The sequence below is a fragment of the Pseudonaja textilis genome, chromosome 8 (genome assembly GCF_049901715.1).
Source record: "Pseudonaja textilis isolate UNSWEBS1 chromosome 8, rPseTex1.2, whole genome shotgun sequence".
Taxonomy (NCBI): Eukaryota; Metazoa; Chordata; class Lepidosauria; order Squamata; family Elapidae; genus Pseudonaja; species Pseudonaja textilis.
Window position 1 is genome coordinate 20070814 of NC_141997.1, and position 288358 is coordinate 20359171.

A 288358-nucleotide genomic window follows, 5' to 3' on the forward strand; every position below is an offset into this window, starting at 1 on the left:
GAATAGTTTGTTACACACAAACACACACACACACACACAGGTGTGTGTGTATATATATATGTGTGTGTGTGTGTGTGTGTGTTTGTTTGTATATATATATATATGAATGAATGAATGAATGAATGAATGAATGGAATATATGAACTGTAGTGATGCAGTGATCAGAATGCAATATTGTAGGCTAACTCTGCCCACAGAAGTTGGATCCTGACTGGCTCAAGATTGACTCATCCTTCCAAGGTCGGTAAAATGAGGGCACGGATTGTTGTTGAGGGAAATGTGCTGGCATTTGTAAACCCACTCAAAGAATGCTGTAAAGCCCTATGGAAGGGTATACAAGTCTTAAGACTGTTGCTCTGTTCGATTTCTGTGATTTCAGTTGATTGGTTTGTGTAAAAAAACAATAAAACGAAGTTTCAATTCCCACCAGGCATACAGCTTTGTTTCTCATCTAGTTAATTGTTGCGTTTATTCCCCTCCCCCCCTTTTTTTACAAAGTTAAATTGCTTGCAAGAAATAGTGAAACAAATTTATGACGTAGTTTTACTGTAATATCTGTTTTGATGTAAAATTCATATTCTTTTACAATGGTTTCCCTGCTCCCCTTCTCATGCTAACATTCACTGTCTCTTATCCTATGGCATTGTCATGAAGAAGTTAAGGAAATTACCAATCCGTGAATGGAGGGCATTGAATTTCAAAATGATTTACCAATCCACAAGAGATTTGCAGAGATATTCTCATTCATGCTTATTTTAAATATCCATGGGCATTTTCTACAACCCAATTTAATGGTCTTCATTGGGCAAATATTGTCACCATACAGTCTATTGTAAATCTAGGCAGGTTGAACCAGTTCAGTGTTTTATTATGATTCTCAGTAATGGTTAATTCAGCCATTAATTTAAAAAAAATCCGCCAGCCCATCTGTAATATATATACAGTATATACAGTAAAATATATATATACATATATACAGTAAAAAAGAAATTATTTTTAGCAAAATACTATGTGCTTTTAGTGAGATTGGAGTCAATGTAAATTTGTGTTTAAGCTATTTTATTTCATTTACTTTTATGGCTTGTATTCCTTCCTGTACTCTGGTCTAAGACTATAATGAACTATTAACTGTTTAATTACCTTTTTCAGTGTTTTTTCTGAGTTGTTTCTTGTAATTTTTTTTCAACAAATTCACATTTTAATGTTCATGTCAAATGCTAGTGAGAACTTATATTATTTATTTGAATGCAATATTAAATGATGTAAGAAAATGCATGAGAAGTAATGTAGGAGAGTTTCCGCATTCTTGGATGCATATATGTCTTCCTTACAGATCTTGTAAAGAAATCCTTCATCTCCCAATGATATCTGTTGGACACATCTTTGCAGATTTCTTAGCAGCAGTACAGAAGAGCTTTGTTTAGACTGTCAAGTGGATGGTTTGTAGACCTGTAGGGCTATTTCCTACAGATTTGAATAAAACCCCCTGCTTCTATTTCACAGGTACACAGATTTGACTATCAATGTATTCTCAGATCATATATTGTACTGTATCTAAATCTTGTACTGTAACTGATGTTCTTGTATTGTATATTCCCAGGAATATAATGCAGCCTGTTTCATCCGAAGCTCTTGGACTTTTTCCTCAGGGATGTCATGCTTGAATCTGGTGCTGATCCTACTTCCCCTCTCACCTTCCTTATTACTTGGAGCAGGATGCTTATGATGATATGATAGTGTGCAGTGCAACTTGGACTATGCTTCATTAGATTGGAAAAGAGTTTTCAGCCCTCTTCCAATTTTGTGTGGGAAGATGGATGGCAAGACTGGAACAATTTCAGGAGAAGAATGGAATATTCTATGATTAGAATGCAGAATGTAACACACTATTACTCATCAATCATTAGAATCATGGAATGGAGATGTTGGAAAGAACCTGGGAGATTGTCTCCAAGGTCCTTGAAGATCATGAGGGGTGCTTGGTGCTCTCTGAGCTTGCTTGTTTTCTTGCAGATGTTTCATGACCCAAACTAGGTAATAGTGATGAAACATCTGCATGAAAACAAGCAGCCTCAAAGAGCACCAAGGACCCCTCATATCAACCCTGAGCTACAAATGTTCTTCTTTATTAATACCTTGAAAATCATTCCTACCACCCAGTGCAGGAATCCACTGCTACAGCATCCCCAGGAGATGGACATGTAATCTTTATGTAAACCCCCAAAAATTCATTTCACTGTTAAACACTCTTACTACTAGGATACATTTCCTGAGTCCAGTCAAAATCTGTCTGAAATCTCTATGTCCTGGTGTCCAACCAAAATACAAAATTATGTACAGCTATATATCATGTATGCCTCTATTGCATCTTGTTTTTCAGTTGATGTTGTAATTTGTTTAAAATACAACAACAAAGCAAGCCACCTAAATTAGATTACCTGATGTTATGTAAACCCTGTTATGTCCACTCTGAGAAGCTGTGGGTCTTCTGAGTTTCAGGCTTTCCCATCCTTTGTTACTTGATATTTTTTTGCCCATTGGTATGTAAAACAAGTGTACTCCAGTGCGCTATGCTGAAATGAATAAGATTAGATTGTCAAGATACAAAAAGGATCTTACATGATGTTTTGATCTCTACAAGACAATTTAATGGATGAATTAAGGCAGGATGTTTTGTGAGTCAAGGATCACACTTGCACTTTGAATGGCTATTTAAGTGGGGCTGGACAGAATTTAATGTAATAGAATAGATGTGGTTACTTCTTATGTATTTTAAAAATATATACAGGGCTGCATGAAGAAAACATTTGTGTCTTTAAATATTATCCTCTGGCAACAACTCTGGAGGCCTCATCTGATCTGCGTCAAGGTGAAGGCGCATATGGTCACAGAGTGGACTGATTCCAAGTAATGGGTTTCCTCGAAAATAAGACCTACCCTGAAAATAAGTCCTAGTTTGATTTGTACGCGTGTGCCCAATATAAGCCATACCCCAAAATAAGCCCAGGTTAAGACCCCGCCCACTGTGTGGTGCATGGGGTGGGGTGAGGCACATGGGTAAAAATTAAGCTAGGGTGGGGATGGGAGGTGCTGCTGCCTACTATGTACTTACTACCTACTACTTACCTTTGGACAGTTGCAGCCAGGCCTTGCACATCTCAATCTGGAGCTCTGTTATTGGCTGCAGAGGCCTTTCCTGAAGGCCTCTGATGGCAAAATGGAGGCTGTGGGTGATGCGTGCATCAATTCAAACCTTGTTTCTGGGCTACAGAGGCACTTCCTGAAGGCCTCTGATGATAAAATGAGGCCAGGGGTGACGTGCCCAAGCGGCAGCAAGTGTGTAGAAGTGGGCCGGCAGCAGGATCCTGCTGGGTGGGGCTGTAGGAGCCACTGCAGTGAGGTGAAGTCAGTGGAAGATATCTTCCGAAAATAAGACCTGGTGCCTTTTTTGATGGAAAAAAAATATATAAGACCGGTTCTATTTTCGGGGAAACATGGTAAGAGTTTTGAAACTTTTTTGACTTGAGATGCTCCTTATAGAGATATGACAGTTATAGGACCTATTGTATAACATCCAGGTATTCCTCCAGATTTGAACAGGTTTGGCTATTTTAAGAGAACTACTGTAGCATTCTAAGCTCTTGTGTTGCAAAGCTTCAATTTTATTAATAAGTAGAGTGCTCCCTGTCACCAGTATCTCATTTGACACATTTTTAAAAATAATATTTAATTAAAATGGGAAGAGGCAAGGTAAAATCCTGTCCTTCGTATTGGTATAAACATTCTCTGCAAATCTAAATCCTAGATGAGAAACAAAGTCTTATCTAAATCTCTGTTAATCTCTTTGAAGATGCTGAAAATGCTGCAGCAGAAATGTGATTTAGGCTGCTGTTAGTTAGGGCTTTTATTGTGTTACCGCAACACTTCATTTGTACAATACATAAAGCCTGGGTGTGGTCCAGATAGCATTGCTTTCACCTATTGTTCTGTAATTTTTCTTTCTCTGCTGCTATTCTACTTCTAATTTCCATGCCTCCCATAATTTAAAAAAAATCTGTTGGCAAAAGGAAAGCAGAAATTGTGCAGCATGCTTTTTGATTGATAGTACTGGTGCCACTAAGAGCCATCCACGGTGAAAATACTTTCTTTCTGTGATTTATGAACTCATAAATTTTTGGGATCTCTGAAAATGAGCTTAACAACAGCAATAGCAGCCACAGCTTTCAGAAGTTTGAACTAAGGAACAGCATCTGGGAGACAATGTAAGGCAACATAAGCTTACTGAAACCAGATAATTCCACTAGGACAACTGAATATAATGGGGAAAATATCACATTACTCCAGCTTTATAATGCTAAAGTCAATCAGCTCTTCTTTCATATAAGACAGTGCTGCATTGCAGGAACATAGCCTAGCCTGTTGCATCTTAGATTGCTTCCATTTACTGCTATATAGTATTCCTTTATAAATAACATTTCTTGCAGGTCTTTTCTAGTCACTGTCTACTCCATAGATGTGGGTACATTTGGAGATTAAAATATAAGTATAAACTATATTTATATTTAATATATTTGTATTTAAATATTCTATTTATTTGTCCAATTTATGTGATCAACCATCTCACCAAACAAGTGACTGGGCGGCATACAACAAAGCTGAACAGCGAATAAATACCTAAAAGCCATTAACATTATTAATTAATTGAAAACATTAAGACCATCTATAAAAACAGCAACAACAAAGAAGAAGGTGAAGTGATGTTAATAATAAGGGAGCAACCTCACATGTTCACCCATTCCCTAGGGGCCTCAGGCCTGCAGGCGTAACCAGGTCTAAAGGGGCCAGCGGAAGCTCAGAAGATATGAGGCTGTCTTTATTCTACCCCTGGGGGGTGTGGTGGGGGTGGAGGACACAATTCCACAGTGCATGTGCCACAGCAGAAAAGGCCTGTTGTTTATGGCCTGACATAGCTCTCCAGCCAATGGTACCCATAACATGCCTCTCTGCTAAACCTAATGGGATGGGAAGATGAAATCAAAGAGAGGCAGATAATCCAGTTCTATGTCATGAAAGGCTTCAAAGGTGAACACCAACACCGTGAATTGGATCAGAAACAAACTGGTAACCAATGGTCCTTGCAAACAGCTCACACAGTTTCATTTTGCTCCAGCTAAAATTTCCAGATACTTTTTCAAGCGTAGCCTCACCTACAATTGTTCAGAGTTTTGCAGCATTAATTCAGCGCCAGAAAAATAAACACAGATGGGTGATGCTTCATTTAACGTCTTTATAAACATAAGTAGATTTTACAAACCAGTTATAGATTTCTCCAACATTGAGCAAACTCAAACAGCAGCAAACATGTTACAAGTTCAGAGCTTCAGCAGCAACTTCAGCAGCTCAGAAACAGACATCAGTTTCACTTTAGTTCAACAGGCAAGCATTATACACAGCAGAGGAGAGAAGCAGTTCCATTTTCAATAGACAGATTCAAAGCTTAACAGCTTCAGAGCTACAGATCTTAACATAGCCGCCATGCCTAAGCTACTTCTAGTTTCAGTTTCCAAAACAGTCCTCATTGGCTGACTTAGTTGCTATACCTATTCATTGGCTGACCTTGTTACCATGCTCTATTCCAGTTCATGAATATATTCTGACAAAAATGCATTACAGTAGTCCAATCTGAAGGTAGTCAGGCAGGAGTGCAATTCAAAAAATTTAACCAGTTCTGTGGGCATGGCTAAGGTGGTGGGTGTGGCTTGGTGGTCATGTGACTGGGTGGACATGGCTCGGTCATCATGTGACTGGCTGGGCGTGGCCAACTCAACTTCACTCACATTGAGGCACGCATCTCCTCGCCTGGCCTCTCATGACTGTGGGGATGCTGCAACAGTCATAAGTGTGAAAAATGGTCATAAGTCACTTTTTTCAGTGCCATTGTAATTTTGATTGGTCACTCCACACAAGCAAAGTACCAGCAAAGAAGGAAAAAAAACCTCCAGAGAAGTTCCAGAGACAGGAAGTCTAGTCCTGCCAAGAATGTAATAAGGGTTAACAGAGAGGCAGTTTCTGTAAGCAACACCAGAATGTTTCCTTCCTGCCTTCCTTACAGGATTAGGCCATTAATTTCTTCTAACAACCGGTTCTCTGAACTGCTTAGAATGTTAACAACCGGTTCTAGCGAATAGGTGCGAACTGGTAGAATCCCACCTCTGTAGCCAGGGTATGAGGGACAGTGAGTAACAAGAGCCCCCTCATTCTAGAAATGGGCACAACTGGCACAAAATACAAACTTGTGCAAAGGCCTCCTAGCCAGGACTGCCACCTGTTCTTCAAGCAGGAGTCTTGCATCCAGGAAGACCACCAGATTGCACGCAATCCCATCTAGCACCAAAACAGATATAATCCTAGAACTGGACAGTCTCAACATCCAGAATTACTTGATCGTGTCAGGATTCAGTTGAAGCCTGTTGGTTTCAGGCCCTTAAAGCACCAGATACTGAATAAGACTTAACTCTTGCTTAATTCACCAAGACTAGAGATATACAATTGGGTATCATCGACATATTGATGATACTACACTTCATGGTGATGGATGAATTTATTAGTGATCTCATGTAGATGTTAAATAGGGGAGGAGAGAGTACCAACCCCTGCGACATTCCACATAGTAGGGTCTTATAAAATTCTTGTCTCTCGCTGCTTGCAACCTCCTGCCCCTTCCAGACACTATTCTCTGTGGACTAAGCTAACAATTACACAGTTTACACCTCACACTCTAACCTTAACCATTAACATAATTTGTAAATAAATAACGGCCAGGGTAGGCAACATGCTAAGCTAAAGGAACACACATCATGCCTAAATACAAATGTAGAACACAGCCATTTGCATGTCCACCCAGTTCTCAGAAAAAGAAAGGAAGTCAATGCATATTAGCTGTGTAATGGGTATGGCATTAAATAAGTCTTTCACTCACATATTCCATGAACTCTGTTGATCATGTAGCTGATGTGAAGATAATTCTGCTGTGTCAAATACTGCACAAAAGCACATTAATGTAAAGCCTGTTAAATATTTCAAGACAGTTATGTAAACCCTACTACTATTGCTATTACAAAAATGAAAGCTTAAGACAGAATAACACGAAACTTGGAAATATTTAATATTGTATCAAGTCAAAGATTCATGGGGTCTAAAATTGCTATATAAAATTGCTAAAATGATGCCTTCTACTCATAATGGAGAGAAGGAAGTAAAAAAGACTAGCCAATTAAAATTTGATACACGGCTATTAAAAACAGTAACATTGTCTATTTTTCTTCTATGTGATTTTTCCTTTTGCATAAATTTAAGCAAAGAGTCCCACATTATAGAACAGGATGATAAGACATTGCCATGGTAGCCTACAGCCCATCTACCTCAACATCACCTAAAATCCTTGGCAGATGCCCTTGAAAGTTTCAGAATAGAGTTTTGCTCTGTTCTACCTGAGATGGGGAAGATAGGAAATTAAGCTGGGATCTTCAGGAGGCCCAGCCAAGGTTCTTTCATTGAACTCTGTCCCTTTATTTGATATTGGATTAGAAAGCATTTTCTGGAGAGCATCCATGAAATATTTGGGGAGTAATATCTGCAAAGGAATGGGAAAAACATTGACACTAGGTCTGTATTTGGAACTCTCTTGACTTTAACCATTGTTGACCAGTCACTTTTAACATCGTACAGAATGAGCATTAAATGAAAGTTACACTGCATGCTTGTTCTGGAGCTCGTTGCCAGAAAACAACATAGCATTCCTGATAATTCTGGAACATGAATAGCCTTGCAGTGGCTCTCCTTCGTTAGATAGGATACATATGCATCCAAGGCAGGGAGCAGGGAGTAATAAAGTTCTAATTAGCAGGAAAAAAAACCCTGCATGGTTGCATCAACTCTTTTTAATGTGTGCGTGAGAGAGATGCTTTGAATGTAGGATTTTTTTTTACCTTAGTTTGACTTTTTTGACTTCTGCAGATGTGTTGGCTTGACAAACTAGTACCTTAAAGTTATAGCTTCTTTTTCAAAGCAAATCTGGGATTCATACAGTAACTTTCAATCTGTGACTAAAATCTCCAAGAGTCCCGCTCCCAGGTAACTGATAAAGTTCAAAACCATTTTTGATAGAGTTTTTCTGAACTAATCTGCAAGATGTTGTGTGAAGTGACTGAAGCACCCCTCCGAATTTGTTGGCTGAAGCATTGAGGCGCCATTTTGTCTCAAAGACTTGGTTCCTTTGTAGATTCATTCACTCAGATGCGAGCCAGGAAAAAAAAACAGCTCAGGTGTGTCATGAAAGTGAAACAAGCCTATGTGCTGAATGTCAAAGGATGCTTTCAAAAAACAAAACAAAACAAAAAACCCAGAGGAAACAATATTGTCACATGTATTGAATTAATGGTTTATTTTCACATTAAAAAAGTAATCTTATTGATGAATTAATATTAACTTTTAAATATAAAAGTGCTTTTTCTTAAAAAAAAAAACATACACACACACAAATCCTTAAGGCCCATACTGTTACATTACAGTAGGATATTTTTCACCATTCCAGCAACTGTGCTACATGAATTTTGAATGAATGGTGGAAAGACCAAAAGTTACAAGCATCAAAACAATTTGTCAATAATTTCATCACTACAATGTACATAAAAATTTAGCCATGGAACAGAATTTAAACATATTTCTCACATTATTCTTATAAAATAAGATCCAATGCATTGCTTATAACAGTTCAGCAATGAAGCCAGTTTGATACAGAAAGCAGAAAAATACTGAAATGATGTGAACATTATATAATTGTCATCCAGTTTGCTGGGAACACTGAGTTCCAATATCTGTGTATAAACTATTTGCTCTGACTCAGGCAGAACTTCAAGAAACTAGAACCTTTCCATACCAATGTAGTTCAAAGGAAATACCAGTACAAGTAATATGTCAGATGACCCATTAAGATAAAACATCTGGTTTGATTCAGATCAGTAAAGAAGCATTCGCTGATAGTGGTGCAGATATTATTGCAGTCTTTGTTATATTGCTTGGGAAAATTGCTGTAGACTTATCAGCTATGATCACACAATACACTTAAGCTGGTCATTAAACAAACCCACTTCCTGGTTTATACAGCACACGGAGCCATAAACTAATCAACAGAACTGAATTCACAAAACTTTCTAAACAATAAAAAATATACTGTGATTAACACAAACCTATTGGCTTGTTTGAATACATTTTTGACTTTGTGACTTTTGACTTTTTGACATCAGCGAATTAGCATGATCATCTTTCATAATTGACAATGTAGTCTTTGGATGAATATTGACATTGCTACTCTAATTTAGGTATAAGTAATTAATTATTTAAAAATTAATTATTTATAAAATAATTAAAATGCTGTATATACATATATACATATATGCGTGTGTACATGTGTATATATATATATATATTGTTTGTAGATTTTCACGGGTACAGGTATGTGGGTCTAGGTGTGTTCAGGTCTTTTCCCGTGTAAGATTAAGAGTATCTTGGCGACATTTCAGCGAGGTCCCACTCGCCATCCTCAGGCTGGTACTTTCAGCTTCATGCTTGCACTGCTTGCACTGGCACGAGCCGAAAGCACCAGCCTGAGGATGGCGAGTGGGCTCGCCAAACTATCGTCAAGATAGTCTTAATCTTACAAGGGAAAAGACCAACACACTAACCTTATATATATATATATATATATATATATATATATATATATATATATATATATATATATATATATATGTATATATATGTATATGTATATGTATACATATACATACACACACACACACACACACATTACATATACACATATACGCATATATAGATATAGGTATATTTCAACTAACTAAAATTATCTCCCCAACTTTAAGGAAACTTGGAAAATAAAGCAAAAGAGTGGTCCACGTCATACAAGAAATATTGCTGTTACTTTCTGGAGCACCTTTGCGGATTAGGAGGAAAATGATTTCAATGTACATACACACACATATAGTTTACAGCATAAATTACTGTACACCATTTTTTAGTTTTTTACGTTGTTCAATGTAAACAATAAAACATGCCACTGTAATGCCATACGGAAGGATTGTACTTAAGTTGCTTGGATGTGAACAGAGTTGGGCAAAGCCTTAGAAGAAAACTGACACTCTGTTGCTTCTTCTGTTTTCCATAACCATGCTGGCACCAAAAGAACCATAACTGGTTTCTAATTAAAAGAAAGAGTGTGCTAAAAATGGACTAAGAACCATAGGGTAACAATATAAAGTTATAACAGGAATCTTATCAAAGTTGTTGAGATAATGGATGCTTTGCAGCAGACTACAAATATAATTTACTCGTCTTGGCTCACATGAGGGTGTTCACACTGATAAGTCTGGATGTTTTGCCTCAGTGCTGGCTTCAGCAGAATCCATTCAATAATAGCATTTGTGTATCTACTCAGACTCTGCAATTGAAACAGTAGTGCACATATTTCTGAACTGCTCTGTCTATAACTCTGGAGGTAGTGCTTACCTCCTTTCTCATTACAAACTATCTATTTTCATATGGCAATTGTGCATTACTTACTAAACAACCCAACTGGGAGTCTCCGGAAATGTAGCTACGTTTTGTACTATCATAATGACAATTAGACAGTTCTGGACTTAATTGTTCCTTCAGTTGTACTTAGTTGAGGCACAAATAGGCTTTCAATATCTGTGTTTTTTTCTTTTAAAATTTTTTGTGTGTTTGGTCTATGACCATACTATTAAATAAACTAAGCCAGTTCAATTTGATTTGTCTGAGAAGGCTGTCCTAGGATTCTTTACTTATAATACCTTAATTCCTTGAGGTGATGGAGACTGAGGCCAGAAAGTATTGCTCCTCTATCATGGCACAAGGAACAGTCTCCCTCAAAAATTAGCTTAATCTCTTCTGTGATAATCTTCTGGAATCTTTTTAAAGATCAAACTCTTTAGAAAGGCCTTCTGAACATTATTGCTCACCAGCTTTACTTAGGCATTACTTATATGAGTTATTATATTGTTGGTTTCTTGTACATGCTAAATTACCACAAAAATGATTGCATAGTCGGCACATGCTTAGACTGAATTTGGCATTTTTATCCACCTATCAAGTTCTTCCCAAGGACCTGGGATAGGCAGGTGTTATCTGATTACTATATGAATAGTAATGTGATATCATAACTGCTAATTCTTTAGCTAGTGTTAGCCTTTATACACATTGAGTTCATCCCAAGAATATAGAACGCTATAATTTATCAGCATACTATCAGTGTAGGTCCAAGCAGAGTAGCCTTGTGCAATTGATAGAGGGAAATTCTGTCAATGTGCAAGTTTTCTATGTGCTGTCCAAGATATTTTGGTATCGCAGTGTGCCAATTACTTTGGACCAAGTCCTTTTCAATCCTTGATATTGATGGTTATATTGAGGAAGTAGCTCTATAAATTATTTTTTTCTGTTTGCAGATCTACATCTTCCCTTCTGTTTCTTCTTAAATCAAGAAGGGGCCAATAATGGGCAGTAATTTTCTATAATTTTAAAACCTTATTTTATTTGCCTAATTATAGTCTTGAGTTTAGCCTTTTTTGATATAACTTTTCTAGAATCTAAGATATATAATATTTAATTAGTTATATAAATGAATGCAATTTTTTCTATAGTTTTCAATAATCAGCACTTAATTTACTCAATTATTCCAGAATTTAGTATTTTAGGAACTCAGCATAGGAATCTACTATGAGCCTCTTTTAACAGAGGATCCTGAAATATGTACTTTTGATCCCCTCAAGATGTTTTTATAATACTAAGGTTGAAATACCCATAAAACAGCAGTAGAAGAAACAAAACAGATCATAATGCTGCTTGATCATATGTCAGAGAAAATAACCAATTCTACAGGATTAATCAATCAGGAAAGACTACCAGTGAATTCTGAAAAGCTGAATTCTCAGAGATTACAGAAGCCCAATAGGGTTCTAAGCCATTCAAACCATAGTAGGAATGCCATTCTACTGGACTAGCACAGCCATACAGAAGTTGTACCTATGACAAGGTGATAAAACGGTACAGCTACGACATACGAGTGAGCTAACTTTGTAAAATTTTACTGATTACTTACTACAAAACAAAAGGAGAAGGATAGTCCCAGAAATATGCAGGATGCCTTAATAGAAAATTCTATAATCATTCTACAAGGGAGTGCTAAAGTACATTCTGCAAATGCAGTAAGTGAAGAAAAATAATTACACTTTGCCATCCTTATTGCATGACCTAAGATCTAATATAGGCTTGTAAAAGTGTTTGATTGGACATATTCTTTGTCTTTCTCCAGTGGGGCTCTAGGTGTCTCTTTTAATGCTTCATTTTTCAGAGCAACTCAGAAAACCACGGAGCTCACCAAAATCAGTGTGTACCAAGTGGCTTTCAAGTGCAATCCTTATCTAAGGCCAATGAAATACCCTCATTCCAAGAAAGAACCAAAGCCTTGAATGACCTATCCACCAAAGATTCAGAGAATTCTCCCAGCACTTTCTGGAAACCAAGTGGATCCATCAGCTGCCTCAGTTAAACCAGTCTAATGGAGCCCTTCTTGATGCGGAAAAAATATTACAAGTAAGTTATTATTTTAAACTTTATATTAAAATGCTCCTTTGCTTTGGGACTGGGTGGAATCAGCTACAGTTGGCTTTGAAATGCTGTTCTACATAAAAATTAACACTTTAATAAAGTTCTGATGTATGTAATCAATTCATCCTTCTCTACTCTTTAAAAATATGTTTTTGCTTAATAAACTATTTGCAAAAGTGTAAACCTGGCTTTATTAAAAAAAAAACAAGATTTGAAGGACAGATAGTGAACATTGCTGCTGTTTAAGAGCACAAAAGGTCATAGACCTTTCTCTGTGCATTTGGGTCCATCGTGAGGAACTCACAAGGATGGAGAGGGGGCAACTTGTAGTTTGACCAGGCTCCCAATGGTGCCACAGAATTTTAATCTGAGGGATCGATGCTCTACATACTGTTTCACTCACAAGGATGATTGTTTCAGAGTTGCAAGTAACAGACATATTTATAATTTCTATGTTGCATTTTTCTGATATCATATGTCCAACAAATCTGTAAAAAAAATGCATATTGAATACCAGAACTCCAAAACTGCTAATGCTCCCAATTTCAAGGCTACTACTTAATAAGATGATAGAAAGAAGGCGATCAGTTTGCAAGCAAACTGGCATCCAAATATTGCCTGGCAAAGTTAATGGCCACAAGTTCCTTTTGAAATGTAGAATACACAATCCTTTATTTTACTCTTAATTTGTCACTGAAGCTGTCCTTAATCATTCAGTAGGCCTCTCTTTATAAATAAGATCTATAGAGATCATAGAGATATAGAGATCCATAAATACTGAGAAAAATTGTTCTAAGAGATTACTAGCAACAGATACTACATTTAATTTGAATAAATCAATCCATAAAATTAAGCTTTGGCTTTCTAAATATTGGAGGAATGTGTATCTTGTGTGTGGGAGAGTTTTTCTAATGTAGCTATGCTTAAGTTTCTTGCTAAGGAAGTGATAATTGGAGAGAATTAAAAAAACAATGGTCCGGAAAAGACAAAGTTGCATAATATACCCAGACCTATTTTTGCTTTCTGAAACAATATTGTCCAATGTTAACAAAATATTCACATTGTGTTTGAAGCAATGCTGCAGTTGAGTATTTCTGTAGCACAGTGTCTAGAATAACTGAATTATCCATATTGAGAGTTTAGTGTCCAGGCGAGGAGAACTATCATGGGGATAACTGAGCACTACACCTTATCCAGTCAAGGCCTTGCTGTGTATACTGAACCAGATGCTCCATAGAGCTGTGCAATGTGATAGCTCCCATCAGTGCATCCAAATCATTAAAGAAATCTAGGAAAGAAAATAATAAAATAAATTAGACTCATTAATCCTTGCTGTGCAACAGGTATTTAATTGATTTGGAAATCCCGAGCAGATAATATTTTATGAAAGTACTCTAAACAAAGATTAACTGATATTCAAAGGTTTAATCAAGCACACACTGAACACTTTTACTAAGAAATAGAAAAGCTATTGTCATAATTTTGCTTAATTATAAACCAACAATGGGGAACATTTTTCTGCCCTCTCATTTTGGTTCCTCCTTCATGTCCATCAATGTCCCTTCTAGGTTTTGCTTCTATACACCAGCATTCCCAGCTCCAGCAAGTATTAAAAGTGCAGAAAGGATGTGACCTAAGAGGCTGGCCAGTGCAAATGCTAGACTTTCTTTCTCAAGGTCGGACAATGCAGCACCTTAGGACTTGTTTAGGCTTCTGGAAGCATATGGGAGAAGGACCACAAATATTCTCTCACTTTAAAAAAAACACAGCCAAAAAAGCCAATGCAATCCTAAATTTCATTAACAGAGGGATGCAATCAAGATCAAGTGAGGTAATAATATCACTCTATAAAGCTTTAGTAAGACCACACCTAGAATACTGCATCCAGTTTTGGTCACCACACTGTAAAAAAGATGTTGAGACTCTAGAAAAAGTGCAGAGAAGAGCAACCAAAATGATTAGGGGACTGGAGACTAAAACATACAGTGAACGGTTGCAGGTACTCGGTATGGCTAGTCTAGTGAAGAGAAAGACCAAGGGACACATGATAGCAGTGTTCCAACATCTGAGGGGCTGTCACAGAGACGAAGGGGTCAAGCTATTTTCCAAAGCACCTGAAGGCCAGACAAGGAATAATGGATGAAAACTGATCAAGGAGAGATTCAACTTAAAATAAGGAGAAAATTTCTGACAGTGACAGCAATCAACCAATGGAACAGATTGGTTGTGGGAGCTTCATCACTGGATGCTTTCAAGAAGAGGCTGGACTGCCATTTGTCGGAAATAGTGTAGGGACTCCTGCTTAGAGGTGGGGGTTGGGCTAGAAGGCCTACACGGTCTCTTTCAACCCTGTTAATTAGTTCTGTTAGTTCTGTCTGAGATATATGCCAGGCAATGTTTGTGCTTGGAAACCAAAATGTAACTCAGGGACTGCCCACTTCTGCTGTAGTCCTGGGAATATTTAAGACTTGTGCTTTAAAGGGATTCCTTTCTTGCTTATATTGCAATATTAGTGTTTAGCTCTGAAGCTTTGGGAGAAACATCCAAGGTAAGAAGCCATATCAGAATTAGGTGGGGACTCAAACCCGCTTTATCAGCAAATATGGGATTCAGAGCTCTAGACTTAAATTCTGGTCAATATGACATTTTAGCGTTTCAACCCACTGTTTCTTATCACACACCTTGGTTTTCCTTGGCAAGATTGTCAGCCATCTCCCAGTAGTCATAACTGTGTAAGATGCTGTTAGTGATACTAACATGGTTAGCTGCCATCTGGTGTATTCGCTGAGGAATGCTGATGATGGAGGAAGGGGAAGGAGCTCCGGTGCTCCCAACTGAGCTTAGCGGAGATAAACTGGGTGATATGGGAGAAGGAGTTCCTGTACACCTGGAACAGTCGATTCAACAATATTACTACTATGCACAATATAAGTAAAAATAAATTATTTGAAGAACTCATCCAGTTTAGGATTTTACACATATTTAGCCTATGTCCTGCTTTGAAATAAATTTGGCTCTTCCCCTGTACTTTTCAACATGTAGTTAATGTTGTTTCAGGATATAAAGCATGACAAACGAATCGAGACTACCAGAAAAGCAGCTTTTAGGTTGCAAATATTAGTCTTTTAACATTTTATTTTGCTTGCGTGCATTTTTAGACAAATGGTAAATTAAAATTGCACATTTAATTTATTACATATATAAAATATGAGTATGGTAGATATTTTCAAAATTGGATCATGCCCTTTATACTTTTTGGCCTGTCTAATTAAGAATTGCCTGGGGATGATGGGAGCCCTACCACAATTGGAGGGCTTCAATTGAGGAAGCCTTCGGTGGCAGACTCAGGTTTCTTGCTTAGAAATGTATGAAGTAATCTTCATATTTCATTCAAGTTACCTTTAACTTTTTTTTAGCAAAATAAGCTGCAAAGTGCCTTTTTTTATTGTCAAGGAGTTACCATAAACAAAGATTAACAGCAACAATGAAACATTATCCCAAAGTGCCCACAGATGGAATACTGTGAGCATTAATGGCTGAATGATTGCTTAGTATTAGCTTCCCCAGCAAAGTGCATCCATCTGAAATGTTTTGATCTGGAACACAAGGAGCATATGAGGAAAATAGTAAACTTACTTTGCACTACTATTCCAGGTAGATGGTGCCTGGGCAACTTTAGATGAATTCTGGAGACAGGAAAAAAAATACAAAAAAATTGAAATAAGCACCTATAAATATTTATACATAAATATTTAGTACTCAGTGCAATTTTTAGTTACAATACCATATAAATGATAAAACAGAAAAATGAAAGAAAATGTAACAGTAAAATAATACATAGCAATTTGTTTATCTTATATTTACATCCTGCCTTTCTCCAAGACTCAAGATGGCAGCATAGCATTCCTGTTTTTAATCTTCTCCAAACACAACTAATGACATGTAGCCTGAATTGAAAGAGAGGGACTAGTGCATGACCTGGGCTTGGTGAGAGCAGGAACGTACCTTGAAATATTCAATTAGAGCTTTTGAATATTTTACAGCATGGTCTCTTTTGAGCCGAAACATTCTCCAGTACAAAAGTGCCAAACAGCGGTAACTATAAGGAAAGGGCAGAAAACACTTCTAAAAAAAGTCTTCCATTTTAATAATCAAAATAAAATACAAACACCCTTCTGAGACTCTATTTAAATTTTACACGTTAAAACTAGAAGAGAGATGAAAATAGAGCAAACGTTGCTTTTAATGTATGCAGTTATTTTGTTTGTGATAGTAATGTCTTTGTCCAGAACAGCTTTCTACTACTAAGAACCAAAAATGTGTGCGATTGCAATTTTATAAAATTTAGGGAGATTATGTACATAAAAATTGACCATTACAGATACAGATTATATATTAATAACACTAGCCCTCTTATGCCTTTACTAAGGCTTAACTGAAATGTATTTATTTACAGAAGGATCCTGGAATAACAAAGGCAAGTATTTTTTTCAGCATCATTGTTTGCAAATAAAAAGATTATTGCTCTGAAAAATAAGTTAACAAAAATAGGAACATTTCTTAACTTAGAAGGAAGGCAGGGGTAAATCAGAGGTGGCATTTATTGCTATATGGCTGAAATAAATGAAAACAACAAAGTAAGGTTATAATTGTAAAATGTTTAATATCTATAGTAGCTGTCACATTTTTAAGCTTAGATCAATTGAATAATATGGTAGACTTTATTTTCCTTTTCATTCCAACAGAGGGTAGTCTCTGCTAGGAGATGAAAAAGTAACAGAACAATTTTCTAGTGATATACCTCCAAATGAGAATTATTCCCAATTTGTTTTGCATATGTAAATGAGAGCAACTTATCTGTTCTGCAGCAAGAAAGGTATTATGATAGCTAATCAGCACTGGCTAGAGGGAATCTAATGACTTTGGATTAAATTCCACAAACTGCATGCTATCGCTAATTGTTATGATTATTGTCAGTCCTCCCTTCCCACAAAACAGATGCTACAAAGCAAACAAAAGTTGTAGGACCATTTTTTTTTAGTTTTACTGTGACAGGCTAACTGAATATATAATGCTCATATTACATTACTCAAAATATTGCTTTGAAAGCTTATTTTTAAAGTATATATATAATTTGTGTTAACAGTAGTGAGATTCATCTCCCGGGGGGGATTGAGTCTGCCTATCGAGATGAGGTGAACCAGTTGCTTTCGTGGTGTGGAGACAATAATTTGGTCCTCAACACCAATAAGACCAAGGAGCTTATAGTGGACTATAGAAGGAACAGATCAGACATCCAGCCCTTGCTTATCAATAGAGACCGAGTGGAGCAAGTGGCCAGTTTTAAGTTTCTGGGTGTTACCCTAAAAGAGGACCTGACCTGGGGTGCCCCACATTGCAGCCCTGGTCAAAAGGGCCCAGCAGAGATTATACTACCTGAGGCTTCTCAGAAATAACAACTGAATGAAAAACTGCTGGTGACCTTCTACCGCTGCACCATAGAGTATTTTAACTTACTGCACCTCTGTATGGTTTGCCAATTTCACAGGGGCAGATAGGAAAGCACTCCAGAGGGTTAATATCATTGCCCAGAAGATCATTGGTTGCCCTCTCCCCTCTTTGGAAGAGTTTTATAGCTCCCACTGCCTTCTCAAAGAACTATCTCATCCTGGGAACCCTTTTTTTGAACTATTACCATCTGGCAGATGGTACAGAATAATAAAAACAAGGACAAATAGGCTGAAAAACAGCTTCTATGCCAGGGCAGTAGCTCTTTTGAATTCTGCTGTATAGTGTAGTATTGGTGCGGTGTTGGGGGTTTCCGGTTCAATGTTTGATTGTATTTATTTTCATGGCCACGGTCATGATGTGCACTGAAGATGAAGTTTGATTTTGTTGTACAAGGTGCAATGAAACTAAACTAAACTAAACATAATAAACTGCAAAATTAAAGGCTGAAAATTCATCAGACTCTTCAGAGTCCTGTATCCTGTCTAGTTTTAGTGCAACTATTTCTGCATATAGCATGGGGAGAGATACTATCACTAGTGTGTTAAGCTCAGAAAGACTTAGGTAAGCATCAAAACAACAGAGGGAAGGAGGGCGGGAGGGAGAGAGAGAGAAATTTCTAGATCATTAAATTCTATGCTTCAAGGACAGTTTATCAAATCTATGTGATGAATAAAGGTGATTTATTCATTGATTTTCTGTAATATGTTCCTCCTAAAGAAAGACTCTGGATACTTATCTAATTGTCTACAGTTGTTCATGCAGAAGAACTAGAAACATAAGTCAGGATGTATTATTAACAGTAACACTATCCAATGCAGTAAGGCAATATGAGCATTGCCAGACAGACATTAATACATAAGCAGATGGCTTTCTTTCTTTTTTAAAAAACAAATTTTATTAATTTTAAAAAAAGATACACAGACAAACAAAACGTAGAATATAATAACATAGAACATCTTTTCTAAAAAAAAAAAACACCAAATAAAACATCTTATTGAAAGACAAGATAATTCCAAATTATCACATTTCCATACCAGCACAGTTTAATATGTATATTCATCTTATCAGTTCAACTTCATATCTTTTCCCAACTTCTCTTTATTTCTCCCTTTCCTTCTATTCAATTATATTTCTTTTGCCCTAAATTATATATATTCATTATATCCATCTGTCTTATTTAAAATTTCATTATTCTCTTCCAACATTCTTCTAACATTTTGATAAACAAACAAAACACAAAACATAAATACATAAAACTTCTTTTTGGAAAGCGGCTTACCCCGGGTCTTTTTGTACAGACATAAATCAAATTCATGCTGACTTAATATACTATTTCATATCTTATTTAACATTCTATATTTTCTATATATTTTCTCTCTTCATTCACTCTCTTAATTCTATTTTATTTATTTCATCTCAGTTTAAATAATTATACTTGCATCTTTTGTCCGTTCCCTTTCAATTATCTATTTTTCTTTTCTTTCTGGTACAATATTTCTCCTGTAATCACTGGTTGAAGTATGACAACTTTTTATCTTTCCCCTAAATTTAACACTTAAAATAATACATACTTTCCTTGCTGATTCTGCTTAGTACATTCTAAGTATCACATTTTAGAATGATAAAACAAATAAAAAAAGAGAATTAAGTTTATAAAATAGTAAAGACAATATTCCATAAAAAGTTAAACTTTATACGTTCACTTTAATGCATTAACTCATATAGTATTTCAGTTTTCTAACTCAATTTCAACTACTAATATCTACAATACAATCTTATGCACTTTTGCAGAATCATTTTTTAAATTATAGTTTACCCTTTGTCTCTGAAAAAAACCTGTTTTTTAACATCTTGTTTTAAACCTTTATGACTTCTCTTTCCTTTTTCCCTTCCTTTCTTATCAATTCTAGCCTGCTTACCCCCCCCCACCATCTCTCAAACGCCACTCTCTTAATCTTCCCTCTCTGTTGTATTTTTCTTTTCTGTTGCTTTCTGACATTGTATCAATTTTTTCATCTTATTTTTCCCTTTCTTGGTTGCTTTTTTAAATTCTGAATTCTCCATTTTCTTTCCCCCCTTTCTCTTTTCTTCTTCAAGTAAGATTGTCTGTCCATTAAAGATGGCTTCTTCTCCTTCATCGCAGCCTTCTTGTTGTATTTCTTGGTAGATAGAAATCGCCATTTCTAAAAAGTGAAAAATAGATCCAGAAGAGCCATTGCCTTCTTGTTCCTCTTCTTTTAACTTTTGAAATTCCATTTGCAATTCTTCAACCGATAGTGCCATTTTTTCCCCTTTAGGCACAACCCAAATGTTTTAATCCTTCAAAAAGTAGTTCCCAAAAATCCAAAAGTCATAAAGCAATCCAAATCAGAACAAATTGTTTCATTTAACACTTCTTTTTATATTTTCTCTTCCTGGGGTAGAGTTCAATTACACAGTCCCAAAGTAATTTTTTAGAAGTCTTATTGTCATTTATTTCTAATCTTGTAAACTGCAGTCTCCTTCAATACAATCTTAAAATAAGTTCTTTACCTCTTCCCTCCCACTTATAGCAAAAAAGGTATTAGTTTTTGATTCCAATGTTCAGAAATCTTTTATCCTCTTGGCTTTAAGTTTGAAATTTAATTACCTTCTATGCCCAAGCAGGTTTTTCCAATTTCCATCAGCTATTTCCATGGGGAGAGAGAGTGAGAAAAAATAACTTTCACTTTCACTTTTCTTCCGCCGCTTTCCAATCTTCTTAGGAAACAATGTATCATTCAAGCAATTAAGATTCCAGGGTATTTAAAAGTTCCTTGTTGTCCCGGTTCAGCCAAAATCTTTCACTTTCTCTAACTTCCTCCTGCACAATCTTACCCGGCTGCAGGCTTCTTTCTGGCAGCCATTGCTGACCACCGCTCCACCGCCTTGGGAAAAAGGAGTTTAGCCGGCTGAGGAGGGGGTTTGTGATACCCCCAAGCCCCTACTTGGATCTCCTCTCTCTTCGGTTGCCTCTATGGGGCAACCATATCCTCCAGATCCAGCTGGATCGGAGGCACTTCGGCAGCGAGCACAGCAGGAACCGCACACAATTGCGGATTCCTGCCGCTGCCTTGCAAACCGGAAGCTCTCAAGCAGATGGCTTTCTGTACTGCTTGCTATGTTTGTTTTTCTTGTTCACAGATCAGGAATATATGGGCGTCCATATTTGGGGAAGAGTGGAATGATGAAATGTGCACCACATTGTGGTGCAAACTATGTGTCTTACGTGTGTCTAACATCACAGTAACAATACAAAAGCTATATTATCATTTTTGCCTTATAGAGTTTACTCAGAACACCTCTGATTAATTTGTTCTTCAGATATTTTAGCTTCAACTGCTCTGCAATGCTTTTAATAACTATCAGTCACAAGGTAGAAAGCTAACTCTTTCCATTTTCTAAAGATTTGGAAAGGCATAGCTACTTGGCAGAATGTAGCTGAAATTGGCTGAGCTCAAATGTTTAAGCTGGATTAGCATTTGGATGACTGCAGTCTAGACAAGAAAAATTCCAGAACAAGACATTGGCAAACCACTATCAAGAAAACTGTTTGGATGTATTCATGAAGTCATGTTGAAGCTTGGTAAAGTTTAATTTTGAAAATAACATAGGAAAAAAATGGTTCTTGAATAATTATATGGCACTACAAGCAGTCCTTGATTTAAAACCACCTGTTTAATGACTAAAGTTATGATGGTGTTGAAAAAAGAAGCTTATGACCAGTCAGATCACTTATGACCACTGTAGCATCCCTAGAATCATGTGATCAAAATTTGGGTGCTTGGCCACTGGAACATATTTATGATGGCTGCAGCATCCTGAGGTCACATGATCACCATTTCTGACCTTCCCAGGAAAAGCTGGATTTGCTTAATTACTGTGTAATTTCCTTAACGATCACAGCAAAAAAGATCATAAAGTTGGATATGACTCACTTAACAATCACATTGCTTAATGACAGAAGTTCTGGTTCCAATTGTGGTCGTAAGTGGAGGACTATGAATGTAACTATTAGAAGGACAATGCATTCTTTACTGTGAAATGTAATGCATGCTTAGATTTTTTTTAAAATACTCACACACAAATGCTTAAACCTTGTTTTAAAACAGATGTTGTATTTTAATCAAGTTTTTAATTATTGTTGTTTTTTTCTGAATTTTTTATAAAGTGAAAAATCAATATAAAATTCCACAATTTTCAGTGGGACTTATTCCCAAGTAAGCATTTTTAGAATGACAATTTTATATGGCTTATTCATTAATTTGATTTATTTGGAGGTTCTAGCAGGGGAGCGTAGCTATCATATACCGTTGACCAAAGATCGGTACACTCCTATCTGCGGTGGTTGTCCTCTTCTACTGAACACACAGCTTCAAGAGGGATGCGCATGGAGCAATGAGGGAGGAAGGGGACACCTGTCTAGCTGGCCAGAGCAATTGAATCAACTCTGGTGATCAACGGGATGCTAGATATTGCAGCCAGCTCCTGCTGGGGACATGAAAGGATCCCTCCAACTGGAGGTCCCCAAGGCAATGGTATTTTCACTGACCATGGGAAGTGATTTGATGCTTCTGATACGAGTGTGATGAAATTAATTTGATTTTAGATGCTACTTATTATCTGGTAGAGTGACTACTTGAAATGAACGAAATAGAATCAGGCTGACAAGCTTGTTATTTGCTTGATTTATAATTTTTCTTTCTTTTAAGCATTCATGATAGCAGATATGGTATCCCCTCCCTGAATGTTTTCTCTCTGTAATAAGCCTGTGGAATAGATTACACTGAGTAAGGGAGATTGGCCCAAAGGTATGCAAGGAATTTCCATGTCTTGGACTGGATTTAAGCCTGAGTCTCCCTCACTCTAGACCAGTGTTTGCCAACTGGTGGTCCGCAGCCTACTGCTGGTCCGTGAACATTTTTTGGTGGGCCACAGAGAAGTGTCACCCCCAGAGCACCCACCAAAGCAATTAATCCAGGCTGCACGGAAACACAAGGCTGCACCGCCCACATGGCCCACGGGAACCCTTCCCGCCCACTCACTCCTTACCTGGCAAACTTGCCTGCTAAGTTGCTGTTTTTCTTTTTTCTTCCCCCCAACCATCAGCTGTTTTGCTGTACAGGGAGATTTAGATTAGCTAGAAAGCAGGAAACCATTGGAGTTCTTGCTTTCTAGTTAATCTTTAGATCTTCAGCTCTGCTTTTAAGCAGAGCTGAACCTTCCTTAGGACTGAAGCTTCTATTATTCAGTGCAGGTAGCCAATGGCAAAATCATAGATATCTAAGTGAATCTGTGATTCCATGAGCAACTCAATCTACCTTCCTGCTTTGCCTGATATTGGGTAAAAGTTGCTCTTTTTTTATAAAAAAATCAATATTTACATACATGGCATGTTGTGAGTTAATTTTGTGAGTTTGCTTGCTAGCAAATTTGATGAGTTTGCTTGCAAGCAAATTTTATGTGACAGATTCAGGTAGCTGATGGCAGAAACACAGATCTCTGAATGAATCTGTGATTCTGTGAGCAACTCAATCTGCCTGCCTGCTTTGCCTGATTTTGGGTAAAAGTTGCTCTTTTTTAATAAAAAAATCAATATTTACATCAATATTTATAATATTTACATACAAGCCATACCCAGCAAATCACATGACCACCAAGCCACACCCACAAATTAGGCTATGCCCACAGAACAGGTTAAGAAATTTGAATTCCACCCCTGCCTCTGTGTGTGTGTGTGAGAGAGAGAGGTGGGGAGGGAGAGGAAGAGAGAGAGGTTAGATCAGATCTCTCTCTCTCTCTTTCTCTCTCTCCCACCAAAAGCCACTGTCAGTCAAAATTCATATTAGCGGTCCCCAGGATTTAAAATTATGAGTTTGGTGGTCCCTAAGGTCCAAAAGGTTGGTGACTCCTGCTCTAGATGAACACATTAAGCACTGTATAGCCCTGACTCTCATAGCAGCTTTTTGAGGTGCCTTCTTAAAATCAGTACCAAACTGAAATGGATCACTAACAAATTTCTAGTTCCACTTGAACACAACCATTGAAGGGAAGCCCACCATAAACTTAGACAATAAGTTCCATGATCTGCTCTTAGGTTTAAAACCAAAGAATAGTTTTGGGGGTAATCTTTCAACTGAACATAATTTTTGGGCAATGTAGGCCTATTGTCATTCCCTCTTAGATTTTTTTGCCAATCTCAGGTCATCCTAGGTTTTAATTCTCCTGACACCAATAATATGGTCCAAGCTCCCAGTAATATTCTTTTGTTATGACTTAGTAATTTGTGTGTTTGTTATGTATACTTTTTCTGACATTCCTTAAACACTTTGTGTACCTTTGCTGACTTCTTCTGCTGTCCTTCCTTTTTGGAATTGTTCTCATAGTACCCTAAACATCCATTTATGGAACTATTCTAGAAGAACTTTTTGCAGTTAGCATTTTTTTAAATTAAGGAATCCTACTTACCTTTGCTCTGAATTTATTAAAATTACTTTTTTGAAGATCAAGATTATTCTTTGACTATCTTCAACTTTAGTATTCCTTAAAATACAGTCTTTCAACCTTGTAAGGTTGGGGTACTTTCCCTGCTATTCCTTCTATTTCTACTTCTTTAACTAACTTCCCTTAATATCAAGTCAAGTACTTTACAGTCAAGTCTCTGGCATGCCTACTACTCTCAGAAAGAGAAAGGTGTCAGTAAGATAGCTTTGGAATTTCCTGGAATGTCTACACTGATCCAATTCCCCCCCCCCCAAGATATGTTGGAGGAATTACTCAATGCTGCTCTGGAATATCTGCAATTCCCTTTTTCAAAGCTTTATCTACATCTTGTACTAATTGGTAGTAGATATGAACAAAAATACTGCTTCGTTTTTCCTCTGTTTATTTTAATCCTGGAGCTTCCTACAGTATTGCCATGTTTATTCACTTAAGATTTTCTAAGTGCATGTGGCTATAGTTACTTGCTTATAGTTACTTGCTACACTACTTAACTAATGGTATATTCTAAGTGGTATAGAGATGATGATAAAATACAGACTATGTTAAAATAAAACAACACAATTCAATGGATAAAAATAATACATGAGATGATGCCACAAATTACTCAGATATCAATCTTCTATCCTATTTCTCTGGTTCCAGAACAACCAGTTTTTAAAAAACTTCTGAAAAACTGTAATGGAAGATAACTGCTTTGTTTCTGGAGGCAAGTTCTTTCAAAGGAGGGGTTTTTCCACAGATAATTCCTGCTTCCATGTCCTTCTACTGGACATCTTAGTGGGAAGGACTTTCAACACACCCTTTCTGCTTGCACACTATGGATGCACAAATTCTATTTGGAATCCCCTAAAATCTGCTCCAAGTTCTCCCTGACTGCTAGGGTGGTGTATCAGATGCAGCTATTTCTGGAAGAGAATGCTCCAGAGACAATTATTAATGTCCTCACCACCTTAATTACACATTACAGTTGGGTTACTATAATGTTGTCTATTGGGACTGTCTCTGAAACTCAAAGCTGCAGTTGGTCTATACTTCAGCATCTCATCTGTTAATGGGTTGGTCCCAGTTTAACAAAGTCACATGATTCTGTAAGAGCTGCCTAGGCCACCAGTAGTTTTCCAGGACAATTCAAAGAGCTTGTTATCACATATAAATCTCTTTATTGGCTGAATCTTTGATTTTTTAAGGGACCATCTTCTCTAAATAGACTTTTCCCATTCTGACTGGGAAAAACACAGAAGTGCAGAGCCAGGCTTTTCCATTGGTGTTCTGGTTTTGTAGAATTCTCTTTCCCCTAAAGTCAGAATGGAGTCCTTCTTGATCCAAACCAAATAAATAAATAAAATCCTATTCAGGTGAAGATAATCTTTTGTTTGGCATTTGGAAGACACACTGATAGGGACGACAAACATGGCCTTTTTAGTTGTGTGTTTTTTTTGTGGTTATATGTGTCTTGCTAAAATATTTTCTATTATTTTAAGTCTATGATGATTTTATGATGTGTTTTATTGTTATAAGCTACCCAGCAATGTGGGACAGCACGCACATGTAGTAAAATAAATAAAACATAATTTTATGAGCCAATCTTCTTTATGATTTTTCACAGAGTGATTTCATTAAAATATTTCCATTTCTGCAGTACACACATTTTTGTCTGAGACTTTTACGTACAGATTTTCAGCTCCATTAGATTAAAATTAAAGCTTCCTTGACTGAATAATTATTTAGCCAGATAATTTAGATTCCAAAATAAAATATCTGATATCATTTTCATGGTCAGCCATTTATTTGCAGAATGTGGGTTTCTTTTTCTTTTTTTTAGTCTGTTTCAATGGATAGGAAGGTTTTAATTCCACTTAGTGAACTATCAAATATCTTCTCTTATCTTTATTTACTTTTTTTTTTTATATCCCACCTTTATTATTTTTATAAACAATGCAAGCGAGGAACACACACAATACTCGTTTCTTCTTCTATTTCCCCTATGACTGGTCCACAATAGAAAGCGTCCTCACATATTGCATTACGGTGTGGTATGCTGGCTTGACAGCCATGGATAGAAAGACATTACAGAGGGTGGTGAGCACAGCACAAAACATTGTGGGCTGTTCCCTGATACCACTAGATGACATCGCTAGGGCTCACTGCCTTAGAAGAGTGAGGAAAATTTCTCAGGGAGGATTCACACCCCAGCCAGCACTTCTTCACTCTCCTGCCATCTGGTAGGAAATACAGAAGCATAGCCAGCTGCACCAACAGGCTGAAGAACAGTTTCTACCTGTGGGCTGTCAGACTTCTGAACTGAAAATAGTTTCATGTCAATGTAGTATGATAGCCTTGTGGGGCTGGCGCACTGTGCAACAAGGTCACATAGTGAAACAAGATTGGGATTGGCTTAGGGACTTCTGTCCTCACTGTAAGTTGTGTTGGGGGGGTGAAGCATGAAGGAAGGTTCAACCAATCTCATTGTACACATGTTGTACTCTGTCAATAAAGGAAATAATATTTTTTTTAAAAAATGATAACAATCCTGTGAGGTGAGTTGGGCTAAGAGGAAGTGACTGGCCCAAAGTTATCCACCCAACTTTTATGCCTAAGACTCAGAGTTTCCTGGCTTCTAGCCTGGTGCCTTAACCACTAGACCAAACTGGCTCTCATTCTTCTTGTAGGGCCCAGCTGCATTCCTTCTGTCCCCAGGATCTATTTCTCTATGCTCCTTTGATTCCTTTTCTCTCTCTCCTAAAGTTTTATGGCTTGTTTCTTCATTGAGGTACAGGTAGTCCCTAACATACCACAGTTCGTTTACAGACCATTCAAAATTACAAGAGCATTGAAAAAAGTGACAGGATCATTTTTCACAGTTGTGACCATAAGTGGTCACACAATCAAAATTTAGATGCTTGGTAACTGGCTCATATTTATGATGGTTGCCTAGTCATGTGATCACCTTTTACAACCTACTGACAAGCAAAGTCAATGGGGAAGCCGGGTTCACTTAACAAACATCTCACTAACTTAACAGCTGCAATGATTCACTTTACAACCGTGGCATGAAAGGTCATAAAATTGGACAAAACTCACTTAATAATTGTCTTCGTCAGAAATTTTGGGCTCAATTGTGGTCATAAGTTGAGGGCTACCTGCATTTAAAGGTGGTTTTTTTCTGTTGATCACTCTTGTCCTTACACTTTTTTTTTCTTATTGAAAGTTGTGTCCTCTGACAATACCTGATGTGGCCCCTCCTTTTTTTGATTTGTATGTCATATTGTTCCCTTGTCAGACTTTCAGAATGGCTGCATACTGATAACTGAGAGGCAAAATTTATTAAGGACTCTAGAACTTCCCTGCTAGCCTGGAACCATCTGCTTGTTCTTCATGCTCACTGTCTCAGTGTGCTTACTCCTGGGAATCTACTGACTTACAGTCCTCCTATCATGCCTGCTTACTCATCAGGAAGCAAGCCACTGAGAATCCACAATGGGCAATCAGCAGTTATTTACAGATTTACTTAACACTGATTTTTTTTTTAATTATTGCAAAATAGGACTTTAGAGTTGAATGACATTATTTTACTTACATTGCCCCTTAGATACATGGAGGATATTATAGCAAAGAAAATATTTATTTATTAAAATTTAAAATTTTCAAATGAGAGATTCTTCTGTACCAATAAAAGAGGCTATTGTAGCCTGTATTTTTTTTAAGGAAAACTACTGACTAGTTAAGGATATCAACTTTACTCCTATTTACAAAAAGTAACCTCAATTTTGCACTGAGACAAAACTTCTGTAATGTAGACATGGGACTGTCTATAAAAACACTCAGCTAGTCTAAAATGTAACAACCAATGTATTAATAATAACCACCGGTTGTTAAAAACGACAGGTATTTTAAATATTCTATAAAAATGCTAGATGGAAGTTAATATTACAATTATTTTAATTAAATAACAATCTGTTTCTGAGCTAAATTTAAAGGTGATGGTTGTGATCTTACATAATAATACCGGACAAAAGGCAGTGTGAAATCTGGTATTGTTTGCTTAATTATTATAACATTCCATTTTGAGGATTGAATAATTGAAATTTTTGAATGCATTTTAATTTACTTACCATAATGCTGTTAGTTGTTTTTCTTCTGATGTCATACTGGGACCAGAGTGGGTTTTTAGTCTCACAGCATATCTACAAAAGATGGAGAACCAAGTCAGGAAAGCAAGCAAAAAAAGAAAGAAAAAGAAAATGAAAATTTTTATGGCTCAGTGGGACTTAAGTTTACCAAAGGGTACTTAAAATTGCAACCTTTACTTGTCACAGCTAATCAATTTCATTATCATTTCCTCCTCTTGTTCCTTTCACTGGGAACTCTTCAAAAATACCGCTGTGTCTGTCTGCCTGCCAGCTTTAACAAAGCATAGTAAAATCTTTTCTCTCATGAAGCTTAGATGAATAACCCCTGACACTGTTTATTTTTCCTTTCCTTGACTATAAAATTCTTATCTTTCTGCTTCCCCTCCCCCATTAATGTCATCACATTTGATCATTTCTTTCAGGTAGCTCCAATTCTCAAAGTGACTTATCACTGATTAATTAAAATGCTTTATAATTACCATCATTTATAGTATTTTGTATGACACTTTACTAGATGTTCTCATTCTTTCACTCACTTCAAAGATTTTCAAAACTCATATGAGGTTCAAGGCTCCCTTCCGTATTTAACATTTTTTACTACAGAATTCCATCTCACTTATATCCCTCCTTGCTCTGCAAACATACTATAAATATGTTACTTGTGACTGTAGCTACAAGGTTTCTCATTATTTGCAATGAAGACGAATTTCCTCATCAGGTTGCAGAAAAATTGTTAAGAAGAAATAAATAGAGGAATATCTCTAATTGGTTGTATTTTGGGGGATAAATGAATTCACAATGAATGTAAAGGTGATCTGGCTGACAAATGCCTAAAATACAATGATTGTGGGAGGGGCTGCGGCCATTTAAACTTCAAAAATGGGTTCTAAGTAGCTTTGGGGTGTCTGTCATAACTTTGGACGGTTGTTTAAAAAAATGGCCATAAGTCAAGGATTACCTATATACTGCATGAGCACGAGAGGTAGTCAATTGTTGGAGTATTGTCAGAGACGCACCTGATAAGCTCCACAGTTTCTGCATACATTGTGTATGGGGACTTTGATTCCAGGGGTCCTAGTTCCATGGCATTTCCACACTCAATAAATGATAATGCAGCTTCAGCATAATTAAGTGCCTTGCCAAATTTGTCCACCTTCAAGACAAAACCAGCAGGAAAACATGACAAAATAAATGTATTTGTATCTATTTTAGAGTAGTAATGAGTTCTTACTAATGTCTTCTATACAAGAGGCAGAATATTTATATTAGCCAAAAAAAGGATGCTTGGTTTAGTTTGGATTATTTTAAGTTTTGCATAAGATTTTTGCCCTTAAGGTACTTGCTAAATCAGAAAGTATCTACTTAATCTAATTTAATTTGAACCATGAAATCACTATTTCAGCTTCAGAACAGGATAATATTTCATGCTAACTTTCAATTATAATTTAAGATTCTGGATCTAAGATTCTGGATCTGTAGGTGGTAGATTTCTCAGCAGAGAATATCTGGTCAATTGTGAGTTTTGTAACATATCAAGATCCAGGTGGCAGCTCTTAACTAACTTTGGTGGCTAAGCAGTCAGCTGTGATAAGTATTTGGCTGTGAGACCATTTGCAAATTCCAGAGCTCTTGGATAGACTGGGATGTCAAATGCCCTGGATGAAAGCATCAATTCTGTAGTGCTGCCAAGAAAACTGCATGGATGATGTTTGCAGGAGATGTACTTCAATTGAGGGCATCTTTAACTTTAGCTCAGTAAGGTACATCATGAAAAAAGGAAAGCAAATTCAGGCCTTGATGTGTTGTAATATGAAGTGTATACCAGTGTAGCCAAGGTGATCTGTAGTATTTATAAATGAAACAGGGAAATGTAGATGAGAGTGATCACAAGAAATAAATGCAAAGAAAAATACGACTATAAAAATATGACCTTGTGTTATATATGGTTTGGGTGCAAAGTTCAGAGTAAATATTTGAAGCCTAAACACCTCTAATTTAATCAGTAATAATTTTATTCTTTGTGTGTGAGAGTCAGTGTTTTGACTCCTGGTAACTGTGTGGACAAATTCCTGCAGTTTTCTTGGCATGTTTTTTTTTTCCAAAAGTGGTTTGCTATTATCTCCCTGGAAGAAATTCTCCCATGTGCATTGTACTGAAGACATGTACAGCATTATTAAACCAAGGCCCACTGATATCAGGAGAAGCTTGCAGATATACCCAGTGGTGGTATCTAATGCTGTGATTGCATTCACAAACGGCTAGAGAGTTTAGCAGAGATTTTCATGAATGACAGGTGATTAATGCAAATTCCCCTTAGTCCTGCAAGCTTTCTGAAAAGCAAGACAAATTTTGCAACAAAATTTGCAAGACAAATTCCTTATGTTTCCAATCATACTTGGCCAATAAAGAATTCTATTCTATATTCTATTCAACCATCCAAGGGGAGGAGGAGGTGGAATACACAATTGCTTATGGCAGGGGTCCCCCACCCCCAGCCCACTATTGGGCCTTCAGCCATTCAGAAACGGGCCACGGAAGTAGTGTGAGCAGCGGGCAAGTGCCTGCATGTGGATCCAATTTGCGTGAGCATGGGCACCTGTGCCCATCATTATCACAAATGGACCTGTGCAGGTGCGCTTGCTCACTGCTCCCATGGAACCATCCCCTCTCCCCACTCCCCCACCAAAGCTGGAAAGGTTGATGCAAAACTGGAAAGGTTGAGGAACTCTGGATTATAGAACAAATTGAGGGTTTGCAAATAGGGTTCTATCTTCCTCTTCCAATCAGTGTTGGATCAAACAGCTTTCTAAAAATCTTATCCCAGGCCTGGCCTGTAGCATTTTAATTTACAAATGACTCTTTATGTATTTGATAATGGGGTCTGCTAAACCAATTCAGTGTTATACCCATACAATACGTTTTCAAAAAGAATTGGACTATCTCAAATTTTAATTTACCCCAAATGTATCTGATAATTGATCTTGGAAAATTGTTTACATATCTGATTATATTTAAATCTGTGCTAATAACAGAAATGCTTATCTCAGAAGGATTTAAAAAATTGTATTAGTAAAGTTTTATTGTATAGATAAATTGGAATAATGTATCAGAAATTCAAGCATTCTTACCATTGCATCTGCTCTATGCTTTTTTCTTTTAGCTTCCTGCATAAAATAATCTAAATTGTGCAATCTAGAATGAAAGAAAATATAAGAAAAAAATGAGTTTGATATACTGTATCATATGATATGCTGTATACTTGTATGGTATATTAAAACATTTTATTTAATGGTATCTCCAAAGCAAATATGTGCTCAATATTTCATGCATTCCAAATAACAATAGAAAAATTAGGCAAAAATAAGGTATTGAACTGTGCAGAAACATCATAGACAACATATAATTAAGATGCAAAATATCATCTCTTTTTGGTAAAAGTTTTTTGAATTTAAATGAGAAATGTATTCTAAACTTTTTAAAAGTAAAGAACATAATTGATAGCATTGCTACAATGCAATTTAACATTTGAAGTTAAATATCTTAAAATATTTGCCTGGATTATTAAAACATACTTTACACAGGGCTACACATACCAAGTGGTACACAATGCTGCAGCATGATAGTTATGGTTGCACCTTGGGGTACCTTTTGTAACTTTATTGGGTGAATTGCACCGGGCTCCCAGTAAACATTCTGCATTTAACATATTGATTGCCATCTACACAATACATGTCTTCATCGAATAGAGCTGGGTTATCTGAGGGCTACCTTGTCTACAATTATGCCTCAAGTTCCTTCATGTTATCTAATGGGATCCAGAAAGCATACACCTGCCTTATGGAATAGTAAATCCACCGATGACCCCAATCCTGCTAGCTGCTCTGGAAACCTCTTTATTTCTCTTGAGCTCTGGACCAGGATATTGGGACAGTGAGCAAAGCAATTGCATTATGTTTTGATAAAGAATGCTGGCTATCATTACAATCCACAGTTATTCAGAATAAAGGTAGCTAACAAATTTTATGAATGAAATATAAAATAAATGTTCAACAAGGGATAAATATAATCAACATATAATTCTGTTCCACTCCAGCCACTCTGTTACATGGAAAATTCTTACATTACTTACTAAAGCAGAGCAGTGATTATAACATCAACTTAAGTAAAAAGAGGAAATAGACATCTTTAATAAGCTCCACATAATATCCTAAAGGATAACCAATAATTCAGTTGGAGATAAACTCTGCTGGTGGGTTAGAATACCAATCAACTAAATTTAAGGAAATAGTCAAGTTTAACTAAAATATATATTAAAAATATAATCTGTACAATGCCACAGATTGCCTTGATGTCCAAGGCAACCTCTGCTGAATCTAAAGTATTTGTGTATCAAGGATTTGCTAATAATTTAGTATTTGATGCATGATGTGCTTTAATGAAACCAGCTTGAATGAACAAAAAAGCTAAATTTGTTGTCCTTGAGCCAAAGCAGTTCACAAAATCTTAGCATTCATATTTAAAAAAGATACATTGTTCAAGATATTTACCTGGTTTTAAAATTATAGCTATAAAAGAATTACTAAGGGAAGAGGCAAAGATTTTCTCTATAGATCATCTTTATAGACTTTCAACAACATGGGAGCAAAAATGAGAATAAAATAAAATACCGTATTTCCCCATGTATAAGCACCCCCTTTGTATAAGCCACCCCCCCAATTTTTGGACTGTGAAGTTTTGAAAAAAATATTTTATTAGAGAAACAAGTTATGAAGAAAGAAAATTTACAAAGAAACAAAATTCGACGTCTAGATCTACAACTTCGGTCATGACGCCGAAAGCGGTGAGGGCGACGCTACCAATCTACGCATCAGAACGAGAGTAGGAACGAAGCATTCAGGCCGATGCCTAGCGTATGCATTTCTATCGCGTACTCGCACTCATAATTGTATCATCACGTACAATTTTTACAAAAAAGTATAGCATACTGCTGGAAAACCAGTTTATTCCTACTTTATTATTTTATGCATTTTTCACGTATAAAAAGTGTACCTGCTTTGTATATGCCACCCCCCTACTTTTTGGGCTTGAAAATTTTGGAAAAAAGGGGTGGCTTATACATGGGGAAATACGGTACTTTAAGAAAACCAAAAGGGCTAAGAGCCTAATCTCAATAATTTAATTGCAGCAAAAATTTCTTATACATACAAAGATGCAGTTTGTAAATTGTTTGACCTGATTAATCTTTAGAAGTTTTATCAGCAAAATCACTGATACCATAATATATGACATTGCTTAATAATAGAAACCTTATTATAAAATATTAAAACATGTATATCACCTGAATTATAGGGATATAATTTCACTACTATCATTTTAATCTGAAAAACCAGATTTTTTTCCCTAACTCCCAATAGTCTTACATAATCTAAAAGCTATTTAGTATTAACTGCAACAAATGTTTAAGTGCCATTTAAATTTTTTTTTCCAGTACTGTTTTCATAATTCTTTGCAATGGTTGTAGTGGTTCTAGAACAGAGGTCTCATTCTCGCAGCCCGCGGGCCAATTGCGGCCCGCAGGACGATATCCTGTGGCCCCCACCGTGATATGAAAGTATAATATTAGTGTATAATATAAATATAAAGTATAATATAAAGTATAATATTATGCGGCCCAGCCTCACCCAGACTCTGCCTCCAGCGGCCCCCAGGTAAATTGTGTTTGAGACCCCTGTTCTAGAACCTATGCCATTAAAAACAATGTTAAATCTGTAAATAAATGTATACACACATACACATACACACACAGAGAGAGATACAGAAACAGGCACACAGGCACAGATTCATACACACAAAACATTTCTGACAAGCATGGAGAATTCTATAGGTACACTTAAAGTCCACATATATCCATTTCTATGGTACACTGTCTTGAGTGCATAATTTTATTTTAGGCTGGAAGCAGAGGAAGGGGAGAGGAGGGGAGAAGAGAGGAGAGACAGGGAGTGAGGGAGGGAAGAAGGAAGGAAGAAAAGAAGGAAGAAAAGAAGGAAAGATTTCTACATAAAAAACAATTGACTTACCCATCATTAACGATGAGTTTTGATTTCCTACAGCTTTTGGGCACAGTCAGTATAGATGACCATGGTTCTTTTTGGCACTGTATTCTATTGCAGAACAGAGTATTTTCTGAACTGATATACATGGCTTTCTGAGTAAACAGTAAAATTAACAGTCAGGAACTAATCATGAATTCAGTCATCAACAATAATTGTAAACAAGTTTAGAAGTATTATATTTTAGGAACTATTGCCCTATGCAATATTCTTTATGGATGCAAACAATTACAGTTCAGAACAACAACAACAATAACCCATACCATTTCAGCATGGATAATTTTATTTATTTATAAACCTTCCAACGGTATGTTGAGAAAATAAATAACCAAGCCCATTTGTAGATATCTCTCCTGTATATATCTGTTTCTTGCTCAGAGAATTCTTTCAGTGGAATCCTATGCTACATACATCTATCAAAAAAGTGTACCTGAATTCAGTAAAACTTTCTTCTAGATAATACATGCATTAGATGACAACCTGACCGAAATCTTGTGAATTTTAGCATACAATTCTATGCAAGATTACAAAGAAGTTTAAGTTTTATTGAACTCAGAGAAGAATAGGATTAATCATAGTGAAATATGTACAGCTTTACAAAATGAGATTTCAATGTAAACATATCCCTGTTTGTATATTTTCCACATAGATTGGACTACCATTCTTCTATTTGCTAAGTTCCACTGAAGATGAAGGGAACTGAGTTCTAGCAGTTAGAGGGTACTAGTTTAGGAAGGGCTCATGGACATGCATCCATAAACAATCCTTGTAACCAAATGACAAGGTCAGCCCTACCATTATTCAAAACAGGGCAGGTTTAATATACTGTGTATTTTTCCATATTTAATCAACTCTCTAAGTTCTAAATTGAGGGGGGGGGGGAACCCGTAAAGTAATAAACTAAACATCTCTAAAGGCACTTTAGAAATAAAGGTTTTTTTTAATGTAGAAATATAAACCTAACATCAGAAGAGAGTGTTTACCAAAAGAAACAGACAGAAGGTGATAATGAGGAAATACATATTACATTGTCTCAGGCAAATTTTCACAAAATTAATTTTCAATGCACTCTTCTCCATTCCCCAAATAGTATACAATAACGCCAGCCTACAAAGTTGGGATGCCAGTAGACTCAAAGGTTTTCTCACCCAATACTCAAATTCTAAAGGGGGTGGAACCTTAAGAAAGACTTTTCCAAACCATCTAAATCAAGGGTGAGGAATGACTTGTGGACCAACTCCCACTGTTCCTGTGCTAGCCATAATTAACAATCCCTGATCTAAATGGAGAGGGTTATAAACAAACAAAATGGATATTTAAGTACTTTAAATATGTTGCGATCAGAACTTACACTGAAATCTCCAGAATGTAGATATGATCTAATTTCATTCTTGTGCTTTCTACTTGAGGATGTGGAAGACGAAGGGTTGGTACCATTTGTTTTGCTAGAAGTTAAATTATTGTTACAGAATTTATACTTAGATGCATCAGAGAAGGGAGAACTAGGTGATTGAAGCATTTTCTCCATTTTATTTATTGGTGTTGCCAAACTACAAATGGAAATTACAATAATGGACAGTCAAAAGAGAATAAGGAACGCATATACTGTGATCATTATCAGCTTTACCATAACTTCATGATGAACTTGGTTAATTATTCTTTTTTTTCTGGAAACAGGTTTTAACATGAGTACCAAAAGTTGTTGGACAAATTTGATCACATTTCTCCTCTTTTATTTTAGGGCAAGCTCCAAATTTATGGTTAATGTATACTAAAAATATTTATATAGAAATGAAGACTTGCTTTAAAGTTGATTGGAAAATAAGATGTGGCTTTTAAAAACAAATATACGCTGTGGAGCACTGTGGCAACTCTAAAACAAGCATTAATTAAATCAGGGCAACTGCTGGAATCCTGACACACTGTTTTACAGTTACAAGAAACTGTTTATAAAATCACATGGATTAAACAGAGAATATGTGTTTATAGGGAGCTGGACTTTCTCTGTATTTGGTAAACTTAGCACTTAGATAACTTAACAACTTGAGGAGTCGTGGTGGCATAGTAGTTTAGAATGTAGTATTGCAGGCTAATTCTGCTGACTGTCAGCAGTTCGATTCTCACCAGCTCAAGGTTGACGTAGGGTTCTATCCTTCTGAAATTGAGAACCCAGATTGTTGGAGACAATATGCTGACTCTGTAAACCATTTAGAGAGGGCTGAAAAGCCCTGCGAAGCAGTATATAAGTTTAAGTGCTATTGTTATTAATACAGAACCCAAGGAGACAGAAATATATAGCCTAGTTAATGAAAACAACAAAGAAAAATAAACCAAATGTTCTAATACAGGTCCAAACTGCAAAAAACTGGATGGCCATGAGATAAAACCAAAGAGATCTTTGTGTATTTATTTTCTAAATGTGGACTTTTATAGAATAGAATAGAATAGAACAGAACAGAACAGAACAGAACAGAACAGAACAGAATTCTTTATTTGCCAAGTGTGATTGGACACACAAGGAATTTGTCTTGGTACAAATGCTCTCAGTGTACATAAAAGAAAAGATACAATCATCATAAGCCCAGATCTGATAGTCCTAGTTCTAAGTATTACAAGCATCTTGGGGCAATCTGCAGCCCCTGAGCCCAAATAATCTTCTCAATACTCTCCTTTTACAAATTATCTGCTTGTATCTTTTTTCTCCCCCTTAGAGGGCCTATTTCTTCAGACTCCTTACATAGTCCAGAGCAGTGGTCGCTAACCAGTGGGCCAGGGACCACTGCTGGTCCGTGAGAAAATTTTGGTGGTCCACAGAGAAATGTCACCCCCCAAAGCACCCCCCCAAAGCAATTAATCCAGGCTGTGAGAGGACACAAGGCTTGCGTCACTTGCATTGCGAACAACATGAGGCAATGAGGGGAGGGGGGAAAGGCAGAGAAAGGAACTTGCCCCACGTGCCCCATGTGACGGGCTGCTTCTTTCCACTTCTTTCTTCTTCTGCTTTTGGCTGAACTCAAGGAAAGCAGCAAAAACCTTTTTTTCTCTTCCCCAAACTCTGCCAGAAACGAGTCTTTGGGACCCTGCAAGGCATCCTGTAGGATGACGGCGACGTCTCACAAGACTCTTTCTGTGGAGTTTGGGGGGAAAGAAAGAACTCCCGCCCTCCCCTCCTTTCATGAAGCCAAAGGTCTCCCCACCCCCACCCCGAGCGGGTGGATCCCAAAATGATTATTGGGGATGGGGAATTTTCCTGCAGACTTTTTTGGGGTTTTCCCAGGGTCTCTGATCCGCAGGATTTAAAATTATGAGTTTGGTGGTCCCTGAGGTCCAAAAGGTTGGCAATCCCAGGTCCAGAGGAACTGATGCTCTGGCTCTTGTACAAATGATATCTTAAAGACAATATTATTATTACATTTAAAGAGCAAAATTCAATGTATAAAGTAGTATTTGGATGCAATGGAAAGAAGGATGGGGCTTGCAAGGACACAAAAGTATAGAGAAATCTGGGGAATAAGATTGGTGTAATCTAAATTTAATTACATTGTCTTTTCTTTAATTTGTGTCATTTATTTCTTTGCTACTTCTTAAACTTATTCTCTGTGCTTTGCTTAATGTTATTTAGACTGAAAGGGAATAGCAAATGGGTTATGTACAAACACCTACCAAACATTATGAATTTTTGTAAAAAGCAAATGATAGTCCAAGATAGTGGCTAGTTTGCTTTTACTGATTTTTAATATTGGATACGTTTTTTAAAATGATTTTTTTTCAAATTGTTTTAGACAATTTTTCAGAGAGCAAACTTCAAACTACATCACCTTCATCATCATAATATCCACTAAACATACTTTATCTTTCCCAAGAAAATATTTCTACCACTACCAAAATTTATTTCTAAGAACTCAAATTAAATTTTTAACTGTGATCTCTTGCTAGTCCATCAATTGTGTTAGCTAGTGCAATTAGGACTGAGGCTATGCAGAAACACAGCTGAGCTAGTTATTCCCTGATGGCTATGATTTCACATGTAATACTAAACAATTCCTTTATCTCATGCTCATGTTATTTTGTGACCTCCCTTAATTTATACACACTTTTTAAGCTGTAATACACAGAGGTTCCTAGATGCTGTTACACAGTGTCATTACAACAGGAGTGGGTCTTTGTTGGTCTCTGCTTTGGACTGTAGTCCATGGGGAAAGATACATAAGGAAAGAGAATGAAATCAGACACTCTGCAATGGATTCTGGTAAATCAACACCATCATTAAAATCTTAGCCTAAATTAACAGTAGGATAGGAAACTGCATTTAAATAAAAATCAGTTCATCACTCCAATCTGGACCATCTGGCAGACACCAGCTCCTCATGGACTTACATATCATCTGTTAATTAATAGTTTTAACTCATGAAGACAAGACATTCTTCTTGCACTGAGTTTATTCTGATACTTCTAAGGTTTTAGAATGAATTGTTGCATAGAACTCCAATCATAGAACTAAAATTAGGAACTAATCTAATACTTGGTGAACTGAAAGAGTCCACTAATCTACCTAGTCATATAAGGTGGGTGTACTTTAAGCCCTTCCCTTAAATGTTATCAGCAGTGGTGGGATTCAAATTGTTTTACTCTCGATTCAAGTTGTTTTACTCTCGGTTCTGTGGGCGTGGCTTGGTGGGGGTGGCAGGGGAAGGATACTGTAAAATCTCAAGTCAGAGGTAGTATTTGCTGGTTCTCCAAACTACTCAAAATTACCACTACCGATTCTCCAGAACTGGTGAGAACCTGCTGAATACCATCTCTGATTATCATTTAATAGCACCCAGTTGCTATAGCAGTTGTTGCTCCCTCATGGAATGATGTTCCTCTTGTGATCTGGCAGGCTTCCATGTTCTAGCCTTTGAGAAGGTCTTGATGAGCCGAGTTAAGTATTGGAGTAGGGTGAGGTTGGGGCACAGTGGAATCAAATGTGAATGTATGGCAGAGTATTTACCTTTGGGGAGTTTTTGTTATAGTTTTATGGTTTTCATGTTTTTATTGTTGTTTTCAGAGCGGCCCAGAATTATGGCATATAAGATAGGAGGCCCATATAAGTCTTTTAAACAAACAAATAAATTGATGTGATGGACTGTTAGCAGGACCATAGCTACTGAGGAAATCAAAAGGAAACTATCAACCTACTTCAGGAAGTGTCATTTTGAAATACAGGAATTCCTTAACAATACTTCAAAAGGGTGATTTCTTTTTGCCACCTTCATTGGTGAAAATTTAAGAGGAAAGAGCCACTATTCTCGTTCAAAAATACCAATACATTGGGAATGGGCCAATTCACCACAGCTAACTTGCCATTGGATAACTCACTGCAGGACAATTTAAAAATTCTATTTAATTGTTTAAAATAAATATTTTTTAAAAAAAGTTCGTTCACATTTCATTATGTTCCTCATTTTGCATCCTTTCTATATTTGTTCCACCATTTCTTTGATATTAGTTAACTATTGTCCTGCAATGAGTTGTCCAGTGGAGAGCTGTCCTGCGGCAAGTTGGCTGTGGTGAGTTGGCCACAATGATTTGGCTGTGGCGAATTGTCATAGACCCCAATATATTACAGTTTCATTTTATCAAATCAAAGATGATGAGAAATGAAATTATCTTGGAAATATAAGTCATTTCATAAGATTAGAACATTTTTAATATTTTTATTTATTAAATTTATATTGTTTTTCCCCCAATCAAGTTCTGACAATATCCTGTTCCATCCTAAAATTCATGTCAAAATGGCAATTTTAATTAACCAATTTAACACAATTATTACTCAATTACATCAATATCATTATGCACATTCTAGTTATTCACAGTTTGAAAATGTTGACCAGATTGTGGTATTTCTAGCACAATGTTTCATGTAACCAATGATTCCAGGCATGTTTTGTGGTTTTTTACACATATACAAACTGGCAGATGAATTTCTGTGAATACATAAAAAGGTTTTCTCAGGCCTTGATACCCATTATCTCATTGTAGACATTATTTAGTTGGAACAAAACCATGGGTAACAAAAGTGATGAAAAATAACTGTAATGAAAAATAAGTATAATGATCAAACTGAGTTATTATAACCAGATTAGCAGCAGTTGACCATAAAATTATTCTGACAACTTTTTATTCTTTTGATAGTAAATAACATTTTTGCATAAAATATTAAATAGCTAGATAATACATACCTTTTTTTAATGATTTTGAAATGATTTGGTGAAGAAATAACTTGGGCTGAAGGAGGTACATTGAAGGAACATTCTTGCTCAGTGTGAATCTTCTTAGTCTCTCTGTTTTCCTCCTCATTCTCATGCTAACAGAAAAAAACACCTCATATACATGGTATTTTGGTGCAAAATTATAGACGCTGTAGAGCTTGTATTTTACAAGTTTTATAATTAATATTGAAATTAACTATTATGTTATGTTAATTGTGTTAATTTATGTTAAGTTATTGCTAATTTTCTACCAAATCTTTTAGCTCAATAGTTAAAGCTAACAGAGGCATCTGTAGAGGATGATTAAAGAGAGTCAAGTTGGCAGCCCTACCTCTTATTTACATACATTACACATAAAAAAGCAGTAGAATTTCAATTGCATAGTTATGGCTTCTCTCTTGACTTTTTGATAACCCCTTTGTCCTAGAGCAGGGCTGTCAAACTCGTGGCTGTCAAACTCGTGGCCAGTGTAGCAAAGGGGGGGGAGTCCCGATATGTCACATGATACTGTCATGATGACGTGAGTTTGACACTCCTGCCCTAGACGAAAACAATACATGATTATGGATCTTTCAAGATACAGGTCCCAATCCAGATAATGAAGAAAACTACAAAGAAAATTCGCTTGTAGCTTCTCTTTTGGTTTAGCAAGTCACTTGTGGTCTGTGCATCATGCCAAAAATAACATTGTATTACAAATGAAGCATGTATTGTAAGATCTAAGATGCCTTAGTGGAAGTGGATTGTGGAATTTTTTTTTTTTACTCCATTAAGATTCTATATAAGGTCCATTCAAACTTTGTGGTCTTAGTGAGCTATCACGTACACAAGCTTATAAACATATTATTGCAATTCTATCCTTGGCCCACACTTCCAGCAAGGAGAGACTTGCCTACATATCCCAGTGTATCACCTCTCTTTCTCCTCCTGGGAACAAAGAAATAAATCGTGTCATTATTCATATTAATATGCCCTACCATTAGCTGCTGTTGTCTGCAGCTGGGTGCAGAAAGCACAGGAACAACAGCTGCTATCAAATGACACAGCCAAATGGCCATGCACTGGTCCTTAAGCCAGCAGAAAAACCGTTGCCAAGCCCTCTTCTGCTTTAGTATCAAAGCTGAGAAATGATGCTGTCCTTACAGTTTTAATATAGGACAAGTTAAGAATAGTGATGGATGGATTTCCTTGGCTTCATTTCTCCCACTAGCAAGTGTCACCTGCTGGCAGGAAAAATTATCACCAATTGCTCTCCTGAACATGGGGAGCAGAAGGGACTTGGAGAAGAAGTGACTTGTGGCAGATGGCTAGATTTAGGGGCTTAACCATCTGTCAAAACCTGCTACTTTTCATGGAGAGCACAGGAGAGCATTTTACTGTGTTTGTCTGGCTATCCCTACAGTCATCAACATTTTTATTTTCAAGCTACTAATCATGCAGATGAAATTTGCATTTGCCTCAATGAAATTTACTCAGCAGAGCAAAACTGGGACCCCCCACTTCACTAAGATATTTTCTCTTGAAGTACTGGATCAATTTCACAAACTTTAGATGAGTCACTGTTTCTCACAAGCCTTAGCTCCTAGTATATCTTCAAATTTACAATGCTCTATGACTTTTATACTCTAGCAGTTCTCCTATGTTGGTGTTTTATAATGCTGTAGCCTTGACTTATGCCAATCTGAAATGTAACATTCATTTACTATCTGTTCTGTATGGACATTTGCATTCTTGGAATCCTGCACCCCTGATTGGACAAGCGCACAGTAACCGGATTGGTCGAGCACGCGGCGCTGATTGGCCGTTCCAAAGCGACCGCAATTGGCTGAGCCGATCGCGGGCGATTCGAACGGCTGTCATTGGCCGCAGCGCCCGGCACCAGTTCAATATAAGCCGCCGCACACCCAGCCGGCGGCAGATTAAAACCTGAAATAAAAAGAGCTTAAAACCAGTCACTGCCTCGCGTCTTTTTATGATCGTATCAGCCAATACGACACTATCAATGTTTCTTGTTCACTATAATCATAGTTGAAATAAATACTTTCATTTTAAACAATATCATGCTCCCCTTTCATGATGCCTGTAGAGTTTCTTTTTTCTCTTACCAGCGATCTGCTGATTTCATTACTAAAGCTGGGTCTTTGGCAGTGCTGCTCTCCGATTTTGAATGGGATCACTTAAGAATGACCCAAAACAACTTTTGGACTGATTGTGGACCCAGTGGGCAAGGTGGGGGATCTTGAAGATTCCAATTCCCCTTGGAAGCGATCAAAGAGTCATTTGGCATATCCATTTTCCTGTCAAGCAGTTTCATTTTCTAAGCATGCTGGAATTTTAACTTTCATTTTTTTTGACTTCATTGTTTTATTTTACTTATTGTTTTAAAAAGTTGATTAACGGCTGGGTGCTGATTTATTTCAACTCAGTGCTGGACTCTAATTGCATGCAGAAAGTATGGTAACATTCAGGGTTGGTGGTGAGGAATTCTCAGACTCTCACCACTGGATTCTGTATTTTTTGAACTTGCAAAACACTTGGGAGTTTATTTCCACTAAACTTTTCTTATAATCTTGGATTGAAATACAGAGGCTTTTTGTGTTCTTTGTTCCCTGGCTAAGTTTCACATATTAAGATGGCTGAACAGTCTCTGAAAAAACTAAGAAAAGAGAGTGGGAGATGTGCAGCTCCTAACTGAAGTCCTCTCTTGAAAGCTTGATTGTTCTTTAATGATTCTTTTAAAAATGTTAAACTCTAAAGCTTTATCTTTGGATGTGGATGAAGACACAGAAAAGGTCTTGGATCTTTGACCCAGGACAATTTGTTTATAACTTTTGGGATGCTGTGGTAAATTTTGTACTAGTGGATTACAGTAACAATCTGTTAATGGAGGGTTTTGAAACTTTAATTTTGTTTTGTTTCATTAAAATTGTTTTTCCTGTTAACTACTTGGTCATATAGAAATATAACATATATATGTTATATATATATAACATAGGTCAACAAATTGCAAATAGACTTAGTAGTTTAAAAGTTTTTGGGAGGGCTTGTCTCGTAAGGGGTGGGAACTATGTTGTAGTAATATATTAATCAGTATTCAACTAGAGGGGATACTATCTGTAAATGTCTTTTTGGATGCACTTTTTAAATGCTTTGATTGTCATGTGTTTTTTTTTCTTTTTGAGTTTTGTATTTTGTATTTTAAAATAAAAAATAAATAAATAAAAGCATGTAAAACAAAACCCAGTATTTTTAGGTTCTTTCTTAAGGAAAGAGGCTTTGGCCCAGTTCATTGATATATTATGTAGATGAAGATGACCCAGGATTTCCATATAACAGCAGCTGTTCTGTCCTACTGTTTTAATATTCACACATAAATACAAATATTTTTTTTTTGCATATATAACTGTATGTAAGCAATTTAGTTTCAGGTTGTGTGAGGTTGGGACTCAGAGGTGTTCACAAAATGGGCTCCAGCACAAGTCCGAAGTTCGGAAGACAAAATCTCTGGACAAGGCAACTGATCCAGATTGGATCTTCCAATGATTCTGTTTAACAATGGATGTTGTGACAGTGTGATATAGGCTTCTCCCTGTTTGTACATGCTCGTTTATATTGTGTAAATAAAAAAGGACACTTATTTTGTCATTTTCCCTTCCTATATGACTTGCCGGGGCTCCACGTAAATAGAAATCTCTTCAGTTCTCCATGTGGAGAGAAGACGAGTAAAGCTGGAATAATTATACAACAATGGGCAACAATATGTAAAGAGAGTTCAGAATTGGATCAAGTTAATTCCTATTACTGGTTTAAATTAGTCTGGATCAATGCAACAGTTGGAATTACCCTCTTCTACTTTTGATACACAAATACCATTATTCCCAAAAGAATGAAAACAGGTGGTAAAGGAACAGTGGTAAAATAATGTTATCTACCTGAAAAGATACTAGCATCTCTTTCTAAAAGCAGATGATACAGAAATATATCCTGCCCTCCAAAATCTATTTATCATTATCATTTACAGCAAGTTCATTCCGTCCCTACAAAAATCTTTCCTCATTTAATCTTTGAATGTTATAGATGAATAATATTATTTTATTCACTTTACTTTTCTCACTTTTAATAAATGTGTTTTTATCTTATTTTAATTCATTGGCATATCCTTGTAGTTTAATATTTTTGTGGTAAGCCATGCTGAAATGTGATATCATAGAACATAGTAAAGAAATTTATTACATAAATAAAAATACATGTTGAAAAACCAATAATGCTAGATAGAGTAAATAAAAATATAATCATATTCCCAGTGATTACAATCAAGAAATCACTTTTGTTTCTCAAACTGGTTGCATGTTATGTTGTCAGCTCTTAAAAACCATTTGTGAGACAAGAACTCTATCTTAAAGGACTAGGACAACAGCCTTATTCTAAGCAGAAAAATACAGATTTTATCTTAAGCATCACATCTTTTTGTAAGATGTTCAAGCTTCTGTAGTTGATCTTTTGGCTTTTAGGAAATGTAAACTTTAACCAATACAGAAAGTTACCAGGACTGATAGATGGAACATTTAAGATTACGTAGACTTAACCCAAATTTTAAACCATGCCTGGTCTGGCTTCATTCTCTTTAACTCTGGATTCAGTTGAAGTATCTGCAGGGATGCCAAAAACTCAAGAAGGCAAGCATGGTGTCACAAAGCCTTGTATATGCACTATGTCATTTGCACATACATACAAAAGAGGCAGGGCTTCAGTTGAGATGCTGCACTTCCATGTTGCAAATTTTGAACTTCCCCCCAACTCCCATGAATTGAGGTAATGCAAGAAAAAGTTTGTATCTCTGCCCCAAAATATCTCAAGATACCCATGTATATCCAGTAGGTGCTATTATGAATTTCCTTTTCAAGACAACATATAAAACCTACCTTTCGTTTTCTTCTGGATTTAGGAACCACTTTTTCTGCTGGCAGATCAGCAGCAATGTTATATTGCATTTGAATGGCTTCTTTAACTGCTGTATTTATCATCAGTGGCTCCTCAGGTAATTGCTGTGGGATTCTGGAGAGCAGAGTCAAATCAATTTTGACCCAAAGTGCTTTGACATCATCAGTATCTTTTAGAGGAGACAAAAGCTCATTCCTGCCAAAAGGAACCAGTGTGTAGAACTGTTCTTCCAGCTCTTTTGCTATATCGTTGCTAGTTCTGGTGTTGATGGAACCAAAGGCACCACAATTATTGTTTTTTTTGTAACCATTATTATTGCTAGGATTCTTTTGTTTCTGGTCACTTTCAGTGGATGCTGAAGTTGCAGTTTGTGGTTTATGTGAAGGACACTCCTCTTGTTCAGACTGGGAATCTGTGTCAGATGAAGTTGAAGATGAAGATTCTGTCTCGATAAATTCCTTGGACTTGGGTGCTGTTTTCCCTGAGCCTCTTGTGCGTCTCTTTTCAGAGGCTGTAACAGACTGTGGTTCTTTCTGTTGTTCAATGTTGCTGCTGCAAGGCCTAGTCTTGGGCTGATTACAAATGTTACTATTTGCCAAATGAATTTGGTTCAAATCAAGATTGTCAGCTGCATGGTTGTTTACGTTATCATCAGCCGGGCTACTCTCTGTCCTCCTTGGCTGTTTTTTAGATACTGATTTTGAGGCAGCAGAAGGAGGTGGTTTTTGCTTTGCTCCCCTATGTCCGGGGGCTAAGTTAGCTGTCCTAGATCTCAGTTCCTCTTTAGTAAGATTCTTAATATCTTTTTCCTGGAGATTGGCTTGGCCAACAGGAGGTGCATTTTCATTGTCTTGCCTTTTTTCTTTTAGTTTGCTGTAATACTGAAAGACCTCCAATCCATTTTGGTTCAAAGCAGAAGCTTTATGAGGATTAACCTTATTTAACCATTTATCCAACTGCCACTTGTTAGGAGACGGCTGTTCAGGCTAGAAAATAAAGTTTAAAACATACAACATGTTACACTTTTCTTTGGTGCCTTCAAATCAGAGTTTACTCCTGATGATTCTGTCCAAGTCCCTGCAGTTTTCTTGGCAATATTTCAGAAGTGCTTTGTCATTGCCTTCTTTCTAGGGCCCATTGTCAAACCAGCTGACTTTGTGCCTAAGGCAGGACTAGAACTCACAATCTCCCAAGTTCATGCCTTAATCGCCACTTGAAACCCCACCTCCCCCCCAAAACCTGGATCTCAATATATTATAAAGCTTTTCTCATAAAAGTTTTAGGGAGCCCCTTATACTGTTAAGAACTGTAGATTCTGTATATGGCAGCATATAAAACTGCCATTTTGAAAATTTGATTATTGTCAGATAAAAAACAATTAAACTTTCCAAGAATATAAAATATTAGGTTTTCTATTCAGCTGAACTTACATATTATCTTTCTGCCAATCAGTAGCTTCAGTTCTGCAAGGATTAGATACAGGTAGTCATCGACTTACAGCTACAATTGAGCCCAGAATTTATGTTGTTAAGTGAGAAATGTGTTAAGTGAGTTTTGCCTCATTTTCTGACTATTTTTTTGCCACGGTTGTTAAGTGATTCACTGAAGTTGTTAAATTAGCAACACGGTTGTTAAGTGAATCTGGCTTCCCCATTGACTTTGCTTGTCAGAAGGTCGCAAAAGGGGATCATCTGACTCCCCGGACGCTGCAACCGTCATAAATATGAACAGTTGGCAAGTATCCAAATGTAAATCATGAGACCATAGGGATGCTGCAAAGGTTGTAAGTGTGCAAAACAGTAATAAGTCACTTTTTAATGCTGTTGTAACTTGGAACGGTCATTAAATGAACTGTTGTAAGTCTAGGACCACATGTACTTTGCTCCATTTATAACTGCTTACAGTTTTCCTATATATGACTATTCATGAACATTACATGAATTGTTGCAAGCCCAAAGCAAAAATTGTCTCTGCTTTCTGCTAGAGGGAATGAAATAGAACGTACTGGGCTGATGCACAGTTCTTCTAGAGCAGGAGTGTCAAACTTGATTTAATTGAGGGCCACATCAGGGTTGTGTTTGACCTTGGGGGGTGGGGGTAGGCCTGGCCAGGGTGGGTGTGGCCAGGGTGGGCATGGCCAGCTCAACACCACTCATGTCAGGGGCATCTGTGGTGGCCAGGTGCTAAGGCAGGACTTCCTCAGACCCACCCCTCTCTCATTATAACTTCTTTCCTTCCCCTCCTTCCTTCCTTCTTCATTCTCTTTTCTTCTCCCTTTTCCCCCTTCCTTGCTCTCTTCCCATCTTTTTCTTTGTCTTTCCTCTTTCCCTTTCTCCTGTTCCTTCTTGGATGCTCAAATGCAAGACGGGAAACATTTCTCCTTTTGTTTTGTTTTACACTTAGTTTGTTTTGCTAGCCTTCTGCCATCAAAAATGGAGCCTGGGGGGAGGGGCGCAGCTCCCCTGGGTCCTGCAGCTGTGATGGCTTCCTGTAGCCTTGCCAGTGAAAATGGAACTTGGTGAAACGGAGCCAGTGGAAATGGAGTGTGCTTCCCGCCCCCCAATATCCATTTTCGCTGGCAGAGGGCTGCAGGAGACCATTACGGCTGAAAATGGAGCCTGCAAGGGCGGTGTACAGCCCTCCTGAGCTCTGTTTTTGTTGGCACAGGCACCTCAGGCCAATCCTTTGCTGTTTCCAGGGCAGCCCTCTGGGCCAGATCGAAGCACCCCTCAGTCCAGATCTGGCTGGTGGGCCTTAAGTTTGACACCCCTGTTCTAGATCTAGACAGACACAGTGTAATTGCAGACTTTGACACTGTCAGTGGAGAGCCTGATTTCCATAGTTCCTGATGCTTAAAAAAATAAACAGGATGAGCTGTCATGCACCTGCAATATGGCAACAGAATAGCAACAGGTTAAAGCATTGAAATGTAACATGCTAGAAATGGATTCTGGACACACTTGCAATGCATTTTTATAACACACTTGAAGGTTTTAAATATCTTATTATGGCTTTTACAGCTGCCTTCTGATTTAAAGTTATGTTACAGAAATAAATAACTAGTAAAGTAAAAATAATCACTCCAAATAAAACAGACAAAAATGGTTCAGGTTGAACCAATGATGATTATGGGCCTATTTTTATTTTGGCTTATCTACTATATTTAAAATATTTTTGAGAACCTTAAATTTCAACCTCAGCAATATATCTTGGAAGAGTGTTTTCTAAATAATATGGATGAATAAATAACATCTACAAAATAATGCATAGCTACACTGAAATGATTCAGATTTGTTGCTGAAATCTTCTGTAGGTAGGAGAGGAATTATCCAATGATTTCCCAATACTAATGAAAGGCATTATTCAATACTTCTATCTCTTCCAGTCTGTTGAGTAAAGACAGGAACTATAATTAATGTTACTTGAGACACTGATATGTCTGTAAGTCTCTTTGCAATGCCTGCATCTTCTGGTGGCAGTAGCTTTATGTACCTGCTCACATCTAAGATTGTGTTGCTGATTATCATTCAGTATGCAGTTAACTTTCAGCCAGCCACATTAATGATGCTTACCTGCTCAAAGTGCCGGACAGATTCACATACATTTACATAAACACACACACACACACACACACACACACACACATCTCACATTCACATACGTACAGCTTTATGGGGACTGGAAAGACTAATTTCAATGTCTTTTTTCTTGCATGAAATGTCATCCTGTGCTGCATCCAGTGGTGGACTGCAACTGGTTTAACAACCGGTTCGGTGAGCGTGCGCTTTGCGCTCACATGTGTGTTTTGTGCGTGCCCGCAGCATTCAAAAACCACCCATTTTAAGCTTAAAAGCTTACCTTCTATGTCAGCGCTGGTGAGTAAAACAGCTGAAACGTGGCAATCTGCTGTGCCACACGAATCAGCTGAGCTAAAAACAGGGAAATATAAGACAGGAAAGGGCAGGGCAGGTAGGTGGGGCCAACTGCTCACTGGAACTACCGGTTCCCGAGAAACAGTCCAAACCGGTAGCAGCCCACCACTGGCTGCATCTAATGGCATTTTCATATTAAAAAGCAAAGTATTTCAACAAAATACCACATTAAACTCTCTAGTCCCAGACATATTATTGGTATAAAAGTTCCGCTGATTTAGAAATTAAGATTAGATTTTAATTTATTACCTCTGGGCTGGAACAATGTGATTGCTTGTTGCAGTCGCTTTCTGTGGAACTGCTTTCAGTCTCCGAATCAGATTCAGAACTGCTCTCCGATTCACTTGAACTGCTGCTTGAACCCTTGTTAGAGACACCCAAAATTCTACAACTGGACTGCTGGTTAACAGGGCTGCTGCTGAACCCATATTCAGAGAGAGAAGGGAGAGAGAGAACAGTACAAAATACAAATTAAATCATATTTTGTGTTTAAAAAATCCTTTTTTACTACACATTCGAGTGCGGATTTCGGTTTGGGAGGAAAAGCCTTAAATTTCATCGGAAAATAAGTGGGAAATATAAGCATATTTATTTAGGGAATGTACAGAGGTTCCCTTCCATTTAAACAATCTTCCCTCCATCCCAACTGGAAAACTGAAAGAGAAAATTTGTAATAGGTGGGAATGGAAGGCTCTGCTTAAATAAAATGGTTGCCTGGATCTATGAACAGAAGCATTCCTAATGGAAAGACGGGCAAATACCCTGTAAAATATTCTTGCAAGCCCCGGTTCCATGGTTCTGTTTATTTAAATATTGCAACTATATATGTAAAAAGAAAAGACACTTGAAACATATAATTATTTACCGCAACATATAATATTGATTATTTTAACTTTATTATAATATTGTTTGCTTTGAAGAGGGCTCAATTATTTCAGTTCATAATATTTCTTATACAGATTGTTCTATGATAGGTGTTGGCAAATTATGCCATGGACAGAATTAATACTAAAGAGAAACTAGCTGTGGCACCTGTGCTTAAATTAAACACTCGCAAACTATTCAAATACAGCAAAAGAAAAGTCTGATAGTTGGAGAAAACTAATGGCTTTGGTAGTAGCCTCTTGTCATGTGCTGGGTGAAATTATAAAAAGCCCTGATACCTATTGGATTGCATCTCATTCTCCAGATCCAGCAACTGATCCAGCAAAGTCGGAATATGAGACACAATGACCTGAAGCTTAAATAAAACACTTCTCTGTCTTTCTGCCTCCCCTTCAGAAGACTAGGATCCAGCTTAGAACTTTTGGAAAACTGACCTGGAATGTACAGTTGCTAGTTTAATGTCCAGATTGTAAAACAAATAAAAGGGTTGAAGTATTTGGGCATGGTCTTTCATAGTTCCACTAAATGCTCATTAAATGATGTAATTCAAAATGTGTGTGCAAAATAGCAGAAGCTACAGTATATTGTCCTTCCCCTTAACAGTATATCCCAGCTGCATTAAAGTTTTATTGGGCAAACATGCTATGTAATTCATGCTCAGCTGGGACCTTATGGTACTTTTACCCCACTGAAAAGGGCCTAATCCTGTGAAAAAATGAACTCCCGGCAACAATAAAGTGGTAAGTAAAATATCAGCATGTGACTTTGCTATCAGCATTTTCCAGAGTTGAAATCCATAGATCTTTCTTAAAATGTACAAGGTTGAGAAAGACTGATCCAGAATATTGGAAAGTGTTAGTATAAATGAAAACTTTATAATCAGGTTGATACACATAGGGAGTTAAAGAAACCATTAATCTAGGAATAAATGCCATCAATGATTTGTAAAATATTATTGGTGCACTTATCACCAGATAGAATGCTATGGCTTTATTTAAAATGGCTCTAGGTTTTTTTTAATGTAGTAATGTACTACCATGTTTCCTCGAAAATAAGACCCTGTCTTATTTTCTTTTCAGCCCCAAAATAAGCACCAGGTCTTATTTTCAAAAGATGTCTTATTCATTTACCTTAAGACCATTGCAGCCATGCCTGAACACCTGTCGCACCACTGCCTGACTTCTTTTCTGACTGCTTGTGGCCAGACACCACATGGTTTGTTGCACCAGTGCCAACACTCATGGCAGGAGGTTGCATGGCGTGTTGTGCTGTTGCACAAGTGATTGGTGGCACCGGCGCGATAAGACTTGTGGCATTGTGCCGCAAGCGGCACTGGTATGGCAAGCCAGGTGGCAACCTGCCATGAGCAGCGGCACTGATGTGATGTGCCACATGAGATCCAGCTGCAAGCAGCTGCAGAAAAAGTCGGGCAGTGGTGCAACAGGTATCGAGGCATGGGAGGCCTGGCTGCAGCAGTCCTAAGGTAGGTGGGTACAAGTTCCACCTGCCACTCATGCCCTAGCTTGATTTTTACACCTGCGCATCATTCCACCTCGTACAACCAGGTGGTGGACAGGGCTTAACTAGGGCTTAGTTTTTGGGTAGGGAGCAGGTGTGAAAATCGGGCTAGGGCTTGTTTTCAGGAAAACAGGTATTAGGAAGGAGACAGGTTTGACGAACACTGAAACTGATGCATGGATTTGTGCTATAGCATACTGTTCTTCTCAGAAGATCAGGGTTCTTTTCTCCCTGCAGACAATTGTGAATCAATATGAACTGGGACAATTCTGCAAAAACTACAGTACTATGGTTTTTCCAGGGAGGGACTTTAACAATGTGATTATTGTACCTGATATCTAGAAGCCCAATTGGATCAATAGTCAGGAATGTTTTCTTGAACATTCATGCCCCCTTTCCTCAGGCCAGAAAGATAGCTACAAGACATGGCATAGGATGGTTCTTTAGGGTAGAAACAAACCATTTCCATGAGAACAAAGATTGTGCCTCTGAGAAGAGTCTACCAAAACCACTGTTCATATCCTACTATACTGCACAGGGACCCATTTTATCACTCACCAATTTATAAAGTAGCCAGACAGCACTGATTTATTCCATGTACTATTAGTAATATTATCCAACGAAGAAGATTCTGTTTCTATGAATGTAGCCACATTTTGTTACATTGATTGCAAAGGTTAATTACATTAAGAGCTTAGCAAGTTTTCGATTTTGTTCCACCTGTGTTCATTGTTGTATTCTGGTCAATGACCATAATAAAAATATGTATGTACTGTGTGTACAAAAGTATACTGAAGCGGAAATGAAAAACCCCTATACAACTAAATTAAAGTCCAAATTCATAGACTAATGGTCTATGTAAACATAATACTCTTTCAGGCTGGAATTGATCTGCATGTGCCATTGTTACTAAGTTGTATGTTACTTTATTTTGTTTGGATTATAAGATTGATGTCAGCAAGACCTAGATGAAAGACTAATAGAGTTTCTCTCCGCCCCGTCTTGTCCTTTTCCTAATGATCCCTAGTATGAATGATATGTGAAGTTTTCCCAATGTGATCAGAATAACAGAGTTGGAAGAGACTTTGGAGGTCTTCTATTTTAACCCCTGTTCAAGCAGGAGACCCAATACCAGGGGCCTGCAACCTTAAACACTCAAAGAGCCATTTGGACCCATTCCCCACAGAAAAGAAAACACGGGAAGCCACAAAACCTGGGTGGGCGTGACCAACTCAAGGTCACTCAATTCCACCCAGTCACATGACCCTGCCCTACCATGCCTACCCAGGTTTTGTGGCTCCCAGTATTTTCTTTTCTCTGGGAAACAGGTATCTCTGTGTGTATGTCTTTCTCTATATCACTCTTTCTCTCTCCTCTCTGTCTCTGTCTCTTTGTCTTTCTCCCTCCTCCTCTCATCTCTCTCTTTCTCCCTTTCATTCTCTCTCTCATCTCTCTGTGTCTCTTTCTCCCTCCCTCTCATTTGTTTCTCCCTCTCTCTATTTCTCTCTCCCTCTCCCTCCTTCCCTCTCTCTCTCTCTCTCTCTCTCTCTCGTATGTTTCCCCTTGAACAATTTAAAAAAACAGGTGAGGTTTGGGTTGTTGTTGTCTTTTGGTTGATGTTCTTTCTTCTTCTTTGGGTGTTTTTTACCATATGATTTAAATCAAGAGTCATTTTAGGCTCCCGATAAATGAAGCTCTTTCGTCCCCCTGCTTGGCTCTCTGTCAGCTGAACTCACCACTGGCTGCCCTCCCCCTCAACCTCCCCTCCCACTCACTCCTCGCCTGCTCTGAGAAGAGAAGGGCGACGGCAGCGGATGGAGGCTCGCTCCATATTCCAGAGTGGGACCTAAGCACCCCTCTCCTTGCCTCTTCTTCTGGCCCTTCTTGGTGCTGTGTACACCAGGGTGACAAGCTATCTTCTCTCTGCCCCGAGACACTGGCTGGGCCAGCTGCAGCCAATGTCCTGTGTCGTAATGGGCTCCAGGAGGAGGAGGGGATGCTGTCTCCTCCACTGTGAAGTGCGCTAAATTTAAGTGTGCTATGCAAGGCGCTGCAAGAGCAGCAAGCAGGCCATGGAGGCGGTGAAAGGAATATGGAGAAACATGTGTTTTTCTCTCCGCCCTGAGACCCTGGCTGCTGCTGCTGCTTTCACTGCCTCGATGGCCTGTTCACTGCTCTTGCAGCGCCTTGTGCACACTTAACTTTAGTGTGCTTCACAATGGGGGAGAGGGCATCCCCTCCTCCTTCTGGAGCCCATTACAATGTGGAGCATTGGCTGCAGCTAGCCCAGCCAGTGTCTCAGGGCGGAGAAAGTCGCGTGTCTCCCCCAAGTGGCTGAGGTGCACGAAGTACCAACAAGGGCTGGAAGAAGAGGCAAGTAGAGGGCTGCTTTGTTCTCACTCTGGAATACGGAGCAAATCTCCATCTGCCCTGTCATCCTTCCCTTCTCTTCTCAGGCGAGAAGTGAGTGGGAGGGGAGGGTGAGGGGCTGGGCGGGGTAAGCCAGTGGTGGGGTCATCCAACAGAGAGCTGCAGGAGAGGGCCCAAAGAGCCGCATTCAACTAGTTTACAGTGAACATTATGTAGCTCTTCAAAATCATTTTTTTATTTTACTACCTGGAGTAGTTTGATATAATCTGAAACACAACCAGTTCAACTCTTACCTCCAAGACAAAACAATTATGAACAAATTAAAAATTACCTCAAACCACAAGTTGGGCAACAACTGTTCCAAAGGGAAAATTGGACATTATTTCTATTTTTTGCTTTATTTTGTTAGGTCCTCTTAGACAGATTATTATGGGCTCTATCCAATTTAAAGATTTAGCCTGCCAATTTTATATCAAGTGTTCCTCTTGTTTTCACTTCCACACAAATTTGTTATACTAGGATTTGGAAATTTAGAAATATTCAGTGTGCACTGCTGGAACTTACAATAATATCTACAATTCTTTTTGTAATAATGGACAAAGTGGTTATTTTCTATCAAATCTTTTATAATAGGATTTATGAGCTAAAGTAAAGCAGATTATTGTCCTAATAAATATGTTCTTGGTAATACCAAAGCTTTAGAAAGTCTGCTATAAATTTATGAATAATGTGCAAAAGATCCAAGGTTCTTCACTGCAGAATTCTATATAAAAATACTTTCTTAGAAGAAAATACTCAGCCTTCACTGTACATAAACAGCTATGTTGGGGTAGAGGTGTGAAAAGGGCCAGTTGTATTCTAGTAGGCAACAATGGAAAACTGCTTCAATCCTGCTTAGCCAAAGATAAATAAGAAATGCTAGCTGAGAAAATCCAGATAAAATCTAAATATGAAATTATCCATGTATAATCTACAGTTCTTATTCTAACTGAAGTTGCTTATTGTAGCACTTGGAACCTTTATGAAGAGTCATGAAGTTACAAACAATTCCAGTATATACATTGGTTGTTTCTGAAACAAACACATACACATATATATTCCCATTCTTTTAACCAAGAATCAGTAATCTATAGAATCTCCATCATAGTATAATTCTAATCCAATTGTTTCAATCGTTACTGTATTCTGATATCAGGGCAGATATATACATAGTTTTTAGACAAAATCAACCTATATGATCACTAAGAGTTGACATTAACTTGAAAGTACATAATCAATCAATCAATCAATCAATCAATCAACCAATTGAACTAAACTTATATTTTCTCTTTTCTCCAGTTCCCAGTGGCATTACCAGCACTGAAATAGAACTGAATGTCACCAGCATACTTTTTTTTTACTTAAATCATCCAATTACTTAAACAATCATTATGTATTTTATCTTGCTTCCTAATGGATGTACAATTGTTATTTTTCCCTACCAAACTGCATTTCAACGTATAATTGCTTGTTTTATTTTTACGCATTTATATTTAACCATTACCGCCTGCCACCATTATTTTCAGGTTCATCTGAAGTATAACATTTCTACTAGCCTTTCCTCTTGAAAAACAAAGGCTGTTATTAGGTAGTGGTTGACCCCACTTCAATCCCTGAACTCAGGGGTCCTTCCTGTTAATAAATTCTCTAAATAATAGGTTTTTCCAATTGCCCTTGTATCTATGCCTCACTATACTTTCTAACACTATGGTAGTAGAAAATGTGTATTTTTTCTTTGTTTTATCTACCAGAGATAAGATCAATCTCCACCCAGAGTATGTTAAAAACTTAGGCCTAGAACTCCAGTAAAATAAAATCCAGCTGTAATTCTGTTCTCAAATTTATCCAGCAATCAGCATTTTCTCAAGGCAGTAGATATTCTTGTAGTAGCATCCTTTTCTTCTTCACAAAAAATGCCAAACAAATGAATTGTCCCCTTATGATAGTTAAGTGTGATTCTAGCAGCAGTGCCGCTTAATTTAAGAACAACTGCCTTAATTTCCAGTTGCTTTAGCTGAAAATCAGATTGCTGCAGTGCTATTTTGCTTGGAAATACCCTGAACAATATAGCCTGTCAGGTTCCTTTCAGATGAATGCTCTTGAATTTCAATAGCTAGAGGCTATGAGAGGCTGAAGCCATGGTTTCTGTAGAAAACTTTTCAATCACATTGTGGCGTAAAAAGCTACCCGTGTCAAAATTGTCATTTAAGGTAAGGAAATTCTCAAGTTTATGGAACCTGGCAGTCCTATTTTCAACCTGAGAGTTAAATAGTACTATTTCTTGTCAATTTTGCTGAGCTTCTTTTGAAGTTGCAAAATATTAAAGCAATCCTATTTTCTACCTCATTGATTGATGATACAATTCTTCTACCAAAAACATGAAAATTCTGAAGACTTTGTTTTTTATACTAATTCATTAACTATGAATTTATGTAATGCATACAATCCTGCCCTATGAAATGTCTCCGGTGAGCTGGCATATAAAAATCTAAAAAATGAAACATAGGGGATTTTCCAATCTGTAATACTATGGAAATGCTAAAAATTAAAGATAGCAATAGCAGACTTATATATACAGCTTCATAGTGCTTTACAGCTCTCTCTAAGCAGTTTACAGAGTCAGCATATTGTCCCCAACAAACAGGGTTCTCATTTTACCCACCCTGGAAGGATGGAAGGTTGAGTCAACCTTGAGCCTGGTGGGATTTGAACTGCCAAATTGCAGGCAGCCAACAGTCAGAAGAACTAGACTGCAGTACTGCACTCTAACCACTGTGCCACGGAGGCCGAGTGTATGGCAGTCATCAGAGTAGCTACTAAGCAGAAGAAGTGGGGGGGAAAGGATTCTGTACCTATGTTGTCACCAGACAAAAGTCACAGGAACCAAGAAAGGACATTTTAAGGTTACATCAAGATTTTATAAGAAGTTGTCTATTTTTGTTGAACCACAAAAAAGAAACTCTGACTCAGAGGTGGCATTCAACCGGTTTGCACCTATTTGGGCAAACCAGTAATGGTTATTTGGCATGTGTCGCTAAACTGATGGCGATTCCTGGCTGGCCATGCCCCCAACCCAGTTGCCCGGTTGCTCACTTGCCCCGATGGCTCTCCTAGCTTTCCGTTCCCCATGTCCTCTTTCTCCTGGGGGGGGGGGGGGGTGGAGGGAGAAAGAAAGGCATGGATGCTGCAAGTATCACTTTCCCCATGTGAGTTAAAAGTGCCTGGAATGAGAGAGTTGACAGCTGACAGAGGGGGTGGGGGTGAATCGAGCCTTGGAGCACTTTTGCAACATAAAAGAAATGCATTTTGAAGCAAGTCCTTTAAAAACTTCTCCGAGGATCCCCCATGGACCCTGCAAGTATCACCTTTCCCTTGTGAGTTAAAGTGCCTGGAGTGAGAAGGAGTGCGGTCTGACAGAGGGCGGGGTGGGGGAATCCACACCTGCCTTGGAGAAATTTAAAGGAGCTGCTTCAAAATGCATGTCTGTTAAGCTACAAAAGTGCTTCATGTGTGTGTGTGTGTATGAGAGAGAGAGAGAAAGAGGGAGGGAGAAAAAAAATAGGAAAAGAGAGAGAGAGAAAACTCTGTGCTATTATTTTTAATTGTTCCATTATTTATCATGTGTTAATATTTTACACTGTCCCTACACCTAGAGTGATTTTTCTGCCTTTCTTTTGCACAGGGCTACCACATATTTTTCAGGGTTTACATGCATTCAATAGTCCGGAGCATAAAATATACATGTGTTTAACAAGAGTTGAAAGGGACCTTGGAGGTCTTCTAGTCCAACCCCCAGCTCAGGCAAGAAAACTGAGGATGCCAAACTCTGAGTAGAAATCCTGGGAAAAGTGTCAGAATAATACTAGAAGGGACCTTGGGGTGAACTCTATATCATTTCAGAGAAATGGCTGTCCAGTCTTTTCTTAAAAACTTCCAGTGATTGAGCACCCAGAACTTCTGGAGACAGGCAGTTCCACTGGTTAATTGTTCTCACTGTCTGGAAGTTTCTCCTTAGTTTTAGGTTGCTTCTCTCTGTTCAGTTTCCATCCATTGCTTTTTGTTTGCATTCTGCTTCTTTAGAAAATACATTGTCCCCCTTTCTTTGTGGCAGCCCCTTAAAAGCCTGTTGCCTATCACACTCTTGAGTAAAGCATGTGAGCCATTTCCTCCTTTCAGTGGTCCATGAAAGTACATCTATAGTGTGCAGATAATAAAGTCAAAAAAAGTGAACAACATTTTTACAGAACTATAGATAAGTTGAGGCTGGGTGTGACAAGGAATGGCTGGGAGGGGAGGGGCCAGGTGAGGCACCCCTTGATGTGAGTGAAATTGAATTGGCCATGCCACCCAGTCACATGACCACCAAGCACACCCACACAGTCACATGACCAAGCCACACCCACCCAGTTACATGCCCACCAAGCCATGCCTACCAAATAAGCCACGCCCACAGAACCACTAGTAAATTTTTTTGAATCCCACCACTGCTCTGACTGCTAAGAATAAGCTCATCTCCCTGGCCACACCTGTATCTTGACTTTGTCCTTGGAATGCTCAAGTCAGAGTAATGCTGACTGGGCACCAGGTGCAATCCAGGAGTGCACACCAAAGGAAAATCAGCAGTCCATTGTACAACCAGGTGTGTGCTATAAAGTGTGTAGTGCTCAAAGGCAACATTATCTAAAACAATAAACGAAATGCCTAAACAAAGTACTAAAATAATGAAACCAGAATGAACATTTTCCAGATCTTTCCCTTAGAGGAGATAACCTGAAATAGTCAAGGAAACTAACTCCCAGCTACAAACCACCATACTCTAAGTATTACAGAAATGTTACAGAAAAAGAACTCATGCAAATAGCCTGCTGCCAAAACTGTAAAAAAAAGTTATAATTAATTACTGCATTACCAAAACAAATAGCTCTCTCTAAGGACCGAGTGCCTGGGTATGTGAGATGAAAGAGTGTTAAAAAGCTAGGGTTGCATTAACTTCAGGAAGAAGTGATTAGTCAGCAGGCTGACAGCTGTGGTAGGAGACTAATGCCAGATTCCAGGGTATGCCTGTACTTGCTGCCAAGTGTTCGCTTGTCACACCAGATAAATGGAATATCAGCAGTGCTTTATTTGACCTACTTGCAAGAAAAATAAAGTAACCTCCAGGTTCTCTGTATGTTTGCCACTGACCTTGCATCAGCTGCCTTTGAGCAGTCAGACACCCTGGTCTGTATGAGTTAACCCTTTATAGAATTAGCTTTGAACTCTATTTGTTTCCACTTGTCTCCTTGAAATTGGATGTTCAAATATAATAAAAGACAGCTGGTTGGAGCTAAGTTTGATCTTAAGGGTTTTTTAAAAAAAAATTTAAAGAGGCAAAACTACATGTTACACTACAGTACTTATTACTTCCTAAAGGGTATGAGAAGGAGGCAGTCAGTATTGTGACCATGAGTCTCTGAATCTTCAATTGTTGGTGTATTTAAATCCTTTCTTTCTGACTAATTGCTGTAATAAAAACCCACCTACAGCTTCTATTTCCCCCGGTTTGTCAGCAAACTCTGACACTGGTAAAATGCTTCTGGTTTGTTCCTGCATGCCATAAGGTTTAGCAAGTGAGTCGAGCATAATAGCAACTTTATATGATGGCAGCAGCCCTCTAAGATTTCTTAGTCCCCCAAATTTCAAGCTTTCTGTGGAAACACCAACCCTTAATAAACTGGGAAGAACACTGCTCTTAACTAAGGATCTGTATATATCATAAAGCATGAAAAAAAAATGAGGGAACAATTTTTGTTGTTGTTATTGTGGCTTTATTTCAATACTACTGAAGTGCTTAATGAGGCCTAATTTGCTTGTCTGAAAATTTTAATACAGGTATGATCACAACTGAGCCCAAAATGTGTGTTGCTGAGCAAGACTGTTGCTAAGTGAGTTGCACCCCATTTGCACTTTTTGGGCACAGTTGTATAAGCGAATCATTCAGTCCTTAAATGAAACTGGCTTCCCCCAATGACTTTGTTTCATCTGGGAAAGTTACAAAGGTTTTATCACATGGCCCCAGGACAGTGCAATTGTCATAAGTACATGCCAGTTGCCAAGGGCCCCGAATTTTAATCAGATGATCCTGCTGCATTGATTATAAGTGTATAAACTGGTCATAAGTCACTTTTTTCAGTGTTGTTGTAATTTCAAACAGTCCCTAAACGAATGGTTGTACCATCTATGGACTTTCTTTCTTTCTTTCTTTCTTTCTTTCTTTCTTTCTTTCTTTCTTTCTTTCTTTCTTTCTTTCTTTCTTTCTTTCTTTCTTTATTTATTTATTTATTTATTTGTCAAAAGCTTACAATGCAACTGAAACAAGAATAAACCTAAGTTTAAATACAAGAAATAGGAACTGATAATTGGGGACAATAGGACAGGGATGGTAGGCACGACTGTGCCCTTATGCACACCCCTTACAGACTTCTTAGGAATGGGGTGAGGTCAATAGAGGTTAGTTTGAGGGTAAAGGAGTGGAGGGTTTGAGCAGGTAACAACAGAATCAGGTAGCGAGTTCCAGACATTGACCATTAATTATCTGCTAGAGACATAGGTCAAATAGCCACATAGTTTTCTGTTTTGTTTTGTTAAGTGCTTATCACCATTTCATAAATTGCATTTGCTGAAATTATCCCTTATATATTTGAGATAAAGAAGTCACTGTTTTATTCTGCATATGTATTATTATTAAGATTGAGCATGGAAAGCAAATGCCACAGATTTCAAGTGTTTTAGATCCAAAAATGTTGCATTCATCTCATTTTTATTAAAGAACTTGTTTGCTATGCGATTAACAGATTGCAAGGAACTTCTGATATAGGATTAATGGGTTTCTTTGAAATTAACTATGGATATTTGTTTTTAAGAATCTGATATAATTACTTGGCTTGGAAAACCTGGATTTAAAGTACATACATTCTTTGTGAGGCTCAATCCTTGTGGGGTCAAACAGGGTCAAAAATATTACCTAATCAATCCTTGACTGTCTCTAGGGAAACTAAAGGTAGATGTTTAATTCATCTGAAATTATTTTCAGTCTCTTGAAGCGCCTCCTAAAAATTGTATTTTCTGAGTAAGCATAGTTTATTTTGGGGCCATATGCAAACACAATCACAGTGTGACTTTTTCTTTTTAAGACTGAGCTCTGTGTGATATTTAATCTGTATCTTGCACAGCACATAGTACCAAAAAAAATCTTCCCAAAATCCACACAAAGCTAACAAATTGTGATCTTACTGATAAAGCTTTAAATGGATTGCTTTGACTATTGAGATGTTCTAATAGTGATTAATGTTGTGGTTAGTTGGAATCAAAGCCATAAAAATATGTATGTGCAGGTTTTCTTTAAAAAGAATAACTTATAGCCAAAGGGAATAATAAAACATGTCATAAGACATATTTGTCTTCCTATTACAAGATACTGCTAAGAATTACAATTCACTCCTAGTCTAATATCTTTACTACTTCAATTGTTTCAGTTTTTACTTTAATCTTTACTTTTTCATTTTTATTTTAAAGGTGAATCATATCTGCATCCCTAATGTAAGAACTTGTATTGCTATTTTGGGAAGATTATTAAATGTGACTTACATTAAGCTTCAGGGAACATATTTACACACTTTCCTGTAAATGTGTTAAACACAAACTCATTTTAACTTCCATTTATGTATAGTACTTAAGCAAGTAGGTTTGCTCCAGTTTTCAGGGTATGTTAATTTATCCAGAAAGCTCAGATTGCCCAAGGATCTGCTAATACAGTTCTATAGAAGAAATACTGTGTTTTGTCATTTGTACTTCAATAACTGTCTGGTTTGACCAGCAACCAAACAGGTACAGACTTCAGTGGATAGTTAGGACTGCAGAAAAAACAATTTCAATCAACTTGTCTTCCACTGAGGATCTGTATACTGCAGGAACCAGAAAGAGGGCTGAGAAAATATTTATAGACTGTTCAAATCCTGGACATAAACTGTTTCAACTTCTCCCCCCAGGATGCCCCTATAGGCATTGCATGCCAAAATAACTAGACACAAAGAAAGTTTTTCACCTGTGCCATCACTCTGCTGAACATCTAATTCCCATAGCACTGTCTTAGGCCTAAAGATATCCTTTTCATCTTCTCATCATTCTCATTTTCTCATTTTCACTCATCTTCTCATCTTTCCTACTATCTTCTCCTATTAGTATCTTATTAAGGTGACCAACCATCCTCCTTTAGGGAGGACAGTCCTTCTGTAAGTTCTGTCCTCTCTCGAAAAGTGTCCTCCTACATGTCATCCTTTTTGATATTTGAAGACTAATCTGTAAATCTCCATATTTGATCGATGCCAATCCAATCCGTTGTGTGTGATGTGACGTATTTGTATTTGACATGACGATTTGTCAAGGCTTGGTACAGTGCAGCGAGACGCGATTATGAGACACATGCACTCTACACAGGAGAATTGTTTTGAGAGAGTGTGCTGTGCACATGAGTGTGCCACGTGCAAGTGGCTTTGGTTTTTTTCTTCAACTTGTGTCCTGCTTTCCATTGTAAAAAAGTTGGTCACCTTAATCTTATGATTATCACTTGTTGTTTGGATCTTATGATTAATGATTGTAACTATGCTTTATGATCTATCACTTATCATTTTTGTTGTTTGTATGTACACTGATAGCTTATGCACTAAAGGCAAATTTCTTGTGTATCCAATCACGCCTGGCTAATAAAGAATAAAGCATTCTATTGTGAAGGTAAAGATTGTAAGCTTGGAGTTGGTAATAAAGATTAACTATAAGAAACTGAAGCTGATCTTGTCTAAATATTACCGTTTCTTACCATAGCCCTAATTGATATTTCTTAGATATGCTGGCTTAAAACTTATGTTTGTCTTTCTCCTCTTCTATTTATTATATTTATGTCCTAGTTTTTCCCCTCAGGCATTTGGATCCAAATGAGTGGAGACCCAGTTTGGTTGTTTAATTATTGCAGCTGACTGTCATTTTATATATTGTGTACTTTCTTTAATGTTATACAGTATTTTTGTTTGTTGGCGTTTGCTGCACAAAGTCACATTGTTTGAGTAGGGCAGTCCTTTAAATGAATAAAATAAATAAGTACTGACTTTTATTCAGCAGCACAAAACAGAGTACATAAAGATCTCTCTTCCTGTATTTTGCCATAAGGAAGACCTTTTGCAAAGATTGGGCTACATGAGAGTGCTTGGTTAAAAATCATTCAATAGGTTTCTTTGGTGAAGAATAGCTAGATCAGTGGTAGCTAACCTTTTTGGGCTCCTGTGCCAAAAATTGTGCGTGTGCTTGCACACTCACGCACCAGTACCCAGAAGGCAATGCGCACCCATTATGCATGCATGTGCAATTCCCACCCCCCCACCCCCCCACCCCCTTACCTGCACTGCGCCTCACAGCTGATTATTGGCTGATTTGAGGCCTTTTTCGGCCTCCCAAAGGCTTGAGGAAAGTTTTTGCAGGCTTCTGGAAGCTTTGTAGGCCGAAAACTAGCCCCGTTTTGTCACTTCCAGTATTTTCAGAAAAACAGGATGTGCCGAAACAGGGCTAGTTTTCGGCCTGCAAAGCCTCCAGAAGCCTGCAAAAGCCTTCCTCAAGCCTTTGGAAGGCCGAAAAAGGCCTCAAATCCACCGAAAATCAGCTGTGAGGCTCACATATGGGCAGTGAGGTAAGTTTGCCTGCAGCTCTTGTGCCAACACAAATGGCTCTACGTGCCACCTCTGCGTGCCACCCGTGCCATAGGTTCGCCATCACAGTGCTAGATGGATCTCTCTACTCCCAATTTTAGCAGAAGTAGATCCTATTAACTTCTACAATTCTGAACAAATATATGATATTCAGAATCCTTATAAATTCAGTCATACAGCTATCAAGTGTTGATTGATTAGAGATAAACAAAGATAGTTTTATTCCTGCTTGTAACAATTATCTAGAGGCCATAGAAGCCCACAAACATAAAAAATAACACGGGGTTAATTATCCAGAATAATTTAAAATAATTCTGCACTACAGCAGCTATATCCCTAATGACAACACGAAATTATTAAAGTATACAATTCTTCTGATTAATTGGTTTGAATTAATAGTACTGTTGTAAAATAGCATTGTTATAAAAGTGATTTTAAATGAATCACTCTTTAAATGATTCTTACTTAATTTTAAATCCATGTTTTAGAGAAAAGTTGAATTTCAACCAGTTTTTATTAATGCTGGATGCTGCCATGCTTTTAATCACTGGTAACTATAAAATCCTGTTGTTCATATAAAAACATTGGACATTAGGAAACATATCTTTCTTCTCTATCTTTCTTTTATTTGCTATGAAAACCCTCACCAGAAGAAGCCATCTAACACAAGAATTATCCTCATAACCAGATGGAAATAAGAGCACTTGGAGCTATTACAAAGGCTAGGAATAATTTGTACCTTAGTTTTTCACTGCCCAAAGGCAATGCAATATTCAAGTGTCAAAAACAAACAATAAAACAGAAATATTTTTCTTCATTAACAAACCAGATGGCTTCTTATGCATGAGTTAGGCACTCACAGCAATCATTTAACAACATTTCCCCAGCTTGGTTACAAGATAGTTATGATGGGTTAAAATTTGGAATGAGAATTTCAGCAACTATCACACATACTATATTGTTCATTATAAAAGGCATGCAGATCCATTCTCTCTCTCTCTCTCTCTCCCCCTCTCTCTCACACTCACTCACACACACGCACACACAAATTATCTTTCCTGTAACCTTCAACTGTGTGAAATAGTGCATCAAAGAACAACAATTTTTGAACCAAAGTACCACACACTTTACAAAATGTGTCCAAAAACTGGGACCCACAAATCTGGGGGAACTGAAATTTCACAAATTTTATAAAATATTTTATGACATAAAATTAGCATAAAACAGTTTGTGACATAAAACAAACTGTGTGGTACTTTATCCATATTTCAGATTTATATTTCAAATTATCATTTCATAGCAAATCTGACCAGATTTTTAAAAACTATATATAGTTTTGACCAATGGTGCTATTCAAATTTTTTTACTATGGTTTTGTGGGCATGGTGTGGCTTGATGGGCGTATCTTGGTGGGTGTGTCAGGGGAAAGATACTGTAAAATCTCCATTCCCACCACACTCCTGGGGAAAGGTTACTACAAAATCCCATTCCCTCCCCACTCCACTAATCTGCTTTCCAGCTCCGTTCTCCTGTGCAGGGCACCAAGAAGACCCAGCCAATCAGTCGGAACTCGGGAGGCAGAGCATAGATGGGGGTGGGGCCAGTCAGAGGTGGCATTTTCTGGTTCTCTGAACTACTCAAAATTTCCGCTACTGGTTCCTCAGAATTGGTCAGAACCTGCTGAATATCACCTCTGTTTTTGACTTTTTAAAAAATTATTAAAGATTTGTTGAAAGAATATTTTCTGATCAGTTGTACTACAACATTCCTAATAGGAAAGTACTGTTTCCTATTTTACTAGTTATGACATTGCATATTGAAAGAGTATCCATATAAAAGGCAAATGCATTTATTTTGTTAAGAGCATTAACATGGATTAAACATTTTTCTTTAAAGCAGGAGTCTCCAATCTTGGCAACTTTAAATCTTGTGGACTTCAACTCTCAGTATTCTTCAACCAGCATGACTGGCTGAGGAATTCTGGGAGTTGAAGTCCACAAGTCTTAAAGTGGCCAGGTTTGGAGACCCCTGCTTTAAAGCATCAAAGCTGTCAGACTTCACCTCAACACAGCTGAGTTCATATCTCTCAGCTCTTCAAAATTGACTTATTTGGCAGTAGATTCTAAGGCAGGTGTTGGCTAAACTAGCTAAACACGTTACCAGAGACAAAGAAGCCCATTAAACAAAGATTGGCATGTTACAGAGTACAAAAGTTAGAGTATATATGGACTCTTCCCCAAGATGGCTGCTGAACATAAGGAGTTTTTTTCTTTCTTGCCAACTATCTGCTGTTTTTGTTGCCAAAGCGGATTCTCTGACAGTGCTGCTCCATGGATTTGTATGAAATCACTTAGGAATGATCCAAGATGACTTTTGGACTGCCATGGACCCAGCTGAGAAGGGGAGTCTGGAAGATTCCAGGTCCCACTGGGAGTGTTTGGAAAATGATTGGGCAATTCCATCTTCCTATCAGTAGTTTCTTGTTTTCTAAGCAAGCCTGGATTTTAACTTTCACTTGTTGAATTTATTGTTTTACTTTGTTTTTTGTCTTTAAAAGTTGTCCAATTGTTTGAATGCAAAGTTATTTTAATCCCTTGCTGGACTCTAGCTATTTTATTCTTTTCCTTTCCCTTCGATTTCTGTTGTTATTTTGAATAACCTTCATTCTCTCCATAAAAAAAAACCATGGTGTGTTTTTGAATAGTTGCAGAACTTTCATTTGATTTACATTGTTCTTGGACTGTCACTATAGGATTTTTGTAATTTTTTGTATTTGCAAAATATTTGGAGTTTCTTTCTTTGGATTTTTTTTTAAATATTGGATTGGAATATCCAGAAAATAATCTTTTCTGTTTCCTTCTGCTTTCGTGTACTTTGTTCCCTGATCAAATTTCAGAGTAACAACGTATCAGATTACAGACAAGCAATGGTGAGTGAAATCTAAGAAAAGACTTTTTGGTAGTATGCAACTTTTAGCTTAAAGATTTTTTTTTTTTTAAAAAAAAGCTGGATGAGATAATGGCCATGGAAAATATGCAGAGACATCTAGTTTGGAGAAGTTAAATTCACAAAAGGACTCTGATGTGAGAGTTGCAGACCAAATCGATATGGACTCCATAGCTGGAGAACTAACTGAGTCAATTTTATGAATTTCTTTGAAGTTCAAGCCTGCATTTCTTTACAATACTAGAAGCCTGACTGTATGGGGAAGTGAATTTTTTTGTTGAACTATGAGGACTGAGGGAAATTAGAGAATGGATTTATTAAACCTAACTGGAAATCACTTCTATATAGACTTTGTTAAGAAGATAGACCCACTGTGGAGACAATTATATTTAATTGTACAACAATCCATAAGAAACAAACATGGATATTTGATCCAGGATGAATTACTCTTACATGGATATTTGATTCAAGATGAATTACTCTTAATTTTGGGGATGATTTGGGATAGATAAAATGCTGTGACAAATTTTCTATGAGTAGATTATAATAACAGTTTGTTAACAGAGAGTTTTGAAACCTTAACCTTGTCTTTTTTATTATTATTGTTCTTTGTGATAACGATTTTGTCATTAACATACCATATAGAAGACAAGTCAATAATTTGCAAATAGATTTACTAGTTTAAAATTTTGGGGAGTCCTCCTTTGCAAAGGGTAGAACCAATATTGTAGTAATATATTAATCATTATTCAGTTACTGGTGAATAACATGTATATGTGTCATGTTGGTCTTTTTCTTTTCAATGCATTTTTTATAACTTGATTGTTTTTTGTTTTTTGAAATTTTTTTTGGAGTTTTGTATTTTAACTTTCTTTTGAACAAAATCAAAATAAGGAAAAAATCAGAATTTATAAATTCTCTTTTCAAAGTCAACTTTTGTTGACATAGAAGAATATAGAATCTAAGGTACCAAGAAATCAGTAGTCTGGTAGCATTTTTTTAATTAACACACTTTATTTAAAATATACAAGCTTTCATGAACTGTATCGTACTTCTCCTGATGCAGGAAGTGGCTTGATTGATATAGAATTTAAATTGGGATGAGGAAACAGAAGGAGAAAGTAAAAGACAGGTAGATTATGCTGCAAATAAGAAAAAAATTATTTGATCCTTCAAAAAAAAGAATATGCATCATATCTAGATGACCTTTAGAGGTAAATTTATTGGTAAATGGAAGTATGAATGAATCTCCAGATGTTACTTATCTTTAACCTTATTCAGCATAGCAAATATTGGACATACCAGAAGTTATAGTTCAGCAATATGTGAAGGATTATAGGTTGTCCACCTTCTGTTGAAATGTTGTTTGGTAGTACATAGAGTAAGTAGCCAACTTTCTCCCAGATAAACTAAACCACTTTGCAATCCCTGATCATGCTGACTGGAATGATGGAATGTGTAGATCAGTGCATCTGACAGAGCACTGCAGGCTATTCTAGTTTGTTAGATCTGTTTTATGCTAGCAACTTGGACTGGAGTCCTGCCAAGGAGAGAGAGAATCTTCTACACATTCAAACTGGAACATGGTTGTGTTTTTTCTTCCTGTCCTAGAAATCCCATATTTATCATATAGACTTGCAAGCATCTGTTTCCCAGAGCCAATCCTCCTCTTCAATGCAATTCAAACCATTCAAATTTTGATCAATTTCTAAAAACAGGTATTTTTTTTAGTCTTCCCTTTCCCATCAAATAAACATGCCAGCAAACACTTGTCAGCAGGAATGGGATTGTTTTCATGATTTTAGGCTTGGTCTACAAAGAAATGTCATTTGCCCATGAATAAGATATAATTCATTCTAAGAGGCAGCAAACTCTTTTTTGCTACCTTAGAAAGTGTACTATTTCTTATATTCAGGGAGGCACATGAGTGTGGACAGAATATATTCCTGTCAAGAGGACAAAGGGAAATTTACTTTGGTTCATGACACAGTGCCTTATTTGTGGATCCATATAAATCTAGTAATTTTTTTGTTGTTGCTCTTTTGATTCTTTTTAAAGCAAAAGTGAAATCAAATATATTTCCAGTAATAATGTCCCCATATTTCCTAAATCTAAAGCGCTAGGTTACAAAAAAAGATTTCTCTAAAATTCCAGCAGTTTCACTGAGAGTTACATAAGGTAAAGCTATCTATTGACAAACAACCATGTGTCTGAATGCCATATATAGAGAAAAAAAATGCAGCCTCTCAGAGATATTAATAGAAATTTGACCTGAGAAAAAGATTGGCCAAAATTAGAAGAACCATTTAGCATCAACAATGGCGTTCCAAAGAACAGTCTTTAAAAAAATACAGAATAAGTCTCACACCATTTGGAAGAGAATATATCATTTTATGGACACAGAAGAACACTTGGATGATTTCCATCATAAAAAAAAACTCGAAATAAAATGATGAAAGACAATTCTAAAATAAATTACATCCTTAATGCTGCGAAAAGAGCCCAGATATATGCCAAGCAACTGCTAAACGGATGCATTTATTACAGTGGTGGGATTCAATTTTTTTTACTACCAGTTCTGGGGGCGTGGCTTGGTGGGTGTGGCCATGTAACTGGGTGGGCGTGGTTCTTTTTTGTTTTTTTGCAGCCACCCCCCACCCATTTTTTGGGCCTTCTGGCCCTCAGAAGAGCCTCTGGGGGGCATTTTTGCTCCCATAAGGCTCCTATAAGGCTCAGGAAGAAAAACAAATTGAGCATGGGAGGGGCATGCAGCACCCCTCCATGCTACATTTTGGGAGCTTCCTGGTCTCAGAAGAGCCTCTGAGGGGAGTTTTTGTTCCCATAAGGCTCCTCTGCGGCTCAGGAAGGCAAAACTGGAGGGGTGGCTGAGCTCCCCCCCTCCTTTTTTTGCCTTCCTGGGCCTCAGCAAGGATAATCCTGGTACAGCTGATCGTATATACAGCTGATTGTCGGGAAGGGGAAAAAAGAAATACCTTAGGTGAACGTCAGATGGGCAGGGTGAAGCGAGCATCGGGCGGGAGGGCGACCAAGTTGGGGGTGTGGCCAGCCAGAACTTACTACCAGTTTGGAGATCCATGCCAAATCCTTGCTACCAGTTTGCCCGATCTGGTTAGAACCGGCTGAATACCACCACTGATTTACTACTTGATTAATGTATTTTACTCTTTACAGTTTCATGCCACAACCAGGGGTTTTTTTTGTATGAAATGCAGGAAGACTATGACTTACCTTTTTCTACAATAAATTCTATGCATGCATGACAAATCCAAACATGCAAAATGTTTAATACCCCTGTTCAGAGATACTTCAGGGACAAAATCCAATTATGAGCTATATGCCACAATAAATAGGATTCAGCATTTCAAAGAGCAATTTATAATTCATAAAAACAACAAAATGTACCTGTCAGATAGAACCCGGAGAGTAGATTCCTGTGCTGCCTGCTGGAAAGAAGGGCAGAGATGTTTATTTTATACAACTTTTAAAATATAAGCTCGATCAACACATAAAAAATGTGTCACCCACATTCTTGTCACGTATCCAAATTTTATAGGATTTACAAGTAATACTATAGCCATCTGGCTATTTTCCAGCTATTGTACACCATGTAATAGCACTTTGTTAGGCTAACACTATTGAAATATTAAAGAACTTACACAGATGTTTAAATCTGAAAAAATCCTGTTTGGAAGTTGTTGTTTTTTTATGAGAAAATAATTTCCTTCTTTTGCACCTTTGCTTTAGCAATTATTCACCTAGCAAACTGTTCAAGGATGGCAACAGGCATCTTAAGGCACAGTTGTGATTAGTTGCCAATTTTAACTTGGCAAATTTTAACAGGGCTGCCTGCAGATGAGTGAATGATCCATTGATAATCACCTTATGGCTATGTAGTATCTATTGGTTAATGTAGGAAATATGTTAGCACAGAAGTCTCTTGCAGGGGGTAAGAAACTTCTCAAAAAATAACAGAAGATTCAGGTTTAATCAGATGATTTACTTTCCATTTCATTGCTGATCTTTTCTGGACCTACTTCTAACTTCACTTGTATGCCCTCCAAAGTACTCCAGATAGGAAATACGACCTGATGAGCTAATTCTATTTATTGTAAGGCTATTTTAACAGAATCTTGCAAGAGGTAAAGTACAAATTTCTTTTTACAGCCTGATCACTTAGGGTAGGTCCTTCTTAAGTTTCTTTCTCTAACTGTTAAGCAACTGCAGGCTCCTCCCTCTCTTATCTTGATTATTCCCTAAGCCAGCAGTCGCCAACTGGTAGGCCGCAAGAAAATTTTGGTGGGCTGCAGAGAAATCTCACCCCCAGAGCACCCCCCACAAAGCAATTAATCCAGGCTGCACAGAAACACAAGGCTGCGCCACCCACATGGCCGGCGGGAACCCTCCCCGCCTACTTACTCCTTACCTGGCAAATTTGCCTGCCAAATTGCTATTTTTCTGACCATCAGCTGTTCTGCTGTGCCGGGAGATTTAGATTAGCTAGGAAGCAGGAAATGGTTGGATTTCTTGCTTTCTAGCTAGTCTTTAGATCTTTGGCTCTGCTTTTAAGTACAGCCAAACCTTCTGTAGGACTGAAGGTTCTATTAGTCAGTGCAGACTCACGGCAAGCAAATTTTATGTGACAGACTGAGCTAGCCAATGGCAGATAAATAGATCACTGAATGATTCTGTGAGCAGCTCAATCTGCCTGCCTGCTTTGCCTGATTTGGGGTAAAAATTGCTCTTTAAAAAAAATAAAAAATCCAATATTTCATACATGGTGTGTTGTGAGTTAATTTTATGAGTTTGCTTGCTAGCAAATTTTATGCGACAGACTGAGCTAGCCAATGACATATAGATAGATCTCTGAATGAATCTGTGATTCTGTGAGCAACTCAATCTGCCTGCCTGCTTTGCTCTTTTTTATAAAAAAATTAAATATTTATATAAACATTTATAATATTTACATAAAGCCCTGCCCAGCCAGTCACATGACCACCAAACCACACCCACAAATTAGGCCACACCCACAGAATTGGTTAGTGGTCCCTGGGATTTGAAATTATGAGTTTGGTGGTCCCTGAAGTCCAAAAGATTGACGACCCCTGCCCTAGGCAACATCTCTTCACCTTGTCCCTCAAGATTATTTCAACATACCATTATATCACTTTTTTACTTGCAGATATCTATAAAATAGGAGTTCTCAAATTATGGATCAGGATTCCAGGGAGGGAAAACAATTGGGTGCATGGTGTCACAATTTCTTATTAAACTTAATCAGACATGCAAATGAAGTGTGGAACTAATATCAACACTCACTGTGAGCTTTGTTTCTTGTTTTGTCTGATTAAGCTTGCATCTGGCATAGCATGCCAGATTTTCAGAAGTGCCAATGATATTCATTTTAAAATGTAATTATGAAAGTAAAGAACACTAACTGTAATGAAATCATTAATTTTATTAAGGAGGTAAGGATGGGTCTCATGCAAACTTATCATTTTAGGTGCTCACATTACCGTAACATTTGAAACCGCTTCCCTAGTGGCAATTTTCTTGGCTATAATACAGAGTCTTGTTTTGTTTTCATCCATTCTGGAATGTACCTTTTCAGTTTATAATAAAGAATTTTTATTAAAAAGTGTACTATCAAAAAGACATTAAGTACCAGGCTCCAAAAACCAAGAAAGATATGCTGAAGTTCTACTAAGCAGTTTCCTTTATTGGTTCTCACCTATAGACAGAACTCTTCCAAACCAAATCAGACTGCTTGCACCATTAAATATATATATTCTGAGAACTCTTAGAAAGGAGCTGTCTTAACTCTCTTCCTCCCACACAAACTGTCCATGTTTCTCTGTCTTTTGCTCCTCTAGAATGCACCCTCTCCCTCATGGGAATCTGGACTACAATCTATCCTGTCATGTTACTGTACTTTGCCTTATTGTGAACATTTTGTAACATATTGATTGATGTAGTAAAGAATGAAAATATTCTTTAATGTGTTTGTTATATTTTATTGTATCCAAGGAACTTGGAATGGTATATAAAGGTAAAGGTTTCCCTGTCAGTCACGTCTGACTCTAGGGCATGGTGCTCATCTCCATTTTTTGGCCAAGGGAGCCAGCATTGTCCAAAGACAGTTTCCATGGTCATGTGGCCAGCACGGCTATATGCCAAAGGCGCACAATCCTATCCTGTTTTATGTGCATTCTGTGCAGTAGTGGCCTATAGTCTCTTTGGCAGTTTCAGGGATGAGCATCTTCATCTAACACTCATTATGTATAACATAATTCTTATACACAATGTAAATAGCTTGAAGATATAGTTGCAGCCAGCTTCCTCAAATTCAGGTTGGATGGCAGAAATTCAAATTCTATGATGGAATCAATTCAAGAAACTGATATATCTGAAAGAGAAGTATGCTATAGAAGCATACCTCCTGTTAAGCAGCATTTATTTTTTCTGACATTTAACTTCTATTCTGTTATATCCTTTTTTTCACCTGAAATAACAGACTCTCCCTAAAATATAGATAAGATATATATTTGAAACATTCCATTCCAAAATTAGAGATAAGTCAGTCTATTTGTCTATGGGGATTCTCAGTCACCCAGGTCATGGTTGTCCATCTCTGACTGGATGTGGGGAATGGAAGGATTTCTACTGGTCATTTGCTTTCTTTTAGAGAGTTGTTGTGGCCATTTGGACGATTATCTATGTCCTCAGGGTCATTTGCTCACTAATAAACCTCCATTCCCCACTTTCTAGTCAGAGCTGAAGAAGCTTCTTGGATGAGAAGTGAAATGTCTTCAAAGAAATACAAGAAAGTCCGGTTGCCTCTTGAAAAAGCACCTTTGGGACAGTCAGTCTATTTGTAACCATTTTAGTTCCACATTCATGCATATGTCTATTTTAATTCTATAGGCATTCATCTATTTTTTTAAAAATAGCATGATGAAAGTAAAGGCATTTAAAATATTAATTATAATTTTCAAAGTATTAAATATGTATACTGTTCCCTTTTTATGTTAAACTGATGTGTACCTTTTTCAGAATGACAGTTGTGCTTGGCTTTTGAAGGGGAAGAAAGGAGAAGCACTCTAAAAATAGCACGTGAAGTAAAAAAAAAACCCTTTATTTACATATAATCCTCGACTTATGACCACAATTGAGCCCAAAATTTCTGTTATTAAATGAGACATTTGTTAAATGAATTTTGCCACATTTTATGACCTTTTTTTTGCCAAAGATGTTAAGTGAATCACTGCAGTTGTTAAGTTAGTGACATAGCTGTTAAATGAATCTGACTTCCCACTGATTTTGCTTGTTAGGTTGCCAAAAGTGATCACATGACTCTGGGATACTAAAACCATTATAAATATGAATCAGTGGCCAAGCTTCTGAATTCTGATTGCATAACCATGGGGATGCTGCAACGATCATTAAGTGTGAAAAATGGTCATAAGTCACTTTTCTCTGTGCCACTGTAATTTTGAATAGTCACCAAATGAACTGTTCTAAGTTAAGGACTACTTGTATTGCTTCTCAAAATGTATTGAATAATGCTTCTAATAAGGTTAAAAAATAGCTATTCAATTTTTAGGCAGTGCCTCTGCTATGAATGTGCACACCTCTGTTTTCCAAACATACACCTGTATGTAAGAAAACTTTACATTTCTATGAAACTTTTTAAATATCCAGAAAAATGTACAACGTTCAGAAAAATGTAAAAATAGAAGGATAACATTATTATTTGTACATTGCCACTGGAAAATGGATCAGGTTGTTTTGCTTATAAAGGCAATTCAAACAAAGCCTCATTCATTTAAAATAATTTTTGCTGTTGGCCATACAGTCTTACCTCTCATGCTGCTGTTATAATTTATTCTAATCCTGCTTTTTGAGAACTATTAAAATTACAATATATTAAGATATAAAGTCTTTTATTTATCTCAGATAGCATTACCTTGGAGGAAACCTTTATTAATTGACAGATGATCACATATACATTACAATGCCCATTTTATATATAATTCAGTATCATTAATTATTCTTGACTGACAAAAGAATTGACCCTCAACCTTGTTTTCTAAGCTCCTTTAAAACGTGATCTCACTTAAGGAAAAGAAACATCCTTTCAAGAGGTGAAATGAAAGGTAAGAAATATTATTTCAGACATGGCATCACAATTGCCGGTAGATTACTATGACATCATTGTACAATTATCTGTAAACCAATGTGTACCCAAGCATTACAAGTGTTAATTATTTGCTTTACAATACTGAATAGTTTGACTAAAATTTGTGCAATTAATTTGTATTTCCTATTTTGGTAGCTTCCCTGAAACAGATATATTCAGCATCTGTTTTGCAGATCTGTTTTGCTTCTTTTCCTTGCTTATAAAAAGAACTTGAGCAATGTCTCCACAGGGAGAGGAGGAATTAGAGGGAGAATATTCTGTGTAGATAGGTTATCCAGTCATGGAAGAATAGCAGCAGATATTTCCTTGCACTGCTGTTTCTTTATTTTCTCTTTCCTACTTGCCACTTGCCTCAGGAGCCCAAACAGAATAAACTTACTAAACAAGAGCTGTTTATTACAGTATGGTACAAAGAGAGATTCACAAGCTTGTGAAATTTACATGTTATCCTTTCCTCTTGTCTTTATATTGGCATCCCCTTCTCACTACATAAGTGCTTATTTGGCATAATTTATGAAAAGCAGAGAATGTTCAGTGTCATTACTGCAGAATGTGCACTTGACCTTCTCTCAATTATGCACATTCAAATCAAGCCTCTTTGTGTTATACATACAGTGCTACCAAGCTTGTATCTACACTATTTTTGGGGGGCACAGCCATGCGATAGCCACAGAAGAAAGCTTTTAAAAGTAATGAGCATCTGCTGCAAAGGGCAGTGGCTGCTGAGATCATTAAATGTGATCATTAAACTTCATCTTCTATTAAAATCTTGTTAGCCAATTTTAGATGCAGTACAGCTAAGGCTCTATTAATGAAAGCTGTCACAGCTAATCTGGCTTGCAATGTTGGGATTTTAAATGTTTCACCTTGGGAGTTTATAAGATAATACACCCTTAGGGAAGGCTAACCCACAGGTAAGGAGGTCACTTTTATGTGGTTTGCTAAATTTCTCCTCAACATCTATTCAAAGAAGGCATAATGATATTTGTTTAATAACCAGAGTTTCTGGTGCATTTATAAAGCTTGGAAATAGTATGACTTAAAAGTATGTTTAGAGTGTGATTTGACATTGAATTCTTGTGTTTTTACTTTATAAAAGCAGTGTGTCTGTGTATAATGTGAACAGGATCAGAATGCTGGAACATGCAGAATAGGGTTTAAGCTATTCTTTCAACAATTGCCTCCTCCCAGATAATTGGTTTGAAGCTGCCATATTGCAATAGCTACAGTCACGTATCAAAATATTGGCATCAGGAGCAAATTTTATTTGGGCACATTGTATAAAGGAAAACAAACTAGCTCCTTTACAAGAGTTACATTTCTTTCCAGTAGTCCAAATTTACAACTATTAAGTTAAAAACAAAAGTAAACTGAGGGTAATTCTGTACATTATTCAGACTATATTCTGAATATGTATTAAGGGAAGCAGGTTTGCAAGAAGATACTTTTTAAAACTGGAGGAAGAAACATCAATTGCCCACCCTTAACTGATATTACAGTCAAAAATGCAAAAAAATCTGTAAGCTGTAGTCATAAAAATCAAGGAGTTCAGTGAAAAAATAGGACTAAAATATAAAGAGACCAAATTAATAACAACAGCTACAACAAGCAGGCTTAGAATGGGCACTGAAGATTCTAAAGACAGAAAGATATGAATGGATGGTTGAATGACAGATTCTTCTTACTGTTTTAAATACCTCTTGATCAGAGTGAAGCAACCTGAACTTCTTCACGTTTTGGAACTCTCAACCTGTCTTTCATTTTGGAAAGAAACACAGTGATGGTCTAGATGCAGGGGTGGGATTCTACCAGTTCGCACCTATTCGCTAGAACCGGTTGTTAACATTCTAAGCAGTTCAGAGAACCGGTTGTTAGAAGAAATTACTGGCCTAATCCTGTAAGAAAGGCAGGAAGGAAATATTCTGGTGTTGCTTACAGAAACTGCCTTTCTGTTAACCCTTATTACATTCTTGGCAGGACTAGACTTCCTGTCTCTGGAACTTCTCTGGAGGTTTTTTTTCCTTTTTTGCTGGTACTTTGCTTGTGTGGAGTGACCATATAAAGTTACAGTGGCACTGAAAAAAGTGATATATGACCATTTTTCACACTTACAACTGTTGCAGCATCCCCAGTCATGAGAGGCCAGGCGAGGAGATACGTGCCTCGATGTGAGTGATATTGAGTTGGCCACACCCAGCCAATAACATGACCACCAAGCCACATCCACCCAGTCACATGACCACCAAGCCATGCCCACCAACTAAGCCATGCCCACAGAACTGGTTGTTAAAAAATTTGAATCCCACCCGTCTAGGTGTTCTGAAGGAAGATAACTTACCATTTATCTAAATACATTCTACTTTTATACTAGCAATTTAATGTTATGTTTGTCCTCATCATTTCTTCCTGCTTCTACCTACTTTCTTCTTGCTTGACTGTCTGATTTCCATGTACTTTTCTATCATTGGTGTCTTCACATCATCTTCTATGGGAAAGATACTAATACCTATTATCTTGTAAGCAATTGACAAACCAAATAAAAAAAAAACTCCTGCTATTATCAGTTTTATACCACATGAAATTATGCAAGAAAAGTTATCTGTTTTATCTTGTAAATGACAGTGCAACATTAGTTGTACTTAGGAATTGCATCTTTGATAACAGCTGTAATTTACCATCTCTACTTCTAATTACATCTTCATATCAGTAAATGGATTTATAATGCATGCCTCATAAGTTACAGACAACTTGTTTGTTCTTAGTAAAACATATATAGAGCTCTTTCAAAGGCACCCTAGTTCCTATCACATTTACTAATCTGCTGTTTTCAAGTGTTCAGATGATTTGTCCTACATTTTTTAATGGTGAGATGAGAACAGATGAATATGTCAGCCATGAAAGACCAGGTCCACATAGGAAGGTTCAATTTAACTGATTTATTGCTAAAAGCCTTTGCACAAGAATCTTCTCACAGGTCAACAAGTGGTTAATGTTAGATAAGGGTCAATGGCAGTCAAGTTCATTTGTGACTAGGTAGTGATTCTAGGCTGATCTTTTTTTTCATCAACACCATCCCTGGCTCTGCAAGTTATTCTCTTATAGAATGCATAGGAAGCAAATATTTATTTATTTATTTAAAAAATCCCAGCTTATTCCTTTCCAAACACTGGCCTGTAATTCCTACCTTCAACAAGTCACTATGCTGGTTGAGAGATTAAGGAAACTATATTCTCATAGGAATTTTGAACAAGCCACAATCATATCGAAATAATGGCCTCTGCTTCATGCCTGGACAGCACAAATGACATCTAATGCAAGTACATAACATGCATCACTTACAGTGCATATTGTTGTGATGATGCACACGCCCTCCCCGCAATAATTGCTCATATATATTCCAATATGACCTTACAGGTAGTCCTTGTTTAGCAATTTCCTTATTTAGTGATCATTTGCAGTTATAACAGTGATGGGGGAAAAAACCTTTATGACCAATCCTTGCATTTACAACCTTTGTAGGTCTATAAAGAAAAGGAAAGCTAAAGTGAGATAATAACCAGAATTTATTTATTTATTAAATTTATTGGTTACCCAACTTACCACAGGGTAACTCTGAGTGGTTTACAATGTTAAGATGTCGTTCCACTGTTGTTCCAGCAATTTCTAATTGCTTCATTTAATGGCTGAGTTGTTAGTCCCAATTGTGGTTGTTAAATGAGGACTGCCTGCAGTATTTGTGTGTGTATGTATACGTATTCTTCATATTAATATCTAAAAATGATGTACAATATTTCAACCAGGTACACAACATATAGCATAATTAGCAATTTTACAAACTATAAGTGTATATTGTAATATTTTTACAAAACCTTCTGCCCTTCCCTGTGTTACTATCTAAAGCATCCAGTGGTTTTTCTTTCCTGCATATCCAGAGTTCCAATTCAGAGGCAGGTCTCAAAGATTATTTTGTAGCTGCCTTTTAAGCTTGTATTTATATTATTTTAACATTTTTTAAAAATAAAAGCCAAAAGCATATACCCGGATATTGCCTTTTATGAATCTTAGGAATTGGAGCGGCAAACAGACCAAATGAACTTTAGCTACATTTTCCAGACAAGCACACGGGTTCTATTTAATCTGTTTAAGCTGCTGAATGCAGATTGATTAACTCTGTGGGTTATAAATTTGCACTGCCACAAAAACTCGGTGGCAAATCTTGCTGCAGCTTAGGGGAAAGAAAATTCTGCCTACAAATTCATGCTTGTAAAATATGAATATTTCTTTTACATATTAGACCTCCTTCTGATCATTGCGTAATAATCATATTAAGTACTGAATGAATTATATTAATTAAGGGAAAATACAGTTATGTAATCAAAGGAACTACAAACTTGTATGGTGATATAATCATTAGAAACTGACAGTCCTCTATTTTGTTTTCCTCATTATGATTATAGGTAGGTTTCAACTTATGACCACAACTGAGCCCAAAATTTATGTTGCTAAGGAAGACAGGTATTAATTGAGTTTTGCCCCATTTTGGGACTTTTCTTGTCACATTTGTTAAGTGAATCACTGCATTTGTTAAATTAGTAATACAGTGAATCTGGCTTCCCTACTGAGTTTGCTCGTCAAAACGTTACAAAAGGTGATCACATCACCCCCGGACATTGCAACCATCATAAATATGAACCATTTGCCAAGCATCTGAATTTTGATCACATGCCATGGGGATCACATACCATTGTGAGAAAAACAGTCCTAAGTCAGTTTTTTCAGAGCAATTGTAACTTTGAGTAGACACTAAATGAATTGTTTTAAGTTGAGGACTACTTGTAATCCCTTATAGCTGAGTTCATTAAATTGTAATGTGATTTGTTTGAATGGGTCTTAGTTAATAATGTATACAATCATAATTATACATTAACCCATAAATTTAAGATAGGACAATTGTTTTCAGCTTTTTAAGAAAAGTCAGCATGTAAATCTAATGAATTAACAGGTTAAAAAATGAATAAATTCCAAATTTCTTACCTGGTCACTCTCCTCTTCATCACTGCTCAACTTTAGATCATCTTCTAGCATTCTATAAAACAAAAATCTAGATTAGAATTTAATATAATACTTTAGATGTCATTTACACCATAGATACATTTCATTGTGAGTTGTAACTAAGCTTCAGTTGGTTCAGGGCAAAACTTCAGCTGGTCCAGGACCCTATTTCCCATTAAGGCTGTTCATGTTTTATTTGAAAGAAGTGCTTTGGATTTCATGAAAGCACAGCACCCATTTTTTAGTCATTAAAGTAGCATGACTGCAAATTATTAAAACAAATGTAGCTTTAACTAACATTACTTTTTTATTTTTCATAACAGCACATGGAAGCCTGTCAATATTGAGTTAGCTTAGCAAATAATGCAGAGCATGAACGCAATTTTTTTTTCTATCCCTGATTTTAGCAGCTACTATTCAATGGCATGCTCTAAAATTGAAATACAATCCTGCCACGAATATGCCTTGTTCATTGCAAACAATTACAATAATGGCATATCTTCGAAAAATCTATTAACACATGACATTAATCCTTAAACCATTCTAATTCCAGAGTGAAATTAGCAGAACTGATATATAATCATACTGGAGTTCTTAAAGAACAAAGTTTAATTTTTTTTAACTAATGTTCATCATCCCCTGCCTGCTCAATCTATTCTACAAAAAAACCATTCTGTTTCCAGAGTGAGATGCAGAATATATATCATCCTGGATTTACAGAAAAAAAAAATCTTTACATGGGATCCCAACATGTTCATGATATTTATTCTTTTTTGCATGTTATTTGATTTTCACTTAAACCGGCTGCCATCAATACATATTGATAGGGACATTTCCAGAGTTTTAATGTTGAAGTAATAATCAAATGGAAGCTCCATAAAAAAACCCATACACATTAAGAATGATCTTTTGAGACTATTAAGACCAAATTGTATTTTTATCATATTAAGAGGAGATATCTAAACTGTAAAACATAAATACTTCATGAATAATGGGTAGACACATGTTTCAGTCTGTGTTAATGAAGTGAAATTTATTGCTATTTTTCTTTTTCCATCATGTAACAGATGGTCAATTTTGTTTAATGAATATATATATTCAAAGCATGCATTTCATTTAGAAAAATCTGTCAACACTATATCAACAGAACTGTTATTTTAACCTCGGTTATAATATCTCTACCACCAAAACAGTTTTTCAGACTAGAAAACTAATGTGCTGAAATCACATTGCTTATTTTTTACAAAGTTTTAAGAACTTAAAATTGCAAAAATTAAATAGGAAATCAAAAGACTAAGAAATATTGACTAAACAGGTATTGTTTCAGCAAAATATTAGGAAACAGGAAACTGCAACAATTTTTTTTTACTATGCAGGAATGCTATATTCAGCAATTCAACAATAAACCTTACTTTACTGGTTTTTTATTTTATCACATACTAGTCAAACCATTCCATTTATCATACACATGAATTATTCTGTATAGTCTTGTGAGATGTGAGATGATTTACAATTCTATGCTATAAAATCACTTAGGAACCACACATATTTTATCCCATGACAATCTTTCCCTAATCTAATTCTTCAGATCTCTCAATAGTCCACCCATTGACGCTACAACTGAATCCATCCATCTTGCTCCTGATAGTCCTCTTCTGATTACCTTTCATCTTTTTCAACATTATACTTTTCCAGAGAGCAAGGACTTCCCATAATATGTAACTGATAATATGAACCAAGTCAGTTGTGCCTTGAGTTAGAACTCTCTACAGATATATCTTACAAAAGATCTTTGTGGCTGCTCTACCAAGTGCTCATCTGCGGAGTATTTCTTGATTGTTGATTCTTTTATTATTAATGGTTGATCCTTGAAGGCAGAAGTTATCTACCATCTCAATATCTTCGCTGTCAGTTCTAAGCTTGGCTGTTGTTCCTGCTATCATTAGGTTGATCTCTTTATATTTAATTTTAATCCTATTTTTTTTTCACCAGGACTCTCTGACTTTTATTACTAGATCTTGCAGATCCGTTACATGTCAGCATCTCAGTATAGGATACTAATATTTCTTTCTACAATTTTAAAGCTATTCCCATCTTCTTCCAATTCAAAGTGTAAAAAATACAAAGACTAAAAAAGCAACACAGAAATTACAAATAGATCTTGCCACAAAAGAACTGTTTTCATTCATCAGAAACTTATTTTTGACTGCAATGTAAATATTCTCTCCAGATTTATGCAAAACCTGTAATCACTTACCATTACAGGAAACAGCCTTAAGCAATAGAGTTTTGCAGAATTATTTAATTCACCAATTCTTATTTTGCCCCTTTGATTCCATTAACATCATTTCTGCTGGTAACAAAGAACTGTTATTTTGGTAAGTTTATCCATCTTTAATTTCACATGATCATTTAAAATTATTGTTTAATTTTAAATTTGGAAAAACAATGGGGAAATATAAACTGCATACTACTTTGCTCAATATGCCAAGTTGTATCATAAATTTCATTGGTAATTACACTCTCCAGATTGCTGGCCAACTTAGAGAAGCTCACTGCTTTTCAAAGCTTTAGAGCTTTATCATTTTTTTCTGTTTTCACAATAATAAACATTCTTAAATATTGATAATATCTTGAATATGGCAAAGTTAACAAAAATGAAAATGGTTATCTGAAATTTTGTTAATCATTCAGGGTGCTCAGGGTGGACTTTTATTTTAGATAAGTTTCTTCTTTACTTCAAAGACTTTATACGAAGTTGACTTATTCTAAATAGCCATGCTGGTTATGCAACACAGAAGTTTCAACTGAATACTTCTAGAAAGAACCAGGTTGGAGAAAATGCCTTTAGCCAAATAGCTAAAACTTGAGAGTGTAATATTTATTATTAAATGTATGGCTGTTTATAATAAATAGGGTCAAATAATTGAAATGTCATGATTGTTTGAGTCAGTCATAGCTTTATGAACACAGACAAAGCTGAAGAAAGTGCTAGATAATTCAGAACTGAAAAATTGATCTTTGAGAAAATTGGCATTATGTATGACCTTAGAATAGGAATAGACAAGTTGGTACCTATGACAATCAGTTCCCTTAGATTCATCTACAATGAACTTACTACAGTTTATTAAGTGACCATTCAAAGTTATGTCACTGCAAAAAGTGACTTATGACCATTTTTCACACTTGCAACTGCTGCAGCATTTCCATGGTCACATCATAAAAATTCAGACGCTTGGCAGTGGACTCCTATTTATGAAGGTTGCAATGTCCCAAGATTATGTGGTCCTCTTTTGTGACCTTCTGACAAGCAAAGTCAATGGGGAAACCAGATTCATTTAACAGCCATTTTACTCATTAACAAGTGCAGCGATTCACTTAAATATGGCAAGAAAGATTATAAAATAGGTCAACACTCACTTAGCAACTTAAATTTTGGGCTCAATTGTGGTTGTAACCGAAGGACTATCTGTATTGGAGCCCACCCAACTTGACTTTCTACATATTATTTAAATTATAATAAAAGGTTTCCTGACTTGTTACAAAGTAAAGTACAAATCTCTAGCATCATATCTACTCTCAGTAATAGTTTTCATCCCACAGAATTCCTTTCAGGATAATAAGAGCATTCCGGAAAAAGGTTAGTTTACCTTTAGTTGAATGGGTTCACTGGCCATGCCTAGCAGCAAAGGCATCTTTCAACAAAGTTGTCTTTGTCAAATCCTTAAGATTTGCTATTTTGACCATGTTACCAACAAAGAAGTACTCCAAAAGAATTTTTCCTACAAATTACATAACATAGTTGCACACAGAAGACTCCAGCTTGAAGGCCATATACTCCATTTGGAAAGTAACTGAATTCCCAAGATGGCAATGAGATGGATCCCCCCCAATGCCAAACAACCAAGATAATGTCCTCAAAATAGATGGTGAAGCATGTTCATAGATATCTTAAAAGATTTTAAACACCACATGGGAAGAACATGATGTACTCACTCCAAACCAAAAATCCTAGAAATTCCTTGCTGCCCAATATGCTACATAGCATGGGAGGAGCTAATGCTAAATGCCCAGCATGGTTGTTAGTGAATTGGTAAAATTAATGTGGTATGATTGTATTGGCGCCAGGGGTGGGATCCTACTGGCCAAGCAACCAGTTCGGTGAGCGCGCACTGCGCTATTTATAAATTACCAGCTCTAGCACCTTCTCTTGCTGACGAGTGGCACTCAGCTGTGTTGTGCAAAACAGCTGAGGAGGAAAAAGCAGGGAATAAAGCACAGCCTAGAGCCTGGGCGGGCAGGTGGGCCAATCAGAAAGAAGTCCAGAAGATCGTTGCAGCAACAGGTTCGGTGTCAGCTGCTCTTCAGAGCTACCAGTTCTACAAACTTGGCCAAACTGGTAGAATCCCACCCGATTGGCACGGTCACATTACAGTATGTTCTCAAAACTCCAAATGTGCTACCAGCATAAAAATCTATCCTTGACTTAAAAGAAAAGCATTTCAATATGTGTATGGCTGATTGAAACTGTACCAATGATGGACTCACAAAATCAAAGTGAGGTTAATGAAAAGTCAGACAACTAAAGGGGGAACAAGATTTAACTGTCCAGTCTTCCAGAAATAGAAGTTAATGCTTAGTAACAAAAGTAAAGTCTATTGAAGAAACTTAAGATAGTCTTGATAAACCGAAATAAAAATTCTGAGGCACTTTAAGAATTTGCAAGTTAATGGAACAGAATATAACCCTAAGAAAAGATTATAGTATACTCACACATATACACATAGCGATTGGCAGAGGGATTATTGACTATTTTCCGCTCAAATTAAATTTCTTGAGAATGGCCATTTTGAAGTCAGTGACAGAATATTCTGGAATGTTGCATTTCTGAGCTACTGTGTCTACCAATAAATGAAGTATGATTTTGCTGAATAAGAAAATTCATGGTGCTTTGATAACCTACATCAGTGTTTCTCAACATTAGCTAATTTAAGATGTGTGGACTTCAACTCCCAGACTGGCTGGAAAATTATGGGAATTGAAGCCCAGACATCTTAAAATTGCCAAGGTTGAAAAACACTGGTCTAGATGTTGTTATCAGAATAGCTATGGGATCAGGTTTGGTAGTTGGATCAGAGAGTTTTTGATTTCTGAATCTGTGCCATTATAGTGTGTCCTTTTGCTGTTGGACAGTAACTGTTTAAAATTGGTAGCTGATTGTATGTGTGCAACTGCAAGTCTATCATTCAAATGAAATGCCATTCATTATTCAATTTATACTATAGATTACTGTGACATGTTTTAATGATTTTAATTTTGAGTTGTAGGTGATAACAAGAACATTATGTTTTTTTTCTTTTGTGTCATATTGGATGATTTCAGGAAAGTAGAATAATTGTGCTAACCTGCTTTTTAATTTAACTAGGTGGATATACTAATTAAGGTTACTGATCTGGTCTCAACTGAGGATGATGGCGGGGGTAGGGGTGTGGAGTTAAGATTCTAATCGATTTGCCTGATGCTCTTACCCATGAATCTAGCATTCCATCTAAGAACAGACTTGGAGATCAAAATTTCTTATCATACTACAGCTTTTACATCAGTTTATAAAAGAAAAAATGTTTTCGTCACACCTAATTATTGGTCACTATCTATAAATGATTAATGTTTCCTTTCCTTTCCAATAACACATTCCTTCCCCCTTCTGTATTTATATGTGTGTACTATATACTTTATGTGCGCACATACATACATATATACACACAAATAGTGGGCTTTGATGGCCTAGGTACATTCACCATTTTGACCCTCTCTCCACCCGAAACAGAGTTACTCTGAAAAATGCAATACTCAAAACTTCGAAGTAATATTACAGTTGTCAATTTTTATAACTCTGGTGATAATTATCCATGCTGTTAAATATCAATAATGTAGATTGGGGATGAGGGCTGGAATGCATTTTAATTAAATTTTATTTTGGGAAATCCCTGAGGGCTATATAGGAGATAGTATTTGCTATGGCTACATTTTCAGACTGTTTTGGAGATTTAGTTGGGGGCTGGAGTGTTCCCTTCCAAAAAGGGGTAGCTGGGCTGCCATGCAGGCTGCCAGCACCTTCAGTATTTATTGTCGTATTTAATTAAAAGACTTCTTACGAGTTTCTACAGAAGAGTTCCCATGGGATGGAAATAAGCCCAACTCAAAGCTTTTGGAAGCCCTCAACTACTTTAACTACAATCTTATATTTAATTTCCTGGGAGTAAGTCCTATTTGTGAATAAACATGCAAAGGAGGCACAGTTGGACTGCTTTAAGTAAACTTGCTGCTAAATTCTTTTACCACAGGATCTTTTCCATCCAACTCTTGAGATATCAGGAAAAAAAAAACTAGAGATAGAAAACACATCCAAATATTGGAAAGCATTTTTGGTTTTCTTTTGCTAACAACTCATTTCAAAATACAATGATTCTAATCTTTTAACCATGACTAAAAGACTATCAGTATACAATTGTTTATCTTCCCTTACCATAATGCAGAATTAATCTTCTCCATTCACATTTGAATAGGGCATTTAATCAATTTCAAATCACGTTGCAAATCCTGATTAAAATTATAATCAAGTACACAAGTTTAATTCAATTTTATTAGACATTCATTTATATGTGAGCTGGTCTTGGTGTCTGCTAACATGGACATATTAATATTGTTTTCTTTGCAAAAATGTGGAAGTGGATTGCTATTTTATTTTTTCTAGAGTTTCTTTTAACCTTCCAGACTGTCTAAAGTCTTGGCATTTGGTGGTGATTGGTTGATGCAATACTGCTTGTCTTTTTCCAAAACAGCTTCTTGACTAGGTGCTACCATCTGCTCAATCCATTTAGCTACTGAATGCTAAAAAAATGTAATTGGACTTTTCCCATTATCAACCCTGAGGTTATTATGAACACTTCTTGTTTTTTTCTATAAACAAAAATTAATTACCTCATTTCAGAACTAATTTTATAGTTATTATGTAGAGACTATGATGAACAAACTAATTAAATGACATTTAAAGCAAGAAATAGATTCTGCAAAATACTCACATATATCGCTTGACTGTTCTACTGTAACGTAATTGTCTATATACAAAGGAGAAACTAAGATAGCAGTAGCTTATCCTTTTGAGTAAGCTTTTTTCCCTTTCTATAAATAGTTTATTTGGAAAAGTGAGGTTCATTATAAATGTTATTAGCTGAAAAAGGTCCATATGGTCAAAGAAATAGCCAGTTTGCAAGTTTATTTTATTACACGTAAAAAAAGTACAGCATGTTAACAGGAACAGTATTAACATTAGTTTGGGTGTAAGTTAAAAAAAGCAACAAAAAGTAAAGGAGGAAATAGATAGCTCTTTACAACTGTAGATATGAAATTCCTCATACAGTCACAGAAAGAATAAGAGATGAACAGTCATGGATGAAAAAGGAGAGTAGCACCTGAGGCATAATAGTCGGACTAAGTGGTTGATTATGTGCCATCAAGTTGGTGCAAACAGATAGTTTTTTTCCATGACAATTTGTCTCTAATCTGGCTTTCCAACAAGACATACATTGCCACTGCAACCCATCCATCTGATTACAGGTTGTCCTTCTCTTCTCATTCCTCCCATCCTTCCCAGCATTAGAGCCTTTGCCAGTGAGCTGTGTCTTCACATTGTGTGTCTCAAGTACGATAATTTGAGCCTGATCATTTGTGCCTCAGGTGCAAATTCTGGTTGATTTGTTTGATGATTCATTTATTTGCTTTGTTGGCTTTCTTGAAAATTCTCAGGAATTTTCTCCAACACCATAAATATTATTTCTACTCTACTTCTTCAAAGTTCCACTTTCACTTCCTCAAAGCATTATAGATAATACTGCACTATTCTGGTACCTGACTATCTTTTCCAAGGCCTTCTACTTCTCTACTAAGTGCTAGTTTGCAGCGTATTTCTTGACTCTTGATAGTTGATGCTAGAAAGCACTAGTATTCACTATTTTAGTATCTTCCTTGTCAGTTCTAAGGCTGCTTATTGTACCAATTGCCCTTGACAAAGTTTGGTCTTTGAATTTTATTTTAGTCCTTTTTTTCCCCACTGTATTCCCTGGCTTTATTACAAGAGCATGAATGTCCTTTGTATGCTTGATTACTAGGGTAACATCATTAGCATAACATCCAAGTAAGCTTCCTTTAATATATTTTAACTATATATTTTGAAAAAGTTAAAATATATAGCCTTGTTTTTTTTAAAATGAAGTTAACCTAATGTAATAATATGATCAGTAATGGGTTGTGTGAGTAGAGGACAGTTTTAATTACCTTAAGGTTCAACATCAGCCTAAAGATGCTGATGTGTATTTTGATTACTGTTTTATCTGTTCAATGACTTCAATGATCTTGTAGCAGAAATCCATTTAGCACTCTCTTTTATAACAGGGTGAACTGCTTTCTTTGCCATTTCAATATTTCTTTATTAGGCTTATACAGCTACCCATGTTAGTAAATATAATTCTAGGATGCTCACAGCAATGAATGAGTGAATGAATGAAACCAACATCTCTAAATCAGTGTTTCTTAATGTGTGGTCCTAGAATCCTGGGTATCCCGCAAGACTCACTCAAGGTCCTCAAATAAAAATTATTTGGCAGTCTATGTTGAAAAATAATGCAATATTAAAACCCTTGTGTTTAAAGATATGACAATGTTTATGCACCAATATTAACGATTAATAAATGATACACCATTAAGGTGGAGTTACAAATAGATATATTTATGAAATTTGACCCTCAAACTAGATAAGAATTTTGTTCCTCCATTTTTCATTGAAATATTTTGCCAATAGTTATATCTCTCTATTCTTGGTTTTGGTTGTATTATAGCACAATGAAATGACCATTTCTTTGAGCAGTCCTATCTAAGACTGTTTTCAGATCTATTCTGAAGATCTATATGATGAATGTATGACTATTCAGCAATGTTATTATTAATCAAGCTGATTAATGAAGAATTAATTTTTTAAACATTTCAAATAACAATGTAGCAATTAAAATTTAACTAATGTAAAAGGAGTACTTCATTTAAGATTAATATTTTTCTACGTGAGATCTATAAAACCCTGATCCTATGCACGTCTATTCAAAAATTAATCTTACTGTGCGCAAGTCATTTGGGATTCAAGGGTTTCCTTACTATGAATAAGGTAGGGAATAAATAAAAACAACAATAAAAAGTATGTATTACAATCTTTCGTTAATTCATCATTGACTGACTGCATTTTAAACTGGTTAACATAAGAATAAAATATGTTTAGTTTTCAATTTCATTATATATAGGTCTTGAAATATGTTACATTATCAATCCTTCAACTCTCTTTAATGTAAGTCAGAGTTTATATTTATTGCATATTTGATTTAATGTATGATGCAATTAATCTTTAACTAAAGGAAGCGATGTGTAAAATTCTGACATTTAACATGAAAGTTCTCACAATGTGGATTAAATCTCACAAAACATTGCTTTGCACCTACTTTCCTATCTTGAATTAATTAGACATCACAGCATATGAATTCTAACCTTCCTTCTATTTAGGCACTTCATAATAATAGAACAATATCTATGTAGGTTATTTATAATTGCAATGAGAGATATCAATGAGATGTCTACCATTATTAATAATAAAAGGTTTGGTTTATGCACAATTAGTTTTTAATACATCCTTTTAAACATCTCTCCAGAATAATAGCTGAATGTTTAGGTATTAATCATCTAAATCTCTGGCCTGTTTACTCAGGAGATTACTAAAAAGAAAAAGGATCATATAAGAAATGTGAATATGATGTATTAAAATTAGGTACAATTAATCCCCAGTGATTTCAGTGATACGTTAAAAATTAACATGTTAAAAATTAACATATGCTTAGAATGCTTAGATAATATAAACTGAAAAGCATAATTGCAAAATTAACCAACATCTACTAAGACCTCATGTTTAATACAAGACCTACACTTTAAAAATAATGAAGATGTAATGGAAAGAGTTTTACCCTGAAGAAAATAAAACCTCCAGTTGCGTCCTATCAAATAAAGGCTGCTATATTTGCTTCCAAGTATATTTTAATTAATCCAGGTAATTGTTGTTTACCACAATAAACAAACAGCTTTAAATTCAAGACCCCCATAATACATTATTATGTATTATACATTATAGATGGAATGTGTTGCTATAATCCACACTGTAATATGTATTACTGCATCTTAAATGAAATATGTTTAAATATAAAAATTATTAACTGTTCATAACTGCATTTTTATAGTGGTAAGAAGATGAAAATCACTGCACTTCTGGGATTCAAAAAATAGAACACTATAAAATTAAATATGTTTATAAACTATCAAATCTATTTATAAAAAATACATTTAACTCCCACAATCAGTGGTGGGATTCAGCCAGCTCGCACCAATTCAGGAGAACCCGAATTCGGGATAAAGTTAACAAGGTTAACTTTCTGAGCAGTTTGGCGAACTGGTTGTTGAAGTAATCATTAGGGCAGAGAACCGGTTGTTAAATTATTTGAATCCCACCACTGCCCACAATCTGTTATAGAAAACAACTTAAAAATAGAGTTTACAAAAAGTAGATCAACCAGAATAATAATTATAAAAGGAGAAAACTTCAATATATCCTAAAATACTTTATGACTAAACAAGCTTGAACATAAACTGTGAATAAGATCTGCATTAAACTAAACATATAACCAAAAAATCCTGGATCTCGTTCAATCTAAAAAGTCTGTGAAACAGATTATTTCTAAATTATGACTTTAGTCTTAATATTTGTTTGATTATTATCTTTTGCTTGCCATGTGTCATTTTATTTGAACTGGACAAAGGCCAACCAATATTCATCTCCTTGTTCTTTTGCCTTCTGTTCCATGCATTTTTATTCTTCCAAAGCTTTTAATTCACAACTGTCTCAAATTAAAGAACAGCAACAATGGCTATAGAAGGAGATAAATACTACAAAAAAGTTTCTTGATCTTAAATTCATCTTTTAAACTAATTTCATTTCAAGAATATTTGAAGATAGACAGAAGGACAGAACAATATGGTTTTGTATTCAACTTTAATTAAAAATTACAACTGCAACCTTTTTTTGAAGTCCTGTTACAATATGGCTCATTTCCCAAAGTAGAGAACAGTTTGAAGTATACCTTCCACAAATGTTTTACAAATAACAGGTAGCATACAGGACATGAAATAAAAATGAAAAATGGTTTCAGTTCTATCTTATGAAACATTATCAATCATTGCTGAAATTCTAGTACAAAGAATTTATTTTTTAGTCCTACTATCAGTACACAAATAAAAGAACTGCCTCCCTAAAAAAATATGTATTTGCCCTCATCCTATATTCTACGAGATTCAACCGTATTTTTATGAAGGTGTATGTGTGAAGACTTTTTTTTTTTTTGGTAACAACTACAATAATTTGAAATAATCTCCCTTTCGATATCAGGATTACCTTGAATGTAATAGACTTCAAGAAAGTATTAAATGGTAAATTATTTTAGACAGACTTGGATAGTTGATGTCATCTGGCTGGTTTTGGCTAATTTCTAATTATGTGATTTTGTTTTATGCAATTATGTGTGCTGTACTAAGGATGCTGGTTATAATTGTATTTCATTTTGATGTTATAGAGTTAAGGTTATTTAATCTTACCATGGACATTTCAATTTTGTCATGTAATTGTGGCTGTGTCAGGTTTCAAGTGATGAAATCCATTAAAAAAAAATACAAAGTCCATCCTTCAAAAAGATTTCTTTTATTTAGGAAAGCATCAAATTGGCAAAGTCCATGGTAATTCCGGATCTGACCGAACCTGGAATTACCCCACAATATTAGAAGTTAGAAACAATCCCAATAGTCACATTCTCCAATAGAAGTAATTCAACGTTGCTTGATGTCATAAATCTCCACCTCCAGGTGTCCAAGCCTGGACAGCTTGTTTCCCACAGGAAAGAAGATCACCTAGCCATAACACTCTCTTTATCTCCACTCCTCCCCTCTTAGGAATGCGGCAAGCCCAAAACCCTTCCACCCATTACTACCACAGAGAAAATAAGAAAAAGAATATATACTAAGACAAACTAAAATGGCTACACTTATGTCAATTTTGGGCATAACAGGCTGATTTAAACATCATACATTTTTATTGTGTGTGTGTCTATTATATGTTCTGTTCGCAACAGAACACCCTACACCACTAGACTTGAGATTCTAGGCTTAGACAACCTTGAACTACTCCGACTAAGATTGTACTTAAGCATTGTACATAAAACCATATGTTACAACATCTTACCAGTTAATGAATATTTCAGCTTTAACCACAACAACACAAGAGCACACAACAGATATAAACTAAATGTAAACCACTCCAAACTCGATTGCAGGAAGTACGATTTCAGCAACAGAATGAACAATGTCTCGAACTCACTACCTGATTCTGCTGTCACCTGCTCAAACCCTCACTCCTTTACCCTCAAACTAACCTCTATTGACCTCACCCCATTCCTAAGAGGTCTGTAAGGAGCATGCATAAGCGCACGATTGTGCCTACCGTCCCTGTCCTATTGTCCCCAATTATTAGTTCCTATTCCTTGTATTTAAACTTATGTTTATTCTTGTTTCTGTTGTATTGTAAGCTTTTGACAGATATATATGTGTGTGTGTGTGTGTATGTATGTATGTATATATCCATGTTGTATTAAGTATGATTTAATACAGTTGTAAGCTGTCATGAGTCCATATAAATAAATATATTTGATTTACCACAATTATTTATTTTTAAAGTAAAATACAATTTTGTGCACAAAGTCATTAATAAACTCATATGCTTTTTTAATATTCTAGCTTTCTTCGAGCACCAAAAAGTGGAAATAATAACATTTGACAGAATTAGGTGTTTAATTTGTCTTACCCTGCATTTATCTGAGTAAACATTACAATGAAGCTTATACAGTCCTGTGCCATATGTTCGGCTCAAGGATAAATACTTTAGCCAACAAACTTTCAAGGCCCTTTTTGTTCTAAGAAGCAATAACTTCATTTTAGAAACTGGATTCATTTTTGGCAGGTTTTCCAGAATCCCATAGAAAGGTATTGCAAGAAATCAGTAATGCACGATAAAGATACTTTAATGTGCTATAAAGTTATTTAAAGTCTCTATTCCCCCCCCCCCCACCTAGATGTTTTATAAAAGGAAATGAACGTTCTCTTCATATAATATGCAAAAAATCTAGTATCTAATGGGTTCTCATGTTTAGGTGAAAATTATATGAACTAAATTCTTTCATTTGACAACGATTGAAACCATCTCCACTTACCGGTAACTTTACATGTTGACAGGGTATCATTTTTTTCTAATTTGTCTTAATCACAAAAAGTGTAGCTATTTAAACATGCCATCAAGAGATATCCAGAGACTTTCCGTGCATGTTATTGATTTATTTTTATCCCATTTTTCTTCTAAAGTTCAATTAAATGAAGGAAAATTCATAAAACTGTAAATCTTATGTCCTATAACTTTTATTTAGCATTCAAATCATCTGCTTTGATCTTTAACAAGTATATGTCCCCACCATAAAATTTTAAAATGAAAATTGCCCTAAAGCAAGCTCTCTTTTTAAATATAATTACCAACATTTTCACACATTTTTTGTTGTGAACTGATTTAGAATCAAAATCTGGTTCAGTACAGGCCTTCTGGGCTGACCTTCTGACCTTGACAGAAATGGGGGGGAGGGGGGGGAGAGAAAAACTAACCAAAAAGAGATGAATTATCTTTTTAAGTCCAGAGCAATGAAATAACATTGGAAAATACCTTAGGCAGACATTCACTGTAGTAGAAGAATGGGGAAATGATACGATATATTGATATTTGAAATATTGTTATAACCAATCTCAAAAAAGGTAGTTCTAACCTTTCTCCTGTGGTGTTGATTTCCCGTCTGATCTACTTAGATCTAAGTAGTATCATGAAAGAACTGACTTTCCATTAGAAGTCTACAAACTTCCTGAATATCAGACCCAGAGATTTAGGGGGATAGTTTCTGAACATATGGAAAATGATTCAGGGTTTTTGATGAAAAAGCACCTTTTTGTGAGGTCCTTGGTGCTCTGGGAGCTTGGTTGTTTTCTTGCAGACATTTTATTACCAAACTAGGTAACATAATCAATGCTACCAAGCCAAACACCACCAAGAACCCACAGGTCAATCCTCAGCTACAAATATTTTATATATATTTATAAATATAAAATAAATAAAAATTATCATGTAATCTGCAACTCTTACACTGCAAAAACATATGGACCACACAACTCGATCAGGGCAAAGCAACAGACGCAATCTACATAGACTTCTGTAAAGCCTTTGATTCAGTGGTACATGACAAACTACTACTAAAACTAAAATCTTACGGTATCTCTGGACACCTGCATAACTGGATAGAAGCATTCCTGTCAAACAGACAACAAATGGTCAAAATTGGGAGTGTCCTATCAAATTCTGTACCTGTCAACAGTGGTGTCCCCCAAGGCAGTGTTCTAGGACCAACTCTTTTCATACTCTACATAAATGACCTCTGTGATCATATCAAGAACAACTGTGTTTTCTGCGCTGATGATGTAAAGCTATTCAACATCACAGACAATACTGCTACCCTTCAAAAAGACCTTGACTATGTATCAGAATGGTCAAACAAACGGCAACTTCAAATCTCAACAAATAAATGCTCTGTCCTACATATTAGCAAAAAAAAATAATCAGAAAATAAAATACAGGCTGAATAGTCAAGACCTTGTTGATGATCCAAACTCTGCCAAGGATCTTGGAGTACTTGTCTCTAATGATCTACGTGCTAGAGCCCACTGTAACTACATAGCCAAAAAGGTGTTGAGAGTTGTTAATCTAATCTTATGTAGCTTTTTCTCTGGTAATATTACACTAATAACTAGAGCATACAAAACATTTGCTAGACCAATACTCGAATACAGCTCATTAGTCTGGAACTCACATTGAGTATCTGATATTAACACAGTTGAGAAAGTCCAGAAATATTTCACAAGAAGAGTTCTCCACTCCTCTACTTGTTGTAGAATACCTTATGCCACCAGACTTGAAATTTTAGACCTAGAAAACCCAGAACTACACCGCCTTCGGTCCGATCTAAGTATAGTATATAAAATCATACATTGCAATGTCCTACCTGTCAATGAATACTTCAGCTTCAACCATAACAACACAAGAACAAACAATAGATACAAACTCAAGGTTAATCGCACCAAACTTGATTGCAGGAAATATGACTTCAGCAAAAGAGTGGTCAATGTCTGGAATGCTCTGACTCTGTGGTTTCTTCCCCAAACCCCCAAAACTTTAACCTTAGACTGTCTACTATTGACCTCACCGCTTTCCTAAGAGGTCTGTAGGGGGAGTCCATAAGCGCACCAACGTGCCTACCATCCCTGTCCTATTGTTTATTTTTTTTATTTTTTTATTTTTCTTATATGTAACCATGTATTCATAACTATGTTTTTACTTATACCTATTATCTTGGAAGCAATTGATAAAAATAAATAAATAAAATAAAATAAATATTCTCTTCCATCAATATCAAATTTTTTGTGTTCCCGCTGACCAGAATGCCCTGCATGAGACTCCATTACAGAGCACAGCCAGTTCTATGTATTAACTTGAATCTCAGCATGCAATATAAATATAATCTTCAATGGATAAAGTCACTTTTGTTAATGATGTTTTGGCCATGGGAAAAATTGAACAAATGATGGGTGCTGATACATACATATAAAGGTTAAAACAAGATATAAGATATGTGCTTAAATTGTAGTGTGATGTCACTGGCTGTGTTCTTTTAGCATTGAAGATGAAAAGTGAGTCCAAAGACCAGGTGAACTTGGGATAAAGTTTGGCATATAACAAATCAGCAAATGATGTAAAACTTTAGGATTTTGTAACACTTTGGTGTGAATTCTCTATTTCTTAATTTTGTTGTACAGCTTTGAAGGGAACCTAGTTAAGTGCTTGCTTCCCCCTGAATCCTAGGCAGGGATCATGTAACCAGGGGGCCAGACTATAAAACTGAAAGTTCCCAGCAAAATGGAGGGATACATTATAATTCTTTGAATAAGCATTCTTCTGTTTGTTAAAAGACAATCAGAAACCAGAGTTTTAGTTCTCTTTTTTCCTTTTATTTCTTTTTCCAATGTTTCCAAAGGGAACATTGGAGTAATTTGATAGGAAGAAGATGATTCCCTCCCTCTTTTCTTAAATGTAAATGTTCCACTCATGAATAGTTCCTTGCCTAATTCAGGAGCACAATAAACCTGTCCCTGAAAGTAATGTTTGAAAGAAGCAGTAAAACCAGTGAAAGGATAAATTAAGTTCCATTGTTCCTATATATAAACAATTTGTGTGTGGAACTTGAGATATCCACAAATAATTTTAATCTGCCTCTTTGAATTTACACCAAGGACACAATTACTTTGCAGATTTTTTACGTATTTCTTATATACTTTGGGGAGAAATAGGAATAATTGGCACCTTTTAAAAAAGAAGTCAGAAAATCTTTATTTTCTGTGTGTGTGCGTGTGTGAATGTGAAAGGAACAACTAGTTTAAAAACTCATTTTCATCTGACATAAATAAGTCCTGAACAATATTGGAATGTATTCATAACTATGTATATACTTATACCTATTATCTTGTAAGTGATTGACAAATCAAATAAATAAATAAATAAAATAAAAATTAAAATGTATACAATCTGTTATTTGCTTCCTTTACATAGGACATGACATTGGTGTCCAATTGGAAATATATATACAGAGGTGTTAATTTGGCTGATCTGGCCATGCTCTGTCATCATCATCCCTGAGCAGCCTTTTCTATTTCTGTTCTATAGCTGTCTCTCTGTGAGCTGGAGAGAGTTTTAACATCATGAAATGATATTTAAAATACCTGACAAAAATATCTGTTCTTGCTAAGAACACAGCATGGAGGTGAATTTGAACTGCATCAGGCTGGTTTACTCTTAGGAATGAAGCAAAAGCAGTTTTGTTTTAAACAAGAAAAAATATCTTACCACACACATAAAAGAACATTCTTCCTTCTTTTAAATTGTCGGCATTTGAAGGGGTTGGGAAGAAGTATTTAAATCTCAAGGAGGCAAGTTCTCCAGAAGCCCTTAAATAGTTTACATTTACTCTGACAGTTTAGACATTAAGAAAAAGAGTTGTCACAGTGTTAAGTATCTGCAGTCTGCTGTATTAATGATAGCTTTTGGGTGTTCGTGTAGTTTTAGAGAGCTTTATGCAGGCGGAGTTTTATGCAGGTCTTAGGAGTTTAGAATAGCTATGCCTGGGCACCTCTATGTTATTTCCATTCCACATTCTTCAGCACAGCTTTTGGTGACTAATATAACATTTACCGAGAGCTGAAAACTATCAGGGAGATGGTCTGATATTCAACTTCTCTCTTTAATAAGCAGTCAGAAATCATATTTAATTGGAAACATGAGCAGAATCTAGCTATTATATTGCTTTAAATTGTAGCTCTTTGACATATTGAAGAATTTAATATTGCTTGCTTAGTGATGTTATATATGGAGACACTTTTTAAATGAACCAAATAAAATAGCCTTCAGCCAAGTAAACTATACTTTTGATTGCCTATGTGGCACAGACATTTGCTATCATAAATTACTCACTGCTCCTGCTTCATCAAAACATTTGATATCAAATTATTGTGAAATTATTGAAAGTATTTTCTTGTTTGCATCTGAGAGGGCATTGTTGTTTATATCATAATACAGTAATTCATCTCCATGCTGCAATTTAGAGAGATTGTTTTTAAAAACCATGCCCAACATACTCACAATATATCTGTTATATTATCTGATTCTCCTTTGTAGTACTTACTAGAATGATTGTGTGACCTAACAAATCTGCATAATCATTTAGGTTCACCAAAAGTTCACCAAAGTAAGGTTTGGATAACAAATTACGATTTTGAGAAGAACATTCAGTAATGTCTACATTTGTGTATTCCATTTTTTTTATTTTACTTTGATCTCTTCCATGACCAATTTCAATTTTTTAAATGGTTGTTAAGCTAATTCCCCATGGTCACCAAGCATGACAGAATATGACCAGAACTTGTAGTTTTACTGCCAGCTTCTCTATTGCTTGCTTGTTGAAAGCTAGATGTGAAGCATATAAATGATGATCATGGGATGGCGCGATGCTCAAAAATATCTGCCAGATTCTGTATCTTGACCACATGTTTGCAGAGACACTCTGATGGTTGAGTGTAAGGACTGTCATAACTTTGAATAGTCACTAAACAGGGCATCTCTAAGTTAAGCCTATCTGTACTACGTTTACACATATATTTTAATATAGTAATTGTATTATTTTCTTCCTTATTTTCTACTGATTACATAAAGGTGAAGTAACTCAGTAGCTTTATGACACTGGAGATGGTCTTTGCTTCAATGGTTCAAGTCCTAGCAGCTCATGGTAGGGTGAGCTCCCATCATTTGCCTCAACTTCTATCCAAATAGCAGTTTGAAAGCAAGTTGTACGTGAGTAGATATGTAGGTACCACTTTGGTGGGTAGATGAGTTGATGTGCCATGCAGGCAGATTCCTGCCAGTTCTGAACCTTCCTGGTTGTGATGCTCATTTGCAAGACAGACCCAGGAAAGGGAGGGACACTGCAGGAAGAGCTGCTTGTTTTTCTTTCTGGTGTGAAGCCAGCTTGGCCTCCTGTTGCTCACTATAGGAAGCACGTGAGCGTGTCCCACAATAGAGCTGAAAAAATTGGCAGTCAAACCATTACACTGGCTAATGTAAAAAAATCATAAAACAACAAGAAGAAGAAGAAAAAGGAGAAGAAGAAGAAGAAGAAGAAGAAGAAGAAGAAGAAGAAGAAGAAGAAGAAGAAGAAGAAGAAGAAGAAGAAGAAGAAGAAGAAGAAGAAGAAGAAGAAGAAGAAGAAGAAGAAGAAGAAGAAGAAGAAGAAGAAGAAGAAGAAGAAGAAGAAGAAGAAGAAGAAGAAGAAGAAGAAGAAGAGGAGGAAGTCTAGTTCCTTAAGCAAGAATCTCAAGATTGTTGACATTTAGAGATTGGAACATAGTTCATTAATGATTGAGAAGTCTAATGTTCATTTTCAGCAACGATTAGTTCATATATATAGCTTTTACATTTTCTTTAATAATTTCTTAACTATTCCATATACATCACAAATGAAATTATAATTAAAAATACATTTTCAGCTTTTCTCTTATCTGACTTACATTTAAAGTTTTGAAATATATTTCTAAAAAGCCAAGTTCAAACCCTAATTTAGGAAAATGATTTATTAGTGACTAACCCTTTCTTCTTTGAATTGGATAAATTTGTTTCTTGTCATCTCTACCATATTTACTCTCTGTTTTTGTTTATCTTATTTTTAATGTTTTTTTGTAACCACTCAGAGCCAATGAACTTTAATATATCAAGTTAATAGATAATAAATATATGTATTCAAATTTGATTTTACTAAAATGAATACCGTATAAAGCATTTTCAATTCCTAACAACAGCTGAAATAATTAAAGATCACATTTAAAGAACAAAAATATTCTAAACCAAAGCACAATGTATCTGTGTGTACCTGTGTGTATAGACTAAAATATACATGACAATTATTAATCACCAATCAGATTCTTATTTTTGCTAATAATTTTTAGAAGAAAGGGGCTTACATAGCTACATCAAACATCACTATAGATTTATTTGAGATATTATTTTATTCTAAATTGTTTTCAAGAATATCTAGCACCAAATAAACATTATTGGATCTAGTTGTTCCTGATCATAATAAAAATGGTAGGCAGCACTTGAAAATTTTTTTGACAGGCAGACCACTAAAGCCTACCACCGTTTCATTAGAATCATATCTTGTGATTTATTGTGCTTCTGATTTTATTAATTCAGAATCCTCAACAAATTGTAGAAATCATATTAATTCTTTCAGTTGGATTTCAGCAACTGAAAGATGAAACTATAATCTCAGCCACGGAAAATTAAACAGTAAATCATAAGCAACATATGCTATATGTTTTAGTTAGAGAGAAAAACTCCTTTTGTCATATAAAAAAAATCTTTAATTTTTTTATAAAGTGCTAACTCAAAATTAGGTATATATTGTTGTTTGATACAGTCTCTTTAGAAATCAAGGATTTTTGCTAGACTAGCCAATTGCTATAATTTTCATTGAAACAATATTCCAAAGTATCAAAACTAATATTTTAAATCCAAAAGAGATTTTTGTATGTTAAACAGAAGTGTCCTTGGAGGGTGGGTCCAAAAAGCAAGATGGCAGTGGTGCATGTAAATAAGAAGCAGGATTTTGATTATGCAGTAGCAGCCATCACCTTGACTTTTTTGACAGACACACCTTCAGGAAAAATTGCTACCATTTAACAATCCATAAATATTAGGCTGACTTACGATGTATGCAAGGTACAGTCTTCTGTATTCTTTGGCTCAGCGTCATCTTTTCCTTTGAAAAACAAAAGGATAGGAATATTAGCAAATGAGCCATAATTGTAAATGTCAATATGTTGTGGCATACAGGTGAAACTCGAAAAATTAGAGTATCGTGCAAAAGTTCATTTATTTTAGTAATGCAACTTAAAAGGTGAAACTAATATATGAGACAGATTCATTACATGCAAAGCAAGATAGTTCAAGCTGTGATTTGGCATAATTGTGATGATTATGGCTTACAGCTCATGAAAACCCCAAATCCACAATCTCAGAAAATTAGAATATTAAATGCAATCAATAAAACAAGGATTGTACATAGAACAATATTGGACCTCTGAAAAGTATAAGCATGCATATGTACTCAGTACTTGGTTTGGGCCCCTTTTGCAGAAATTACTGTCTCAATGCGGCATGGCATGGAAGCTATCAGCCTGTGTCACTGCTGAAGTGTTATGGAAGACCAGGATGCTTCAATAGCGGCCTTCAGTTCTTCTGCATTGTTCAGTCTCATGTCTATCATCCCTTAGATTCTCTATAGAGTTCAGGTCAGGCGAATTTGCTGGCCAATCAAGCACAATAATCCCATGGTCATTGAACCAGGTTTTGGTGCTTTTGGCAGTGTGGGCAGGTGCCAAGTCCTGCTGGAAAATGAAGTCAGCATCCCCATAAAGCTCGTCTGCAGAAGGAAGCATGACATGCTCCAAAATCTCCTGGTTGATGGCTGCGTTGACCCTGGACTTAATAAAGCACAGTGGACAAACACCAGCAGATGACATGGCTCCCCAAATCAACACAGACTGGAAACTTCACACTGGACTTCAAGCAACTTGCAGTGTGTGCCTCTCCATTCTTCCTCCAGACTCCAGATCCTTGGTTTCCAAATGAGATGCAAAAGTTGCTCTCATCAGAGGAGAAGCAACAGATCAGTTCTGTTTTTCTTTAGCCAGGTAAGACGCTTCTGTCATTGTTCGTTGTTCAGGAACGGCTTGACAAGAGGAATACGACATTTGAAGCCCATGTCCAGGATCCATCTGTATGTAGTGGCTCTTGATGCACTGACTCCAGCCTCAGTCCACTCCTTGTGAACGTCCCCAACATTTTTGAATGGCCTTTTCCTGACATTCCTCTCCAGGCTGCAGTCATCCCTGCTGCTTGTGCACCTTTTTCTTCCACACTTTTCCCTTCCACATAACTTTCTATTAATGTGCTTTGATTTTGCACTTTGGGAACATCCAACTTCTTTTGCAGTTACCTTTTGAGGCTTTCCCTCCTTAATGGAGGGTGTCAATGATGGTTTTCTGCACAACTGTCAAGTCAGCAGTTTTTCCCATGATTGTGCTTCCTACTGAACCAGACTGAGAGACCATTTAAAGGCTCAGGAACCCTTTGTAAGTGTTATGGCTTAATTAGCTGATTAGAGTGGGATACTTTGAGCCTAGAATATTGAACCTTTTCACAATATTCTAATTTTCTGAGATTGTGGATTTGGGGTTTTCATGAGCTGTAAACCATAATCATCTCAATTATGACACATCAAGGCTTGAACTATCTTGCTTTGCATGTAATGAGACTATCTCATATATTAGTTTCACCTTTTAAATTGCATTACTGAAATAAATGAACTTTTGCACAATATTCTAATTTTTTTGAGTTTCACCTGTAGTTGTGATAAGAAACACAGTTGAAAATGAATAGCATTTTTTTTAAAAAAAAAACTCCATATATTTAAGTCAGCAATAAACTAAACATGAATTTTAATAAACTAAGGATAATGTGTTATGTAACTCTGTGGCTCTAAGTTTACAAAATACATTTCTCTACTTACATTGTACCCAAGAAGCTGCTTTCCTGCACATTCTTTTAAATATAGTACATGGAAGCAGCATATTCTCCAAAGAACCAGTTGTTAGAGAACAGTTTTGTTTTACTAGATAGTTATCTCTCTGTTCCTTCAGTACTATAGGAGTGGATCAATATGACTTCCTTCTGAATGTTCCTAGGTCTGTGAATTATATGAAGCTCAAGTTACTAAAAAAAAAACTTGTCAAAGGACAATTCTGCCTTCAAAAGTATTATTTTTTTGGGGGGGAGGGGGTGGAACTATGAAAGCAATAGAATATTGTGGCAGCTTAACAACAAACTATTATTTTACACTAAGGTCAACCTTAAAATCTTTGAAGCATTTGACATGAAGTTTCCAGGCAAAAGTCAAATATGATTTCTCAAAATATTTTTGCAAAAAAATGGAGTAACGATAGGAAAGATAGCTTCTCTTGGCCTGATATGATAGTGGGATGTTCTTTAGGACACTAAATGTGTGGCTTTGTATTGTGTAGAACTATAATAAATAAATCAGAATAATTGCTTTTCTTTCTTTCTTAAATTGCCTAAGTACAATGCATTTGTACTCTTCAGTTCATCACATAAAAGACATCCTTAGCAAAATATTCTAAATGCAGTAAGTACTATAACATCAAAGTAACTATATTTGGAGAAATGCATGCAATATGATTGGTCAAACCAGGATTGTGCTGGCAGTTTGAAATGTTCTGTGCAGTCATGGATTTGCCCAATTCATTATATCATGTGAAGTCATTTCTGAAAGGTATCATCAAAAGGAATGTAGATGGTGATAAAGTCCAGAAAAGGTATGAATAATCAAAAGCTTGAATCTCAAAACATTTTGCAGTTATCCAGGAGTCTCATTAAAAAAAGGGATCTTTTGTCTAATAGATTTAGAAAAAATTTCACTATCAGTATATGAGAATGGTGTGTTCAAATTTTAATCCTGTGATTCTATTATGTGTATAATAGCCACCTAGACACCTTTTCAATATAGGAAGCTATATAATTTTAAAAATATTTTTTTACAAAATATTTAGGCTTCTTCAGCTGAGATGTATCCCTGAGAAAGTTGAAACCTGGGGTGACTGGGAATTTTTTTAAAAATACAGGGTGCCTCACATGTACATTTCTCTGTAAATGTGTAACTGCTTCTTACTATCTATTTGAAATTCAACAAATAAGCAAAAAAAATTAAACAGCAAACCAGAATCTTAAGTGGTTTGCTATAAAATGAACCAACTGTTAATGCAGAACAAATTTCTGCTTGTCTATTCTTCCCCTAAAGAGGAACAATTATTTCTAGAGCTAGATCTATAGCATTTGGGTACAGCAGAGGGTACAGAGAACACAGTGAATGGTGTAATTTCAGGAGACAGGCTGTTGGGCTTAACTTACTGGAGAAATAATTGTTATATGAGATTCAACCAGTAGTGGGATTCAGCCAGTTCGCACCTCTTCAGGCGAACTGATTGTTAACTGTCTGAGCAATTTAGTGACCTGGTTGTTGAAAGAAATCATTAAGGCAGAGAACCGGTTGTTAAATTATTTGAATCCCACCACTGGATTTGACTCATTGGCCAAGTGTGATTGGACACACAAGGAATTTGTCTTTGGTGCATATGCTCTCAGTGTCCACAAAGGAAAAAAATACATTCATAAAGAACCATAAGATACAACAGTGATAGTCATAGGTTACTAATAAGCAATCAAATCATACTAGGAAACAAATAAAACAATATAAATTCTAAAGATACAAGCAACCCAGTTATAGTCATAAGTAGGAAAAGATAGGTACTACAAAGTGTTATTATAATCTAGTAGTAGAGGAATAATAATAATACAGTCTTGGTAAGTAAGTTGACAGTGTTGTGGGAATTAGTTGTTTAGCAGAGTGTTGGCATTCAGGGAAAAACTGTCCTGAAAATGCCCTGTATTATAAAATTGCTGGCTCCTGAAATATTTACCTGGACCCAGTGCTAGGATCTCAGAAAAACCTGGAATCTCAATGTTTATTCTGGGAAACACATGGAGAATATGCATATTTACTACGCCTACCTGATTCCTCCCAAAACAGGCAGAAGCAACAAAGTGTCTCTAGATACTTCTCTGGTGCAGACTGTCTGGTTCATGTACTTAAAAAAATTTTTTTTTAAAAAAGAACTAAAAAGGAAGCAAACCCTATTCTCATATCCATATATCTAGAATAAACAATGCCTTCGGGCACTATAAAGGTCCCAATGGAATGACAGAGATCATCCTGGAGGGCTACTTTGCTCTTAGGTAAATTGATGTTTTGCAATTGGTCTGCCCACTGGGAAAAGTCACTTTGTGAATAGAAAGCAATTGTATAAGTGCATCCAATACAAGCCTGCAAAATTTCAAATGAGGACCTAGCTTTAAAAGGTTGTCTACCCATGTTCTAAACTACATTGCATTAAACATTACTGAGATGTAGCTAGCATATTCCCTTTCTTCCTCTGGTGCCAAGTTCATAGGAGATGCTCACAATCAAGAAAGTTAGATTTTCATTGTCTTATTAACTAGTATTATTGAAATGGAAATTGGACAGCTAGATACATTTACTTTGGCATTCCATTTATCTCTAAGCTTTTTTGAAAAAACAAGTTATTTAATCTTCTTTTTAATTGGCTGTTAAAGTATAGGGAGGTAGCTAGCACCTTCCTGGTAAAGAATAGTATGCAAATATTCTAAATATTACTACTGTACTGTGTTTTGAAAACCAGCATCGTTTTTCTGCAGTTCTGCTACATTGGGATGGCTGAACAGAAATAAGAATCATTTGCTCATTCCTTTAAACTAAACATATTACACCTGAGCCAAAAAGTTAGCTGTAGATTGTGAAATAATAATGTGTATTCTAGCTTCTTTGTATAATTACTTCTTAAAACCATAGTTGCATTTTAAGGTTCAGAATCTGATATTGTAACAAGTGCATTCAAATGAAAATTGAAGTATTTGCAATGTTTTTCATAGACCATATCAGTTAGAAAATAGGTGTCAAACTCAAGGCCCATCGGCCACATTTGGCCTGCGGGGTGCTTAAATCTGGCCCAAGGGGCTGGCCTGAAAATATCAAAGGATGCTGGATTCCTCTGCTGGACAAAATGGGCCATGGGGTCCCCTGGTGTGACCCGTTTTTGGCCAGCAGAGTGCTTCAAGAGGCCATGGAGGCTGAAAACAGGCCGCACAGGGGTCTTGCAAGACCTCTGCATGCCCTGTTTTGGTCAGCAGGGTGCTGCAAGAGGTGTCTGTCCCATCTCCCCCCCTTGATGCCTGCCTCCCCACAGCCGGGCTGTAGAGGGGAATTACAATGCTGATCCAGCCCTCAAAGAAATCCAGTTTGATACTTCCGAGTTAGAACATGAGACTGTAGAAAGGTTGCTCATTTTTGTAAAGGTAAAATTAGCATTATGTTTAAATGTAGTCCATGTTGTGCTATTTCTTTCTTCCCCTAATTTGTTGCAAACTAAAGTTTTTCTCTTTCTTTATATTAATTGTTTAGGTTTCATCAAAGAAAGCTCACATTCCAAAGTAACTCAATTTGGAGGTTTTGCTCAGTTTCTAGACTACTATATATATTAGTACCAGTGCAGTGTTGGAATTCATTTTTTTTTACTACCGGTTCTGTGGGCATGGCTTGGTGGGCGTGGCAGGGGAAGGATACTGTAAAATCTCCAGTCAGGGGTGGTATTTGCCAATTCTCTGAATTACTCAAAATTTCCACTACTGGTTCTCCAGAACTGGTCAGAACCTGCTGAATACCACCTCTGTACCAGTGTCCAACACACATGGCATACTTAATTTTTCCAACAGGTTAATTTATGTATGTAGAACTGAACAGTCACGTGACACTTGAAGTGCTACATAAATGAAAGAGATTACCCCAAAATTAAGAATAGGTAATCCATGCTCAAGTTATGTGCTAGATAGCCTTGTGTATAACTTCCTGTGTCAGAAATACCTTTGCACTCACATATAAGGAGGAGAATCATTTCAAAAATTATTTCATAAATTCTGGGATCAAAAGTTGATAAGTGAAGCAATTTGGAGACCAAATCACAATTTAAAAATTGGTAGAGGTTGTGAGTAATAATAGGTTGAGAAGAGAAGGGGGAAAATCCAAAATCTTTGTAGCAATACACTTTTGCCATTTCTCAGAATCATGTGGTTTTTCTTATTTTTCTTTATCACCACTTGAGATTTTTAGCTAGGTACAAATCTCTTTGTAAGTAAATCATTCATAAAAAGCACCATTCTCCTACTTAGAGTAACTATGCCCCCCCTCTGTTTTTTGTAACTTTGTATTCTTTTTCTTAATAATATCAAATGTTTACTGGCAATTAAACTTCTCTGCACTGCACTGCATTTTGTCAAGTGTTTCTCTTTCCATGATCATTTTTCAGAAATATGGTAAGCTAACCCACAGTAAAACAATTGGTTCTTAACATGTTTATGTATGCTTAGCTTGCTCAGCAGATAACCCAACTCGTATCACAAAATAATTCTTTGCAACAAAGAGCCCATATAGTTTTACAACATCTACATGGACCTAAATTACTGCTGTTTATATGGATATGCCTATGAGAAAATAAGAAAGACAGAATTTATAAACCTTGTGCATTCATGTCAACACAATGAGTTAGATTCCAATGAAAGTTAACCCCACAGAATAAAAGATATCTGTTACTTTCTCTTTTGTGCCTCCATAAAACTTCTATAAAAGTCAGTTATCTTAAACAATATGAAAAAAGCCATGGCTTGGAGTGTGGAAGAATATACAAATTGGATCTTAGGATAGTTCAAATACAATAACCCTTCCATATTACTATTCTCCAGAAGATCCATGATCATCTGCACAAACTATGTGTGGAAGTACTTAATGTACTTCCAGGGCAGAGAGGAAAGCTTCAGTAAACTTTCTCAAATTAATTTATTTTAGAATCCAGTTCTCTATATGTTTGGAAGCTACATATTAAAGAAATATAATATTATTAACATATTTTATTACCCTAACAGTGAATGTCAGCATAGGAAGGCAGATCAGGCTAAGAAACTAATAGCATATGGGTCAAATTATTTTTAATGTAATAGCTATTGTAATAAAATTTTGCAATTCTGAATGTGTTTCCCCTCCTCTTTATATTCATATAAACTAGGAAATGGATTGTCTGAAAAGGGTATCTCAAGTTATTTTCTTGGCCTAGCTCAAGCCTCTCTTATCTGACCACTGCCTTGGTATCTGTTCCCCCTCTTGTCCTTCAAGGTCATTCCCTATGCCCTCATAGAGTGAAGCATAACAGGAAATTTGGAAATGTCATTGCAGGAGAGTAGAAGATATAGTGAATATAAAGAACATATTGTCATTGTTTCACAAAATAATCTACAAATATCTCCTAAAAGCTAGAATATTTATCTCAAACTAAAAGTACATATGTCTAATTTAATTTTTGGAGACCAGAACTACAATTTAGAAGTTGGTAGAAGTTGTATCCAAAGGATTTCCAGTTTTAAAAAACACAATGGACATATTCAAAATGTATCAAACATTATTTTTTCCTTGCCAATTTATCTTATGGTATATTCAACTTCCATCAAATGCAACTGTGAATTTGAAAGTTATTCTTACTTTGATTGCTGTGTCCTGTAGAGACATGTTGGGGGTCCTGAAGAACAAAGACATGGAATTGATAATTAAATACATGGAGTGGTACAGTGACAATAATTTATCTTAACAATATTAAAGTTTGACACACATGATAGAAAGAGTTATTTACTGTACAGAGTATTTGGACTATTCTTTCTTATCCCTAGCAACAAAGAGACTATGTGAATCTCTTTCATGTGCATTCTTAGACAGAATTTCATCCATGCCAGAAACACACAGCAGGGTTTTCCTTCTCTGATCCATTGCTGAAGACAACTGACATATGGGAGAGATCCTCATCTAGGAAGAAAACTCCAAGAATCACTTCCAAAACAATCAAGCACTCCAGCTCTCGCTTTATTGTTTCTCCAAATGACAATATGCAGAGTATATTGTATTTTACCACAAATATTAGAGAGTGTACGAAGTCATACATATAGTAATTACAACCATGGTGGATTATTATATGCCAGAGGAAATTCTTCGAACTGAGCACCATCTGTGGAAAGAACCCAGTTCTCTTACTGGTGAATATCACGTGGCAGAATTTTGGGAATGCTAAATTAGTCACAATTGTACAGGCAAGTGACTGCTGACCGGACAATAGCATTTAGCTTGGATAATGTCAGTAGTTTTAACTGAGCACTGAGCAACACATAAACTCTGCAGGCTATTCTGTAACTTCATAAATTAAGCTGCTGGCTAGTGAGTTAATGTATTTTGGGAAATGCTTGGGGCGCCATGAACGTAAAAATTTTGGGAATCTCTGGCTTACGCTACTCTTTGCAAATGTATGCCTTGGTAATTGATCAATACTCTGACGTAATCTCCACAATAGAAAACATAGAATTTATTCCTTCCTTATTCATTTCCTGTGTTATTCCTTCCTTTTTCAACTTTTAAAACAAGTAAGTCATTATCAATAGATATAGAAGCCACTTAAAATGCATTAAATAAGAGACCACACACATAAACATGCAAAACTGAAGTGTAACAGTTATCAAAATTATACTAAATGAAGTTAACATTAAAATTAATATTTTAATTTCTTATAATTAAAATTAAACTAAAACCAATGACTGATAAAGGCAAAATATATTCCCAGTATAATCACATACAACAGGTCACCAACTTTTTGGACCTCAGGGACCACCCAACTCATAATTTTAAATCCTGTGGACCACTAATATGAATTTTGACTGACAGTCGCTTGCTGTCATTGGTGGGAAAGTTGGTGCCATTTTCCAGAGCTGCAGTAGTCACAGGACTGGCCCTTTGGTCATCCTGGAATGTGGGACTCACTTTTCCACCAACATTAACAAGCCACCCTGGGGCGGATTTCCCTCCCCTGCCGCTGGTCTTACCTTTCAGTTCCAGGTTGCATGGCTCTACTCAAGGTAAGATTTGCGCTTGGCCTAAGGATGGGGACCAGCGGGTGGGTGGGCCGAGTGGGCAGCACAGCCTTGTGTTCCCGCACAGCCTGGATTAATTGCTTTAGGGGTGATTGGGGGGGGGGGACATTTCTCTGCGGACCACCAAAAATTTTTCACAAATGACCAGTGGTCCGCGGCCCACTAGTTGGCGACCACTGATGTATAATATTGTATCACTATAATTGCAGTCTCTCACCTGTCACCTCACACTACACCATGTTTTGGGGACCCTCTTGGAACCAATTGTCATGGATGAATAGTAGTGTCAGCATTAATGTTCCTCTATATTCCTACATGGTGATCACATGCTAGTGTAGCACCTGTGCATGAGGAAAGGCAGGATGATGGTGGAGAGAACAAAGACTGGCAGAAATAGCCTAGCAGGATTTGGGGTCCAGCAACATAGTTTTAGAGCCATTGCCAGGTGCATGTCAGCACACCAGGAACAACAGCTTAAGTACAGCATTGCCAGAACCTGAATCCCAACAGATAGAATCTGTTCTACCCAGAGCAGGCGTAGCATGCAAATCCCGATAATCCAACAACGACGAGAAATTATGCCATACTGGATACTGTTTTGATATTTTTATGAAACATCTCCATCATCTTGGCAGTCATTGCTAAGTCTTTCAAGTATGTTAGCTCAAATTTGCTTTGAATAATTCAATGCAATAATGGAACTTTTAAAGATGTACAAAGAAACCTGAAATGATTTGTATTTGCAAATGCCTTGTTCATTCTGAGAATGCATTATTGTATATTATTTATGGTTTCCTGATCTTCAGTGTCTGCCTTCAATATGTGGAAATGGCGCCCTAGATAAATATAAACACTATAAAATATCATTATCAAAAGCCATTTTTTGTTTCACTGTAATAATTCAAACAAAGCAAACTCAACAATAAAGCTAATTAACATAAATATGTGCAGTTTTAACAGTGAATAAGGATTAACAACTTTCTAAATGGCATATAACCAAAATTATGAGCAATTTCAAGTAAACTTGTCATTTTTGGTTGGCTGAGTCACAGAATGAAGATGATAAATTAAAATCAACTTTCTCTTCCCTCCAAGCAAGATACATTTAACTCGTTTATAGTTAATAGTCCGATCCATCAGTGGATCTAAAAAACCAATAAGAATTCTGTTTTTAATTTATCACAGTTAGTCGTTGTTTACTGTAGTTTACATTTCACAGATAGGACAATAAGGCTGAGATATGGTGACTTACTGAGGCCACCTACTCAGTCTACATGCAAGGAGACATTTGAACTCCTTTTACAAAAATAAATTGTCAGTTTTCCAAAAATACAAATAGTTTGTGGGTTTTCTTGCAAGTGAACACTGGATGTTATTGAATTGGCAATCACTGAAACATTTCTAGCTTTTTCACTTCTGGTCATTTCAACATGGGTTAGCAGTAACCCCATCTATTTAGATTCTTTTTACAGCATCTAATAAAACTCCAACATTTTTAACAACAAATGTTAATTCTGAACTGAATTCTATGGCATGTAAACCAATTTAAGTGTTTCTATAGTCAATTATTTCCATTTATATTACTTTATGCTCAGTACAATTGTTAGGAGCCCTTTCCCATATATTTTAGTAGTTAGTGCCCTCTTCTATCCATTTCATGGTTTCTGTTTTATCTGTATCTGTCTTAACCATAGATGTTTATCTAGATGCTTAAATACCTAGATTTCCCTCTAAAAGAACACAGATTGAAATATGTAACAGGTATATAAGGCTTTGAATTTTTCTCATCCAACATAATTTACTAAGATGTATTACTTGCATGGAAGACTGTAAACTAGGTTGATATTTATTAATTCATTGTTAATTACATATAAAAATAAATTACATATGATTTTTTAAATGGTTTTATTGTAAATCAAAAACAAAATACAACAAACTGGGAAGTACTTATATTTAAAATTTCTAAGAGAAATTTTAAAAATTCAAAGAGCTATTTTTCCTAAAGATGGAATCTTTTTCTCATTTCCTTCCAATCTCAGTTGTTAAAAATCACCAGTACAACTTCATCCATTTTATATCTTCCTGTTGCTGACTTCATTTATTACATGTAATTTCCAGCCACCAAAAAAGTGCCCATTCTTACATAAAAATGCACCCCAGAGCACCCCTCAAAGCAATTAATCCAGGCTGCGCCAGAACAAGGCTGCGCTGCCCACATAGCCTGAGGGAACACAAGGCTTGTGTCGCTTGTATTACGAACAACATGAGGTAGTGAGGGGAGGGGGAAAGGGCAGAGGGGGGAACTTGCCCCACTTGCCCCACATGCATTGCCTGGCCACCAGGCTGCTTCTTCCTGCTTCCTTCTTCTTCTGCTTTTGGCTGCACTCAAGGAAAGCAGCAAAAGTCTTTCTCTCCCCTAAACTCCACCAGGAGAGGAAGAAAGACTTCTGCTGCTTTCCTTGCATGAAGCCAAAAGTTTCTCTCTCTCTCCTCTCTCTCTCTCTTTTTCTCTCTCTCTCTCTGTCCCCCTGAAAACGATTGTAAATCCAATGTAGGAAAATTATTCAAGTTACTTTTCTGGTTTGTTATTTGGGTGTTCCTTTTAATTATTAAGACATTAATTATTAGTATATATGGTTATATATGGTTTCATTTGTACATCCAGCTTATCATATTTTTCCGGTTGATTCCAAAAGCTTGTCATTTTTAAATCCACATTCAAATAAATTTCAGTTTTGTCTGATAGAACTTGTTCATCTTCCATAATATTGTTTACACAAAGTCTATCTGTTTAGAGTCCTGTGCTATCTACATACATTTTTAAAGTAATTCAGCAGAATAAGAAATGAAGACTGAGCTAGGAGATTAAATCAGCTGTACAAACGGCATATCCAGGAAACAATTAATTTGCTAGCTGGACTTTTGTTTTAAACATATACAATATGATGAAAATGAATTCTACATGTAGCTATTTATTTTTTATGTCCTTTCTTACTGTACATCAAATCAATTTGCCTACAGATTAGGAAAGGCTTTAGTACTTTTGTATTAGGCTTTTGCTTACTAATATAATGTAAATTTTAAGCAGACACTAACAACTAAATAAAATACAGATGGAGCAGTACTTCAGTATGCTTGAAGGATAGATCAATGTATGTTTAAACACAAATTTAGAAAGCTAATTAATTAGATGTGATTAGTTCTTCAAATCACAAATGAACAGAGGTAAATATGTTGAAATTCTTGTAAAGTGGAGCTGTCAAAGGATGAAAGCAGTATACGTGTGTGACTAAATTGATTATAAATCTTATACAGGTGAAACTCGAAAAATTAGAATATCGTGCAAAAGTTCATTTATTTCAGTAATGCAACTTAAAAGGTGAAACTAATATATGAGATAGGCAGTAATTTCTGCAAAAGGGGCCCAAACCAAGTACTGAGTACATATGCATGCTTATACTTTTCAGAGGTCCGATATTGTTCTATGTACAATCCTTGTTTTATTGATTGCGTGCAATATTCTAATTTTCTGAGATTGTGGATTTGGGGTTTTCATGAGCTGTAAGCCATAATCATCACAATTATGACAAATCACGGCTTGCTTTGCATGTAATGAGTCTACCTCATATATTAGTTTCAACTTTTAAGTTGCATTACTGGAATAAATGAACTTTTGCACGATATTCTAATTTTTCAAGTTTCACCTGTAGGTAAGCATCTGCTTGAAAGGGCTGAGACTGGCAAGATAGGTACCAGTGTTTCTCAGCAGACAGAATAATTTTGAAAATATACCTTACTTATCAAGACTATCAAGATACTGTCTATATCCGGAATGGGCCAACTCGCCATAGCCAACTCACTGCAGGACAACTCACCATGGCCAGCTTCCATGGGAAAACTCACTGAGGGACAATTTAACAATTCTATTTAATTATTTAAAATAAATTAAAAAATATTTAATTTTTTTCCTTCACATTTCATTTTGTCCCTCCTTTTGCACCCTTTCTTCAATTATTCTATTTTATTATTTCTTTGATATTTGTGTAACTCTTGTCCTGCAGCGAGTTGTCCTGTGGCAACTTGGCGAGTTTTCCTGCACTGAGTTGACTGTGGCAAGTTGGCTATGGCAAATTGTATAGACCTGTCGATGTCTCCCTATAGACATCCATAAAAAATCTTACCTTTGTGCTGCAAGCAATGATCAGCTGCTGTATTTAAAACTTCATTCATGACAGTAATTTTTATTTAGACGGGTTATATCTGAGAGCCTTCTATCAAAAACTCTTGTATGAAGCTGAGCACTGGCTACCCTTTTTATGATCTATTTCTTTCTCTCCCTCCCTCCCTCCCTCCCTCACCTCACCCACTCTCCAATCCAGTAATATATCAATCAGACAAGTCCAGTGTAACATGGAGACCTCCACTTTGCTTTATGATTGCATGATTAACAGGTATGACGGAGCAGACCTGCATTTTTTGACCCCCGCAACTAACCAAAATTTATTCAAATCTAACACTGGAATAAAAAGCACTCCAAAGAAATGTATAATCATCCAGAAATCCCAGAGATCCTCCTTACACATTAAAATCACTGACATAAAAAGTATGTGTGAATTCTTATTTACCCACTGCAAGCAGGCATATTAAAACAATAAAGACTAGCACTGCAGTCCTCCAAAAGCAGTATCTAAGATCTTGAATTGCCACAATCGCAACAAATAATGTACACTTTCAATACCATATAACAACAACAGCAATTACGAAAGCAAAGACAACCTGCAGAAATCATTATTTTAGGGCAGGAGTCTCAAACTTTTGTCATCATGGCTGCATCACACGACGTATTGAGATTTCCCCCCCTTCGCTAAACTGGGCATGGGCTTTACTTTTCTCTACACTGAATTTCATTTGTTAGATACGCCCCAGTGTTCTAGTCTGTCAAGATCCATCTGGATCTTGAGCCTATCTTCTTGGGTGTTAGCTATTCCTGCCATCTTAGTATCATCTGCAAATTTGGTAAATTCCACTTCTATTCCCTCATCTAAGTCATTAATGAAGATATAGAAGAGTACTGGGCCTAAGACAGAACCTTCTGGCACCCCACTGCTTACTTCCCTCCATGCAGACTTAGACCCTACTCACTGAGTATGGTTTGTCAGCCAGTTGCGAGTCCATCTATTGTTGGTGCTATCTATTCCACTTTTTTCTAGCTTACTAAGAAGGAATTTGTGGACTACTTTGTCGAATGCCTTGCTGGAATCTAAATATATTATGTCTACAGTATTTCACTGGTCTACTAATTTAGTCACTATGTTGAAGAATGAAATAAGATTGGTTTGGCATGATCTGCTTTTAACAACCCATGCTGACTGCTAGTTATTATTTTACTTGTTTCTAGATGTTGGCAGATCTGTTTTTTTATTATCCTTTCCAGTATCTTCCTGGATATTGATGTTAGGCTGATTGGTCTACAGTTTCCTGGGTCTGTTTTTTTTTTCCTTTTTTGAAGATGGGAACCACATCAGCTCTTTTCCTGTCCTCTAGTAGTTCCCCATTGCTCCAGGATTTTTGAAAGATATGGTGCAATGGTTCTGAGATGACCTCTGCCAGCTCTTTTAAAACTCTGGGATGTAATCCATCAGGCCCTGGTGATTTGAGTTCATCAAGATTAGACAGGTGTTGTCTTACTTTTTTTTTTTTGCTATTCCTTCTAATAAAAAAAGTTTTTACCTACATTTCTTTTCTTTATTCTTTCATGCAGTTTCAATAATTTTTCTGAAGAGAATTATCTCCAATTTGTGCTTTTTACATAAAGAACAGAGAGGTAAAAACCTCTATTTTTAGAATACCTGAAATACTGTATATACTTTTAAAAAGAGAAGTATTTCTTATCTTTGTTCCTATTTATACCTCTATCTTCATCTATCTAAATATAAAAATGCCTCATTGACCCAGAAGTCTTGGAAGCTAAGACTGGAGAAGAAACATTAGAGATTTCCAGAGCTGCCAGCTGGAAAGCAAAATACAGTATATCCTGGAAGGAGCTGGTTCCAGGAAAAGCTCATTAATAAAATTGTGAGCAACCAAGTTCCTATTCACAACATGTAAGAATTTTCAGAAAGGTGGAGTTCTTCTCGTATGTGAGCTTGGTTGCTTGCAGATGTTTCATAAGCAACATACATTCTCTTTTATTGGATTTTCAGAACTATCTGTTCTTTCTGCTATTTATTTCTTATCTACAAACTGTGCAGAGTTTTACTAGAGAAAAAAATGGATCCTAGAACAAGTCTCATCAACGCTATCACATATATCATGGCAAAGTCCATAAAAAAACTCTGATTATATATTTTATTTCCTTGCTTTCACAAACCATTTGTTTATATTCACATTCAAATGCAAAATATAGCCATTAAACAGGGAAAAGTGTTTTTATTTAAACACTTTTGACAAAACTGCCTTTCCAAAAATTATAGCAAAGCGCTTCTTCAGAATAGAGGAAAATGATGATGGGACTAAAGCAAATTACCTTGTTTGTGAACAGAAACTTGTTTTGTTCCACTTTGCCAGGTGTGTGGATAGCAGAAAGTGGTGGAGGCCAAGTGTGGGTCATTTCCTTAGAAAAAAATGAGAGAAATTTCAAAAATACGATATTATAAGGTATTAACATATTTTAACTTGAAATTCTAAATTCTAAAACAAAGGATTTTGTGGCAGTTCTGTTGTCAGCACATTCATTTTTTTAATAACAAAAATCCCAGCTATAGCAACATGTGTGGGAAAAAATGATTCCACTCATTTCGCATTATCTCACCTTCTGTTAGCCCTCTCAGGTAAACCAGACAGAAAACACAACTAGCTGAGGTAAATTTATTTTATTGTAGCGGATTCTTGCAAGTCGCAAAGTACAAACCAATATTTATAATTTTAACAAAAGCATAAGTTTTCAGCCAGCCTTTTAATTAACAGTTGATCTGTTAATTGAATTGAATCGATTTTTTTGATTATTTTCATATATTTTGGGTATATTCTTGTTCTGGTTTGCATTTTGAATTCTTTGAACTGTTGTAAGCTGTCCTGATTATCAAGTGATAGATAGACTGAGTATAAATATAATAAATAGATAAAGTGCCTTTTGCAGCAGCTAGTCATTTGAGCCATTGTTCGTTTGTTTTTCCCTAACTTCTATTATTAATAAATATTATACAGTGACTCAGTTCATAGGTAATGACAAAACAGTAATGTTATATAGTCCTTGACTTACAGCAGTTCATTTAGTGACCGTTCAAAGTTACAACAGCACTGAAAAAAATGACTTATGACCCTTTTTCATACTTAAAACCTTTGTAGCATCCCCATATGATCAAAATTCATATGCTTCACAACTGGCTCAAATTTATGATAGTTGCTGTGGTCCCCTTTTGCAACCCTTTGATGAGCAAAATCAATTGGGAAGCCAGATTCCCTTAACAAACTGGGTTATTAACTCATCAACTGCAGGGATTCACTTAACAACTATGACAAGAATGGTCATAAAATGGGGCAAAACTCACTTAACAAATGTCTCACTTAACATCAGAAATTATGTCATCATAAATCAAGGACTACCTGTTCATCACACTTAATCCTTCTTTCATAGTTTTATTTTCCACTAAAATGCAATCTTTTATTTTATTGGATGCCACAAAAATTACACAGTGCCTACAATGAGGATGCTTTGCAGTGAATGTTAGAATGATGCAGTAAAGAGTATGGCTCCGAAAATTAATGCCTGAAAATCAAGGTAGATGTGTTTCATAGGGATAATAGACTGAAATCTACAAATTATACATAAATGATAAAATACCAGAGAAAGTAGACAATTTTTATATAGTGCTTTTTCCTCCAGGAACTCAACACAGACAGAGAGTTATTGGCTCAGTTATCCAGGTTGCAGGGTCAGGTTAGACTTAAACACGGGTCTCTCTGATCCTAATCCAATATAATAATGACTTGTAATGTATTTTTGCAGAATGTTTATTGAAGATGAAAAATTGAAACATTTTAAGACATGCAAATTCTGATAGAAAGCTAGTGCGATTAGGTGATCTGGTAAGGAAAGCATCTGCTTCCCCCCGCCCCCAAAAAAAAAAAAAATTGCAAAAATAGCTGTGTATAAGAGTGTACTTCAGTCCTTTTGTTATATGGAAGTGAGAGTGGAAGGGAATGGAATGGAAATGTGATACTTAAATATTACAAGAAAAGATAGGATCAGTAATAAATGGATGCTGAATTTATGTGGATTGAATACAAAATAAATGAATGAGGATTGAATCACAAAACAAATATATGATGGAAGAATGAATGATGGAAAACCAAAAAAAGTTATTTGTGAATGGATGGATGACATTGATGAGAGTCTCAGAAAAAGTGCAGTGAGAAATTTAAAGAACAAAAGCAATGTATGATGTACTTTATGGACATAGTGGAAGCAAGGATAATTCACAAGACCAGAAAGCCCCAGAAAGTATAATAAATGGTGTTACTGTAAATGGTTTTAACTATAGTTCTTTTAGTTTTCTGTTGTTATGCCTTTAATTTATTTGGCTTAGAATTTATTGCTCATTTTCTATGCTGTGCATAATGTTCTTTACCCTGAAGGGAAATTATGTGGTGACTGTGTATGTATCTAATAAACAGAAGTTGGTATTCTGCTTCTAAATATTTTGTCAGATTGTTGAAGGTATTTGGCTAGTCATTTGCAAGATGACTAAGTTTCAACTCAGCATCAGTTTAGGAGTTACAGCAGGTGCTTAAACAAAAGCAATGGGCTGTGTAATAAAACAATTGTCTGCAAAGTGGCCTGGCACAGACAAGCTGAGATGATGTGATTACTGTATTCAGTGTGCAGTATTACTCTGCTTAAACTACCTTTTCCCAAAGAATTGTGGATTCTTACTCTTCAATTGCCAATAAGAAAAGCACAGTTTGTTTTAATTTATTAACTGACAAATACAAGAGGAAAATGAATATGAATGGCTTTCTCCCTTGGCTAGGAAACAGATGAGTTAGAGTTGAACGTGACCAGACAGGGGAAATCTTTACTTTTTTATTGATAACAAAGCCAAGACATGAGGTATAATCTATGAGAAGAATATCGAAACAGCAGGGAAGAAGAATGTATAATTCAGAAGTGTGATTGGATAATGTGTCATAAATTACAGCAATTGCAATAGGATGAACTTGCTTCTTTTATAAAATATGTCAGAGAGAGGCTGACCAAGACAGGGGGAGGAGTCAAATGGAGAATTAGTCTGATCTCCCCCCCACCTTTGAATACCGTTGAACTGGTCTTATCCAGGTGCAAACCACTAGTTTGAGAAGATTCCTGTATAGAATTCTTGAGCAATAAAATAGTTAATTGAACTCTTCAGGTGTTGATATAATTATCTGTGCTTACAAATTAGACCTCTGGAAAGGGGCCCAATTGTAGTAAACTCCCCAAAGTAGAATAACACGATAGTATAAATATGAGAAAACTTTTCAAAAACTGGAGCATTACAATGTATTGATTCACTAAAACTTCTCAAAACAAATAAAGCTACTATAAATTGTCAGACTGGATGGGAACTGAATACCATGTCTCCTTGCTGAACACAGATCGTGGGTATACTCTTGATATCCTATAAGTTTCAATCTCTTAGTGAACAAATGTTCCCTGAAGATCAGAATGACTGAGCTGGAGGAACAGGGAGATAAATACATACTAGATTAACTAAGTATAACTTTACAAAGTACTGGAAAATTAAATTAAGCAGCAACAGCTCCCATGATGTTAGCTCTAAAGATATTGCAGAAATGAGGAATTTGGGACAGAATAATACAGCTCCATGGGTAAAAATTCTTCACTAGGAAATTATATCATTAAAATATTGCCCAGTGTGGATGGGGACAGACACAGTAGGCAGTACTGTGACAGTACTAGATAACATCATAAGAAAACGTAGGGCTTTTGTTAGTGCAGGCAGAGTTGACATTAAAAATGGTGTACAAACTAAATGAGAAGAGGGATGTTGACCTGAGGGATATTTCTTTTTATTTATACAGGTGAAACTCAAAAAATTAGAATATCATGCAAAAGTTCATTTATTTCAGGAATTCAACGTAAAAGGTGAACCTAATACATGAGATAGACTCATTACAGGCAAAGCAAGATAGTTCAAGCCGTGATTTGTCATAATTGTGAAGATTATGGCTTACAGCTCATGAAAACCCCGAATCCACAATCTCAGAAAATTAGAATATTACATGCAATCAATAAAACAAGGATTGTACATAGAACAATATCAGACCTCTGAAAAGTATAAGTATGCATATGTACTCAGTACTTGGTTTGGGCCCTTTTGCAGAAATTACTGCCTCAATGCAGCGTGGCATGGAAGCTATCAGCCTGTGGCACTGCTGAAGTATTATGGAAGACCAGGATGCTTCAATAGCAGCCTTCAGCTCTTTTGCATTGTTCAGTCTCATATCTCTCATCTTTCTCTTGGCAATGCCCCATAGATTCTCTATGGGGTTCAGGTCAGGCGAGTTTGCTGGCCAATCAAGCACAGTAATCCCATGGTCATTGAGCCTGGTTTTGGTGCTTTTGGCAGTGTGGGCAGGTTCCAAGTCCTGCTGGAAAATGAAGTCAGCATCCCCATAAAGCTTGTCTGCAGAAGGAAGCATGAAGTGCTCCAAAATCTACCCAAATCTCCTGGTAGATGGCTGCATTGACCCTGGACTTAATGAAGCACAGTGGACCAACACCAGCAGATGACATGGCTCCCCAAATCAACACAGACTGTGGAAACTTCACACTGGACTTCAAGCATCTTGCAGTGTGTGCCTCTCCATTCTTCCTCCAGACTCTGGGTCCTTGGTTTCCAAATGAGATGCAAAAGTTGCTCTCATCAGAAAAGAGGACTTTGGCACTGAGCAACAGACCAGTTCTTTTTTTCTTTAGCCCAGGTAAGACGCTTCTGATGTTGTTTGTTGTTCAGGAGCGGCTTGACAAGAAGAATACGACATTTGAAGCCCATGTCCAGGATCCGTCTGTGTGTGGTGGCTCTTGATGCACTGACTCCAGCCTCAGTCCACTCCTTGTGAAAGTCCCCAACCCTTTTGAATGACCTTTTCCTGACAATCCTCTCCAGGCTGCAGTCATCCCTGCTGCTTGTGCACCTTTTTCTTCCACAATTTTCCCTTCCACATAACTTTCTGTTGCATTGCAGGAAAGGAGACTTGAGGCCCAGTTGACCTTTTTCTTGCTTTATTTCTTTCTAGAATCTGAACATGGAGAAACCGCGGCAGCCTTTTTTATAGCTGGCTGCTTGCGGCTCGTAGCCAATGACAGCTCCTCAAATCTCCCGCCACCAAGGACCAACCCATCATAGGTGAGCATGCAAATACATAACACCCCTCCCCATGTGGTCCAGTCTAACCAATCCAGGCCCCGCCTATATTACGTAGTCAACGTAGGTAGGTGGGGCTCTTACGGTTTTGACTGGACCTGCGCAACTCAGTCGTGAGTTCGCCTCTGACCTGTTCGGATGGGGTTGCTGTTTCTCCCGTCCTCTTCTGTGGAACCTCCTGGAAGGTAGAGTCGGCCATGCCACTCCTGCCAGGCCTTTCCTGGCTGGTTGAGTCGGCTCAGCTGCTCCCGCCAGGTGTGACTTCCTGATGGTTCTTCGAAGCCTGCTCCCTTCTCTTTTTTTACTTTAAGTCCCGTCTCTTTAAACTTTTTAAAGACCTCCCTTAGGCGGTCTTCCAGTTGTTTTTTGTCCTTGCTGATACTAATACATCGTCAAAGTATGGTACCACCCCCTTTAGTCCTTGCAATAGGCTTTCCATTAGACTCTGGAATACCCCTGCGGCCAAGCTAACACCGAATTGAAGTCTGTTGCATTTGAATGTCCCCCTGTGTGTCACAATTGTTTGTGCTTCCACTGTTTCTGGGTCAACTGGTAATTGTTGGTACGCTTGCACAAGGTCCAATTTTGCGAAGATTTTACCTCCCCGTATAGAATGTAATAGGTGCTGTACCACCGGAACTGGGTATGCGCTTTGCTGTAGAGAGTGGTTAAGGGTTGCTTTGTAGTCTCCGCTGATACGTATTGACCCATCTGGTTTAATGGGGTAACAATTGGGGTTTCCCACCTTGCGTGGTCTAAGACCCCCTGTGTGATAAGTTTATCTAATTGTTCATCAATTTTTGGTTTTAACGCGAAAGGGACTCATCTCGCCTTTAGTCTTATAGGGGCTAAAATTTGATTTAAATTAAATGAGATAGGGGACCCCCAGTTCTTGCCCACTTCTCCATTGAAGACGTCCTGGAATTCTTTCATCAGGTCCTCTTCCCAGTCTGCCTCAGTAATGCTGCTGTTTATTCCGGTTACTTCGATTCCTAATGGTGCAAACCATTCAAGTCCCAATAGGCTGGGTCGATCCCGGTCGACTATTGTTAATGGGAAGACTTTAGTGTGTTTTTTGAATTGAATTTTGAAGTGTCTGGTACCTACTACAGGAATTCTGTTTCCCTGGTAGTCCTTTAGTGTGACCTTTTGTACTTCGAGTTCTCTCATTTATACCAGGTATTAGTCCTTTTAGGGTATTCCATGATACCATTGATAAATATGAGCCTGAGTCCACCTCTATCTTGCATGGCTGGCCTTCTATGGTGACTTGTACATGTACCTTTTTCGCATTGGTTGAGTTTGAGTGCCCAATGGTTATTATTTGATGTGTTTCCTCTTTTCTGTTTGCTTCTTTTCCTCGCCTGTTTCTGTTCTCTTTACTCCAACGGCTCCCTATTTGCCTTTCCATCTCTCGGGTGGGGGGGGGTGTTCCATCTTTGTCTAGGGCCATAGTTATTTCTTGTTTGGCATGCCCTAGCTATGTGTCCCCACTGTTCACAATATCTGCAAATAGCATCGAAGAAACGGCATTCAGAACGTGGATGGTTTCCCCCACACCCGGCACAACGAAATTCTGACCTTCTTTCATTTCACTCCCTTCTACCTTTTCTGACTGGAGTTCACTTACCTCTTCTTCTTCCTCTTCCTCTTCTTCTTCCTCTTCCTCTTCCGATAGGAATTGATGTCCTCGTGGTGTGTTCTGGTGGTGAGTTTTTGAGTTTCCTCTGGTGTCTTATTGTGCGTTTGATCAGTGGCTTTTTTGGTTTCCTTTGGTATTTTATTCATTTGTTGCATTGTGGCTGCCGATTTCTGTGTGGCTTCAGCTGCGGTGGCTTCTTCTATCACCTCTTTCAGTGTTATCTTAGGTCTTGTTAGTAACCGACCCTGTAGTGTACGGTCTTTTAATCTGAGGACCAGGCAGTCCCTCATGGCCTCATCCATGTTTAGAAATTTGCACACTCTGCCAATGTCTCTTAGGGCTGCAACAAAATCTCTAATACTCTCGTCTTCCTTTTAATCACGCAGATAAAACTCGTGTCTTTTGATGAGGCATGAAACAGTTGGTGTGTAGTGGGCTTGCAGTAATTTATCTAGGTCCATCCATGCCATCATCTTTACATCGGTGGGTGCCGCTAATGCCTTTGCCATTTTGAATACTGTGGGACCGCAATGGGTGAGGAAAACAGCTCTCTTTCTATTCTCAGATATTTTGTGGAGGTCACTCCCTTCTAGGAACATGAGGAATCGGTCGATGTATGATTCCCAGTCCTTGGTTGTCGGGTTGAATGGTGCGGGTGGCGAGTTGTTCCCGGCCATTTTGTCTCACTCGGTCCTCATTGCCATGTGCTCAACTGGGCTCCTTTGTCTCAGTATCCCACCTTCGTTCCCAGTGTTGCGTCGCGGGAAAGGAGACTCGAGACCCAGTTGACCTTTTTCTTGCTTTCTTTCTTTCTAGAATCTGAACATGGAGAAACCACAGCAGCCCTTTTTATAGCCGGCTGCTCGCGGCTCATGGCTCCTCAAATCTCCTGCCGCCATGGACCAACCCATCATAGGTAAGTATGCAAATATATAACACTTTCTATTAATGTGCTTTGATACAGCACTTTGGGAACATCAAACTTCTTTTGCAATTACCTTTTGAGGGTTTCCCTCCATATGGAGGGAGTCAATGATGGTTTTCTGCACAACTGTCAGGTCAGCAGTTTTTCCCATGATTGTGCTTCCTAATGAACCAGACTGAGAGACCATTTAAAGGCTCAGGAACCCTTTGCAGGTGTTATGGCTTAATTAGCTGATTAGAGTGGGACACTTTGAGACTAGAATATTGAACCTTTTCACAATATTCTAATTTTCTGAGATTGTGGATTTGGGGTTTTCATGAGCTGTAAACCATACTCATCAAAATTATGACACATCACAGCTTGAACTATCTTGCTTTGCATTTAATGAGTCTATCTCATATATTAGGTTCACCTTTTATGTTGCATTCCTGAAATAAATGAACTTTTGCATGATATTCTAATTTTTCGAGTTTCACCTGTACAGTCTACCAGTTTCAGATGTGGGGCAGCAAGAAAGGGACAGAAGTCATATTCATTCATTCATTCATTCATTCACAATTCCTCCTCCTCCATTAAGGTTCAAAGACAAAGAAAATACACTGTCTAAATTCATAAAACTTCATGTATTGCTGCTGCGCTGCCTGCAGATTGCAATACATGAATGAGGGAATATGGAGAGGGACTCCCCTGTATGGTCTCATCAAGCAGGCACAAGGAGATTTTACAGATATACAAGTCCTGAAGACTTTAAAGGTGACAGTTTCTTGAATAGCACCTGGAAGCCAGCCAGTAGCCATGCCAGGGATCATAAATGGCACACAGACAGAGCTGTGAAAAGGCAAAAGCTGCTACCTGGTTTTCGAACAGGAACTGCAAGTCCAAAACTCCGAAGTTACAATCCAGTTCAGTGAGGGACAAGCAGACCAGTCATCCTCTTTTGCAGAAATTAAAGTTTAAACTATTCTTTCCCATCCAAACATAAAAGCCTACAAGCACCTCAAAAATACTTTGATGGCATCACCTGTTGATTTGTGTTGAGATGCAAAGTTGAGTAGCAACAGCAGACTGATGTCATCTAAACCTGTGTCAACAAATAACTACCATACAATGTCTTTCTGCTGAGAAGATTGAACTCTTATCTCCCACCACCAGTAACAGAAAGGAAAAGCAGCTGTGAAAACTAGTACATTACTATATTAACAACTGCAACGACAATCTAAATTCCAGGCTCAATGGTGGTCATAAGTCGAGAACATCTGTATCCTCAAATATAAAAAGTCACATAATTACTTGAGTAGGGCTTCCAAACCAATCACTGTGATTGTCGTTTAGGCAGTGCTCCATAATTGGTTTCCTTCCACTTCTTTCTTCAGGAAATGATAATCAGGGATTTCTTAGCTCACACCCATGCCTTTCTACTGAGCTATAAAGCTCCCGGGACTCCTTTAATATTATATAAGCTTATTCATTTTCAGAAACCCAGCGAGCATGTGTTTGTCTATTCCAGTCTTTTTAAACTGGTTTTAGTGAGGACTCAGATCTTCTCTTTTCCATCTGAACGTATTGTTTACTGTCTTAAAACGTAGATAGAACCATCACATTTTTCTAGACTAGAATTCAAGCTCAGTTCTATTTCTCATTTGATTTTCCTTCCCCACTAAGCTAACAGATACGTTGTGCCTGCAGCACATGTACTTTTGCAGCTCCTCCCCACACCGTTATGTCAATGCATCCTCACACATCCAATCCCTTGCAAAATGTTTGTAAAAGAAATACAGATGTATAGCCTGGACTGTTTGGGAAATTTCCTGTGTGGAAAGACTGTTACAATCAGGGATTATTTCAAATATGATTAACATTGGGAATGGTATTCTATCTAAAAGAAAATCAGAGCATCAGCTGAGCTGATTCTCATGGATGCTATGATTCCACCATACAATGCCAATGTATAATGATATGGACTAGCACATCCATATCATTATGCAGAGGTGGACTATGTATCATCAAAAGAGCCTCCATTTCATTCCCATAAAAATATTATCCATCAGTGACATTAAAATTTTTGAGGATTAGTAACATTCAAAATAACAATATGAAATTAACCCAATTAGCATAATTTTACAAAATAATAGAACTGCCAATACTGAAATCATACATTTCAAACATATCACATCTGGTTATAGATGTTCTTTACTAATTAAAGTAGATAAAAAGCTATGGTAGACTTTTAAAGTAAACAGTTCAGATTTATCCCTTATTCTTTGCTTTTAGCTTTATGTTATGATAGCTTTGATATAGCAACATTTAAACTTCATCGAGATGTTACAGTCTTTAGAAAGAGGTTTAATTTTTCCAGGGATTTAAAGTACTTACAAGGAAAACAGAACATTTTTGATGTATTAAGAGGTCAACTGAATAGTTTATTGAAGCATCTGTAGAGAATTCCAACACTAACATGAAAAACCTAAAATTATTTTCTCCTGCTATTACAATAAAGTCCTTTGATCAATTTGGCCAGCATGAGAAAAGGAAAAATATATACAGAGAGAGGAATGTCAATGATGCAGAAAGAAAAAGAAAACCAAAATTAAAGTTCACAATGAAAAGTGGCTTCATGAATTTTTCTACTTCCAGTGACTTGATATCAATTATGCAAGATGAATAGTCATCCTGAGATGTTAATGTATAGAAAAACACTTTCATTTACATATTCTTTTTTGGGTTTTGCAAACAGTAACAGACTGTATTGCAGAAATTATGTGCATACTATCTTTCTGTCAGGAAACTTAATGGCACAATTATAAGGTTTACCTCTTTCTCTAAAATCATATTGGGACACTATATCCTATTTAATCATCAAAACTGTAGACCTTATGTTCATTTTTTCTGTTTTATGCCAGAAACAGGTTGTTCTACGACATGTATATATCCTGGAGCACCAGAGAACTACCAGAGGACTGGAAAATAGTTGATGTGGTTCCCATCTTCAAAAAAGGAGAAAAAAAACAGACCCAGGAAACTACAGACCAATCAGCCTAACATCAATACCCAGCAAGATACTGGAAAAGATAATTAAAAAGCAGATCTGTCAAAATCTAGAAATGAGTAAAATAATAAGTAGAAGTCAATATGGGTTTGTTAAAAATAGATCATGCCAAACCAATCTTATTTCATTCTTCAACATAGTGACTAAATTTGTGGACCATAGAAATACTGTGGAAATAAGATATTTAGATTTCAGAAAGACATTCAATGAAGTAGACCACAACCTACTTCTTAGTAAGCTAGAAAAAAGTGAAATAGACAACATCACCACCAGATGGATTTGTAACAGGCTGACAAACTGAATTCAGTGATTAGTCCTTAATGGGTCTAAGTCTACATGGAGGGAAGTAAGCAGTGGGGTACCACAAGGTTCCATCTTAGGCCCAGTACTCTTCAACATCTTCATAAACAACTTAGATGAAGTAATAGAAAGAGAACTTATCAAATTTGTGGATTACACTAAGTTGGCAGGAGTAGCCAACATCCTAGATGATAGGCTCAAGATCCATATGGATCTTGATAGACTTGAACACTGGGTCCTATCTAACAAAATGAAATTCAATGTATAGAAAAGTAGTCTTACCCTTAGGCAAGAAAAACCAAAACTACACACATAGACTGAGTGAAACCAGGCTTAATAGCAGTATCTTTGAGAAGGATCTTGGAATCTTAGTGGACAACCAATTACATATAAGCCAATTGCATTAACAGAGGAATACAATCAAGTTCAGGAGAAGTACTAATATTACTCTATAAAGCCTTATTAAGACCACACCTAGAATACTGCATCCAGTTTAAGTTACCACTCACCACATTATAAAAAAGATGTTGAGACTCTAGAAAAAGTGCAGATAAGAGCAACCAAGATGGTTAGGGGACTGGAGGCTATAACATACAATGAACGTTGCAAGTACTCGACATGGCTAGTCTAGTGAAGAGAAGGACCAGGGGAGACATGATAGCAATATTCCAATATTTGAGGGGTTACCACAGAGAGTAGTGGGTCAAGCTATTTTCCAAAGCATCCGTCAGACAAGGAATAATGGATGAAAACTGATCAAGAAGAGATTCAACCTAGAAATAAGGAAAAATGTTCTAACAGTGAGATCAAGCAATGGAACAGCTTGCCTTTGGAAGTTGTGGGAGCTTCATCACTGGAAGCTTTCAAGAAGAGACTTGACTGAATTTTCTAGAAAGCAGTTATTAACATATTTAGGCAGGAAAATATATTCAAATGATAATAATTTCATCCCTCTGTTTTCCTTTTAGAATCATAGCTGTAACAGCACCAAGGTTTCTGTAGAATGTTTCCTAGGAATATGGACTAAAATCAGGGGTGGGATGCTACCGGTTCTATAGAGCTGGTAGCTCTGAATAGCAGGAGACATCAAACCGGTTCTGTGTTTGCTGCTGCTTGGCCCACCCACCTGTCTGGGCTCTTACTTGTCCTTTATTTCTGACTTTTTCAACCTCAGCTGCTTTGCGCGGCACAGCTGAGGTTGAAAAAGCAGGGAGAAAGAGGCTTTTCAAATGCTGTGCACCTGTACCCAGCGCTTTTCAGCTCTCTGGGCAGCACAGCCTAAGGTTGTTTTACACACATGCACAGCAAAACATAGTCACTGAACTAGTAGTGACCCCAGTTGAATCCCACCCCTGACTTAAATTGAAATAATCTGAAAAAGATAAATATTAAATTCTTAATATTAGTTGTATTAAACATGCTGTGACTTACATGTTCAGCCTTTCAAAAATGATTATAGATGTCTTTTAGGGAAGCACATTTACCACAGATTAACAAAATTGGAAGGGACCTTGTAAGCAGGCCTGAGGAGAGGGGAGTTCAGGCAGTACATTGTTCCAGGGCCCATAGAGCTGTTGTGGTCCGTCGGCAGCCTGTGAAGACAGCAGCAGAATCGGACAGTGGGGAAGAACATGGGCAAGTCCGGGAGTCTGGGGAGGACTCGGATGTTTGTCTTGCATCCAATACAGAGATGGGGCCAGGGCCATCTGGGAGTTATGTGCTGACTCTGGAGCCTCCAGAATCTGACAGCAGCGAGGTAGAGGAACAAGGGGAGCCTGTTCCCAGTGTGCCTGTGTGCAGAGCTGCCAGAAGGCAAGAGCAGTTAAGACAAAAGGGGCGACTCAGGAATAAGACTTGGAGGTGATTGCCCCTCCCATAAGATATAAAGGAAGTTCAAAGAACAGGAAGCAACATTGTTCGCTCTGGTTGGTTTGGAACCTGAAAGCTCTATGGTGAATTTGTGCTCCATTTGATTTTGAAAGACTAATTGGTACTTTAGTTGTTGGCAGCACTTCAAGAAAGATAAAGGTGAGTTCTTATCATACTTCTCCTGAAGAACTTTGGAACATTTCCATGGGACTATTTATAACTGGTTGAGTCTCATTACGGGCTGCGAATGACGATAATTCACAGCTGTTGAACTAAAATAAAAGGGTTTGGAATTTAACATGTGTTTGTTGTTGTCTCAGGAAGCCTTGGTCAGAACAGGAGCTCAAAGAAGGCCCATGAAGGGGAAATTTTTTTAAAAAAATTACAAAACCAATTTTTAAAAAGGAAAGAGCAGGATGGTGTGTCAATCTGGACACACCTGGGTGGGAGTGGAGGGGGGGCAGTGGGCGTGGAGCTGTCTGCCAGTGAAAATGGATCTGAGGGGCCACAGGTGGAGGGCTGCAGGAGGCCATTGCAGCTGAAAATAGAGCATGGGAGGGCAGGGCACAAGCCTTCTGAGTCCGTTTTCGCTGGCAGAGCCACAAAGGCTGGTCCTTCACTGTTTTCAGGGTGGCCCCATGGGCCAGATCTAAACATCTAAGATGGCCTCCAGCAGTTCTCCACGTACGGCCCACTGGCCTTGAGTTTGATACCCCTGATCTACAATGTTAGAAATACTAGGATGTTTTTGGTTTGTTTTGTTTTGGTATTGCACCTATCCTTCCCCCAAAAATCTGTACACTGCAAAATAGGTTTATGTATTCAGATTTCCTCTCTGCTTAGTGACTCTTTTAAGTTTATCCAAGATTATCAAGGTTATTCAGCTTTTTGAAGATTCTCTTTTTCTATTGCATACAGCTATTTTTATCTCTCCCCCCCCCCATTATTTTTCAATAATTTCTGATCCATGGAGGCACAATGCAACTTTTAATGCTTCTTCAAGTGTTCACAAAATAAAATGAATGGATAATTTCTTCTACTCAAACTCCCTGGGACCAAAGGTAGGCGGAGCTTTGACATATTATATCATGACATAAAAAAAAAATTGTTCCAATTATCTTTATGATTGTGGACATAACCAGGGTGAGATTCTACAGGTTCGCACCTATTGCTAGAATCGGTTGTTAACATTCTAAGCAATTCAGAGAACCGGTTGTTAGAAGAAATTACTGGCCTAATACTGTAAGGAAGGCAGGAAGGAAACGTTCTGGTGTTGCTTACAGAAACTGCCTCTCTGTTAACCCTTATTACATTCTTGGCAGGACTAGATTTCCTGTCTCAGGAACTTCTCTGGAGTTTTTTTCCCCTCCTTTGCTGGTACTTTGCTTGTGTGGAGTGACCATTCAAAGTTACAATGACACTGAAAAAAGTAACTTATGACCCTTTTCACACTTATGACTGTTGCAGCATCCCCACAGTCACAAAAGGAGAAGCGTGCCTCGATGTGACTGATGCTGAGTTGGCCGCATTCAGCTAGTCACATGACCACCAAGCCATGCCCACCAACTAAGCCACGCTCACAGAACCAGTTGTTAAAAAATTTGAATCCCACCCCTGGACATAACTATTTAAATCCCTGTGTAAAAACAAGAGTGATTAACTTGCAAATAAGGAACTAACTTAAAAACACACAGGCTAAATTACAAATGCAAGATCAAACCCATAAAAATCTGAAAGATCTCTTCTAAATTTAGTAGCTGAAACCTCAGTCAATAAATACAAAAAGAGCCAGAAAAATATAAACAGTGCTAATTTAATAGGATTAAAGAGCAACATATACATTTCTAATAAGAAAGCAGACACCTTGTAATACCCACTCCATGATATGTTGCTAAGCAACAAGATATAAAAAGATGTACAATGGTGGTAATTTTTTCCACATATTAAAAGAGCACCTTACAAGGCATTTATAATGCATTCCTCTGGAACAAAACTCCATGGAGGCTGCTTAAATTTCCATTTTCTATAATAGAGATTGTTAAACAATTATGTGTTTTGTTTTTGTTTTAGCTAATGGAGTAAAACTCTGATCTTATTTAATCATTAAATAAGAATTTGTAGAAATAACAGCAGCAGCAACAAGAAATGAAGTGCCAAACACTTTTCCAATTTTATAAAAAATCAAGCTTCCAAGTGAATAAAACATGATTTACAAATAATTGCTTAATATATCACACCAACCTAAAATTTTAAAAAACTATATTTTGGCTTACTGAATCAGCTCAATATTAAAGAGTAAAATCTTTTTAGAACGCAAGTTCTAATAAAATGACTGTTTTTTTTAATCTAGAGCAGGAGTGTCAAACTGGCAGCCTGCAGGCCAAATGTGTCACGCATAGGCCATGCCCATCTTAGCTCAATGAATGGTTAAATGTCACAAAATGTCACATGATGGCAATGTGACACCACAAGTTTCACACTTGTGATCTAGAGCAGCAGTTGCCAACTGGTGGGCCACGGCCCACTGGTGGGTTGTGACAAAATTTTGGTGAGCCGCAGATAAATCTTACCCCCAGAGTACTACCACAAAGCAATTAATCCAGGCTGCGCAGAAACAGAAGGCTGTGCCACCCACATGGCCCATGGGAACCCTCCCCACCCTCTCACTCCTTACCGGGTAAACTTTCCTGCTAAATTGCTATTTTTCCTTTTTCCGACCATCAACTGTTCTGCTGTGCCAGGAGATTTAGATTAGCTAGGAAGCAGGGAAGGCTGGATTTCTTGCTTTCTAGCTAGTCTTTATATCTTTGACTCAGTACAGCCGAACCTCCCTTAGGACTGAAGGTTTGCTTGCAAGCAAATTCAGGGCAGACTCATGGCAAGCAAATTGACTGAGCTAGCTGATGGCAGATAGATAGATCACTGAATGATTCTGTGAGCAACTCAATCTGCCTGCTTTGCCTGATTTTGGGTAAAAGTTGCTCTTTTGTTTAAATAAAAAAATCAATATTTACATGCATGGTGTGTTGTGAGTTAATTTTGTGAGTTTGCTTGCAAGCAAATTTTATGTGACAGACTGAGCTAGCCAATGGCAGAGAGATAGATCTCTGAATGAATCTGTGATTCTGTGAGCAACTCAATCTGCCTGCCGGCTTTGCCTAATTTTGTGTAAAAATTGCTTTTTTATAAAAAAATCAATATTTATATCAATATTTATAATATTTACATACAAGCCATGCCTAGCCAGTCACATGACCACCAAGCCACACCCACAAATTAGGCCATACCCACAGAACCGGTTAGTGGTCCCTGGGATCTAAAATTATGAGTTTGGTGGTCCCTGAGGTCCAAAAGGTTGGCGACCCCTGATCTAGAGTGCACTATTAAAGTACATTCTTTAACCCAGGTTCATTGGAACATCTGTTTCTTATTCAAGAACATTACATACATACATACATACATACATACATACATACATACACATACATGCAAAAAAGCACTAATATTGTTACTAATATGGTACTGACTTGTTAAATAATTTGCTAGACAGACTTTAGTTGGCTAAGTATGGCAAGTAACATAGTATCACATATCCCATTATAACATGTTTTATGACAATGAAAAAATATTAGGATAATAGATAACAAAAGCATTATACTGTATGTAGTCCTCAGTTAATGATGACAATTGGGACTGGAAAGTGTGACATCACATGACAGAAATTCTGGCACTTTCAGCTGACATCATTAAGTAAATCATCATGGGACATTAAGTAAGGATGACTACAGTTGCCATTTGCAAACTTCTGCTGATTTCCTTTTTGTTTTTGCTTATAGGAAGCCCACAAAGAATATCGCAAATGATATGACTGTGGGATGCTGTGATGTCATAGCTGTGAGTCAAGCAAAAGTACTAGAACCTACCTGTGTAGGAGAAGACCAGGGCCAAACATTAACAATAGTTGTTAAAGGAAGATTAATTATAGCCATTTCTTCATCAGTGAAGAAGAATAAAATATTTCCAAAAAATCATGAAAGGAAGTTCTCTTCATTCATGTTGTGATTTGTAATGGATTATGGGAATGACCTTGGGGAAAGGAGGAAAGGGGTACTGTCCAGGAAACAATCAGAAAAGAGAAGCAGCAGCCCCCAGTGGTTTAAATGTCAGAAAAGAAACTTAGAAAGGATTTTTGAATGGAACAACCAGTTAAAAGTAGCAACGTTTTGCTTTTTTATGCTTGCAAGATTCTGTTAATGTAGGTTTAAAATAAAATAGATTTAACTCATTTAGATGTGTTTTCTATCTAATTTATCTGAGAAGCCTAACAAATTAACAACAAATCTGTATATGATAGTAGAAATAACATGAAATAGGAACATTTTAGTGCTACTACTTCTTAAAACAATTGTTTTAGATTGCCAGTAGCTTATTTGTTAGACAGAATAATGAGATAACCTAGACAGCTAGTTACACGAAGACAAATAAAAGGTGAGAGACATTGTTATGTAATGAAAAATATAACAATATGTAAATGCATAAAGGCAAGTGAAGTGTGATATAGACTAATTGCTTAACACAAATCCCAGTCCATGCATACATTTAAGCTCTTTTTAACAGGAATAATAATAATCATCATTTTACTTTCAGGTTCATATCTAAATTAACTTTCTATATGATTTCATATTTTAGTTAGTTAAAAAAGAATCTTTACTTACAGTATATACTGATTTTCCTTCTTTTAAAAATATAGATAAATATCTGCATATTTTAATACAGTATTTTAGCAAGTGACAAAATCATGTTATTATTAGTACATTCCTGGATTGATTCTATATTTCAATTCTCTTACTTAGTCACTGCTAATTATGTCTTTTCACGATTAATTACTTCATTTCCTGCAGCATAGACATTTTATTCATTAAATATCAAAATGAAAGCCCAGACCTCCAAAAATGTAATCAGGGAATGAACAGTAGATATTAGATGCCTAAATTTTTCTTAAGTGCTCAACATTGCATCAACCAATAACATCTTAGAAAATTAAAGTACTACTCAACATACAGCATGTCAATTCCTATCTTTACTATGAAAGATAAGATCAAGGGTTGTCAAGTTATTCATGCACAAAATTACAAAAGATCTGTATTGTAATCTATTCTGAAAATACTGATTTAACTAAAAGAACAATAAAGCAGCTAAGAATTTTTTTATTTATATAAATTTTATTGAATAAACATTAAAAACAATTGAACACAGTGCAACTTTCTGGGCCATCATTTTGGCCTTACCAGCTATAGTATAACTATAGATATACACACAACAGTTAATTTCCTTTTTCCCTTATGTTATTAGTATAGTGCTAGCTGCATATTATTTCTATTTACATTTGTCTACATTTATATACAATTATGTCATGCCCTACATAAGAGGTACTACAGACAAAATCAGTAAGATACTAAACAGCCATCACATCAAGACTGCCTTCAAAACAGACAGAAAAATAGCAGCCATCCTAAGAAACCCCAAAGATAAAATTGACCTGGAAAACCAAGGCATATACCGTGTTTCTCCAACAATATGGCCTCCACCAATAGGAAGTCCCAGCATGTCTTATCGTCATAAAATCAAATTAAGCCCCTCCCCCCAAATTAAGGCCTATATTAAACATGCAAAATGGGGGGAATGGCAGGGGGCTTGCCGTTAGGAAGTAGTTTTGTTGCATACTTGGATATGGTGCTGCCTGTGTTGACTTAAGCATTGGTGGGGCACTTTGTATCAGGAAACCTTCCTCCACTATTGCTTTCCCTTCTCCCTTGCTGCTGCGGCGTTTAGAGCAATGCCGCGGCATTTGGCACAGCCACACGCAGCCAAATGCAACCGGAGCCCGGCAGAGACACTCGGCTTCAGGCACTCCTGTCGTCGCCTTCCATTTGCCTTCAAAGGCAAAGCCAATTCTTTTAAAAATGACACCCTACTACCTATACGACAAAGCCTCCCCTGCCCAAGAGGGCAGCCCAATCCCATGTGGGGAGGCAAATCTCCCAGGGCGGCAGCACAGGATCGGCCCACCCTGGGAGAAGCACCCAGCCACCATCCCTGCCTGGCGCCGGGCAGAGTGCAAAGAGCTTCGCCTGGGGCGCCTAGCGCAGCTGATAGGCAGGCCCTCCTGCCTGGCAGCGGAGCTCTCACCAAGGCAGCGAGCACCTCCCTGCTGGACCCTCCGTTCATCCCGCTAGGACCGCGCCAGAGCCAAGCAGGCTGGGCAGAGCCAGGAAAGCAAGCTGCAGGTGCACGCCCACTTGCCAAGCAAAAGAGCCAGGCCGACCTGAGCTTGGCTTCCTTCCCCCAGAAGGGGCCACCGGGAGAGGCCGCCCGAGGCAGTGATAGCATCCACCCATCTGTGGACAGGGAGGCAAGGCGACCACCTGCGCCGCATCCTCCTCCGAGCTGAGCCCCGCTGAGTCAGCACCTCTGCCTGATGCCCGTTCCGCTGCAGTGTTTGGAGCTGCCAGCGCATTTGGAGATGCGTGATGACAGGGATGGGCTGGGCGAGGGGTGGAAAGGATGGGCGGCTTCGGCATCTCTCCGCCAGCCAGGGTAGCAGCACTGCCATCACCTCGCCTCTCTGTTCATGGATGCGTGGACGCTATCACTGCCTTGGGCAGCCTCTCCCGGTGGCCCCTTCAGGTTTGCACTAGAGGGACCTGGGAAGGAAGCCAAGCTCAGGTCAGCCCGGCTCTTTTGCTTGGCAGGCGGGCGCACATCCGCAGCTCCCTTTCTGGCTCTGCCCAGCTTGCAGGGCTCTGGCGCAGCCCTAGCAGGATGAGCAGAGAGTCCGACAGGGAGGCGCTCGCTGCCTTGGTGAGAGCTCTGCTGCCAGGAAGGAGGGCCCGCCTGTCAGCTGTGCTGTGCGCCCCAGGCGAAGCTCTTCGCGCTCTGCCTGGAGCCAGGCAGGGATGGTGGCTGGGTGCTTCTCCCGAGGTGGGCCGATCCTGCGCTGCGGCCCTGGGAGATTCGCCTCCCCACGTGGAATTGGGCTGCCCTCTCGGGCAGGAGAGGCTTTCTTGTAGTAGGGCGTCGTTTTTAAAATAATTGGCTTTACCTTCGAAGGCAAAGGGAAGGCGGCAACAGGAGCACCTGAAGCCAAGTGTCTCTGCTGGACTCCGGTTGCGGAGAGGAGCCCTGGCTGGCCACACATGGCTGCGCCAAACGCCACGGTGTTGCTCTAAAAGCCTCGGCAGCAAGGGAGAAGGGAAAGCAACGGTGGCGGAAGGTCTCCCAATACGAAGTGCTCCATCAACGCCGATGTCAACATCCAAGCTGTCGCTGCCCACACCCCACCCGAGGATGCAAGGGGGGGAATTAAGTCACCCCTGAAAAGACGGCCTAGCCGTTTTTTTGGGGGTCAAAACAAAATAAGGCCCGGCCTTATTTTGTGAGAAACACAGTATGAAGTCCCCTGTGCATCATGCCCTGCCATATACATTGGACAGACCAATAGAAGAATAAGTACCCGCCTGGATGAACACAAAAATGCAGTAAAAAAGCCAACTCCAACACATGAAAGCAACAGGTCATAGCATCGACTTCAATGGCACCAAAACCCTAGCCACTATAGAAAACCCCAGCCACAGAGTTATCAGAGAAGCCATAGAGATTGAAAAAAGATCTGGAAGCATGAATAGAAGAGATGATTCCACCAGACTGTCAATTATTTGGAAGCCTGCACTCACAAACAAAAAAATCTCCACACCACAAGCCAGGCAAACACCTGGGCACAAACAGATCCCCCCGATACCTCCAGCTCAAACACACCCCAAGCAGGCACCCAGATGAAACCTAGCTTCCTAATAAATGATAGCCGTCCATTTACTCGGAGCCAAGCTGCACTAAAAGCCTCCAATACAGGAAACACAATGTTGCCAGCCAATCAAGACAAAAAAAGCCACAAAACAGACAAGATATTAGAAACACCAATCAAGCAAAACACAGCAAACTCCAAGACCAATAAACATAGACCAAGACTCCCAACCAATCAGTATGAAGAAAAAAACATTCTGGCACAGCAGTAGGCTAGCCCCAAATTTAAAACTGAAACAACTGTAAAAGTCTGACTCACAGACGAATGCAATACAGAAGCCTGATGATGGCAGATGAGATTCTGCCAAAACGTTGCTACAACTTTAAAAGCACAACTATAATGACGTGGGAAAATACCTGAACAAAGCTGAATAACTAACATACATACATACATACATACATACATACATACATACATACATACATACATGTTATGTCTCACCTGTGCCCAGGAGGTGAGAGTCCAAGTTTCCAAAGGAATAGAAATAAACAGACAAGACCAGTAACGTCAGGGTTAAATTCCTTTGACTGGAGAAGTCCTTGGCAGTCTCCCACAAGCTGCCTGCCAAGTCCGATAATAAAACAAGAACATAAATCACAGGCAAACGCCACACAGAGAATTTGTCGAAGCTTCTTTCCCAAATTAACAAATTGTCCCAAACGAGAATCCAGAGCTAACATGCCCACTTTTATTCCCTGAGGGGCGTGTCAGTCTCTCATCTCAGTCCCTGATTTGTCCTTTCCTTCTACGTTGTATCTCATACCTATGCCTGCATCTTTGCCTCGCATCAAACCAACATTCCTCAGTTTGATCGTCAGCCAGAGGCTCTGCTACGGTCTCCTGATTATCTGCTGACACCTGAGGCACAACCAGGGAGGAAGGTTCTGGGGAGGAAGGCAATTCCAAATCCTCTAGCAAAGCAGGCTCAAACCTCAAGGCTAAATCCTCCTCTTTCACATTGCTCAAGTCTGTGTCTTCTAACAGAGCAGGCTCAAACCTCTGAGTCACAACACATACATACATACATCATAGATTTTCACGGATACAGGTATGCAGGTCTTGGCGTGTTCGGGTTTTTTCCTGTGTAAGATTGAGAGTATCTTGGCAATATTTCGACGAGGTCCCACTCTCCATCTTCAGGCTGGTGCTTTCGGCTTCGTGCTTGTGCGAGCAAAGCGTGATTGGAGCTGCCGTCTCCCTATATATACTGGTGGGGAGGTTGGCTGTGTTGTCATTTCTTGATTGGTTGATGTTTGATGTTTGCAGATTGGCTGGCTTTTTCGTAAGAACATGTGTGGCTGAGGTATTGTCTGTGTGTCTATCAGCCTCCTGTGTTGTAAGAAGCTGGGTAATGGGCTGTGTGATGACCTTCTGAGTTCTATTGTTTTGACATCCTGGGTCTTGTGCTTCTAATCTCCTGGGTCGTTGGATGTGTTGCAACATCCTGAGGTTTTGTAGTGTAACCTCCTGAGTTCTGTGATGTGTTATCCTGAGCGGGTGGCTGTGATGTGACCTTTCAGGTTTTGGTATATGTATTTCCAACCATCTTTTATACTCATGCATTCGTATCATCTCGTATTTGTCCATTATATTCCATTCTCTTTGGTTTAAAAACTTTAACTTTCATTCCTATAAAGCATCAACCCTTTCTTTCTTTTTCCTTGACTCTAGTCATTGATACATTTTACTCCAGACTTCATAATACTCTGTCTCACCCTTATCTTTGATTTCTAAAATTAGTCTGTCCATCTTTGCACAGACTAATATTTTCCTTATTATTTCACTTTCTGTAGGGGTATCTTCATTCTTTCAGTTTTAGGCATACACTAATCTCACAGCTGTTATTATATGTATCATTAAATATATTGTTCCTTTACCGTATTTCTCATTAATAATTCCCAGTAAGAGTGTTTCTGGTATGAATTCTACTTTCTGGTTAACCATCTCTTCTATCCAAACCTTTATTTTCCACTAGTATTTTTTTGCTGGTATACCTTTCCACCACATATGATAATAGGTCCCTATCTCTATGTTACATTTTCAACAATGTGATATACTTTTACTAATTTTGGCCAATCTAGTTGGAGGAAGATGTCACCTGTAAAACATTTTATGTTGGTTCTCTTTATACAAAGTTGCCAGTGTTAGTTTTCTATTTCTTTCCCCTAAGCAGCTAAGAATTTTACATGCATTGCTCCATATCAGAATTCATTTTCATTGTAACATTGTTAGGTTTAGATGTACTTACTTTTGAGTTGAGATATAATTGTTTATGTTTTTAAAATATTATTTACTTGCTCTAGAAGTCAGCACTAAACCTCCTTGGTATTTCTTTTGAAAAGTCAGAGAACTTTTCTTTGAACTTATCAATCATTTCAGACACTAGCAAAAAACTTCAGTTCATCTACATCTTCTCTTGGGTGGAATATATGTAATTTTCTCAGTCTTGTGATGGATTTATTTATAGTTTATAAGATTATACTTTTCTGAGATAAAAGTGACATATGCAGAATATTTGAATATTTATTCAATTGGAATTTTGGGGAGTAAAATAGAATAAAATAAAGGAAGAAAAATTGTATTGCTCCCTTTGAATTGTGCGAATTGAACTTTTTTTTTACACTGATAAAGGTTTTTGGTAGTTGGGATTAATTTATCATTAATGAAGAAACAATCTGTCAAGTTCTATTTTTATAAGTTTTTCCTTTTGCTACATTTTTTTTATCATTCCATTTCTGAGCTTATGTGACTTTTAAAAATATATAGTGTTTTTATCTGTGGTTTTCTTTTTCACAGACTGTTTGTGTATATACATAAATTGTGCATTATATAAGTAGTCCATTTTCACTTTAGGGATAAGCTGTAGATGAATGCAAAGATAAACTGCACTAATTTTATTGAAAACTCTCTATTTAAGTACATAACGTTGCCCATGTTGTGGTTCAACTAGCTGTACATATCATCTTGGGAGGGAAATGTAAGCGGCTAAAAAGCGAAAGCTAGACAAACGTGGGAGAAAGTGTTTGGCAGACCGAAGTGGAAGTGTGGATTACAACGAACGAAAGGGGAAGACTGCGAGGTCAGGAAAATACTGCTTGGAAAGAGTCGAGAAGCTGTAGAGAATTTTGAATACTTGAGTGAACTGTTATTTTGATGGACCTTCTAGGATAAACTTTATTAAAGCAAAGACATGAAGAGGAACGAGGCTGGTGAAGAAGAGGTAACGCGGTGCTATACGAGATACATAGAAACTCCGAAGTCATTGCAACAAAACACCAGATATTATTTGTTTAACAGACCTTTTAACTGATCCTGAAGAGAACTCTATCTTATTCTATACTAACTGAAGTGGGGGTCGTACATGAAGGAAATTAATGTACTGAACTTGGGAACATTTACCAAAAAAAAAAAAAAGTAGCTTGGAAGTTTCGGAAGAGATTGATTGCTGGCAGTCATTATTCAGCACTTTTTACCTCCCTGCTTCCGGTGTGTTTGAAGAAAAAGTGCAGAATCCTAGAAACGGTGGACTAAAAACTGACTCTAAAACCTGTTTTTTTTTTTATTGCTCTCCCCTCTTTCTTTTCTATTGTTTCCCTTGATATAACTGTTTAATTTTTTGTCTTGTCTTTTATTTACTGATTTTGTGGTATTATGGCGAATCTCTTCTCTCCTTTTACTTTCTCTTTATGACTATAAATTTATCTATTGAGGAAAGGAATACTGATTGTTATATTTTATTGCTAGATAATTGATTTAAATGTTTTGATTAAATCACAGTATTGGGGAGAGTTATACTTCGACCAGATTGATAGGGGAAAAAAAGCAAGAAGGTTAAGAACTATTTAATCAATAAGTATTAAGACTCAATATTTAATATTTAATGCTATAATAGTATAATTTAGTGTGTGATTATAACCAACTTATTGGGGAAAGAAATAATACAGTATAGGTTCAAGAATACTGGTGACTAAGAATACTTAGAATATTTAATACTCAAATAGGGTTAGATAAGGTTAGATAAGAATACATATCTTCTTCTTCTTCTTTTTCTTCAGCGTTTGTCTCGCGCTCGGGCGAGGTCCGCTAATGTCCTTGAGTTAGATAAGAATACATATATATTTACAATATCTGTAAAATTACAAAACCTAAACTTGGTTAGGTTTGATATACTATTTATTATATATATTTATTATATGGAATGTTATATAGTATTGTATAGTGTTGCATAGTACTCAAACATAGACTGTATAAAATTATATACGTGATTGAGGATTTAGGATTAAAAATAACACATATTTATATATTCCAGTTACTAGTTAAGAATAGAATACAACTACTTAGTAATTAGGTGGACTAAGCAATTAGATATCAGAATTCTAATATAGGGGTTATAATACTGAATGGTAATTTGGGATAGCATAACTAATATAATCCAACAACAGAAACAAATATTAAATGAAATGACTTCTACAACTACCATGGCCCTGAAAACTGGAAGGAAGGCTACCCCGACTTTAACAACCACCCTGGCAACAGCTTCCCCTACAATTCAAAAAACCATAGAAGAATCACTACCAGGGGAAAAACAAACTAATGTCTCAAACGCCAATATTCAATCAACCTTGCCAACCCTACAAGAATCAATGACAAAACTTCAAGAAATAATGATAAAAAATCACAACGAAACAAGAGCAGATATTAGTGAACTAAAAGAGGAGATGGGGAAATTAAAAGCTGAGATGAAAGCGGACATTCTTAAAGTAGAGGACAGAATTGGAACAATACAACAGGCCCTGGAAAAAAAATGAAGCAACGATAAAAGAAGTAGATGGAACGAACGGAAAAGAAATTGGAAAGGGTAGATGAAGAACTAAAAAATGTGAGCAAAGAAATGGAAGACTCATTGGTCTACTTAGAAATAGACAAGGCGGCTGCATACCTGAGATTCCAGAATGTTGAGGAATCCAAGGAAGAAGACCTGGAGCAGCTGATAGCACAAATACTGGCCGAACTACTGGGAAAGGACAAAGATGATATACTTAGGGAATTTGATGAAGTCTACAGGGTCAGCACCAACTATGCGAGATGTCATAAATGCCCGAGAGAGGTCCACATTCATTTTGCGAAAAGGAGTGTCCATGACATAATATTTAGGATGTCCAGAGATGGAACAATTATGTATAAAGGCAAAGAAATTTTGATCCTTAAGCAAATTCCAAGGAAAGTAAGAGAAATAAGACGAGACTATAAATTTCTGGCTACTTATCTGAATTAGAAAAGAATTCTATTTAAATGGTTAATCCCGGAGGGGATGTTAGTTTCATGGAAGGAAAGGAAAATCAAAATAGACTTTATGGAAAGGGCCCAAGATTTTTATGAACAATTAGTAGGTATGGAAGATCAAAGTAGTAAGGAGGAATTGGAAAGAAACCCACAGGAAGATCAAAGTCACCACAGAAATAAAAAAGAAAGACCCTCAAGAACCCAAGGGAACGTTTATCCACCTCAAGAGAGAGAAGAAACTAGTCCCCAGCAAGCACAAGGAGAGATTGGAATTATCACAAGACAAAGAGCGAAACAGAACTAAGTAAATGGATGAAGAAAAGAAACTTCTACCCATTAACATAAACGGTTTAAATTCAACGACAAAAAGGAAAAGAATAATAGCCAAATTAATCAAACAAAATGCCGACATAATATGCCTACAGGAAATTCACATAAGGAAAGTAGATGAAAGATATTTAGACTCCCCGAAACTAGGGAAGCTATTTACTGCACCAGCAGATACAGAAAAAAAGAAGGGGATTGCAATATACGTGAAAGACGATCTGAAAACAGATTTAGTCTGGTCAGACCCGAAAGGAAGGACTTTGGTTTTACAGATCTGGATTAATACTATTTCAATTCTATTAGTAGTAATTCATGCCCCAAATGAAGACCAGAAAGAGTGTTTTAAATATTTACATCAAAAAATATTAGGTTTTGAAAAAAGGAATATCTGTATTATAGGAGATTTTAACTCTATTGCTGATTGCCAAAAGGACCATAGTTATGCGAAGAAGAATAAAAAAGGAAAAAGAGAGTTTCCTAAGACATGTAAGGAAATGATGAAAGAGTTAAATTTGGTGGACTAATGGAGAAGACTATACCACAAAGAAAAACAATTCACATTTTATTCTAACCCGCATCAAATATGGACAAGAATCGATATGGTGTAGATGAATGGGGAAATAGCGAATGAAATAAAAGGAATCGAAATATTACCAAATGAATGGGCAGACCACAACCCAATCCAAATAATCTGGAAAGGTAGGAAAAAAACAAAGAAAAGATGGACATTAAACACCCATTTAATAAGAGAAAAAGAGTACACTAATAAACTTAAGGAGGAATTAAATTATTTTTTAAAGGAAAATGATAATGATGTAACCTCGAAACAAAATATTTGGGATACATTGAAGGCAGTTATAAGAGGTATAACAATCTCTTATAATGCTATGAGAAATAAAGAAAAATATGCTCAACAAAATAAACTACAAAAGCAAATTAAGGGATTAGAAACCCAATTACAAAAGACCCCTAAAGATCAAAGAATACAAAATCAAATAATAAGTCAAACATAATTTGAATTTAATTGAACAAGAGAAAATGATAATAAACTTGAAAACGACTAAACAAATTTACTTTGAGCATGCTAATTAGACAAAATAAGAAATTACTTAGAAGAAATGAAAGATAAAGTAATCGGGGAAGAACTGATAGAATTATTAAATAAAGATATTACTTGGCCCGAACTGAAATCAGCAATAGAGAATCAAGGGAATAACAAAGCCCCGGGGCCAGATGGGATCCCGGGAGAACTATATAGGGCAATTGCGGAACAAATTCGACCTCTTATGATGGAAGTGTTTAATGATGTCTTATTGGCAGCCAAGATGCCGGACTCATGGAGGGGAGCATTGATTTCACTGATCCCGAAGGAGGAATCTGATCTTAGATATATTAACAACTACAGACCAATTTCACTTCTAAACACCGACTACAAAACATTTACCTCTATCATAGCTAACAGATTAAAACGAATTTTAAATTTGTATATACATGAAGACCAAAATGGATTTCTCCTGACTAGACAGATAAGGAATAATTTAAGAACAGCAGTAGATGTTTTAGAATTTTATGAAGCCCTCCCCGAAAAACAAACTGCACTTATGTTTCTAGATGCAGAAAAGGCATTCGATAACTTAAATTGGCAATTTCTAAATGAAAAAATTTATAATATGAATTTAGGCACCAAATTTGAAAACATCATAACAACAATTTATGATACACAGCAGGCTAATAAATGGGGAATATACTCGCCCAATAAAAATAGAAAAAGGAGTTAGGCAAGGTTGCCCACTCTCACCCCTGCTCTTCATATTCTCTCTAGAAACATTATTAACATGAATTAGACAAAATCCAGAGATTAAAGGACTGAAGATTAAGAAAGAAGAATACAAACGGCAAGCATTTGCCAATGGTATGGTTTTTTTTATGGAGGAACCTGTAGAAAGAGGACAAAAATTGATAAATGAACTAGAACAATTTGGTGCGGTAGCAGGACTTAAAATTAATAGGAAGAAAACAAAACTAATGACTAAAAATTTAACTGAAAAACAGAAAAAAGAATTAGAAGAAGTCATGGGAATACAGGTGATAAAGAAAGTTAAATATTTAGGAATATGGCTAATACCACATTGCAAGACACTTAAGGAGAATAATTATGACAAATTGTTGCAACAAATAAAGAAAGATCCAGAATCATGGGGTAGGCTACAACTTTTATTATTGGGCACGATTGCTTCTATCAAAATGAATATTCTCCCAAAATTTTTATACTTATTTCAGACGATTCCAATTAAACTACACAGAATTTTTTTGACGAACTTAACAAAATAACTCTTAAATTTATTTGGCAAGGAAAAAAATCTAGAATAAATTTAAAGGCAATGCAGGATTTGAAGAGCAGGGGAGGACTGGCACTTCCAAAATGGGAATGGCAGCCTCTTTAATATGGTTAAAAGATTGGGTGAATTCAATCAATAAAAGAACGTTATTGTTAGAAGGCCATGATTTGCAGAGTGGGTGGCATGCCTTTTTATGGGAGGTAGGGAAAGTCAATCAGACATATTTTCACAGACATTTAATTAGAGATTCACTATTAACCAATTGGAAAAAAATATGGAAAAAACACTATCTAAAAGTACCGATTTGGTTATCGACAATGGAGGCGATGATTCATCCAAACAACTTGGACATTACCAAAATGATCAAATATAAAGATTTATTGGATGCACAAGGAAATTTGAAATCGCGGTAAGAGCTGCAAGAGCAGGGATTTAAAATAGATCAGTGGGTATATCTCCAAATTCATAGTAGATACAAACAGGATAGGAAAGAATTCGGAATTAACAATAAACTCCAACAATTAGACAAAATTTTATTAGGATCAGACAAGAAAAATATAACTAAATTTTACAATTATCTATTAGAAGTAGAGTTAGAAGAAGAGACAGTTAAAGGGAATATGATAGCCTGGAGTAGGAATGTAGGACGGAGTATCACATTAACAGAATGGGAAAAGATCTGGAGTAGAAACAATAAGATCACAAAATCGGCAGCATATAAAGAAAACGCTTATAAAATGTTTTACAGATGGCACCTTCCTCCCTCGGGATTAGCGAAGATGCGCCCCAACACGTGTCCAAAATGTTGGAAATATAAAAGTATAGATGGAACCTTTTTTCATATGTGGTGGTCCTGTAAAGAAACTCAAAAATACTGGCAGAGAATTAAAAATTGGCTGGAAGATATAACAAAAGAACAGACTGAGTATAAACCAGAGTCCTTCCTGTTAGGGATTTTCGATAAACAGCTACCTAAAAAAGTGAAGTTCATAACAATACACATATTAACAGCGGCCAGACTAGCGTTTGCACAATCTTGGAAACTACCTCACATACCTACAGAACAGATGATCATCCAGAAAATCTCAGATTGTGCAGAAATGGACAAACTTAACCTAGCCTTAAAAAATAAAGATTCTTCAATATATTTTAACAATTGGAATTGCTGGTATAAATGGTTAGATCAAAGACAGATTTTATATTATAAGGTTAAAAAAAAAAAGAATAGGATAAATCTATATGAGTGATATATAAACATATATATGGAGGAGATGTGCGTAGGAGATGGCATAAATCAAGAAGAGAAAAGATCTTACAAACTGTTGAAAATGAGAATGTTTTTAAGTGTTCATTTCTCCTTTTTTCCTCTTTTCTCTTTTCTCCTTTCTCTTTTCCTTTTCTTTTTCTTCTTTTTTCTTTTTGCTCTTCTATTCGTGTATGTGTTGATTTGTTTTTAATTGTAAAATTAATAAAATTTGTTTAAAAAACAAAAGAAAAAGAAATGGGCAAATGTCTTAATTTCGCATAGTTTTTCATTTCTTTAATTCATTTCATATTGTTTGTATATCAATTTCCAATTTTTATAAAGGGCATAAAGTTGTTATGCTTTATATTCCTTTGGAAATCTGATACTATTTTTGTACAACAGTTTCAGTAATTTCACCCATCACCTTAGGCAAAGATGTATATCTGTGTATGAAACACCTGACTGGAGAACTTAATCACACAATACTGAGCTTAACATGTTAATTTTCAAACAGTAAATTAGGAAGAATTAGATTAAAGTGCAATTTAGATTTATTTAACTAAGCTAAAACATTTTTCTAACTAGCATCAAAAAAGACACATCCTAAATTATGAAATAACTAAAGAATTCATTTTAGTCCTACCCGTAAAATTTCTTCCACACAGTCATTGTCATCTACTCCACTGTTCTGTAAACAAAGAGGAAATAGATATAAAGTTAGAATTATATCTATTTTTCTTAAATGTCATGATTTCCAGAAGCAATCCACCAGCGCTGCATACATGTTGCCAGAAGGCTTGTATTCATGTATGTTTAAAATAGAACAGAGAAGATGAATATCTGAGAAGATGAATGTACAATTATTACATATGCCTCTTTTCAAAAATGGTAAGAAGTAAGGAAAAATTTTAACTGTTGATTTTTTCATCAAATATAACATCAGAAATATTATGATATGCTCTCTGCACAAGAGCATTTAAATTAAAAGTGCCCTACCACAGGTTGGCCATAATGCATTGGGGACTTCTTTGCTATAACAATCATTGAAATTAAATGACTACTATATAATTTAGTCTCATGGATATTATATAGGAGATGTTTAAAGTTAAATAACACTTACATGTACTGACACCGTCTGCCAAAACACTATCTTAACTGATACTGGCTGCACTTAAAATGAAAGCAACAATTCAACTGCAGATGAAACTAAAACAGCATGAAATTACCATCTCCGTTGTATAATTGAACTATCAAATAATATTAAAATATCCAATCTTGAAAAAAAACAATGTTTTTTTAAAAAATATAAAATATACTCTTTATAATTTAAGAATGAGATCAATATAACCCAAAAAAAGAATTCCCAAATGTTTGTACTTGCATTGTAAAAGTATAACTCAAAATGCACCAAGGACGCCACATTGTAAGAAAACTGAAGGATTTTTAAACTCCTATGATTTGGTGTAGTCAGCCACATTTCCATTTTGGTTTCAATTTACAACATGCATTAACAAAATCTGACAAGTGGGGAAAAGTCCTAAATGAAACACACTGGACCCTCCATATATTCTAACCTGGGGTGGGCAAATATGGCCCCTTAATGACCTGTGGACTTCAACCCCCAGAATTCCTGAGCCAGCCAGGAATTTGGGGTGTGTGTGTTGAAATCCACAGGTAGTAAAGGGGTCATAGTTGTCCAGCCTTGCTCTAATTCAAGACTGGGGGTAGGAATCAAGTTTTCCAGAAAGCAGATTATTTTATTTTATTTTTTGCTGGAGAAAAAATACTGTCCACAAAGCCTACATATTTATTGCTCTAGTTTTGTCCTGATAAAAATTAATTAAAACATTTATCATAATGAAGGTTCTGCTTCTTAGTTAAATTAAACTGTTTGAAATCTCAAAGGAGATATTACGGCTTCATGGAAAGAAAATGCCAGATGCAAATATTTTCCCTTCCTATTATAAGATCTCTACATACTAAAAATAAAAGCTGTCACCACAATGTATCATGACAAGGAAGTTCCTTCAGGGGCAAAAGTTCACTTCAAGTCATCTTGTTGTTTATCAGTAGCATGCTTCTTTTTATAAGCAAAAAGTATTGAAATTCCTTCTTCCCATTTCATGTTCCTGAACCATACAAAATCAAATTACATGGAAAAACACCAAATCCAGATTCGCTCTGCTTAGAACAACACATACTGTACGTGTCTCTGTGTGAATTGATGCACATTTACCAATAAGCGGACATATTAAATTAAATTAAATAGGCCTTACTTATGAATAAGTATCTGGGTAGGATTACAATAATAATAATATAATTGCATAACTTTTTTCATGTGTTTCATCTGTTTAAAACCTTCAAACATTCATTAATGTATTTTATCCTTATATATACGTACACTAAGATAGGATAATAGAAAATAAATAACAAGTAGAGTAGAGTAGAGTAGAGTAGAGTAGAGTAGAGTAGAATAGAATAGAATAGAATAGAATAGAATAGAATAGAATAGAATTCTTGATTGGCCAAGTGTGACTGGACACACAAGGAATTTGTCTTGGTGCAAATACTCTCAGTATACATAAAAGAAAAGATACATTTGTCAAGAGTCAAGAATCATAAGGTACAACACTTAATGATAGTCATGGGGTACAATAAGCAATCAAATCATACTAAGAAACAGTCAATATAGATTGTAAGGATACAAGCAACAGTCGTACAGTCATACAGTCACAAGTGGGAGGGGATGGGTGATAAGGAGTGATGAGAAGATTAACAGTAATAGTAGTGCGGACTACATTGCATGGGTCGTGCCAAAAAAAAGCTTTGTGGGCAAGAATATGGGAATTGAAATGTCAATAACTAAAGGAGACATTATGGAACAAATGTGGCAATATAATGTGAACATAAAATGCACTGCTCAAGTTATTGAAATTGCTTACTTTGATTATCTGTGTAGGCAGATTGATATGACAATTAAATAATTTTTGACATTCTGTAAAATAACAAGTGAACTTACATAAGAATAATTCTTATTAATTCATAATTCTAGTCCTGAAGCAGGACTATTAAAACCTGCAAGATGGTAATCATCAAAATTTAAGCCCCACCCTTTTTGTGTGCAGGGTAGGACTCACAACAATGTGTTAGCGATCGTGCAGATTTTGCAAATCACTGTAGATGCACCTGCTCTGAATCTTGGGCAATTTTTTAGAATGTTATCATCATAAAATATATGTAAACTGAGGCAACCCTGCCTGAGATGCTTTCTATTCTGAAGAAAAATAAATCCATACTGAACTAATTTGTGTACAGCTGCCAGTAATATAAACATGCTGGTTAGAATTTTTTACACAGCAGATGCCTTTGTATTTCATATTTCAAGGAAGTTAATAAGCAGGTGTCAAAACTCTGAATTAAAATTCCCAGAAGAGGGAAGAACAAAGAACAATAAAAATGATTTTTAAATAATCATAGCGATAAATAGCATCTACTTCTGATAAATATAAGTGCTGGCATAAAATGTTATTAGGCTACAGAGATGTTCTTTTGTTTCGGAAATATGTTTTGTTCTTCAGCAGTGTCATTCATCATCCTAATAAGCCCTCCATATGTAAATTAAATAGCAAAGTTTGATTCATTCAAATACATCTTTGTATTGTGTTAGATCATTTTTTAACATTTATTTCATTCCTTTCACTGCTGAATAACTCCATAGTATTTGTGTAATTTAAGGATTCCGTTCATACTCTGGAAATGTTTTGTCATTAGTTCTTATTCAGCTTTGCTTTCACTATGAAAATTTCAAAATCTCATTTAGGACTACAGTGTACAAATTAATATTGGATCCACCCAAATTTCAGGATAGATGTTTATCGTTTGTGTTTCTTTTAAACGGAATTCTGTATTTTTTTTTAAAAAAAACCATGCATTGTTCTTTTGTACCTTTCCCCCCAAAAATTAACTTCAGTGATTTTATACTTAAACATGTACAATTAACTGACATGTCAAGTATTTATAATTACAACTTTCATTATCTTTGCAGAACAAGATGTTATTATTTAAATTTCCAGTGGTAGAAAAGCCACACAATTTTATTGCATATTTGTATACTTTGGGGTAGATAAGCATTTCTTTAGTATTCATTAAAGCACATAACTTTTAAATTTTATTTTCAAAACTTACCTAGCCCTGCTGGCCAGAAATAAAAATAAGTTTCATATTTAAGTTGAATGAAAGTGCTACAAAAACACATAATTTTTTCCCCAGAGAACTGGAAAAGTTATTAGCATTTATTTATTTATTTATTTATTTTATTTGTCAATTGTTTACAAGATAATAAGTATAAGTGTATACATAGTTATGAATACATGAAATGGGTACATATAAGAAAAATAAAAGAAACAATAGGACAGGGACGGTAGGCACGTTGGTGCGCTTATGCACGCCCCCTACAGAACTCTTAGGAAAGGGGTGAGGTCAATAGTAGACAGTCTAAGGTTAAAGTTTTTGGGGGTTGGCGAAGAAACTATAGAGTCGGGTAGAGTATTCCAGACATTGACCACTCTGTTGCTGAAGTCGTATTTCCTGCAATCAAGCTTGGTGCGGTTAACCTTGAGTTTGTATCTGTTGTGTGCTCTTGTGTTGTTATGGTTGAAGCTGAAGTATTCATTGACAGGTAGGACATTGCAATGTATGATTTTATATACCATGCTTAAATCAGACCGAAGACGGCGTAATTCAAGGTTTTCTAGTTCTAGAATTTCAAGTCTGGTGGCATAAGGTATTCTACAATGAGTAGAGGAGTGGAGAACTCTTCTTGTGAAATATTTCTGGACTTTCTCAATTGTGCTAATATAAGATACATAATGTGGGTTCCAGACTGAAGAGCTGTATTCGAGTATTGGTCTAGCAAATGTTTTGTATGCTCTAGTTAGTAGTGTGATATTACCAGAGAAAAAGCTACGTAAGATTAGGTTAACAACTCTTAATGCCTTTTTGGCTATGTAGTTGCAGTGGGCTCTAGCACTTAGATCATTAGAGGTGAGTATTCCAAGGTCCTTTACAGAGCTTGGATCATCAACAAGATCTTGACTATTCAGCTTGTATTTTATTTTCGGATTTTTTTTGCCAATATGTAAGACAGAGCATTTATTTGTTGAGATTTGAAGTTGCCATTTGTTTGACCATTCTGATACACTCTGATATACATTCTGATATTTAGCATGGAGATATCATTTGGTATGTCATTTTAAAAGATTTAAAGAAAAATAAAGATAAATTTAAGATTTACATTTTACTTATTTAGTCATACCTGAAAAAGACTTTAAACACTACTTTCGTTTTTTTACTATGTAGAATTTAGACAAAACCATCCAAACTTTCTGAAATAAATGAGGTTTAGTGCAATGAGTTTCTCCAGTTATCCCAAAATTCTTGGACTTGATATTAGTGTACATAAGTAGAAATTCATGATATATAAATTGGCTCCAATTCAATTGAAATAATTATGTTCAAGAAAGTTTTCAATGCAAAGAATTTCTGACATAGGCTTGATGCTCAGAACATGGCCCATAATTGCAACAAATATGTCCATGTGACTAAACTTTCCTGTTTATTTCAATGATGGCTAGAATTCTGAATTTATGAATAACCCCACATGAAGAAGAAGCTGACTTTTTATGATTATAAATAAACACAAAATCATTTGGTTATTGGGAAATGTTCTGGAATAGTTATTAAAAGTCAATATTATAGGAAAACAAGGAAATATAAAATGCAAAAGTGAAACACTGACAGAATCATGTAGGATATAGGATGTAAGGAAGGGAGAAAGAAGTATAATGTTTCCACTTTACACAACAAAGTGAAATTACCAACTGACATTCCAAGTAAAAGCAACTTGTTACAGTAAAAGCAGTTACAAGGATCGTGCAGCAGATTTTTTTTATGTTTAGCCCTCAGAAGCTGTGCACCTTCCTGTGCTTGTACATGTCTACAAATAAAAATGCCGTCTGTCCAAGAAGTCTTAGGTAGGCATTGATGTTGATATATTTCCTTTTCCCTCCTTGGTTGCCACAACTGTCATAAAATATTAAGCTGTTCCTGAGATGAGTGTAATATGAAGAATGCTTTAGGTTTTGTTATTTTGTCTGCTCTAATTTATCAGAGATTTCTTTGACTAAGACTTAAAACAATTATGAGTCCATCTGTATTTTAAATAAAGCTGTCATTTTAAAAGCCTGGATCCCAGGTGAAAAATAGCATAGATATAATACTGGGTAGCATTCTGCCCAAGAGGTTAATAAAATTTGAACAAAGAAGCAAACAAGATAGTTAATCAATACCATCAGACCACTACTTTTATCCCCTAAGATCTTCATTTTCAACTCACTGAACATCATTACAGCAGAGAACTTACACAGTCAATCTCCATCTACTGACACAAGATAAATTAATTAATTAATTAGATGGTCATAAAATGACAGTGTTGCACTGTGCCACCTGACCTTTTAAAAATATTACTCTTGGTGTTAATAACCATTCTAAATAAAGAAATGAACCAGCATATTTTATTGCTTTTATGTTTTAATACACAAAATCAAATACTATTATATCTAGGGTATGTTCAAGGATTTTCTTTTGCTTTTAAGCAAAGCAACTTATAGTTCTTGCACTAATATGGTAGTTAGACTCCTTCAAATTTTTTTGTCTTTCATTTATCACATTCTTATTTTAATGTATGTATCTGTATGTACGCCTAAAGAAGAATACAGTATAAAACATTCATCACTATGTACATTTTTATTATTTTAAGAATTATATAAGGTCATCCATCTTAAGAAACACAACTTGGAATGGTTCACAACATTGTTTGTGAAGAATAAATTAAAAATCATTAAAATAATAAAATCCTTTATTTTAGAATATATTAATGCAGAAATGAGATTTTCTGTTATTCATCAGAAATGGGTATAACTTACGAGTGCAAATACATTTAATATTAATGTAGTAAAATAGATTACTATAGTTGTAGTTTTTAAGTAATATATTAGTACCATTTCCCTGACAAATTGAAATCCACACGTCTTCAAGGGGCTGAGGTTGAGAAACACTGCTATACACCAATAATCCATTCATTTCCAATGTAGACTTTTATGTAGTCAAAGTAATAACATATGATAGGCTTTGAGGAAAGACTAAAAATATATACAAATCATTATTTCCTTTCCCAAGTCTTTGGGTTGAAATCAGATGAACCGATAAAAGTTAAGGATGACAATCGAACAATCTGTCTTCAGTCAGAATCCCAGGGAAAGAGTAATCTTGTTCAGGTGCTATTAAACTCCAAATACCAGCGGATGTAAATTATACAGACATAATTTCCTTAGAGAGGAATGAGACCTTCCATCCTTCCAAGGTTGATAAAATGAGGATCCAGAATGCTAGGGGACAATATGTTGACTCGTAAAATGCTTAGAGCGGCAGTGTAAAGCACTGTGTAAACCACTGTGAAGCAGTATATAAATGTAAGTGCTATTGCCTTAATCACTGTTCACATGTTCAAGAAGATATTACTATCACAGGATTGTTGTGACAGCAATTATTGCTGATACTGAGCCACAAATCATTCACTTTAATGGGACTAGTCAGGTGTAAACATCTGGAAAATGATTCCCAAATCTGGGTTAAATTAACCAAAATTGTGTAAAAATGTTTTTCTCTGGGTAACGACACACAAACTTATGTTTTTCTGGGTAGTTATATTTTACCTAAAATGATAAAAATGATTTTTGATAAGTGGCTTTGGATAATAGTGAACAAGGACTTTTTGATAATCAGGGGAATGAATGCAAAAGTTTCAAAAGCATTGATATGTTTTCAAACGTGCAAATGTGAATAACTGTATATAACACAACCAAGAGTGAAAAAATAACATTCATAACTATATTAAGACAAACTATTTTCTCATTTTCCACTACTGAATTTTTTTACTATAGATACTCCTCTATAAAACATGTGTCCTTTTCTTTTGCATCTTTACTTTTATTTTCTATCTCTCTATGAAAAGATTGAATTAATGGATACAAAACTTTGCTTTGCCATAAACATAATACTATTATTTCCATTATGTACATTTAAGAAACATGGATGAACTTTCAGGGTTATGACCCATTTCAATGTTCTGCATTTCTGTAATAACACTGTCTTGTTCATTTCATCTTTACAGCAAGCTATTAGAGAACCAGATTTTTTTTAAAAATCTGCAAGTTTTATATTGTGAATGTCAATATCTCTTATTAAAATAATAAATCACAAAAAACTGCACACTCTTCAAAAAAAGGGCTTAATAAAAAACACACTCTAGTTCACAATCTCTAATTTTAAAATAAACGTACAATCTGACAACAGGATTCTAGAATCAGTTTTCTTTTCCTTTTATACATCTTTATATCTATAGGAGTATTTTCTTCATAAAAAGGTTCATACATTTTAGCTACAAGTAAAATTTCACAAGTATTCAAAGCAAGATCAATATAAACGCTAAATATCTATGCTGCTACTTCTCTAAGCTCTCTTCTCTACTCATTTCAAGGATGTCAGCTATTTATTTGAACCACTGAAATATCAGATATTTTAGAAAGGTATTGATTTTGTTAGTGAAGTGTGACTAAAGGGATAAATAAACTGTTCTTGGTGTCAATCGATCCATTTTTCTTTATTGTTGTTTTAGGAGCAGTCAAAGTAGCATAGATTCTGATAAATGTTAGAATGTAAGGAACATAGTTTAAAACTATGCTATTCCCTGAATTTCAAAATTGAAACATTATCCCTAATAATGGATAACTCCACTATGTGACTTACGATGCTTTGGCAAGTTTTTTTTTTCTAAGTTACAGGTTCTTCAAAACAAAATATACAAAAAGAATTTGAAAACTGAAATAAAATTATATGATTTTTTGTGAATGCATTTGCTCACAGATCTAAGTTTGGCCAATAAATATCATGCATTCTGCTTAACTTTAATTTTTCTTTAATTACATTTTATTAATCATTTTCAAGAAAATAAAAATAAGAGAAAAAATAAAATTATGTGATAAATAGACATTTTATAATATCATACAATTAAATTTTCAGTATTTCTGTAATTAGTCTTAAGTAACTAAATACATTAAATCTTTTTGAAAACTATTGGCCATTGTTAAAATTCAAACAATGCATAATATGAACATGTGTCAATATGCAGTGTAAATGGCCAGAAATTTGCATGTTACAATAAATTCTATAAAGTCAGGTGCAAACAACCAAACCCACCAGTGTATTAAAAAAAGCTAATACAATCCTTGGTTGTATAAACAAAGGCATAGAATCAAAATCATGTGAAGTATTAGTACTGCTTTATAAAAACTTAGTAAGACCACATCTAGAATACTGCATCCAGTTTTGGTCACCACGTTACAAAAAAGATGTTGAGACTTTGGAAAAAGTGCAGAAAAGAACAACTAGGAACATTACAGGCCTGGAAACACAAACATGTAAAGAATGGTTGCAGGAACTGGATATGGCTAGTCTAGAGAAAAGAACGTCTAGGGTTGACATCATAGCAATATTCCAGTATTTGAGGGGCTGCCACAAAGAATTCAACAGAGTTCTTGTTCTCTTATATTTACATAAAGAGTTCATGCTAATTTCCTGTTTAAGTCCTCCTCCCAACTGGGCCAGTTGCTTTCCAACATTTTGAGACATAAAGTTATTTAAGACATCTTCAGTGAAGCTTTAAGCTATATATGAAGTATTTTGAGCTGAAAAACAGAAAGTAAACTTAATCATAATGTGTGTGTGCATACACACACACACACACACACATCCACAAAGAAATGTGTGACACAAGTGTAAAAAAAAGACTTCTTCATGTGTCATTTTTTACAGATAGTGTAAAAGCCATTACGATTTCTGAAGCCTCAAGTGTGAAGTATACATTACATAACATGTCCACATTAATAGGCATTTTTCCCATCCTTGAGTCTGAAACAAAGTATGCTGATATAAATTGAAGGCCCCAATGTCTTTTACCTTCTAAAATGAGACCAGGCAATGGTGCTATATTTCCAATTTTCCAATGAGTCAAGTTAAGGGAAGAAGCTAATAGGGTCCCTGGCTTCATTTATTTTCCCAGCAAACATCACTGCCTGGTTGGAAAAGCATCCATCAATTACTTTACAATATGGATAGGGCTGGAGAGAAAGAAAATAGCTAAATTAACATCTTAGCTCTTTATCTACTTTATGAAGATTGTTCAACATGTCTGAACACAGATTCAGCCTTATTTCAGAGTAGCCCCACTCCATGGGCAGGCTGTTGGATGCTGCTATGGTTGGCCAGCATTTTATTTATTTCACATGTTTACTGCCCATCTCACCTAGAGGCACCTCTCAGTGGCTTACAATAATTAAAAACCAATTAAATATTTAAGCAATAAATACTCATAATAGTAATGATTTACAATTAGCAAAATGGGGAAGAAGGGAGCAGGACCAGGTGTCTGATTTTTCTGATGGCAGGTGAAATGAGGAAAGATGGCTGTTTAGTATAGGTGGAAAAGCAAGATATGAAACAATAAAATTAAACAAGACTTATTTTACAAAACAGTGCACAGAAATAGAAGGGAAATGTCTGCAGCGGCCTATAATGGACAAATGGGAGCTGTACATATATCAGTTCTGATTGCATTACCAATTATATCATCAAAGTATAAATTGTGTCCAGGAAAGAGGATACTATTTCAAATTAGTTAAATGCATTTTTGATGGCTAGGAGATGAAACAAAGGTACATCATTTAAGAAAATTTGTTAGCAAGATGTGGGGATGAACCCTAAGAAACAGTGAAGAATTTATTTTAATTATGTCTTTGGATTGATTCCAATTGTTAAGGGCAGAAAGGCAATAGATTTATCTTTTAGGATTGGTATCAAGACACTGAATAATGTTATGTGAAATAGGGCAAAAGCAGCAAAGGATTCTCAGTCTTTCCTCCCAGGTTCCTTTTATATGTTCGCAAAAAGAAATGGCTTGAGGGCAATAACCATAATCTTATCACTGAAATCTGATGGGATGACAAGCTATTGTTATTCATGATTGCTTCACAATCACCCTTGATGTTACAACATTATCAAATTCCTAGTAGATTGCCTAAATCAAGATTGAAAACAACTTCATGGCATCAAGTAAATATACTATTTTATTAATAATATTTGTAATGTATTATATTTAAATATAATATATAAAATTCAAGTTGGCCTTTCTTTAGAAAATATACAACTAAAATCTTATAGAATCATATTTGTAATTTTTTCCTGAAACATATTTTTTTCACTGAATGCAGGAGATACGTTTTAAACTTTCACCTTGAGAAAAAAGTCCTTTAATTGAAACTAATAAGTGTCACTCACAACTCTTAAAAAAACTATATTCAGATTTCAGCATGTATCATTATAATTTCATATGCTCTGGTTATAATTTTCAAGATAATTTTAATGATATAGTATTTTTCCAGAAAATTTTCTAGAAATATTACACTTGTATTAAAAGTTATAGAGTTAAACAATCCACACAACACTTATTTAGTATTTATTACATACTGTATATTCTGCCACCTGAATATAACAGTGTAAACTGCTTAGATTCTTTATTTTTGCAAAAGACTTTTCTGAATTAATGAAAAGTTCTTTTCTACCTAATATTGATACTTATTTTAATAATCACACTAGACCAGGGATGTCAAACTCATGTCATCATGGTAGCATCACGTGATGTATCGGGGCTTTTTTCCATTTTGCTAAGCCAGGCATAGGCGTGGCCAGGATGTGATGCATCCAGCCACTCCTGGCCCATAGGCCAGATGGTGGGATTCAACCAGTTTGCACCACTTCAGGAGAACTGGTTGTTAACTTTCTGAGCAGTTTGGTGAACTGGTTGTTGGAAGAAATCATTAAGGCAGAGAACCGGTTGTTAAATTATTTGAATCCCACCATCTGGCCTATGGGCCAGGAGTTTGATAGCCCCGCTCTGGACTCTTTCCTAATCTTATTGCAATTATAACTAACTTGAGTTAGAATCAAATTATGGCAATGAGATTAGTGACCACCAGAAGCCATAGTGCAAAGACTTTGCAATGTGTATTAAAAGTCATAATTCATCCTCAATATGTCAATTATTCCACATCTTACTCTGAGTCATGCAATAATTTCAAGAAGTGCTGCTCACTTTCTCAAACATCCTGAAAATATGGTATGAAAACAAAAAAATATTTAGTTTTATGCTATGTTTCAGAGATAATTCCGAAGGGATACCTCCAAAATAAAATGGCTTCCTACAACTCCTTAATGCAACTGGATCATTTTTTTGGATCCTGTCACTGTCGCTTCCAATATAAATGTTACTTCATTACAACTTATGGTGTTCTAGGCTGTGGTTCCCAAACCTCGAAGAAGTCCCACTAATGGCTTTATTAAAAAAACTTTATTTCATCAGAACTTATTTTTTCTAAGAAGAAATAAAATACTGTAACATTATCCTATAAATATTTTAATCACTTATGGTTAATTTAAAAATACTTAATTAAAACCTACATGCATTCCATCTAAATCACTTCTGAATTCTTCTGGTGATTGATATTTAGATACAATTCTGAATTTTTTTTAAAAAAAGGCTACCCTATTTATCTCAGTTATATTTTTCAAATTTGTTCTTTGGCAGTATTAAATGTCTAATAATAAAACTTTGCTGAAGTGCTAAATATTATAAAGAATAGCCCAACAATGCTACATTCAAAGTTTTTTGTGATATCTAGGCTCATGGATGCATATATACAGTTCAGTGACTATATATATATATATATATATATATTTGTTTTCTGAGGTTCTACATGGTATTTATATGTAGATCTTTGGTTGCGGTTTTCTCCCAAACTCTAAGATTTGCCCTCAACAGTCTACACCCCAAAATACAACCACCATGGAAACAGAAGCCAACAATCAACTTCCCTTCCTAGATGTCTTGGTATATAAAAGATCCGACCATGGCTCCTAGGACACACCATCTACCAGAAGAAAACACATATAACCGCTATCTACATGCACTCTCACACCACCACCCAGCACAGATCAATTCCGTAGCCAAGACACTCATCTCCAGAACAAAATGCTTAGCCGATGAACAACACCAAAAAACCGAACTACACACTCTCACCAACGTACTCACAGCCAATGGATTCCAAAGAAAGAAGATTACCCACCTAATCCAAAAGAAGCCCCAACCAAAATCCAAGACAGAGAACAAGAAAACGGAAAAGCCCTCCTCCCATATATAAAAGGCACTACAGACAAAATTAGCAAGATCCTCCAAAACACAACATCAAAACAGCATTCTGCACAAACAAAAATATCCACCATCCTAAGAAACCCCAAAGACAAAATCGAATTAGAAAACCAAGGAGTATACGAAATCCCCTGCACAGCCTGCCCTAACACATACATTGGACAAACTAACAGAAGAATAAGCGCACGCATTGAAGAACATAAGAACTCAATCAAAAAAGAAGAAACGACCTCTTCCCTGGTCCAACACCTCAAAGCCACAGGACATGAAATTGATTTTAAAAATACCAGAACTATCGCCAAAACCGAACACTTCAACAGCAGAATAATCAGAGAAGCCATAGAGATAGAAAACGCCCACACAGCATGAACAAACGAGATGACACCTCCCGCCTTCCAGCCATTTGGAAACCCGCCTCATGAACAGACGAGTACCTAACATGAAGAAGGACACTGGACCCACACCCATGAGAGCCACACAAGATGCCACCACCACACTTCCATGTAGAAAACAGACTCCCACCCATTCAGAAAATGAGAAACGACCATGGACCAGAAGCTGCACTGCAGCTGCATCACTACCCACTTCAAACCCTCTGAGCCATACATGAAGCAAACCAACACCCACTATGAAGATGCAGCAGGACCACGAACTAGAAGCCAAACAGCAAGATCACAACTCTCCAGCTCAAATCCCCCAGCAACTAAAACTAACCTGAGCACAACCAAGCCCCTCCTGAACAGAACATGCCTCCAACCAATCAGAACACGCTAACCCCCAACCAATCAGAACACAGCCAAACCCCCTACCAATGAGAACACACCCCCACCCAATCAGAACACAGCCAAGCCCCCACCCAATCAAGTTCCACCCCACTGGCAGTTAAAAGGAGGAAGCAGCTGCAATCTCCATTACTCTGAGAAGCACAGAGCTGGAGACAGAAGCCTGAAGATGATGAATGAGACTTCATCGAAACGTTGCCTAGATACTTCAAATCTTACGCGGGAGAAAACCCGAACAACCAAAGATCTACATATATATATATATATATATATATATATATATATATATATATATATATATATATATATATATATATGCCTTCACACATTACAAAAACACAGATCTATACTGTTCTGTTTGCTAAGATTTGAGAGAAATACTGTCACTATCATGTTTAGAAAGATTTCAAAACTTAATAAAAGCGATGAAGTTTAATATCCTCTTTATAACAAGAGACAGGAAATGTAATATTCTTTTAAAGGGGAATAAATTTTGATTACTCCAATGTGATTAGTCTATAAAATTTTAAATCTCTCATTTTTTAACAATCTTGCATTATTGAGGATTCAGGACAAAGCCTGTTTGACCTGTGAAAAAGTATTGGCTCACAACAAGAGCTGATCAATATTTCTGTACTTAATTGGAGTTTTATGTAGGATGCCAAAAGCAGTTCATAAATGTCACTATTTTGCATTAATGTAAGATTATTAACAAATGTGCTACACTATTGACATAACTACAAATCCTGCATTAGTTATTTCTTTATGACAACTGTAACTGTCATTATCTAAAAAGCTTTTTGTTAATTTAAACTTAAAATAACACCCATAATTAGCTGTTTCTTCAAAGCAAGGATTTTTCTTAACTGTGAGTTCATTATCTACAACAAATAACTTCTTGAACTTACAGTTGAGAAGATTCCTTGCTTTGAAGAAAGCAATAGTTTACAAAATCAAAGAAAGCAATAATTTACAAAAACAATAAACTTAAATTAATAAAATAAATAAATGATGAAGCAAAATTACAGCTGTCTCATTATGTGTTGGATATAATCTATACCACATTCATTGAATACATTAATACTATTAATTAGAACTACTGAAAGTTCAAAGGTACAAGCATGTGCAAGAAAATCATTACTGCTTAGAGAATTTATGTTCTATTTCTTCTGTAATAGCTTTTAAATTGTGCTATAACTTTCTTGTTTATCAGTGGGATTTTTTGAAGTCTTATATAAAGGGACAGCTCTGCTAGCATTTTTAAAAATTGGATCCTGGCTAATGAAGTTCAAACAGACTCAGTAGCTCAATACTTATGAAGGACTTCAACATTTTAATACATTTTAATACCCACTGAAACAGGTTACCATAAATATGGGAAGGTTGACTCAGCCTTCCACCCTTCCAAGGTCGGTAAAATAAGGACTCAGATTTTGGGGGACAATATTCTGACTCTGTAAACCACTTAGAGAGGGCTGTAAAGCACTATGAAGTGATGATATATAAGTCTAAGCACTATTACAATTGCTATTATTGTTCAGTTTTTCCTGGGGCTTTCACATGAATCAGTCCCCTTTCTTTATTAAATTATATTTTCAGTCAGCATAAATCTACCCATAGCTAGCTTTCAGCCTGAATTTTATAAATAATTTAAAATACACATTTCTAAAAATCTGTTATCTTAAACTTGATTAATTGATTCTGTGCTATCAGGTCAATATCAATTCTCAACAACCATATAGATAAATTTTCTCCAGCAGAATTTGTCCTCACGTCTTCCAATGGTGCATCATTGCTGTAATAGAGTTCATCTATCTTGCTACTGATCATGCATCCTCCTGATCTCTTTCTTTCTCAGCAGTATAGCCTACAAAATTTATAGAGAGTTCAGCCTTTGCATTGTGTGTCATAAGTATTGTAATGACCCTGTTCATTTGTGTCTAGAATGAGAACTCTAGATTGATTTGTTCAATGATATTTTTTTCTATGCATGATATTTTAAGGAGTCTTCTCCAATGCTAAAGTTAAAAAAGTGTCAATGTTTCTATCATGCTGTTGCTTCCATTGAGTGTCAGGGGAAGAAAAATCTGTGATGATCCGATTTTTGTAGATAATAAAGTATAAGGCAAGTATATTGGTCAAAGCCTTCATTTCTATTCAGACAAATGCTAGTCTGCAATGCATTTCTTGATTGTTAGTCACCTTAGCTCTCTTGAAAAATCTTCAATGCTGGGAAAGTTGAAAAGGAACAGAAAAAGAGAATAACTGGCTGCAAGATGTATAGATTTGAATACAATGGCAATAAGTGCACTATTGGAAGACCTTGAAGATCCAGGGTGGGATCAGATAATTCCAGAAAAACGTATCTATCCATGTGGTTGTTAAGAGTTGACATCAACTTGATGACATATAATCAATGAATCACACAAAGAAAATATTTTGTTTGTTTAATGATGCAATTGACTTCATCCCCTCCCCCAAAAAATCATTAAAACAAACCTTTAAAAAATAATTTTAAGTATGTGCCAATACAGGTAAAATATATCATATTATAAAATTTCACTGAAACAAAAATGCAGAACTTACTAAGTCGAAGATAAAAGTACCTGTCTTGATTTGCATTAAAAAAGAAATCTAGCAGTAAATCTTTCATGGATGAAAATACGTACCTGTACCTATATAAGCTGTTCACTGGCCAAAGTTTTTCCAGATATGATTCTGCTAGGTACTCTATTTTCCATTTTAATAAACCTGAAATCCCCAATGCCCTTAAACAGATTTCTCTTGTGACCTCCATTTTTAGACTTTCTCTGAATATGGAGGCTCCACACTGGATTCATTTAGGGCTGGGATTCAATTGTTTTTAACAACCAGTTCTGTGGGTGTGGCTTAGTGGGTAGGCCTGGCTTGGTGATAGTGTCACTGGCTGGGCGTGGCCAACTCAACATCACTCACATCGAGGCACGCATCTCCTTGTCTGGCCTCTCATGACTGTGGGGATGCTGCAGTTGTAAATGTGAAAAATGGTTATAAGTCACTTTTTTCAGTGCCATTGTAACTTTGAATGGTCACTCCACACAAGCAAAGTACCAGCAAAGGAGGGGAAAAAAACTCCAGTGAAGTTCCTGAGACAGGAAGTCTAAGCCTGCCAAAAATGTAATAAGGGTTAATGGAAAGGCAGTTTCTGTAAGCAACAACAGAATATTTCCTTCCTGCCTTCCTTACAGGATTAGGCCAGTAATTTCTTCTAACAACCGCTTCTCCAAACTGCTTAGAATGTTAACAACCGGTTGTAGAGAATAGGTGTGAACCTGTAGAACCCACCCCTGGATCCATTCCTTTTTAAAAGTTTTTATACATTGTGCGTAAAGTAAAATTTCACATAGCTTAAATGCATACACAGATTTAACCTAATCTTACGTAGCTTTTTCTCTGGTAATATTACACTAATAACTAGAGCATACAAAACATTTGTTAAACCAATACTCGAATACAGCTCATCAGTCTGGAACCCACATTACGTATCTTATATTAGCACAATTGAGAAAGTCCAGAAATATTTCACAAGAAGAGTTCTCCACTCCTCTACTCGTTGCAGAATACCTTATGCCACCAGACTTGAAATTCTAGACCTAAAAAACCTTGAATTACGCCGTCTTCGGTCTGATTTAAGCATGGTATATAAAATCATACATTGCAATGTCCTACCTGTCAATGAATACTTCAGCTTCAACCATAACAACACAAGAGCACACAACAGATACAAACTCAAGGTTAACCGCACCAAGCTTGATTGCAGGAAATACGACTTCAGCAACAGAGTGGTCAATGTCTGGAATACTCTACCTGACTCCGTGGTTTCTTCCCCAAACCCCAAAAACTTTAACCTTAGACTGTCTACTATTGACCTCACCCCTTTCCTAAGAGTTCTGTAGGGGGTGTGCATAAGCGCACCAACGTGCCTGGGATGCCTGTCCTATTGTTTTTTTTATTATTTTTTTATTTTTCTTATATGTATCCATGTATTCATAACTATGTTTTTACTTATACCTATTATCTTGTAAGCAATTGATAAAAAAAAAAAAAAGAATTCCACAACCCTTGAAAATACATCTTTGTCCACCTTTGCATACGTCTGAATCATCTGCTTTTGTTTTCTTAAAAAATATTCTGAATCTTTTGGTTATTGTGGTTATTTGGTTAACTCATGTTCATCAACCATGCAATAGCTATGGATGCTACGCAGAATTCATAAGACAACGCTGTATATATTTCTGTATGTAATTCTTTAATAGTGAACATAATTCTCTTTGTCTGCATGCATATTCTCAATTGTCAAAGCTAGACTGCTAGTCTCTTGCTTAAGCAGAAAATCTCCAGAAACAAAGCTTACAATTTTGTATTCTGATATCCAATAGGGAGAAACTGTCTGATTTAATTAGATACCTACAGGCATGTCAGAAATAATTGAAACATTTATTACAGAGATTAACCTATTCAAAATTTCGGCAGAATAATCTAACAGTTGTATGACTTGAGTGTATTTTATATTCAATTCTAAATTATTAGGTAATGAATTTTAATGTAAGTTACTTTTACTTGATCCATTACATTAATATTCATTATACTTTCATATTAATTTTGACTTTATTTATGTTATTCATATAGACTTGCACACACTTGCAACATCTCCTGAACAAATGCGGGGATAGTTTTGAATATTGCAGACAGATGTCTGCATATGTTCATGCAAGCTCTGAAAAGCCTTTTTGGAAATCAAATCCTTTGTGTAGTCCTACTATATAAGTAGTCCTCAACTTGCTGCCACAATTGAGCCCAAATTTCCATTGCTAAGTAATGCAGTTGTTAAGTCAGCTTCACCCCATTTTAAAATCTTTCTTTCCATAGTTGTTAAGTGAATCACTGCAGTTGTTATGTTCATAACACAGTTGTTGAGGTGAATATATCTTCCACTTTGACCTTGCTGGTCAGAAGGTTGCATTAGGTGATCACATGACACTGCAATCATCATAAAGACAAGCCAGTTTCCAAGGGTCCAAACTTTGATCATGGTTTTTGTGTTTATCATTTTGGTCCTCCTAATGACCATGGGGGTGCTGCAATGGTCGTAAGTATGAAAAAAATGGTCCCAGTTAACTTTTTTCAGTATCACTTTAACTTTGAATGGTCACTAAACTAGTCAGATAACAGATAATCAGAGTTGGAAGGGACCTTGCAGGTCATCTAATCCAACCCCCCACCCAAGAAGGAGACCCTACACCATTTCTGACAAATGGGAGTCTAATCTCTTCTTGAAAATCTCAAGTGATGGCGCTCCCACAACTTCTGAGGGCAAGCTTTTCCATTGGTTGATTGTTCTCACTGTCAGAAAGTTTCTCCTTATTTCCAGGTTAAATCTCTCCTTGTTCAGTTTCCATCTATTATTCCTCGTCTGGCCTACAGGTGCTTTAGAAAATAGCTTGACACCCTCCTCTCTGTGGCAACCCCACAAATATTGGAAGACTGCTAAACATATCTCCCCTGGTCTTTTTCTTCACTAGACGAGCCATGCTCAGTTCCTGTAACCATTCTTCATATGTTTTAGTCTCCAGTCCCCTAATCATCCCGGTTACTCTTCTCTGTACTTTTTCTAGAGTCTCAGCATCTGTTTATAACGTAGTGATGGATGCAGTACTCTAGGTGTGGTCTTACTAAGGCTTTATAGAGTGGTATTAGTACCTCACTTGATCTCAGTTGTATCCCCCTGTTAATGCAACTTAGGATTGCATGAGCTTTTTTGGCTGCTGTTGCACACTGCTGGCTCATATTTAAGCGGGTTGTCCACTAAGACTCCAAGATCCCTCTCACAGTTACTGCTATTGAGTCTGGTTTCACCCAGTCTATATGTACTTTTGGGTTTTCTTGCCTAAGTGTAGAACTTTACTTTTCTCTACATTGAGAACATTCATTTTGTTAGATATGCCCCAGTGTTTTAGTCTGTCTTCTTGGGCGTTAGCTATTCCTGCCAGCTTAGTATCATCTGCAAATTTGCTAAGTTCCCCTTCTATTTCCTCATCTAAGTCATTAATGAAGATATTGATAGTCAAGGACTACCTGTACATACATACCCAAAAATTTTTACATTGTTTATTTGACTCTGGGTGGCTTAAAAGCAAAATAACAAAACATCACAATATAAAAAAATAATAAATAAAACATGAAAGAGTCCCAAGATAGTGGGAGGACAACTATCATTTAGCCTCAGTCAATTACTTTGAAAACTCATCATGGGATCTCCAAGGTTGATGGAAGAACCATGTTTTCAAGGTTTTCCAGAAGACTAATAGAGATGGGGGTAACCTAACCTCTGGAGCATGATAGGTCACAATATTCCAGAAAGTACGGGCTACAGTAGGAAGGGAACATATCGTGAGTCCAACCAGATGGAACTCTTACACAGTTGGGACTTGGAGCATATGACTTCTGCTGAACCTGGGCTTTAAGAATCAAACAAAACACTTTGGTTGCATCTGGAAGCTAACTGGAATGCAGTTTGCAGGATTGTAATGGGTGCTGTCCTGGAAGAGCACATAACTGTCTGTGCAACCACATTCTGCACTAGCTGAAGCTTCTGGATCTACTTCAAGGGCGGCCCCATGTAGAGCGCATTCCAGAAACCGATTCTGTGAGTTACCAGGGCATGAATGACAGTGAGTAGAGCCTCATGGTCCAGGAAGGAGGGTAACTGGTACACAACACAAAGCTGTGCAAAAGCACTCTTAGCCACAACTGCCACTTTCAGCAGGAATTAAGATTTTAGAAGGACTTCCAGGTTGCGTACTGCATAGTGCAATCCTATGCAGTACCAAAGATTATATGTTCCCAGATCCAGAAGGCCCTAAAACCTAGAACCACTCTGTCCAGATCTCTACAGCCTCCATGCATCATCAAATGGACAAAACATCAATGGTATCACTTAATTCATCAGAGCAAAAATACACAATGGGGCATCATCAGTATTCTAAAGCAAGAAATGCTTTAGAATGTAGTTTCATCTGAAGGTTAAATAGGTGTGAGATACTACAGAACCTGAAGAATTCAAATAAGAGCCAGGAGACTTCATTCCCAATCAATACCAAGTCCTATAGAAAGGAAGTGAACCAGTGCAAAACTGTGCTCTCCATTTCCCGGTCTACAGCCAAACCATAAGAACACCTTTGTTGATGGTATCAAAGGTTTCTGAGCGATCAAGATAAATAAGGACAGTAACCCAAATCCTGCCAGGGATAATCCAGAAGAATAATCAATGTGGTCCTTGTCTCAAGCCCAGACCTGAATCTCAACTAAAAGGGATCCCAATAATCTGCTTCATCTAGCATTGAAGAACCATCTTCCCCACAACCTTCCTTAAAAAAAGAAACTGGATAAATGTCTATGGTAGGATCCAGTGACAATTTCTTGAAGCAGGGATGAACCCCAATACACATCTTAGGGGGCGGCACAATGCCCTCCCTCAAAGAAGAATTATCCCCTACTAGGATCTAACCATAGAAAACTCCCTAGCAATCTTAACTAGCCAGAAGGGGCATGGATCTAAGGGATAAAGGAGGGATCCAGACGGAGAACAACCCTATCATTGTGAAAGATGCAAAGATCCTGCCTGATAGAAAGGGCGGCCAGTTCTGACACCCTTCTGGCCGAAGTGATAGAAAGGCTGCCACCTGTGGTGATTACTAGCCTGTCTGGTTCCTTGAATTGGAGTCCCTTCCGGTGGGATGGGGAGAGCCACCAATTGAGGGACCGCCGGGCCTGTTGAGAGCAGGACCTTGATTGACAAGTGGCTGGTTCCTGCTCATTGAAAGGGAAGCAGGAACCATTGGAGCGATCAGGAGTGAAGCCTTGCCCACAGGACGATGCCAATACAGGAGACCATCTTCCCCAGTAGTTTGGACAGCAGCAACAGTGGAACAGTCTGTTGTTGAATCTGGCTGATGATCTCTGCAAGGCTTTTTGCACGATCTGGAGACAGGAAAACCTGGCACAAAGTCATGTCGATGACTGCACATGGCTTTGGAGGCAAGACAGGGTAATTTGTAAGTCCCAATGGGCCAAGTGGATGGAGGAGGACAGTATCAACATGTTGTCCAAGCAGCATTGGATCCTCACTGGAACAGAATGGAGTGAAGCCACCAATGCTGCTAGAATCTTTGTGAAGACCCTTGGAGCCGATGAGATGCCGAAGGGAAGGGCTCGATACTGTAAGTGGGCATTCTGGTAACAGAAACAGAGAAACTGGCGATGATGAGGCCAGATGGGGATGTGGAGGTAAGCCTCTGTGAGATCAATGGAAGAGAGGGGGTCGCCCTCCCAAACACTCTCTAAGATAGAATGCAGTGTCTGCATTTTAAATCGCCTGTATTTGACAAATTGATTGAGAAATTTTAGGTCAAGGATGGCTCACCACCCCCACCCCGAGGATTTGGGAACAACAAAAAGACTAGAGTAAAATCCACGTCTCCATTGTAAGGTGGGAACTGGTTGAATAGCCCTTATGTTGAGTAAGTGTTGAATGGCCGAATTCATAAGGGCTCCCTTTGAGGTGTCCCGTGAAACGGGACAAATCAAAAAAATTTCTGGGGGTGACAATAGAAATTCCAATTGTAGCCCTGACCTAACAGTGTTGAGCACCCAGGCATCCGTCGTTGTCTCCTCCCATTTGGACGCAAAGAAGGCTAAGCGACCTCTGATGGGTGGGGAGAATGAGGTATTACTTAGAGCGACAGAAGGCACGAGCCCCTCCCCCCGAAAGGGCCGTTTACCAGCAGAAGATTGTTGTCTCTTGATGTTGGTCTTGGCATTGAGAATACGCCCTCTGTGACCAAGAAAAGCAGGAGGTGGACTCTGCCTGAAAGGCAGGTGGGCGATAAGGAGCTGGGTGATAGTCAGCTTTTTTCCCCGAGGAGGAAAGAATTTTACATTTATCTCTGGTCTCAATGAGATATGACTCTAGAGCCTCGCCGAAAAGCTTGTCTCCTGCGCAGGGGGCAGAGGCCACTTCCACCTGCCAATTTCAAAGCCACAGAGGGGGGGGGGAGCTCTGCATGAGCACTGTCCTGATCCATTTTAAAATAAGCAAGGCTCAGGCATTGAGAGAATGGCTCTCAAAAGTGCTTAAGAATGGCAGAGGGTGGAATTGGGGTTTTGGAGCCCGGAAAATGGCCGCCAGGCCACTTAAAATGGCCATTCACCTCGTGTGAAGAGACTGCAGTCAAAGATGGCCGCTGCTTGTTGATGGCTCCGAGAAGTGAATTTCGCTCCTTAGGCTATTGCAAGCCCTGAGCGATCAGATAAGGAAGAGAAGGAAGAGATGCCTCCCACGCGATCAGCTGGCTGGCTCTGTTATTAGTTTGCCAATCAGTTTTATGATCAGACAAACTGTGGCTATGGGGGAGGTCTCAGACACTTTCCTGCTTGCCTAGCAGCACTTGGGAAAATGTTTATCCCAACGTTGCAGGAGAATGGAGCCCCGCTCTCCTGAAGTTGCAGCTGCCCAGATCCCCAGGAGCTGATTGAAGCAAGGGTAGCTTCTGTAGAAAATCACTGAATAAAACGCTAACGCTTTTGGAGACACAGCTTGTGACTTAAAGAAGCTGAGTCAGAGCTGGGGATTCTCCCGGTGGTTGGCTTTTTATATACAAGTACAGACTCAGCTTAATGATGTCATAAGAAGGAGCCTACCCACCTTGGGCTCTTGCTGCAGCATGGAGGAGAAGGGGCGTTGGTTCTTACCTGATACGCTTCTTTTCGTAGAGCTGTTGAGAGTGTCCAGGTTGGGAGGAGCTCCAGTCTCGGCTCTCACAGGCTGAGCTTGAGATTGAGGCACGCCTCTCACCATCACGTGGTCCTCCGGGCGCGCCCCAGTTTTGCGAAGACGAGAAGGAAGGTCCTGTTCTCATCTTACTCAGGAAAAAAATATTAGTTTGCTCGGTCGAACAGCAGGGTTTCCCACCAGACGGCCTACGGGTGGGGCTGGACACTCTCAACAGCTCTACGAAAAGAAGCGTATCAGGTAAGAACCAACGCCCCTTTTCCATAGAGCTGTCTCGAGTGTCCAGGTTGGGACATACCAAAGCTTGGCTAGTCCTGCGGGTGGGCTCCCGTCTGGAATGGGACCTCTCCTGGAACCCTGATGACCCGCTGGAGGGCACGCCCAACAGGAGAACCCCTCGGAGGTTGGAATGCCTCAATGAGAGGGCCTGATGAAGGAGACGGGGCTGTCTAAAGGTAGCCCTGCCGGGGATGCCACGGATGCTTACTGAGACTGTGGGGCAAGGAGATTAGGTAGAGCGGCCAAAACCTTGTTAGGGACCCGGTACGAGGAGCCCGGGCAGAGGCGAGGATGGAAGTTCCCCTGAGAAGACCTAGCCAGAGTGAGGGGAGGCGCCCTCAATAACCGGAGGGTCACCGTTGTGAGGGTGGCAATGGGACGCCCTAGGGTGTTATGGGATAGACCCTGTTGGGAACCCCCCTGAGAGAACTCCAGGTCAGAGTGATGGAGGGGAGACGTAAGGAGTTCCCAAACTGTGACCTGTGCTAGTGGGGACCAAGTTTGGTTCCGCCCAGAGCGAGGCGGTCGGCCCTGCTCAAGAGCCAACTGACCGAGGACCGCCCAGAGGGAACTAAGGGTAGTAGTGAGGACCAGGGCAAGGGGTCCGTGTATCTGGATTATGAGGCTGTGGGCCGGGGCCCAGAGAAGGAACCCCAGCTAACATGGGGTGGGGATAAATGTGTTGCCGGCCAGATGCCCTGGGGCAAGGTGAGGAGGACAAGGGTGCTCCAGACTATGAGCCTGCGTCCGGGAGCCATATGGTCTACCGGGAGTCTTGGTATGGAGAGGTAAGGCAGATATGAGGATTAGGCTTCCCAACGGTTTGGGCAAGGCTGAAGAGAAAGAGATTTTGCAGGAGTTAAGTGTCAGAGTGGAGCCAGACTAGGCGAGAAGCCTGAAGAGGATTGGCTTTCTCGCTCTCCTTCTCCTCGTTTTATACTTGTTTCTTTCTTTCTTTCTTTCTTTCTTTTTTTTTGGGGGCAGCCACCTGGGGCGACTGCATTATCAGGAACACGGACGAACCTCTCCCGGATCCCGGGAGGGCTTCCTGGACGAGGTGCCTCCGGACCTGTCTGGTTCCGATCGGTCGGGAGGCCTGTAGGGAGATGATTGGTAGTACCTGGGGAAGGAGGAAGAGCGGGAAGAACCTTGGCGAGAAGAGGGAGAGGAACCTCTGAAATCAGACCTCCTAGCAAGAGAAGGGAGATATTTGCGCTTGTTGCGGGTCTCGGCCAGGAATGGGTCGAGAACCGGTCCAAATAGCTTCCCCCAGAGATGGGGGGCTGATGCTAGCTTAGCCTTGTTTTTTACGTCCGCCTGCCAGTGGCGGAGCCAGAGAAGGCGACGGGCAGTGACCTGGGACGAGATGGCCCTGGTGGAGAATTTTGCAGCCTGGAAGGTGGCGTCTGCAGAGAACTCAGCCGCAGCCAGGATCTTGGCAATATCCTGGTGCGCTCTGAGATTAGCTGTGGGGACGTGCTGCTTGAGCTGCTGGAGCCACTTGATGGAGGTTCTGGTGAAAAAAGACGCAGCCATGGAGGCCCTGACCGCCCAGGCATCAGAGAGATGAGCGCGGCGCAGGGCCAGTTCAGCTCGCTTGTCCTCGGGCTGGAGAGCTTCGAGGGACTCGCTGGGAGTTGAGCGGGAGGCCAGACCTACACGGGCTCGCCCACAGGGGGGATCGAGCAAGGTAGAGAACTGCGGTTCAAGATTGAAAAACTGCTTGTCCTGGGCGTTGGGAGGGGAGGAGGCCCCGAGGAGGCTAGCTGCCTTGAGACCATGTCAGAGAATATGGGTGGGACAGGAATCACTTCAGTTTCCACCACAGGCTGGGAGAAAATGGAGTCGGGAGGAACCCCGATGCCGCTGGGTTGGGTGGGGGGAGGGTTCAGGCCCGAGGTATTCCTGGCCTTGAACAGGAGGGACCTAAATAGATGTGGTTTAAACAGCCCCAGAAACGCGGGCTGGCTTGGAGAGAGGCCCTCGTCCTCCGACATGTCCCCTTCTGGGGGCCTGCTCCCGAGAGGAGTTCACTGTCTACGACAGACCCCAATTCGAGATCCTCCTCATCCCCAAAGAGGGTAGGGTCCCGAGTTCCTGGGCCTCCATCTCCTCCATCTCCAAGGGCAGGGTCAAGTCCCGTGGAGAGCTACCTGACCATGCGAAGTTGCTGATCCTCGAGCCTCGGGGGCCTCAGGCCTAGGGGCCAGACCGGTCAGCTGCTGAAACTGTTGTGCTATCCCGTGCCAGATGGCCAGCTCCATCGCTCGTTTGAGATTTTCGGGGATTTCCACCGTGGGGGGTGGGTGAGGCTCCTCCGGGCACAGACCTGCAGCAGCGGGGGGGAAGGTGGCCTCAGGGGCCTGTCCATGCTGCGATGAAGAGGCAGAAGCAGGGGAGGAGGGAGGATGGGTGGAGGTAGAGGGAGTGGGATTGGAAGGGTCCAGAGGCACAGAGCTTGACTCCTTAGAGCGTCTGTCAATCTCCTTTTCAGGGGCCCTGTGTCGCCTAAGGGCATCCCTTTGAGAGGCTTTGGATGTTTCCTGTGCTTGTTTGCACAGGTGGTGAGACTTAGCCTTGGCCTTCAGGGAAGTGCCACGAGATGCATTGTCGTCTGCCATCTGGAGAGGAGAAAGGAGGAAAAGTTCTTGATTAACGTGAGGTGATTAACAAGGCTGGACACAGCCTAAGCAGGGGCCGGAAACCCAGTACTGCTTCGCACCCCCTAGGTCAAGGGCAACAGAGGTGCTTTGCACGTTGTTGAGAAGTAGGGCCTAGCCCAGAAGCCAATTGCCAAAGATGGACGCTAAAACCGCCCTGCCGGGCGGACCGGGCAAGGGGGATGGCGGATCTGCTACCTCCCTTGCTGGGGAGAGACTGTGTAGCCAGTAGACTCCTATATCTAGAGGAGTACCAAGGCAGGATTGCAAGGTACCAGCAGGGATTTGGATATTCCAAGGATCTGCCCAGGAATCAAACACAATGCGGCCTGCAGGTAGGCCTCGAGCAGTGGCAGGCGTCCCTGGGGCTACCAACCAAAAATTTTAAAGTAAAGTGCCATCACGGGTCCTCGGACAGTTGCACGTTTGGATGCGGCCTACGTAGAGGCCGGGGATCCTAGCGCACGTTTCGCACCCCGCTTTTGATCAAAAAATTTTTTTTGTATTTAAAATAGGAGGCTGTTGCACAGCAGGGCCTAGCCCAGAAGCCAATTAGCCAAAAGTTGAACGCCAGGCAGCTACCCCTGCCGGACGGACCGGGGAAGGGGGATGGCAGAGCTGCTAACTCGCCTGCTGGGGGAAGGGCTACAGAGCCAACTAACCCTGGTTAGCCTGATAGAAACTAAGCGCAAACAGGCAAGGATATAGGCAGTCCGGAGTCTGCCTATAAAACATTAAGAAAACACGAGGTGCTAGAACGACCAGGAGCAAAAGGAAAACCAGCCTGACTGCCACGAGGCTGAGCAAAAAACTGGGGCGCGCCCGGAGGACCACGTGATGGTGAGAGGCGTGCCTCAATCTCAAGCTCAGCCTGTGAGAGCCGAGACTGGAGCTCCTCGAGACACTCGAGACAGCTCTATGGAAAATGGGCGTATCAGGGAAGTACCAACACTTTTTTAGTTTTGCCTTAGGAACGAACTCAGCTGGATGACCTTGAGCTAGCTATTTTCTTCCAGCTCTAGAAAGGAGGCAATGATGAACCACTTCTGAAAAAACTGGGAAGAAAACTGCAGGGACTTATCCTGGCAGTCTCCAAGATGTGATTGAACAGGAGAAAAAAAAACCCTCCTCATATTCAACAAAAATTTCTGTGAGTATTTTCAGGACTTCTAACTTGTTGGTAACAAAGCTAAATGGATACATCAGGTACTGGAATTATTAGTAGCCAAAATGTACATGATATATTCTCTTTGTTATAGGATTCTACCTTATTTACCTTTTGTGTTTTAATTTGACTGCTATTCCTTTTCAGTCCAACAGCAACTTGAATGCAGCCCAATAATTATGTTCACTGGGGAATGACAATTTTATCATTTCCGTGATACAAGACAGGCAGGAAAGAATTATCAAGCTTAAAAAGATTGGCTGTCACTATTCAGGATTGCATTTAACATTTTGGCTCACAAGTAGTAGAACCAAATTCTATTTTTTTCTTTCTTTCACATTTACATACCGAAAAAAATGCAGTGTAGCATCAGGCAGAATTTTGTTGCTGAGGCATATTCCACAAGGACAAAGTATTTATTACCTAAATGTGAATTGGTTTTACTTCACACATTTATACTTCATTTTATTTTATTTTTTCTATTCAAAAGAAAATTAAAATACCAAACTACCAAAAATCTAAAAAAAATACATAACCACCCCCCACAAAACAATCAAGACATTTTAAAAGTGCATTAAAAAGAAAAAAAATAGCATAACATAGATGGTGTGATACATAATCCTCAATGGTTGTAAGCCAGCTGGGTGACTTTGGAGCAGTCACTTTCTTTCAGCCTACCTACTTCACAGGATTGTTGTGGGAAAAATAGGAGAAAAGTGTGTTGGATATGTTTGCCACCATGATTATTTGTAAAAGTAATAAAGGCAGGATTCAAATAAATAAAAATAAACTCCACCAGTTGCTGTGTCAAGGTAATCTCCTGCCTTCCTTCTCTTAAACACACATACACATATCCTAATTAGAATGTTTAAATATGCATGAATTCACTCTATAGCATATGAACAAAATAAGCCTAGTAAAATATAATAAAAATTAATTGACTGTTACTATGAGAAATAATTTACTTGATGAAAACCCTGCACCCCATAAAAAAGAATTATACAAAATTATGATATCATTAGTGGCAACATAAGAAGACTACCAGAAAAAGAACTGCAGTCATACAAATAATTGAATTTGTTTATTGTAGCAAAGACCTAGGCTCATTAGAAGCCTTGATGGTGTATATTTTTATCACCATCTCTTACCCAAGTTTGTCTGTACTGTTCTTCCATGTACAAAATGTTATGTTATCACAATTATGAAATTTTGTATTAAAAAATAAATCTAATATAAAGATAAATAAAGAAAATGAAAATAGAATTCTGTAGCTATGAATTATACATTAGGATTTATCAGAGAAAAATCAGCTAGCATTATAAAAAGAACAAATAATCTTTGGTGTCATTTACAGTCATGCTCAAAAATCAAGATTCTTCCTTACAGAAATGCTTTGAAGATTTAAAGGATCAAAATCCATTGTTTTAGGTCAGGGGTGTCAAACTCAAGGCCCAGGGGCCACATCCGGCCCATGGGCTGCTTAGATCTGGCCGTTGGGGCCATCCTGGAAATAGCAAAGGACTGGCCCATGGTGCCTCTGCCAGCAAAAATGGAACTTGCGAATTTCACACATGCTCTGTCATCCAAGCTCCATTTTTGCTGGCAGAGAGTTCCAGGAGGTCATCACAACCGAAAATGGAGCTCAGGAGCCCATTTTCGCTGGCAGAGCACTTGGCCACCACAAGCGCCCCTGACACTGGTAATGTCATGCTGGCCACACCCACCCTGGTCACACCCATCCCAGCCCTCCAAGACACAACCCTGATGTGGCCCTTAATGAAATCAAGTTTGACACCCGTGCTTTAGGTTATCAAAGCTTCAATAAAGAAGAACACAGGAAAAGAAACTGCTTTCCTGTTGTTAAGATTTGTTGAAGAAAAAAAACATGTTATAGTATTTTCAGAGGTAATCCTGTTTAATATGAAAAGTCTGATTGGTATTTTCCTATATCAATCTATAGGATATATACACCCTTTCTCTCTCTGCCTCTGTCCTTTTAACTTCAGTGATGATTGCATAGTACAGTATAAACGTGTCATACACCTACAATTTTTGCTAATATATCTCACTTTGCTCATTTGCTCATTTGACTAATGCAAACATGCCTATATGCAGTATTGCCAGGAAGTGGAGGAAAAGGCACGAGACTGAAATAGGCATTAGAAAGATAAATAACCTACAATGTAAGACATGAAGAACAAACTTGGTAGGTTTATTTCAAGAATTATCATTTGTGTCATTCACTTCAATCTTTCAAAAGGAAGAAATCTATTCAAATTTACAGAAATAGCAACAGATCATTAATATTTGAAATTAGATCACATATGAGGACTAACCTTAAAATTTAACAAATTATTTGATTTGAAAACTTGAATGTATATTATGAAATGTCAGTTCTTATTATGTTAATGTCATCTGATATAACTGATATGCAGGCAAGATTTTGATAACATGCCAAGATAGTTCACAAAAGTCAGCTGATTGAAAACATTTATTTGATTCTAATTATAAAACTACTGGTTCAAAACCGCGAGATGAACTCTCCTTGTACATTTAATATTAATTAATAATTTTCTTTATAATATGTTGGGGAAAAAAGGAGAGATATGAGAAAAAAATGCTACTAAAATATTGACTGATGATTGCAACTCTATAGGAGTCAAGGATTAGTTAGCACCAGCAATCTGGAGAAACAAGCTTGAGGAAAATTCTTCCGAAATAAAAGCTGTAGGCCAGGATCTGTATTCAGGTGTGCTACTTTGTTTAATGAATTCTGATATTTGAAGAAGATCTGATTACTGTTTCAATGAATTTGTCTCATTGTATTGCACATATACTACTTTAAATTCCTGGAGCTGAGATCTGACGCATAAAATCAGTATTCAGTCTCCATGTATGGGCATCCTCTGGGTAACTATGATGTCACCAGCAATCCTTTCAACCTGAAAGCATCTTGGTGTTTCCAACACAAAAGTGACAATGTACACCTATCTATGGGAGAATGGTGCTTGAGGTGCTGTTTGATGTTCAGCAGCATTAAATGTTACTTCATATAATTTTATCCAAACTAAAGGAGAGTTTTGTGTCTTCTCATTTTAAGTAAAACTAAGGCTTTGCTGGCTGGGGAATTTTGGGAGTTGAAGTCTGCCAGGCTTAAAGTTACCAAGGTTGGAGACCCTGATCTAGAGCACGGGTGTCCAATCTTGGAAACTTTTTGACGAATTCTAGGAGTTGAATTGGCTGGGGAATTCTGGGAGTTGAAGTCCACAGGTCTTAAAGTTGCCAGGGTTGAACACTCCTATTCTAGAGCTAGGAAATATCCTATAGAATTGGTTTCACATGGATTGCAGATAGTCCTTGATTTATGACCACAATTAAATGCAAAATTTCTGTTGCTAAGTGAGACTGTTGTGAGTTTTGCTTAGTTTTATGACCTTTCTTGCCGTAGTTGTTGAGTGGATCATTGCAGTTATTAAGTTACTAACACAGTTGTTAAGTGAATCTGGTTTCCCATTGACATTGCTTGTTGCAAGGTTGCAAAAGCTGATCACATGATCCCTGAATACTGCAACCATCATAAATATGAGTCTGTTGACAAGCATCTGAATTTTGTTCATGTGACCACGGGGATGCTACAATTGATATAAGTGTAAAAAATGATAATGTCATTTTTTTCAGTATTATTGTAACTTTGAACAGTCACTAAACAAACTGTTTTAAGTCAAGGACTACTTATAGCTAGGTAAAATGTGCAGAATGAGGACTCCTCCTTTCTCTATTGTTGGGGAAGAAGAGTCTGGTCAAAGCATTTTCTTTTTCCAGGGAGATAGGAGGTAGTAGTGGAAGTATTTTCCACATAACCAGAAACTATTACACTTAGACAGGAAGGAGGTAAGGCAGTATACTCCTTCCAGCCAAGATGTCCATTCATTGCAAACATATAATGATCAGTGAACAGTCATAAGGATAATGATAGTTATATACTATGTTAACTTACTGAAACCATTTGATACTATAGACATTATGCCATCTTGCTAAAAAGGAAATAACTTACTTAATTGCTATCTTTAAATCAGAAGTGAACTTGCAGCTCTACCATTTTAATCAGCATTTTTGTGTACAATAAATGAAGGCAACACACCTTTAATTCTTTCGGTGGCCACCACCTAGGTCATATACACTGCTCAAAAAAATAAAGGGAACACAAAAATAAGACATCCTAGATCTGAATGAATGAAATATTCTTATTAAATACTTTGTTCATTACATACATAGTTGAATGTGCTGACAACAAAATCACACAAAAATTATCAATGGAAATCAAATTTAGCAACCCATGGAGGTCTGGATTTGGAGTTACACTCAAAATTAAAGTGGAAAAAAATACTACAGGCTGATCCAACTGTGATGTAATGTCCTTAAAACAAGTCAAAACGAGGCTCAGTAGTGTGTGTGGCCTCCACGTGCCTGTATGACCTCCCTACAATGCTTGGGCATGCTCCTGATGAGGTGGCGGATGGTCTCCTGAGGGATCTCATCCCACACCTGGACTAGACCATCCCCCAACTCCTGGACAGTCTGCGGTGCAATGTGGCATTGGTGGATGGAGCGAGGCATGATGTCCCAGATGTGCTCAATTGGATTCAGGTCTGGGGAACGGGAGGGCCAGTCCATAGCATCAATGCCTTCGTCTTGCAGGAACTGCTGACACACTCCAGCTACATGAGGTCTAGCATTGTCATGCATTAGGAGGAACCCAGGGCCAACCGCACCAGAATATGGCCTCACAAGGGGTCTGAGGATCTCATCTCGGTACCTAATGGCAGCCAGGCTACCTCTGGCAAGCACATGGAGGGCTGTGAGGCTCCCTAAAGAAATGCCACCCCACACCATTATTGACCCACTGCTAAACCGGTCATGCTGGAGGATGTTGCAGGCAGCAGAACATTCTCCTTGGCGTCTCCAGACCCTGTCAAATCTGTCACATGTGCTCAATGTGAACCTGCTTTCATCTGTGAAGAGCACAAGGCGCCAGTGAAGAATTTGCCAATCTTGGTGTTCTATGGCAAATGCCAAACGTCCTGCACGGTATTGGGTTGTAAGCACAACCCCCACTTGTGGATGTCAGGCCCTCATACCACCCTCATGGAGTCTGTTTCTGACCGTTTGAGCAGCCACATGCACATTTGTGGCCCACTGGAGGTCATTTTCAGGGCTCTGGCAATGCTCCTCCTGTCCCTCCTTGCACAAAGGCGGAGGTAGCGATCCTGATGCTGGGTTGTTGCCCTCCTACAGCCTCCTCCATGTCTCCTGATGTACTGGCCTGTCTCCTGGTAGTTCCTCCATGCTCTGGACACTACGCTGATAGAAACAACAAACCTTCTTGCCACAGCTCGCATAGATGTGCCATCCTGGATGAGCTGCACTACCTGAGCCACTTGTGTGGATTGTAGACTCAGTCTCATGCTACCACTAGAGTGAAAGCACCGCCAGCATTCAAAAGTGACCAAACCATCAGCCAGAAAGCATAGGAACTGAGAAGTGGTCTGTGGTCACCACCTACAGAACCACTCCTTTATTGGGGATGTCTTGCTAACTGCCTACCATTTGCACAACAGCATGTGAAACTGATTGTCAATCAGTGTTGCTACCTAAGTGGACAGTTTGATTTCACAGAAGTGTGATTGACTTGGAGTTAGATTGTATTGTTTAAGTGTTCCCTTTATTTTTTTGAGCAGTGTATGATTCTTTCACTTAAATTTAATGCATTTTGCATCTCTTTGTTAAAGGTAAATGGGAGGGGGTATTGTTCTGTGAATCTCCGTGTTCTGACCTTTCAAACAATATTGACATCAGTGTGCATTAATGTAATATTAATCAGCACAGGATGTATCTTTAGAATATAAATTATTAGAGCATGCAGGCATTTCTCCTTGCTATAAGTTATCACACTATAATGAATTTACACCTTATCATGTTGGCAACTTTAATGACAAGTTACAATAGGAAAACACTCTTGTAGATTAATTAGATTAATCAAGGTATTAAATGTTAACAACCAAACCTTCTGAAAAGAAAATGGTTTAAACATAATGTTTTTCACAATATTAAAATGTGTTGAAATCTATAGTAATTATTTAACTGGTGCCAAAATGCCTGAGAAAAACAGGAGTGTTTGCAAGGATGTTTTTAGTTCTACATCTAACACTATATTCTACTTTAAGATGATTTTCAATGCCCAATAATATGTTCATAATAAAACCATAGAGATGAAACATTCAGTATATATAGAAATGTCCGGCCTTATTTTATTTCTAGTCTGCCCCTTTCACTTTTACTTTTGGGGCTCTTGAATTTGTTTGGTGTTTACCTCTAAGGCATGTGGAAATTATTTTATTTTATTTTGAAATAAAGGTTCAAAAATGAAAATGAATACAAAGATATTTAATTTCAAATGTTTGCTGGATATAATTTACTTGGTAATATATACATTAGAAAACACAATATTTAATATACAAAAATAATGCCTTATTTCTATTCACTTACGCTCTTTTTGTAGGCAGGAAGACTCAACTTAGAGAAATGGCTGAATATATCTGAACATGCCTCACCAGATCAACAATATATAAGTGAACAAGGAAACCAGGAAGCAGCTTAAGTTTGCTTAATAACAGTTTACTCTGGTATATAGAAAGATGGACCAATTTCCTAGGTTTTATCGCTTAACTAAAACCTGAACCAAACATACTTCTTGAAACAGCATTATCTTAGATTTTTCAACTGGAAGATATGTGATGGATCAAAAATTATCTCAGAATAGCTGTCACAACAGCCAATAACTCTTACAGGGTCTGAGTAACTCTGTGATTGACTACAGTTTAATAACATCATTGATGAAAAGTGAAGTTAATAGAAATGGGGAAAAACAAAATCCCTTCACCTCCTACTTAGTAACACTAAGTATGGTACGTGAATATGATGAGTATCATCTATGGATGATAAATATGCTTATATGTTTGATCCCAATCCAGCTGCCAGAATAGTAGTGTGCTTGGAATCAAAATAGTTGTTCAACCCTAGTATAGTCCACAAAGTTCACCTGTCAGTTTCTATACATGTTATGTCAGTTTGTCTTCAAGAAGAAAAAGTTAATAACTATGCAATCTGACATATATCTACACAGGAGTGTAATTCTTGATTAGTATAAGAGAGATTTGAACCATAGTAACATGGAAGCACATCCTACAGAACTTAGTTATGAGAAAATAAACATCCTAGATGGGTTTCTATAGCATTATTCCTATACGTGCAGCTATATACATACAGAGATTATATTAAAATTGTATCATGGAATCTCCCTCCTTAATCAATCTGATGAAGAGCTTTTACTTCACCAGAATACTGAGTAAGCCTAAAATAGTTATTCTAATTAATAATAATTAGAATTAAAGTGCTATCACTTTATAAGGACATACAATATTTTTTGTTGCAAAAGGCTTTGAAAAATGATTCCCTAGTGGTATCTATCTGAGAATAATGATATTTACTTGTGCTTCTTCAATAAGGCATGGAGAGTTTATAAGAACTGCTGCCTAAAATTCTTACCGCAGCACTTAATAGCTAACTCATTTGTTGTGCTGCTTTATAGGCCTCTTGGACTAGGCAGAAACAATACTAGGGAAAGAAAAATTAAAAACAGCCATGCAAACTGAAACAATTTGCTCAAAACAAATTGAAATCAGCCATAAAGCTTTCTGCCCCTAGCACTGGTAGCCCTGACAAATGCAGATGAAAATGAATATATCAGAAAAAAAGCAGTGTGTGTGTGTGGAATCCTTTCTGACAGCTGCTATTCATAATTAAGAACAGATTTCATCATTAAACACTTTTTAGTTTTGTCTTCAGAAAAATAAATATACAGATGCATATGGGAAAAACTATACTACATAGCGACATATTACATAAACAAATCAAATTAGCATTTTCAGCTCTTCAGGGTTTCTTTTTTTTTTATTAGTGTAGCAGCATATCTTGCATGCATTTCCCTAGTTGGGTTGTGAAAAACCATGCTTAAATACAAAACACAAATAAAAAAACCAATCTTTTATATTTTGGGGGTTGCTATTTTTTTGTTTTGTGATAGCTTATAATGTTTCCCATGTTTGTATTGTCTAATTTTTCTTTCTTTTTTGTCTGTAAAACAAATATTTTATATATATTAAATTATACAAAGTAATCATTCATCAGAATGTATTCTTCATTTTCAAATGGAATTTTTATTTTAGCACTATTTAATTTAATTATAACTCTCAAAAATTATGGCTTTTTGGATCATACAAAAATAAAATCCTATTTATGTCTAATTAGACCTCTGTATAGACAAATATTGTTTTAAAAACATGTCCATCAAAACAATGTATACTAGAAAATAGCTTAAAATAAACTGATTAAACAGGAAAACTGGTATTAATTGTATCTTATAAACGAATCTGTATTCATAAGGTTGTGAAATATTGTGTATTTCAAAATTTATTTTCCAATATAGATGGAAAGTATAATGATGCATTTCATAGCTAGACATTCTAGGCTTTTAAAATTATGAATATTAGTTGACACACTTTCAGATTAACAAGTTTAAAACCACTTATATTTTTAAGGGTAACGAAGATTTCCTAAGTAATAAATGTTCATCCACTCCTTTATTCCTAATTAACCAAATAAGTTACGACTAGATAGTCAATATGACTAATTTATTTTTGTCTGTTGTCATATTATTATGGTCTTACAAGCTATAACCAGTATATATCCTCACTTACACTGAACATTCTCAGAATGAGCAATTTTACTTTTTCATATAGATATTTCTTTTTCACAGATATATATACTGGTACCGGCACTTTAAGGAAGTAATATTAAATCCAATTGATTTTCTCGGTATCAGCCTGCTAAGGCTACATTTTGGAAGTATGAAAGGCATCAAAATCATCTAACTTTTAAAATGTATACTTGCTTTTGAATGCTCTGTCTGTTACTGAATTGACAATCAGGAGAGTCTAAACCACCATACAATGTAATTTATTGGACCTAATGTAGTGCAAAAAACATTTACTCTCTAGTTACAAAAATAACGATTTTTTTGTGGAATTGGAAGGATTAGGTAACCACGTATCTGAATAAGCTGCAAAATATATCCACGTATCTAATGTCATCTTAAATGCATGGCCATCAAGTATGCTACATGGTAGATTTAAAGACATCCCCATCTCTTAAAGCTGTGTAAATTTTGCAGGAGTAAAATGGGTCTGTCTAGGCAATGCCACCCTATCCAGAACTAAAGATGGTATTGTTTCAGATCCGGGTAACCCCCACCCCAAACTCAAAGCTACATAGTCTTGCCCATGTTGAACCGAAGCCTGGTGTTCCTCATCCAACCTCACAGAGCCCCCAGGTATCGGAACAGAATACTAAAATCATCTCTTACTTCATCAGGGGTGAAGAATATCCATGATACCTTACCCAACAGCTACAAATGACCTCACCCAGTAGTTTCATGCATATGATAAACAGGAGTGGAGAAAGCACCGAAAGGGCATTGGTACTTACCTGATACGCCCGTTCTCTGTGAGCTGCGACGAGCATCCAGAGAGTGGGAGGTGCTTAGTCTCTGCTCGGATAGGCTGGACTTAACTGTTAGGATGCTGTTGCTCCTCCCTGGCTCCTCCCTAGCATCCCCCAGTTTTTACGAAGATGAGGTGATGCGATCCCTGCCCTCTTCTGTGATTTAGTCATTCATTGGTTTCTGTATTCTGACAGATTAGTCGTTGGCCAGAACAGGATCCCACCAGATGGATACTGGATGGGGCTGGATGCTCGTTGCAGCTCACAGAGAACGGGCATATCAGGTAAGTACCAATGCCCTCTCACCATTGAGCTGCTCCAAGCATCCAGAGAATGGGACATACCAAAGCTTGGCTTGTCCTAAGGGAGGGTCTCTGTCTGGGCTGGAGCTCCCCCACTATCCAAATGGACTCGTTGTAACACCTTCCTGCCAAAGGAGGCTTCAGCGGATGCAAAGACATCAATTTTGTAATGTCTAATAAAGGGCGATGGAGAAACCCATGTCGCTGCTCTACATATTTCTGCTATAGGGGCTTGAGTGGCCCAGGCCACTGAGGTTGCCGTGCTTCTTGTCGAATGCACCATGATGCCTCTAGGCACAGGTAATAATTGAGTCTCGTATGCTTTGGCTAATGTGGCTTTCAACCATCTGCCTATAGTTGAAGGTGAGACCTTATGCCCCTGAGTGGTTGGCTGAAAGATAGAAAAAGGGCTTCAAGTCTTCCTGAAGGGAGCTGTTCGATGTAAGTACGTACAAAGAGCTCTGCAGACATCCAGCCAGTGCCATTGATACTCTAGTTCTTGTGAAGGCCTGGGGCAAAAGTTTGGGAGAACCAGTTCTTCTGCCCTGTGGAAGGCCAAGTTGACCTTTGACCCCATGAAAGTGGGGTCTGGTCGCAGAACAACCCTGACTGTATGAAAAATACAGAGGTCCTTTCTGGCCACTAGTGCTGCTAGTTCTGAGATACATCGTGCTGATGTAATAGCAACGAGGAAGACTACTTTGTATGTGAGAAAACGGAGACTGGTAGTTTACAATGGTTCAAATGGGGCCTTTGAAAGTGCTGTGAGTACCTTATTAAGGTCCCAAGTCGGGTAATGATATACCACTGGTGGACATAGATTTGTGGCTCCCCATAGAAAACTCTTTATCCGAGGGTGGTGGGAGATGGACGTTAGACCCTGCCAGGTCACCACCGATGCAACAGCCACAACCTGTCATCTTAAGGTGTTTGGTGAGAGACCCCTGTCAAGTCTGTCTTGAAGAAACTCTAAAACTTGTGCCACTGATGGAGCAAAAGAGTCTACTTTGGATTTTGAACACCATTTATAGAAAATGTTCCATGTGGCATTATAGATGCGGCTCGTTAAGGGGCACTGAGCTGCTTGAATGGTGTTGATCACTCTAGTCGAGAGGTTCTCCTTCCTTAGATGTCGCTGCTCAATCTCCAAATGGCTAGGTGTAGCCACTGAGGGTCCAGGTGTTAGATCGGTCCCTGGGTGAGTAGAATTCTGTGAGGTGGAATTTTCCATGGGTCTTCTGTGGACAGGCCCCTCAGATTTGCAAACCATGGTGTCCTGGGCCAGAATGGTGCCACCAAGATCAGTTCCGCTTTCTCTTCCAGCATCTTTTGGACCACTTTGGGTATCAACGGGAGAGGAGGGAAGGCATATAGGAGTCCCTGAGGCCACTGGCAACCAAGGGTGTTGACATTCTCCACCCCGTGAGAAGGGTACCTCGAAATGAATCTCAGGAGCTGCACATTCAGGGGAGAAGTGAACAGATCTATAACTGATAGTCCGAACCTCTGCACTGCCACTTGAAACAGTTCCGGGTGTAGGGTCAACTGTGGCCCTGCTAAACCAGTCTGCCTGTGTGTTTGTCAGACCTGAGATATGTTCCGCTCTGATGGAACCCAAGTTCCTTTCGCCCAAAGGCACAGTCTCTCTACTTCCCATGAGTTGTTTTGAGTGGGTCCCCCTTGTCTGTTGATGTGTACTTTTGTAGTAACATTGTCTGTAAGAATGAGGATGTGTTTCCTTTGACTGTTCGGAAGGAAACTGCAAAGGGCCAGATGGACTACCCTGAGCTCTAACCAATTTATGCTGTTCAACTGCTCTGCTGCTGACCAACACCCTTGAGTTGAGAGGGCCTGGAAATGTGCTCCCCACCCGAACAGACTGGCATCTGTAATGATGGTGAGTCTGTGGGACTCTTGCAGTGGACAACCCCTGTTGATGGTTGGAACAGTCCACCAGTGCAGTGAGAGCAGGACTTTCGTTGGAACCAATATTTGGGCATTGGAGTTGCTTCGTCCCTCTCTTTGAAATGGAAGCAGGAGCAACCTAGCATGGAACCAGGCCCAGGGAATAATGGAAATACAGGAAATCATTTTCTCCAGTAATTTAGACAGATCGGCTAGAGGAACCCGTTTGAAGGATCTGATAAGCTGAGCTAAGTTCTTAATGCTCTTCTGTCTCTTGGGGGATAGAAACACCCTTCCTTCAATTGTGTCTATTATCGAACCCAGGTGAGCTAGGCATGTGGAGAGAGACAATTGACTCTTTGCCCAATTAATGGAGAAACCATGATGTTGTAGGGTTTGCAATGTAATTTGAGTATCCAATTCTGCCTGCTTGGATGAGGAAGATAATATCAAGATGTCATCCAGGTAGCACTGGAGTCTCACAGAAGCGATGCTAAGGTGAGTGGCCAGGGCTGCCAGAACCTTTGTAAAAGTCCTGGGGGCAGATGACAACCCAGAAGGCAGAGCGATGTATTCAAAATGCTGGTTGTTGTAGCAGAACCTGAGAAACTTGGTGTGTGAAGGTCAGATTGGTATGTGTAAGTAGGCCTCTGTTAAATCGATGGAAGTTAAAAAGTCACCCTTTCTTAGCTAAGCAGAATGGATTGTAACGTACTCATTTTAAATTTGCGATAGAGTATGGTTAAGTCATTTTAAATCTAGGATTGCCCCCCATCCCCCCCCCCGAACTCTGAGGGACTACAAAAAGTACTGAATAGAACCCCTGTCCCTATTGATCCCGGGATACTGGCTGGATGGCTTTGATTTCCAGTAAGTGATTGATCGCTGTCTCCATCAGATTCCATTTAACAGGATTCCTAGAAATAGGGCATTTCATGAAAAAGTTCGGGGGTGTGGAGTGGAACTCTAGAACCAGGCCAAATCTGATGGTGTCGCGCACCCAGGAATCTGATGGGGAAGATTCCCAATGGTCTGCAGAGAGTCTCAATTGTCCTCCAATGGGAGCGAGATCCCTAGATTTATCGTGGATGGAAACCTCTGTTTCCTGTCCCCCTAAAAGGGCTCTTCCCCTGTCACCCCACGAGGCCTGTCAGAGAATTTCAATCTATCGGACTGCTGGGCGCCCCTATATCCTGGAATCTAGGGGAGAATGGACCTTGATAATAGGGATGAAAGGAGCCTCTCCGAAAGGGCTGATAGTTCCTGCTGTCTGAGAGCCGAAGGAGGGAGGGGAGAATCTTCTTGCTTCTAGTCTCAATTAACAGTGGATCCAGGACAGCACCAAATAATTTGTCACCCAAAATTGGAGAGGAAGCTAGCTTCCATTTATGTTTGGAATCAGCTTGCCAATGTCTCAGCCAAAGCAAACAGCGGGCTATAATCTGTGATGCCATGGCCCAAGCTGAACATTTGACCAAATGAAAAGTAGCATCCACCGAAAACTCTGCAGCTGCAATCAATTTGGTGATGTCCTGATGAGCTCTAATATTAAAATTTGGTATGATGTCCCTCAGGTGGCAGAGCCATCTGAGGGATGTCCTTGTGAAGAAGGATGCGGCAGTTGCTGCCCTTATGGCCCATGCATCCGATTGATGTGCCTTTCTTAGAGTGATCTCAGCTTTCTTCTCCTCTGGTTTAAGGGCCTCCTCTGCCTCGGTGGGAATAGCGGGGGAGGATGCCAAAGCCACTATTGGCTTGTCTACTTTCAGGGTACTCAGGGAATCAGAGAATTCTGAAGCTAAATTGAAGAATTTTTTATTGAAACTTGTAGGGGCTGGATACACTGCTGCTGAGGTCCACTGTTTCTGGATCAGATCTGAAAACATTTGTGGAATCGGAATAACTTCGACCTCGTTAATAGGCTGTGAGAAAATCAGATCATCCGATTCTTCTAGAGATTCCAGTTGTAGAATAGAAGAAGATTTTTCAAGAGGAATCTGAACAGTTGGGGGCGAAACAGTCCCGTAAAAGTAGGTTTGGTCAGCTTGATGTCCTCATCATCAGATATGCCTCTTTCTAGGGGCCCTGCCTCCAGGGAGGTTTCACTATTGTGAACTGAGACCGCCTCTAATTGATCCATTTGATCCTCTCCTTCTCCCTCCTCCTGGAATTCGTGTGACTGTGTATTGGAAATCATAGAAAGCTCCTCTTGAGGAGGTACGTGAGGATAATGCAGGTCAGTTCTGCATAGAGATCTTACTGATTGTGAGTCGCATTCCAGCACTGGTCTCTGCCTGGCCATGATAGATTGTTGCACCCCCGCTGCGATCCCCCTGTGGATTGCCAGCTCCATCCATGCTTTCATTGTTTCTGGAATCTCGTCTGACAGCAACTCCTCCTGACGTAGGCCCGCTGCTGTCAGGGTGAAAGTCACCTCAGGGGCTTGACATGAAACTTGAACTCCTGATGAGGCCTGGACAAAATTAGTAGGCCTAGCAGGCATGGACATATCTAATGCTACTGGGGTGGGTTGATGCTGATGCAGTGGCGTGGGGGGGAAGGCTGGGAAGACCATTCAGCCTCTCTAGTGCGTTTATCCATTTTCCTTTCCAGCGCCTTTTGGCGTCAGGTAGCATCTTTCTGTGCTGCCTTTGAAGGACCCTTAGCTTTTTTGGACTTATCATGGGTCCATGCCTTAGTGACACCTCTGCTTGCCATTGTACTTGTTTAATTTCCTCAACAATGAGGAATCTGTAATAGGTTTGATAGATAGATAGATAGATAGATAGATAGATAGATAGATAGATAGATAGATAGATACACACACACACACACACACACACACATATATATACACACACACACACATATACATATATACACATATATACATATATACACATACATACATAAATACACACACACACACACACACACACACACACACACACGTTTTCTTAAGCTTTTGCAGGTATTTACATGTATGGTATTCAGCTTTGTTCGGGTATTTTCCCATGTCATTATAGTTGTGCTTTTAAAGTTGTAGCAACGTTTCGGCAGAATCTCATCTGCCATCATCAGGCTTCTGTATATATACTGTCTATACTTCTGTAAATATACTGTATATATTCTGTGTATGTACTGTAATATAATATATATATATATTTCTCCTGTGAGGGCAGCCAACAACAACAAAGGTTTTTATCTCCCCGAAACCAGAGCAAAGGGAGTTAAATGTCCTTATTTCCCTCTGTAACTGCACAGTGTGCTTAGAGGTGATTAAAGCCTCTCACAGGGTACTGGCGAACCAGTGAATGGCCCCATGATGCAACGTGGAAAACATGGAAAAATGGCGGTGTCCGTTAAAAAGTGCGCCAAAATGGTTTGCAGGCCCCTAAGGAAAATGGCGCTGGCCTTATTTTTTTTAGGCGCGAACACAGCAGCAGCCTCTGCTGCTCAGCCCGTCTGATAAAAAAGCTACTGTGTGACTGAGCGGTGAGGAGGGGGTAAGAGAGGCTCCGATGCCCCCACCCCTTTACTGCATTCTCCAAGGGAAGGAAATCAGCACTGGCAAAATGAATTAGAGACAAATAAGCAGGCTTCCTTAAAAGCGGCTTGCAGGTCGAATCACGATGGCAAGGCAAAGGCATTTGGCAAAGAAATGTAAAACAGCGTTCTCTCCCAGAGAAGCAACTGCTGTGACCAGGGAAATCCCCAAACCCCTGAGGCTGCTAAAGTGGCCAGATCACCAAGGTGATCTGCTTTCTGTCGTTCCGACTGCTTTCTTGCCAATTGCAGTCAGAACTTAGTAAATAGAAACCTAAATTTGGAAATCTGTTCTGATCAAACTAATTCAAACCTTTAAATCCTGCTCCGGCCAAGGATAAGCTGCCTATCACACCAAAGGCTGAGCTAAAAAATGGGGGATGCTAGGGAGGAGCCAGGGAGGAGCAACACTGTCCTAACAGTTAAGCCCAGCCTATCCGAGCAGAGACTAAGCACCTCCCACTCTCTGGATGCTCGGAGCAGCTCAATGGAAAATCTTGTGGCACTCCACAATGTAAGGAGCCAAGGACAGGATCTTTCATTCCAGATCAACTCTGACTGGAACTGGTTACAAAGGAAGAAGGAGAACTAACGCTCTTGCAGCCAGTCCAGAAGGATACCATGGTCATTGAAGGCTACAAGGAGACCAAGTAGAGTAAAGATGAATGCATTTCCCACATGTTGCATCCACCAGAGGCCATTTAAAAGCAAGACCAATGTTGTTTCAGTTCCGTACCCAAGCCTGACTGAAAGGTGTCCAGATAATCTGTTTCATGAAGCTGCTGTGCCATTATGTTCTCTAAAAGGGATACTGGACAAAAAATATTCTCTTGAGAAGAAGTGAATCAGCATTTTTTTAAGTGGTGGAGAACCATCAAATCCCAACCACACATTGTCTCACAGGAAACCTTATCCAGCCAGGAGGGGGGATTGGTCTAATAAGAAGGTGACCAAGCTTACAGATATGAAGACTCTGTTGACTTCCTCAGATCCAACAGGTTCACAGTCGACCCGTATAACAGTGTTGGTCTGCATTCCAGGCACCTCCACTGGATCTGTACTGGCATCTAATCTAAGCAGTTTCATCATACCCAAGAAGGTTCAGATCATCCTGAACAGGGGTACCATGGCTATATCTGTATCTCCATTTCTTCTGTATCTATACATCTGTATCTATATATCTACATCTACATCTTTCCCCTACTGATGAACAAATTCAATCCTGAATCTTAAAACAAACTAATTTAATTAGATGGCTTCACAAAACATTTGGAGCACAAACTAAACAAATCTGCAATTAGGGAAATGAATTTCTTGTCCCAGTTAAGAGTGGGCTCTTCTTCCACCTCTTAAATCCTGAAAATGAGTGGACTCCCCATTTCCCAAGTTGATTAAGGTAAAGCACATGCCCTATCAGCAAAGATCACTTCCTGCTTTTCCACAGTCCAAAGGGCAAGCAAGTTTTACTTTATCAGCAAGTAGAATGCAAGCTTTAACAGAAAACTGGTCACACATCCCTCACTTTTTTTCTGTACTTCTACTTCTAGGCCATGATAACAACCCATAATATTGACAAATGTAGTTTCTAGCCAGCCACAGCAGCAAAAAACCTATGCCAACAAGATAATGAAGCATAATGAGGTTAATGAGGGCTTAAATTTGTCAGGCATCACAATATAGCTTGCAGTAAATCTGGACTTTTTAGACACACAAGCCCTTATTGAGAAACAGATTTACTTAGACGAAATCTCTCAGATTCTCTCAGCTAGATTAGTCTCATTACTTCTGTCAAGAATGAAGCCAAGCACACAAAGATGATTTATCCTCTGTAGTGCAGGAAGTCAAAGCCTTTATTTCATCTATGTTTCAGACTTTAAAGTCCAGCCTCTTTATCTCATATTTCCAAGATAATGGATGTTTGGTGGTCCTGGGTGACTCAGAAAAGTTTAATAATAATGCTCCCCAGTTCAGGAACTGCTCTGTTCCTAACAGGATGATGCCAAAATGATAAATCATGCATTATGTCATGACATAAGCTCTATCCATTGTACATGAATTGCAGCATTGAACACAACTAAATAAACAGTAGAGTTTTTGATATAATGTATGTTTTGTCACATTCCCCTGAACTTCAGTTCTATAGTTCAGTGGCTTAGTTACTGGATGATAAAGCTTAATTAACAGTTTTACTACCTCATATTATTCTGCTACATCCTTCATAGGGTGAAATTAAACCTATCCTTTGAAAAAGGGTTATTCAGCTTTCTACTCCATCAGATTGAGACTCATGGGTCATTCAGAAAACTCAACATTCAAGCCTTTATATATTTAATGAATACTTCATACACACAAATCTGTTCCAGGTTTATTTCTAGTACAAGAAAAGATAGACACCAAATATATGCAATTTATTAAAAGCAAACATTCTTTACTTACATATGACAAAAGGTATCTCAACAAGAGATGAGAAAAACGGTGACATCTTTTCTTATCAAATTCAGCTACTCCATCTTAAAGACAACTTATTAATACCTTAATATTGTATGATTATCCCAACACTCTAAAGAAGATGGAGATGAAGGATGCTATCAAATGGCGGAAAGATGCACAAACAATTCTGATAATGAATTCCATTATCCATTTTGAATACTAGGCTTTCTTTCCTGCTTCAGGTCCAGGCTCTGTCTCAAAATCTCTTTCTCTCTGATTAATCCAAGCTCTCATATTTCCAAGAGCATCTTTGAATTTCAACTGTTCATGGTAGGATCAGATAACTGTCTTATCCAGCTTTATTAATAGAGTAGAGTAGAGTAGAGTAGAGTAGAACAGAACAGAACAGAACAGAACAGAACAGAACAGAACAGAATAGAATACTTTATTGGCCAAGTGTGATTGAACACACAAGGAATTTGTCTTGGTGCATAAATACAAAAATTATCTTTCCTTATCTAGTTTTCTCTTTTACTTAGCACTACTGCTTTGTTGCATCTTCATTCTTGAAAATCTCAAGTCTGAATTTCTGATTGATTAAGGCAGTTTGGTTTTTGTCACTTACACAACTTCAATACCAAAATAGCTATTCCATTATTTCTGCTACCCTACATAGGGTGGTTATTTCTGCCTAACTACATGAGAAAAAGATATATTGTATTTACTACTATATCTTAATGGCTCCCTCACATACATTTTCACCAGTGACTTACCAGATTAACCATACATGAAATGGATTTTAAGAAAAATCTCATATCATCTCGATCCAACTTCAGTAGGAACAAGAAGTCAAGACTCTGCCCTGCTACAGGTAGGGTATTTTGGAGATTACAGATTACAGCTGCTTTGCTGGCTGAGGAACTCTGGGAGTTGAAGTCCACAAGTCTTAAAGTTGCCAAGGTTGGAGACACCTGCCATAAAGCTCAAAGCTCTATCATTCTAACATACAATTCAAGCTGCTGACTTTAAAATTTATAGCTGGGACCTAGGAATCTTCTCCAGCCAAAGTTGATCTATTCAAGGTATTCCTCCTGTCAAAAACTACTAATATTCTTATGTTGTTATGTAGTAAAAGAACTAAAGCCAGGAATGTTATTTTTTAATTGTTGCACCAATTCTTTGGTACAGCTGCCCTCTTGAGACTACCTCCTTTTGTGAACATTTCCCAGAAGTTAATGAAAACGGAGCTTTTCTAGAATGTTGTGTGGAATTGATACATTAGCAATCACAGTATGTGTTTTCTGACATCTTGTGACATTGCTCCATGTGTTTTGTGTTACCCATGGAGATTATGGTTAGATTTGCCAGGATACCAATTTAACAAATATTTTATAAACAATCCTTCTTCAGACTTTTCTTAAAATAGATATTATTTTTATATTCAGTTACTTGGTCTTGGATACATTTGAAGCAGAAGTTGTTAAAATAATTGTATAATATATATATACTTTAGGCAGCTACGTCTGTGTAGATGGTACAATCACTAGCGATTAGAAAACCCCTCTGTTTGTATGGAAAAATCTGCTTACCTTTAACTGAAGCTATAGTTATTTTTCTAACCCTATGAGCCACCATACCAATAGTAGTAATTAAGCTACTGTTTCATTAGTGCCATCCTGTAGACAAGCAATGTGGTAAAGCATAATTACCTGCAAATGGTTAATGCCAAGATTTTAATAAGCACTTGCTGGCAAAGAATTTTACTATCTATGCATATAATTATTGTTAGATGTATTTGTCCCTGGAGTTCTTCTAGAAAATCATTTGCAATATGGACTTGTGATATTGATGCTGTGGTGATATTGTAGGACATTTTGTAGGCCATAGAGGTAGCATAGAAATAAGTAATAATAACCTTGATATGAATAAAAGTTTAAAGGTTCATTACACTGTCAGAAATATATATATCATGTCTCTCTTTTTTTGTTAAACGTATCTCCTTTAAAGAAAAGAATCTGATTTCATAAACTACAGTATCTTTAGACCTATCTCTACCAACAGGAAAAAAAATTTTAATATTATTTCCAAATCAGAAGCAAACTGAAATTTAAAAAGGGCAAACATTGCTATTCAAGTCTCGTTATTTCATGCGACAATTTTAAATGAGAAAATATATATACAAACAAATCAAAATCAATATACAATTTTAGCAATATAACATCCTAAACTTATATAAATCCCACATTGGTCAAAAGATACTTGATGAGACTTTTAAGGTTATTAGATATCAGCAATGAAAGAATCAAGAAATATAAAATTGTGCAGCAAAAATACCATTCCCTTCTCCCTAAAATGAGAAAGCTTGTTTTTCTCTCTTTCATGACCTGGAAAAAGACTATGTAGTATGTGTTTCACATAATGTTAAAAAATGTGTTCTTGCGTATCCTGGTCTGTTGCCTTCAATAAAGGTTCATTGCATTTTGCACAGAAAAACTTTCTCTTTCAAATCACATAAACAAAGCAAGGGCTCTCTTAATGTCCTAGACCACATGCGTGTGAGAGCAGCCAGGTCTTCAATGACAAGAAAAAGGCTAATAGTGTCAAAGCTATCTGGATCTCTGGGGGATTGCTGTTCCCCAGGGCAGATACAGTGACAGAGAATGCACGATACCAAGTCCATCCATTCTGGAGGGATGAGCAGAAACAAACCAGTCCTGCAAATGACTTGGATTTGTAGGCAGCAACAAGCATCTTGAATTGGGAGCCAGTGCAGCTTGCAAAGCTAGAGGTATTAACAGAATAACAGAGTTGGGAAGAACCTTGGAGGTCTTGTAATTCAAAACTCATATCATATCAGACAAATGGTTGTCCAATCTTGTTTTAAATACCTCCAGTGTTGTAACACCCATAACTTCTGGAACCAAGTCGTTCCACTGATTAATTTTCTCACTGTCAGGAAATTTCTTCTTAGTTCTAGGTGGCTTCTCTCCTTGATTAGTTTCCATCCATTGCTTCTTGTCCTGCCTTCAGGTGATTTGAAGAATAGTTTGACACTCTCTCAATAGTTTGGAGGCTTCTCAAATACAGGAACACTGATATCATGTCACCCCCCGGTCCTTCTTTCCATTAAACTAAACATAACCAATTCCCCAGGGGTGGGATTCAAATTTTTAAACAACCGGTTCTGTGGGCATGGCTTAGTTGGTGGGCATGGCTTGGTGGTCATGTGACTGGGTGGACGTGGCTTGGTGGTCATGTTATTGGCTGGGCGTGGCCAACTCAATATCCCTTACACGCATCTCCTCGCCTGGCCTCTCATGACTGAAGGGATGCTGCAACAGACGTAAGTATGAAAAATGGTCATAAATCACTTTTTTCAGTGCCACTGTAACTTTGAATGAAGTACCAGCAAAGGAGGGGGAAAAAATTCCAGAGAAGTTCCTGAGTCAGGAAGTCTAGTCCTGCCAAAAATGTAATAAGGGTTAACGGAGAGGCAGTTTCTGTAAGCAACACCAGAATGTTTCCTTCCTGCCTTCCTTACAGGATTAGGCCAGTAATTTCTTCAAACAACTGGTTCTCCGAACTGCTTAGAATGTTAACAACTGGTTCTACCGAATAGATGCAAACTGGTAAAATCCCACCTCTGCAATTCCTGTAACCATTTTTTATATGTTTTAGCCTCCAGTGCACTAATCATCTTTGTTACTACTCTCTGTACTCCTTGAGTCTTAACATCTTTTTATGTCATGGCAACCGAAACTGATGCAATATTCCAAGTGTGGTCTTATCAAGGCATTATAAAGCGGTACTAACACTTCACATGATCTTGATTCTACCTCTCTTTTCATGCAGCTTAGAACTGTGTTAGTTTTTTTGGCAGCTGCAGCACACTGCTGCCTCATATTTAAATGCCTATCCATTAGGATTCCAAGATCTCTCTTGCAGTTATTGAATATATTATTACTATTACATGGGTGTATTCTGAACAAGTAATTTCAGAATGCTCTGCAAGCATGGGCAGTAATCCAAACAAGATGTGACAAAAGGATGAGTGGCTATAAATAAGGCTTCAAGAAACAGGCACTATGCAAAAGGCAAAGTTATGCAAAGGTTTGATAAACATTCTGTGCCTTAATCTGCTTCTTTCATATTGCTAACTTAATTACCTACTTTAATAAAGAGTTGCTGACAAGTATTTAGGAAAGCAGCTTATGAAATGAAATTTCTGAAATTGATGACATAGCTAACGAAGCTGATGAATACATCAGTAAGTGTGACAATAAAAGGTAGAAAACCAAATATTATTTCAGCCACAACTGAAACAAGTGTATCTGACCACCTCCAATTAGCCACTCTCCAGATATCATGGAATTACAACTTTTCAAATCCATAGCAAATTTCCAAAATTCCTTCACACTGTAACCACACTTATATCCTTAGTTTAATATACATTTTAATTAAGGTAATAGTTTAAATCAAGCATGTATACCTTATTTTTAAAATATTTTTAATTACATGTTTATTATTTATATAAATAATTCAAGGTAGCAAACATATCTAGTATTCCTTTCTCCTCCTAGTTTTTCTAAGCCTGGTGCCTCAACCCCTGGACCAAACTGGTGTTCTGATTTCTCCCTCAATTAGAAAAACAACTGAGGTTAAAAACTGAAAAGCCACAATCACTATTTTTAATATCTAGTTAAATGTGGTTACTTAGAAGACCCTAGCTTACTGGGTCATCAAATGAAACAATGAATTTATATAGAAAATTAATTATCAAAATTTATTTTCACATTGAATTAGAACAATCTAAATGACTGATTATATTTGTACTTGGTTCAACTATTTTTATATTCTTTGCCATCAGTTTTAAAACAATTGTCATTAAGTATTTTTAATTGAAATTTTTTAAAAAGTATAGAACAAACAATGAATAAAACAGATTTCAAAAAGATAATATACAACTGTTCAACAGATAATATAATTAATTTATATTGACAAGTAAAACAAAATCAAAGTTAAATATTACCATATTAAATTGATATAAATTAACTAAATAATTTAGTTAAACATACATTTATTTATTACATACACCAAACTGCCAAATTGCAGGCAGCTGGCAGTCAATAGAAGTAGCCTGCAATACTGCATTCTAACCACTGCGGCTCATATACAATACAATACTAGAAAACAGATTTTTCTCTATGTCCTATTTTCTTTTCTATTCAGTACATCATTCTAATAATATATTTTGTAAACTGCTTACAGTAAAATTCTACACAAGAAACAGCAACACTTGAATTGAAAGGCTATAATTTATACTGAGAAGTAGGATAATTTTTGAAAGGTGGAGGATATTTGAGTATGCATTCTGATTAATACTGATGAAAATGACTCAAATCACATCTTGAATAAACATTCAAAAATTAATTTAATGAAATATACTTCTTGTATTTAATATTTAAAGATATTTCACTACATTAAATTTTAGAAATTGTTATGATTAATTTTATGTCAAGCTACCAAGAACCTTCTGGAGCTGATTAACTATATTAAACACAGAATAGATCTCTCGAGGAAATCAAGCTTTCCTGCAAATTTAAAAGTAATATCCTGTGATTTGTATTCAAATGCTATTTCCTGTGATTCATTGTACTGAAATCAACTTAATGAACTGAAGATATATCAGGTTCCTGAGATTAAAAAAAATTAAGAACTTAAACACTGCAGAAATAACTATATTTTTAAAAGCCTACTGTTTAAGATCAGATTTAAAGCAATATTATGTCAATTCAACATGCTTAAATCTAGGAAACCGAAACTACAGCTAAAGCCTTAGCAGATGTACTTAGGATCAGTGAGGGTTTGAGCAATCACAGATTGTGTTTGCCATACTAAATTGTATTTTTCTTGGCAACAACAGAACTTTAACTATAGAAATAAAAAGTAATAAATGCATACTTTACATACAACATCTGAAAGGATATACATACCCTATGAGTGGAAAGATCACAGATTAATACTATCCTTGCTATGTAAGTTCCTTCTGACAAATCTGTCTGTATATCTGGCTTCAAAATAACTTGCTATTTTCATCATACCTGCCTCCAGAGTAATCTGTATTTGCCATTATGACTTTGTGACTCCTACCTAGAAAATCCTTGGGTATTGTCATAACATTTGATGATGCATTTTGGCTGTGTGATTTGATTCAATTTAAAAGTATTCATTTGGAGAAATGGATTTTTAAAAATTAACCTAACTTGTACTTAGCTCAGTTCATGTTTTTCTCTTTTCTTATGGCTTCTTTCAGGAGTGAACTCCCAGCAATCTATTCCAAGGCCAATGGCAGTCCTCAAATATGAAGATATTACCCATTTCTAATGTAAATCCTTGTTGGCTCTATATACAATAGTTCCATTTTTTAAAAAACCCAATTCACTAAAAGTCATTTACCAGAAACTCTTAAAAAGAGGTCAAATCAGAGCCATCTTTTCACAGAAATGTGAATAGTTAAACAATTGCACAGTTTATAAAATACATAAACCATTAAGAATGCACAACTCTATTATATCAAAATATTGATTATAGTGTGTTTTTGCCACTTACAATTTGAGTCATAAAACACTGGAAATGAAATTCAAAACATTCTTCCTGAAAGGAAAAGGCTACATGGGATATCACCCTAAATATCTGAAAAGTTATTCTTTATTGGTTTGTTACGAAAGGTGCATCATAATTAAACTTACCTCTTCTTGCTTGGAAATGCCACACTTCGTCATTTTTGACTTGGTCCTAGCTGATTCATTTTTAACAGAAGACATCTCTCTGTATGAGGTGCAGAGCATGCTATTTTCGTCCGGCACCTTTAGTCTTGGAGATTTATCAGGAGCCTGATCCTGACCATCCATTGGCCTCACATAAGCGGTTGGTTTCTGCTGAATTATATTTGGTTTTGAAGTAAGTGCAGGATGAAAATTTTGTACACAGTGTCCATTGCTATGAATAGCTGGTCTTTCTTGAGTCTGGACTCCAGTCTCTGTGGCACAGCTCAATTTTGACTGCTGTTGTGTTTGAACGTTTTCTACAATTAAGGATGCTATAGGACCTTGAATAGCACTGGATGAAGATGATGGTGAAGGACTGTGTACATAATGCATAATCTTTTCCAAGCTGCTCTTTTGGTTAGCTATTTTGAAATCATTACTCTGTGAATCTGACAATCCATGCCTATGCTTGCCCACCCTCTGCTGATTTTCCAAGCAACGCCCAGATTTCTGCCAACCTAATGTTGCATTCTTGCTTAGCTGTCCAGAAAGTGCCACTGGCAAAGAAGACTGAGGACTGCAAACAGAAGTCTGAGTGTGAGTCATAGTTTCAGCAGCAAAGTGCTCCTCCATTTTGTTCATAGATGCCTGTGACATACAGGCTTTTGGAACACCAACAAGCTGGCTTTGATTGGAGTGATCGGTCAACAATTCTTTCATTTCATCGTAGTTACCCAGTGTATTCTGGATACGACTAGACAATTCATCCCCCTTATTCGTCTGCAAAGGAAATAATCAAAATAAATAAAAGGTCAAGAAATAAAATTACTGAAAATCATGAACATGCAGTAATTTTGTAGTGCAGGATTGATGATGTTAAAAATACAGGTTATTGGTTGAGACTATCTAATAATTCTATTTATTCTGAATGTGGGTAAGTATTAGACAGGGAACATAGGTTAAATAAGTCACATAGATCTATTGCCCTACAAACTCATAGTATTTATGTATTTGTAAATAAATTCAAACTTTAAAGACCAATGTAACAGCAGTAACGTTATATAGTTATTCAGGTTAAAGACCTGAAATCTGTATGTCTCTAATATGCTATGTAATTTTTACTTTATTGATGTTCTCAAAATGCAGCTGTTTTGATTAATTTATGTTTCAAGATATTGTATAACTCACAATACAGATTAGCTACATATGTTGTGAAAACATAGTGTAACTTTCCAGTTCAAAGGAATCCTAGCTCAGGTAAATATATTTCTTTGTAACCCTTCATTTTTCAAGCAATTAATAAATAAATATTTATTAAATAATAAATTCACTCTGAGAAACACAGAGCCAAAGACACAGGCCTGAAGATGATGAATGAGACTTCATCGAAACGTTGCCTAGATACTTCCAATCTTACACGGGAGAAAACCTGAATAACCAAAGATCCACATACTAATACCCGCAAGAACCTCAGAAAAAAATATATATATAAATACACACACACACACACACACACACACACACACACACACTTTAAATACAGGTAGTCCTTGAGTTACAAATGTAATGGAGCCTACCAATTACATTCGTAACCTGAGAATTTGTTGGATCACGTAAAATGAATGTGAAAACTCCCCGTTTTTGCCCACGTATTTGCTAATCAAATGTGCAGGTCGTTAAGTGCACATGAGGGGGTGGGGGGGATAGGCAGGATGAATGTTGCAGTGCCTCTGCAGTCATTTGTAAGGGTGAACAACTGTCATGGTGCTGAACATTCATAACTTCGGAACTGTGTCGTAAGTACTTGGGGGAGGGGTATTATTGCATAAGTTTAACAGTCACCAAATGAACTGTCGTAACTTGAGGATTACCTGTATGTAAGTAGTATTTATTACATAAATAGTGAAAAGCATCCTACTGACCTGCCTATTTTATAGATTTAAACATTAACTAATTCTCTAGTTATAATTTAAGTAACAAGATGCCCTTTCTTTGGCTAAAGGTAATAGCAAAGGTTCCCCTGTCCAGTCATATCTGACTCTAGGAGGTGGTGCTTATCTCTGTTTCTTAGCTGAGGGAGCCAGCATTTTCTGAAGACATTTCTGTGGTTATGTGGTCAGCATGCTATCCGCCAAAGTGCATGGAATGCTGTTACCTTCTCACCAAAATGGTATTTATTTATCTACTTGCATTTTCATGCTTTCAAATTGCTACAGGGGCAGGAGCTGAGGCAAATAATGGAAAGTCATTCCACTGCGTAGCACTCAGGTCTCGAACCTGTGCTGCCAGCTTTCCATCTGACAAACAGTGTCTTTAACCGCCTGTTAGTTTTGTGTAATACATCTTAAGAAGTAGGTTCTGCTGCTGTGATGTATCATTGGTGTTTAACACCAGAAAAGTCAGGGGTGTCAAACTCAAGGCCCACAGGACAAATCTGGCCCATGGGATGCTTAGATCTTGCCCATGGTGCCTCCCTGGAAACAGTGAAGGAATGGCTTATGGTGTCCCTGCCAGTGAAAACAGAGTTCAGGAGGGCGGTATCCTGAGCTCCATTTTCGCTGCATTTGCAGGAGGACGTCGCAGCCAAAAATGGAGCTTAGGAATCTGTTTTTGCTGGCAGAGTTCATTGGGTCACGACAGGCACCCCCAACATGAGTGACATTGAGCTATCCTGGCCACCACCCTCCAAGGTCAAGCACAATCCTGATGTGGCCTCAATGAAATTGAGTTTAACACCCCTACAATAGGGAAAAGGAAACAACAAGAAGTTCTGTTCAAAACATAAAACAGCAAAGTTGGATGAGGCCAAGGCCTGGGAAATACAGATTCAAAGAGATGCTTGTCTTATTTGGTTAAGAAAAATATTTGATTATTCCATGCAAAAGTATATGAAAAAACAACAGCCTGAATGGAAATTTCTGGTGGATGATAATATAATCCTGCAAAAAACCAAGAATGATATAAAGTTCCTAAAAAATGGTACTAGGTTAACATTTAACTTTCTATATGCACAGTTTATTAATTTATCTGAAGGGTTTACTTTAAAAAGGGAGGGAAGATATTGATTAGGCACTATACAAGTGTAATCTCATTTTAAATCAGCTTATATTTTTCAATGCACAGGTCGTCTCAATTTATGATCACTCTTTTAATGATGGTTTAAAGATACGATGGCCTCAGAAGAAGTGATTTATGATCTGTCCTAAAATTTCAATTGTAGCAACACCCCCATGAGCAATGATTACAATTTGGATGCTTAGTAAATAACTCACATTTACAATGTTTGCAATGCCTTATTATGATTTATGACCATTCCAATTAGTTTCTGCCAACCAAAATCAATTGGTGAAGATTGATTTGTTTAATAATCAACAATTTAATTTGTTTAAATTCTGGTCCCAAGTATGTCATAGGTTGAGAAGTACCTGTGGCTGAATATATTCCAAATAACAAGCACCTAAACTTAACCGATCATTAACATAAATGCATGCTTTATGAAGTCAGTGCATTATGTGAAACTATACTTATCTATAATAATCTATTTCTACAGTTCAGTTAAGGAAAGAACATAAAATAATTAGTGCCATTGGCTTTACTGGATCGAATTATTTAATTTTGACTTATATTGTCCAAAAGAGTTAAGAAAGTGGTCACTCTCACAAGTAGCTTTGTGAGAGGAATAGCAATGTAAAACAAATTAATTAGTAATTAGGTTGCAGAAAATTATATCACATTTGGAACTGATGAGGAAATGAATCAATGTAACTTGGAAGGCACAATGAACAAAAATCTGCAAATATTAAACTCCTTTGCCTTATCAAAAATATACCTAATCTATTTCACTATTCCATAAACAAGTCAATTTAACAGATAGGAAGGATATAGTTCAGGGGTGTCAAATACAATTTCATTGAGGACCGCATCAGGGTTGTGTTTGATCTCGGGTGGCCAGGATGGACGTGGCCAGGGTGAGCATGGCCAGCTTGACATCATTCGTGTCAGTGGCACCTGTGGCCCAAACATTCTGCCAGCGAAAATGGAGCTTGGGAGGGCCACACATGGCCTTTGTGAGCTCTGTTTTTGGCTGGAACAGCCTTTTGCAACCCTCTGCCAGTGAAAATGGCGCTCCTGAAGGCCAGGCACAGCCCACGCAAGCTCCATTTTTGCTGGTAGAGGCCCCATGAGCCGGTCTTTTGCTGTTTTCAGAGCAGCCCTGTGGGCCAGATCTAAGCACTCTGTGGGCTGGATCCGGCCTGCAGACTTTGAGTTTGACACCCCTGATATAGAAATATATGAAGTATTCAATACATACCTTGTATGGTTCACTGAAGAGAGAATAACTGGTATTAAATATGCTGTCTTCATGCTGTATCTCCTGATTTCTCCTTTCCCATTCTTTTCTTCGTAGCATATTTCTGTCAAGATCATAGACACTGCACCAAAAAAGAACAAAAACTAATCAAATTTGGTGGCAGTATTTAGGTGCAAACCAAGACCCCCAAAATGCTAAAAGTTGACAAGATGATGCATTTAAAAATACCAGTTTGATCAAGGGATTTCATATACAATAAGGAAGGAAGGAAAGCTGTACCTACATAAAACATTCCCAATAAATTCCAAATATGAATGCTACAATTGTTATATGCATTAGTCCTACCTTCCAAAGTTTACATAAGGTGGCAAACTGTTGAAGCTAGAAAGCAGTATCTAATAATTCTGTATGTCTTCTTCAGGTTTTTGTCTACAAAAAGGTGATAAGTACAAAATCATGAAGGTGGCTAAGCATATTTATTGGTAAGGCCTGCAAATAGGCTCAATTCGAGATCACTATTAATTTACTGCTAAAAACATGTTTTCAATTGGTCCCACCTTCCCAAATTCACAAGGACATAATTTCTGCATGGTTGCAGTATTAAATCCTTCCTCTAGAACTGCTAAATGGAGAACACTAAAACAAACTCTGATAAAAGCTCAGCAAAGTTTAAGACAAGTTGGTGAATTTCACTAAACATTTCTCTATTTTTTTTAGGCACCCTGGAATTTTGATTGTATTCCTGTTGCAATCCTTCTTCTTCAACCTTACTGAATTTTCTCTTTGACTCCAGTCAGAATTGTTTCAAAAATGATACATTTATTTGCAGCAATACTATTGGTCTATAATAGCAGTAATTCTACTATCATCAAAGAAAGTCTGATCCATCACATCCATCACTCAATGACTGTCCTGTTTAGCAACCATTTGAAGTTATAACAACACTGAAAAAGTAACCGGTCCTTGCGCTTACAACTGTCACAGTGTCCCTGCATTTAACTTTAACTATATAAAAACATTATTTTTAAAGTTTATAATAAAATACTTGTCCTTGTAGCATAACACAACAGACTTCAGAGCTCTCCTAAGGCTTACTTCCATCTGTGGAAAGACAGCTACATGAGCCAGTTATACACCATTGTCAAAATCTTCAGTCAAGTTTCTAGAAGCATTTATACTACCCTAATAATTTTTGTTCCATACATTTTTTTCTCACAGTTTATTTTATTTACTAAAACCTACAAACATATATGAGTGGTTTTATACTCCTATGCATTTATTTTTAACTGTTTATTTTGGTGTGTGGTATCCAGAGTCACATCTCTGACATGGCTGGCTATATGTCTATCTATTCTATACATCTATCTACCTATCATATGATTAAAAATAGATTCGGCCTAACACAATAACAACACAAGGTACACAGGGGTGGGATTCAAATTTTTTAACAACCGGTTTTGTGGGCGTAGCTTAGTTGGTGGCTTAAGTGGTGGTCATGTGACTGGCTGGGCATGGCCAACTCAACATCACTCACATCCAGGCACGCATCTCCTTGCATGGCCTCTCGTGACTGTGGGGATGCTGCAACAGTCGTAAGTGTGAAAAAGGGTCATAAGTCACTTTCTTGAGTGCCATTGTAACTTTGAATGGTCACTCCACACAAGCAAAGTACCAACAAAGGAGAAAAAAAAACTCCAGAGAAGTTCCTGAGACAGGAAGTCTTGACCTGCCAAAAATGTAATAAGGATGAATGGAGAGACAGTTTCTGTATGCAACACCAGAATGTTTCCTTTCTGCCTTCCTTACAGGATTAGGGCAGTAATTTATTCTAACAACTGGTTCTCCGAACTACTTAGAATGTTAACAACCGGTTCTAGTGAATAGGTGCAAACTGGTAGAATCCCACCCCTGAAGGTACATATCAAAGAGCAGTCAAGTACAAAGGTAACAGCATTGGTACAGAAAGGTCCAAACTCATATTAGCCCCAGAAGTCAGGATTATTCTAACAGGACAGAAGCTATGTAAACACTAGGACAGTGGTTTTTAAACCTGGCCATTTCAAGATGTGTGGACCTCAACTCCTAGAGTTCCTTTGTCAGCAGGCGTTTCATAATTTTCAGATATGCCAGATATCTCCTTTCATAGCTAATAGTTAAATCAGTTTCTTTTTAACTAAAGAAAAGCAACTTCCTTATAAATTTTCTGTTTTAATAGCTTATATGAATTTTATGGGAGTGATGACTTTCCACTCATTAATGTTAAAAATATTTCCAAATGAAAACATACTGCAGTACACATAAAAGGAATAAACCAGCTTTTCATAGAGTGGTGACATGATTAATAAAATGCTATATTTGGATGCAAGTAATTTTTTAGACTTTTTACCTAGTTCAAATGAAAGTTAATTTGAAGGTTCTATGTTATTTTTTCTTCCTTTTACAAACAGAAATGCCACAGGGTAAAGCAATTATTCTGATTTACTGTTTTTCCTTTGATTGAAAATAAAGACTTATAGACTGGTATCAAAAAAGCAACAACGAAACTAAGTGTTCTTTCCCATAGACAAAATACCTACTATGCTATTTCAAAGACTTTACCTCTAGGCAGCTGTGCAGGGAAGACATCAATCAATGACATGTGTCGAAGATGAGACTGATGTTTACTTTCACAGCATTTCATCTTACATCCAATAAATTACTTCTCCTTCACCAAAAGACCTGGTTAAAATTTCATTTTTCATTTTGCAATGAGTTTTAAAACTTTTGTTCTAGGCAATTTTAAAGCTAGATTAATCGATTCTTCACTCTTCACTTTTTTTTTCAAGTTCTTTGTCCATAAAACCTCGAAGAAAAGTCTCTAGTTTAATTTGCATATTCATTTGAAGAATCTTCTGTATCTGAATGTTGTTGTTCTACATGTTTATAGCAGCAAGAATGGTTTATGCTTAAAAATGGAGAGATATACTAATCCCCACAATAGAAGAATGGTTGGAAACTATTGGCCAAATTAACTGCTTTAATCAAGAACACATCTATCTGGAAAGTGTTTCAGGATTTTGTGAAGGCTGAGCTTGATTAAATCCTTGCAGGTATTTCATTATCCAAAGCTAGTTTAGGTGATGAAACATCTGCAACAAAACAACCAAGCTCAGAGAGCATCAAGGAGCCCTCTTTTCAACCATGAACTATATATATTCTCCTTTACTGAGATTTTGTGCTTGAGTTTTTTGCTCTAGAAATGGCTAGTGTACACTGAATATGCAAAGTAAAAAACTGAGGCTGTAACATTATGTTCATTCAATTGCATTGAAAATAGTCTGAAGTTAATGCTTCCTCCTCCTTCATTCTACATTTCACTCTTTCCCTTTTCCCATTTTTCCACTATTCTCTTTTTCATTTGTATTTTATACTCTGATAATAAATAAATTAATAAAATTATATTATAAAAAGGCTCTTCTCTCTTCATGAGTTTGATGACTACTACTTATTATTTTAGTCATATAAATATCAATGCTGTCACTGTCTTCCAGTAACAATAATTTACGTACAGATGGAAGCAAAATTACATGAGAAGAAAATTGTTTCAGGAAAACTTTAGAATTTTACTAAATCATCTCCAACGTATACTGACATACACTGAGAATGGATTCAAATATTATAATAAACCACTATTTACATATTATGGCTTAAAACTAATGAAATTAGCTTCATTGTTGCATTTTAAGCCATATTTTATAAAATACATTTTGCCTAGATTATAAATGATTTTTAAAAAAAACCAAATATTTTATGGCTTAGCATGTTGTATAAACTCAGCTACCTGTGGCCTATTCAGTAAATGATACTTTAATATAATACAAATTATACTTCAATGTAACACTTCAATTAGGTTAGTATTTGTAAGTATATTTGATTTGTTAATTTTACTAAATAAATCTAGGCAATTCTTTTTCTGAGTTATAGTCCCTAGGAGAATATAATATTTATTTAATGTAGTTCTCTGCTGCCACAATCAAAATCACACTTACAGTAAGTAATATAATATTGCCTTCTTTAATAAGTTTATAAGGAAATTAATAAGTCTAACCTGATCACAAATGTTTCAATTTGGTTATCTAAACTGTTCAAAAAATTTTTTTAAACATGCTCTAAAAAGTTTAAATTCAAAATATAGAGGCACTCTCCTGTTACCAGTGTGACTTAAATTCATTTATTTCTCGAAACAAATACATCTCGAAACTAACTGTCCTATATAAAGCAAAGGATGCCTAAGTAGCAGGGTGTTATATTTTATTTCCAAGGGACAGGAAAATATGGCATTTCATAATCAGTGTCAAGTACTAGCAGCCATATATCCTATGACTCACGAAAGCTGTCTATTTGGGTTACATTAACCAAGTAGCATTTCCAATGTACTGGTAATGACTTGAAGTTCATCAAATTTAATCAAGAAATGATGTATGTGCTATGCCATGTTATGTTTCACTTGACTTAAAAAGAATTGTAGCAGACATTCCGCATGATTTACTGTATTTTAGACTACGCATAAGTGCTTGAAATCAAAGCACGTACTGAATATGAGTTTGAACTGCCATTTCAATGTCATTTCCAATTAAGTGCACTTAAATTCAATAGCTACTTAGGAATTTAATTTTTACCAGTTATAGTCTTAGATGAATATGTATAAATATTTAGATATTAGGTTTTTTTAAAAAAAAATGTTTTGTTTGCAGAAATGATTTAGGATTTGAGAAAAATTAGAAACCTAATTTTCCTTTTCACGCACACACACACACACACACACACACAGATTGCAAATGGATAAAATAAATATTATGGAAGACATAGATAAATTATCTTTCATTTTCACTGATTGCTATTGCAGTCTTTAGATCAGCTCCTTATAGGTAGTTGTTGACTTACAACCTTCTGTTTAGTGACCAAACTTATCACAGCACTGAAAAAAGTGACTTATGACCATTTCTCACACAACCGTTGCAGCATCCCGATAGTCATGTGATCAAAATCCAGACACTTGCAACTGGCTCATTTTTCTGATGGCAGCAGTGTCCAGGGTCATATGATCACCTTTTGCAATTTTCTGACCAGCAAAGTCAATGGGGAAGCCAGATTCAATTTACAACCATTTTACTAACTTAAAAACTGCAAAGATTCGCTTAACAAAAGGCAAGGAAGTTTACAGAATGGAGCAAAACTCCATTGTCTCACATAGTAACAAAAATATTGGTCATAGGTGGAGGACTATGTGTACTTAGAATCACAGCAACCCCAGAAAGTAGCCTACCCTCAAAGGGCTATAGCTGCCTTTACAGCTTCAAGAGGCCTACTTTGAAGCCTACTTTGCAAGTGAACAGAAAACTATGTACATTTCACAAAATAAGACAGAATTATGTTGGCAGCTCTAAAAAAAATACCAGCAAGATCTCCTGAGACACACTTTCTTGAGCAGGAATTGACAAAACAAAAATCTAGATTCTCAATATAACAGCGGAAGTGTTTGTATAGTTGGTGAAGGCAAAGCTCAGTATGGTCCTAGGGCCTCATGAGATTTAAGATTCTGCTTCAACCATGAAATCCACCATTGAGAAGACAAGATGGTTCCCACAACATGCCGAACACTGGAATAACTCTCAGCTGAATTCATGAAACATGGTAAAACAAAACAAATCACATAACGTCTTAGTACAATGTCTGAATTTAATCATTAAATCATCCCAAACCAAAATGATGGTTTTTCTATTTGTTTAGCTTGGCCTTCCTCATTGTATCCATATGCACCTGAAGACTAATTAAGAGGTTCATCTAGAAAATATATAAATCTGAAACAAGTTCTACCAAGGATCATTTCTTAACATGCAATTTGTTCACTGAATTAAATGAAGCCTATCAGAGTGAAATATTGAACCATATTTTACTCCATCCCATCTCTTCTTTGTCATCTGGTTAGTTTGAATTATAATGTGCAGCATTTAATATCCATGGTCACATAATAAACTTAGTAAGCTCTTTCTTGTTGCTTTAGTTATATTTTCATCCCTTTTGGATCTTTGTTTTCAATTTCCCATTAAGAGCTCTTACAAAAAGAAAGCACTTCAGCAATATTTATTTTCAAATGCAAATACTAATCCAAATAATTTAGCACAACTATGGATGTATTGAGAGAAGGAACACAAGGGATTCCAACATTCTATTGCTCTCAGATATGATTCTCTTTGTACTGCTACACAGAAAGCATTCTTATATTACCAAATCTTTTAACGATCGTGGCATACTACTTGAAAAAGTAAATCGGTTTCCTGTTCATTACATGTATAGCAGACCATAAAGAAATAAAAGAAAGCATGGCTCATTTAATGTTTATCAAAGAATATCTTGAATCATAAATAAAGCCACTAAAATTATATTATTGTAAGTTGTCAGGAGCTGAACAAATGTTAATTATACAGCATTTAAACATTAGACTTGTTCATGTCATATTTAATTTAAATGTTACTCTGTAAAATTTCCCCACCACATTAATTTACTTCTATAATTGCAATTTCCATTATTAGGTTAATAATGGCAAGAATACTGCCACTGAAAATTTGTTTAACAGAAAAACAATGATTAATTAGAAGGCATATTTAATTATACAGCATTTTATGCACTTGTATTATAATCTGAAATTGTACAAAAGCATGTTGTTTGATTCAGTTAGCAAGAAACATTTATCGCATGCAATACCAAGTGTGAATTGCTTTCAAAAAGACACTGGATTGCTTTTGTACGCTTCTATTTGTATGCAAAGTGTTTAAAACTTCAACCTTGAAACAGAATATGGTTGAAGACAGAATATGTCTGAGTTTGGTGCACTTCCAGAATAGCTGGGACAATATCAGAACACTTCACATAAGGCTCACAAAAACATGCTTTGTCTGTATTTTATCCAAAAAAATGAGTTTTATTTTTACTTTCAGTATTAATTTGGGGCAAATATTACAAGAAATAAAAAGAGTGCTACTAGCATTTTTCAAAATCTGTAGAAGCTAAACACTTATAAATAGCATAATGATGACTTACATTTAAAATATACCCTATTCTGAGATATATTTTGAACATCTTACAACAAATGTTTATTTCATTTATCTAACTATATATTTAAATTTAGTATTACTTTAGTATTAGTATTACTTGAGAAAGTATAGCTAACTGAATTAAATAGATTTCCAAATGATGGATGGATAGATGGATGGATGGATGGATGGATGGATAGATAGATAATAGATGGATGGATGGATGGATAGATAGATAGATAGATAGATAGATAGATAAACTAGATGAACAGACATATTACATTCCCAACATTCTATTCTTTAGGTACCTTAGAGGATTGAATATAGAAAGCAGGAAAAGTGGATATTCTATCAGTACTAATTATAGTTCAGGAAATAATGTTACAAGCATTATAATTACTTGGCTTTTTCATTCAGAATTAACTATATCATTGAAAATGAGATGAATGCAAAGCATACATCAAGGTATTTGTATATAACATTTTACTATTATAGGTATTAGCAGAATCTTATGAGTGAGTGACTGGTCAGAATTTCTCCCCTCTCTTTATAAAAAGAGAATTAAGACAAAAAATCTTCAATTTATTTTTACTCCCTCCTCTCTTTCAGGCCTAAAATTATAACACAAAATCACAATATCATTAAAATATTAAAATTATGGGAACCACAGGGAAATATAAAATTGGGTGATATAAATGTTAATAAATAAAGAACAAAAGCTCAATTATTAATACAAAGGTATAAAACCACTATATCACTAAAATCTAGATGTAAAATTACAATTAACATTAAAATTATATTAATTATAATACTTTGCAGTATCAAATAGCACAGTATGGCATTACTGTATAAATAACAATAATTAAAATAATACAGCTACATTGCTAGAAATAGATCAACAAATCTGTAGGCATTTTCATCTTATCTAATAGCCTTAGCAGTTATCAGTGAATGAATTATTTTATTTGCAGTCTTAAATATAACATAACAAAATTATATCTAATATGGCTATTGGTAGTTCTCAACTTACGACCATAATGGAGCCTGCCTATCATGTTCATAAGTTATGATGGTCATAAATAGGGTCATCTACATGACTGAGCCAATTTTACAATGTTTTGTAAATAGAAAACAATGTTTACAATATTTTCTATTCGATTCGATTTTTTGCAGTGGAATTTAAGTGAATACCATGGTTGTAAAGCAACCAACATGGCTGTTAAGCAAATGCTATGTTCATTAAGTAAACCAATGGTCCATTAGGGGCCAGTTTTGCCAAAAAAAAAAACCCAGAAATATATACTGGTGTTTGGCAAAACTACATAAAATGTGGTCATGTGACTGCAGAACACTGCAAACAGATCTAAATGTGGACTAGCTACCAAACACCCAAATTATAGTGACATGACAAGGGGTGGGTGGATCCAGCCATCAAATCTTCACAACCAGGTCATATGTACCTTCAGGGCCGTCCATCATAACTTCAAATGATTGCTAAGCAATTGGTTATATAACGAGGATTATCTGTTCTGACAATTACTGACCTTTAAGAAGAATTCTTATTTGATGTTCCTTAAAACATGAAAAAACTATTTCTCCAATATACTACCTACATGGAGAAAAAGAGGAGGGAAGGCAGTGCAGAAATTGTCAGAAATTACTTGACACCCAGCATAAAGTAATTTATCACCCACTCTTAATTTTTAATTGTTAATTTGCTTGATTAAGAAGGCTAGGTTTTTTTTTAAACTGATTGTTATTTTTTTTAACTTTAAAAAGATATCCTGATTTCACAAACAAAATAAATAAAAGAATGTTCTGCTTTTGTCAAAATGATGTAACTAGTAGTATTGCACCATTAGCTTAGCTCCTTTGGGATATGCCCAATGTAACAATGCACATTCAAAAATGGAGGAATTTGTGCATCAGATCAGCTCTTTTTCCTAGTTTGTGGATGTTGTGACAGTATTTGTCTTTCACAGAGACCATCTGTTATTTTTAATACGTCTCTTCAAAGCTTTAGACCAGTGTCAGTGTTTCTTTGGGGTGAGATGTTTAGTTTCTGAGCCATTGAAATATACTCAGTTTTTCCTTTATATTTTTTATTTTTAATATTTCAACACTTTTTCCTTCCTGAGTCATTCTATCAAGTGCTGCCTGGATATTCGATCAATCAATCAAATGTATTATATTGTGCAAGACCTACCAATTGAGATTGTTCAATTGATACTTTCAAATTTACACAAGAGCCTAGGCTTTCCTTCTTTTAGTTATCTTTAAGTTAAAAATTATATATTGTAGCAGGGTGAAACTAGATTTGTTAAATATATTTTTTACAACTTACAAATTCTGTGTGATAAATTAAAATCAGTGGATCACTTTGTCATCTTTGCCTATTTGCCAGCTAAGTTTGTTTTTGCATTCAACATTATTTGGCATTTCTGCTCTCTGAAATTCGTTTATTTGTGAGCACTTATTTTCCTATTTCAATAATACTTGTTATACTGCATATTCACCTTTCATAAGTTCTAACACATTTTCTGATCTTCTGCTTTGAACTTACAGTTTTTAAAAATGCAGCTTATCTGAACATAAATTCCCATGCTTTATACCCTGCAAATAGAAGAACATTCTTTATTCATCCCATACTGAAATATACTAGATATATATATTGCTTTTATAGTCATTTAAAAAAAAAATCCTAAATTTTATAAATCAATGTGGATTCTTCTTACTGCATTCATTATCTACCTTAAGGCTTACATTTGAGCATAATGTTGTGGCCTTTTTAAGACAGTCAATTAAAAGTATATCAGAACACTCAATTTTTATTACTTGCTTGGTTTTGTTAAACATTGACAACCAATGGATTCAGTCTGGAATGCAACCAAAAACCCCATCCTTTTTTTCTTATACTAATAGGATTCATGTCCAGTTCCAGTTCAGAAGTTTCAGGAGGTAAACAAAATTAAAAAATGAAAATATAAAACAGGAAGGACTGCCTGGCAGTGAATAAACTGCCACTGTTGAAGAAAAAGTCTAAAATCACACATTATCCTTACCATTTCCAATCATCTAACGTAGTTAGTTCAAACATAGTTTTTTAAATGCCTTATAATCCGTAACATTTGTAGCACAGTACAATAGGAGTCTAAGAAACAAAACTGCTGATTTTATCAAGTTAGTGAGTACAAACAGTAATCATTATTAGGAAAAAGTAGGGTATCCTTTATGGCCCTGAAACAATTTTGAAATGAAGGTGAAGGAATCAGTTGTAGTTCAGCGGTAATGAAAACAACAAAATTTGCTCCCTTTTAACTGGACTTAAGTCATTCAGACAGCTTGATTGTGACTATTTAATCAGTTCTATTATTTATTTTATGTGTACAATATGGAATATCAACAAATGATTACAAATCTGAAAGTAGCAGTAAAATAGATGCAAATGCACTAGAATAATATTTGCAGAACCATTAAAAGCCTATATTTTATCTTGAAGCTTCAACTATCATGGCACATTATAACAGTCTACTGCATTCTGAAATGATTAATAAGGCAATAACTCTCAAAATAAAGGACATGCCAAAGGAAGTTCAAAGGAAGAAGGAGAAACAGATGGGAGAATAATGAAGTGATAAAGAAGAATTTTAACTGAAAAGTCAATTTTGGAGCTAGAACCATGAAGAGCCAACAAGGGTGGGAGAGAGCTGGACATAACTAGAAGGATAAAAATTGACCACCCATGTATTTTTTGTCTTTGAAAGGGAACATGAATTCTAATGTAGAAAAACTGTTGCCTAATTCTTTATCTAATATTCAATGGTTTATAATATAAAACCACAACAAAAGGATTTACTGGAATAGGCTTTTCTGCCTCATTGTTCTAGGTAGGAGATTCAAGTGACAACCAACCTAGGTTTTTGAGACATAGAGGCCATCACTTTAAAGACTGCATTAATAAGCTGCTTAACAATTGGCATCTTAAGTCAAAGAAACCCAGGTTTGTTTTACAAACAATAGTTCAACAACAAGGAATAAACTTGGTATTTAAAGTAATCAAAATTCAGGAGCTTTTAGATAGCAACCAGGTTTTCTTTATCCAACCTGTCTTATTCCATTGTTCCTGTTGAAATGGTGGTGCTGATGCTGTCTTGGGTATACATCAAATCACTTGTTTTTAACAGTGCAGATCTATATAATTTTGTGTACTTGTCCTAGGATGTCCTGAATATACAAAAGCCAATATCTTGCATTTGGGATGATCATGCTTGTTTCCAAACAAATATCCATGTTTACTTGTCTTTTTTTTTTTAAAAAAAAAATAAAGTTCAAATTATTGGACAAATTCAGTGCAAAGCAGCATGCAACATTTTTCCTCTGAAAAAGACAGTATTCTCTTACAGTCAGGTATTGAATATTTTTTACCACGTTGTGCTTATTATATTGTTTCTTTTTCTTGAGAATATTTAATAATAATTTAGCCCAATGAGAATAGCCACCAGCCCCCCTCCCAAAAAACCCATACTCTCTCCAATTGCCATGTTTCATAGTATACTAACTACTCAAGAATGCTCATTCTGGTGTAATTGGATGAAAAAAATAATTGGCTGAATCTAAATATACTGTGTATGTGTGTTTAAAAATATTTTAAACTCTTGACCAGAAAAATATACAATGTTTTGTTTATTACAAAGTTAAAGAAATATTTCCATAATACCTGGAGAACATTTCAAAAACTTCATGCATTGTTTTGAAATTTTCGATACAATTTCTCCAAAACATGAAAGTGTTGGTTACACATTGGGGGCTCCAGTTTCCCAAATTGCACATGGATGTTATTTAGATTAGTTCAAAGTTTGGTCAACTTCACTTACTATAAATTCTCTTTCTGACCTCTTGGAATATTCATGTACTTTACTTTTAGACTGGGGTTCAAAATAGAGTAAATCAGATATATTTCCTACCACCAAAAATATCAGTTTGAAAATTGTGGTGTGCTATTTCTAGAAAATAGCATTTTGATCCTTTTTCTTATGTCCAATTGATGCTGTGGCGTAATCTAGAGCCTAAAGTTGCCAAATGAAAGATTTGTATGGATGCTGGTATTTTTTATTTAGATGAGCTATTGGATGACTGATAAATTTTTAGCATTTTCTGTATAGAAAGATAAATATCACTTGTCTACTGCTATCCCCTTACAGTTTATGAGAATTTAATTTTTTATTGACATTTTGATTTGAACCCATGGAATTTCAGATTCAGAAATACCTAATTTATTAGAAATGATACTAAATTCTATGAGACAAAGCTCATAATTATAATACAATAACTGTTGAGAAGTCAATTCACATGGAAGTTCTGAAAGTCTTTTTGTAATTAATAATTTTGGAAAATTTGTCTAAACAAAACTATCTTAACATCTGTGTCAAACTTTTCAAAATATCGTTAAATGTATTGACCTAATTACTCAATAGATTAGATCTAATTTACCCAGGAAAGCTGACAATTCCTGTAACAATGAAAGGAATGAAGTTTTATACATTGAAACAACTATTAAAAATTGTTGCTTTCTTTGTTCTTTTCTATTAAATAAATACTCACTTTTTCCACCATTACCTCCATATTGTTTCTCAAGTTAATTTTCTGAAATTGGACTGTTTTTATTGGTGTTTTTTGTTTCATTTCCTTTCTACTTATTTAGGCAACTACAAAATATATAGAGATTGTGACAACCAGGTTAATATTTTTTTATAAGCAGCTAGATTTTATTTTGCCTTTTCTGGTCAGTGTGTTGATTACATCAAATTTAATCTTGTTGATTACATCAAATTTACAAAGAATGAAAGTTTATTTTTCAGATACCAGCATACATGTAAAGAAAATCAGATCTAATCCTTGAAGTCAATGGATTCTACACCCAAAACACATATGTTTGTGTGTGTGTGTGTGTGTGTTTGTGTGTGTGTGTGCATGCTCATGTGTATGTGAGAAAAAGGTGTGTATATGAGTGTGTATCCCCGTCAGCGTATGTTTCTACATACTGTGACTCTAGATAAGTCAGAGATTTATTCTGTTAGTGTACAACATTATTAATTACCATCTGTTCTCTTCAATCCCTAAATTTCTATAGCAAGATTATCATTAGAGTCTCTTTTCCTGCTTGAACCAGGCAGTGAAAAAAAACAAGATATTTAATAAGGAAGGAATTAGGAAGTATCTTCTTTCAGTATTATTTATAATAGACATGGACCATTTTGCATTTACCACAAAGCAGCCAATTAGGTCATAGACGAGTTAATCTTCTATCTCCCATTAAACATTATTCATGCTCATTTTATACCACACAGCACTCTGATGCCCATTATCCATCATTTACAAGTGTTATTTGTCTATAAAAGTGACACCAAAAAGTTGAAAAATTATTCTATTCAGACTGAATGTGCTTTAATGAATTGTGTGAATGTGATAGGCTTTACATCCTAAGAAGTAATTAGTTGAAGCTGTAAATAAATTTTTAAAGGATGCAAATGATTGCCTGTCCAGATAGCAAAAGCTATGAAAAGCTGCAACATATCACAGCTACTATCAGCTACTAACATTTAAAACACTATACTCATAGAAATTTGCATTAGCATAAGTAGAATTAATCACAAATCACACAGGTAAGAGTTTGCCATATTTTTCTCTTAGAAGGGGTTTAACATAAAATAATACACTTGATAATTTATGGCTAATAAAGTTAATCAAATGCAGTGCTTCTTATTCATGCATGCATTTAAATGGGATCTTGAACACGATATGCATATTTATGAAACAAGAACTGAAAGATCATCGTTGGCAGACGGGAAAACCTAGCAAGGATAACTGAATAATAAAATAAGTATCTCGTTCTTTTTACAACATAAATTTGCTTCACCTAAAATACAAATATTTATTTTAATTCATTTTAATATAATATTTATGTAACTACATTTGAGCAGAGCTAAACAGAGTACTTTACACTATGGATTTTTCTAGACAAAATAAATATATTAAGGAATTAATGAAAGGAAAAATGTAGACATTTTTATATTCTTTATCGTAAAAAGTAAACATTTCATGAGAGATGTACAGTACATAACTGATTTCATCAGTATTAGCTATGTTTGCAACCCACAGACTTTAGAGATTTCAATGATGGATAAATAAAATAATCCAAATAGGATAAGATACATTCACAATACATTATATGTGTCACCCTGAATATAGGGGGGGATTTTGTATGTCTGACTATAAATCAATAAAGTTAAAACTAAACCTACTCATTTTGTTGGGACATGTTTAATAGAATTATGTTTTTTGAAGCTGCTATGAAGAGCCAGATAAAAGTGACAAAGGGTTTTATGAATCTTACCCTCAAACTTTTAGCAGAACTTAAGATGTTAAGTTCCTAAGTTCCACCTCCAAACAATTTTCATATTAAAAAAACCAAAGGAGGAAGGGTTAATAATGCTGGCAGCTTTTGCTAAATTACAGGTGTTTTAAACAGGAGCCTAGTGTAATAGGTATGTGAACTTTGGAATCATTAACTTTAAAACATGTTTCTAAATTGATAATGTCATTCCATTAGAAACGGGGTCTGCGTTCAATGGGATAAATTTAAATGAATAAAAACTCTCATCAGTGATTTTGCCTTTTACTCCATTTACTTGTTCCTGTAATGGATATCTTCTTTAGGTAAGAAAGAATTTGGCAATTTTATAATGCATGATTCCAAGGCAACTTATTCTACCAGACGCTTTCCAAATGTTCTGGACTTCAACTCCTCTCACTTTTCTGCTAGCATGGCCAGTGACATGGCATGTTTGGAGGGCAAAGAGACAACAATTCTTGTAGCACAATCATCTTCAGGACCACAACTGCCCTAAGCCCAAACTAGTATTGGTTGTATGGTATTTTGCTTGCAAATGACCTGGGTCCAATTGTGATCCAATCCATGAATTAAAGCAGGGGTATCCAACCTTGGCAACTTTTAAGACTTGTGGACTTCAACTCCCAGAATTCCTCAGCCTGCTGGGGTTGTTAAAGTTGCCAAGGTTGGACACCCTTGAATTAAAGCTTCATCTGTAAGAAACTTTTGCTTTTGTTTTTTTTAATATAAAATCAAGTAAAAACTTAGTTTAGTGAGTTTCAGGACTTTCTCCTGAAAAGAAAAGAGCAGATTTGGTTTAAAATTATGCTTGGTTTTAAAAATACAATGTAAATTCAAGTCAAAATTCAAGTTAAATTCAAGTGAATATAATTTGTAAGCCAGCTGGGAGTTCTGGTTTTTCTTTAATGCAATGCATGTTGAATTGAACAAAAGATTATGAAACATTGCTAAACGTTAAGCCTTACTTATGTCATTTGTACAGCAAGGAGTACTATTCAGATCTTAAATGTAAAGAAAGCCATGTGCATAAAATGTATGAATTTGTTATTGTTTCAATTTGTTGGAAATTGTTAGGAATATTTTGTAGCAATATATGGTTTTGCTACATAAGTATGTTACATCTTAGATTACTTATTTGTTCATAGCTATGATAAAAAACACTTTCTTTGTTGAAGAATTATATTTCAAGATATCAAAACTGTGAACTTATGTTAGCCCAAAATTTAAATTGTAATATAAAGTTTTATGTAATTATTAAAACAAGTTCATTATACCATAAATGGGTAAAACGTGTATATATGTGTTACTTGCCTTATAACATAGACTACCATTTAATTTGTGTAGAAGTAACAGGCTGGCAGTTAAACCTAAGTTTTATATAAATTCAATGAGTGCATTATTTCTGTTGCCATTGAATCTGATTAGAGCATGCCAGCTGTGCCATATAGCAAAGTGGATGTAAATCACTCTAGAGAAGAAGCAAATCTGAATTCTTTGAAAGACGGCTTTTAACACATTTAAATAAACAGAAAATATGTGGGAAAATGCAAATTCCAAAGGATGCTGAAACATGTAATATAAACATATGAGTTTATTTTTAATGGAAAGTAGGCCAATTTTTAAATTAACAAATATAATATTGAAAAATCACCTACATTACATTGTATCAGGTATTGAATTAATTCAACATGAAATAAAATCTAATTAAAAAAAAAAAACCAAACCACTATTTCTAAAGATAAATAGATTGTAAGACATATGGGAGGCGCATCATGTATAACAATGACCTGAAAAAGAGTAATTTAAAAAAAAGATGCTTAGCAGACATTCTACAATGGAACCCACACTGAATGTCCATTTCGCAGAGTAACAGAGCAGAATACAGTGGGGCCAACTGGTGGATTCACAGATATATAGTATTAATTATAGAAAGAATTCTATAAAAATTAAACACTAATATTAATTTCTAGTTACTACAAGTTCCTGTTGCAGTAAAGGTTAACTTCTTCAAATTAAGAAGGATTTAGCATAACAATCTCAAAAATAAATGAAGTGTTATGATACATTAATTAATAGTGCGTGATAACCAAAAATCCAGTATTATTAACCACTGAGTGAATGGCACCACCTAATAAATTCAACGGATGAAAAAAATATATAGCAAATTTAATTACTGAATTATATTTTAAATTTAACTACTAAAATTTACTAATTTCCAGGATCACTATAATAAAACCAAAGTTGAACAATAAAACCTGACTTAAATATATCTTTATTAAGCTATATAGCTTTAATTCTTCTGACAAACCAGGAATTTCTTAAAATGGGCGTTGGTCTTACCTGACACGCCATTTCTAGTCGAGCTGCGAGGATCATCCAGAGAGTGAGAGGTGCTCCAGTCTGTGTCTGTGTAGGCTGAGCTTAATTACTGAGGAACGCTCCGCCCTCTATCACGTGGTCCCTTGCAGCGTTCCCCAGTTTATGCGAAGTCGAGAGAGGAGGAAAGTCGTCTAACTCTCATCTAACTAGACTTAAGGTATCATTGGCCGAAACAAGGCTCCCCCAGATGGAAAAAAAGGAAAAAAAGGGTGGGGCTGGATGATCCTCGCAGCTCGAAGAGAAATGGCGTGTCAGGTAAGACGAACGCCCATTCTCCCTCGAGCTGCTCGGATCATCTAGAGAGTGGGACATACCAAAGCTTGGCTGTCCTACGGGAGGGAATCCATCTGGGGTGGAAGCTCCCCTGGGTCCTCGATGACCCGCTGGAGGACTCATCTGCCAAACGAGGCCTCCGCTGAGGCAAAGATGTCAATCTTATAATGCCTAATGAAAGGGGAGGGGGAAGCCCAGGTGGCGGCCCGACAAATGTCTGAAATTGGAGCCTGGGTAGCCCAGGCTGCCGAGATGGCCACACTTCTGGTGGAATGTACGGTGACCCCGCTGGGAACTGGTAAGGCCTGAGACGAATAAGCCTTGCAATGGTGGCTCTGATCCATCGGCCGATGGTGGAAGGGGACACCTTGTGGCCTAACGACTTGGGTTGGAAAGAAAGGAATAAGGACTCGGACCTTCTAAAGGGTTGTGTGCGTTTAATGTAAATGCGGAGGGCCTGCCTCACATCCAGGGTGTGCCATCGCTTCTCCCTCTCCCGCGAGGGATTGGGACAGAAGTTGGGGAGTGTGAGCTCCTGTGCCCTGTGAAAGGCTGAATTGACCTTGGGCAAGAAGGTCGGGTCGGGACGTAGGACCACCCGATCAGAGTGGAAGATGCACAGGTCTTTTCTCACCGAAAGGGCTGCTATCTCCGATATTTGGTGACCCGAGGTAATTGCCACCAGAAACACTACCTTGAAGGTCAAAATTTGGAGGGAGGACTCTCTGATAGGCTCGAAGGGAGGCTTAGTTAGGGCCACCAGGACCTTGTTAAGATCCCAAGTGGGGTATCGATGCACGACAGGGGGACGGAGGTTAGTGGCTCCCGAGGAAGGCCCTGATACGGGGATGGTGAGAAAGGGAACCCAGATTGTCTCCGGGAATGACAGTCGAGAGGGCCGCTACCTGGCATCTCAAAGTGTTAGGTGAAAGACCTTTTTTGAGCCCCGCCTGGAGGAAGTTCAAAACTTGGGCAACCGAAGGTGAGAGCAGGTTGACCTGGGAGGAATGGCACCACCTGCAGAAGCTGACCCAAGTAGCGTTGTATATTCGGTTGGTTGAAGGCCGTCTGGAGGCCAGGATGGTATTAATAACCTGGTCAGATAAGTTCTCCTTCCTTAACCTTTCCTGTTCAACCTCCAAACGGTTAACTGGAGCCATTGGGGCTCCGGATGCTGAATGGGCCCCTGGGAGAGGGAGATCCTGTCCGGTGGGATTCTCCACGGAGGAGACACCGACAGATTGCAGAGGTCCGCAAACCACGGCCGTCTGGGCCAATAGGGGGCCACTAGGATTAATTCTGCCTCCTCCTGGATTAGTTTCTGAATGACTCTGGGAAGCAGAGCTAACGGAGGGAAGGCGTACAGGAGTCCCGGGGGCCACGGACAGCGAAGGGCATCGTGATTCTCGGCCCCGAGGGAAAGGGAATCTGGAGAAGAACCGGGGGAGTTGGGAGTTGAGGGGGGATGCAAAAAGATCTACTAATGGGAGGCCAAAGATCATGGTCGCCTCCCTGAACAGAGACAGGTGGATGCGCCACTCGGACTGGTCCACGGTGGCCTTGCTCAACCAGTCCGCTCGGGTGTTTGAGGCCCCTGAAATGTGTTCTGCTTTGATCGAGAGGAGGTGACGCTCTGCCCAACGGCAGAGTCGTTCGGCCTCCCTCATCAACCAGATAGACTGGGTGCTGCCTTGCCTGTTGACATGGGCCTTGGCGGTGACGTTGTCCGTGAGGATAAGGATGTGCCGCCCGCGTACCTGAGGCAGGAAGTGGCGCAGGGCCAGGTGGAGGCGTGGAGCTCCAGCCAGTTTATGCTGCATGCCCACTCTGCTTGGGACCATTTGCCCTGCATTGTAAGGGACTGGATGTGAGCGCCCCAGCCGTTCAGGCTGGCGTCTGTGGTGACAGTGAGACGCTGAGGTTCTTTGAAGTGATGGCCCCTGTTGATGGCAGGGTTGGTCCACCAGAGGAGAGACGAGAGGACCTTTGGAGGTACCTTGATGGTGGATTTTGAGTTGCTTCTGCCGGACCTTTGAAACGGGAGCAGGAGCCACTGCAGGGACCTGGTGTGTAAACGGGCCCAAGGAATAATAGAGATGCACGAAACCATTTTTCCCAGTAATTTAGACAATTCTAATAGAGAAGCCCTCTTTGATCGTTGAATAACTTGAATAGAGTTTTGGATACTCAGGAGCCTTTCCAAAGAAAGGAACACCTTTCCCTGAACCATATCAATAATGGCCCCCAAGTGAGCAATTCGGGTAGAAGGAACCAGTTGGCTCTTTTTTTGATTGACTAGAAAACCATGGGTCTGGAGTGCAGAGAGGGCGATCTTGGTGTCCTTCTCTGCCTGGGATTTGGAATGGGACAGGATGAGGATGTCATCCAGGTAACAATGGAGCCGGACCGGATGGTCCCTTAAGTGAGCCGCCAGGGCCGCGAGGATCTTAGTAAAAACTCTAGGGGCGGAAGCTAACCCAAAGGGAAGGGCCACATACTGGAAATGACGATGATTGTAACAGAACCTGAGGAATTTGGAATGGGAGGGCCGAATTGGGATGTGGAGGTATGCCTCAGAGAGGTCTATAGAAGAGAGCCAATCCCCTTGTCTGGTACTCAGTAGGATGGATTGAAGGGTGTGCATTTTGAATTTACGGAGGGTTAGGTAGCGATTAAGCCGTTTGAGATCCAGGATTGCTCTCCACCACCCCGAGGATTTGGGAACCACAAAGAGATGGGAGTAGAAACCCTGACCTCGCTGAGAGGGAGAGACTGGCTGAATGGCCTGGATGGAGAGTAAATGATGGATGGCAGAGTCCATCAAGCTGCGTTTGGAGGGGTCCCTAGAGGGAGGAGATGCCATGAAAAACTTGGGAGGCTGAGAATTGAACTCCAGAGCGAGTCCAAACCTAATGGAGTCCCTGACCCAGTTATCGGAAGTGGTGGAGTCCCATTGGTCGGTGAAATGTCTGAGCCGACCGCCAATGGGAGGAGAAAGACAAGATTTATTTGGGGCGCCGGAAGGGTCTCCCCCCGGAACCTCTGAAGGGACGCTTGAACCCTCCGCCCCTCCTATTCCGATCGCCCGGATCGGAGCGATCCTGGGGAAATGATGGTCTATAAGAGGGAGGCCTCGGGTATCTGGGAGGGAAGGGAGACCGGTAGAAGGACCGGGAGGACCCTCTTCGAAAGGGTTGAGGGGTTCTAGAGTCTGGCCTCCGAAAAAGAGAGGGGAGGAATTTTTTCTTTCCCCTAGTTTCAGCCAATAGGGGGTCCAGAGCCAGGCCAAAGAGCTTCTCCCCCTTAATGGGAGCAGAGGCCAGCTTGACTTTATTTTTAACGTCCGCCTGCCATGGTTTGAGCCAAAGCAGACGGCGGGCAGTGACCTGAAAAGCTAGTGCCCGGGAGGAGAATTTGACAGCATGGTACGTGGTGTCAGCCGAGAATTCTGCCGCTGCCGTGATTTTCGCAATGTCCTGAAGCGCCCTTGTGTTGGAGGGAGGAACATGCGACTTTAGTTGGCAGAGCCACCGGATAGAGGACCTGGTGAAGAAAGAGGCGGCCATGGCCAATCTAATGGCCCAGGCATCGGCTAGATGAGCCCAACGCAAGGCTAACTCGGACCTCCTGTCCTCGGGCTTGCGAGCCTCCAAAGGGTCGCTTGGGGAGGAGGAGGAAGCGAGACCAACAATGGGCTCGTCCACCTCCGGGGTGTTGAGGAGGGAGCAAAAACTCGGCTCGAGGTTAAAGAACCTCTTATGCTGGGTGGATGGGACAGGGGGGCCCCCTGTAAGGCTCAGCTGGTTAGAGACCAGGTCATGGAAAATAGGTGGGGCTGGGATCACGTCCTCAGCTACCACGGGCTGCCTAAACATGGCATCCTCTGGGTCTTCCACAGAGGGGGGGGGCAGAGGGGAGTTGAGCGGCCAGGCCAGAGGTGTTCTTGGCCTTGAACAGGATGGATTTGAACATGTGGGGTTTGAATAGTCCCACAAAGGATGGCTGGTCACGGGTAAGACCCTCGTCCTCCGACAGCTCTGCTTCCATTGGGTCTAATTCCGAAAAGGGTTCCCCATGGAAGGTAGATCCCCATTCAAGGTCCTCCTCCTCCTCCCTGTATTGGTCTATAACCTCCATGCCCTCGTCCAGTTCCCTTTCTGGAAGAGGGCTGACCCCCCCGGGAGGGTACCTGACCAGGAGCAGGGTCCGGAGTGGGCGTGGACCTGGCTGGTACAGACTCTTGTGCAGGAGCCATCTGAGGAAGGCCTGGCCCGGCCATCTGCTGCAGGCCTTGAGCTATTCCTTGGTGAATTGCCTGCTCCATCCAAACTCTCATGTACTCAGGCATCTCAATTGTGGGCGGGTCCTCCTGTCTTAGGCCAGCGGCCATGGGGGTGAAGGTGGCTTCGGGCATCCACCTGGTTGCTGGTCCAGGGGCCTGAGACTCCTGGGATGAGCTGTGCCTGGAGAGAGGGGAACAAACTGGAGGGGGGGTGCCTGGATGTAGAAGGGACGGCTGGGGGTGTTGGTTGAGTCACCCTAGAACGCCTGTCGAACTCTCTCTCTAGTGCCTTATGGCGCCTTAAGGCATCCCTTTGAGAGGCCTTGGAAGCCTCCTGGGAGGTTTCCTTAGCCTGTCTGCGCACATGATGGAACTTAGATTTTGCCTTCAAAGAAGGGCGGTTGGAAGGAATTGTCATCTGCCATTGTGAAACAAATAGGTGGAGCAATATATAGGCAGTTGGCACGCCAAGGATACGACCTGTGGGTAAGGCCGGGTATACAGAAGCTGGCCCCCGCCCCCTTTTAGAATTTGTAAAGAATAATCTGAAAAATATAATCAATAATTAAATATTGCAACAGTTAAGATTGCTATTATGAGGAATATATACTGTCAGGATATGAATCTAGGAAAAAAAAACTGTTGCAGCAGTAATGAGAAGCTATATATCTCTAAGCAAATCTGAGAGTGATTAAACACCAATTGAATAAAATTGGATCACCAATGTAAAAAATATGAAGATATTCCGTATTAATCTGTGACTCAGAGACAACCTAACAGCTGTGGTAGATAAGGAAGAGCCAATTAGTCAAATTAACGCCAGGAATCAAATGGCCTCAGGCAGCTTGCCCCCAGGGAGGGAGTGGCTGCACTTGCTTCCACGCCCTGAGCTCTGCTGCGGGAGCCAACACTTTCACCACCAATGAATATAGGTTTAATTATTTATTCCTTTTAGCGAGAGAGAAAAAAAGCCCTACTAGGCTTGGAGGCCTGAGGCAAGGGCTAGAAAGAACGTTGCAGCAATATGGAGGCCTCAAAATGGCGCCCGACCACGAGGCGACACCCAAAATGGCGGCCGCCTGGGAAACAATGGAAAAAAGAGAAACGGGCTGCTCAGGACGGATTAGTCCTGCAAGCCACGAGGGTGAGGACGCTGAAATCGCCTCTACCAGGGCAATCGGCGTTGTATGGGGGGAAAACCAGCAGCGCAATAGATCCGGACCGCTGTGGGCGGCACAAGGAAAACAAGGCAGGAACGGATGGAAAGAAACGGCTGGGGGGTGGGGGGGTTAGCACTAAAGCACTGCTAAGCCGCCCGCTCAGCCCCCTGGGGGCGAAAAACGCGCACCCCTGGATCCCAAGGCACCCTCAAATGCGCAGAGGCTAAGGAAAGGCAAGAGCTGGGAGTCAAACCTGAGAATTTTTTTCCTGAGCTTGAATTGGCCAGAGAGTGAGAAGCACAACAAAAACACACAGCCTAACTCTGCGAAGGCTGAGCATAAACTGGGGAACGCTGCAAGGGACCACGTGATAGAGGGCGAAGCGTTCCTCAGTAATTAAGCTCAGCCTACACAGACGCAGACTGGAGCACCTCCCACTCTCTGGATGATCCAAGCAGCTCAAGGGAGAATGATAACTCAGCTCTTTGATACATTACAAATATAGCTAATCTGTAAGACTATGCACCATAATTAAGATCTGATCAATAGCACTCTAGACATCTGTATAATGAAATGAAATGTTAAACACTGCAACTTTATATCATAATACTAATAATTCTTATTGAACAATTTCTCTGAATTCTCACAATACAATCCATAATTTTACATACTTCATTTGTATTCCTTCCACTTATTTAAAGTTAAAAAATTAAACATCCAACAATGTTAAATTGGACCAATTTTTACAACATAGTATTCCAAAATAGGTGCACTGTAGAAAATATAAAGGCTTTATTACAACAATGTTATTTTGTGAACTTTGATTTATTAAGACAGGAAGAATTTCAAGATATCAGTTTAGACATCAGTTAATTAAATTACAAAAGCAATTTTTCAGTTTATTGAGCTTCTCCTCCTGCTTGAACAATGATAACAATCTCCTTAATCACTAAGACAAACTTCTGAAGAACTATTATCTCGATGTGATGTGTGAATACTATAAGATTCTTAGTTACTATATAGAGAGATTTTGTAGAATAAGTATCCAGTAGACCTTTACAAGTCATTCAACAGCTATTCCAACAGAAGTGTTTTCTTGATGTGAACACACATTCCCAGAAGATACTAGGAGGGTGCAGAAGTGGCTATGTCAAAATGTCAAATGGTGACTTTTTTGGGCAATGCATCAAGAGAAACATAAATTATTAACACTGGGCTGCTAGCTATAAATATAAAAGAGAATCAATTGATGCTTTACATCATATAAATGATATGATAATATCATATCATTTTTGGTCCTGTAAAAGCACACATATACACTATTTCTTTTGTCACAGTATATTCATTAAAAGAAGTTGGATGAACAATCATATGGCATACCTAAGAGGTCTATTTGAGAAAACCTCACTATTGTGACTGAATTCACCAACTTGCTTCACTTGTTATGTTTTTAAATAAGTTGTTGTAAAAAGGGACTTCTGTGAAAAGCATGGAAGAGAATACAGGAATAAAGCAGTATTTTCCTTTTCTCATGTTGCCCTGAGGTGACAATTTGCCATTGAACGAATTCGCTGGGAGTCCCTACACACCAGAACAAGCTAACGAATCAACAGACTTATCTTTCTAAGAGAAACGCAATTCATCCAAAACATTTGCATTTTCTGGTATTTTGGGTCTATTTGTTCTGTCTATGAGACAGCTACAGGAACATTATTTTCATGTTGAATTTATGCATTTTATATATAAGACAAAGAAGAACATGTTGATTATACATATTGATTGTGGATATATAAGACCATTATTCCCAAATGGCTGGAAGACAATCTGCAATAAAGCAAATAAATTATAGCAGGCATCAGATAAGAAAAGAGTTGATTTATTTCATTTTGATTTTGAATTGCTATTTAAATAAGGTTTACTGAACTTTGGAGGTTAAGGCTGAAATTAATAGAATTACTACTAGAATTTTGAAGTCTTTATCCATACATAGAGAATTCATACATGTACTCCATAAGATCATATGTTCTTTAGGGTGGGAAGATTAAAATTATGGGACGATTGGTTTTACAAGCTATGATTTCACTTCGCATGCTTCCTGGTTGAAAAATAAGAGGAAAAAAGTAAGCAGAATACAAAGATTTCATACATAAAATAAAATCCCATTCAGGTTTTATGAAATTTGGAGAGCTTGTCATGCTTTCCTGCAGTTTTCTTCTATGGTTGGTTGTATGTGCAAACTTCTATCTTTTGACATAATCTACTTCAGAACTTATTTCTTTCTTCTATAATGAATCCTTTCTTCAGGGTAAAGTAATAATACTAAGCTATTTGTCTAAATGCCTGAGGCAGAGCAGAGCAGGAATATATCTTAATATCATGGCAAATTGTTCAGCAATTCAAACGTTAAATTAACTCATGTGAGTACTGATCTGTCATGCTATTGTATTACTTCAAATTGCCCACATGTAAAGTTTTTTGTTGTTATGCATTTTAGTAACACTAAAAATTCCAAGTATGTTTGTATGTTTTATGGACTCTTTTAGTAGTAGTTTAATGTCATCTACAATGAGTTGTAGTAAACCTAACAGTAAGCCTTGCATTGTTGCATGTAGCCTAAGAGTTTGGTTTTAATGTAAGTGAAATCTGAAAAAAATACTAATATTGTGCTGAAGCACTGTATAAAATAGACTTAGAATCATTCTCTATAATTGAGCATATAGGTGTTCTTAGATATGTAGTTAATTGATTTGACATTCAGTCAAGCTATGTCTATTAAACCAAATGCGTCTCCTGAATTTATACTGGCAGGTTTATGTGACAAAGTAATTTTGTATTATCAAACAAAGAAGACAAGAAACATATATAGAGTTAACTGAGGGAGTGTTATCATTCCCATTTCCATATTTCAAAATTAGAAATCTTGGTAAAGAAATTAAAAATATTAAGACATATTTTTATAGCCTGGTTTCTTGAAGATACTGTAAGTATTTTAATGACTAATTTTGAAATTTGCTTCTGTTTTTTTTTTTAACCTTCTTTTCACTCATATTTGATTCTCAGAGATTTCCTGGAGAGGATTCTGCAGTTTACTTGGCAACATTTTCATACATGGCTTACATTGCCTCTTTCCTAGGGCTGAGAGAAAGTGACTGGTCTAAAGTCATCATGTCTGTCTCTTGCCTAACATGGGACTAGAACCCATAGTTTTTCCATTTCTAGTTGATCTTTTACCCACTATACCAAATTGTCTCTCTTTTCTATTTATACAAAGAAGCGAAGAAGTTATTTTCCCAAACAATGTAGATTTATCTTTCTATTTATCCTTTTCCAAGTTGTAGGAGAAAAGTAATTTCCTAAAGGAAATAACATTGTTGTGGCCTCATAAACAAGTTGTTCTTTTCAATCCACCAGACTCCATTTCCTCTGTCACTGTCAAAGGACCACTATTTCAGGATTTTTTCCATATAGCAGTGGTCCCCAACTTTTTTGGCAACAGGGACCAGTTTCGTGGAAGACAATTTTTCCATGGACTGAGAGGGGAAGTGGGACCATGCAACCTAGATTCCTTGCATGTCAGTTTACAGCACTTCTACGAGAATCTAATGCCTGATGATCTGAGGTGGAGCTGAGGCAGGAATGCTAATGCTGGGGAGTGGCTGAAAATACAGGTGAAGGTTCACTCTTTCACGTGCCACTCACCTCCAGCTGTGCAACCCAGTTTCTAACAGGCCATGGACCAGTACTTGTCCATCGGCCAGGGCTTAGGTTCCCAAGCCATATATTACAGAAAGCAGTAACAGATTCAAATAAACCTATTAATCAAGCAATAATTGCAGATTCGACTAAATTTTAAACAAGCTTAATATGTGGGAAAAGTCTTATTTCTTTTGATGGCATTAATGATCACATTTCACACATTCTTTTACTATGAAACATGTTTTAAAATTATTAGGATACAACACTGCTCTATGTATAATTAGAGCATCACTATATAAATTAGTGATGTTTGCCTTGCATTTTAAATATGACATGAAAGGAATAAATTATTAATCGAGTAATGTGAGTTTTAAAACATGATAGTTTTATATATTAATGAAAAACCGACTATATGTTCCTTTTCCTGACCTTTTCTTTCTTCATTTAGGAACAGAAACTTCTACCATGGAACACATTTCTATGTTTTTAAGCCAATATTCTATTTCTCTCTCTGACATTTTCTTTTCCCTTATTCGTTTGCTTACATCCTCCAGTCCCAGCAAGCTGTCAAGGGAAAAGACACATCCCGTATCCAATCTAGATGGGTCACCAGGACCAGAGGTTTTGTCTTATGAGCTTTTGGGTTCATTCTGGAGTCCATCCTCAGAGATAGTCTCTATGTAGTTTGGGCTTTAGGACACATCATCCCACATTCAATGCCGATGTCCACATATACTCTAATGCTAGAACGTATCATCAGTTCATTAAGAACAAATTTCTTTAAAAACATGCCTTCATATTAAAATTTTAAAATATGTCCACCTCTCAATATAGAAAGCATACATGGATCTGGAGATGTTTTATATTTAAAAAAAGATGTCTGAACTGCATCTTCTTTTTTTCGTTCCCTAATTCCTGGACATATACTGTAATGCAAGACTTTGCGTACTGAGTATGTATTTCAATATGATTTCCCTTTTTTTCATCAAAAGCCATCCTTTTTTTAATCCAAATCTAGTATTATTCTGACTTGAATATTTTGTTCAATACTTCCTCAGCAAGATGAAGTAGCTATGCATGCATATACATGGAGATAGCTGGAAGCAGCTTCTGAATCAGCCAAGCCAGCCATCCCTACAAAGCTGCACTGTTTTAACAATAAAAACCTGCTTCGTGTGTGATTCTGTGTATTCAAATACACATTTTAATGGTTTTGCACAGCCATTAAATACCTATTCCATGCTTGCTTTTCACTGCAAATCAAGCATATTGTAAAAGTTGCTTTGTGTCAAGGAAAACCATTTTATGTTAACATATTTATCAAATATAATAATTGTTTTGGAGTTCTGGTTAATCCCCTGCTGGGAAAATTAAAAATATTGGGATGCATCAATATTATAACTAAAGTCAAATGTATATGCATGCCTACAAAGAGCATTACCTTACTAAAACTGCAATCTCAGATTCTTCTACAATGATTTTAGATTTCATATTATTTATTTTGCTTTGTTTCTCTTGCGAGAACAAGAAAAAGAAAGATACCTCTTCCTCTTTCTTTTTCAGGGTCTGCAAGATATATGGCAGCAGTGGCTTTTTGTCAAAGGTCAACATACAGCATAGCTAACAAAGTGTCAATAAAATATAATCTGACAGCAGTAGTCTCTGTCTGCCAATGCTAAATTAAGAGCTGTCCAACAAATTGGAAACCTTCACAAAACCAAATCATGAATGTCCTTATTTGCACCATACTCTATTTCTGAAGAGAAATCTAAAGGTCATAAGACAACAGTAGTCTTATCAACTAAGACATTTGCATTTTTGACTGTTTCACAATGTTATAAAAAAAGGAAATATATGCCTATAATAATAATTAAATCAACCTGGTGTATCATCGTGTAATTTGGTATTTATCTTGCATAATCCTGCTAAAGGTTTCTGTTTTTGAAACATAACATTCCTGAACTCAAGAACTCATTTTGAATGAGAGGCTAGGAATGATAGAATTTGATTTAACAGATTATAAGCAAGCCACCACGCTGTCTGTGTGTGTGTGCATGCATGTGTGTGTGTTTGTGTGTGTGTGCACCACACACAATGAAAATACATAAGTATATACAGGATATTTTTTATAAAAATACTGCATCTGAAATAGAAAAGTGCACCATGCCCTTATAGTCAGCAAAGATTCATGGAGTAAAATCCACAGAGTCTCATTTACCTTTACTGCAACTTTGAATTTATTCCATGTTTGTCATCTTTTTAAATTTATATAAAAATGCAACCATTTATCATGAAAAATTTACACAATGTTTTACATACTTCAAGATAAAATAAGCACTGATTTTAAAACCTACATCTTCTACGTTGTTCTAGACCAGTATTTCTCAAACTTAACAACTTTAAGATGGGTGGACTTTAATTCGTAGAATTCCTCCATAGAAGCTGAAATTTTAAAGCTGAAATTTCAACCCATTTTAAAGTTGCCAAAGGTGAGAAATTCTGAGAAATAATTTAGATTATATATAATGATTAGCTGAAGGAGCAATAAAGGAAGAAACTGTGGTTTGATACCAAAGTTTGTTATGAATACAGTAGCCCCGCCAGAATCACTGAGGTATGTGAGTTATCACTAATTTATTTTTCAGGACCATGATCTCAAAATTTAAGAAAATCTAACTTATTTATTTTTATAACATTTTAATCCTGGTGTTCTTATTGATTATCTCTCAGCCTTCCACTCATCCCATATTTTGTCTTTTAACAGTTAAGCTATTCAAGGGACAGAGAATGAAAGATAAGGAATGTAGTTCTTCAACACTAACAAAAAGAGGTAACCAATATGCTCTCTTGTACAGTATATTTAGTTCACCTCCTGGAATTGTCCATAAATGCTATACAAGTAAATGAACAAATCTCCCAAATAAATCTCCTTTAACTATTTGTATCAGTAAAGATAAATATTATGGAAGATCATTGCACTGTCATAAGCATTTGCAGAAATTGCTCACATTAAAAAAAATAAGCTATATTAATAAATGTATTCTCTTATTCTAATCTATTACTGTATTTTTCTTCTTCTTTTTAATGTGAACCACATTTGGGCAGTATATAAATTTCATCATCATTCTGGCCATTGTCTATCCACTGCAGAATGAAGGCCTCTTCCACGTTTCCAACTAATATGGTCCTGAGCTTTCCTTTGAGCCCACAATATTTGCTGATGTCATCGATCCATTTTGTTTTAGTTCTCTTTCGTGGACGCTTTTTATCAAGTGGAATCCATTCTATGACTGTCTTAGTCTGCCTGCCATCAGTTCTTCTTGCTATGTGATCAGCCCATTTCCATTTCAATTCTTTTACTCTTTTAATGGCATCGTATATTTTCATTTGTTCTTTAATCCACGTCAGGTGTGGGATTCTACCTGGTCGGATAGGTTCTATAGAACCAGTTGTTATGATTCTGCCCAGTTTGGAGAACCGGCAAATTGTGCCACTGGCTGGCCCTCCCCTCTCATTCACTCCTTACCTGGCATGCCATCAACCTTGCCTGCTAAGTTGCTATTTTTCCTTTTTTTCCCCCCAACCATCAGCTGTTCTGCTGTGCTGAGAGATTTAGATTAGCTAGAAAGCAGGAAATTGTTAGGTTTCTTGCTTTCTAGCTAATCTAAAAGCAGAGCTGAACCTTTCTTAGGACTAAAGCTTCTAATTTTCAGTGCAGGACCAGGTAGCAGATTGCATATAGATAGATCTCCAAGTGAATTTTTGCTGTAAGCAACTCAATCTGCCTGCCTGTTTGGCCTGATTTTTGGTGAAAGTTTCTCTTTTTTTAATTAAAAAAATTCAATATTTACATACATGGTGTGTTGTCAGTTAATTTTGTGAGTTTGCTTGCTAGTAAATTTTATGTGACAGACTCAGGTAGCAGATTGCAAATAGATAGATCTCTAAGTGAATCTGTGATTCTATGAGCAACTCAATCTGCCTGCCTGCTTTGCCTGATTTTGGGCAAAAGTTGCTCTTTTTTAATAAAAAATTAAATATTTACATAAATATTTACAATATTTACATACAAGCCCACGCCCACCCAGTCACATGACCACCAAGCCACAAATTAGGCCACACCCACAGAACCAGTTAAGAAATTTGAATCCCACCCCTGATCCATGTGCAGGTCTTTCTATCTTGTCTTGTGATGATGAGCCATGTATCTTTCCATGGCTCTGAACCACTCATAGCTTTTGTACTGATTGTGAGGTTAGTGTCCATGTTTTGCTGGCATATGTTAGAACAAGTAGCACACACTGAACAAAAACTTTTCTCTTCAGGCATAGAGGCATTGAAAATTACATTTAACTTGCCAAATGCCTGCCAACACCACTCAATTTCCTTTTTTGTATCACCTTCCATTGAGATCCATTAGCCAAGGTATTTGTAGTGGTCTACTATGTCTAGTTCTTCTCCAGATATATATTTTTTCCTTTGGTGGATTTATTAAACATATCCTGGCTCTTTTTCAGGTTTATTTTTAAGCCAAATGGTTCTCCTGCTTTGTGCAGCTCTTATATGTGTCTTTGTAGCTTTTCTGGGTCTTGTGAAAAGAGAATATCATCATCTGCAAATCTTAAGTGGTTTAAATAGGCACCATTGATTTTAATTCCATTTTTGCCCAAACTAGTTTGCAAAATACATCTTCAAGGCAGGCTGAGAAAAGGATAGGTGATATTGTATCACTGTCACCTTGTTGTACAATTCATTCTATACTATAAATTTAATAAATAAATAATAAACCACATTGAAGTTTACTAGCTATCTTTAATACGGGACTGTTACTTTTAGCATCCCTCCCAGGTGTGCTTTTTCTTACAGAAGGCTTCTAAGAAGATACATAATGGAAAAATATTCTATCACATGCTTAAGAGTTTGAAGTGGTAACAACCAGCATTCATTCACTTTGCCTTCTTAGTTCTCCAAATATTATGGCAACCTGAGAAGCTGACTTACTCCTAGTCAGATGACTGAATTGTCTAGCTCAGTACTGGACACACTGATTAGCAGCAACTTCCCAAATTTCAAAGTGGAATTCCTTCAGTCTAATCTGAACTCATTCCCATAATTTTCAACCATCAGGACAAAAGATTCAAATCTCATTGTGTTCTTCATCTTCTCATAAAGTCTTATCTTGTATTATCTTTTACTTTAATTGGCTATGAATAAAGCATAAAGTATTTGCAGATATTAATGGTAACAGTCTTCATTGCAATGTTTTATAAGCAGCCATAAAAGAATACTGAAAAAAAAATATCAAAATGGCACACAAATACACGCACAATACATTATACTGCATTTGTGAATTACCTTGCCTTTTTAAAAGGGCCCTAAGATAGTCTTCAAACAGAAATATTTTCATTAAATGCCTACAATCCGATTTACAGTAATTTTGCAAGATTCTCAGCTTGTTTTGTCTTGCATAAACATAATTGTAGATGCAGTAAAGTGCATTTAGAGTGCAGCCAAATAAAAAGCTGCTTCCCCACCAACATATTATTGCTATGTCAATGAAAAATGTAGTGAATTGATTGCAAACTAACTGCACATTATACACTTTTTTAAATGGATACAGAAAATACACAAAGTACATTATGTTCCTCTAAGTGTTTCTTGGGATTAATTATACTACTGGTCATTGAGGAACTATTATTTAGATTATCTCAAAGTATAAGCAACCTAAACAACAGGATATACATGTAATACATGTATGTAAATTCCAAAAAAAATACAGCAATTTCAGCACAAATGTATTTCCAAGCAATATCCTGCAGCAGGAATACTATTGGAAAAACAGGACATCAGTAACAGGAATTATTTGCAGTAACAACATCCTTACAAAAACGTGTACATATCTGTATTATGAAGCAATAATACTGATACAATATTTATAATAAAAATAGGTTGTCTTTCTGGTATGCAACAATGAGATTTCTCATGTTGCCATTCATTTCATCATCACATAAGAACATTACTAGGTTAAACATTTTTATTTAATCATAAAAAATTGTATAAATGGCTATCAAATCTTACATTTTTAAATAAAGAAGTCATCAAGTACTCTGACTCACACTACTAAATGAGCAACCAAATCATTGTAAATACAGTCCAAAATGCAATGATTTACTATTGTTACCCAAGAATGTGGTTCCTTTTCACACAATAATATTGCATTTTTCTTATTTGCAATAACAAAGAAGAAAGAAGAAAGAAATGTTATTATATCTAAATATATCACGGTCTAGTTTATTGGAGGGCTAGAGGTGACAGAAATTTTGAAAATTTCAATAACCCAATTGCTCGCTAAAAAAAAAGAAAGAATGGAGAGAGAAAAAGGATGCACAATGTGGCATAAGGCCTCCAATCACAAGAACTTGCAGTTTTCTGTTCCATACAGGTCACCCTGTGGTGAAGATATGATGTTATCAATATTCATGCTTCAAAGTGTCCACTTTCTCCTATGTTTGTAAAACATAACTATTCTCTCAATTAATCTTAAAATGACTGACCAAAACAATCCTCTTTTTGCAATGAAATGCTTGGCAATTTAAAAAAAGGCTAATCAGTAAAACACAGAATGTTAATACTTGTCATGCAAATCCCATCTCAAACTAATTATGCCATTCTCAGGATATAACACACTGCTTACTGCTGAGCATAATGAACCAGTGAAAATATCTGCAACCATATAAATCTTATCTCCAAACAAAAATAATATATATATATTTGTATAGTTCTCTTAAAGTTGCTCTCTAAACAAACTCACAGCATTTATTTAAGGCTAACTTTTTAATATTAGTGGAAGTAGGAAGCACTGAAATTAATCATGTAGTTACAGAAAAATATTGAAAATTAAATATATCAAATACATCTAATCTCCCAACATTTTTGCCAGATTTCTTTAAATACTAACTATGCCAAAGAAATAGCTAATTTCCATAGTAAAGGAAATTAAGGGGTTATTTTTGGTCCTATTCAATAATTAAGCCATTCTGTTTTTATGGAATATTCATGACTGAATTGGCCTAAATATATTAAAAAGAAAGCAATACAATGGTTTAGTTCCAAAACAAGCATTGACCCTGATAATATAATCTCGGTCACAGACTAACTAGTAAAGTTATAAAGACATTTATAGAAGTAAATTATTGATTTTATCTACTCACTAAAATCAAGAGTAATATGGATAGAATGTATCCATTATCAGGGGCTATACCTCAAACTTTTTAGTAATTGTAATGTACAACTCCATTTGTAATGTATTGCATAGCCCATTTACATTTAAAATTTAAACTTTTCAGTAAGCCATTTCTCAATTTGCAGTATTCAGTATTGGCAGAGCAATATCTTTTTTTGCATAGAAAACTCACTGCCAGTGTATGTGTCCAGCAAATTTTGACAGAATGCATAATGTTCAGACAAAAAGCACATCACCTAAAGATGGATGGATGGACAGACAGATTTGAACATGCTGTATGCATTGTCAATGAGATAAATCCACGATTCCTAAACCTGAGACAAAACTACAAATAATATTTCAGCAAAACAACCCCATCATTAACCCAATTACACTAAACACAGAAATATCCTCATATCAGAATAACTGTATCTTCTGAACAGCTTCCTTGCAAAAAGAGAATAGACTGTTTGTTATACAGCAATCAGTAGTGACTTGGGACATACGTAATAGGAATTTTAAAGGAATGTATATTGTGCTTCTTTAAATTCAGAACACAAATAATCATTCATTTAGCCATATGATGTACTTACTTTCTCCTAGAAGCACACACAAAAGGTTACGCGATAAAGGCTATAATCAACAGGAAAGCTGGCACAGACTGAAGTGGCACCCAGCAGTTGCAAAAAGTACCTGAGACGCATAAACAACACCCACACACACACAGATCAAGGCTAACTCACAGCAATGCATTACTGTAATTATAGGGCGAGAGGGAATGAGCTAAGGGTGCCCATATGCTAAATGCCATCAGTTGCAATTACTGTACTGGAGGCATTCGCTTGTGAAGGCTGTCTCTTTGAATGACAACGAGAGGGAAGAAATTTCCACCTGGAGTGGTTAATGATATTTCTAGAAATGGTTTCTGACTGCTGCCAGATGTCGCTTGGAAATACAGCAATTTCTATATTTATTGACACCAGGAGAAATCCAGGTGAAGACGCGGGTCAGCCTGAGGAGCAGAGTCTAAGCCGCAAAAAGGGAGGGGGGACACAATGACTCGAGAAGCAGAAGGCGGAATAGGCGGAGGGAGGGATCGGGCAGAGCAAAACCAAGGTGTTTCCAAGGAAAGAAGGGAAAACGGGGAAGACATAAACGCGCCCGGGGGGGGGAAGGGAGAGGGAGAGCCCTGAGGAACTTGCCCTGAAAGAAGGCTGAGGCAGAGGTGAATAGTTTAGACTAGAGGGAGGCGGGAGCATAGCGGAACTGAAGAGGAAAATTGCAAAAGAAAAGAGTGGGAGCCCCAGAGAAGAAACTGAGGGGTGCAGTTGCCCAACTCAGCCCCCCAGAAAGGGAGTTTTGAAGGACAGCGTGAGGAAATATCACTGCAAAGGAAAATACGACATGCAATAAGGCTCCATCCTTTTAACCTTCTTAGTTCCATTACTGCATCTTTAGTATTGGTAAAAAAAAAATACTAGAATAACACCACCAAAAGGCACATTCCCAACGCGGAGCGTTACAGGATTGGAGTAGCCCATTCCCGCGGCTCTTTCAGAACTCCGGCACCCGAAGTGGAAAAACGGAACAAACGTAGCACTCTCAAACGCGGACACCCAGCCTTACCACAGCGAATCCAGGTCCCACTCCTGCAGGAGCGCCAAATCGAAGCTATCCATGGTGAAACCGGGGTTGCTGGAAGATGTCAGCGCCGCTCAGCTGCAGCCGCACGGCGGCCACGGCGCCTCTTCGCAGCGCCGCGGGTGGGCGCACAGCGGGGGAGAAGGAGCTCGCGCGGCCCCTCCCTCGCCGCCCGTCTCTCCCCGCCTGAAGAAAGGCGCAGGGGCCGGAGGTGTCTCTCACCCGTCCCCCCCCCCTTCCCTCTCTCGCCCAGCGGCCGGCGCTCCTGTTCGGCGCGCTTCTTCTCCCTCGGCCGCCTGCCGGCTCTCTCGCTTCCCTTTCCCCTCCTCCACGCACCCCCCTCCCGCCCGCTCTCGGCCCAGCGTGGGGAATGCGTGTATGCAGCGTGTGACTCGCTCCGGCTGGCGCGCTCGCTGAGGCTGCTGCAGGAGAAGCTCCTCGGGGGTGGCTTGAAAAATAAACAAACCGAGCCGAGGCGCCGCGAGTATCAGCCTCTGCCCGCTTTTGTTTCCTTGAGTCGACTTCGACCCTCGTGCTGGATATTTTTTAAAAAAAAAAATTATTATTTTGTTTTGTTTAAATGCCACTGAAAATACGCATGTCTCAGCCGCCAACGGTGGCCAAGCCGCCTTCGCAGACGTTCAGGAGACAGGGTTGTGTTGAAGAGGAAGGAAAGGGAAAGGAGCGGGACTGATTAAGGTGACCTTTGCTTTCTCAGGCATCCTTCTCTACCCTAGCCCTGCTCAAATAGTTTCCCAGAAGCCTCTTCTGGGACTAACAGAACATTTGCCCTTTAAATTGGGAGACGTCAGGGCAAGCTAAGGAACCCCAGACCTTACCCTATCCACCTTTCCTAATCAAGTTGCAAAGAAGCAAATAATAACATAAAGCATATTTTAGACAGAGTGTGAACATGCATGAATTGGTACTTTGGAGCACTATTCGAGAACTCCAGGTTACTTGTCAAGATCACACTCTACAGGCACAGATCAGACTGCAGCATCTGGAACATTGTGTCTAGTTTTGGTCACGGTGACACGGGGTGGTGCTGAGGAATTGGGAAAAGTCCAGAGAAAAGCAACAAAAAGGGAAGCTAAATTCTGTGAAGAACTGGCTATGCTTAGGCTAAAGAAGAGAAGGGGATAAATAGTCTTCTAATGCCTTAGTCTGCCACATGGAACAGGGTTATTGTTTTCTTTTTTGTATCTGAGGGTAGGACATGAATCCAGGGGTGGAAGCTTTGCAAAGAGAATCAAACTCAAAATAAGGACGGACTTCCTGACAATGAGGGCTATTAAATGGGAACAGCCTGACTCTTGAAGTCATAAGTGCTCCATAATTGGACATTTTCAAACAAAAACTGGACAGCTATTTCTTTGGGACAATCTGAGAATTTCTGGCCTGGGCGGAGGACTGAATTAGACAATCTCGGAGGGTCCTTCTGTGTCTGGGACTCAAGCATCATGCGCATATAGATTTTGAGACAGCAAATTTGGAAGTGTCTTCTAGAAGATATATATATATCTAGAATGATGTGGGAAAATACCGAACAAAGATACATACATACATATACATATACATATACATATACATATACATACATACATATGTATCTGTATCTGTGTGTGTGTGTGTGTATGTATGTATGTATGTATGTATATATATATATATATATATATATATATATATATATATATATATATATATATATATATAAAGTTTTCGCTGGTACTTACATGTATGGCATTCGGCTTTGTTCGGGTATTTTCCACGTCATAGTAGTTGTGCTTTTAAAGTTGTAGCAACGTTTCAGCAGAATGATGGCAGATGAGATTCTGCTGAAACGTCGCTACAACTTTAAAAGCACAACTACTATGACGTGGGAAAATACCCGAACAAAGCCGAATGCCATATATATATATATGTATGTCTGTCTGTCTATTTGCCTCTAGCTGTAGCTCTCCCTTAAGTCTAGCCTACAGTTCTGGGATTCTCTATCTGCTATCTTTGTTATAGTAGTTCTTAGCCCTCCTTGTCTTTTCAAGATTGCTCAAGGAAGGCTGACAGCTTTTCAAAAGAGCCCAATCCCAGCATATCCCTCAACTGCATAAGTTAAGATGACACTATTCACTGAAAAAACACTTTAGGAGCTGAGGTTAGGTTATTTTAATCAGCAGGAAAGACCTTTTCAATTATCTGTTCTGCCAGATGGTTAACCATCTGATGCACCTAGTTGGAAATGACAAGGTGAGCGAGGTTGGTGACTTTATATTTGTGTTTGATCATATACATGTATGCCTGCCCTTGATTACCTGACCTCCAGTTAGATGTCGGATCTTGAAAAAAACTTTCATCTGTCTTGATATTAAAGTTTAACTTCATGTATCAGTTTGCCTTGAGCAGTCTGAATTTAACTCAGGTTAGGAAAATAATTACTCTAAAAATAGTGGTTTCCCTAAACAAAAATCACTTTTCTTAAAAAAAAAAAAAGTCCAACATGAATATTAAAAATCTTACAGAATAAAGTTAGAAGTTTATCTAGCTATCTGATTTCAAAATGGGGCATCTCTACATTGCCCAAGTCCAGTGCCAATACAGACTGTAGTAAACAATTTATTATAAATGCAAACCGAGGAGAAGAAGAAAAAAATATGAACCTTTCTTCTTTTTTAAATTTTTAATATGTTGATTTTACAGACATGAATTTATTAAAAAAATCTGTACTTCAGCAATATAAGCCATTACAGGCACTGTAGTATAAGAATAAACATAAGCAGAGTTTTAATTGTGAAATAATGTCTGACCCATTATCTTCAATGTATTGTAATAAAAGAAAAATAATTTTACATTGATATGCAATGTTTCCATTTATTATAGTGTGAACTGGTATGTTACTATTCAGTGCTGTTAACAAGCATAAATGCAAAATAATTTATCAAGCACATCCCCAATGCACGTTTCTAAATAGATGGTACCCATAATTGTTGAGCCTTATCAAAATAGAATCCATCAGTCATAAATAAAATGAATGCACATATGAATTCTGTATTAGCTTTAACGTGTCATATTCTTGAGGGTACTTTAGACTGCACATCCTTAGTTTATTAGTCTCTAGTGTATTCTGCCTAATAATAATTCCGATCCTCTTCTTTCTCTCCTACCTTCCAGAAATATAAAGATCTTCCAGAGGCCATGAACAGTCAGCCGACATCAAGATTTGATTGAAAGGAGAAGGATAACTAAGTGGAACTTTCACTTTCCTGGAAAGATGAAGCTTGGCAAACAGCCAGAAAACAGTGGTATGCTATGAACCACTGGTGCATGGTGCAAACCGTTGAATGTGCAAAGGAAAGCCAAAATGGATAGATGACAATAGGTTTAGATGCACCCTAATAAATACAAAGCATACTGCTGCCTCTTAGGATTTCTGCTACCATTCCCCCCCTCCCTTCCCAGCAATTATATATAACTATATTTTTTGTAAAAGTCTGGACAGGGAAATGAGAGCGTGACTATATCAAATATATAAATTAAGGCTTTCCAGGGTGAAAAGTTTACAAAATGAATCTTTTTTTGGTCATGCCCTTTCCACCCTTTCAGCCGTCATTGAATATTTTAACTGATTTTGCCCCATGAAAATATTGTTTCTATTCATCTATAAACTGGTAATAAAGTAATAAATGCCTTTTGCTATATGGTAGCAGACTCAGAAGCATATTAAGCAGCAAAAGAAAAGTTACACACTTTAGAGACAAATTCAAGATGTACGGATTAGATTAGAAGTAATAGATTTTATAAGCATAGCCTTGTCTTACAAAACATAGTTCCTTCTTAATCCTCTAGCCAGGCTCTAACAGAATTTTTATAGAAGATGGGAAGATAATATTGACTTTAGGACTTTCAAGCAGGGCAGACAATATGCTTTCTTCCATACCCTTCCATTCACAAAAAAAAATCCTTAAAGGAATTACTTCCCTGTAAAGTCATTAGATCTGGGCTCTAAATTTGCCTAGTTGAGCCTCTATCCCAAGTGCTTTCCTTTACCAAACAACACCATCGGACTAAAACTGAACTTTGTGCAGATAACTAAGAAATATAACACACTAATTTTAGATAGTCAAAAAGAAGAATTGGCCTTTCTACTTTCACTTCTTCAGAAATATCCATGTATAGTAGAGCTTGATCGTTTTTGGGATGGAAGCCTCTGTTGAGGCAGGAACTAGACTCTAACAATTGAGCTACAACTTTAGGGGACACACAGTATTTAGAGCTTTTTCTGATGCTTCACAATGTCAATTAAGCCTTAATTTATAGTATGTGGAAGCTTTTTTGTTTAACCCAAAGTGTGATTCCTTCTTTCCCCTCCTCATCCATTGGTATTTATTATTAAACATCATATTTCCTATTATTTTCAGTGGTTTACAGCAATATGAACAGATATTAAAGGCTTCTTTTTTGTTTTATTTTCCCAGTCTTCATTTTACCAGATTACTGGATCTGGGCTTCAAAAGTTGGTCTTTGGATGACAGCAATGAGTTTTCTATAGGTCATTTCTGCCTTCTACTGGTCTAGGGATTTGCTGCAAAATCTATTACTTTCAAATGATACTTTAATAATACTTAATATCAACTGGCCATTGAAACTTTTGTAAGAGACATGGAGCTATGTATTCTGGCTCTATATCACAACCCCTTGATCTTTCTCAGATTAACAAAATATCGATATCTTGAACATGAGAATTTTATGCTTGATCTATACCTAGCTCAGATAAATAAATATACATAAAACTCTTTCCTTCTGTAGAAATTTAGCACCCACCCATCTCCTAGAAGAATGAAATACTCTAGGAAATATTAAAAAGACAGACTATTATATTTCCCTGTATGAGACAAGGACAAACATGTTTTAAAGACAAAGCAGCTCCCTGTCCCATCCCTGCCTTCAGCTCCAGGGTGATGGGATTAAGACATGGCCCTCAGGATATGATAGGATTAGCCCTCTACCCATCTCACGACATTGCAAAATCACCTGGGAACATTATATCACCCAGCAAGATTCAGCCAAGCCTGGGACTCAAGACAACTGACAAAGTTACCCCTGCATGGCCCCATGGGAGTCTGACAACCAATCAGAATACATTTCTTTCACAGGAACAGGAAGCAAGTTCAAAGCCCAAGAGAGGGTATAAATCTCTCTCTCTCACCCATGTGCTCGATTGCCCAGGACTTCAAACCATGTTGTACTGTCCACCATTAAACCATCTTTCCAAATATCTTCCATGTTTCCGTGTCTTTTTCCCCACTTGGAACTGAACCCAGATGGACATTTCTTCCAACACTTCATAAAACTCTTTACCTCTTTCCTGGACTTTCGGGATTAGGTTAAGAATTAAGAAATTTGAAACACGATATTTGGGGATCTTGGGACCACATTCAGCATACTGTGACTCTGCTTATGATCTTACTTCAGCTCTCCTTTGCTTTATAGTTCTACAAAAACTATAATGTGAGGATGGTTTACTTTCTCATCATTGCCATAACTGCTAGTAGTCACTAAATGGGGCAATCACTAAATGAGGGCTACCTGTATTTGAAAAAATAGTATTGCATCAAATTTACCTAGTTCAAAGAACTGATAATTTGTATAACTTAGATACAAATTGCAAGTACAACTTTTGTTAATGGTAGCTTGGAAACTAGTACAGAAGACAATAGATACTACAATCTATGCTGGCTCATTTGCACTTCTTTTTGCAAATTGTATTATGTATAATTGCATGTTTTTTTAAGTTTGCAAAGTTTTTGCCACAACTAATTAAAATTGCTATGCTGGAGTCAGAGGAGTTAATTGCCACAGGTGCTTTTCCACTGGATGTAATTAAAGGATTTGGTCACAGAGACACTTGTTCCATGGAGATTACTAGTTCTCCATTTCTGAGGAAATAAGGGTCCCTGCATGCCTTACAATTGTCAAAGAAGCTGCTTCTGGGGTTATATCTAGGAGAATTGTTTTTCTATAGCTGAGCACCAACTTGGGACCTCAGCACAATTACTGTCAAAAATAAAAGTAGATTTTAGTATTATAGCTTGTATTGCAGATCCTATTTGGCAATATGCTGGGCTTTGGTTCAAATTAAAATATACAGGTTAATTATTTATGCATGCGGGTGTGCGTCTATCATTTATTTTTGAATAATTAGTTTTGCTTCTAAAATTAACATTCTAAATTTTCAATCATTTAGCATTCTAGGATGAAGTGGCTATTTAACAGGTAACAGATAATCAGAGCTGGAAGAGACCTTGTAGGCCATCTAGTCCAACCCCCTGCCCAAGCAGGAGACCCTACGCCATTTCTGATAGATGGGAGTCCAATCTCTTCTTGAAAGTCTCAAGTGATGGCGCTCCGACATCTTCCGAGGGCAAGCTGCTCCATTGGTTGGTCGTTCTCACTGTCAGAAAATTTCTTCTTATTTCCAGGTTAAATCTCTCCTTGTTCAGTTTCCATCCATTATTCCTTGTCTGGCCTACAGGTGCTTTAGAAATTAACTTGACCCCTCCCTCAAATATTGGAAGACTGCTATCATGTCTCCCCTGGTCCTTCTCTTCACTAGACTATTCACTATTTGGCTGTAAAAACTGAAAATAATATTCATGGCAAAGGCAATTGTAATATTCAAACCTTGCATACCAAAGTAAAAAAAAAAAAGCTTAATCTAATCAACATCTTCACTATTTTACCAAGTTCATGTTCTTCTCTTCTAGAATAAAAAAGAATAGAGACATACTTTTTATCCCCGAATAGAGATGTTTTCAGCAAATTAAATTCTGTGTCAAATTATGTTAATGAAAGGGAAATTCCTGAACAATACCACCCAGATCCCCACCCCCATTTATTTCATTTACTAAGGTCAATTCTACAATCTTTAAGAATTTCTATGCTGTGATTATAAATCCCAACACAGGACCTTCAAAAAAAATCAAAATGTCAGTAAAATCACTGTGATCAAAACCTTACATGCAATATCAATGTATGCAAAATGTGCAGGGCTTTGATCACAACGATGTCACCGTCACCTTTTTTTTTTTTTAGTCCTATCCAACAGACTCTGCTGAATCCCAGGATGCTTTCTTTCAAGTCAGTTTGCGTTCTGTCTTATACCTGAGTTAGAAAGCCACAAATGAGTCATTACAAATTTGGAACAGACAAACCTAGAAACAAAATGGCAAAGGGACAGCTAAAAACCTCAACAACACACAAGCATATATAAAATGCAAATGTCAACCTTGTAAGGCAGTCCAAACAGTAAGGAGACCGAAAAAAATTATCTCTATTTTTACTGTAAGGATACATTAACAGAATCTTCATTTACTGTTATTTTAGTTCAGCTTTCCCAGTCTACCAGTAATATGGGTAATATGGGAACCATAAATTCTCAAATTTCTTAATCATGATGAATTCTGGGAACTACAAATGAAAGAGATCAAGAACGTACAGGTTGGGATCCATTGCTCTAACAAGATTGTATCAATCACCACTCTGTTCCAATGTTTTTAAACTTTAGGAAATTGAAAAGATGTGGATTTTAACTTGGAAGCCTACAGATCTTGAAGTTTCTAAGGTTCTAGATCAGGGATGTCAAACTCAAGGCCTGCGGGCCAGATCCAGCCCATGTGGTGCTTAAATCTGGCCTGCGGGGCCGGCCTGGAAATAGCAAAGGACTGACCCACAGTGCATCTGTTTTTTCCGCAGTTCTAATTATCTGTTGAAGTCTGTGTCTGGTTTGTTTGGTTGCAGTGCCAAACCAGAAGTTACAGAAATGCAGGTGGCAGACACAATAATTCCTCTACAGAATTGTATCAGAAGCTCCTTGGGCAGCCTGGGCTTTCTGAGTTGTCTACAGCATTTCATTGGCCCACTAATGTAGTCATTTTATCAAAGAATGCAATAGTATTTGTTTGGTGTGATCTGTTTTTGACAAACCAGGTTGGTTTCTGATTATAACTTGGGGTACTGGATCAGAGGTGGTATTCAGCAGATTCTGACCAGTTCTGGAGAACCGGTAGCGGAAATTTTGAGTAGTTCAGAGAACCGGCAAATTCCACCTCTGATAGGAAATTTTACAGTATCCTTACAGTATCCTTCCCCTGCCACACTCACCAAGCCACACCCACAGAACCGGTAGTAATTTTTTTTGAATCCCACCACTTGGAACAAAAGCTGCCCCGGATTCCTCCCCCCACCCAGGCTGGCTCGTAAACACGTCTTCCTAAGGTTGAAAAACTTTGCTCGGTTCATTCAATTTTAATATGTTCCAAATTGGAAGATGTCACTGCATAATCATTTACCTCTCATTCCACCTTTTGTGACCCATTATTATAGCACAAGTTCAAAAATAAATGCTTACTTTTTGTAGAAGCAGCTTCCTTTATTCTAGTTCTTGTTTTGTAAAAACACTGCATACTTACCCACTTCCAATACAAGTAAATTGCCATTTTATCTCAAATCAAATATAATCATATTATATTGTTCACACACAAATAACTTAAACTTGCCATATCCATCAGCATATCTTCTTTTTATGTGTGAAATATCTAGTAATTTGTTCCATTGTTACAGCAATAATACTTGCCAGATGTACTGTAATCTGTAATCAGAGGGATATTAGTATTATAATAATGAAATTATTGTTTCTGTTGTATTTCAGTTTTCCTCTTGAAAGAAGTGTTGAAGTTTATGACTGCAATGAAAAATATCTCAAGTGTAAAGCCTCAAATGATTTTAAATTGTGACAACTTGTCTAAATACGGCATTTTTAGATCATCGGAAAATCTGGCATGAATAATAAGTAAATGAAAATCACTTCAGTAGACATTGACAGAAATGACAACATAATGGTCAAAAATGTTTTTGGTTCTTTAGTGTTAATGGTCTTTTGCACCATTTCTAAACAAAGGTTGGTGAACAGGTTGTACAGTACCCACTAAATATTCAATCACAAAATTACCCATGCAATAAGGACATCTGATAAAATTCACAGCAGGAAGTTCTACGAGAGACAATATTTCCAGCCACATTTCCAGTTTGCTGTTTTTCAGCACTGTACTTAATCTTCCACATAAAATTAGCTCATCCTTTTTATTTGATCTTAGAGTTTAATTATCCTGTTTATCTCATTAGAAATTAATTGAGCTACAAGTTGCATCACGGAAGTATAGTTTCTCTGTTAAGAAGTTGGAATAATCGCAGTAGACAGTTGAAATTTATCAGCAACTATTTTTTGCCCTCCCCGAGCCTCCATGCGGGCCCTGCACATACCTGGGATCCAAACCAGCTGTGTGGTGACACCTGGGAGAAGAGGGGTAGGTGGGGCCAGCCAGTGGTTGCAACTACCAGTTCAGCAAATCCTGGTCCTAATGCTTTCTAATCCTACCATTTTTCTAAGGAGTTTTGAAATATCCTGTCTTGAATGCCTGCAGTATTTGCTTTGCTTATGAATAGAGCTGTCTAAATACTTGTCTTTCTCTTTCAATAAGCTCTTTATCTCTTAAGTCCTGGCATCTGCTGTGGACTATTAAGAAAGACCTGGAGGCTGCTTTCTGTCTTTAAGAGCATGTTTTTCCTTTTATCCCTTAGGGAAATATAATATTCTGCCTTTTTAATATTTCCCAAAATATTTCATTCTTCTAGGAGTGGGGGCTTCCAACACTACTCTGAAACCATCTAAAATTAACTGCAATGGTTCTGTTCTCTGTATTTTTTTCTTCTTAGTCTTCTAAATCTGTCATCTCTACAGATTCTATCTTCTCCCTAGAATATTAATACCCAAACCTTACTTTCATAATTAAGAGGCATTACTATCTACATTTTGTTGTATATAATTTATTTTACACACACACACAAAAAAACCCACAGGTTCCCTTGAGTCAAACTTGGCTCCTGATGATTGTATTGACATATTCATTTAGCTCTCTTGGCAACAATACAGAAATGGTATCCCCTTTGCCATTTTCCAATTATAATTGCCTGCATTTTAGCAGTACAAATCTCACCAGGTGCAAGGTTGACTCAGCCTTCCATCCTTCCAAGGTCGGTAAAATGAGGACCCAGATTGTTGGGGGCAATATGCTTGACTCTGCAAACCACTTAGAGAGGATTTAAAGAGCTGTGAAGCGGTATATAAGTCTTAAGTGCTAGTGCTATGTTCATTTGGAACCTGGAACCTGGAAATGGTTTGCCAATGATGTCTTCCAAAATATCTTTCCATCTCAGAAATATTTTGGCAATGTTCTGATCCAGCTCCCCAAACACGACAAACCCTCTGATGTGACCTCAAAAGATTCCTTTATTAGGAATGCTGGCAGCCCCGGGAGATGAATAGGTCTGCCACACCTATTCATCTCTGCCCCCTGCCGTTTATCCCCAGAGCTAGGGTGAGGCCTTCTTAGCAGTGGTGGCACTTCCTTCCCCAGGAATGGCCCACGGCTTTCTACTGCTCTCCCCTTCTCTGCCTTCTTCATCAACCACCTCCAGACCTGGGGGCTGTTGACTCTCCATCTGAGAGCTGATGACGGCCCAGGCTCCACCTCTGTCTCTCTCTCTATGCCAGCTCTATTCCCTCTTCCCCCTCGGAGCTCCAAGGTTGCCCTGATGCTGACCCTGATCCCACGCCTCCTCTTCCTCTGATTCAGCTGCTGGAGGGGCCAATAGGCCACAACAGGTAATCTCTCATTAACTACTCGACCAAGACTGACTTTGCTTAGGGTTGTTGTTGTTTTGTTGTTTTATATTGGAGAAACTGGTACACGCTGCAACCTACTGTAACATGTGCATATTTGGAAAAGATCCATTCACTTTTAGGTGTGTTGCAATACACACACATACAGGTAGTCCTCAACTTAGTGGAAAAAAGTGAATAACCGTTTTTCACACAACCGTTGCAGCATCCCCATGGTCACATGATCAAAATTCAGACACTTGGCAACTGACTCATATTTATAACGGTTGCAATGTCGCAGGGTCATGTGATCTGCAACTTTCTGTCAAGCAAAGTAAATGGGAAAACCAGATGCACTTAACAACTGTGGCAAAAAAGGACATAAAATGGGGGAAAAATCAATTAAGTGTCTCACTTAATAACAGTTATTTTGGACTCAATTGTGGTCATAAATTGAGTGGTACTTGTACCTGAAAGTTTGCAACTTGTTAAGAAGAGATGATTGTAATTTCACACTTCCATTCATGTTTTGATCATCCTGTAATGCTCTCTTCTTGCTACTCTTTTCTAATATATTAGAATTAAGAGTGGGTTTCCCATAAGTGGAACCGCTATACCACTCCTAAAGTCCTGAATATTGAACATTTTAACTGAATTGAAAAAGGAAGTGCAAGGAAAGCTAGTAGAATAAGGCATTATGAATAAGTAATCCAGAGATCTCTGGGTGTTTTAAAATTTAAAGTCTAATTAATTGTAATCAGTTGAGCAAGGGATTATGACTCAAAATATTTCAAAGGAATCAGAACCTAATCCTGCTGAATTTTGTAATTTGAAGCCAGATATTTTGAAAAACATATATTCTTGGAGGCAGTAAAAGATGTAGACACAATTCATCCTCTTTCTTATCCCAAAGAGCTACTCTGGCCATATAAAATGATTAAATCCAGAACAAATATCCATTTCAAATCTGCCTCCGGTTTTGACATAATTAAGAGGCATGTTACCTTTTTCATAAAATGAGGATAGAATTCACATTGATTGGTTTATTGGTTTTTCTGCATAACAACAGTTATCTCTCAGGTGTCTGGCATTTTCAATTATTTATTTATAAATATTCTTATTGTTTCTCTTGCAAAAAGGAGACCATAAGTTTCAAATGAGGATTTTATCTGTGGAAGGATTGAAGCACATACCATGAAGAAAAGTTTGAGAGGTAGTCCTATAAGTCTGCCATCAAATTCAGAATACTTTTGTGTCTTTTCCCTATAATCAGAGGTGGTATTCAGCAGGTTCTGACCAGTTCTGGAGAACCGATAGCAGAAATTTTGAGTAATTCAGAGAACCAGCAAATACTACCTCTGACTGGCCCGGCCAACATCTATTCTCTGCCTCTTGAGTCCCAGCTGGTCAGCTGGATCTTTTGTTGCTCTGCACAGAAGAATGGAGCTGGAAAGCAGGTTAGTGGGGTGAGGAGGGAATGGGGATTTTGCAGTAACCTTCCCCCAGGAGTGGAGAGGGAATAGAGATTTTTCAGTATCCTTCCCCTGCCACGCCCACCAAGCCACGCCCACAGAACCGGTAGTAAAAAAAAATTGAATTCCACCACTGCCTATAATCCAGCAATGACTCTTCTGAAACATACTTAGATATTTATGCTCCTAGTAGAAATAATCTCTGTTAGAAGTTTGAATTGGAGTTGTAATTAACTAATTGTCAAGTGGAAAAGTAAAGGTTTATTAGTAAGTCCTGTGCTTTCTCTGAAAAAGACTTACTCTGGACAAAGACTTTATAATGAATAAATTATTAATTAATAATAAAATATTGAAGGGAAAGAATAAAGTTAAATCTGCCAATTGTTTACAATTGGGTCATTAAAAGAACCCAAAGTCTTGATTTTTGTTGCTGAAAAGCAAGCTATTCAAAGTGATACATTCCAGGCTAGAATTGAAAAATCATCAAATGATTCAAAGGGCAGATTGTGCAAAGAGATGGAAGAAACAGTAAATCACTCAACTCATGCAAGAAGATTTCAGAAACTGATTATAAACAATGACATAACACAGTTACCAAAATGATTCAGTGGAACATCTGTAAACATTACCATGTGAGAGTACTGAAAAATTGGTAATCATACATAGTGGAAAAAGTAGTAAAATATTAGCAGTTAAAATATTTTGGGATTTCTGAATACAAACTGATAAAAGACTGGCTCATATCACACCAGATTTAACTGTGATTTTAAAAAAATAAATCCTAGATAATTGATATAGCAATATTAGGAGACAGTAGAGTAGAAGATAAAGAATTGGATTAAAATCTGAAAATCAAAATTGAAAGATTACTGAATATGGTGGCCTCTTGAACAACACTTGACAAAATTTCCATTTGTCAATTACATGCTGTCAATCCATACTTCTTGGATCTACACATATACACCAATACATTATGTCATCTTAGGTTCTTGGGAAGAACTCAGTGCATATGAAAACCACACTAGCTAAAAGAATAAGCAGCGATGATTTCATATTCTTGTGTATATTATAAAAATAATATGCTGTAAAACACCTGCATAGAACTTTTTTATTTTTATTAATTTTTATTCTAAAAAAACATTTATTAGACATACATTTAAAACATATATGTGTGTGTGTGTGTGTGTGTGTGTGTGTCTTAAATACCAACCAGCTAAACACCTCATGGAACTAACAGAACACTGCTTAACCAACACATATTTCATATACAAAGGACAAAGATACAAACAAATTGAAGGAGCCCCTATGGGATCACCACTGTCACCCGTCATTGCAAACCTGTCCATGGAAGAATTTGAATCCAGAGCCCTCGCCAATGCCATCCTCAAACCCAAACTATGGTTAAGATACATCGATGACACATTCATGATTTGGCCCCATGGAAAAGAAAACCTAAAACAATTTCCTAACACACCTAAACAGCACACACCCCAAAATCAAGTTCACCATGGAAACAGAAACAAACAAACTACCATTCCTAGATGTACTAATCTACAAAAAAACATATCGCACACTAGGACACACCATATACCAGAAGAAAACACACACCAACCGCTACCTCAACGCCCAATCCCACCACCACCCAGCACAGATAAACTCCATGGCTAAAACACTAATTGCTAGAACCAAATGCCTGTCAGACAAGACACACATAAAGACTGAACTATGCACCCTGACTAAAGTACTGACAGCCAACGGCTTCCACAAAAGCAAAATCACCGGCTTGATCCACAAAAACACACTGAGACATAATGGAGACCCAGAAGATGAACAGACCTATGGAACAGCTGTCCTGCCCTACATAAGAGGTACTACAGACAAAATCAGTAAGATACTACACAGACATCACATCAAGACTGCCTTCAAAACAGACAGAAAAATAGCAGCCATCCTTAGAAACCCCAAAGATAAAATTGACCTGGAAAACCAAGGCATATACGAAGCCCCCTGTGCATCATGCCCGGCCACATACATTGGACAGACCAATAGAAGAATAAGTATCCACCTGGATGAACACAAAAATGCAGTCAAAAAGCTGGAACACACTTCCTCACTAGTCCAACATATGGAAGCCACAGGTCATAGCATCAACTTCAATGGCACCAAAACCCTAGCCACTATAGAAAACCCCAGCCACAGAATCATCAGAGAAGCCATAGAGATTGAAAAAAGACCAGAAGCATGAATAGATGATTCCACCAGACTGTCAATCATTTGGAAGCCTGCACTCACAAACAAACAAATCTCCACACCCCTAGTCAGACAAGCACCTGGGCACAAACAGATCCCTCCTGATACCTCCAGCTCAAACACACCCAACCAGGCACCCAGATGAAACCTGGCTTCCTAACAAATGATAGCCGTCCATTTACCCAGAGCCAAGCTGCACTAAAGGCTTCCAATAAAGGAACACAATGTTGCCAGCCAATCAAGATACAAAAAGAGCCCCAAAACAGACAGAAGATATTAGAAACACCAATCAAGAAGAACACAGCAAACTCCAAGACCAATAAACACAGACCAAGACTCCCAACCAATCAGGATGAAGAAAAAAACATTCTGGCACAGCAATGGGCTGCCCCAAATTTAAATCTGAAACCACTATAAAAGTCTGACTCACAGATGAACACTATACAGAAACCTGATGATGGCAGATGAGATTCTGACAAAACATTGCTACAACTTTAAAAGCACAACTACAATGACGTGGGAAAATACCCGAACAAAGCTGAATACCATACATGTAAGTACCCATGAAAACTTAAGAAAACTTATATATATATACATATATGTGTGTGTGTGTGTGTGTGTGTGTGTGTGTGTTTTCTTAAGTTTTTGCGGGTATTTATATGTATGGGGGTATTTCCCCACATCGTTATAGTTGTAGCAATGTTTCGGCAGAATCTCATCAGGCTTCTGTATTGTGTTCGTCTGTGAGTTTCTGAAACTAATGACGTGGGAAAATACCCGAACAAAGCTGAATACATACATACACACATACAGATTTTTTTCTTGTATTTTTAAAAAGTCATTATAGTGGCTCAGTATTTTATAATAACAGAAGCAACATATTTATGATCATCAGTTCATAACTGATATTAAATTCTGCTTGAAAATATAATAAACTCATAATAAAACATGATAATTAAATGGATTTTTGTGACAGTTTTATAATGCAGAGACAGAGCTTTATAAAATCATATCAGAAACATAACAGATTCAGGCAAATGCTTTCAGTAGTCTGGAAAATAAATATTGTGTTCTGTTTTTGTATTTAATATATTTATGCAATTTATTACTATAATCTTTCTTTTTCTTTTGTGATCATAGATGTACACATACAATTATGTTGCTCTTTTGGCAGAAGTGTATCTCTTTGGTTTTGTGTATTTTATTGTCCAAAAGGAAAATAACTTTTGGAATAGCTGCTTCATATACACCACTCTCCAGCCAAAACCTAATCTATTACTGTAGCTGGAATAGGATTAGCCTTAGTACATATGTTCTACCTTCTTTTCCACTATCGAATCAGCAAGATTTCACGTAAAATTTCTGCAGCATCTTTACTACTATTATTCTGACCCAAACCCTTTTCCAATAAAACAAACATGAACCAAAGGGAACAGAAACCTTTTAATAATTCTTACGAGTCCCCGTTTAAAAGGCTGCTGCAAACTAATTAACTTTAATAAGCACGAGCCTCGCCAAAACTGTGTGAGGCTGCCAAGAATAACAGATAAGGTTATCTAGAAATATTTTACAACACAAGAGTCCTCAAATACCAACTAAGATACTACAATGTCCACGAGGCTCGAGTTTCAAAATGTCTTTGCTTCCTGCAAAGAATATCTGATTCACAGCTGGCTTTCATCTTCTGGAAGGAGGAGCCATTACCTTTCAGCCTTACTCCCGAGTCATCCATGCTGCTGCAGCTACTCTTTCCTGTGAGCAGACTTGCACGCACGCGCACTTGGCACAGGCTCCTCGTGAACCTCCTCATCGCTGCTGCCAGCCCCCACAATCTCTGAAGGCAGCAGTCCATTCCCTAATGGTCCTGGCCCCTTATCCGAGTCCTCTTTCTCCTCAGCCGTCCACACCTGCTGCCGGATAACCACAACAACTATACATTCTTTGTTGGACTGGATCAGAATAATATAATTTAAGAGTTTGGAGATATAGATCTGCTAGATCAGTGGTAGGATTCCAAATTGCGCACTACTGGTTCTGCATGCTTTGCGCACACATGTGTGCTTTGGACAAGTGTGCACATAACATGCGCTTTGCACATGCACACAGCAATCAAAGATCACCTTGGTGAGTTGAGCTATTTTTTAGCTCAGCTGAGACGTGGCAATCCACTCTGCTGTGCAAATCAGCTGAGCTAAAAATCAGTGGAATAAAGGACAGGAAAGAGCAGGAGTGATTGGGCAAGGTCAGCCAGAAGTGGTATTTGCCGGTTCTCCGAACTAGCCAAAATTTCCACTACCGGTATGCCAGAACCGGTCCGAACCTGCTGAATACCACCTCTGTACAAGATTCAAAATAAATACTAGTCTAATCTTAAGGCTTCTTATAGCATCTAATAAATTAACTGCCTACCATAAAGAACCAGGCTATAGTTAGACTTTACCATGGCACCATCATACATTGACAACACAAACCCTTCTCCTTGATTAGTTATCGTCCTTATCCTACTCCAACCCATGCATGAAACAACCTTAAATTATTGCTGAATCTTTAAAGTAAAAGTCGTTTTTACTGTTAAGATGACATTGTCCCAGCACAATCTTAGGGTATGTAAAATCTGTATCACATTATCAATGATCATTCTGGAGGTGAGAAACTGATAAGTAACTGTAGTGTGACCAGAAATATGTTTGAGCAGTACTGGTGACTTTCTTTCTTTCTTTATCACTACCCAGTCTCCCTCAGAGCCATTTTCTTCTAGCACTTGCCTAGACCTCTAGCACTCTTTCATTAGTTCTTTTATAGAAATTAATTTTCTTTTTTTTAACTTACAAAGTCTGGACACCACCCCTTTTTTGTATTGGGAAAAAGGAACTCATTTATGCAATTGTGTATTGAAATGCCATCAGTAGGCATTGATTACCTTTAGATTCTACAACTCTGCCTTTACCCATGTATGTACCTGGAATTGGGTTTTTGTTGCTTATTTTCCCATTTCCCTTTGTCCATTTCAATCAAGTAAGAAATGTGATGGTTCAGCTAGTAATACGTTTCTGTTCACCCAGTCTACAGTCGTTGGTTGCACAGTCAAGACACAGTTTCCTTCTATTGCTGCCTTAAGGTTTTCCTAAAATCACTTTATGTACCCAAATGGGATATTGGAAGAACTGCAGACAAAGGAACACAGGCAAAATCCTGAGTCAGTTCCATCCTTTTTGTGTTGTATCGTCCTCCTCCCTCCCATCGACATTGATTCCCCTGCTAGGTAGTAACACAATAAAGAGAATGGGAATAAAGCCATCCAAGTAAACGGATAACCTTGCCTGTAACAAGTGGCACATTAAAAGCAGGACAACAACATTCATCAATTTCTAACAGCCAAAGCAAGAATGAGGATGGCAAGTTTTACCCCATAATTATTTTACATTGACTCAAATAGAAAAGTCAGTAATGGAGAAAAATCAGTAATCTAGCATTTAGATTACAAGAGCCTTGGTGGCGCAGTGGTTAGACTGCAGTACTGCAAGCTACTTCTGCTGCAGCCAGCTACCTGCAGTTTGGCAGATCAAATCTCACCAGGCTCATGGTTGACTCAGTCTTCCATCCTTCTGAGGTGGGTAAAATGAGGACCCAGATTGTTGAGGGCAATATGCTGACTCTTTAAACATCTTAGAGAGGGCTGCAAAGAACTATAAAGCGGTATATAAGTGCTGTTGCTATTGCTATTTAGGTGATGGTCATGATATAATCTAGAACTGCTGATGGTTTGTATTCCACACTTGGTCTTCTTTGGAGGAGAAAACATTGGATAGTTAGTATAATTAACAAAACAGAGAAGAGAAGATTGAGAAACTGTAACTATTACATTTTAAAATGTTGGGGAAAAGATTTGAATTCTCTTGCTACTGTGAAAAGAAAAATCACATGGCATTGTCATCTTTTGATAATCAAGTAGTTACAAAAACTTGTGTGAACCCCATGCCAAAAAAAGAAAAAACCCAAAGATACAATATTAAATCAAACACAATGTATGTAATCCATTCTTAATACAGTATCTGACATTTGTGTGTTTTCTTTCCATTCAGTAATACAGTAGTAAAGGTCGCAGTGTCAAAGCTGGTGTTCCTGCAGGAAAATTGATTAGTTCAATTTCAAAGTGTCAGACTTGTACACAGTTCAGTACACAGTAAAATTCAATTTTGGTGATTAACACTCACAGTGACTATTTTTGGTGCAATAGCCAAATCCTTATCTCTAAACCAGGCACTCATTATTCTAATATATTAGTTTATCTTGTGATCAGCTCGTTATTAGTTCTATACAACTTCTTATAAAGAAATCCTAACAATGTATATACAAATATTGTTTTGCATATTTATCATGACTGAAAGTCACCAGGAAAGTAGGAGGGAAGAGTGTGGATGTTAGGGAATATAACTGAAAATTGCATCTTAATTTAATATTTAAGCACCTCGCTTTTCTTCTTTGATGAAGCTATTGTACAGAAAACTTGTAACAACAACCAAAATAATCTGAGATATCAGCTATGCTACATCGAAACACTGCTGCTTCCATTATCTTGAGGTATGCATAATAGTTGAAAGAGAAAGCATGTACTACTAAGAACAAAAACCTGGATGTATAATATCTTGATTCAGATGTATATCCTGATATCAGTGTGAATGTTTGAAATGCATTGAAAATTTGCATGGATGAATGCAATGAAATATTGTATATACCTAAACCTACATCGTATCTATCCTTTGCCTTAATCCGACAAAAAATATTATTTTTTTATCTATTTATTCAAGCATGAGCCCCATTGGGAACAAATCCATATAATGCCATTGATTTCCAAATATTGCTGAATCATAACTCTAAGCAACCTTCATCATTAAATGTATCATTAAATGCACTTACTTTTGGGTTGCTGAGTTAACAAAACAGTCATTTTACTGGAAGTAAAAAGCCTCTTGTTTTGACTAATGGCTAGTTTAGAATCTGATTTAAAAAATTATCTAAGCAACAGTAATTTTTCACCTTATTACCTATTGCGTGACAATTTAATTGTTTCATAGTAAGCTTTATTATTTAATTCATGGTCAATGGAATTACTATAATAAAGCAAAATAATTTGACCTCTTAATCACCAGTTTAATAGATGGTCAATAAGGGAGGGGGGGTTAAGAAGAGGAGGGAGTATTCCTGGGACTAATCTGTGATGTGTAATAAAACCCATTGGACTATGTTTCAATGTAAAAATAAAGACCTAAAAATTTGATTATACAAAATGTTGATGATACATTTTTTTACAATTATACAAAATTTTGATTATACTATTTCCTAATGAAATGTAAAAATGATAGATTTCTTTTTATGTTGTTATATACTTTTAGTGTGTATTTAAGGTTTAATATAATATAAAACTCTTTTTCCCTACACACTATATGCATAGTATATGGAAAGAGGGAGAGTCAAAGGCAGAGGGGGATGGGAACAGGGAGGGGAGGGGGAGAAGAAAGGAGGAGAAGGAAAGGGGGAGAGACAGAAAGGGAGAGGGGGGGGTTCTTTTTACGAAAATTACATTTGTGAAACCCTAAATCTATTTAAAAAACAGAATTTTCTTGCCATGAGAATATTAAGTAACTTGGCTCCAAAAAATTAGAAATAGCAGATGCAAATTATTCTGCATTTGTTTACAAGTATACATACAGTTTTATCATATTATCATGATTGTGTCTCTAATTCCAGATGACATAATATTGTACGGGAATGTTAATACTCTAGAAGACGTAAATGAAATTCACAATAAGCCTGATGGTAGGGAAATGAAATAAAAATAATGGAATGAAATTCTAAAGAGACAGCTTACATTGCAGACATTTCTAGGTAACATCCCAAACTAGGTAACATCATCAGGGCTAGTAAGGAGTTAGTAAGGAGTTCCTTACTAGTACTGATGATGTTACTGAGTTTGGGTAATGAAATGTCTTCAAGAAAAAATCCAACGTCAGAGAGCGCCCAGGCACCTCATTTCAACCCTAAGCTACAAATATTCTCCTTTATTGCTTTGCATTTAAGAAACTGAATGAAATGAACAATATCAAGAGTTTCATGAGAGTATCTATAAAACATCCTTAAGATATTAGTTTCAAACCAAATATATTGCAAAGTAAATATGTAGGAAATATGCTGGGCAAACCAGATAAATTTAGGCTCTCTAATTATTTGTACAAATTTGTATGGCCTATTTTATATGCCTTATAGATTGATCTTTATTATATTTCATCTTTTCATCTTTTACTACTTTATCTTACCACTTTTCTTTTGCTTTCTCTTAACGCTAACACATAATGTTTCATGTTAGCTAATTAAACAGACAGTGGGAAGAAGTAATAAACATATTTTAAAAACTATTTTAGCCATGTTATTTGTTTTATTCAGCCTTATTCATTTAATCTAAGAAAATATAGTACAAACCTCATCAATGTGGATATAAGCTGTCAATTTTTAGGCTCACTGACTGAACTTTCAGTTTTATCTCAATTTTTCATACCATAGGATATTCTGTGACTGCTGGTATATCACTTCTAGAGTTCAAAGTTCAATATACACTGTGATCATAGAGATACCAGTAGAGGCATTCAAATCTGTTTTGCATATTTAAGCATATGTATTAGTGCAAGAAAAACCCAAAAGTGGAGGGTGGATATTTTTTTCACTGTTTTCTGAGCGTACTTTCGATTAAAATACCCCTTAGTTTAGATGATTTTCAGGGTCTTCCCCACCTAGAGTATTTTATAGGGAAGTTCATTGATACAAATGCAGTATATGCTGTAAGACAGGATGAATTTTAAACTGAGAATGCCAGTAAAGCTATTACTAAAACTATTCCCAATAAAGTCCTAAAATATATAACTAGAAGCTTAATGTCTGAATAGTGCTGCCAGACCTGAAAGAGACTTGAGCCAAATATCCTTTGAAGAATCACATGGCTATCCCAAGATTTTTCAACTCCTTGTTTTTATTCATCATTGTGTACATATATACAAATTCCTAACATTTTCCCTCTATTTTTCTTCCCCCTATACTCTTCCTTCCCTTTCCATGACATAGAGAGGCACCATTCTCTCTTTAAAGAGTTTGCATGCTTGCCTGAGCAATGCTGCAATTGTGTAAAAGTATGTGTGAATAACCTTGGGAAACAGCGCAAAGGGATGCAGCCAAGGGAACAGTAGGATAAAAGGCAACTTAGACCACAATAGGAATGTGGGCAGGGCAAACAGAGACCCTCTGATGTTGTTTTGGATGTAAAGGAGGAAAGAATTTATTCTCAAACTTGAAAGACTAATTCCATCCTTGCAAGATAGACCGGACAGGAAGCATTGCCAGATAAGCCAATTCTGCCTTATTATAAGGTTACTTTGACAAAATATTGCAAGTCTAAATCTCACAGAAGGGAAAGACACTCACTAGTCTCCCTAAGGTGATAGATGGAGTTGACTATGGTAAGGGAACATCTGATAGTGGAAAATGTTATCATACAGAAATAAAGGAAAGGGAAAGGTTTTCCCTGTCCAGTGGTGTCTTACTTTAGGGGGCAGTGCCCATCTTTGTTTCTTAGCCAAGGGAGCCAGCATTGTCTGAAGTAATGTGGCCAGCATGACTACAGGCTGAGGCTCACAGAACACTGTTACTTTCCCACCAAAGTGGTACCTATTTATCTACTTACATTTACATATTTTTGAACTGCTAGATGGGCAGGAGCTGGGACAAATAACGAAAATTGACCCCATGGTGCTTGGGTCTTGAAACCAGGCTGTCAGCTTTCCATCTGACAAGCTCAGCATATTGAAGCACTGAGCCATCATGCCTCCAATGCAGAAATACATGGAAGTTTATGTATATGGGTATGTGTGTCTATATGTATGATTATTTCTGTATGGGTACACATACAAACACACATTTAATTTTTTTATTCTAAAAGTAGCAATATTCAGTTTTGTTTTCTTTTTGCAAACCTTAACAGGGCTAAGGAAATCAAAAATTGGTAGCAAATTGTAGAAAGCTCCAGATATTTAAACTAATAGGCCTATTTAAAAATTCAGATTCAAGCTATAATTATACATCACTACAGTAGTCATTGTGAACATTTAGCTTCTATTAAAATAGTGGTAGTTTTCATTATGAGATATATTTGATGAAGGCTGAGATACAAATGGAATAAATTTTGAAATGTTCTTCAGGACACTTGCTCTTAATCCATATCTCTTCTCCTGCTCCAGTGACTGAGGAGGACTGTTAATCCCACGTTTCAAAGACAGAAATTGAAAATATTAGCAGTGTTTTCATCTCTCTCTTTTTCCTTCTAATACCAAATTTTATTAACATGCATATCCCATTTTTACCCAGATGAATTCTTAATGCTGGGAAGAAGAAAATCATTGCTTAACATGAACTGGTATATATAATAAATAATGCACAGAGTTAGCAGCTTATCATCATAAGGAAACAGATGGCACATTTTCCTCCAGAGAATGCTGCATCTAGTATTAGAAAATGAGTTTCTGGACATGCCCGGGGTGAACAGTTCAAGCCTGAATTACAATGAGGTTTGGGACATTTTTTGTTTGTTTTTTTAAAATATAAAGATTTGATATCCTTTTCTTAGAAAATTCTGCCATTACACCATTTATCTGTTTCACTGAAGACATGAAAAGCCAAATGCAATTACTAAAAGACCCCAGAACAATCAAATGGAGATCACACTCTGGGAATAATTGAGTTTAAAGGGACTTAACAACGCCACAGTATCATCCTCTGATTAGGGAAGAGAACAGTAGCTGATGCTAAAATTAACCTAACACACACAGACATAAGCATCCAAAATGTACTTAATAAATAGATCAGCCATAATTTAGCACTCTTGAACCTATTAAGCAAATATTCCTGTTGGCATAAAATGATTTTTAAAAAAGATATGGAACAAGATTGGTCCTATAAAGTCATTTGAAAATATGTAAATATATATAGATAGCCAGTTTGTTGTAGTGGTTAAGGCATCAGGCTAGAAATCAAGAGTCTGTGAGTTTTAGTTTCATGTTAGGCACAAAATAACCTGTTGACTTTGGGCCAGGCATACTGTCTCAGAACTAGAAAGGAGGCAATGGCAAACCACTAATGAATCCCTGCCAAGAAAACTGTAGGGTCGTATCCAGGCAGTTGCCAATAGTCTCTAAGTTATTCAAAGGTCCAAAAAGAAAGAAAAAAATCCTAAAGGATATAATGACTTTGCCCCAATCCCCTTTCCATTCTTGAGGGCATTATTTAGCCTATACTCTGTGGGTCTACAACAACCTGAATTAATCTAAGAAAAACATATTTGTTTGTTTAACACATTTTTGAAACACCCATCTCCCTCAGAGAGAGTGTGGACAGTGTGCAATAAAATGTTTATATATACATATGTACACACATATATAAACACACACACACATACATATATACATATACATATACCATACACATATATACATAGGTGTGTGTGTGTTTATATATATATAAATCAGCTACAGCATCCCTTAAAAAAAGCTTGATTTTTCCTACTCATGTTTAATTCAAGCTTCCCTGGTTTTCTGCTCACTTGCAAATAGAAAGGCTCTATGTGTAACCTGTAAACTATGGTTAGACTTATTCTGAAAAGTGTTTAGTTTCAAAACTGCTACCCAACAGCAACCTTATAGAGGCTTTTTAATAGAAACATTTTTAAAATGTTACCTTTGGAGCAGGCTGGCTTTCTCCATAAAGAAAAAAAATAAATTATTTTTTCTTTCTTTCTTTCTTTCTTTCTTTCTTTCTTTCTTTCTTTCTTTCTTTCTTTCTTTCTTTCTTCTTTCTTCTTCTTCTTCTTCTTCTTCTTCTTCTTCTTCTTCTTCTTCTTCTTCTTCTTCTTCTTCTTCTTCTTCTTCTTCTTCTTCTTCTTCTTCTTCATTATTGCCATATAACAGCCCAGACTTTTGTTGCTGTTAGTTGTGAAGTTGTGTCCGACCCATCGCGACCCCATGGGCAACGTTTCTCCAGGCCTTCCTGTCCTCTACCATCCCCCAGAGTCCATTTAAGGCTCATACCGACTGCTTCAGTGACTCCATCCAGCCACCTTATTGTCTGCCGTCCCCTTCTTCTTTTGCCCTCAACTGTTCCCAGCATTAGGCTCTTCTCCAGTGAGTCCTTTCTTCTCATTACGTGGCCAAAGTATTTTGAGTTTCATCTTCAGGATCTGGCCTTCTAAAGAGCGGTCAGGATTGATCTCCTCTACAACTGACCGGTTTGATCACCTTGCAGTCCAAAGGACTCGCAGGAGTCTTCTCCAGCACTGGTAAAAAAGACATAAAAATGTTGCAGTACCTAGAGAAAGTAGAAGAGAAGAGAAAGAACCGAAATTAGCAAAATACAAAAACCTGCAAATAAAAATAGAATAACTATAGCAAAAGAAAGTAAAGATAGTACCCATAGAAATTTACACCAGTCAACAGCGGTGTTCCACAAGACAGCGTTCTAGAACCCACACTCTTTATACTCTACATAAATGACCTTTGCAATCACCTTATAAGCAATTGCGTTCTCTTCTCTGCTGATGTAAAACTATACAACACCAACAATGCTACTGTCCTTCTAAGCAACCTTGATTATGTGTCTGAATGGTCAAACAATTGGCAACTTCAAATCTCAACCAACAAATGCTCTGTCCTACACGTTGGTAAAAAAAAAAATCACTACATCAAATACAATCTAGGTGGATATAACCATGTTGATGACCCTCACTCTGTCAAGGACCTTGGAGTATTCATATCAAATGACCTAAATGCCAGAGCTCACTGTAACAGCATTGCCAAAAAAGCATTAGGAGTTGTAAATCTAATCTTATGAAGCTTTTCCTCCAGTAATATTGAATTTTTAACTAGGCATACAAAACCTTTGCTAGACCAGTACTTGAATACAGCTCATCTGTCTGGAATCCACACTGTATATCAGACATTAATACAATTGAGCAAGTCCAGAAATATTTCATGAGAAGAGTACTACACTCATCTGCTTTCAAAAGAATACCCTACACCACCAGGCTTGAATATTGGGCTTGGACAACCTAGAACTACACTGCCTACAGTTGGACTTAAGCGTAGTACACAAAATTATCTGCTACAATGTCCTACCAGTCAATGACTACTTCAGCTTCAACCACAATAATATAAGAGCACACAACAGATACAAACTCAATGTAACCTGCTCCAAACTTGATTGCAGAAAGTACGACTTCAGCAACAGAATGGTCAGTGCCTGGAATGCACTACCTGACTCTATTTAACCTTAAACTCCTTTAACGTTAAACTATCTACTACTGACCTCACCCCATTCCTAAGAGGTCTGTAAGGGATGTGCATAAGTTCACAATTGTGCCTACCATCCCTGTCCTATTGTCCCCATTTATTTGTACCTATTTCCTGTATTCATACTCATGTTTACTCATATACTTATTATCTTGTAAGCGATTGACAAATCAAATAAATAAATAAATAAATTAGTGCCTTGGGTGCAATCCCCAAACAACTGAAACACAACTTGAATGCTATCAGACTGGTAAAATCACCATCAGTCAATTGTGAAAGGCAGTTTTAATTGGAATAGCTTACATTCTGCAATGATATAATTCACACCAACATCTGCTTATCCCAAGTTCTTGGGAAGGGCTCAATGGGTGGATAAAAATGCCACATCCAACCTAAACATCTGGATGACTGTGTGACCAATTATAATGCACAAATGGATTAGGTTGGTGCTATTATTTTCTTTCTTTTTCTTTTGAATAGATTAGGGAACAGAGGATTGTTGTGACCCAGGAAGCTATTATGGTTCTAGGCAGAATACACAACAGTATTTGAATTTTGTTTTTTAAATTTTCATATCAGAGAAGAAATTGTTTGAACTGGGTATGTCTAGTCTAATGAAAAGAAGGACTAAGGGAGACATGATAGCAGTGTTCCAATATCTCAGGGGCTGCCATAAAGAAGAGGAGTCAAGTTAATCTCCAAAGCAGGGCAGGACAAGAAGCAATGGGTGGAAACAATCAAGGAGAGGAGCAATGTAGAACTAAGGAGAATTTTCCTGACAGAACAATTAATCAGTGGAACAACTTGCCTCCAGAAGTTGTGAATGCTCCAATGCTGGAAGTTTTTAAAAAGATGTTGGATAACCATTTGTCGGAAGTGGTGTAGGGTTTTCTGCCTAGGCAGGGGTTTGGACTAGAAGAACTCCAAAGTCCCTTCCAACTCTGTTATTCTATGAAGCATGGCGTTTCCTACAAATAGTTGTTTCATAGACATTGAAAATGAAGGTAATCAACAGTTGGGTTCAGACTGTATGACTGTATTGTTGTTTGTATTGTGAATACAGAGTGATTCCTTTAGTGGAAGTGATTTTTTTAAAAAACACTAATGTGTTAGAGAATATATTATATTGTTCTATAAAAAGGGGCTACAACAGAATGGTTCTTGGATAATAATGGGGGGAAAGGCAATAAAACAATTAAAAACAATGAAAGCAATTACTACTGAGTATAAGTGGTGTTGAGGTAATTCCCCATTAGGAGAATGAGGGCACACAGGGAGATGTAGTGAGAGTGGTGAGGAATAACACACAACCAGCACACAGATACACTGTATAGTAAAATATAGGTTTTTACTTCCAGTAAACGGTTAAGCAAAGTCCAACAAACGGTCCAAGTCATACACAGTTATAACAGTCAGTTTTCTGTCCAGTGATAATCCAGTAACAAAGTCCAGTATCAAAAAGAGTTCAGTAATCAGACGCACATTAATCGAAGAATAACGATGATCAGCAACAGTCAATAGGGAAAAATTCAGGAACCAAGAACATCCACCATCAGAACATCTAGCAACTAGCAACTAACAACAACAGAACAGAACAACCCAGGTTTCTGGCTCCATCTTATGGCCGTTTGAGGAACCACACCCAATTACAATTTTAGCATTCCCTTAAGGAGACAGTATTAAATGTCGATCCTGGTTTATATATTTCCAATCCAACTGTTAGGTGATTTACATTCCTAACAAGTGGCATGCATCCTAGACAGAACTATCAGATGTAAATACTCCCAACCTCACTTATAGGATTTGCAAAAATTTGGATCTAAACTTGATGTATAGCAAGTATACCGCTGGGTCCTCCAGATGAACCATTCCTGGCCTTCTGCCTTGTGGATTGTTAAGAATATAACTTCTTGAATTTCCAGCTGGCATGTTAGATATGCTATTTGGGAATTATAGGAAATGTAAAGCCTAAAGATCTGAAGGTGTCATTTAGGAAAGGCTGAAGTATAATGTGATATAGACTTCAGTTTGCTGCTTATTAATCTTTAGGCTTTCCTTGGTCTTCTTTGTTCTTAATTCCCAATAAAAAGAATTTGAACCTGCATCTCAATGCAGGTCATTGAGATTAAGATAGATCATAATCCCGTGCAAACTATCTGGTTAGACATGCAAGCCTTAGAAAAGAATGACTCACCAAATATTAATATGTTCCTTCATTTGGATACAATGGAAGTTTATTTTTTTTAAAAGCTAGATATTACTTTGTTTTATTCATTTAAAACAAATGAACGCTGAACCTTCAAAGGTTGAAACTCAAATTATTCTCAGTTGTGAAGGTATAACATTGTCCTATGGCTCTAAAAAAAATAACCACATTGAGCACCCAGGATCTATGAATAAAATACATGCCTTGAAAATGATTTCCTATTAGCTTGTACCTGGCAGGCATACTAGGAATCAAGAAAAGGCTGGGAGGTCCTGGCCTACAGACTAAAGGAAATTAAAAATAGATAAAAAAATGTCCAGTATCAGTAAGGACACTGCTAAGTTTGCAGAAACATGAAATTCATTAACATTCTCTTCCAGCAATTTTATTCAGACATTTACTAAGATAGGAGTACTTCTCAGTTGAGATAATAAAAAGAAAATCTGAGACTATTCTCTCAGAAAGGCAACAACAATTTCTGAGGCCCCAGTCAATGCATCTGAAATGAAAGAAACAATAACTAATGGAAGTCGACAAAATCTCTGGTTCTGATAGTTACATTATGCAGTGGTGCAGGTCTGATCTGACATCTAGGGAATAATTCTTGTAATAATGGCACAACATATACACAATGACATGACATCCTATAATTCCCGAATTGTATGGAAGGGACTAAGCTAGAGCTATTAATAAAGATAACAGATAACAGATAATCAGTTGGAAGGGACCTTGTAGGTCATCTAGTCCACCCAGGAGACCCTACACCATTTCTGACAAATGGGAGTCCAATCTCTTCTTGAAAATCTCAAGTGATGACGCTCTCACAACTTCCGAGGGCAAGCTGTTCCATTGGTTGATTGTTCTGTCAGAAAGTTTCTCCTTATTTCCAGGTTAAATCTCTCCTTGTTCAGTTTCCATCCATTATTCCTTGTCTGGCCTACAGCCGCTTTAGAAAATAGCTTGACCCCTTCCTCCCTGTGGCAGCCCCTCAAATATTGGAAGACTACTATCATGTCTCCCCTGGTCCTTCTCTTCACTAGACTAGCCATGCCCAGTTCCTGCAACCATTCTTCATATGTTTTCGTCACCAGTCCCCCTAATCATCCTGGTTGCTCTTCTCTGTACTTTTTCTAGAATCTCAACATCTTTTTTATAGTTGCTACTGCCTTCAGAAAACCTGGATATTGATCATTAATATGAATACCTCCATTTCCTCATGATGAGTGGAGTTTATCTAATTAAAGGGCATATTAGTTCTACTCACCAGTGTGTTTAGAGTGGGTGCTTTAAAAGAATTTGCAAAACAGACGCACAACTTCTATATTTGAGCAGATAAATATCTGATCTTCATATAGAAAGTTGACATATCAACCCGCTGTCACCCAACTGGGGACAACACCTATATGGGCTAAGGAGAAGATCCTTACAGGCCATACAGAATCTTATAGAATTGGGGAGGGATCCAGAGGGAGAGAGCAATTTGTCTATTTAAAAGATGGGAAAGTTTGGTTTATCCACCTGAATGTCTAAATTCAATGCCCTCTAATTAAATTCTATCAAGGGTTTTCTAGGCCTAAAGCAGATAGGACTGATATTGATAATCCATACTGTCTCAGATCTTGTCTTTTTAAATTTTTTATTAGAAAAGCTTCAAGAATATCATGAATGTAAAAGTTAAACAACGTGGGTCTAAAATATATCCTTGCTTAACCACTTTATGGGTGGGGATAGACTCTGTTATATCACTGAACTAATTGCCTTTAGCCAGCATAGTGTTATCACAGTCTAATTGACTAATCAAATTAAGAAGACAGTGATCAATTTTTGAATTAGTTTTTCTCAAGGAATGGAGTTAAAGTCAATTAAGGCAACAAAAAGAGTTTGATTCAAAGGTTTCTAATATTTCTCTACTAAATAATGTAATATTGTACACTGAATTGCTGTAGAATGCTTGTCTCTAAAAATCCTGCCTGTACTATAATGTTCTCAGAATACATAACATGAAGTTTACTAATTACAGAGGAAAGAATAATTGGACTGTAGTTGACAGGATCTCATCTGTCACCTTTCTTATATATTAGGAAAGTGACGAGTATTTTTTTTTAAATTATCATAGAAAGGTTTTTAGTGTTTGAAATTCGAAATGGTATATGAATCTGATATACTACTGCTTAGTAGAATTGAGTACTGAGATTCTATATGCAGTACCATAATACAGCATATAATTGCCAAATTCTATTGCTATTCTATTCTTGTTGAAAAGCGGGAATGACGTTTTTGTTTAACTAGTATGCCTTCTGAGATTTGTTACACAACTTTCCAGGTATATGTAAATTACAGACCAATGTTAATAATTCAGACAAATGGCAAATGGATTAGTGATAACAACATTAAGGGAATACGTTGATTTTTTAATTTTTTGTAATATGGAATGCTCTTTTCTACTAGCTAAGACAGAGGTTAACTCAGTTCTTATCATGGAATGAATGAAACTCCATTAATTTGAATCTATGGATTGGATTTCAATTTCCAATAAAAATGGAAAACAGTTGTATGATAATGTCTCATTGCCACTAAAAAAAATAATGTCAAGCATAATTCACATAAATTTAGAGTTGGTAATAAATTAATCTTTGTTCTTTTTTGCCATTACATTATATTGTAATTGTACATTATTTTAAAATAACCATTAATTTAAAGTTAACCTTTGAAGAATTACCATTTAGAGTTGCTACAGATTCTCAATAAATTATGGCAGAACTTTGGGTGAAAAACATATTATGCAAATGAATTCTGAAGTGGATACCATTTTACTAAATACCTTAGAAAAATAATTATTTTTCTTCATAGGAAAATGGAAAAGGTAACAAAATATACAAGAAAAAATAATTTGAAGAACTATAAAGAACTTGGCAGCTTTCCATTTTTAGCCCAGTAAAAGTATTGCTGAATGAATATATGCATTTGAAAGCAGACTTTCCAGATGCACATATTGAACAATGATAAGATATATGCAAAGGTGGGCAGCTGCCAGTTCTCACCAGTTCGGGTGTACTGGTTGTTAAAATTCTGCGCAGTTCGGCGAACCGGCAAATCCCACCACTGGCTGGCCCCACCCAGCCCACCCTATCTCGTCTCGCCTGCCTTGGCCGGTGGCTAGAGTCAGGCCCGCGCCCAGTTACTCCCTGGCTTCTTTACTCACTCACCTGCCCAGACCAAATGGCCAGCTGATCTCTGAGCCTCACCTGTTATGGTCACTGTGGCTGCCCATGAAGGTAAAGCACTTGGCCGAAGGGCTTCCTCGGGGTGGACACGAAGAGGCTCAGCCGCCTTTGGGGCCTGGCTCTCGCCATTCTTCAGCCCGCATGCTGCCTCCTCAGCTGTCTTGGGTCAGGGAACATGCCAGGCCCTGGCTCTGGCCTTCCCTGGGGCCTTTGCCCACATGCCGCTACTGTGAGAATGATACAAGCCCCATGGAATAGAAGGTAAGGCTGACAGCAGGAGAGGAAGTTCCATTCTGGGATTGCTACACTCAGCCAAAGGACTGCCTCAGTAGGGGGAGACACATGGCGAGACTGAGCTGCCTTTCAGGCCCAGCTTCGGCTTCCGTGGGGCCTTCTAGGTACAAGGCCTGAGAAAAACTGCTTCCCCCGAGGGCCGCCTGCTCACTCATCTGCTGGCCGGGTCGTGGGCTGGATGCAGGACCCGAGACAGAGTGGAGGTCGAGCAGGCAGCAGCCCATAGCAGGGCCTGAAAGGCGGCTGAGACTTTCCGTGTTCCCCCTCCACCAACCTCTTTGCTGGCATGAGAATCATCCAGCCACTGCTCCTGGATCGGTTCTGGCTGTCAAAGAGACGGCTGCTGCAAGCCTTTCACACAAAAAGCAGCACAAGAATCCTGCAGCCGCCACCTCTTTGCCAGTGTGAGAATCCTCCAGTCACCCAGCAAAAAGTGGCACATGAATCCTCTAGCTACCACTCCTGGCTGAGATCCAGCCAGCAAAAAGGCAGCTGCTGCAGGCCTTTCGTGCTAACACAAAGTGGCACGAGAAGCCTGGACCGCCACCTCTTTGCTGGCGTGAGAAGCCCACAGCTGCAGCTGTTTTTTTTTCAGCATGAGAAGCCTGCAACCGCTGTTTTTTTTTCAGTGCAAGAAGCCTGCCACCGCCAGTGTAAGAAGCCTCCAGCTGCAAGTCTTTGCCAGCGCAAGAAGCCTCCAGCTGCTGCTGCAGGCCCTTTGCGCTGGCAAAAAACAGTGGCTGCAGGCTTCTCACGCTGAAAAAAAGTGGTGGCTGCAGGCTTCTTGCACTGAAAAAATGGTGGAAGCTTCAGGCATCTTGCATAAAAAAGACTGCCAGTGGCTGCAAGCAGTGTTTCGGGGTGGGGTCATGGGCCCAGCTGTGCCAACAAAGGCCAGAAGTAGCCACCTACCATTTCCTGATGCAAAAACCTTTTTAAAAACCCTGACTGTTGGGCAGCAAGACCCAGCAAGAGGCGTTGGAGAATCACCATTACTGTTGCTGCACAAAGGTAAGTCTAAGGCTGCAGCCAATGACGTTTCAGCTTGCCTGCACCTCCCCATCTTGCTGTGAGTGACATTGAGTTGGCCACACCCACTTATTCGCATGAAACATCCACCCCAGCCATGCCCATTCAGTCTTTAGGACAAACCATTATTTGGAGCCCACCACTGGATATATGTTCATTTCATAGATCAATGTTAAGTTAAACTGACCTTAAATTGGGAGGTGTGATGAAACAGCCATAAATCAATAGAAAGACTCTCCACAATTCTCAATGTTACAAAAATAAATAAATAAATAGAATTAGCATAACTGTGGCTTCAAGTAAACTCTTGCAGAGCTGCAAAAATGTCAACTCCATCCACTAAGTCAGCAATGTCATGGAGACAGGTAGTCTCTGAGTTCTTCCATTTATGACTCAAAAGCTGTATCTGGATGGCCTTGCTTTCTCACTGATGTAATAAGCTGATTTTGGATTCCAATCACTGCTAGGTTTTTTTCTCCAAACTACTCAAAATTTCCACTACCAGTTCTCTAGAACTGGTCAGAACCTGCTGAATGCCACCTCTGATATACATAGACATAGACATAGACATACATACACACACACACACACACACACACACAAATAAAACGTGTGTGTGTGTTTGTGTGTGTGTATTCGTGGTTCAGTAGAAAAATAATGCTGTTAAGACTGCTTAATCGGTGCAATCAAGCACCCCCATCAAGCAGCAGCAATGTTCCACGAAACTGGAAATACAATAGATTCAAATGTCACAATGGATTTTTGCTTTTCCCAGCAAATAATTAAAAATAATTAAGTTTGTCATATTTTGTGATTCCATGAACCATATAATACTTTTATTTTCCATTGGCCAAAACAACCTGCATAAGTGCTGTCATAGCACCTGCAGAGTATGAACAAATCATACTCAAAGATAATCACTGGAATACCTAGCAGGTTAGATACAGCTTTGACAGCCATATCTAGATCTGCTACAGAATTCTTAAAATCTGCTCTGTGCTAAATGTTAGATGAAGCAAGTGTCACCTTTTTTCTAATGACAGCATACGTAAAAGCTCTCCTTTCATTACAATTACATGCTTTTAACTTTTTTGTTTAAGGCACAGTTGGGAAGTTATACCCTTCAATATTGATGCAAATCCCACACATTCCAAAATTGGCCATACTGACAGGTGTGAAAGAAACCAGTATTTCTCCACAGAGAATAAACTGAAATAAAGATTTGAACCTGAAAACAGAGAAGATAGAAATATACAATATAAATTATATAAATGTATATATTTATAATTTATAAAGTCTCTCTCCTATATATATATCTGATACCAACAGAAAGGATGAATTAAGAACATAGAATCATTAATTTAATTTATTTTGCTGTATTAAGTAAGAAGACATATATCAGAGGAAAATAGAAAGTTCAGTAATCACTTGTTTTTCTTTATAGTAAGGAAATCAGAGATTGGAAATTTAGTTCTATTGAACAGCACAAGGATTTAAATTGTATCTTTCCTTAGTAGACTAATTATCATGCCTTATGAGGGAAGATATCTAAATCCACTTTTCAACTTAGCAAATGGATGTTATTATTTAGAGCCAGTTTAGTACAGTGGTTAAGGCATCAGGCTACAAACCCAGAGACCATAAGTTTTAATCTCACTTTAGGCACAAAGCCATGTGGGTGGCCTTGGGCCAGTCACATTCTCTTAGCTCTAGGAAGGAGGCAATAGCAAACCACCTGCCAAGGAAACTGCAGGAACTGGTTCAAGCAATCTCCAAGAACAGGACATGATTGAACAGAAGGGGGGTGAGATGTAATTTATTTCATGAACTGTAGGTATAATTCCCAAACAGTCAGAAAATTAAAGAAAGGAGAAAGCAAATATCTGAGCTTCACTAGTTTTGATCATTTCTCTTTATACTATGAATATTCCAAAATAAATTCACCCCAAGGAAATATACATTCCTATCCTATGCTGTCATATTGATTTTGCTGTAAATGATCTTCTATATTATTTTGCATATGGCTTTCTCTAAGGTAGTTACTCACTGCAGATTAGTAACATGACTAAAACTTCCTTTCCAGCTGGATAACTTGCTAACTTGCCCAGTTTAATTTGTTCTCTTTCCCTGTAACAAAAGCAATGGAATTTCAAAGGAGCTAAGAAGTGGACATCTTTTTCCCTTCTCATAGTCTTCAGAAAATAGAATAATGAAGCATTGTTGAAGCTTGGGACTGCATAGAAACAGGTAAGGCCATTTATTTATATACACCTTGGTGGAGAAAATACATAAAAATTTGTCAATACTGAATCCTATAAGAAATGAGAGGAATTAGTCCTAACTGCAACTCTGCATTAACCTATTGAAGAAGAAGAAAACTTTACAGGATATGAAGAAGGGAATACAAAAAAAAAAAAACTACTGGGGAGAAATAACTGAAGATGAGAAACAGAGAGAGGGGAAAGTAGCCAGAGAAAGAGGACAAAATGCATTTGTAGTGCTCTGAATTTGGAATGTGAATTAACTGAAATGTGCATTTTAAGGGACTAAGATATGAAATTGGCTTCTGTTCACAAGAGGGCATTATATTTCTTTACAGTACAACTAATCATTCTCATTGCAAAAACTTCCTTCAGGTTCTCTTTAGTTTGACATATGTGTTCCCAGCAAAAGGAAGTAACGTTATACACTACTTCACCTTCTTTCTCTGTCAAACACATTACTGCCTCTTTAATGTTTTAAATGCCACTGTTTTTAAAATAAAATTTGGCATTTCATCCTCTCTTAATCTTCTAGCATGCTTACACATTTTACTTACTTTGTTAAAATACAAAAAACTGTAACACTTTGTGTTTTTCCTTCTTCTGTGATAGGGAAAATAATGGCCCTTTCCTCTGAATCTCTCTTTCCAGATCTGGATGTTAAATCATATAAAGCTCTCTTTGGAATCAGCAATTTCTGAAATTCTTGCTGAATTCTTATGAACCACATTGTCTAAGATCTGTATGCCTCAATATATACAGTAGTTCCTAGTTATCACAGAAACATTTATATTCTCATTCCTGCACTAAATCAATACAGATGCAACCTGATTGCTATTCAGATCACAACTGACTTTTAGTTTTGTCTGAGAACCAAGATATTTGTGGAGATATAAAGGACTCTTGCTGTGGGCTGAACAAGTTCCTATGGCCTCGGTTATGAAAAGATAATGGCACCTTCATTGTTATACCATAGAAACTGTGCCAAGAGCACTTTAGAAAACACAAAACACTACCATGCAGGGGAATATATTTCCTTCATAGTTATCACTCCTAACTCAACTAGCTAGCCCTCATTTAGCACGGCATCTGTTAGTTACCTATCACTTTTTTCCCTTTTCCCCTTTATATATAAGCAAATACCAGAAGCTGAACAAAATACCTAACTTGTAATTTGCATATGCATAACTTGTAATTCTTACTTGCAAGTAGCAATAGGTAAATAGGGTTTACTTTATCAATCAAACTATCAAAGGGTAGGGTGGATGTGGGGAGCAGTGAATAAAATAACTGATCTACTGAGAGATGTTCGTTTTCATGGATTTGTGGAAATGTAGAATGCCAACCATGCATTGTCTCTTTATTATGGCGGCATTTTTTATATTGTTGCTTCAAAAAGCAAATTGGATTATCAGAACAAGAGGAGGAGGAGGAGAGCCATAGTCTAGAACAGGGGTGTCAAACTCATGGCGTCACGTCGGCATTATGTGACATATCGGGACTTTTTCCCCCTTCACTAAACCGGGCATGGGCATGGCCAGCACATGATGCATTTGGCCCGCGGGCCGGGAGTTTTACAGTCCTGGCCTAGATCTACAACTCAGAAGAGACAAAAAGAAGATTTTTAGACAGTTTTACAGAGCTCCCTGTAATGCTAGAACATGGACGAAAAGACAAGATAATGAGCACCAAGGAAGATGGACTCAATTACAGTGGTGATGGGAGGACTGTTGGAAGATCTGAGGGATCAGACTATGCAGGATAAAATTTATCTAGAGGGTCATAACAGTTGACACAATAATCAATCAATCAATCAAAACGAACAACTTATTGAAAATGGGAAGTGGCATGTATTTAGTTTTATAGCCATATATAGTAAAATGTGTTATTAAATTATATTCTTCTTTTTGGTGACTTACTTAATGGATTACAGTACTCTGAAATTATTAGTATTAGCTGAATTTCACATACATCTAGTGCATAAACGAACAGACCGTATCCTTGGTCATCTTAACTTTGTTTTCTCTACATTTCATATATTCACAATATTGAAATATATAAATTGATGTTTGATGTGTTGGAAGAAATATACTTCTAGGTTCAGTTCCAAGTGGGGAAAAAGACACTGGAAACATGGAGGCTGTTTGGAAAGATGGTTTAATGGTAGACAGGACCACATGGCTTGGAGCTCCAAAGTGAAAAGGACGATCACATGCTTCAAGATGTTGGGTGAAGGAAAAGAAGGGACAAGAAGCTGAGAGACCCTTAGTTTTAAGGCTCCACCTTAGTGTTTCCTGTTCCTGTGTAAGAAATGTGTCCCATTGGCTGTCAGACTCCCAGGGATGGGGGTCCTAGCTAACTAAAATATACAGAGAAGAGCAAACAGGATGGTTAGGGGACTGGCGGCTAAAACACACAACGAACGGTTACAGGAACTGGGCATGGCTAGTCTAGTGAAGAGAAGAACCAGGGGAGACATGATAGAGGTCTTCCAATATTTGAGAGGCTGCCACATGGAGTAAGGGGTCAATCTATTTTCTAAAGCTCCTGTAGGCCAGACAAGAAATAATGGATGGAAACTGAACAAGAAGAGATTTAACCTGGAAATAAGGAGAAACTTTCTGACAGTGAGAACAATCAACCAATGGAACAGCTTGCCCTAGGACGTTGTGGGACCATCATCACTGGAGGCTTTCAAGAAGAGATTGGATTCCCATTTGTCAGAAATGGTGTAGGGTCTCCCACTTGGGTGGGATAGACTAGTGGACCTATAAGGTCCCTTCCAACTCTGTTATCTGTTAACTTTGTAGACTTTGTCTGGACCACATGGCTTCACCTGAGTGCTGGCTGATGCAATCTTCCCAGGCCATGTGGTGAGATGAGTGGAGAGCTTTGTTATGTAGAATACTCTGGCCCAGGCCTTAATGGCCCACCCATTAACAAAGGTGGGGGTGAGCTTCTGCTTCTGAGGTGAGTTTCTACTTCTCTTTTTAGGGGAAATATTCTGCTTTTTTAGTATATCCTAAAATATTTCATTTTCCTAGGAGTGGGATGGATTTTAACTTCCAACAGATGTAATATAACCTACCCCATTTTACATTTTCCTAGAAAAGCATAAATACACTGCTCAAAAAAATAAAGGGAACACAAAAATAAGACATCCTAGATCTGAATGAAGGAAATATTCTTATTAAATACTTTGTTAATTGCATAGTTGAATGTGCTGAAAACAAAATCGCACAAAAATTATCAATGGAAATCAAATTTAGCAACCCATGGAGGTCTGGATTTGGAGTTACACTCAAAATTAAAGTGGGAAAAAACACTACAGGCTGATCCAACTTTGATGTAATGTCCTTAAAACAAGTCAAAACGAGGCTCAGTAGTGTGTGTGGCCTCCACGTGCCTGTATGACCTCCCTACAACGCCTGGACATGCTCATGATGAGGTGGCGGATGGTCTCCTGAGGGATCTCCTCCCACACCTGGACTAAAGCATCCCCCAACTCCTGGGCAGTCTGTGGTGCAATGTGGCGTTGGTGGATGGAGCGAGGCATGATGTCCCATATGTGCTCAATTGGATTCAGGTCTTGCAAACGGGCGGGCCAGTCCATAGCATCAATGCCTTCGTCTTGCAGGAACTGCTGACACACTCCAGCCACATGAGGTCTAGCATTGTCTTGCATTAGGAAGAACCCAGGACCAACCACACCAGCATATGGTCTCACGAGGGGTCTGAGGATCTCATCTTGGTACCTAATGACAATCAGGCTACCTCTGGCGAACACATGGAGGGCTGTGCGACCCCCTAAAGAAATGCCACCCCACACCATTACTGACCCACTGCCAAAACGGTCATGCTGGAGGATGTTGCAGGCAGGCAGAACGTTTTCCACGGCATCTCCAGGCCCTGTCACGTCTGTCACATGTGCTCAGTGTGAACCTGCTTTCATCTGTGAAGAGCACAGGGCGCCAGTGGCGAATTTGCCAATCTTGGTGTTCTCTGGCAAATGCCAAACGTCCTGCACGGTGTTGGACTGTAAGCACAACCCCCACCTGTGGACATCGTGCCCTCATACCACCCTCATGGAGTCTGTTTCTGGCCGTTTGAGCAGCCACATGCACATTTGTGGCTTGCTGGAGGTCATTTTTCAGGGCTCTGGCCATGCTCCTCCTGTCCCTCCTTGCACAAAGGCGGAGGTAGCGGTCCTGATGCTGGGTTGTTGCCCTCCTATGGCCTCCTCCACGTCTCCTGATGTACTGGCCTGTCTCCTGGTAGCACCTCCATGCCCTGGACACTACGCTGACAGACACAGCAAACCTTCTTGCCACAGCTCGCATTGATGTGCCATCCTGGATGAGCTGCACTATCTGAGCCACTTGTGTAGGTTGTAGACTCTGTCTCATGCTATCACTAGAGTGAAAGCACCACCAGCATTCAAAAGTGACCAAACCATCAGCCAGAAAGCATAGGAACTGAGAAGTGGTCTGTGGTCACCACCTGCAGAACCACTCCTTTATTGAGGATGTCTTGCTAACTGACTATGCTTTCCACCTGTTGTCTACTCCATTTGCACAACAGCATGTGAAATTGATTGTCAATTAGTGTTGCTACCTAAGTGGACAGTTTGATTTCACAGAAGTGTGACTGACTTGGAGTTACATTGTGTTGTTTAAGTGTTCCCTTTATTTTTTTGAGCAGTGTAGTATAAAATAGCAAGAAATTTGCTACGATTCTGTAAATGTTATGTGTATCTGAAATAAATATGTTTTCATGTTTGTTTTCCTCCAGTGGCTTATTGTTTAAAATAAATTGCTTAACTGTACTGAATTTACCTTTAAAAAAACAAAGTAGATGAGTAGCATATTGTTAGAGAATTATATATAACTTTCCTGTTATCTTAGATATTGCTTTCAGTTGCAGAGCACAATGTGGTTTATTAGGACCCTTTATACATATGCATTTTCTCAGAGATAGCCAGCTGTGCCACTGCCATGCCTTGTAAATCCTTTTAATTAAAATGTCTTCTTTCACAAAGGTCATAATTTGGGGGCTGGGGGAGGCGCGAGAGGAGAAATAGCTTCCTTGGTCATGTTTTTATATGCAAGCTTTCTCCTGGCAAGTTTAAGACACCCTAAGAGCTTTTGTAGACAAATCATTACAAAACAGATGAGACTCCAAATAAAAGCAATTGTTTTTCTAAAAAAAGGATTCTTTCTTGATTGGTCTTCAATTAAATATTCTGCTGTAGTTTAAATTCCAATTAAACTATTGCTAGTGATTACAGTGACCTCTTGTGGAGATTTTAAAACAGTGTTATTTTTTCCTTTTGCTGGGAAGGGGGCTTCAAAATGAAAGCCAGTGTTTTTCAATTTGTTTTACACCTGGGCAAGAGAGTTCTTTATTTTATGCAGGTTATTTTTCAATCTTTACAACTGAATTATTAATATATATGCATCTTACTTCTAAATAACCCTGAAGTAGGGTTAACTGGCCTCATACAAATTAGATTAAAACACATACATACATACAATTCAAAAGCATGACTGTAAGAGACCTTGCAGCAAAACAGTGAAGTCCCATTAACCACTAATATATCACGGTTTCTAAAATATCTAAGAAAATAACGAAGTCTGTCCTTAGCACCTAATGGAATATAATATTAGCTTCCTTGTTAAGCTATTATTAAACACTCATTGCTGCTGAAAAATTTCTGTTCCATGTGGCTGTAAAGGAATTTGGAGCTGAAAGAATCACAGCCTTGATTTTGTTTAGCATAATATGGGACAAAAAAAAAAAACCCCACCTGGATAGGGTTTCAACCCTAAATTAGTAATTGTGATGACTGCGGCATTGCACAAAAATAACAAAGTCATCAAAGTAGATAAATTCCCTTTAATGCCTCCAACATGATCCCCAATGTCCAGTTATCCTCGGCTGGAGATCAAACTCTTCCAAAAACAGTCTACAAAGGAAAGAAATGAGTCCAAACCCAAAGTAAAGATAATTAGAAATTAAAAAAAAAAACACAAACCAAGCTGAAGTAATTAACACGACAGGCCAGGATGATAAATTTCAGACTTCCAAAAGATAATGCAGCACCCATAGTTGGGAGGATTCCAAAACCCAGATAAGCCTTGACAAAGATAACTCTTTGCTTCCAGAAACTTTGCCATGCGCAGTTTGCCCTTTTAAACAATCTTCCCAGCTGCAGCCCATGAAGGGGATCAGGGCCTTTTCCTCTCCCGTAAGCCACATTGCTCCCTTCTCCATTCCTTCCTGCATGCCTTAGGATGAAGAGGGGATGGCCCTGGGTCTTCCCCTGAATGCCCAGCCAGACTGTGCCCTTCCCCATTTCTTCCACAGCCACTGGCTCCACACTCACACTCCCTGTCAGCTGGTCAATTTCCCCCTCAGAATCGGACTCCAACAAGGGCATGACAGTAATGGTACCAAATTTGTCTGTCTGTTTGTTTAAGTATAAAAGCCCCCTGAACCCAAATTACTCTGGTCAGCTTCTAGTTTAAAAAGTAGGGAATGAAACACAAAATCGAGAAAAAAGAATCATAAAATCCAGAAAAAACGTACAATATGACAAAAAAAAAACCTGACATGGGCTTAATCCCCACCCTAGCCCCAAGCTTAAGAGAACAATCAGGTCTTCAAAGACTTTGAGAAATTCATCAAGGTGGGGGCCATATGGATCTCAGGGAGGCGAGTGGAGGCAGGTACTATACCAGAGAAAGCATGTTTTCTAGATCCTGATAGGTGAGACTATTTAATCAAAGTGCACCGTACTCACTCTGCATGATCTTGCTGAATAATTAGAAGCTATTGAAGGTAAACAGCCCCTCAAATACCTGGATCTTATGGTATGAAGAGCTTTAAAAGTAATCTTGAAATACAGCCAGAAGCAAATTGGTAACAATGCAGCTTGCAGGATGGCAGGGACACATGGGCATACAACAGCATGCTCATCACTATTTGCACTGACAGATTGTGAACCAATAGTTCAATAGTTCTCAAGGACAGTCCCATGCAGAGTCCATTGCAGTAGTCCATTTGCAAGGTGACTAGGGCAAGAATGATTGTCTAGGCCTCCCAATTGAGGAATAGGCACAACTGGTGCACCAGATAGGCACATCTGGTGCAGAGGCCTTCCTGGCCACAACAGGTACCCCTTTCTCAAGCAAGAGATGTGAATCCAGGATGATTCTCATGTACCCCATTCTCCAATGTGGAACTAAGACTAATGAAATCCAAAACTAAAGATGGAAAATACACGATGCCGAATATTCACAGCCACTTGGTCTTGTCAAGATTGAGCCTGAACTTATTCTCCCCCTTTAGACTGAAATATTCTCCAGTTAATGAGAACGAAGATTAACAACACCTTGGGGTTGATGTGTACAACCGGATGGCATCTGTATATTGATTATATCAGATTCTAAATCAATCAATGACTTCACTCAAGGGTTTCATGTATCTATTGAACAGGAAATCAATATGAATAATACCACCAGTTTCTCAGAAAACCAGAATCTACAATATGCAAAGTCTAAATTCTGAATATCAATTGAAGTGAATCTCTGTGATAATATCCATTGACTGAAACTCATTTCCTTTCATAATTATAAACTTATGTTTCATCATTGTTACAATACTCAATACTCTGAAGAAATTCCTTGCCTGCATTCTTGTAACATGACAAGAATAGCCAGCAATTTCAGCACTTGAAGCTTTTATATCTATTGCCATCATGTGAAAAACCCATCTTGCACTAATTCCAAAATTGAAGAATATCAACAATATGTCCTGCACATTCCTATAAAACGACAAACTTGACAGCAATTCAAAGTAAAATCATGTTCTGCAGCCTACAGTAATACTTGGGGTAGCCAAGTTCTCTATAATAGCCACAGTGGCCTCATGTTCCAATTTTGCAACTTCTAGGTCAAGTTATTGAAACCCAGCTGCCAGATTTCAGTAATATGATACTTGTTTATTATATTTATAAAAGCTAAATCATGTTAACACACTTGAACCACAGACCCATATATTTCAAAAACAAAAGGCTTGGCTGAAAATTTTAGCACAGTTCCATCTGGTGACCTATTCATTAATTTATATTTACACAAACAATTTTAGCATAGTTATCAACTTCCTCTTACACATTTAACCTTCCTGCTGACTTTAGATCCAGCACAGATCTATCTGGCATTAACCATGATAGATCTATGCAAATACAGCAGAAAACTCAACAATCTGTTTCAAATAAATACAAACTCATTTTCAAAGGTCCCAGAAACTGACTGAGAGCATGGCCTCTCATATGGCTTCTTGGAGGGTCCAGAGGTGATGTGAGACAAACCCTAATCTCACACATATCTGCAGCAGTGGTGGGATTAAAAAAAATTACTACCAGTTCTGTGGGCGTGGCAGGGGAAGGATACTGCAAAATCCCCACTCCCTCCCCACTTCACCAACCTGTTTCCAGCTCCATTCTTCTGTGCAGGGCAACAAAGGAAGACTCAGCCAATCAGCTGGTACTCGGGAGACAGAGAATAGATGGGGCCGGGGCCAGTCAGAGGTGGTATTTGCCAGTTCTCTGAACTACTCAAAATTTCTGCTAGTGGTCCTCCATAACTGCTCAGAACCTGCTGAATGTGCAGCCTCCAAAAATATCATGAAAATGGGGCAGGCTACTGAGAATTAGGTCTTGATAAACTCTAGCATGTCACCCAAAATGTTGTTGCATGTCACCTTTGACATGCATAGCATAATTCACTGTCACTGTTCTAGATCCATCTTCTTCAGACATGTGCTTTCTGACCTGTAAAGTCTGTAATCCTCCATTAACAGCTGGTTTAAAGTCACAGGATTGTATCCATTTACATCTGGAGGAAACTGAAAGACTCTCCTAGACAATCATTAAAGAAGAATTGTCTGACTATCACCTATTGAAGCTTCTTATCCAAGAAAGAAATATTTGCAGATAGCCACTAATTGCTGTTATCCTTTGCACAAAGTGTCATATTATGACCCCAAGACATAGCCAGCCAATAGTTTGGCTTAAAATTCTTGGTCACGAAGGCAAAGGTCAGTGAGAAATTTGGTTTGCTAACAGGTAGATACCTAACATCCAGGTTGTACAACTCAGAAGATAAATCATGACTTGCTATGCATTAAGTGTAAGGAATGAATAAGAACGTGTGGGAACTTTCCTAATGCAGTATGCCAAACCTGAGATATAAATGTGTCATTATTTAGATAAGATCCTTATTAGACAAACATTTATTGAAACACATACAAATTTTATTACGAAATATTTTATAGGCCTTGACAGAGCAGAAGAGAAATTGCCATTAAAGGCTGACAGGGAGCGTAAATCACATTTAAGTCTGATTTAATAAATATAAATCACAAAGATGGCAGGAAAAAGAGAGCAAGACAAGGCTACTAATAGTTGAGAATGTAATTAGGATCTAAGCTTTTATAATAGGAGCACAGAAACAAGGCTAGAGAAAGGAAGAAGAAAACAAGAGGTTCAGGAAATAAAATATTGAGACAATATCATATAAAAAAGGAAGAACTGGAGATAATTAAATGGAAGAGAAGGAAGCAGATCAGAGCAAGGAATGGAGTCATATAAAAGATGCTTGTACAGAAATTTGGAGGAAGATCAAATAATATGCTATTGGTATGAAACAATTAGGCAAGCAAACACACTTTGAAGAAAGAAGAACTGAGTAATCCAAGTATACCATGAAGTAGACTTTTCCTACAATTTTATTTATTTATTTGTGTGTCAACCATGTACGAGATAACAAGTATAGGTATGAACATGAACAAAGGAACTAAATACACATAAATGGGGACAGTGAGACAGGGAAGGTAAGCACGCTGGTGCGCTTATGCACTCCCCCTTTAAGGACCTCTTAAGAATGGGGTGAGGTCCATGGTAGACAGTTTGAGATTGAAGCTATGAGGGTTTGAGGCTGTAACATTGGAATCGGGTTATTTATTTTCCACAGGAAATAAGACTATGGCTCACCAATATTGGTAAACTACAACTCCTAGTACCCCTAACCATTGGCTATGCTGGCTTGAAATATATTATCATGCATTGTACTAGAAACATAGTCCATTTTATAATACAAGCTTATGGAACCTCTGGATAGCAGATACCAGCCATGTTTGGAGTTCTGGTGATTACTGACTCCATTTCAGTTTCAGACAGTTTTAACTTTAATATTATTACTTATTAATATTAATATTATGTCACTGCTTTATGTCACTGCTTTAAAGAGGGAAGAAAAAACAAAGAGATTGACATTTTTGTTATTTTTCCATAAGAATATATGTAAAAACTGTTTGGAAGACCTGAAAGGTCATGTTAGGGACAGATATGTAGGGAGAGAATCTGTGTTGTCACTAAAAATTAATGGCATATATATATATATTTTAAAGTGGGGGTAAAGGCCTTGCAACTGCAGGATGGTGATGTGGCAATATCGAGTCATTTGAGAGGCGGGAAGCTCTATAAAACATACATAAATAAAACATACTTGAAAGGAGATCCTAAATAAGCCTTTCTCCAAATTGATGGTATATCGGGGACCACAAATCACATTACATACCCCACATGAAGCCTGAAGATACTTGAAGCCCAATATTATTATACAGAATTACAAAATCCCATAAGACACCAAATTCTGTAATTTTCTGCTGCCATCTAATGGTTCTTTGAGAGAACCAGTTTGATGCAGTGGTTTAAGGCATCAGGCTAGAAATAGGATATTATGAATTATAGTCCTGGCTTAGGTACAAATCCAGCTGGTAACCTTGGACTAGTCATTTTCTCTCAGCCCTAGGAAAGAGGCAATGGCAAACCCCATCTGAAAAACCTTGCCAAGAGTAGTGCAGGAATTTGTCCAGGCAGTGACTGAGAAACAGACAATATAGAACTGAAGAAAAGAAAAAGGTTCTTCAGAGTTTTGCAGTCTATACCTGGCAATCCAGAGTGCGAAAAAGGATGCACACCAATATGAAGAACGCCAAGTCACTGTCTCACGTCTCCAAGGAAAAATTTGGTATCTCTGCTTAAGATACACTCATTTTACTATGTTCAGCCTTGAACACACATTGGGATAGGCCAGGGTTTCTCAACCTTAGCAACTTTAAGACTTGAGAAATTCCTCCCAGAATTTCCCAGCCAGCAAAGCATTCTGGAATTGGACTTCACACTTAAAGTGGCTGAGATTGGGAACACTGGCATAAATTCATAACTGAACAGTAACAATATTTTTCTTTATATTTAAAAACATCCTGGTTATTTACATGCCAATTTTTTTTACAGCACTAAAACAAAGAGCTGTAATTTATTTGCGCTCTCACCTCAAAATCCCCTCCTAGTATTTTTGAAAACTGGACAACACGATATAGAAATTCAGTGGAACTCTTGAACTGCCATATGTTGAATGTTTTAATTCATCAACACTAGTGCTCCTCCTGTTGAACAGATTAGATATTTATGATATATTTTATCCACAGCACATCTAAAAACTGCAGCTATTCACCTGTGGCTTCCAGCTCCCACTTTAATTATCGTGCGCCTTTTCTTCTGCAAAGCCTCCAATTGGATCTACTGCCTCTGTAACCTACTGATGCTGAGGGCGCCCCAATTCCAGATTGAGACGGTGGAATTTTAGTGGATACTAGGAAAGGTTGAAGAGAAGCATGGAGAAAGTACATAGATTTTTTTAAAAAAAAAAACCCACACAAGTCTCCCTTCCCGAGGCAAGAGTGAAGCAACAAGACGTCCTTAGCTAACCCCCAGGAGAAAGTCCGAGGCGCCTTCCTCCATATGAGGGCTCCCAAGGTGTCTTTGTTGTGCTCCTTAATGCGGGCGGCCTCGCTCGCTGCGCGTCAGACGTGAGCGGGGAGCTCGTGTTCCAGGAACCTCTCCAGCCTCCCTACGTGAGAGAAAACAGGCGGCCTCGCGAGCAGGGACAGATGACTCATGCTCCAAGTCAGCGAGGCCTCCTTAACTCTTTCCCGCCAGCAGGAATGACAGTGCCGCTCAGGCAGGAGACAAAGTGCGGAGGCCGAGGGAGGAGGACGCCGCCGCAAGACGGGGGTGGGTGGGAATCTCTCTCTTGCGCCCTTCCTGGCCTCTAAGTTTGGGTTGGAAAAACGCTCCCGGCGAGCTGCCAACGAGGCACCTGTCGCGGTAACATGAGTCGCTAGGCGAGAGCACAATCGCCCGCTCGCAGGTCCTGCTGTTAAGAGGCGGGAGATAACAAGGGCAACTCTCTGCTGGTTGTGATTAATGGTTCCTGGGACTGAATTGCCAAGCCGAGGAAAAGGCGCCCTTGGAGTTTTCGGCCTCAGAGCTGAGGCCCTTTGTTGGAGGGAGAGAGTTTCTTCTACGCTGCGCTGGGGATAAAACGGGTTCTTGCGAGTTCTGGGGTAAGCCTGTTCAGAAGCACCGCGTCGGTTTGTGAGGTAGACTCCGCTAAAGTTTTCTCACAAAGGACGATGGGAGCTGCAAGTCAGCAAAGAGGGCGGGTTTCACATCCTCGTTGGAACAATAAAGGTTGTGTCAAAATTCAGTCACTATACAATGAGATGTCCCCTCTTTTCCTTATTTTCATGGTCACAATACAAATGTGCAGCAAACACCATCACGTAAGCGAAGCATTTATTTCTCATCGGCTTCCCCAGTCTGCTGGTCTAGAAAGATGTATGTGCCTTTGGGACAGTTTTTGAATCCTGGCGGGACTAGATCCTGCCTGGTTTTTTGGCAAGTTTTTCGAAGTGGTTTACCGTTGCCTCTTGCTAAGCCTGGGAGAGAGCGTGACTGGCCCAAAGTTACCCAGCTGGCTTTGATCCTAAGACAATCACAACGTCCCATTTCTAACCTGATATCTTATCCTCCACACCGAATTGGCTCTCCTTGAGATATGTGGGAATATAAATTTCCACAATTTAATGCAATTGGAGGTCTTGACACTGAGAGGCTGCCATTAAAAAATAATTTTTTATTCCTTGCAACACATATTGGAAATAAATTTTGGGAATATCCACAGATGGGCAACACAGGTAATACATATGCATGCATCCTGATTATTACACTTAAATAGACGAACATGTACTTAGACACCCTTTTCCCTGGGAAGAAAGTATAAATTCCCAGAAATGGAACATGTTTGTTACACAGAAGAAAATGCAGATCTCTCATATAGCCACTGTTGATAAAGAGGATTGGAAGAATTCCAGAAGGAATGTTTTGCATGCTTTCCTTTATAGTACCTAGTTCTACATCTATTGTTTGATAGCAATCTGGTGTTTATAGATTAAAATATGTCAATGAATATGTTGGGGTATTGTTAAAGGAATTGATTTATTGGTACATGACGATTTGTGAACTTCAGCTTGCAGACTCAATTTTCTTTCAGGTTTATGATAACAAGTGAAATCTATTTCTATCTCCTGATCTCACAATACATGAGAACATTAAAAAAATAAACCCAATTATTTAAAATTTCTGTTTAAATATAAAGGTTATTTTAAATTCTTGGCTGTGCAAAATATGGATGTTAAACTAGTGATACCTTTTGGCAGGGGAAACATATGTTCTCAGCTATATAAAGGTTGGCAGAACTTTGTAGGTAATGTAGTTTGACCACCTACTATCCTGATCTAACCTTGGTTACTTGCACTGAAAATATATAAATATCTAGCCATACTTAGCTGAATTGAAAGTGGTTCTGATTTTAAAAAGAGCTAGTGTTCTTCTTTTAATTTTTCAGTCCAGAGAACAAGAGAAGAACCTTTGATCAACATCCAATGTCATAAATCCTTCTCTTAAATTAGCATAATTTTCTGATGCTTGTGAAAAGAGGACTGATTACCATTCCAAACCTACTTAATTCCAGAACATTATTACAATAGGTGGTTGTGCATCCAGTGGCTACTTGGACATTAAATTATCTTTTGCAGATTAATGGTAGCCAAATAATTTTAATTTGATTGAAGACATATACAAACTTCATGATATGGTGCTGAAAAACACACCATCACTATTCTGATTACTTGGGAATGACACCTACAGTAGTAATATTGTTGCCTATGGACTTACTCCATCTTCTTGGAATGTGTTAAAATTTCCCTACTCCTTTTTATCATGGATGTTGTCATGAAGAAAGCAAGGGAGACACACAAATGACAAAATGTGCTTTGCAATTCAATACCCTGTGACTTACATATGTCCTTATATACTTCAAGATAAAACATGAAAGGCTACGATTTGCATTAATAGGTCATGACTCATGTTTTGTCACTTTAATCACTGTGATTTGTATCAAATGCCTATATTCAGCATAGATACATTTTCATCATGAATACATTTTGAGTTGTTATATTCTGATGGAACAAAACTCAAAATCATATGTGTGTTCCAAAACTAAAACTATTTTGTTCCCAACCCTAGGAAACAATGCTATTGGAACAAGACTATGGTCTCTTTGTTTTCACCCCAAAGCCAAAGAGTAGTTGGATAGCAGTCCATGCTACTACTAGCCAGCTAAATTGAAGGGAAAAAAAGAAATAGGTCAAAGGATTTTAAAAATGTAATAACATTAAAACAGATTCAGATTGGAAACAATGAGAATGCAGCTTTACTCCAATTTCTGGAAAATTATCTTAATAAATTATGTTGTTAGTTCCCTGTC

The 288358-nt window shown here is 37.5% G+C and overlaps 1 protein-coding gene across 8 annotated transcripts; it reads right to left on the reverse strand.

Moving 5' to 3' along the window:
- Positions 1–9819: 9819 nt before the first annotated feature.
- On the reverse strand, positions 9820–238976 carry AFF3 (ALF transcription elongation factor 3). Of its 8 annotated transcripts, none has more exons than XM_087938471.1 (21): positions 238778–238976; positions 203656–203776; positions 199326–200123; positions 147326–147370; positions 116942–117028; positions 108986–109022; positions 101455–101506; positions 80850–80901; positions 71021–71061; positions 50355–50520; positions 46155–47159; positions 41203–41327; positions 36330–36528; positions 34946–35073; positions 31994–32057; positions 29882–30018; positions 28848–28919; positions 16708–16801; positions 16339–16388; positions 15384–15589; positions 9820–13990 (listed from the first exon to the last, which is right to left on the reverse strand). In XM_087938471.1, exons 1-21 carry the CDS (start codon positions 238828–238830, stop codon positions 13866–13868), a joined length of 3657 nt encoding a protein of 1218 aa, XP_087794597.1. In that variant the 5' UTR covers positions 238831–238976; the 3' UTR covers positions 9820–13865. The 8 variants fall into 8 exon arrangements, 7 of the variants coding, with proteins under 7 accessions (XP_087794597.1, XP_087794599.1, XP_087794598.1 ...); XM_087938473.1 differs by having other exon boundaries at positions 71021–71058; positions 238778–238961; XM_087938472.1 differs by having other exon boundaries at positions 50355–50523; positions 71021–71058; positions 238778–238961.
- Positions 238977–288358: the final 49382 nt, after the last annotated feature.

Coding starts and splice junctions, on each gene's coding strand:
- AFF3 (XM_087938470.1), bottom strand. CDS start 238,830: ATGGATAGCTTCGATTTGGCGCTCCTGCAGGAGTGGGACCTGGATTCG. Junction 117,029..147,325: donor GTGTGGAAGAAATTTTACGG/GTAGGACTAAAA, acceptor TTTTTTTCTAAG/GAAATGACCCACACTTGGCC. Junction 101,507..108,985: donor TACAGGACACAGCAATCAAA/GTAAGAATAACT, acceptor TGTTTTTCAAAG/GAAAAGATGACGCTGAGCCA.